At 36.3% G+C, this 288358-nt stretch overlaps 14 protein-coding genes, 2 long non-coding RNA genes and 2 other non-coding genes across 30 annotated transcripts in view; 11 read left to right on the forward strand and 7 right to left on the reverse strand.

Moving 5' to 3' along the window:
• Positions 1 to 59539: 59539 nt before the first annotated feature.
• Positions 59540 to 62142, forward strand: LOC105046046 (protein LURP-one-related 5). Its single transcript, XM_010924532.4, has 2 exons — positions 59540 to 59930; positions 61622 to 62142. Exons 1-2 carry the CDS (start codon positions 59676 to 59678, stop codon positions 62012 to 62014), a joined length of 648 nt encoding a protein of 215 aa, XP_010922834.1. The 5' UTR covers positions 59540 to 59675; the 3' UTR covers positions 62015 to 62142.
• A 10947-nt stretch (positions 62143 to 73089) lies between these two features.
• Positions 73090 to 79750, reverse strand: LOC105046045 (bifunctional bis(5'-adenosyl)-triphosphatase/adenylylsulfatase FHIT). The gene is made up of 5 exons (XM_010924530.4): positions 79423 to 79750; positions 78265 to 78411; positions 73785 to 73883; positions 73555 to 73696; positions 73090 to 73388 (listed from the first exon to the last, which is right to left on the reverse strand). Exons 1-4 carry the CDS (start codon positions 79696 to 79698, stop codon positions 73580 to 73582), a joined length of 639 nt encoding a protein of 212 aa, XP_010922832.1. The 5' UTR covers positions 79699 to 79750; the 3' UTR covers positions 73090 to 73388; positions 73555 to 73579.
• A 323-nt stretch (positions 79751 to 80073) lies between these two features.
• LOC105046043 (large ribosomal subunit protein bL17c) lies at positions 80074 to 87448 on the forward strand. Of its 8 annotated transcripts, none has more exons than XR_012141637.1 (4): positions 80074 to 80392; positions 81934 to 82343; positions 83801 to 83853; positions 86900 to 87448. XR_012141637.1 is itself a non-coding variant. In XM_073258393.1 (4 exons), exons 1-2 carry the CDS (start codon positions 80161 to 80163, stop codon positions 82341 to 82343), a joined length of 642 nt encoding a protein of 213 aa, XP_073114494.1. In that variant the 5' UTR covers positions 80074 to 80160; the 3' UTR covers positions 83807 to 83853; positions 86900 to 87448. The 8 variants fall into 8 exon arrangements, 5 of the variants coding, with proteins under 5 accessions (XP_073114494.1, XP_010922830.1, XP_073114493.1 ...); XR_012141636.1 differs by lacking the exon at positions 86900 to 87448 and adding an exon at positions 86726 to 86742; XR_832180.4 differs by lacking the exon at positions 86900 to 87448 and adding an exon at positions 86418 to 86646.
• Positions 87449 to 100862: 13414 nt separating this feature from the next.
• On the forward strand, positions 100863 to 102324 carry LOC105046042 (protein LURP-one-related 8). Its single transcript, XM_010924525.4, has 2 exons — positions 100863 to 101232; positions 101807 to 102324. The coding sequence occupies exons 1-2, from the start codon at positions 100966 to 100968 to the stop codon at positions 102179 to 102181; spliced, it is 642 nt and encodes a 213-aa protein (XP_010922827.1). The 5' UTR covers positions 100863 to 100965; the 3' UTR covers positions 102182 to 102324.
• A 5123-nt stretch (positions 102325 to 107447) lies between these two features.
• Positions 107448 to 107520, reverse strand: TRNAA-AGC (transfer RNA alanine (anticodon AGC)). Its single transcript has one exon. It is a non-coding gene; the product is annotated as a tRNA-Ala (tRNA).
• A 4866-nt stretch (positions 107521 to 112386) lies between these two features.
• LOC105046041 (2,3-bisphosphoglycerate-independent phosphoglycerate mutase) lies at positions 112387 to 122904 on the forward strand. Its single transcript, XM_010924524.4, has 10 exons — positions 112387 to 112545; positions 112798 to 112970; positions 114763 to 114890; positions 115699 to 115849; positions 115938 to 116141; positions 116742 to 117166; positions 118051 to 118243; positions 118326 to 118421; positions 120364 to 120519; positions 122476 to 122904. Exons 2-10 carry the CDS (start codon positions 112809 to 112811, stop codon positions 122638 to 122640), a joined length of 1680 nt encoding a protein of 559 aa, XP_010922826.1. The 5' UTR covers positions 112387 to 112545; positions 112798 to 112808; the 3' UTR covers positions 122641 to 122904.
• A 1597-nt stretch (positions 122905 to 124501) lies between these two features.
• Positions 124502 to 159466, forward strand: LOC105046204 (uncharacterized). The gene is made up of 4 exons (XM_073258394.1): positions 124502 to 125712; positions 157441 to 157695; positions 158424 to 158513; positions 158600 to 159466. The coding sequence occupies exon 1, from the start codon at positions 124528 to 124530 to the stop codon at positions 125368 to 125370; it is 843 nt and encodes a 280-aa protein (XP_073114495.1). The 5' UTR covers positions 124502 to 124527; the 3' UTR covers positions 125371 to 125712; positions 157441 to 157695; positions 158424 to 158513; positions 158600 to 159466.
• LOC140858189 (uncharacterized) lies at positions 125712 to 145535 on the reverse strand. The gene is made up of 3 exons (XR_012141638.1): positions 135993 to 145535; positions 127939 to 128654; positions 125712 to 127851 (listed from the first exon to the last, which is right to left on the reverse strand). It is a non-coding gene; the product is annotated as an uncharacterized lncRNA (long non-coding RNA).
• On the forward strand, positions 143023 to 143128 carry LOC114914258 (small nucleolar RNA R71). The gene has a single exon (XR_003801045.1). It is a non-coding gene; the product is annotated as a small nucleolar RNA R71 (small nucleolar RNA).
• A 2739-nt stretch (positions 159467 to 162205) lies between the features above and the next one.
• On the forward strand, positions 162206 to 170365 carry LOC105046039 (cyclin-dependent kinase B1-1). The gene is given in 9 exon segments (XM_010924523.4): positions 162206 to 162560; positions 162563 to 162623; positions 162744 to 162888; positions 163453 to 163514; positions 163595 to 163706; positions 163865 to 163958; positions 167104 to 167173; positions 168809 to 168947; positions 170130 to 170365. Coding segments are annotated over 9 exon segments (909 nt in total). The 5' UTR covers positions 162206 to 162427; the 3' UTR covers positions 170223 to 170365.
• Positions 170366 to 177628: 7263 nt separating this feature from the next.
• On the reverse strand, positions 177629 to 190224 carry LOC105046038 (uncharacterized). 2 transcript variants are annotated; one of them, XM_073258395.1, is made up of 8 exons: positions 189775 to 190224; positions 184750 to 184894; positions 184516 to 184666; positions 184308 to 184433; positions 184144 to 184224; positions 179491 to 179683; positions 179128 to 179398; positions 177629 to 178155 (listed from the first exon to the last, which is right to left on the reverse strand). In XM_073258395.1, exons 1-8 carry the CDS (start codon positions 189964 to 189966, stop codon positions 177944 to 177946), a joined length of 1371 nt encoding a protein of 456 aa, XP_073114496.1. In that variant the 5' UTR covers positions 189967 to 190224; the 3' UTR covers positions 177629 to 177943. The 2 variants fall into 2 exon arrangements, with proteins under 2 accessions (XP_073114496.1, XP_010922824.1); XM_010924522.4 differs by having other exon boundaries at positions 177629 to 178152; positions 189775 to 190222.
• A 25978-nt stretch (positions 190225 to 216202) lies between these two features.
• LOC105046037 (uncharacterized) lies at positions 216203 to 217077 on the forward strand. The gene has a single exon (XM_010924519.3). It carries the CDS (start codon positions 216291 to 216293, stop codon positions 216903 to 216905), a length of 615 nt encoding a protein of 204 aa, XP_010922821.1. The 5' UTR covers positions 216203 to 216290; the 3' UTR covers positions 216906 to 217077.
• Positions 217078 to 223595: 6518 nt separating this feature from the next.
• On the forward strand, positions 223596 to 225853 carry LOC105046036 (proline-rich receptor-like protein kinase PERK3). The gene is given in 2 exon segments (XM_010924518.4): positions 223596 to 225277; positions 225280 to 225853. Coding segments are annotated over 2 exon segments (1905 nt in total). The 5' UTR covers positions 223596 to 223689; the 3' UTR covers positions 225597 to 225853.
• Positions 225854 to 243687: 17834 nt separating this feature from the next.
• On the forward strand, positions 243688 to 246844 carry LOC105046035 (high-affinity nitrate transporter 2.3). The gene is made up of 2 exons (XM_010924517.4): positions 243688 to 245469; positions 246211 to 246844. The coding sequence occupies exons 1-2, from the start codon at positions 244304 to 244306 to the stop codon at positions 246575 to 246577; spliced, it is 1533 nt and encodes a 510-aa protein (XP_010922819.1). The 5' UTR covers positions 243688 to 244303; the 3' UTR covers positions 246578 to 246844.
• On the reverse strand, positions 246418 to 256884 carry LOC105046033 (uncharacterized). 4 transcript variants are annotated; one of them, XR_012141642.1, is made up of 7 exons: positions 256658 to 256884; positions 256308 to 256469; positions 250359 to 250530; positions 247926 to 249233; positions 247744 to 247813; positions 246636 to 247493; positions 246418 to 246551 (listed from the first exon to the last, which is right to left on the reverse strand). It is a non-coding gene; the product is annotated as an uncharacterized lncRNA (long non-coding RNA). The 4 variants fall into 4 exon arrangements; XR_012141640.1 differs by having other exon boundaries at positions 246636 to 248942; positions 249016 to 249233; XR_012141641.1 differs by having other exon boundaries at positions 247744 to 249233.
• A 4921-nt stretch (positions 256885 to 261805) lies between these two features.
• LOC105046032 (unknown protein 1) lies at positions 261806 to 263845 on the reverse strand. Of its 2 annotated transcripts, none has more exons than XM_010924516.4 (2): positions 263735 to 263845; positions 261806 to 263304 (listed from the first exon to the last, which is right to left on the reverse strand). In XM_010924516.4, the coding sequence occupies exon 2, from the start codon at positions 263066 to 263068 to the stop codon at positions 262292 to 262294; it is 777 nt and encodes a 258-aa protein (XP_010922818.1). In that variant the 5' UTR covers positions 263069 to 263304; positions 263735 to 263845; the 3' UTR covers positions 261806 to 262291. The 2 variants fall into 2 exon arrangements, with proteins under 2 accessions (XP_010922818.1, XP_010922817.1); XM_010924515.3 differs by having other exon boundaries at positions 261806 to 263323; positions 263735 to 263837.
• Positions 263846 to 282560: 18715 nt separating this feature from the next.
• Positions 282561 to 283450, reverse strand: LOC105046031 (calcium-binding protein CML42). The gene has a single exon (XM_010924514.4). The coding sequence runs from the start codon at positions 283354 to 283356 to the stop codon at positions 282799 to 282801; it is 558 nt and encodes a 185-aa protein (XP_010922816.1). The 5' UTR covers positions 283357 to 283450; the 3' UTR covers positions 282561 to 282798.
• Positions 283451 to 286020: 2570 nt separating this feature from the next.
• The window catches only part of LOC109505851 (uncharacterized), a 2768-nt gene continuing 430 nt past the window's right edge, over positions 286021 to 288358 (forward strand). Inside the window, exons 1-2 of the mRNA XM_019850582.3 lie at positions 286021 to 286510; positions 288136 to 288358. The exon at positions 288136 to 288358 is cut by the window's right edge and continues 430 nt beyond it. Coding sequence (XP_019706141.1) covers positions 286065 to 286510; positions 288136 to 288358 — 669 coding nt within the window. The 5' untranslated portion in view covers positions 286021 to 286064. The remainder of the gene's footprint in view (positions 286511 to 288135) is intronic.

Here is a 288358-nt window from a genome sequence, read left to right on the forward strand (position 1 = left end):
ATGAGGATCCGACATATCAGGTTACACATCTAAATTTTTTTTATAGTTTAATAACTTAATCATTTATTCTTAAATTAAATTTTTTATCTACTAATTTTATTGATAATTTTATAAAGATGATGTGCCAAGAATGTGACAAACCGAATGAGATAGATCGTGCCGCATTGTGGGGGTTCGAGATCGTTTGCTCGTCACATGGAGCACATAGTAGGTAATTTTTAATTTATAATTAGCATATAATTTTTTAGTTATTTAAATTTTTTTAATTAATTTTTAAATTACAGAGAGATGCTAAGAATAGTGAACTTCTTGGTAGGATCGATATCTACCAGCAGACCCACCAGCGACGGTCGGGGGAGTGGACGATGGGGAGTTAGGAGCTCTTTGTAAGTTTTTTCAATTATTTTTCATTCGCAATCTAATTTTTATTATAAAATTAAAATAATTATAATTTTAATTTTCAGGATCATATGACAAAGATTAGATCCCGGCCTATCTTTGAGGGCTCGATCGTACCCACAGATGATAAGATCTGTGATCGGATGTTTGGTATGAGACCTGTTATGTTAGGGGTCTAGGGTATGGGATCACTGCTCCCTCATCCTCACGCACATCTAGGACGGACATCCATTCTACATGCGAGGCTTGACTGATGGAGGTGCAGAGGCAGACTGTCGAGGATCAATAGCAGGCTGTCGAAGATCGACAGCGAGCTCAGGAGTTGGCTGCATACGTCAACGACTATCAGTACTTTCAGATCCAGATGATGGAGCGGATGACGCACATGGAGCAGACGATACAACTGACGAGGCAGCAGCAGGTCGATCCGAGCTCCATCACCAATCTGAGCTCTGTTGAGCGCTCCCCGTCTCTAGCTTGTTCTCTAGATGTTGATATTTTATGATTTATTTATTTATTTTAAATATCTTATAATTTTAATTTAATATAATAAAATAATAAAATTTATTTATTAATTTATTATATAAATTTTTTATTTTAATTTTTTTAATTTATAAAAAATATTATACATATAAATTTAAAATATATATTTATAAATTTTAAAAAAAAATATGACTAAATTATTAGCAATGAAATTATTTCTGATGAAATATTCATCGCTAAAAATATTTTACTAATATAATTTAATTTATCAATAAATATATAATTAATAGTGATGAAAAAATATTCATCGTAAATAATTAAGTTATTTATGATGAATTTTTTTCATCGTTAATATTATTTAATTTTTTAAATAATTTTTTTATTAAATTAATAATGATGAATTATTTTTGTTGTAAAAATAATTTTTTACGATGAAAATTTTCATCGCTAAAACTTTAGCAAATAATAGCAATAAAAATTTTTCATCGTAAATATCTTTTTTTAGATTAAATTTTTTCATCTATTTTTTTTAATGACAAAATATTCGTCGCAAACATCTTTTATTAGCGATAAAAAAAAATTTCATCGTAAAATATTATCAATGATGGGATTATTTACGATGAAATATTAACAGCCAAAATTTCATCGTCAATATTATTAGCGATGAAAATTAGTTATTAGCGATGAAAATTTTTCATCGCTAATAATCTATTTTGTTGTAGTGGTGATTTCGAGTGAACGACCATCAAGTGGAGAGCAAAGAAAGGCGTCGGCCATTTCTACTGGGGATAGATCGTTGACGGGTCTCCCCACACTCTTTGACATTAGGATCCCAGTCGGTGAGTCGACTTTGACCAATCTAACAAAGGCCAAACAACTCATCAAGGCTGCTCTTCTCCCGATTGATAAGGAGAATAAAAAAGATCGAACTGTGTCTGAAATATTTTCTTCCTTCGATCCGATGATCCTTGTGATAAGTTGACGATATTTCTTTCTTTTTTTTTAATCTGACTTGTTCTTTCTTTTCAGTTGGCACACAATATGTATGCTCTGAAGAGCGAATATCAAAAATTTATCGAGCTTCATTGGACCTGGATGGATAAAGTCACAGTCACAAACACCGAGAAAGCTATTGTCGTTGAACAGCTTCAAGCAACAACTGAACGAGAAAAGGAGCTCTAGAAAGAGATCTCCCATGCAACGACTGAACTGGAGTCCACTAGAGCCGAATTAGGGTCGGCTCAACAGAACATCGTATCCCTAGAGTTCTGGATTAAGAGCAAAAAATATTCAATCAATCGGCTCTAGAGGAAAAGGGATGGACGCATAGAAGAACTTGAGGTGGAGCATGAGAGGCATCGGGCCACCAAAGAGATTGGCACTAAGCCATGTAGAGTTCATCCTCCACCAAAGAAGAGGCAGAGTTGGCGAAAGGTACTTTGAATCTGGCTATTAAGAATTTTAGAGAATTACAGGAGTACAAGGATAAAATTTTCGAGGATGAATTTTACCTCCTATTATGTTGGATACGAAGACGATAGAGATACAGTCAGAAAATTGTATCCGGACTTGGATCTGAGTAGTATTGTCCCCCTAGTTCGGGAGAAGAGACTGTCGAAGAGACCACCAAGCCGAATGAGGGAGATACACTGACTGCATCAAAATCTACTCCAACCATCGAAGCTGTACAGGAACAAGCTGAAGAAGAAGCCGACAGGTGATCGAAATAATAAATTTTTTTATAATCGAATAATAGTCTAATTTTGTAATCGACCCTGGGTCCAATTTTATAATATCTTCTTTAATGAATGAAAAAAAAAATTTAAGTATGGAATCTCTTTTTCAATCTTAGTGTACTATCAATGTCATTGAATAACAATCGAATTATCGATTATTCATCGATGAGTTAAATGTCGATCAATAATCGTAGTAAAGTGTGTCTACTAGTCAGAAGTCTGCCGACTTAGCTTTTAGACTTTTTTTTTATATTGATAGATGCTGACAAGCCAAATATCCTTTAATTGATCATAGTCAAGTCGGTATATTTTCTACTCGATCGAAGTCAAATTGGTATAATATTTCGTTAAGCTAAAGCTAAGTTGGTATGAGTAGACATTCGATTTAAATCAATTTTTATAGAAAAAAATTGAGATATAGTCGGTACAAGCTGATCGATTATTTATCGATTTGATGCCATCATTTGACTTAAGTCAATTTTTACCATGAAAATTTGAGATACAGTTGATACAAGTTGATCGATTATTTACTGGTCTGATATCATTTTTGTAGATAACTTGTAGATGATTAAAGATTTCAAGATTCAGAATCCTAATGTTTCATTCCAAATATGTCGTATATATGGACAACTTTATTGATAATATATTTTTAAGTTATCGATATTTTAAGTTTGAGGAATAGTCATCCCATCAAGAGTTTTCAATCGATATGCATTTGGACGAAGTATCTCAGTCACCTTGTAAGGTCCTTCTGGGTTTGGAGATAATTTTTCCTAATCCAAAGGCTTGGAAACTTCTGCCTCTTAGGATCAGATCTCCTGGATGAAAGACTTTCGATTTGATCTTTGCATTGTAATACCGGATTACTCTCTACTGATATGCTGCCATTTGAACTTGAGCTTGCTGTCAGATTTTTGAAAGTAAGTCTAACTCGGCTCTTCGATATTCAAAATTGCTCGGGTCATTATATTGTTCGACTCTCACTGATGGTAATCTGATATCAAGTAGAATTATCGTCTTAGTTTCATAGGCTAAGTTAAATGGTGATTCTCCTGTCGGTATATGAGTTGTCCGATATGCCTTCAAGATCGAATATAGTTCTTTCATCCAAAGATCTTTAGCTTCATTTAATCTGAACTTGAGATCATGTAGAATCGTTCGGTTTGTCACCTCCACTTCACCATTGGATTGTGGATGGCCGACTGAGATAAGTTTGTGTGTAATATGAAATTTTATATAATTTTTTTTAAAATTTTGATTGTCAAATTATCGATCATTATCGGTAATGATGGTGTGTGATGATCGAATCTGCATATGATTGATTTTTGAATGAAGTCTTCCATCTTACTTTCAATGATTTGTGCCAAGGGTTTAGCTTCCACCCATTTAGTGAAGTAAACAATGACAACTACTATAAATTTTTTCTGACCAAATGCTAGAGGGAAAGAATCAAGTATGTTGATTCTCCACTATGCAAAAGATCATGGTGCAATAATTGATATCAGCTGGCTAGCTAGTTGATATTGTATGTTAGCATATTTTTGATATGGTTCACATCTTCGGACAAGTTCAGCTATATCTTTCTTCATGATAGGTCAATAATATCCTTATCGTAAGACTTTATAAGTCAATAATTTACCTCTCAAGTGATTTTCATAAATTTTTTCATGAACTCGGAGCGTATAGTTGGCATCCATTGGTCTCAAGCACTTTAGCAAGGAAAGAGAGAATGACCTTTTATAGAGTTGTCTATTCATTAAAATATATTGTGAGACCATCCACCTTAGTCATTTGACTTCTGAAGGATCTGTAGGTAGAGTTCCATCAATCAAATATTAGATGATCTAGCCTATCCAACTTGGCTTGTTATTGATTTGTAGCACTTCTTCGATTTTGTCAATACTTGATTGTTCAAGATATTTAATGAATGTCTAACCAAATGAGCTGAATGAAGTAGTTGCGAGTCGAAAAAGAGTATCAGTTCGAATATTCTCTGCTCTTGGAATATGAAAGATCTTAAAATATTTCAAAGTTGATATAAGATCTTTCATTTTCTGAATTGTCCGATGATCAATTATGAGTCGATGAAGATCTTTAAATTATTAATGTTAGGTTCTTTGGCAATCTTCAAGCCAGCTACAAAAGTTTCATACTCAACTTGGTTATTTGAAGCTTTAAAATTAAACTGAAAGATATATTCGGTTACGAACCCTTCAGAATTAGTGAGGATGAGATCAGCTCTGCTGCCTTGTGCATTGGATGCTCCATTAATATGTAGCACCCACACCAATGCTAAGTCAGTCTCAGGAGTTTCAATTTACTTCAATTTGCCATCGAGTTCATCTTTAGGATTATCATCAGATACGGTGCACTCGACGACAAAATCAGCCAAAATTTGTGTCTTCATTGGTAGTCATAGACAATATTGAATATCAAATTCACTGAATTTTATTATCCATTTCATCATTCAACCTGAAGTATTGGGTTGGTACAGAATTGCCTTCAACGGTTAATCTGTCAAGATAACTATTGGATATGCCTGAAAGTATGATCAAAGTCATTGTGATGATATGATCAGAGCATAGATCATCTTTTTCACTCTTAGATATCATATTTTAGTATTATGAAGCACCTTGCTGGTGTAATAAATCAACTGTTGAATTCAATTTTCATCCTCCTGGACAAGTATCGAACTAATTGTCTCTGCTGAAGTCGTCAGATAAAGACATAATATTTCTCCTACTTTTGATTTTGTGAGTAATAGTGGAGATGTCAAATATTTTTTCAGATCCTCAAAGGATTGTCGACACTCATCTGATCAGAAAAAATCTTTTGCTTGTCACAAGATCTTGAAGAAGGGTAGATATCTTTCTGCGGACCTTGAGATGAATTGGTTGAGTACAACAATCTTTTCATTGAGTTGTTGTATCTCTTTCTTGAAATTTGGATGCTTCATATTAATAATAGCTTTTATTTTTTTGAGATTAACTTCAATTCCTCATTGCGATACAAAAAATTTAAAAAAATTTTCAGTAGTCACTCTGAATGCACACTTAATCGGATTCAATTTCATCTGATATTGTTCAAGTGTGTCGAAGACCTCTTTCAAGTTTTGAATATGATCAGAAGTTTTGAAACTCTTCACCAATATATCATCAACATAGACTTCCATATTGCATCCAGTTTGTGCTTTGAACTGTCTGTTAACTAGTCATTGATAAGTAGCTCCAATATTCTTTAAATCGAATGGCATCACTTTGTAACAATAGATGCCTCTGTCGGTTATGAAGGTAGTATACTCCTCATCTTCAGGTGCCATCCAAACTTGATTGTAATCCGCGAAGGCATCCATATAGCTTAAAAGTCGATGTCTTAAAGTTGCATCAACTAGTTGATCGATTTTTGGTAAGAAAAAACTATCTTTCAGATAAGTTTTATTTAAATTTATGTAGTCGATGTAGATTCTCTATTTTTCATTAGCTTTTCTCGCCATCACTACATTGGTGAGCCAATTGAAAAAATTAGCTTCTCCAATGAAGTCAATCACAAGAAGCTTATCGACTTCTTCGTCAATGATCTTTTGCCTTTTAGAAGCAAAAGATTTTTTCTTCTACCTTACCAACCTAACTTTAGGATCAACATTCAGTCAGTAAGTTATTACTTTCAAAAAAATTTTTGGCATATCAGTTACCGATCAAGCAAAAAAGTTGGCATTTGCACTTAGTACATTCACCAGTTATTGTCGCTCCGGATCAGATAATTACAATCTAATTTGGACCATCTTCTCAAGATTATCTTTTCTTAATGGAATAGAAATCAATTACTCGATTGATTCATCCATTTCTTCATTTTCTCTTTGATCCAATTTATTAATAGACAAAGAGTCCTCAAATTGATTATTCTTTATAGAGACCATGAAGCAACATCGAGCAAGTTGTTGATCTCCATACATTTTTCCAACTCTATTGCTCCTTGAAAATCAAATTAATAAATGATATATTGATACTACCACTTTTAAGATATTAAGTCTTGGTCATCCAAGTATGGCATTGTAAGTCGAAAGAACTCGGATGACTGTGAATATCAAGAGAATAATATTTTATTATAGATCTATTTTCACGGTTAGTGGGAGAGCAATTTCTCCTTCTACGGTAACTGTATATCTAGTAAAACCGACTAATGGCGTTGAGATTCTTCTGAGTCGGTCAATGAGTAGTTACATTCAAAAAATAATCGAGTAAAAGAGAATATCAGTAAAACTTTTGTTATCGACTAAAATTTATTTTACATCATAATTTGCTATTATCATCAAGATGACAATAGCATCATCATGGAGAGTTTGTATTCTCTGAACATCATTTTTTGAAAAAGAGATTATATTGCCAAATCATCGTTTCTTTATCGATCCTTCTTCGGAAGTCGCCCCCCAATCCTTTGATCATCCAAAAATATTCATGTTAATCACTCCTGCCATAGGCCGATTGTTGATCATTTTCTCAGCTTGTGGCTGAGGCTGTTGATCGGTGGAAGGTTGAGTCAGACAACCTCATCAAAAATTTTTGAGATAGCCACGTCGGATCAGGACCTCTATTTCATCCCTGAGCTGAATATATTATTCGATATCATAATCGTAATTACGATGAAGTTGATAATACTTCTTCTTTTCATGACTCCTCGATGGCACTTTCATTGGTGGGGGATGTCGAAGATTCTTCTCTCTTTTGATCTCTATTAAGATCTGCGCATCTTTGACCGACCCGCCTCTCTGATCTCCATTAAAAATCTCTTCGATCTCTGCCTTGGCCACATCTTTGGCCAACCTGCCTCTCCACCCCTGTCATACTCTCGGTTGCTTCTTTGCCAACTCATGCTCTCGCCGCCTCCGGCTCTACTCGACCAGAGCTTTCGACCATCTTCGACTCCTCTCTTGACTGCGCTCTCGATTGCCTCCGCCTGATCGAGAGCTTTTGGTCGCCTCCAGCTTTGCCCTTGACCAAGCTATCGGGAGTGGAGAAGTTTGAGCCTTGAGGGCAGCAAGAGAAGAGGGGAGAACTCTGAACCTCCATCGCCTCTGGGCTCTGGACATTTGATTGATGCCCCACCACCTCCTTCACCTCTGGATTGTGAGGGCCGAGACAATCTTCATCACCTTTAGACTGTGAGGGCTCGAACGATCTCTATCACCCACCCCTATAGTCAAGCTTTATGGCTTCGGCATTATCTTCGGAACAGTCGCGGTGCAAAAAAGAAGAAAAGAAAGGAGAAGAGAAAATCCTAACTATGGTTCAGGATGGATGGGATCAGGGGAATTTGGAAAAAAGGCACAGTGTATGGCGTAGGCCGAGTGGAAGGACCAAAGGCTTTTAATTGGCCCTTACTCAATCCATTTAAATGGTCCTAGCATACTATCTAATCTGATTCAACCCAAAAATTATATAGGTTAAATGGATTAAGTGAGTTAGATGCTTGAAATCTGAACCTGACTCAAATAATTAATAAATTAAATAGGTCATTCTCTTTATGATCCGAACCTATTTAGCTCAAATCTAAATCTATTTATGATAGATCGAATATGAGTTAGATTGATGGATCAGATCATATTTTGCCATCCCCCTAACTAGGCCAAATCTTTATTGATATCTAACAACTCATTCAGCAAGCACTAAATTTGATGCAATGGTCCTAATTTCTTTCTTGTTCCTTTTGGAAAGGGAGTGTTGAATCTCAGCCAGGATTTCATTAAGTAAATGAAAACGAAGTGCAAGGTTGGAGCAAAGCAGTAAACTAAAAGAAAAAAAAATAGAAAGCATAAGAGAGATAATCTTATCAATAAAGTTCTTCATCAAATCTTGTCAATAAGGTGCCCTTTCGAGCTGCGATGTTAGTCTAGATGAGATAAGCATACTAGATGAAGATAGTACCTTGGAAGTTTTTACTCTTGTTGTTAAAGATAAATATTCACTCCTTTCAAATTGCAAAATGTGCAAAAAAAGCAGGGATAATATCCTACTGCACTCCTTTCGCCTCTCTTCCCCTCTCTCCCTCCCTCATCAGGTCCCCTGAGTCGTATCTCTAGCCCTTCCTCAACCCTTCTCTATTTAGCTTTCGACCCTGTAAGGATATAAATGGATGTATATTTAGTTCCACATTAGTTATTTATTACGAAGATCTTGTATACTTATATAAAGTCAAAAAAATCCAAATGATATCTTTCAGCTAATATTTATGAAAAAATTATGAATCGTTACAAATAGTATCAAAGCTAATCCAACCCACAGGCCATATATATTAAGAAATATTGTAGCATGAGTTCATTAAGGCTAACCATGGGCCAATTGCAATATTTATGAATGGATTTGTAAAGATTTTAACCCTAGCCAGATAAAGACATCCAAATTTAAATGAAAGAGTATGGGAGGACTTGTACGGATGTGTATCTAATCTCACGTCCATCATTTACTAAAAAGATCTTGGATATTTATACAAGATTGAAGCATACAAATAATACCTTCTGATTAACCTTTTTGAATGAGATCCTAAGTTGTTATGCATAGCAATCCGCTTCTTTAAAATCGCTCCCTCGATGCCTGGCATAGCATGCCTATACTTTCTTTAATTTTATTTCTTAAACTTAGGTTTATTTTTTATTTAGTTTGGAGTTAATCTATATGTTTTTCTTAAAAAAAATAAATTTATAAATATTTTTTTATTCTTATATTATATGTATTTTTATTTTTTCATTTGATATATTTTTTGAATTTATTTTAAATTTTTGTTTTTATTTTTTTAATAGTATTGGTTGATCAATTTTAATTCATTTGTTATGTACATTCTTTTTATTTTTATTTTTATATGGTTTTAATTTTTCCAAATTTAATAACCATAATTATATATTCGATTGTTTATAGCTTTATCATTGATCATATAAATATATAATTTTTATAATTTAATTTTTTTTTTGCATCTTTGGTTATTTATTTTATCTCATATCTCATCTTGTGCTTTTGTTCTATTCTCGATATATTTGCATGTTTTGGTTAAAGCACTTCCAACAATTAAGAAGTTTTTTTTTCAATATTCGATCATTACTCATAGGGGTTAATTTGGTTAGGGATAATTTAGTATGAAAAAATAAATCCCATGTTAGATTCTCATATTTGGTACAAAAAATAGATGGAAGGGATAATAAGATAAGTGGTGGATCTGGTATCTATTTTTTCATGAGAGAAGGTAAAATAAATACCACTAGAGAGTGGTATTTATTTTTTCATGCTGGATTACTAAGTGACGGTAATTTAAAAATATCATTTATTGATGAAACTGCCCTTATTATATTATATTAATATCATTAATATTAATTATAATACTATATATATTATATTAATATATTAATAATAAATAATAATTATTAGTAAATAATTAATAAATATTTCTTAATAAATCTATTATATGATTTATTGTACTTATTATATACCAAATATACTAAAATTTATTTATAAGAAAAAATATATTTTTTATTAATTTAAAAATATTTATGAACTCAAGTAAATATATTTTATTATTTAAAATAGCCAATATTGATAAAGTTTATGTGAGTGGGTCATAAATGGCTAACAAATAGATTGAGAAAAAAAATGTTATTAGTTAAATTATTTATTTAATAGCTTTGTTAGAAATTTGATGATATTTCTATATTAAAATTATCTCCAATCAAAGATAGTAATTGTTCAAGAGTTTTGTTGAAAAAAATTTGGCATTATTCCCATATTAAGATTACCTCCGACCTAAGATAGTAACTTTTTCTAGATGCCATTTTTTCAAGTAATTTTCACAAACTAAATATGATAAAATATATTTTTGTTTGTAATCATTTTTTCAAATAAGTGATTCTCAAAAAATATCAAATTATCCTATAGTCTAACATAATTTGACATATCCCAATCAAACGAATCCTAAAGAAAATCATAAGTATAAAGTTATTTGGTTTTTTGTGATAGCATATCAATAAATATTATAAGATGAATAATTTATCATTTGAAGTAAATATAAAATTTGATAGAATTTAGGTCCTATTTGAAATAAAATTTAGATCATTTTTTTTTATTTCTAAAAACAAAACTATAGAAACCAAGGCAAACTATATGTTTGTTACTATTATTTTACAATTTAATTTTTTAATTATTTATAACAATAAAACTAACAAATCATTATTTTTATTATTTTAAATATAAGAAACAACTATACGAACATCACTACCGCCACCGCCACTACCTAATTTGCTGCCTCCATCTCACTGTTCCTACCATCATCGCAACATAAACTACTACAACCTCTATCACAATCATCATGTTTAGTAATATTTTTAAAACTAATTGACTATACATATATACCAAACATATTTATGTTTTAAAATTTTAGAAAATGAAAACTAAATTTTTATTTTTTGATTAAAAATTTGAATGTATGAAAGAGATGCCGAAGAACATCTAAGAGGTGAAAGTAAAACTTATGGAGAGTGTAGAGATTTTATTAGTGGAAATCATAATGTCTTTCATGCACGTTCAAAAATTGCCTTCATCCTCTAAGAATGAAATGCGAGATATTTTAATCTTACTCCACCACACCTAATTCTTCCATCATAACCCAAGGTGAAGCCTGACATCAAATGTTGGGAGAGCAAAGTAATAATTTTTTAAATAAAATATTTTATAATAAATAATAAAATAAAAATATATATAATCAACATATTATAAAAATATTTAATTTTATGTATAAATAAGGATAAATAAAAAATATTATCTTATATCATCTGCAAAATGATTTTGATTGTATAAAAATTTTAATAATCTCTTCCACATTAAAGGTTGAAGAATAAATAAAAGGTTAAAAAATTAATAAATAACTATTCTTTCTTTGAAAAATTTATTATTTTTAATAAAAAAATAATATATAAATTAATTATATGGTCTTTTCTCAAAGTGATGGACTCATAATATGTGTAAGATTAAAATACTGGATGGGCAACCATATAAACAAATATATAGGTAATAAGTATTTTAAAATTTTTTGGGGGTGCAATGGCCCCTCTGGTCCCTCTTATACTCCGCCACCGAATTCATAACCATAAGCTTTTTACTTTTTGATGCTGTATTTATATTGGAATCACATTGGGGATTGTACCATGAATAACAATTTGAAATATTTTTCTAATATCTATGCATAGATTGAATATGTACTCGTAAATTTTATGTACTCGTAAATATGGATATAGATTGACATCAAATGTTGGAAGGACAAAATAATAATTTATTAATAATTTTTAAAAAAATATTTTATAATAAATGATAAAATAAAAATACATATATATCCAAAAAAATTATAAAAATTTTAATAAATATTTAATTTTATGTATAAATAAAGATAAGTAAAAAATATTACCTTATGCTATCTGTAAAATGATTTTGATTGTATAAAAATCTCAATAATATCTTTCACATAAAAGGTTGAAGAACAAATGAAGGGTTTAAGAATAAATAAACAAATATTTTTAAAAAAATTATTATTTTTAATAAAAAAATTATATATAAATTAATTAATGGACTCTTCATGTGTGTAAGACTAAAATATTAGAGGGGCACCATAAATATAAATATATAGATAATAAGTATTTTAAGCCACTGATCCCAGTCGATGAAATTTTTGCTGTAAATATAGTAAATATTGCTCCTCGTCCCTCTTTATCCACTCACATGGATTACGATCTCCATGGACAAATTTATGTACTTCCTTTTACAAGAATCTAAGCCATCCGTGTGCCTATACTACCCAAAATGCAGTCAAGAACATGCATACCATGACATCAAACCATGCAAAAAAAAAAAAAGGGCCAATGGGAATTACCGAAAGTAACCAAACACATTAGAAAAATTCCGACTCATACGATTCCCATTCCATCGCATGCGTGACAAGGGAATCCATTCCACGATATTGAATTTATTCACCCATGCCAATGACCAAAATTCAATGACAACTCATGTAACCTCTTTATCCAGAATAATAAACTTGGGTGGTAACACCTCCCCTATTCGTCAAAAATCAAAAAAAAAAAAAAAAAAGGATCCCATGCATTTATTAGAAGGATCAACTGCATGAGTTACAGTTGCAGACCTCGGGGACGAAGGCGCAGCTGCCGTAGGGCTTGTTTGGAAGATTGCATTTGATGCGGAAGCAGCACTGCATCACCTGGCAGTTCGTCTTGTCGTTGGATGCACAGCACTTGCACGACGCGCATTGACGGAAGGGGGGATTGCCAGCATCAACACCCACGCCGGCGACACTGTGGATGGGGTGGTACTCTACCGTGCCCGCTGGTTCGAATTGGATGGTCGGCTGCGGCTCGAAGGCAGCAACGTCGTCTCCTGCATGCATGTGGGTCGTAAAAGATAGAGGACGTTAATGAGTAGGTGATGAGAAGAAAATTAGAATGGATCCATTGGGAGACGGAGAGAGGGAGAGAGGGAGAGAGGGAGCACCTTTCGCGGGGAGGGTGGTGAGTGAGAACGAAGATGAGGTGGGGAGTGACCTTGCCCATGGTTGTCAAGATCGGCAAGAAGACGCGGAGGGACAGAGATAGAGGGTTTGGGGAAGTTGGGTTACAGGACTCGACAGAAAAGAGGTTTCCTTATATTTAAGTAATCCATTTGCAAATTAAGGAAAGAGGTGTCAATTGATTGATTTGTTTCTTTTCTGTAGGTGGAGGGCAATGATCTACCATAAAGGTCGAAATGATGATAAGCAGTATATCCGGCTATATTCAGTAAAAATTCCTGGCATAACCTGGCTATATGTGGTAGGGTTCCAAAAAAAGGAAAAAAAAAGGTTAATATTTACTTTAAAGGAAAAGACAAAAATTGATAGACCAAAATGGTGAGAAATAGTGTTTATACAAACTCACGGATTTGCCTAAAATTCATTCTTTCATGATGATGTAAAGACAGATGCATTGATGGATAGACTATGCAAGATGCTTGTGGTTCCTCAGGGGGAATGTTAATTGGTTGGAATTCTTAACTCGTTCCTCCGATGAAAAAGAAGAACTTTTTTTTTATATTTTTTTAATGAAAACGGGAGGGAGATCCACCCGAAGTTTAGTGTGATGTGATAGTTACATGCAGGAAGCTTTTTACATGGTATTCTTGTGGGACTGTGGGCCCATTACACTTTTATATTACAAGGAAAAATAGAGCATGAACGTCCCACAATATCTTTTAATTTGCTTAGGCGTTCTTTCAGCCTCCAAACCTTCTCCATCTTTCAGTCGCGTTTCCTTCTCTTTTTAACATCGTAACAATGGCCTGAAGGTAGCGTTTGTTTTTGTTTGAACAGCAAAATATCCATTCTTATAGTGATGAAACGAATCGGTTGAAGACGACGTTTGGAGATGGGCTATATTTCTTTCCTTCCAAAGCATCCAACACACTGTCCCCACTATGATATCCCATGTTTTATGCTGAATTTAGCTCAAGAGCCACTACAAAAAATTTGACTAATTACCATCGCTAATAATCATTTTACCGTCGCTAATAACCCACTATGATATCCCATATTTTAGACTAGATTTGGCTCGAGTCACTACAAAAAATTTGACTATTAGCGATGACTAATTGCCATCACTAATAGTCATTTTGCTATTGCTAATATTATTAGTAATGGCTTACCGTCGCTAATTGATGGTCGAAAAAATTCTAATCACTCTTATTAGTGATAGAATTTTTATCCATCGCTAATGAAGACTATTAGTGACGGTATTAGTGGCGGTTAAGCTCCATCACTATTGTTTCCTTATTTTTAAATAAAATTTTAAAAAAAATTTAAAAATAATTAGCGATGACTTTGTTGTCGCTAATGCCGTCACTAATAAGTATTAGGGATGGCTGAAGCCATCGCTAATATTGTCGATGATATTTAATTTTATTTTTTAAAAAAATTTGTAATAATATTTTGTTATTAGAGATGCTAAAGCCATCACTCATCGGTAATAGTTAATTTTATTTTTTTAAAAAATTATAATAATATTTTTTAAAATCTTTTTTAATTGATCACAATCAATTATAGTTCTTAACATCTGTTATAATTAAAATTCAAAGATAATATGACAATCACAAATAAAAAATTAATTATATTATATTAAAAATATAAATTATACAATTTTACAAATAGTATCAAAAAATATAATACATCAAGATAAAAAAAAATAGCCCAGATCCTCCTCCTCGTCCTCCTACTCCTCTCCAATAGCTGGTGGATGAGAGCTGGATATTCCAACATTCTAAAACAAAAATAAAATAAAATATTATTAATAAGTTTCGTTATAGCGACGTATCTTTTGATACGGAGGTATATCTTTTGATACACTCTTCTGATTCTCAAACAGATTATTCCTACACATTTCATTCGATGATATAAAATTATAGACACCTCCATCCTATTAATTAGATGATTAGATTAAATTTTTATTCCCTAGATCCTCTTTTCTGACTCAAGCCTAAATATGTAGAGCTTTTAAATATGAAAACTTATAACAAGTAAAAGAGTTTACAACCTAATGTGATGGCTGGGACAACGAGCCCAGCTAGTCATGCAGCTACAGATCTTGAAAAATCTTCGTGACTATATCACGGACGATATTCCGAAAGCTCTGAGGTTATTGGCTCAAAAGTCTCTGCATGACCTCCTCCATGTGTGCATCGCTCTAAGTCTGGGACGTCGAGATCTATGAGGATGTCGAAGAGTATCTAGCTGTTGGAAGGTCGAAGCTGTAGTCAAATCCTATGATCCGACTCCTGCTCACCCCTCTGGTGATCCTGAGCATCTCTCAAGGTCGAGGGGTTGAGTGGATGGATCATCGCCATACCGTGCAACGACATACTTCACATAATCAGTCTGTACAGTTCAGAAATATATTAGTTCTAATATACATATCAAATCCTATAACAACTTAATAAATACAGTTTGAAATTCTTACCGTGATCTGTTGCGACCTAAGATCTAAATAATCTTCAATCCTTCTAGATTTGTGTGTGGCATCCCACAACTGCAACTATCCTAGTGGATGACCTAGCTACCATGTCTAAATAAATAATAAAATTAAATCAATTAAAGCATACATATAAAAATTTTTACAGTTCTAGTGAAGAGTTTTGGTATAGATTTCTTATCAGTCTATCGACCACAATATGTATGCTAATGGAGCCACCCATGTGCCTGATCGAATCCTGTTGGATGGTCCGATTCTGTCAGACTTTCTGCCGTATACTAGCGTACTCCTCGCTGCTCCACTGATCGTAGAAGACCTCCCATACGTCTGTCTACATCCAATGATCCCTATAGAACTTCCAATCCGATAGTGACTGAGAATCGAGATACTTGATGGTAGACTGCCATAGGCTATGTAATCTATCTCAAAATCTACGTATAGCTACCTGCTCAAAGATCAGACGGTCAACCTCCTCATCCTAAGGAGATACGAATCGATAGTACCCCTGCAAGTAGAAGTAAGCATTAATAAATAGAATACAAACCTATCATGAATTATTAAATTAAATATTTTTGACTTATCAGAAACATCTCACAGGCTGCATCACGAGCCTCTGACGGCCAACTAGAGACTTGTTCACCGGCCCCGACATCAATCGTCAGATGATCCTGGTAATCACACGAGGCACAGAGCTCTCTATAAATATGTTGCAAAATTGATTTTGAATAATAAATATTAGACTTTACAATAGCTAAATTTTAAACATATTCAGTAAAGATATAATACTTACGACTGACTCTAAATGTGGATGAGCTCTCTATCCTCCGATTGAGTCAAAGGTACCGTGAATCAGGCGGTCCTCTACCATACCTCTGTGTTTAGGAGCCAGTCACTAGTGCATGTGACTTTGGGGTCATTGGTGACCTCCTGTCCTCCGAATCGAAGCATAAAATATCTAATATAAAGAATTTTATACTAATTAGTAAAGGATAAAATAATATAAACGAGAATACCTAAAGTGTTAGAGTTTACCGCGGGGTGTGAGATGTGCAGAACCCTACAAGCTAGCCACATGATCGCTCTCTCCTTGAGAGTTTTGTCGTCCATTGGCACGGGTCTAATCTCTGAAAGATATGATGTATAATCTCTAAAAATAAAGATAAATAGATTTTATTTTTTCGATGCATCAAAAGTACATATGCCATCAGATCATAAGAATTTCAACTCATCAACAAGAGGCCTTAGATATACATCAATGTTTCTACCAGGATGTCGTGGTCTAGGAATAAGTAATGTAAGAAAGATATTATATTCTTTCATGCATATCCCAGATGAAAGATTGTATGGAGTAATAAAGATTGGCCAATATGAATAAGGGACCGCTGCATGACTGAATGGTATAAAGCCATCCGTAAATTGACTCAATCGGATATTGTGTAATTCCTGAGTAAATAAAGGATGACAAGCATCAAATTACTTCTATACCTCACTGTCCGATGGATGACTTATCATATTGGAGTGCTTGCAAATCCCTTCTTTGTGCCATCACATCTGTCCAGTAGTACTCTTGGACAAATAGAGTCTCTGAAATCTAGGAGTGAGTGGAAGATATCAAAGAACCTTACATGATATGTCCTTCTGATTTCTATCTTCTTATCTCGATTTAAATCAGCTTTCACCACATATATCATATGAGTTCTTCAGTTGGTCTTCCTTGTAGAAAAGTATGCAATCATTACGGCATGCATCTATCTTCTCGTATCCTATGCCTAACCCTTTCAATATTTTTTTTGAAGCATAGAAGCTCTCAACAAGTTTTTCATCCTTGGATAGTATCTTCTTTATTAGTGCTACCATCCTATCATAACAATAGACCGTCATATTAAATTTGGCCTTCAAATTCAACAACTTTAACACAGCTGATAATACAGCGTGTGTTTTACATTCCAATCATAGTGGTTCATCAGTATCTTTTAGCATAGGGTAGAAATTATTGTTGCCAACTTTTGGATCGCCCTCCACATCCTAGTTAAATTCAAGACCAATCGTATCCATAACTATATCTACCATTCTATCTGTGTCCCCATCCTGCTCATTTTTAATCCTTGCAACTTTTTCCCACGTCTCCCCATGTAGGCACCAATGCTTGTAGTTAGATATAAATCCACTCTTATACAAAAGGACAGTAATTGTATCTCTATCAAATATTTTTTTATTACCACATCTGTTATAAGGGCAACGAGCCTGTCCTTGATGTAAGAGTACTACATTTTTAAAAGTAAAATCACAAAAGTACTCTACACCCACCTTATATTCAGCAAAAATCACCCCATCGACTACTCGATGGTTCATCTAACTATGGTCTATGACACACTATATAAGAATATATTCTGTATACACATAAATTCAAAGCAACTACTAATTAATTATTTTATTATTCAAAATAATTTACATAATAAATATATCCTATCAACAACTAAAAGGTATAGAATATCCTATCCCATTCAGAAAATATATTAATCCTATAGGTCAATTATCGTAATCAAATGATACACAGCAGAGATCGAAAAAAATTTTGATAATATTTTTTCTTAGTTCTCCCTATACGGCTAAAGATGTGTGGAGAAAACTAAGAAAAAATACTATCTGAAATTTCTTTCAAACCCTCAGCATACCGCTTGATTACTGTAATGACGTATAAAATTATTTTCATTTCTCAAACTATCCATACTAGATAATCAATTGATCAATATATATAATTCTTTCACTAGTATAAAAATATATAAATATATGGATACAGTAGAATATGTATATTAATCACAAGATGTTACTACAAGGGAAGAGATTTTTAGTGACGAAATAATTTACGATGGATAGAATTTTCATTGCAAATAACAACGTCAACGACGGTAAAAAATTTTTATCGATAATAAAAAAATATTTACAATGAATAATTTTTTTAATCATAAATAAAAATAATTAGCTACAAAAATATTGCTTACGTCGTAATAAACAGAATATTTATGATAAAAAATTTTATTGTAAATAAAAAAAATATTTATTTAAATAAAAAATATAGAGATATTATCGATGAAATTATTTACGTCAAAAATATTAAAAAAAATTTCGATGAAATCAAATTTTGCATCGTCAATAACATTATTTACAATAAATTTTTTTCATCACTAAAAAGTCAAAAAAAATTAAAAATTAGATATTTTCAATTATCTATGATGTCAATTTTAGTCACAAATAATTTAACTATTTATGACCAATAAAGATTTTTTGTCACAAATTAAAAATATTAACAATGGATAATTTTATTACTAATAGTTTAAAAAATTAGATAAATTAAAAATTTAAAATAGAATAATTATTTACGATAAAAATATAACATCGTAGATAATAACATATTTATGACAGAAAATAAAATTTTCATCAAAAAATATGGAACATTTATGATGAAATATTTCATCACTAACAATTGAGAAATAAAAAAATATAAAATTTTAAAAAGTAAGTTATTTGCTATGCTAAAAAGCTTTTTTTCACGATAAATTTTTAGATGAAAATAATTTTTAAATGAAAAATAAGTCATTTTCTTAACGATGAAAATATTTTCATTGCTAATATTAATATTAGTGATGGAAAAATATTTTTTGTCATAAATATTCAAGTTTTAAAAATTTAAAAATAAAAGATAATTTGTGATGAAATATTTTCATCATAAATAATAAACTATTTATGATAATAAATCATATTATAATCATAAATCTCTAATTATTTATGATGAATTATTTTTATTACTAATATTTAAAAAAATAATTTTAATTTTAAAAAACTAAACTATTAGCGACGCAACAAGTTTTTTCTGTCGTTAGAATGAGTTTTAACGATAAAATATTTCATCGCTAATGGTTAAAAAATTTTAAATATTTAAAAAAACTTTCATATTGAAGGATATATATTATAATAAATATTACTATATTTATAAAAAATTATAAGATAGTTTTAAAAAATAATATATGCAAAATAAAGTTATGTAGAATATCAAGATATATGTATATAAAAGACACGTAAAAAATCACAGCCTATAAAAATTATGTTATCGCAAATGCTGGGCATGGGAGGGTCGAAGTGGATGGGGTTGATGAAGGCATGCTTGAGATGATTACTTTTATTTCTATTCCTACTTTCTATCATGGTGTTTTTTCTTATGGTTTTTGTCATTCTAATATGCCTTTCTCGAGTCTCTAATTTTTTACATGCAAAAGTTATATTTTTAACCTTTAGTTTTGATCCAGAAATAAGATCGATAAATATCAATTTACTTAGTGTAAGATAAAAAATATTATTCTATTTATATTATATAAAATAACATATAATTTTGTATATATAAATCAATATATAATATTGGTTTGGAGTAAAATGAGTATGTCAATTAAAATATTTTCCTATCTTTGTTTGATTAGTCCATTTTGTGTTTTGAGGTTGCCCTCTCCAAAATACCCCTAGACCCCCAAAAGCGGAGGTAAGATTTGATCCCATTTTAGTTGATCCAACAACCAAAGACTTTACCAACTTAATATGTGTATATATATACATATATACATACACACACACACACATATATATATATAGACACACACATATACATACACATATACATACATACATACATACATACATATATATATATATATATATGTGTGTGTGTGTGTGTGTGTGTGTGTGTGTATACATATATCACATATATCATTGCATTATCCAAATTAAAAAAAAAAAAATTGAACGATTATTAACGATGGAAAAAAAAATTTTGTTGCTAATTATATAAATAGTGATGAAACAGCATATTTTCATCATAAATAATATTTTTTTGGGGCGTGAATATTTTCAGTGGAAAATTTTTTTATGGCGGAAATTATTAGCAATGAAAACACTTTTCCGTCGCTAATAACGTTATTAGAGATGAAAATATATTTTTCATCATAAATATTTTTTTATTCAATTTATTTACGAAGAAAATTAATTATTGACGATGAAAAATTACGTCGCTAATACCCCGCGTCTCTTCACGTTCCATCAGAAACTCATTTTTCTTCCTCTTCCCCCCCCACGGCATTCGGCCTCCCACGTTCTTCTCCCTGCCTCCCGCCTTCTTCTCCCAGCCTCCCTGCCTCCCGCATCCCCTCCAACTTCCTCCGCCGTCCGGAGCTCTTCCGCCGTCGCTGCTGCCGTCGAGGTGAGTCGTGTTGGGCTTTTTTTTTTTTGGATTGTGTTCAGGCCGGGGACAGGGACAATGAATGGCGCGGGGCCAACGTGCTACGGCTGGCATTCCGGGGACAGCCGGTTGGGCCGAGACGGTGGTTCGCAGCCACATGGGGCCTGCGGGCTGTGGCCACACGGCGACCGGCGTGCCGTTGATGGCCACCTGGGCTGGGACTGCGGGCCTACATGCCGGGGCCTGCAGGCCTGCATGCCAGGACTGGCATGCCGGGCACAATGCTGGCGTGCCGGGGACAGCCGCATGGGTTGGGATGGCAGCCCGCTGCCGCGTGGGGCCTGCGGGCTGCGGCCACATGGTGGCGACGTTCCGTGACCGACGTGCCGGGGATGACCGCTTGGGTCAGGCCTATGTGCCTGCGTGCCGGGCATGATGCCGGTGTGCCATGACCGACGTGCGCACCGAGGCCTAAGGCTGGGGAGGGGCGGGTCGGGCTGGGGCTGGTTGGGTGGAGTCTGATCGGTCGGGTTGGGCCAAGTCGAGCCGGGATAGGGCGGGTTGGGTCGGGTCGAGTCGGGCTGGGACGAGTTGGGTGGAGTCGGGTCCGATCGGGTCAAGTTGGGGCGAGTCGGGTGGAGCCGAGTCGGGTCGGGTGGAGCTAGGGCGGGTCGGGTCTGGTATGGTTCGTGCCAGGTCGGGGATGGTTGGGTCTGGGCCGGGTTGGTTCTGGGTTGGTCCGGGATGAGGCGGGTCAGGTCGGGTCGAGTCGGGTGGAGTCGGATCTGGTCGGGCTGGGGCGGATCGGGAGGAGCTAGGGTAGGTTGGGTCGGGTGGAGTCCGATCTACGTTGGGTTGGGTCCGATCTGTGTCGGGTCGGGGATGGTAGGGTCTGGGTCGGGTCGAATCCAGGTCGGGTCAGGATGAGGAGGGTCGGGCCGAGTCGAGTCAGGCTGGGGCGAGTCGGGTGGAGCCAGATCGGGTCAGGTCGGGGCGGGTTGGGTGGAGTCGGGGTAGGTCGGGTCGGGCTGGGGAGAGTCGGGTGGAGCCGGGTCGGGTCGGGCCGAGGCGGGTCAGGTGAAGCTAGGGTGGGTCTGGTCGGGTTGGGTCTGGTCCGATCCATGCTGGGTCGGGGATGGTAGGGTCTGGGCCGGGTCAGTTTCGAGTCGGGCTGGGATGAGGTGGGTCGGGCCGGGTCGGGTTAGCCTGGGGCGAGTCTAGTGGAGCTGGGTCGGGTCGGGTCAGGGCGGATTGGGTGGAGTCGGGGCAGGTCGGGTCGGGTCAGATCTGGTCCGGTCCATGCCAGGTCGGGTCGGGTCCGGAAAGTGCCGGGCTGGGCTAGAGCATCCGAATTATTATAATTATTGCATATCATTATAATTGTTACATATTATTATAATTATTGCATATTATTTTTTAGTGTCACTGCTGAAGTAAGTTAATTATTTGACTGATTATTTTTTTCACTAACACAATGCACATTGCTGTTACTTGTTACAATTAAATTATTTTATGTGCTATTTTATATGCTGCTAAAATTATAAATAAAAAAGATATTTTTATTTTAAAAAAAATTATTGAAATTTTTTATCAAAAAATTTTAATATGAAGTTATTCTTTTTTGATAAATTAGAAATCCATCTTCGAATGTCTGTTCAAAGATGGTACTTAAATTACATTGAGCTATAAATTCTCATTTAGATTTCGATCTTCATCGAGATCGAAACTTGGATGTCCCATATTTGAGCTTTTTGAAAAAGTAATAATATTGTTGTTGTTAATAATTGATATTTCATTTCATTATATGGTACTCAGTAGTTATCTGTCTATTATTCTCCAGGTATATGGTGGATAGGATGCGTGGGCACCATATCCACATCATATAGAACCATGGAGAGATGCTGTCAAAATTTTCATAAAAATAAGATGAAATATCCATTAATAACAATAGTGAGACTATTACTTTTTTTAAAGAGATAGGACCATATCTGTTAGTAATGATTTGAAAAGAATAGGATCATATATTTTTACTTCATAATATCTACTAATAACAATAGTGAGATTATTATTTTTTTGAAACGGATAGGGCCATACCTGTTAGTAATTATTTGAAAAAGATAGGATCATACATTTTTACTTCATAAAGGGATAGGATCACACATTTTCTATGTTAATGTTCAGTCTGTATGTCTTTTTTAATATGTGTTATTTTGTATGAAGTGATCCGGATCTGGATCTGAGTCATAATTTTGCTTGAAATTCAGAATGCGATTCAGTCTGAAATTCAGATCGGGATTCTAAATATCATAAAACTTTTTTTGGTTGTTAATGATTTTGTGTTTATTGTTAGATGAATATCAACAAAAGTTGAATGAATGCTAGAGAAATTTTTTTGCCTGAATATCGAAAAAGAGTTCGAGATTTCATTGACTTTGTACGGCATAAGACTGACAGTGCTAGTCGGATAAAGTGTTCATGTAAGAAATGTGTCAATATGGTATATCGTCACATAACACTTGTTGAGGAGTATTTACTATAATATGGTATGGATAAAAAGTATACTTGTTGGACATGGCATAGGGAGGGTGATCTGAATGAGGTGATGCACGACGATGACGATACTGAAGATGATAGTGATGCTGGTGGATCTGTCGAACATAGTAGTATAGAAGAATTATTAGATAATTTACATTAAGGTACTTGTTCGAATGTATTGATGATTACTGTTGCATCTGAAAGTAATTCTGATCATGAACATAATATCCAGCTTGAGGTACAAGGGACCTCTAAACAGTTTGCAAAGCTTGTAAGGGATGCAAAAGAGCCACTTTATCCAAATTGTACAAAATTTTTCAAGTTAGAATTTTTAATAAAATTGCTTCATATTAAAACCATAAATCGATGGAGTCAGAAGTCATTTGATCAAATTTTAACATTGATTAAAGCAGCTCTGCCCGATGGAGAGAGACTGCCAAAATCATATTCTGAAGCAAAAATATACATGTCAAAAATTAGACTTGACTATACTCCTATACATGTCTGCAAAAATGACTGCATATTATTTTATAAGGATAACGAACAAGCAACTGAATATCCGAATTGCGATGAGCCTAGATACAAAATCGATAATAGGAAAGGAAAGAATGTATCTCAAAAGATTTTGAGATATTTTTCATTGATTTCAAGACTTCGAAGATTGTATATGTCCACAAAGATAGCTGAAGAAATGAGATGGCATTATGAGCAGTGGATTTTAGAGAAGAACATACTTAGCCATCCGACTGACTCTTTAGTGTGGAAAGACTTCGATGCAAAGCATCCACACTTTGCGAGTGACCCACGCAATATCAGGCTTGGTCTAGCGATAGATAGATTTAATCTCTTTAGCAATATGAGTACCTCTTATAGCATGTGGCCTGTGATGCTAGTTGTATACAATGTGTCACTTTGAAAGTACATGAAAGAACCATTTATTTTTATGTCACTGTTGATTCTGGATTCGAAAGCATCAGGTAATGAAATTGATGTATATCTACGACCTTTGATTGATAATCTGAAGGAGTTATGAGAAAATGGGGTTCAGATATATGATTCTGTGAGTCGAAGTAATTTTAAGTTGCATACTTCGATTTTATGAACTATAAATGATTTTTCGGCATATGAAAATTTATTTGGATAGAGTACCAAAGGATATCTGGCATGTCCAATATGCAATAGTGATGCATCCTCCTTACATTTAAAGCACGAACGAAAAATATATTTTATGGGTCAACGACGGTTTCTTCCTACTAATCATTCTTGGAGGATCCGTTATAATCAATTCTTTGATAGTAAGTCTGATCGACGTCCGTCACCCAAAGAGTTAAGTGAATCAGAAATTTTAGAATAACTTGAAATCATTGAAAATATTCGGTTTGAAAAAATATCGAATACTCACAAACGGAAGCGTACTGAAGCTGAGCTGAATTGGATGAAGCGAAGCATCTTTTTCGAACTACCATATTGGAAGCAGCTACTACTTCATCTAATCTAAATGTAATGCACATTGAAAAGAATATTTGTGATAATATCATCGGTACTGTATTGAATATTTCAGAAAAAATAAAAGATGGTACAAAAGCTCGTCTTGATCTGCAGGAAATAGGAATCCGATCAGAGTTGCATTTAGTTCGTCGAGGTGAGAGATTTTTTATGCCACCCACATGTTATTCGCTATTTGGAGAGGAAAAGAAGAATTTTTATGGATGGATCAAAATCGTAAAGTTTTCTGATGCATACGCTTCAAATGTATCGCGATGTGTTGGGAACAACGACGGTAATATCTCTGGCATGAAAAGTCATGACTCGCATGTGATGATGCAACATTTGCTTCCTATGATCATGCATGGCTATTTGGGTGGTGATGTTCAAACTGCATTGATTGAGCTGGGAGTATTCTATCGAGAACTATGTTGTCGAAAATTGAAGATTAACTTACTTGAGAGATCAGAAAAAGATATCGTACTCATTCTTTGTAAGTTAGAAAAAATTTTTTACCATCATTTTTTAATGTTATGGTGCATCTGGCTGTCCATCTTTCAAAGAAAGCTCTTTTGGCTGGACTGGTATATTATCGATGGATGTATCATATTAAAAGGTAAAGAAGTTATACGTATTTTGTCATATCAATTATAAGATGTAAATATATTTATAAAATTTAAATTCATTTTTATTTACAGATTCTTGTGCACCTTAAAAAAATATATGCGCAATAAAGCAAGGCCTCAAAGATCTATAACGGAAGCATATGTAGTTATCGAGTCTGTCACATTCTGCTCGATGTATCTTGATGATATTAAAATAAGATTCAATCATGCAGATCGTAATGTAGACTGTGAATGGGGTGACAATGAGCCAACGTTGTCTATATTTAAACAAATGGTTCGACCTATTGGTGCAAGAAAATTTGAATTTATGGACGTGAATGAGCTATCCAAGGCATATTTTTACATTCTAAACAATTGTGAAGAAATTAAAGATTTTATTGAGTATCATCTTACGATACTGTTTAATAATCAAAAAAAATTTTCATATCGGTGTAAAATTAAAAATTATAACTTCTTGCAGTGAGCACAAGAGTATACTATGTAGAGAGAATAATACGGATACCGATGATCGACATAGGAGAAAATTTGCAAAAGATTTGGTGATCTTATAAGTTGCATTAGTGATATGTTATTTATTTACTTATAAATAATATTATTTCAATCAACATAATTTTTTATCTTATGATGCAGATGAAACATAAGTATTTCAATAAAGAAGTGGGTGCAACCGATGAGTTGCACAATTTAGCATGTGATTCCGATCAAAGGGTTAATCACTACACATCCTGTATTATTAGAGGAATGAGATTTCATATAAAGGAGCTTGAGATGCAACGACGGATCCAGAATAGTGAAATTACTATAACAGGATATGAAGGAGAAGAAGAGATTGATTATTATGGTGTACTGGTAGTATCATAGAATTGAAGTATGTGTCCAGTAATTCTGTATTTTTGTTTCAGTATGAATGATGGGATATTAGTAATAAAAAGATCGAGATTCATGTCGATTCATAATTTATCAGTGTAAATCTTGCACGAACATGGTACCAAAATGAGCCGTACATATTAGCAACTCAAGCGAAACAAGTAATATATTTGAAGGACCTAAAGTATTGAGGTAATTGGTATGTCATACAAAAAATAACACCTAGAGGCAGATATGACATACCAACTCAATTAGAGATGGATGAAATTTTGGATTTACATGAAGAGAAAGCTTTTCAGTAAGAAGAACAAACATCAGCCGAATTTTTGGTTGATGAAGAACTTATAACGGCACCTTTGAATAGGGCTCATCTCCCGTCCAACGAAGTTAAAGCTAATTTTGTATCTAATCTGGATGAGTCGGAGGGCAACGATCAGTTCATAAATGACAATAAGATAGAAGACGATATGTATATCGATTATTGCGATTCAGATAAAGATCTACACATCGAGGAAGATACGAATATTGATGAGTAGATTTTTATTCTCAGTTCAATTTTGTGTTGCAATAATGGTATGCGATATAATTGTATTCATTAGAATGTTATTTAATTTTTATTATTATTATTATATAATATTATATTTATTTACATCTCAATTCTTGCAGATATGGCACCAGAAGATAAATGACGACGGTCGCGTTCACAGTTACCTATAGACAGCTCGGAGGTTGAGGCACCTTCATCGATCTCCATGGCCTCACCAACTCGAGTGTTAGAGGATCTTGCACTGGCAGATCCCAGTGAGCTGACTACGACTGAGCCGGATCCTAGTGAGGCTGGTCTCAGTGGTATTAATCATTACACTTTATGTATAATCAAATTTGATTCTTTTATTTGGATCATACTAATGATTTGTTTATTATTATTTCAGGTTAGTCTACATCAGTGGCCAGGTGAGGGCGACGACCATCAAAGAACCTTGCTTTAGAGCGTTGGAGATATAAGCACCCGAGATAGCATCTCCGAATAGAGATACCGACCGACTACACCAGACCCATTAGGGGATGGTGTGAGCCATGGCAAACCGAGCTGGGCATCATATGCTGCAGCTATGCCCCGATGACGCTCTTCAATTGGCATCATGTTGTCCCAATTTAGAGACAGATTTTCTACACCCACTTATAGATAAAATAAATTATATTACGAATATTTAATTTGTATAGTATTCTTCTAATATTTGTTATTGATGAAATATATTTGACATCGTCGATTTCGAGGATGATCGTGTGAGGCGAGCGATCGATATCCATCTATCCTTGCACTTCAAGGATTATTGTGGTCACATGCATCAGCATTGGTACCGGGTGGTGCAGGCTGATGAGTAGGAGGCAGTACAGCTACAGCCCTACAACAGCATCACCATCGATGATTGGACTTCCATATGCTGGCATTACGAGGATCCGGCATATCAGGTTACACATCTAAATTTTTTTTTAGATTTTAATGACTTAATCATTTATTCTTAAATTATATTTGTTATCTACTAATTTTACTGTTAATTTTACAAAGATGATATACCCAGAATGCGGTGAACCGGACGAGACAAACTGTGCCGCATTATAGGAGTTCGAGATCATTTGCACACCACATAGAGCACATGGTACGTATTTTTAAAATTTTTAATTATGATATATTTCTCTAATTATTTAAATTTTTTTTAAATAATTCTCAAATTATAGAGAGATGCTGAAAGTGACGAGCTTCCTGGTAAGATCGATATCTACCAGCGGATCCACCAGCGACGGTCGGAGGAGTGGACGACGAGGAGTCGGAGCTCTTTGTAAATTTTTTTAATTAATTTTTTATTCATAATTTGATCTTTATTAAAAAATTAAAATAACTTTAATTTTTATTTTCAGGATCGTATGATCGACATGAGATCCCAACCTATCTCTGAGGACTCGACCATACCCACAGATGATGAGATTTGTGATCAGATGCTCAGTATGAGATCTTGTTATGCTAGGGGTCTAGGATATGGGATCACTGCTCCTCCATCTTCACGATCATCTAGGGCTGAGATCCATTCTACGTGCCCTGCTCGATTGATGGAGGTACAGAGGTAGACTGTCGAGGATCGACAGCAGGCTGAGCAGCAAGCTCAAGAATTGACAGAATGCATCGACCAGTATCCACAGTTCCAGATCCAGATGATGGATCGGATGGTGCAGTGGAGCAGACGATCCAGATGCTGAGACAGCAGCAGATCGGTCCGAGCTCCATCGTCGGTCCGAGCTCCGTCGAGCATTCTCCATCCCCACCTCGTTCTTCATATGCCGATATGTGATGGCTCTTTGATGTATTTTTTAAAACTCTTATAATTTTAATTTGATATAATAAAATAATAAAATATATTTATCATTTTATTATGTAAATTTTTTATTCAAAATTTTTAATTTATAAAAAATATTATACATATAACTTAAAAAAATATATCCAAAATTTTTAAAAAAATAATTAGTGATGAAATTATTACCAATGAAATATTCATCGCAAAAAATTTATAAAAATAATTTAATTTTTTAAAAAATATATAATTAACCGTGATAAAAAATTTTCATTGTAAATACTTATTAGCGACGTAAAGTTTCATCGAAAAAATATTTATTTACGACGTAAATATTAGTCATTAAAGTTTTTTAATTATTATTTTTTATTAAATAATTTTTTTTATGATGAAAAATTTTCATCACTAAAAGTGAATAATAGCGACGAATATATTTTCGCCACTATTAATTATTATTAGTGATTATTATTTTCATCATAAATTATTTTTTTTATGAATAAGTTTTTTTATTTTTTATTTTTTATGACTAAAATTTTTTATTATAAATTAATATTATTTGCGATAAAAATAAATTTTTTATCATAAAATATTATCAATGATGGTATTTTTTGTGACAAAATTGTAGCGATAAAGTTTTTATCGCTAATCATTATTAGTGATGAATTTGGCTTATTAGCGATGAAATTTTTTTGTAGTTAATAACTTATTTTCTTGTAGTATGTTTATAGTTTAATGCAATGCAAATTTTTTTAAAATTAGCATCTAATTAATTACTTAAATTAATATCCAATTAAGGGATGCTGTAGAATATATACTCGACCCTTGCGTGAGGACTGGATGCCCTGTACACCGACTGGGATCCGAGGCCCAAGCACGTAGGGCACATCCTGATTCTATGTTTGCAATGCTAACCGGCACCTTTCATTGGCCTGAGCGTGCCCTGGATGCCTTGGATGCTAGCTGGGACCCAAGGCCCGAGCGCACAGAGTACACCCCAACGCCATGTTTGCAATACTGCCCATCACCTTCCATCGGTCTGAGCGCACAAGGCACATGGGGGTTGGATGTCTTGAATGCCAGCTAGGACCCGAGATCTGAGCACGCCCCGACCCTATGTTTGCAATGCTGTCCGACACCTTCCTTCGATCCGAAAGCTCTACATGCTGAGACCAAAGTCTCATGCTTCTAATTAATTAACTAATTAAATATCTACTAATTAATTAAATTAATATTTAATGAATTAATTTTTAATATATAATTAAATTTAATTAATATAATTTAAATAAAAAATAACTTTTAGTGATGGCATTAGCATTAATACTCACAACAGAAGGTAGGCTGGCATGCAAGGACTGAGGGATGAGAGGACGGCTAGGGACGAGATGCTGACTCGAGGATGCAACCGCGAAGATGAGGGTGCGGGGATGGGGCTATGGGAAGGTGGCACGGGTTGGGGCCACAGGGTCAGGCCGACGGGGTGGGGACGCAGGGTGGGGGTCGTGGGATAGGAGCCGTGGGGTCGGGCCAGTGATGTCAGGGCCGACAGGGTCAGGGCAGCCGTAGGTGTGGAGGGATGCGGGCTCGGGTCCACAAGGTCAGGCCGGCAAGGTCGAGGCGGTCACAGGCATGGAGGGACATGGGCTCAGGGTTGTGGGGTCGGGCCAACGATGTCAAGGCCGCGGGTTGGGACGACCATGGGCATGGAGGGATGCGGGCTCGAGGCCGTGGGATGCCGGTAGAACGAGGTGGAGAGGGATGAGGCATTGGGTGTCAATGAGAGGATGTCGCTGGTGAGAGGATGGGGCGTTTGGGCACTGGCAAGAGGAGAGGATGAGGGAAGAGGAGGGAAGGGGGGTTGGACATCGACGATAGGGATCTGAGGGGGGTTTGGACACTGATGAGAGACAAAAAGAGGAGAGAGATGAGGATCGTGTGAGAGAAATTTTTTTCCATCTGGGCTTGGATATTTGTGGCAGAGTATTAGCAATAACAAGTCGCCGTTGTTAATACCGTCAGTAAAACTATTAACAATGACAAAATTCATCGCTAAAAATGGATAGCTGTTGCTAATACTTTTATCAGGGATAAAAATATTTTATTTATAATTTTTTAAATAATTTTTTTAAATTATTAGTGATGTTGAAGAACAGTCGCTAATGCCATCGATAAAACTATTAGCGACGACATATTCTGTCACTAAAAACAGAGAGCCGTCGCTAATATATTTAATTATAATTATAATCAATTTTTTTAAAAAAAATTAAATTTACAAGTGATGATAAAAGTGTCGCTAATAGATCATCTCTAATACCATATATTAGAGATGGCAGAAATACAGTCACTAAAAGTCATCGCTAATAACTTTAATATTTTAAAAAATTATTAATATTTTTAAAATATATTAATTTTAAAATTTAAAATATATATTCATCATTCATTATCTAAATAATTATCATTAAAATATCATCATAAAAAATCACCTCGATCCAATAGCCCTAGATATGTCGATCATTAAAATTCGATTTTAATGGTCACGAATGACCGCATAATGATTTGATGGATAGAGATCATTGATTGATCTAAAAATTTATAATGATAATTTTGATGATATTTATGATATACTATCAAAATTTTACTTCAATCGAACATCATTATCATAATCAATTTAACACGGGATGATTTGGACTATTAAATGAAAAAAGAATGATCAAAAGGCCAAACGACGTTCAATTATAAGGTAATTTTTTAGATAAATGATCTTTACTACTATTTTGATTATTTGTATGGTGGTGATCATAAAATTTAAATTATGCGTATATGAATGATCCAAAATTATATATCTCTTGATACTCATTCTTAAAGTCCTTAAATAATTATACTTATGCTTTTGTAAAATCTGCTTAATATAGATGGTTTATATATGTATAATTTAGATTTTATGATCACCATCATATAAAATAATTATAGTAACAAAGATTATTTATCTAAAAAATCATCTTAATCGGACATCATTTAGCTTTTTCATCACTCATTTTTTATTTAACGTCGAAATCATCTTATGCTAAATTGACCATGATAATGATGTCCGATTAAAATAAAATTATGATAGTATGCTATAAATATCATCAAAATCATCGTAGTAAATTTTTAAATCCAATGGTGGTCTCTATTTATCGGATTATCATGCGATTTTTCGTGCTCATCGAAATCAAATTTTATTGATCAACATAGCTAGGACTACTGGATCGAGATGAACTTTTATGATGATACTCTAATGATAATTATTTAGATAATAGATGATGAAAATAATTATTTACTATTGCTAATAAGTTTAATATATATATATTTTTATTTTTTATGATGGCAACTTTCATCGCAAATAGTGCCATCGCTAATGATTATTAGCGAGGCTCATTTTATCGCTAATACTCTTTTCACCATCGCTAATAAATTTAATAAATAATTTTTTTTTGAGATGGTTAAATTCGTCACTAATAGTACTGTCGCTAATGATTATTAGAGATGGCAAGCACCGTCTCTAATACCCTTGCCGCCATTACTAATAAATTTAATAAATAATCTTTTTTTGTGATGGCTTATTTTTTGTCTCTATTTTTTATTGATAAAAATTATTATTAGAGATGATAAAAATACTATCGCTAATAGCCATCTATAAAAAAATTATTAATAATAAAATTATTACCGTCGGTAATACCATCACTAATAATCTTTATTAGCGACGATTAAAATACCATTGCTAATGGCCGTCACTAATATCTTAATTTCTTATAGTGAGTGAATATCTCTGTTCTCTCCAAAGATCGTCGATGATGTTAGAGTTAAATTGAATGTTAATCTTCCATCCGATTTGATCCCAAATTTGTTTGACGAAGTTGCATATATGCTGTGAACAAATGGCCTTAGCTGTATGTATTTCTTTACAAGGTTCTTAGCTGTCCATAATTTATTTTCAAATAGGAGCCAGTTGAAGATTTCTAATTTTACTAGGAGAAGTGTTTTTTATATTATCGATGCAAAGTACGATATTATTCCCCCATGTGAGAGCCGGTTGTAGCATTTTCTAGTTGAGTAATTCCCCCTCACATCCCATTTCTATATGGTCTTGTCAGGTGTGTTTGTTAGATTCACTTCTAATAATATTCTAATGATATACCAAATATAATGATCACATATCATTTTAATATTTATACATTATTTCGATATTCATATCACTCGAGTAATCACATCACCTCAGTGATTATACCAAACAGCACCTTAGGTTTTTATTCCATCGATCCGACATATTTATTAGAAGGATCAACTGCATGAGTTACAGTTGCAGACCTCGGGGACGAAGGCGCAGCTGCCGTAGGGCTTGTTTGGAAGATTGCATTTGATGCGGAAGCAGCACTGCATCACCGGGCAGTTCGTCTTGTCGTTGGATGCACAGCACTTGCACGACGCGCATTGACGGAAGGGGGGATTGCCAGCATCAACACCCACGCCAGCGACACTGTGGATGGGGTGGTACTCTACCGTGCCCGCTGGTTCGAATTGGATGGTCGGCTGCGGCTCGAAGGCAGCAACGTCGTCTCCTGCATGCATGTGGGTCGTAAAAGATTGAGGACGTTAATGAGTAGGTGATGAGAAGAAAATTAGAATGGATCCATTGGGAGACGGAGAGAGGGAGAGAGGAAGCACCTTTCGCGGGGAGGGTGGTCAAGAGAAGAGTGAGAACGAAGATGAGGTGGGGAGTGACCTTGCCCATGGTTGTCAAGATCGGCAAGAAGACGCGGAGAGAGAAAGAGAGAGAGGGCTCGGGGGGGGGCGTACTGGGGTTACGGGACTTGATGGAAGAGGGAGGTTTCATTATATTTAAGCAATCCGTTTGCAAATTAAAGAAAGAGGTCTCAATTGATTGATTTGTTTCTTTTTTGTAGGGGGAGGGAATGATCTGCCCTAAAAGTCGAAATGATGATACGAAGTATATCTGGGTATATTCAGTAAAAATACCTGGCATAGTCTGACTATATGTGGTAATGTTCCAACACATCGGGGAAAAAAAGGTTAATATCTACTTTAAAGGAAAAGATAAAAATTGATAGACTAAAATAGTGACAAATAATATTTATGCAAACTAACGGATTTGACTAAATTTCATTCTTTCATAATGATCGATGTGAAGCCACTTGAATTGATAGATGAATCGACTGTGCAAGATGCCTTGTGTTTCCCTTGGTGGAATGTTGATTGGTTGAAATTCTCAACTCTTTTCTCTCACGAAGAAAATGGTCTCTTCTTTTACATTGATCGTCCAAATGCGCTGTGTCTCTCTCAAGAAAAATGTCACCATTACTTTGGTGTATGGTCCTCATGATGACAAGCTTCTCCAGTCTTTCAGCAGCTCTTGAATATGGAAATGTATTTAATAAACTCTGGCTAATTGGGGGTGACTTTGATGTCACCAAATCTCCTAATGAGCTTAAAGGTCAGCCCCAATCGACAAGAGACCACCTTTCCTTGGATTTTATAGTTTCTCTTAATCTAATTGATTGGAGCTTAAGTGGAGAGAATTCACCGGGACTAATGGTCGTGGTTAACTCTCTATGGCCAGACTGGATCGATTCTTTCTCTCCCATAAATGGGAAGACCTCTCCTCGCTTCCTTTCAAAAAGTCTTAGTGATGGAGAGAGAATCAATAGAGACTAAATTTTTTTAACACGCCAAAAGGAAGGGTAGAACCAATAAAATAAAAGTAGAGAAAACTTTGCTCATAAACTCTTAATTCATATAGAAAGAAAATAGTTCTAGGTCATCCCACTCCCATAAGTTTTAATAATATATATATGGTTTGGACTTTGATAGTCAAATATAAGTTGTAAGACTGAATTTTAAATAGATATTAACTAAAACATGTTTCAAGATAGCTAGCATTAAAAAGAAAAAAAGGTTCTTAAGAAAGCTATTGATAAGCCCATGCCAGCAAAGTATCACTTGGTCACTCCATCATCCTCTCTAGCTGGAAAAGGACCCATCCATGAGTCAGAAATCTCTTCTCCAAAGTAAGTTATTAAATCTCAAACATTAAAAAAAGGATGACTCTGAATGTCTACAGAAAGCTCTACCTTATATGCATTATCACTAATCTTCTTTGGAATTCTACATGGGTTGATCTTCTTTTTCTTGAGTTTATTGTAAAAAACTAGTTGGGAACTGTTCTTTCCTCGAATATACGCAAACAAAGTCAACCTTATTGAAAATTTTGAAGTGACGATGAGCATTTGCAGCAAGTTGATATTTTTTTATTACTCTCTTCGAGTTTTCTTATATTATTTGTATTTTTATTTTTCATTAGATATATTTATTTTAAATTTTATGTTTTATTTTATTTTTATAATACTTTTGATTGATCAATTTTCATTCATTTGTTATATATATTCTTTTTATTTTTATTTTTAGATGATTTTAGTTTTTTCAAATTTAATACCCATAATTATATATTCAATTTTTTATAGCTTTAACATCGATCATACAAATATAATTTTTATAATTTGAAGTTTTCTATTGCATCTTTGGTTATTTATCTGTATCTTATATCTCATCTTGTGCTTTTGTTCTATTCTTGGTATTTTTGCATGTTTTGGTAAATGCACTTCCAACAAGTGAGAAGTTTTTTTTTTCTTTTTATATTCAATAATTACTCATAAGGGCCTATTTGGTTGTGGGTAATTTGGCATAAAAAACTAAATCCCATGTTAGATTTTTCATGTTTGGTATGAAAAATGGATGGAAGTGATAATAAAATGAATGGTTGATTCAATATTTATTTTTCTGAGAGAGAAGGTAAAATAATACCACTAGGGAGTGGTATTTAGTTTCCATACTGGATTACAAAGTGGCATAATTTGAAAACATCTTTTATTGATAAAAGTATCCTCACTTACATTATATTAATATTATATTAACTAGATTAATATAACTAATATTAATTATAAAAGTATAATTATATTTATATTATATTAATATTGTTAATATATATTAATAATAAATAATAATTAATAAATAATTAATAAATATTTATTAATAAAATATAACATAGGGTTTATTAATTATTGTATGTATTTATATACCAAATATACTAAAATTTATTTATAAGAAGAAATATATTTTTTAATTTATGTATAATTAATTTAAAATATTTATGAACTAATATAAATATATTTCAAAATTTGAAATAGCTAATATTGACAACGTTTTTGTGAGTGGGCCATAAATAGCTAATAAATAGATTGAGAAAAAAATGTTATTCCTTAAATTCTTTGTTTAAGAGCTTGTTGGAAATTTGACAATATGCCATATAAAATTACCTCCAATCAAAGATACTAATTTTTTTTGACACCATTTTTTGGATTAATTTCCTCACTAACTACACATGGTAAAATATACTTTTCTGACAATCATTTTTCCAGATAACTAATTTTTAAAAATTATCAAATTATCTCATAATCTGACATACCCCAACTAAATAAACCCTAAAAGAGATTATAAGTAGGAAGTATATTTGATTTTTTGTGGTGGCATATCAATAAATATGTTAAGGTGAATAATTATCATTTGAAATAAATATAGAATTTGATAGAATTTTGGTCCTATTTGATATCAAATTTATTTCTTATTTTTAAAAATAAAATCATATACATGCCAAGTCAAAATATATGTTTGTGGCTATTATTTTTAAATTTAATTTTTTTTAATTATTTATAAAAGTAAAAATGAAAAATTATTATTTTCACTATTTTGATCTTAAGAAACAACTATACCAACATCACTACCACATTACCACCACCACTTTTGCTACCCCCATCATCGCAATCATCACATCCACTATACTATCATCATCATTGTCACTAATTATACCATGTTGTTACACAATCTGCATTGCGAAATACTGCAACCTCCATCAGAATCATCGTGTTGAGTCACATTTTTAAAACTAATTGATTATGCTTGTACACATACCAAACATATTTATATTTTAAAATTTTACAAAAAATGGAAACTAAAATTTTATTTTTTTAATTAAAAATTACAACGTATGAAAGTGATGCCAAAGAACACCTAAGAGGTGAAAGTAAAATTTATGGAGTGTAGAAATTTTAACTGTGGAAATTATGGTGTCTTTCATGCACGTTCAAAAATTGCCTTGATTTTCTAAGAATGAAAAGCAAGATGTTTTTATCTTACTCCACTGCTCCTAATTCTTTGTATCACAACCACAAGCTTTTTATTTTTTGATGCTGTATTTATACTGGAATAACATTGAGGATGTCCCACCAATCATGATCTACTTCAGATACACCTTCTGAAACTTTTTTTAAATCCGTAGGTTGAATATGTACTCGTAAATTACTGGACGCATGGTTCCATCGTGCAGGTTAGAAAACAGCGTGCCCATCTCTGAAAATTTTGCGGTAAATATAATAAATATTGCTCCTTCTCCTCCTCCCTTTCTATCCTCTCTCTGTGTCTAACATGGATTACGATCTCCATGGACAATTTTATCTACTTCCTTTGTCAAGAATCTAAGCCATCCGGGCGCATATACCACTCAGAATGCAGTCAAGAACATGCCTACCATGACATCAAACCATGCAAAAAAAGGCAAATACGAATAACCGAAAGTAACCGAACACATTAGAAAATTCCGATTCCTACAATTCCCACTACAACGCATGCGTGACAACGGAATCCATTCAACAACGCTGAATTTATTCACCCATGCCAATGACCAAATTCGATGGGCTGGCCTGGAAGCCTGCATTTGATGAGGTAGCAGCACCACATCACCGGGCAGTTCGTCTTGTCGTTGGATGCACACCACCTGCACATAGCGCATTGACGGATCGGGGTTTTGCCAGCATCAACACCCACGCCGGCGACGCTGTGGATGGGGAGGTACTCGGCCGGGTCCGCAGGTACGAATTGGATGGCCGGCTGCGGCTCGAAGGCAGCAACGTCGTCTCCTGCATGCATGTGGGTCGTAAAAGAGGTTAGTGAGTAGGTGATGAGATGAAAATTAGAAAGGATCCATTGGGAGATGGAGAGAGGGAGGGAGGGATCACCTTTCGCGGCGAGGGTGGTCAAGAGAAGAGTGAGAACGAAGATGAGGTGGGGAGTGAACTTGGCCACGGTTGTCAAGATCGTAAAGAAGATTACAGTACTTGACGGAAGAGGGAGAGCAATCCGTTTGCAAATTAAGAAAAGAGGTTTCAATTGATTGATTTGTTTCTTTTTTGTTGGGGGAGGGAATGATCTACCATAATGGTCGAAATGATGATAGGTAGTATGTCTGGCCATATTCAGTAAAAATACCTGGCATAATCTGGCTATATGTGGTAGGGTTCCAATACATAGGGAAAAAAGGTTAATATTTTCTTTGAAGGAAAAGATGGAAATTGATAGACCAAAATGGTGACAAATAATACTTATGCAAACTCAAGGATTTGCCTAAATTTCGTTCTTTCGTGATGATGTGAAGCCAGCTGAATTGATGAATGGGCTGTGCAAGATGCTTGTGCTTCCTCCGGTGGAACGTTGATTGGTTGGAATTCTCAACTCTTTTCTCGAAGAAAAAGATCTCTTCTCTTATATTGATCGTCCAAATGCACTGTGGCTCTCTCAAGAAAAATGTCAATATTACTAATTTGGTATATGGTCCTCATGACAAGCCTCTCAGGATCAATTTCTTTCAGGAGCTTTTGAACATTAAAAAATGAATTCAGCGGACCCTGGCTAATTGGGGGTGACTTCGATGTCACCAAATCTCCTGATGAGCTTGAAGGTCAGCCCCAATCGACAAGAGACCGCCTTTCCTTGGATTTTATTACTTCTCTTGATCTAATTGATCTGGGCTCAAGTGGAGGGATTTCACCTGGACCAATGGTCGTGATCAACCCTCTATGGCCAGACTGGATCAATAATTCCTTCTCTCCCAGGAATCGGAAGTTCTCTTCCCTACTTCCTTTCAAAATGCCTTGGCTAGATCGATGTCTGAACAAACCCTGATCATCCTAGACTGTAACTTGAAGTTCCAAAGAAACAGAATATTCAAGTTTGAGAATTGGTGATTTAAAGAACCTAAGTTGCTCCAGTCAAAAAAAAAAAAAAAAAGGAACCTAAGTTGCAAGAGATTGTTTTACAGAACTGGAAGCACATTACGGGAGATCGATGCAAACTCAGTAGTCTGCTCGGTAGAAAATTTGAGAAGGATGAGAACATCTTCAAAAGCTTAAGCTGGCTCAGAGAGAATTGCAAACAAGGATATGAAGGATAAACTCCTCCATGATATCGAACTTCTGGATGTTAATGAAGAGAGTACATATCTCATGGCTTCTGAAGTTGAAATCAGGTGGATTCTCAAAAAGTCCCTGCATAAAATCTATTCTAAGGAGGAAACTTACTCGCACCAATGATCTAAAATTACTTGGTTGAAGGAGGGTAACAGGAACACTGCTTATTTTCATAAGGTAGCTTCCGAAAGGAAAAGGGCACAACCACATTGCTTCTCTGATGGTTTATGGGGTTGAGCTTACCAAGAGCTTGTTCTTCACACACCTTCTACAAAGAGCTTTTTGGAGTAACAGCTGCAACATCCATTCATTTTGACTGGAGCCTCATTTTTGACAATATTACTTATGATCTAACTTCGTTGGCTGATAATTTCACTTTGGAAGAGGTGAAACTTGCCGTCTACTCTTTTGGAGGGTCGAAGACCCCGGGACTAGATGGCTTAACTCTAGCTTTTATTTAGTAGTTTTGGGAATTTATATAGGAGGATGTATTTACATAATTACATTGCTTCAAGATTGTTATTCTGAAAAGCCAGATTTGGACAGGCTCAAATATAAAGAAATATTCAGAAGGATAATCTTTCCACACTTTATTGATTCTCAAGAGTTACATATATATATATATATATATATATATAGAGAGAGAGAGAGAGAGAGAGACAATGGCTCCTACAAGAATGGAAGGTAAAATACAATTAATACAGGAATGAAAGAAAATATACAATCAATCAATATGATTACAAGAATAAACTAATGGATACACATGAAAAGGGAAAGGTTGAAAAATAAGCAAGATTGAATAAAATCTTCCGAGAGGATCCTTGATACTTTCCTTAACAAGATTGAATAAAATCTTCCTAAAAATCAGGGAGGATCCTTGATACTTTCCTCAATAAAATAGGCATTCGTCATGCTCATCCCTAAAAAAAAAGATGGTTTGCTCATTGTCTGTGAGTTCCATCCTATTTGTCTGCTCAATTGTATTTACAAGATTATCTCTAAAATTTTAGCCATTAGGCTTGCAATATTCCTCCCCACCTTGATAGATGAATCTTATAATAACTGGCTTTCATCAAAGAGTGCTCTATTCTTGAGAACTTCAATTCTGCTCATGAGATAATCGATTGTTCTTTTCTTTTTTTGATAAAAAGAGGAGTGGAGAATTACCATCCAATTTTTATTAGAAGAAAGGATGACAAGAATATACAAGATGAAAGAGAAAACTAAAGAATTAAAACAAAGAAATACAGCAAAGAGAAAGGATATCTATTACGGTCAATCTCCTGTTGCGTCCGTTGTCGGAGAAGAGTACCTGCAAAAGAAGTTTGCACTGACCGGAGTTGTGTCCAGCGGGGACCCTCCGATGCTTAAGTCAGTGGAGAGTGGTGAACAGCAAATAGAATTTTAAAAGTGGCAGAGTCTCAACCCAGAAGTACCCTTACCAATTGCTATTTGTTTACCTCCTTTTATAGATGAATGGTTGGCAACTGTCTGTAATGGTTAGACACATAGGTTCCGCTCGTTTCGACATTATCTGATCGTGAGATGGGTGGTTGTACCTACTATTAATTATGTTTTTGCTATTACACGCTTCCTGTGCTGGCAGTTTCTGGTAAACCGACTATATGTCGGTAGTAGTCGTGGAGATCCGAATGAGCATCGATCGGTAACTCTGATACGTCGATGGTCATCGGTCTAAGATTAGTCGAGTTATCATGGTTAAATCTATCAATGACTGAGGATAGCCGACTGTAAGTCGACCAGCTAATTATTAGTCGGTATTTTATATTCATGAGGTCGATTTAGAGTCGGAATCAGGGGTCGGTTGAATTATCCCAACAGTAGCCCCCCACTCCTAAGTCCAAGGTAGTCTGATATGCATGTCGTCACGTGGTCTATCACGTTGGACGAAAGAAGTTGTCACGTGCCGTTTCGAGCACCGATTCGACTACAGACATTAATAAGTTTTTGAAATATGAGAGGTCTCCAGCTATTTTGTTATTTTGATAACTGTGAGATCATCATTGGGATGTCATTTCAGAAAGATAATTCGATGTCTGGAGAATCTGGATGATTTGATTTTGACTGATAGATTTTGGCACATATCCGGATGTCATTGGCTTTGTGCTATTCATGTGGATAATGGTGATGTGGCGTAATTTGTGAGTAGGTACGTTGAACCGTCCGATCAATGGTCGGTCTTGATGTAGCCACATGTCAACATCTGAGGAGATCTTGGTTTGAATGACTTCATTCGGACCGTTGAGAGATTATATATATATAAAGTCGCTTTCATTTGGACTTTACTTTTGCATTTGTCGCTTTTTTCTACAACAGAAGGTTCTGCCAGAAGGTTTTGCCCCAGTGTTAGGAGCTTCCGAGTTCTGTTCCTTGCATCATCTTTAGCTCCAAGTCAAGTTCCCCTTTCTTTCTCTTAGGGTTTTTTTTTCTTTTGGTTCTCATTTTCAATGGCAAGTAAGAAGGCTTCATCTTCTCGAGATAGTCGGTCGAAGAATTCGACCGACGATTCAACTTCGGGTCTGAAAATGAAAGTCTCTTCCTTATCTGGACCCAATATTGAACGGCTCCGAAAATACTACTGTATCTCAGAGCAATATCAATTTTTGGCTCCTGATTCGGATGGTCGGATGAATTCTCTTTCTCCAGATCAGGTTGCATTCTATGTCGAGGACCTTTGGATTTCGATTTCGAAGTTCGTCCGAAATCTTCTTGACTATTACTGTCTTTGTCCTGCTCAGCTGGCTCCGAACTCCATCCGACTGATTATTAGTTTTGTTTTGTTATGTCATCTTATCCTGATTGATCCTTGTCCTTCTTTATTTCGGCCTTTCTTTGTTCTTCGTCCTCACCCTAAGGCCAAGGGTTGGTAGTTTTTCAATCCGAGGAAGGATCTTTCTTTTATCTCCGATCTTCCATCATCCATTTATGGATGGAAGAATCAATTTTTCTTTGCTTCTTCTTCAACTCCTTGGGGCTTTCCTTTATGCTGGGGCGATCCGAGAACTAACCCTAATGAGAATAGTCGGATGGATTCTACCGATCACGAAGATTTTCTTCGATTAAAAGATATGAAAGTTCCACCACAACGAGAGCTGATGAGCGAACAGGCTCTCTATGATGCCATACTTAGTTCGATAACTTTCTTAGATATAACATAGTCGGTCACTTCACTTTTTTTTTATTTATTTTTGAATTTTGTATTGATTTTTTATTTTTTGATTACAGCTATGCAGACGAGGGCTCAAGTTTTAGCTACTGACATCCACTCACATGCTGCCAAGAAGAGGATAGCGACCGATGCTGAACCTTCCTGACCGTCAAGAAAGAGTTGGGTTGATACTCCGTCGATACCGACAAGGGTACCTAACGTTTCATCAGAGATAGTCCCCGAGCCGGTCCTAGTGTTGTCAGCCCCGACAATGCTTCCTTCAACTGACGTACTGTCTGCTGGAGTCAGAGTGACGAGAGATAATCTACTGATGGTTCTGCACCATGGCAGAACCATCAGCGGCTCCATCAATAGGGATTCGGGCCAAATCAGAAGTCGTGATCGAATTCGAGCAATCTACTGCTGCACCAGTTGTTCCTCCAGTGGAGCGGTCTCAGGCGTAGTCAAGCACTGACTTTGCTGTGGTCTCAAGCATGCGACCATCTACTGGAGATCGGGGGAAGGCACCGGCAACTTCTACCGACGATGGGTCATTCGCGGGCCTTCTCACCTTCTTCGACATCCGAATCCCCACCAGTGAGTCAGCTCTGGCCAATCCATTATTAGCTAGATGACTCATCGAAGCTTCTCTTCTCCCGACTGATAGGGAGAACAGGAAGAATCAGAAGGTATCCGAGATGTTTTCTTCCTTTTACCCGACGATACTTGGGGTAATTTTCCGACATTCCTTCTTTTTTTTATCTGACTTGACTTATTTTTTCTTTTCAGTGGGCGCACGATATGCATGCTTTAGAGAGCGGATATCAAAAAATTATCGATTTTTATCGATCACAAATAGATAAGGTGGCGGCCGCCAACGCCAAAAAGACTGCTGCAGTCGAACAACTACAGGCGACAACTGAACGGAAGAAGAAGCTTCAAGAAGAAATCTCCCATATAACGGCCGATCTTCAGTCCCCCAAAGTCGATCTTGAGTCAGCTCATCAGAATATCACGTCTCTCGAGTCTCAAATTAGGAGCAAAAGCACTCCATCAGTCGGCTCTGGAGAGAGAGAGATGGCTGCATTGAAGAGCTGGAAGCGGAGCGCAGAAAGCATCGGGCCACCTTAAAGAGGCAGGCACTAGCCGATGCTGAGTCAGTCTCCGCAAAGGCTGAAGCAAAGTTGACGAGAGGTGCCCTAAGTTTGGCTATCGAGAACTTTAAGGATTCAAAAGAACTCAAGGAGAAGATTCTTGAGGGTGGATTCGCCTCCTACTGTATCGGATACGATGATGGCTGAGATGCGGTCAAAAAATTATATCCAGACCTAAACTTAAGCAACATCATTCCTCCTAGTTCGGGAGAAGAGGCTACTGAAGAGGGCACCACACTGGCTGAAGGAGATACACCGACGGTGCCAGGACCTACTCCAACTACCAAAGCTATTCCAGAGCAAGGTGATGAAGAAATCGACTGATGATCAGTATAATATTTTTTTATTTGTAATCAGATAAATTTTATAATCGGACTTTGAGTCTAATTTTATAACCTTCTCTTCAATGAATGAAAAGAAAAATTTTTTAAGTACAGACTCTCTCTTTATATTTGTATTTTCAATATTGTAAAATCACAATCGAATAATTGATCACCCATTGATAAATCAGATATTCATTAATAACCATAGTAGAGTTTGTCTGTTAGTCGAGTGTCAGTCGACATACTTTACATACCTTTTAGGTATTTAGATAGACGGTGATAAGCCGAATATCTTTTGACTGACCGTAATCAAGTCGGTATATTTAGATATTTGATAGACAGTGGTAAGCTGAATATCCTTCGACTGACCGTAGTCAAGTCGGTGTATTTTCAATTCGATCCGAGTTGAATTGGTATAATATTTTGCTTAGTTAAAACTAAGTCGGCATAAATAGTCATTCGATTAGAGTCAATTTTTACAGTGAAAAATCGAGATATAGTCGATAAAATTGATCGATTATTTATCGGCCTATTGTCATTTTGTAAACGTAGTTGATTGAAGCTTTCACGATCCTGAATTTCAATATTTCATTCTAAATATTGTATATGTGAATAACTTTATTAATAATATATCTTCAAGTTATTGGCATTTCAAGTCTGAGAAATAGTTGTTCCATCAAGAGATTCTAGCCGATATGCACCCGATCAAAGTGTCTCGATTATTCTGTATAATCCTTTCCAATTTGGAGATAATTTTTTCTGATCCAGATGCTTTGAAACTTCCATCTTTCTTAGGATTAGGTCTCCTGAACGGAAGACCTTCGGCTTAACCTTTGCATTATAATATTGGACTACTTTTGCCGATATGCTGCCATCCGAACTTGAGCTTGCTGTCAGACTTTCGAAAATAAATCTAGATCAGCTCTCCAACATTCTGAATTGCTCGACTCATTATACTATTCAACTCTTATTGATGGAAATCTGATCTCAAGTGGAATCATCATCTCTATTCCATAGGTCAGGTTGAACGATGATTCTCCCATCGATATGTGAGGGGTTATCCGATATGCCCATAAGATCGGATACAGTTCTTCCACCCAAAGATCTTTAGCTTTATTCAATCTGGTCTTAAGAGCATGTAGAATTGTTCGGTTGGTTACCTCCATCTCACCGTTAGATTATGGATGGCCGACTGATATGAGCTTATGTGTAATATGAAATTTTGCACAGAACTCTTTGAAGTTTTGATTATCGAATTGTCGATCATTATCAGTGATGATGGTGTGTGATAGATCGAATCTACATATGATTGACTTCTGAATGAAGTCTTTCATCTTATTTTCAATGATTTATGTCAGAGGTTCAGCTTCCACCCATTTGGTGAAGTAATCAATGGCAACCACTATAAATTTTTTTTGACCAGATGTCAGAGGAAAAGGATCAAGTATGTCGATTTTTCATTATGCGAAGGGCCATGGTGCAATAATTGATGTCAGCTGACTGGCAGGTTGATATTGTATATTTGCATACTTCTGACATGGTTCACATCTTCGGACGAGTTCTGCTGTATTTTTCTTCATGGTGGGCCCATAATATCCTTGTCGTAAAATTTTATAAACCAAAGATTTACCCTCCAAATGATTTTCATAAATCTCTTCGTGAACTTCTCGGAGTGCATAGTCAACATCTGCTGGTCTCAAACACTTTAGTAAAAGAAGAAAGAATGATCTTTTATAAAGTTGGTCATTCATCAAAATATATTATAAGGTCATCCATCTAAGTCGTTTGGCTTCTGAAGGATCTGCAGGTAGAGTTTTATTGATCAAGTATTGGATGATCGGATCTATCTAGCTTGGCTCATCATTGAGTTGTAATACTTCTTTGACTTTATCAATACTCGACTGTTCAAGACATTCGATGAATATCTGACCCAGCGAGTTGAATGAAATGGTCGCAAGTCGAAAAAATGTATCCACTCAAGCATTCTTTATTTTTGAAATATGAGAGATCTTGAAATATTTTAAAGTTGATGTAAGATCTTTCTCTTTCTGAAAATACTTCATCATAATGGGATCTCGGACTTCAAATTCATCCTTGATTTGCCCAGTAATCAACTGTGAGTCGGTGAAGACCTTCAGGTTGTCTACGTCAAGTTCTTTGGCAATTTTCAAGCCGGCTAGAAGAGCTTTATACTCAGCTTGGTTATTTAAAGCTTTGAAATTAAACTAAAGGGCATATTCAGTTACAATCCCTTCGAAATTAGTGAGGATAAGACCGACTCCATTATCTTGTGCATTGGATGCTCCATCAATATGTAGCACCCACACCGATGTTAAGTCGAGCTCGAAAGTTTCAACTTGCTTTATTTTATTATTGGATTCATTCTCAAGATTATTGTCAGATATGATACACTCGACAATAAAATCGATCAAAACTTATGCCTTCACCGATAGACATGGACGATATTGAATATCAAACTCACTGAGTTTTATTGTCCACTTTGTCATTCGATCTGAAGTATCAGGTCAGTATAAAATCACCTTCAACGACTGATCTGTCAAGACAACAATGGAATGTGCTTGAAAGTATGGGCGAAGTCGCTGTGATGATATAACTAGGATGTAGATCATCTTCTCTGCCCTTGAATATCTTATTTCGATATTATGAAGTACCTTGCTAATACAGTAAATTGACTATCGAATTCAGTTTTCATCCTCTTGAATGAGTACCAAACTAACTACTTTCGTTGAAGTCGTCAAATAGAGATATAAAGTTTCTCCGACCTTTAGTTTTATAAGCAATGATGGAGACACCAGATATCTTTTTAGATCTTCGAAGGACTGTCGGCATTCATCTGACCATGAGAAGTCTTTTACTTGTCTTAAGGTCTTGAAGAAGGGTAAGTATCTTTCTGTCGATCTTAAAATGAATCGACTAAGTGCGGCGATCCTTCCATTAAGTTGTTGTATCTCTTTCTTGGAGCTTGGATGCTTTATATTGATAATAGTCTTTATTTTTTTGTGATTGGCTTAATTCCTCATTATGACACAAAAAATTTAAAAAAAATTTCGAAAATTATTTCAAATGCACACTTAGTCGGATTCAATTTCATCTAATATCGTCGAAGTATGCTGAAGGCTTCTTCCATATCTTAAATATGATCAGAAGTTTGAAAACTTTTCACCAGCATATCATCAATGTAAACTTTCATATTTCGTCCAATTTATACTTTAAATATTTTGTTAACTAGGCATTGATAAGTAGTTCTGGTGTTTTTTAAATCGAATGGCATTACTTTGTAACAGTAAATACCTTTGTCGGTTATGAAGGCTGTGTGCTCCTTATCTTCAGGTGCCATCCGAATCTAATTGTAACCTACAAAGACGTCCATGAAGCTTAAGAGTCGGTGTCTCGAAGTCGCTCGACTAGTTGGTCGATCTTTGGCAAAGAAAAATTATCCTTCGGACAAGCTTCATTTATATTTGTATAGTTGATGCAGATTCTCCATTTTTCATTGACTTTTTTCACCATCATTACATTGGCGAGCCAATCGAGATAATTAGCTTCTCTGATGAAGTTAGCCATGAGAAACTTGTCGACTTCTTCGTCGATGACCTTCTACCTTTCATGAGCAAAAGATCTTTTCTTTTATCTCACCAGCCTAACTTTAGGATCAATATTCAATCAATGGGTTATTACTTTCGGAGGAATTTCTAACATATCTGTTGCCGACCAAGCAAAAATATCGGCGTTTGCTCTTAGTAGATTCACTAATTATTGTCACTCTGGATCAGACAACTGCAATCCAATTTGGACCGTCTTCTTAGAATCTTCTTCTTTCAGTGGGATGGAAATCAGTTATTCAATTGGTTCACTCCTTTCTTCATTTTCTCTTTAGTCTAATTTATCAATAGACAAAGAGTCTTCAGATTGATTATTCTTTATAGAGATCGAGAAGCAACGTCGAGCAAGTTGTTGATCTTCATGTATTTCTTCGACTCCATTTCTTATTGAAAATCGGACTAGTAAATAGTATGTCGAAACTACTGCTCTCAGGGCATTAAGTCTAGGTCGTCCAAGTATGGCATTGTAAGCCGATAAAACTCGGATGACCATGAATGTTGGGAGAACAGTATTTTGTTATGGATCTGTTCCCGCAGTTAGTGGAAGAGTAATTTCTTCTTTCACGGTAACTGCATCTCCAATAAAATTGACTAATGGCATCAAGACTCTTCTGAGTCGGTCAGTCGGTAGTCGCATTCGGGAGAAAGTAGTAAAACAAAATATCAGTTGAGTTTTCATTATCAACTAAAATTTTTTTTACATCATAATTTGCTATCATCATCGAGACAATGACAGCATCATCATGGAGAATTTATATTCTCCAGACATCATCTTTCGAAAAAGAAATTATATTATCAAGTCATCATTTCTTCACCGACTCTTCTTCAGAAGTTACCCCCCATTCTTTCTGTCGCCCAAAGATCATATTGATTACTCCTACCATTGGTCGATTGTTGATTATTTCCTCAGCTTATGGCTGAGGCTGTTGCTCGATGAGAAATTGAGTCGGGCGATCTCATTGAAATTTTTCAAAGTAACCTTATCGAATCAGGACTTCTATTTCATCCCTGAGCTGGATGCACTGTTCGATATCGTGTCCATGATCACGATGAAATTGATAGTACTTCTTTCCGTCACGGCTCCTCAATGGCACTTTCATTAGTGGGGGGTGTCGAAGATACTCTTCTCTTTTGATCTCCATCAAAATCTGTATACAGAGAGCAGAAAGAGAAATATAGAAGTCATACCTACCATAGCTATTCAGCTTTGGACTCCGTCGTCGAAGTAAAACTCGTTTATTGGTGATTGACCGACTTAATTCGATCGAAGCTCCATTTTTCTTCTACTTCTTTTTTTGACATTTTCCTTCTGTCTAGCACCGATCAAAAGCACCTTCATCCGTGCGAATATATTTATACGCGTGCTCCAAAAATTCAGCATAGATCCAAGAGAGAGTCTTATCCAGAGAATAGGTGAATATGGATCCCCTCAGATCCCTCTTCATAGCCGATATGGCCATATCTTCATTGAGGTCCCTGATCTCAAGTGTGATCGCATTGAAGTGAGCCACAAAATCTCTTAAAATCTCTCTCTCCCCTTGCTTAATGGAGAAAAGACTGTCTGATGTTCGTGGTATCTTTCGACTAGTGCTGAAATGGGCTACGAAAGAATGTTCGAGCTGTTCGAAAAAATTTATGCTTCTCGACTGAAGCCCAGAATATCAGGCTCAAACAACCTTCCGAATAGTTATCGAGAAGTTGATGCATAGGAGGGCGTCGGTTGTCCCCTAGATCATCATGAGAGCCATGTAGCACTCTAGGTGATCAATTGGATCGATGGAGCCGTCATATGGCTCCATTTGTGGTATCTTAAATCAAGACAGAATCGGCTTGTCCAGGATGCACTGAGAGAGAGGTTCGACAGTGTGGAAGTCGTAGTCGCTGAAAGATTTCCGATCTTCCACCTACAGTCGGGCAAGTTGGCGGCCAATCTCCCTAAACTTGCACTCATAATCGTCAAGCTGCCGCTACTGAGATAATCTGAGGGTAGTGTCCCTCAAAGAATTTGAGGATGGAGAAGCAGAAAATGTATGCGGCCTTTTCTCCTTCTTGATACTATGTATACGGAAAGAAGAGGGAGAACACTGCAAAGGATGGGTGGCACGATGGGAGTGCCGAGAATGGATTGTCCATCTCAGTGAGAGTGTTGAGTCGGTCGTCACTCTGGAAATGAGGAGAGTGAACATCATGGAGGATAGCGGCTGTGCTTAGACGGCACTGAATGAGCCACCGACTCCTCCACCGACGGTTGCTGCTGTTGTTGTGTTTGTTACTGTTGGAGGCTATGAACTACCTCCATTAATACCTTTATTTGCTGCATCAAGGCTGCAATTTATGCGTCCATAGTAACTACAGGATCCGAAGAGCTAGGCTCTGTCAATGGGAGAGGAGGAATATCTTTCCGGCGGAAAGATTGTCTCGCAGATCCCATTGAATGTTGAGCTCTGGTCTTAACCATAGTTACTTGTATCTTCTCCTTATTTGGCACGCTAATCTGTTGCGGTCAATCTCCTGTTGCACCCATCATCGGAGAAGAGCACCTGCAAAAAAAGTCTGCACTGATCGGAGTTGTATTCGGTGAAAATCGTCTGATGCTTAAGTTAGTGGAGAGTGATGAACAACAAATAGAATTTTGAAAATGGTAGAGTCTCAGCCCAGAAGTGCTCTTACCAACTGCTGTTCGTTTATCTCCTTTTATAAATGAATAGTTGGTAACCATCTGTAACGGTTAGACATGTAGGTCCCGTTTGTTCCGGCATTATGTGATCGTGGGATGGATGGTTATACCCGTTACTGATCATGTTCTTGCCATTATACGCTTCCTGCGCTGACAGTTTCAGGTAAGCCGACTATATGTCGGTAGTAATCGTGGAGATTCGAATGAGCATCAGTCGATAACTTTGATATACCGATGGTCATCGATCTAAGATTAGCCAAGTTGTCATAGATAAGTCTGTGGATGGATGAGGATAGCCGATTATAGATCGGCCAGCTGATTGCTAGTTGGCATTTTATGTTCATGAAATCGATTTAGAGTCGGAATCGAAGGTCGATTGAATTATTCCAATAGTATCCAACTCTCCATTACAAATTTACGCACATCCCAATATTGATTCAGATAAACCACCAGTTATAAGAAAACTAGTACAAAAAAAGGCTGCTCCATCAATATCCACTTTTAGTACACACTTTGAGCCCATGGAGGATATCTTTGTACCACCGAGTTATCAATCGGAGGAAAAACACGTTAGGGAAGAGAGTTTAGTACAAACAAGAGAATGAGTGTCGAGCATTAATTTTCTTTTGCAAATGGACTTCCAGCCAGCAAATGTATGCATAATTTTTTGCAAAATAGAATAGATAGAGCTATTTTTCTGGAAAAATATCCCGTTGTTCCTCTCTTTCCAGATGAGATGATTGTTTCTCTTGTTCACTATAATGAAGTTGGCCTCGAGGGAATTCTGTGCAAGCTAGATTTAGAGAAGGCCTTCAATAAAGTTAATTGGGCGTTTCTATTCGATGTTCTCACAACGAGAGGCTTTCTCAGACAATGAATTGATTGGATCTCTTCCCTTCTCCCTTCTTCATCCATTGTTGTTCTTGTAAATGGGATTGCGTTAAATGGATTCGGTGTAGACAAGGTCCTCAAGGCCTACAACTGTAAATCATGCAGTTAATCCTTCTAAAGGATGGAATAAAAATCTCAATGCATTGGAATAAAATACATTTGGGCGCTGGCATGGGTGAATAAGTAGATTGTCGTTGAATGGATTCCCTTGTCATGCATGCTCATTGGAATCAGAATTTTCTAATGTGTGCACTACGTACTTGCTTTCTATTATTCCAATTTGCCTTCTTTTTGCATGGTTTGATTCATGGTAGGCATGTTCTACAGTCTTAGGATCGTATGCACATGGATGGCTTAGATTCTTGTCAAACGAAGTAGATAAATTAGTCCACATAGATCATAAGTTAACCCATGTGTGATCTAGAGAGAGAGAGGGGATAAAAAGGCAGGAGGAGGAGCAATGTTTGTTACATTTACAGGGAAATTTTCATAAATTGACATACTGTTTTTTATTCTGCACAGCAGAACCATATCTGATACGATATTAATTTACGAGAATATATTCAACTTCTGGATTTGAGAAGGTATATCTGAAGACCTTGAGGTTATGATAAAAGGAAAAGGAGCAATAGAGCAAGATTAAAAGCATCTTGCTTTTCATTCTTTAAGGATCGAGGCAATCTTAAACGTGCATGCAAGACTATAAATATTTTGCTAGTGAAACTTCCACTCATCTCGTAAATTTTATTTCACCATCTTAGGTAATGTTTGGCATCAACTTTATGTTCTCTAATTTTTCTCTATTTTTTTTTTTAAATAAAAAAAATAGATCATGTTTTCCTTTTTAATTTTTCATGAAAGATAGTCAAGCTGTCTGTTAGGAAAGCTTGAGAACAACTTCTTATGGCACTTGGTAGGTTTGGCACGAGTAAAACTCTTGATTTTTTTCTATGGCGAAAAGCTACTGAACTATTATTTTGCTTATAACTCTGGCAAAATTCCTGATATGAGGAAATTTATGCTTGAGGAAAGCATTGGATTGCCACCTAGAGTCATGAATTCTTCATCTCCTCTGCTGCACTATCTCCTCTACCCCAGGTTACTACTCATTCTCTGTTTTTTCCTTTCCAGCAGCACTATTATATTCACCTCTACTGTAATGTGTACTGGTTCACAAATCCTTTACAATAAATTTGAGGGAAGTGCCTCAATTCCTCCTCTTTCCCTAAAGAAAAGATTGGAGCAAAGTAGTAAACTAAAGGATAAGAAAAACAAGAAGCAAATGAGAAAAGAAAAGAAAGCTAAAGTAGACACAGAATTTTGTATACAGGGTTCCCCTTCTTGCTAGCAGTGATGCTGGTCCATGATAAGCTTAATGGAAGATATATCCTAGAAGTTTCTATTCTTGCTGTACGATTAATGCACTCCTTCCAAATTGTCCACACTATGTAGAAAAATAGGGATAATATCCTCATCGGTGGCCCAATAAGGATTGTAGATTATCAGAGAAGATGAAGAAGATAGTGTATTTTAGATGGTTTAGGAGGTCCCATGTGGATATATGCTTAGTCTCATATTAATTGTGCATCGGATGGATCTTTTGTACTTACATTAGGTTAATGAATACAAATAATACCCTTTTGATTAGCTTTTTTTAAACGAGATCTTGAACCGTTATAAATGATATCAAAGTGAACTCGGCCCATAATCTATGTAGACTAGGAGAAACAATAGCCCAAGCCCATTTTGTTTGACCATAGAATGATCGTGATGTCTATAATTAGATTATGATATTTATGATTATATTTGAATGGATTTCAACTCTTAATTTGATGAGAATATCAAAATTTAAACTGGAGGAGCATGTAAGAACTTGTGTTAGCCGGTTCTATTCAATGGAAGAACCGGAGTACTTAGCTAAAGTTATAACTAAAATTAGTCAAGCTCGATCTCAACCCAACCAACCCTTCGAACCTACTTCTTAGGCCTAATCCTAGCTAGTACTTACTCAGGCTTCAGTCTTTAGGGCGGGCCCTGGACTCGAGAATCAGATAGTATGCATGACAGATGAATAAAAATGATGGTAGAGAGAGGTTGGGGGGATAGAGAGAGAGGGAAGGGAGCATCGGAGGGAGGGAGAAGTAAAGAGAGAGGGCAAGAGAATTTTAGTTTTTTTATTTATAATTAATTTGATCTAATCTTATAATTAAAAATATTTTTTTATTTGAAAAAATTCTAACAAATTCGGGATGTGGTATCCAATATCTACAAGAGCTATATAGATGAGAGACAGAGGTGCACATTAAGTATATATTAATCTTGTCAATCGTATTTTTACATATATTAATGAAGATATGAATACATATCTTTCAGTCACAGCATTGACAAATGGAATGAAAAATAACATATTTTTCTTTCATTTAGGGGTAAAGTGCCAGTCATCAGCTGTGACTTACTGACACATTTGTAACTAGCGTTATCTATCATTTACCCATATCCGACTGATGTCTTAGTATTTAGAAGTTCTATTTGTCTCTATGCCTGAAGAATAAAAGAGAGGGCCTACCTCGTCATCCATTGGAGACCTAACACCTCATACCACCGATAACTTAAGCACGTAGAATCATGCATGCAAGATTTGCCCCAAAAGTCGTATCATTTGGGACGCATGTTCATTAGCGAGCGCCACTGTGATGCCTGGTATGTCCCTCAGCATAGATTGCTATTTCCTGTTTTAAGCAAACAGCGGATAATCACTTAAGAGTGTGTTTGGTTAGCCATTGAAAAAAAAAAAAAAATTATTTTTAAATTTTTAAAAAATAAAAATTAAAAAATAATATTTGATAATATCATGAAAAAAAAAGTAAAAATCAAAAATCAAAATAATCAAAATAATTATTTTATATATAAAATAAAAAAATTTTATTTTTTAAAATTTATTTTTTTATTTTTTTTATTTTTTTATCTCTAAAACGTCAAACCAAAAAATAAAGAGCTCGAATCCTTCTTCCTCGAGCTCTTCACCTCCCCACTCCCATCTTTCTTCCTTTTCGAATCCTTCTTTCTCGTCGAACTCTTCATCTGTCATCCCCAAATATTATTTTTTACTTTATAACAATGTTAGTTATCAAATATATTTTTTATTTTTTTATTTTTATTTAATAATAAAAATTAAAAAAATAAAAAATATTTTTAAAAAAATAAAAATCAAAAAAATGTAGCCAAATGCATCCTTAATTTTTATTGGTTTGGAATGCAGCTGCTGGTTTCTATTCAACACGTGAAAGCTAAACAGTGCCTAACTCGGCGGGGCCTCCGCCTCACAATGCGTAAGCCATGAGCGTGAGAATTGTAGGAATATCAAAATCTCAGAGACCACCGATCAGGAGAGAATTCAAAGGGGTTTGAACGTGTGAATTTGAGCTTCTTTCTTCCATAGTTGATCTGATTATGACGAGGTCCACATGAATATTCTATCACTCATTCTGTGACTCTTGTGACACGATGTTTCCTAGTGAACTGGCTAGCTCTACTATGATCGATGCAATCTCTCTCACCACCAACGCCTGTCTTCTTACGGAGAAATTTTTAGTTGGACCAGATCAACAGGGGCATAAAGCAACACACATAAACATACATGTGTCGCATTTTTTACCTTCTCATCCATCTCCGTGCATGTTGCTTACTAGCTTAGTGGTGAACCGAGGCCAACCAATAATTTCTCCTTCCTATGAAATATAGCTATTACTCTCTCTCTCTCTCTCTCTCTACATATATATTTATATATATAATATGCATTATGATCGTTATAGCAATGCTATAAAATATGGTTAGTATAAGGGTTATATTCAATAATGTCATTATTTACATAGTATATTTTACTATAAGTGCGTATGATCTTATTTGAATTTAGAATATCATAAAGATCATTCAGTATAAAACATCGATCTATTGCACAGCGATAGTTTGCTGTTTTGAGCTGTTATAGGATATTACAGCTAGCCAACTATAAACCCTAAAACAGTTCTAATTTTCTTGACAAATGATGGTTTCTTTTATTTGACATTGAATTTTTGAAGCGATACAGCATTGTTAGAACCCATGGGAAATGAGTGAAGTAATTTTCTCAAGTAGCCATCCTAGTGTTTATAATATACTACGACCCAAAAAATATAAAAAGAAAAAAAGATTATGATATATATATATACAAGTACAGCAAATCTGTAAATTTGGGAAAGCACAATATAAAATAACTTCATATTGAAAGAAATCATTGCTGACCACATCTCTATGACCTTCTAAGATTTCTTGCATGTTTTCAAGATGTTTTCCTTCTTTTTTAACATGAAATTTCATAATCTAGAAACTTTACATTTGCTTATGTACTATATCCTGTCATGAATCATTAGGCAGATGATCTCCTAAAAAGTAGATATACAGTGTGCTCCAGTACGCAGTGAGATGACGGGATTTAGGGGTTATTAATTAAATGATCACAGAAGGTGAAAAAAACCTTAATAATGTTTCCACTTGGCCCAACCAATGGGCTTTATCCTAATCTTTGTCATGGTTAGGCTGGTTTTTGCACTAATAAGCCAAACATTTTTTTTTCCTCAGAAGTTTGTCTGCTTCCATTTGTGATTTTTCTTCATGACCAGATACATTCACGGCATGAACTCATGGATCATTAACACTCTTCACGCGGTGACAAGCCACATATAAGTTTGATTACATATATAAATTAATGAAACACCTTCTCTCTTCTTTTTTTCACGAGACTAGATTTCTTTGCTCAAACGACAGGAAAGTAATGAGCAACAAATTACCATGGTGGAGCACGACACAAGACCATTAAATTGTTTCTTAGCTCGTGCAGGTCCAACTCTAGTAGTTGTCATATAGCTTGCTGCTCAATTGGTTTGACGACCTGAAATTCCAAGAAATCAAGAAGAAGATTTTGTTGTGCGAAAACTTGCGTGGGATCCAAAGTTAGTCCATTTGAGAATACCAAAAACCAAAGTAGGCGATGAGTATGCCACCTAATTTTTTGTCCTTAATATTGTCCTTTCATGGTTCACTTGCTGTTTTGCCTATCCTGTTGCTAGCTTATCTTTCTTCCTAGACATTATTCTTTGTCCAAGTTGTTGGATTTGCATGTTGGCATTTCCATTGAATACAAAGACATGAGTCAATCAAAGCTCTTGGCGCTTAATCAGCAGGTCTAGCTTTGTTCATTAAATATTGTAATCTAAAATTATTATGGTCCAATAGACGTAAATTAGATAGCTGTTATCATGTGGTCTCAGCTAGTTTTAGCGTCTTTGCAAAGCAAAGCGGAACCTTGAATGTTTGAAAATTATGCTGTAAAAATATATAAATATATTTCTAACGTATTTTGATCACAAAATTTAACAGCAGACATCCGAAAACTTAGTAATCTCGAGCTCCTTCATTAAGCTATATATGGTGGCAATTTCTGGAAGTTATTTTCCATTTTATTGCCTACATCATGTGTTTTTAATTCACATTAAAGAAGACTGAGGTTGTAACCAAAAAAAAAAAGAAGACTGAGGTTGACAATATGATAATAACTAGTTTTTATGCGTTACTATGCAATTTCTACAGTTATCATGGGCCTCTTTTACTCATCATTCTCAAAAATTGCAGCTATTCTTGAATTATTATGAGCTGAATGATTCTTTGGACCAATCCCAACCAAACGTCTTATCTGTAATTTATTTGAAATTCATGAACTTGTAAAATATTCTAAATCATCAACGATATATGGCATTTTCTTGTAATGATAAACTCATATTCGTTTCCTCAAAAGAAAAAAAAAAAAAAAATCCTTAGATTGGTGATGATATATAACTAGCTCACTTCATTTGTGCTCACTCTAAATGCATCAATTAACAACAGATCTAGCCTATACCTTAAAACTATTGCTTGCAGTGGAAGTCTAATTCTTTATGGTTGCTTACAAAGGACTGTAAATTTTATCCATAATATGGGATGCGCAATATTCTTATTTTCTTTTTATCTTTCTCGAATTCCAAATTTTCCTTCTATTGAATTGTTCTTCATATTAAAATACCAGCACTACATTTTGGACTCATCGAGCATTGTCCAAGCTGAGAAAGAGGCACCATATGTACCCCCTTTTTTTTTATTTTTTTATTTTTTTATTTTTTTAATAATAAGGTCAGAATGAAGATACTTCTAGGGGCCATAGAAAAAAGAGTTACAATACATGCGGTGCTTTCACATTTACCGATAGGATAACATTTCGATTTTTTTATCAGTTCTATCGTAAACTTGGACAGGTTCTCTTTATCTTTCTAAAAATTGCAAAGTTCTCCAACTAAATTATTCATGAACGTTAATTGAGTGCTATTAATTAGTTAATTTATACATAGAAGGATACCCACATAAAAGATCTAAAATGCAAGCATAACATTCATTACATTTTGGATAGGGCAAGTGATTTTCAAACGCAGAGAAGGCCCTACAACTACAGTTATGTTTAGATGAAATCCACTTGGGTGGCATTCAAACAACAATTTGCACCAACTTTAATAGATCTCTGTGATAAAAACTGCTAGTATTTATACAAAAGGAGCAGAGCTATCATGCAAGACGTGATGGGACAATATTCATTGCTATATCATGTTCATGAGAATAAAGGAAATAATATATAATTAAGCTGTCCTGGCACACGGCAGTACCTCAGTTCAGCCAAGTGGGCTTTTTTTATTTTAATGAGTTTAATCAAAATATTCTCCTAGTTGTCATCCACTTTGCCTTCAGTACACCTAATTTGACTTGTTTAGCGTTACCAATTGACTGTAAAAACTTTATTAGCCCCCAGGAAAGAAGCCGTGGCATTTTAAACTTCTTAGGACCAAGCAAATGGTTAGCAAACTCAGTTTTGCATGCCTCAGTTTCTGGAAGTCTAACCTAAGCAACACGTTTTAGGGTTAGTGGTGTTTGACACTTCAAGCATGGCTTTAACGATGAAGATGTGATACACTGGCTTGATGAAAAAGGTTTACCGAACTCATCAGCTCCAACTTTTTCCCATGTTTAGCAGCTCGCACATCGCTGTATATGCGAAGTAAGATGATGTGGAAAGTGGTTGTGCACCTGAAAATCTACGTGGAAAGAGAGGGAAGAAATGGATAAACTTTCCTTTCTTACCATAATTATATGCAAGGCATACTGACTACCAAACTATAAGAAAATCCCCACCATGATCACATTGTAAAGTTTTCTTCCTCCAATGGCATCTATCACCACCTACAAGCAGTGGCAGAGCCTGACATCAAATGTTGAAAGGGCAAAATAATAATTTATTAATAAATTTTAAATTAAATATTTTATAATAAATAATAAAATAAAAATATATATAATCAAAATATTATAAAAATATCAATAAATATCTAATTTTATATATAAACAAAAATAAGTAAAAAATATTATCTTATACCATCTGCAAAATGATTTTAATTGTGTAAAAATCTCAATAATTTCTTCCACATTAAAGGTTGAAGAATAAATAAAGAATTAAAGAATAAATAAATAATTATTATTTCTTTAAAAATTTTATTATTTTTAATAAAAAATTAATATATAAATTAATTATATAGTATTTTTTAAAATTGATGGACTTGTAATGTGTTTAAGATTAAAATATTGAGAGGGCCACTATACATACAAATATATATGTAATAATCCAGATTTTAAAAAAATAAAACAATAAGAAAGAAGAGAACGGAAGAGGACTTCTGATAGAGTCCGTCTTCCCTCTTTGAATCAGAATGGGATTGGGACTCTAGGAGCCCTAGATCCCATCTATAAATTCCCTCTTCTTTATCTTAAGCAAGCCATGAAAACATCAGGCTTCCATCCTTCGGTAGCATGGCCGTATTATGTCCCAGATTTGAAGTGTGATAATATAAATAAAAAATATTTTAAATTTTTTTGGGGGCAGTGCCCCTTCTAATCTCTCTTACACTCTACCACTGCCTACAAGAAGAGGACCACTGATGCATACCACGAGTGCAAGAATATTCACCTTAGAGTTCGATCAAGTTGATCTCTTCTTTTGGACCACCCTAGAAGTCCAAGTCCTGAGTAAGTAAAACTTAAACATCACCCCACCATTTAGATCTGAGATGTCAAGATTAGCTGACCATTAGCTTTTGCTCGCTTGACCATATATATATGTTCCAATATTTCAACCAAACATGCGTTCATATGGTGGTTGGAAGCTTCAAGCTAAAAGCGTATAGAAGAAAGGGTCATCAGTTGTGGAATCTTGACGCTAACAAAAGAAAGGGCCTGTCACTGCCATGCTTTTGCGCTTTCGGCCTAACAGAAGCACATTAGGAATCTAAATCCCTTCGCATTATTTTATTCTCCCTCGAGAGGCCAAGTAAGCCGTAGCATCATAAAGGTCAAATCCTACGTAACATCCATTCACAATGCCGTATTAATCCTAAACAAGGACTCCCATTTTTCTTATTCCAGGTCAGCTGGCCAAGTTTCCACCCTTTAAATGGACGACAACACCTTTGTTCCTCCACCATCACTCCATCTCTGTTCCTCCATATCGCCTTCTAGTGTTAATCCCTACTTCTGTCCTTTCCATATCTCCCATTTCCTTCTCAACGCCAAGCCTACGAAGAAGGCAAAACCCTGTACTAAGAGCTGTCTATTATCCAATCTTCATCCTAATCACGGTCCATAAGATGTACAGAATACACCCTACAGAGAGTAAGATAGATGTTGGACAGCCTGCAACAAGGAGCACCAGTCCATCAGTGTGGACGGTGTGGAAGAAATCCAGCATGGCTTTCCAGGGAACAGATGGGTTCTCGGTTTATGATAGCAATGGAAGACTGGCTTTTAGAGTTGACAATTACTCAAGAAGGCACAAGTGCTTCACAAGGGAGCTCCTGCTCATGGATGGAGGTGGGACGGCCCTCATGGCTCTAAAGCCTCAGGTAGGATATAGAGATATGCTCTTCTACCCTCTCACATGTTTCACTCTGATCATATTCTTCTAACCTTTTCTATAACTTGATTGAAGAACAACATCAAATTAGAACTTGTGTCTCCTCTTTAGCTTCATCTTAATTTTCTTTTCTATTCCATTTTACCTCTTCAGATCTTTTTTCTTTTTGTACATATACTTACTTTAAATTAAATAAATTTAGTGGGGGGAGGTACCAGACTTCCTCCACATTCCATCAAAAGAAAAAAAAAATGATATAGAAAAGGGTTATGAGGTGTGGCACACAAGTTACACCCATTGCTTTATAGTGTATGTGCTGAAGAAGACGTGCTGAGCTACATGTTCAAATGGGACCACCGGTAAAGGGGGAACATTGTGGGTTGGCAAATTGCATGTCATCATTGAGCAGGGAAAGTTGGCAACACATTTACAGAGGAATATGTAGCATCCTACTTGACAATTATCCCTCTGCTTTAAAGATCGTATCTCATAATGGCTACAGCAATATTTTGGAGTTAAACCTTTGACATTAATTAGTGATACACTTCCACCCAATGACATAAATGTTTAGATCGAGTGGTGAAAGTAGGTATACCAAATATTTTGTTTTTGTTAAAATAAAATTTCTGACTGACTACAATGGTAAATGAGTCTGGATTAACCGATTAATGCATAGATCTGGATCAAGGTTGCTAACTTTCAATGCTTTCTAGCTATTTAGATTATATTATATTATATATATATATATATAATAACAATCAAGACTTTGTGGGTCACTTGCCTCAACAGAAAAGGTGGAGAGCTTTCTTGGAAAAAAAAAAAAAAGAAAAAGTTGAGATCTAGTTATAGAAAGGAAGAACAAATGGTACACACCTAGCTTCTGCAAAAAGTAAGCATATTTTGATACTCACTATGTATTTTAGTCTTGAGTTGAAAAACTAGCTAGTTGCCGCAGCTGGTAAAAGAGAGAGCGGGCATCTACTCGTGAACCAATTCCCCCCTGCAGAGCGACGCCAAGACCACCGAATCAAAAAATCAACAATATATGTACCATTAACATATAGATTCTTTACTTTGGGACAACTTGTATTAATTTTAACACTTGCATGCGGGTCATGTTACTTGTACACATCGATTAAAAAATTACAAGACACTATATTCCAAGTCCGTCACAAGCAAGTCCAGATATTAGTCAAGAGTTATGACGCAGTCTAAATGTCTCTGCTTACAACATTCCAATTAGGTGTGGCAATCAGATCGGATCAAACAAGGTAGGGACCGGGTTAGGTATATGAAGATCAAAAATTTGCCTATTCAAACTCGATCTGTTCGTTAAACAAATCAAAACTTCACATTCAAACTCAACTATTTTATGAAGCAGATAATCTAACTCAATCTACAACAGATTGAAATGAGTTAGAACGTGTTAAAGGGTTCATCATTGCCATAATTCTATGTATAAGATGCAAAATAATAGAAAGAATCCCTAAATATTGTTGGATATGGTGAACCAGAATGTTATTGTCTCAGGAGAGTGGTGATGCATAGAAACATTGCAACTCTTGAGTATGAAGTGAGCTGCTAATTCTAGAACAATGAAGTGAATTGCCTATCCTTCCCTTTTCTAAATGATGGAACATTATTGATCTTGCCTGATGCAAGCTTACTATTTGCTAGCAGATTCTAAGCATGCATGATCGATGGAGTGGATTCAAAGGTGACAGTGGCTCAAAGACGGAGACTAGGCCTCGTGTTTTCTCAATGAGGCGGCGGTCGATCCTCCAAAGCAGTGATGAGGCAGAGGTATTCATGGGCAATCCCAATAACCAACCTCCAACACCCAACTTCCGAATCGAAGGTTGCTTCAGGAGAAGATGTTGCAAGATCTGGGACAGCATGGGCAAGGAAGTGGCGCAGATATGCCGGAAGAAGGCGAGCACCTCGGTCATGCTCGGCGACGATGTGTTCAATCTGGTCATTCAGCCAGGAGTTGATTGTGAGCTGATAATGGCTTTCGTTGTCATAATGGACCGCATCTGCCAGAAGCCCTTCACACCTTGGATATGTTCTTGAGAACTGGAGGTGGTGTTTCAGCTTGATCATAGTATAAGACGTAACTCCTTGCATTGGAGGTGTGAGAGGCGCTGCCTATATATCATTTGGAGGCAGTTGCTAGCAAACTGCACCAGATTTTTGTACAATTTATAACTTGATAGATTTAACGTAGAGTTCCACGAGGAGAAAAAGAAAAAATTCCCCAAGCGTTGAAACTTTGAAATTTAGAAGAAATCGCTAATAATCTCAATTTTCAAACCCTTTTATTTAGAACAAAATAATATAAATGAAGAGCAGAGGAGAAACATGCAGGAGAGGCATTTCAGATTAGTGCAGGAAGCTCAAAAAAAAGGTGCAGAAGAATTGTGAATGGCCAAAGAAGTTCCACAAAAGCATTTGAGCAGCAATAGTTAACGAAGGATAAAGCACCTGAAGTAAAGAGGACATGATCGAGACTGCTCACCCTCTCTTCAGTGATATTTAGCATCTTGTACAGAGTTACTCTTCAATCGAGATCAGACATATTTATCGTGAGGCCAATAATAAAGCTGATTGGATAGCCTTCTTTGTAGCTGAGTATTCCGGAGAAGCTGTAACTGAGGTGCCGCAGGCACTTCAAGATATTTATCTTTTTGCTTTTTTTTGATTATGTTCATACCCATAGTGTATGTGTGAGGCCCGGCCCAAGCAACGAATCCAAAGCCCAAAACAAAAAAAAAAAAAAAGGAAGGAAAACAGAGGAGAAGAACTCCCGAAGGGAGTCTTCTTCCTCCATTCATCGGCTCCTAATCGGAGTCGGAAACAAGTTTCCTCCGACTCTATTTAAGGAGGAGAACCCTCCTCTCTCCTCTCATCGAGAAATTCCGGGGCAAAACGGCGGCAATCATCGAAAATTTTCCACGGAGACCCGTCGCTGTGCCGTCCAATTTCTCGCCGGAAAAGCTTCGCCGGCGACGGAGGTAAGCCTCCTCCTCTTCCTCTCTTTCCCCCTTCCTTCCCGTGCCGATGTGCACGCTCGCCAGCGACCTGAGTCGCCGGATTTTGTTGCGGAAGAATTTTCTTTTTTTGCCGTTTTGCCGTCGCCGGTGGTCACCGCCGACCACCGGTTTGGCCCTCTTCTTATCGGCGAGTCACCCCCTCCTGCCGACGGCCGCCCCACGCCAGCTGCGCCACCGGCCGGCCACCCAACGAGGGGACCTCAAGGTCCCCTGTTTCAGCCCAAAACATGTCCACGGGAAGAAGAAAAGAAAAAGAAGAAGAAGAAGAAGGAAAAGAAAAAGAAAAAGAAAAGAAGAAGAAGGAAAAGAAAAGAAAAAGAAAAGAAAAAGAAGAAAAAGAAAAGAAAAAAGAAAAGAAAAAAAAAAGAAAAAAGAAAAATAAAATGATAATAATATAATAATAATAAATAGAATTTTCTCCTCTCTCTTCCGTGAAGGAAAAAAAAAGAGAGAAAAGAAAAGAAAAATCATTAAATTAATTAATTAATAATGATATAAATAATAAAATATAAGAAAGAGAGTTTCTCTCTCTTCCCTCTCTCTCTTCAGCCTGAACTAGTATTTTCTCTCTCTAGAATTGGACTTTCTCTCTCTACTTTCTCTCTCTAAAATTCTCTCTCTAGATTATCTCTCCTAAGATTTCTAGAATTTTGAGAAGAATGATGATGAATTTAAATGATTCTCGTAATGAATTTTTGATCTGTGATCATCGGACGATACACCGACATCCACTTTGATCAGATCAGGTATTTTTAGATTTTATTTCTCATGATCTTATTGAATTATCCATATGATAATTTTAGCATGATTTAATCTGGTCGATCAGAATTTGTTGAATCATATTGTCTGAAGAATTCAAGATGAGTTTTCTCTCTCTAGAATTTTCTCTCTCTAAAATATTCTCTCTCTTGATTGATTCTCTCTCTAAAAAAAAGGCTAGTGAATGAAGAAATTTCTTTTAATAAGTCTGATCTGATTCTAATGAAGAACCCTGATCCATGATTGTCTGACAGCGTACTGGCACCCACCTTGATCAGACCATGAATCTTTAGATTTGATCATTCATTGATCCCGATCTAGTCATGACTTGATTTGATCATGTTGATTTCACCACTCGAGATATTGGACCAATCGTAATGTTGGATTGTGTCACCTGATCAATTCGAATTGTACCTCATGAATTCTCTCTCCTCTGATTTTTTCTCTCCACTTGATTTTATGAAATCGATGAAGAAACCTTGGTCCTATCACTTCGAATCCGATTTGATCTGACAGTCAAACTTTAGATCGTTTAGGTCCTAATTAGATTTTGATTAGATGAAATTAGATGATCGGACCCAATCTAAACCGTTGAAATATGGTATTCGTATTCTTTCTAATTATTGAAATTGATTCTGTATAGGATTGTGGATGTTTGATCTTGGGATATCGCGATATGATCTACGAATAGAATTTTTGAAAGAAAATTTATAGAATTATATGGATTTATTGGAATACGTTTGAGGTAAGTAATATTTTATTTTTTCTAGATTTATCGATAAATTATAATGTATTCTTCTGACATGATTTGTGAAACGATGCATGAATTGGATGAATGGTATTTTGTTATGAAAATATCTTATTTGAAATGTTATGATGAAGCATGATTGAATATATTGATTTCATGATGCATTATATTGATTGATTTCGATACTACATGATTATATGTTTTATTATCGAAATTAGAATATGAAACATGATTTATGAAGAATTATGATATAAGAAACAATAAGAATTGACAACCTGACTATGTAAAGGATCTTGCCAATGGGGGCATATACGTTGGCAATTGATTGTCCTGAGGGTTTATGTCGCCAGCGAGACCAGCGACATGTCGCCAGAGAGACCAGCGACAAACCGCCAGCGAGACCAGCGGTTCCAAAGGACATGGCTGTCAGATGATTCGCAGCCTACCGCAAGCAGATACGCGGTATTATGACCCTGCCACAGGAAAAATATGGTCATAGCTCATGGTTGACGAAAAGAAATTGAAGAACAAAAGAAATTAAAATTTGGAAAGAAACTTGAATTTTCGAAAAAGAAATGAATTTGGCATGAATTATGTTGCATAATTGAAATTGATTTCGAATTGATGAACTCTATATGCTTATTTTTTTATAAATGATGATTTACTTAAATGCCTGATGAAATCTGTTTAAAAGTGATCATTGCTTACTGGGCTGTCTAGCTCATTACTTCCTATTTTACTGTTTTTACAGATGTTGAAGAATTAAGATGATACAAGATATGAATGGAAGAGTGATCAGAAGTAGAATCTTCATACTTTTATTTTAGGTTGAAAGGCTTATTGAATTTGATGCAAAGCCTTTGAATCGTTGTTGAATTTATTGAGATATTAAAGAAAAAATTTAGGTCGTTATATTTTAGATTTAAATTGTTGACTAATTATTCCACTGTTGTTTTAGGATAGTATGATAAGATGCCTTGCATGCTTATGGGAAGAGTTTTCTATGAGTATGCGGCGGTTGCCATGACCCTCGATTCAAAATCTCGGATCGGGGGCGTGACAATTAAAGTGGTATCAGAGCATAAGTGGATGAATTATGAAACATAGAATCAGATATTGAATGGGTGTTAGTGGATAGACACCAGGGATATTATAGTGTAGATCTTTGATAATTGTAGTGGGAAAATATTTATAAATTTTGATTAAACATTGAGACTATGTATGAAAGGATCACAAGAGATTATGACATATGAAGTTTGTAATATGATGGATGATCTATTGATCATTATATGATTAGTTAGATTCTGATTGAAAGTAATTTCAAAAGGATTGATATAAAATTTTATTGTACATTGTGGTTATTAATTTGATCATTAGTTATTCAAAGTGAATCGTAAGTTCAAATTCGATGTGAGGATAATATTATGATATTACTTCTAGTTGAGAAGTTGACTATTATTGGCAAGATAAAGATTTGATAATAAAATGTTGTTCCAGAATGGGCTAAGAAAGTTTTTTTTTATGATGCTTGATTGGAATATTTATCGAAATTGAATTTGGTATGTGGATTATATATAAAGTGGCATAATAGGATGAATGCATATTTGAGGATATTGCAAAGAAACCTATTTCTTATTGATGAAATTGATTTTGAGGTTGTAGAATATTCATCGTACTGGAATCTTTAATCATCATCCTTAGATCTAGAAAATAGATCTTATTATGTCGCTTGGAGACTACATGATGTGTATGAAATTTCAATTTAAAGATTTCGTATCTAAGTTGATCAAGAGATTTTCTGATATTATTATTGAGGTTGTTAATGAAAAATTGATATCTTTAGATTAAGATAAAAGATCTGATTTATATTTCAGATTAAGGGATCCATGTGAATTTACAATTTAGAAATTTTGGATTTAGGAATTGATATGGAGTTCTTTTGCTTTTGTTAATGAGGTCCCTAATTGAATCTACTATTAAATGGAGATTTGATTTTTTTGAAGCTTGTATGATTATTATGAAAGAATATTTGATAGATATTGAAGATCCTGATGATAAAAATTTTAGAAAAAAAAATATTAATGATTTGAAATTCATATATATTCTGATTATGTCCAAATTTGGTAGAGTATCGAAGAATTTTTTTTTTCTCCATTAATTTGATTTATAAAGATTTTTGGTTTGAAAATTATCGAATTGAATTGATATGAGAATTAAGATTTGATTCATATTGATTATAGTAAATCTATATGATGGTTTAAATATGATATTGGACTCAAGGGTTAATCAAGATTATTGTACACCAGTAAAGGTATGAATGAGAATCGAAAGTTAATCTTTGATTTCAATTGAAATTTAAAATTTTAGGATAAAAAAATAATTTGATCAAACTTTTTTTTTGGTGAACCTAAGAAATTTCGATTGTTAGATCAGAGTGCGCAGTGGAAGCATGGTAATCTGGACTACTTTGAGTAAGTCAGGAATGTTGACCCTTTGAGTTAAAGAATTATGATAGATGATATGGTTTGATACAAGAAATTTATTGATATTAGAAAGAATAATATTTTAAAATTTTAAATTATTTTTGGATATCCCTAATGTGATTTTCAAAAGTAGAGCTTCCACCTACTATGCTACAAAAATAATTAGCATCCTAATTCTAGGATGAGTAGACCTTTGATTTTTGATTTTAGATTTAGAATATTTAGAGATAAATTTTTTCTATCCTAGAATTAAATTTTATAATTATCTAATTATTAGGAAGAATTTGAGATTGTTTATCGAATGATGATTTTGATCTTAGATTATTATACTCAAATATTTATCTCCAGGGTATAATGAAATTTAAAGTTAGAACTCGTTTGATCATTATTATTTCTCTGACTGAATGGAAAAGATTGAGGTTATCTATTGATATTGACAATTGTTCTACAAAAGATGGATTGGAGTTATTTAATAATGAATCGATTAATTAAGAGTTGTTAATGTTTAGATAAAGAAAAATTGATATACTTACTTAGAACAGAGACATTGATTTTGATTATAAGAAAAATATAGTTTTGATTTAGATCAATTTTTGAGTTATTGATTTTTATTATGGAATGACTTAATGATAAAATTTACTTCAAGAATTAGAATATTTAAGAGTTTGAGGGTTTGAGTAAGAGAATTTCAATGACTAGAAAATAGTGATATTGATTTCAATCAACAATGGTGATATTGATCTTTATGAAATGACTTAATGATGAATGAAGTTCTTATGCAAGAATAGAGACATTGACCTTTTTCTATTCACAAGAGATAGATTTGATTTTAATTTGAGTCATGAGATATTGAATATTAATTTTTACAAGAAATAAGATCATAATTTTGAAATCTTGAAATATTGAAAATCTTTGAGATGGTGATCTTGATAAATAAGAAAATGGATGGTTCCGTTCAGATCAATATTTGATGTATTTACTTTTTCCTTATGGAATGATTTAAGAATGAATTTATATCAAGAATTAGAATATTGAAATATTTGTGGATGAGATTCAAGTAAGAAACTATGAAGACTCAGGCAAAAAAAATTTCGAGGACGAAATTTCTTTTAGAGGGGAAGAATGTGAGGCCCGGCCCAAGCAACGAATCCAAAGCCCAAAACAAAAAAAAAAAAAGGAAGGAAAACAGAGGAGAAGAACTCCCGAAGGGAGTCTTCTTCCTCCATTCACCGGCTCCTAATCGGAGTCGGAAACAAGTTTCCTCCGGCTCTATTTAAGGAGGAGAACCCTCCTCTCTCCTCTCATCGAGAAATCTTGGGGCAAAACAGCGGCAATCGTCAGAAATTTCTCACGGAGACCCATCGCTGTGCCGTCCAATTTCTCGCCGGAAAAGCTTCGCCGGCGACGGAGGTAAGCCTCCTCCTCTTCCTCTCTTCTCTCCCTTTCTTCCCGTGCCGATGTGCACGCTCGCCGGCGACCGGAGTCGCCGGATTTTGTTGCGAAAGAATTTTCTTTTTTTGCCGTTTTGCCGTCGCCGGTGGTCACCGCCGACCACCGGTTTGGCCCTCTTCTTATCGGCGAGTCACCCCCTCCTGCCGACGGCCGCCCCACGCCGACTGCGCCGCCGGCCGGCCACCCAACGAGGGGACCTCAAGGTCCCCTGTTTCAGCCCAAAACATGTCCACGGGAAGAAGAAAAGAAAAAGAAGAAGAAGAAGAAGGAAAAGAAAAAGAAAAAGAAAAGAAGAAGGAAAAGAAAAGAAAAAGAAAAGAAAAAGAAGAAAAAGAAAAGAAAAAGGAAAAGAAAAAAAAAAGAAGAAAGAAGAAAAATAAAATGATAATAATATAATAATAATAAATAGAATTTTCTCCTCTCTCTTCCGTGAAGAAAAAAAAAAGAGAGAGAGAAAAGAAAAGAAAAAAAAATCATTAAATTAATTAATTAATAATGATATAAATAATAAAATATAAGAAAGAGAGTTTCTCTCTCTTCCCTCTCTCTCTTCAGCCTGAACTAGTATTTTCTCTCTCTAAAATTAGACTTTCTCTCTCTACTTTCTCTCTCTAGAATTCTCTCTCTAGATTATCTCTCCTAAGATTTCTAGAATTTTGAGAAGAATGATGATGAATTTAAATGATTCTCGTAATGAATTTTTGATCTGTGATCGTCGGACGATACACCGACATCCACTTTGATCAGATCAGGTATTTTTAGATTTTATTTCTCATGATCTTATTGAATTATCCACATGATAATTTTAGCATGATTTAATCTGATCGATCAGAATTTGTTGAATCATATTGTCTGAAGAATTTAAGATGAGTTTTCTCTCTCTAGAATTTTCTCTCTCTAAAATATTCTCTCTCTTGATTGATTCTCTCTCTAAAAAAAAGGTTAGTGAATGAAGAAATTTCTTTTAATAAGTCTGATCTGATTCTAATGAAGAACCCTGATCCATATTGTCTGACAGCGTACTGGCACCCACCTTGATCAGACCATGAATCTTTAGATTTGATCATTCATTGATCCCGATCTAGTCATGACTTAATTTGATCATGTTGATTTCACCACTCGAGATATTGGACCAATCGTAATGTTGGATTGTGTCACCTGATCAATTCGAATTATACCTCATGAATTCTCTCTCCTCTGATTTTCTCTCTCCACTTGATTTTATGAAATCGATGAAGAAACCTCGGTCCTATCACTTCGAATTCGATTTGATCTGACAGTCAAACTTTGGATCGTTTAGGTTCTAATTAGATTTTGATTAGATGAAATTAGATGATCGGACCCAATCTAAACCGTTGAAATATGGTATTCGTATTCTTTCTAATTATTGAAATTGATTCTGTATAGGATTGTGGATGTTTGATCATGGGATATCGCGATATGATCTACGAATAGAATTTTTGAAAAAAAATTTATAGAATTATATGGATTTATTGGAATACGTTTGAGGTAAGTAATATTTCACTTGATTTATCGACAAATTATAATGTATTCTTCTGACATGATTTATGAAACGATGCATGAATTGGATGAATGGTATTTTGTTATGAAAATATCTTATTTGAAATGTTATGATGAAGCATGATTGAATATATTGATTTCATGATGCATTATATTGATTGATTTCGATACTACATGATTATATGTTTTATTATCGAAATTAGAATATAAAACATAATTTATGAAGAATTATGATATAAGAAACAATAAGAATTGACAACCTGACTATGTAAAGGACCCTGCCAATGGGAGCATATACATTGGCAATTGATTGTCCTGAGGGTTTATGTCGCCAGCGAGACCAGCGATATGTCGCCAGAGAGACCAGCGATAAACCGCCAGCGAGACCAGCGGTTCCAAAGGACATGGCTGCCAGATGATTCGTAGCCTGCCGCAAGCAGATACGCGGTATTATGACCCTGCCACAGGGAAAATGTGGTCATAGCTCATGGTTGACGAAAAGAAATTGAAGAACAAAAGAAATTAAAATTTGGAAAGAAACTTGAATTTTCGAAAAAGAAATGAATTTGGCATTAATTATGTTGTATAATTGAAATTGATTTCGAATTGATGAACTCTATATGCTTATTTTTTTATAAATGATGATTTACTTAAATGCCTGATGAAATCTGTTTAAAAGTGATCATTGCTTACTGGGCTGTCTAGCTCATTACTTCCTATTTTACTGTTTTTACAGATGTTGAAGAATTAAGATGATACAAGATATGAATGGAAGAGTGATCAGAAGTAGAATCTTCATACTTTTATTTTAGGTTGAAAGGCTTATTGAATTTGATGCAAAGCCTTTGAATCGTTGTTGAATTTATTGAGATATTAAAGAAAAAATTTAGGTCGTTATATTTTAGATTTAAATTGTTGACTAATTATTCTGCTGTTGTTTTAGGATAGTATGATAAGATGCCTTGCATGCTTATGGAAAGAATTTTCTATGAGTATGCGGCGGTTATCATGACCCTCGATTCAAAATCTCGGGTCGGGGGCGTGACAGTATGAGTGCCCTGTCTTACCAAAAAAAAAAAAAAAAAAAAAAATAAAAAAAGGCACATGGATTTAAAATGATAACCCAAACCAATGACCTGGCATGGCTACAGCTCCACGAACTCATCACCTTCAGTATATTTTGCTTGTACGATGGGTAGTAAGCATGAAGAATGAATGAGAAGATTAATAGTTTACATTTTAAGTGGGAGGAAACACTCAGCACTGCCTTATTAAGAAAATACTGCTGTTGTACATAACACTTTATACGCATTCCGTAACGATATTTGTGATCATCCATGGGCCACCTAATTGCAGCAGTCGATTCACTTCCTTGTACGTCTCTCAATCCATTCTTTTAGAGTTGCAGTTCTGATAGTTACATGCTAGCTTCGAAAGCCACCAACTCCCGTTGTGATCAACAAGGGATCGTTGTATCAATTTTAGCCATGACAATTCTCTTAGGCACTATAACCTCTACTGTCGTTGGTCGATAAAGATCATTAAAACAAGCATACACTCGTCGACAGAGTCCTTTATTTTGTGAGGCTTTCTTTTGTCGTTCCTACAAGTAAAGGTTGTCTCTTTTTTTTTTTTTTTTTTGATATAAAAGGAGACTAATGTGCTGTAGCACAATAGTCACCTAAATTTATTAAGAAGAACAAGTAAAGGTGGCCTTATGCTTGGGCGTTTGAGTACTCGGAATTTCTATCAGAATCCGAAAGCAAACTGGCACATAAAGGATCCCATCGTTTGAACTAGGTTTGCATATTTTCCTATACATATTGACCCTCATGAAACATAAACAAAGGGTTCCGGGCACAGAGAGGAGAGCTTCCTGAAACCAAGACTACTCGTCAAACTTGGATTATTGCCATTTTCTTTTTTTTCTTTTTTCCTTTCTTTCTTTCTTCTTCTTCTTCTTCTTCTTCTTCTTCTTCCTCCTCCTCCTCCTTTTGCGCTGCTGGTGGTGGGGGTGAAGTTGCAAGGATTTAATATGCCCACCGTCAGTGGAACACATACCACTAGCCAATGCACAAGAACAGATGTTGAAGGACATAATGATCATGTGTGGGTCTTCTCCATCTATTTTCTATATAACCTTCCAATAATTGATTAGGCAATTTAAAGGACTCCCCTTTTTTACATTGTTGAATTATACATCAATTTTGTTACAATCTTTGTTCCATTACTCTCTCCCATGATGCCTCATCATCTACTCAAAAGCTTATTTCCTCAACAAAAGGCACGCATGACTTTGTACAACAACAATGTTCTCATACATACATGTTACGGTTATCTAGCATTTGCCGTGCATTCAATAGGTCATTGAACAAGCAAGCTAACCAACTGGGCCATGATTCTAAATTCTTAATGGCATTAGATAGATGACACAGATACCAGCTCATCCATTATGTTTCTTCAGCATACATTCCTCCAATTTCCCAAGTAACTTTTCCAAGTTACCTCACCATCTTTCACCAAAATTATACAACCTTCACTTGGAACAATAATAATTAGAATTATATATCTAGCTTACGGCTCCCAGTCTGAACAAGTTTGTATTTTGCTCTTTTATGTTCTTTCAATCATAACCCCAGTAATTAGCCTCGCCAGCCGAAGGGGATGATTTGATGTTGTGTCGACAATCTTAGGAGGAAGCTCCAACATGAAATCAATGTTGCAGTTTGATGTGTCTAAGATTACCTACAAGATAAAGATCCTCATGATGGTATGGCAGTATTAGATGTACGTAATTTGGTATTGTAGCATTCTCATTTATTTCAAAAAATAAAGGTAAAGAGTTCCTTACAACTGTTCTCGTAAGATTTTGACACAGCAATGATTCTAAAATAACTTACGATGAAATCAACAATGTCACACCATCTCAACTTTTATGTCTTCCAGACTCCCAGTCCAGGTTTATTCTACTGAAGGACCTAACCGCATGGAAAGTGTGTCAGTGTGTGCGCTTGTGAACTTCATCTTATCCAGACCATGCAAAAAGACTCCTGACATGATAAGATTGTCCAGCGATAATCATGGTACCCATTTGAATTGCCATTGTACAATTATATAAGCCAGATAGTAATCTGCATGGAAAAAGTGATAATATAAGACCGAGCATATCAGCAGTCAAATTACATTCCTTGAATAGGAGAATGTGCCACTAAGACATCAATAGAGGTTAAAATACAATCCAACATATTGTTGTGCTTCCACTGAAGGAATAATTAACCAAAACACAAATATAACAAACTCTCACAATTTTGCTTGTGGATTTTTAAAATCCAAAAGAATGGTCAGGATCCCATGCATCACACAACAGAAATGATGTGATATTTCCATCACTGTCCTCATCCTTGCATATTATTTCCAAAGTGCTATCTCATCTGGCAAATCACAGATCAATTGGAAATCAAAGTTGAAGTACGGAAACTAATGCTGAAGAAATAAATTTCCATAATTAAACCCAATAATGATTAATGACATGTTTAGAAACCATTACTAAGAAGGAGATCCTAAAATTAATCAGAAGAATGTCTAATGAAAATGTACCATGTTTAATGAGTAACTGAAATTCCTATGAGAAGAGAGCTCGATATTCGTCAGCCTCACAAGACATTTCTTGGGATGTTCTGTCTTTCCTTTCCTTGTCAAGATCAAGTTTCTCCTTCAGGTCCTTCTCTTTCTCATCTATCTGTTAAAAGATCAATTATAGATAAGCCTCAAACTCCAATCGACTGGAAAAGTTAAAAAGTGCCCCAAAAAAACACAAAAGCACTTACTGCTTCATAAATTTCATCATTTTGCTCAAAATCTCCCCTTTTCCTTGGGAGAATGTGAATGTGCACATGAGGGACGGTCTGTCCAGCCTGAGGCCCATCCTGAGGCACCAATGAAAAGGATGCACTTGCGCTTAACAAGAAAGAAGTTGGCAAAATCCTAAACCATAATCAGAGATATCAAGGTCCTATTTAGGAAAAGAAATTTGACGCAAGCACCACCCATTGTCAAAGATACAGCAGATGAGTAGACAGTTAAGTATAATGATTATTCTCACATCATTCATTCTCCCCTTGATGTATAACTAAGTACTTTCTATATATGAAATATTTCAAGTGATTCAATTAATAATAACACCAACCATTCAATCATAATTTTTCTGAAGTAGGAAAAGTAGCAAGCACACAAACGACAACTTGATTTTAATTCAAGATGTAAAACCTAAAATTTTCTGGAAAAAGGCTAACAAGAATTAAGTAAAAGGGCCATTACCTAGTTATGGCCCCAGCAATCTAGGGTCCTGGGAGGGGTGAACCGGGAATAGGCCTAACCTTTTGTATTTTTTGCACAAGGTGGCTGCCCAGGACTCGAGCCCATGCCATTATGCTTGTCAGGCCAAGCCTTTTAACATTTACTTAACAAACATAAGTGTAATGTAATTCACTTCCATCAGATTCTGACCTGTATTTTACACATTATGGAGAGCTTGTTCCTTGGATAAAATGTGCTCACGCCAAGAGTGATTTTGTCACTGTCAGATGAGTGTCTAATTAGAGCCCCTATATGGCTGTACAGAGCCTGCTTGGTAAACAAGACCTGCCAAGGCAATGTTGTAAGGTTGCCTGACAACTTGGGAAATCAGTTAATTTTCCAAGAAGCAGTTGTGGACTCCTATCACCTTGCCAAACTGGCAACATTTGCTACGTCATTGCTTTGTAAATGAAGATTTGTCAGGTGACATCAAACATGAAGGACAAATGGAATTTATGCCAAATAATGAATGCTGCATACTTAAAAGAAAATAGAAAGGAAAAAAATAAAAGACTACTTTCTATGACAGCACATCATACTGATCCGCTTTTTGATCATGTGATAATAGAAAGAATCAGACAGGTCACCGAGCTATCATACTATAATCAGTTTTCAGACTTCTGGATACAGTGATAATAATAGAGTTAAGAAGAAGAAAAAGAAAGGAAAACACCAATAAGGAAAACAAAGGAAGTGAACTGTGACATAGGTTGTAGCCAATAAGGCTAGACTAATGAATGGACATCTAGCCTCAAGAATGCTTATATACTGCATTGGCACTCAAGATCACTGTATCAATACTTGAGATTGAATTTGCCAATAGAAGCTAATGGATGAGTCAGTCACTGCCTATTAACACACTAAGAAGAAAATTTTTGAGGCTTATGCAAGGATGGAGCTCACAAGATGGAAAGAAAAGGAAAGAAAAAGAAGGAAGAAGTAGAAGAAGGGGGAAAAGAACCAGAAGGAAAAGAGTCAAGGAAAGGAGATAAGGCATGACTTTGGTGTATAAGATTGTCTACTTCAACACAGTAACTGGATAACTACTGCGGGACAGTAAATTGACCATATGATCCCCAAATATTGAGGTTGCTTCTAGATCATGCTATTTATAAATTAAACCTAAGGTTTATTGTACCAGTCAATACCAATACATACCAACTGTAATGTACCATACCAGCACCAAACCGGTATGCAGGTTACAAAGGGCATACCAACACTAAATATGCTGAACCTACCTCCATACTGAACATACTGACATTGTAACAAGATGGCACCAGTATGGGATCTGGAACCAAAATGGTGAACCTTGATTAGACCAAATATATAGGCCTGATTAAAGATCAACAAAATGCACACATGAAACAAAGTAAGCATTGAAAGGTAGAAAAAAACTAACTCCTAATTATTCAATAGTCTTATCCTCAACAAGGTTATACCTGGCTACATTTGCAAATACTTACTTATGAGATAACTCAATTTAAAAAGAAACAAATGATATATGACATTTAGAATCATGATTTTCAGAACCGTCCCGAACCAAACAGTTCGAGGCGAGTCGGACCGAACCGGCAGAGAATTGGGATGGTTTCAGCAGCGAAAATGGCACACGTCGGTGCCGGAAAAGAGAGGGAAACAAAGAAAGAGAGAGAGAGGAGGAGAGGGAGAGGCCACCGGAGGCCGGTGGTGGCCCTCTATGGCCGTCAGAGGCCCATGGAAGCTTAATTCGCCCGATAGGACTGCCACAATGAGCGAAAAAGAAAGAGACGGAGGAGGAGGCTACCTGAGACAGGAGGATGGGACGACGGAGGGGCCACTGGAGGTCTCCGAACGACCGCCATGACCATCGGGTGGCGGAAGCAGTGCGGGTGGAGTCGCAGCCGCAAAACAGGAGAGACCGTCCCATTCACATTTTTTAAAAAGAAAGACGAACAGTGAAGTCGGCACTTGATTTGCTGGCTTCACTTGTTTAGAATTTTTTTAAAAAAATTTAAAAACAGTAAAGTCAATAATCGATTTACTGGCTTCACTATTTCAATTTTTTAAAAAAAAACCCAGAAATAGTGAAGCCAGCAAACCCATTGCTGGCTTCACTGTTATTGGGCTTTTTTTAAAAAAACCCATGAAATAGCCCCCTGTTTCACGTCGTGGAGTGCGGCCAACCGGAGGCCCTCCGATGGCCTCTCTGGCAGACCCCCTCTTTCTTTCTCTTTCTCTTCCTCTCTTTTGCTCTCTTTCTCTCCTCCCCGATTCGTCCCTTCCACCCTTTCTTGATTTGCACCAATCTGATCTGGTACGGAACTGTATCGGACCGTACCGCCAGCCGACTGGAACGACCATCGATATCGAAACTAAGAACCTTGTTTAGAATCTTTTATAACCACCTATATAAATTAATCCATTCTTCATCATCGTATAATATTTAGGACCCAATCCTAGACCCACAAAGTACCTAATAATAGCATGTATTGAAAACATGAATCACAACAAGTTGACAAGTCAGAAATTATGGTTTGGTGGGGAGAGGGCAAATCTTAGTAACTCAAAACTAGTTATTCACAGATGAACCAATAAAATTTGGATTGACTTCAAGTTTGTACAAGGATTGACTCAATTTTCACGTAAGGTTTCATGACACAAGACAGAGGGAGACGAAGAAGACAGAGAGGGAGGAGGAGGAGAAAGAGGAGGACAGGGAAAGGGAAAGGAGGAGAGAAAGGAGGAATTCTCAATGTACTATAATCTCAATAATTCATGTCTCAAAACCCTAAGAAGAGTCTGCATAAAAAGAAAATACTAGAGTCTATATCAAAGTCTAATTCTAAAGTCCACAAAATTCTAGTTCTAGAGTCCATATCAAAATAAAATTTTCTAATTTCTATATTCGCATCTAACAAAAGTGCACTTGATTCCTTATTAATGGGACAATCCTCCATCACTTCACCTGCCTATGAATATATCTAATTTTTTTTATGGAGTTCCATCCAAGCAATCAAGGATGAACATTTACAAACACCGGCCATGACCAGACAGCCAAATTACTTGAGTCAAGTTTTCGAGGTAGAAATGGAAACATGCTATATATTTATATACCCATAAGATAAAATTTCAAATAATGCTAGGCATAATAGAGGAGCAGCTTGATACATGTCAAATAATGCTATGCAGATTATAGAATGTTCTAATATCTAAATTTTGCTTGTGTACTGTTGTGGTGTAGAGAGGGCCTCTTTAGTCCCACATCAGTTATGAGTCAAGAGGGAGTATGGCTTATATGGATTGAAACTTTCTCTCTCCCATGAGGTATCTTTTAAAGGACAAAACCGTGAGGCCCTGTGCGACAGCGCCAAAGGCCAAAGTGAACAATATCTCATGCATACGGGTGCGGAGGCATAAGCCAACCATCCGAGCTATCCAACCCCTTGATCCGTGACCGCAACATTAGCGCTATCTGTGGGAACACCTGCTCACACATACTCCCTCTTGATTGGGGGGGCTATGTTATGGTATAGAGAGGGCCTCTTTAGTCCCACATTGGTGATGAGTCAAGAGGGAGTATGGCTTATATGGATTGGAACATTTTCTCTCCCGTGAGGCACCTTTTAAAGGACAAAACCGTGAAGCTCCGTGCAACAGCGCCAGAGGCTACAGCGGACAGTACCTTACACATGCGGGCGCGGAGGCATAAGCCAACCATCCGAGCTATCTGACCCCTTGACCCATGACCGCAACATATACATTCTATATAGCTTAGAGAAAAAGCATCGTATAAGATGATGAAATATCATAGTTTTGCTACTTAAGAGGAAAAGCAACCACCCAAGCACAATCTAGCATGAAATGCTTAAAATTCTTACAAGAATGCCAAGACAAATGATAATTACAAAAGCACATAATATATTAAACATAATTAACTTATACACAATGACTATTGAAGTCTAATTATATTACTTGAATTGCAAATGTCAGTGAGGATGCCCCATGATAACACTCAAGACGGCCACCAACTTCTTTTGCAGTAAGCCATAAATCACTAGTCTCCTCAGCACTGAGATCAACGAAGCGCTTCACTTCACGCCTTGGGCATACAAGCACATGTGGACAATGTTAAGTTTAACTCTTTGACCCAAATTCCTTGCAAGAATGTTGATATAACAGCCTAATATTATCATATACAAACCAAAGCCTCAGCAGCATACCCTAGACATATACACAAATGTTGTACATGCATCCACCACCACACATGCATATGTAGGAATGCAGCTGTGCAAGTTTTACAGTGTCAGTGTGTATATTCACATAAAGCTTTCACAAAGTTATTGATCTCGCATGAAGACAAAAAAAAATGCATCCTTACATGCAATCACAGATGTCTAAAGACACAGGTATGTAACTATGTATGGTCAAGTCCTAGTAAGATATGCCCATTTCAAATCTGAAAGTTGGATGATCCATATATGCCATCTTGAAGGATTTATACTTGGCCCTTACCCAAAAAAAAAAAAGGATTACTTGGCCAATAACAACAAAGAAACACCAATTAGTTCCATGCATGTGCATGTACATCCCACACCTACTCATGCATTGAGATATCCTCAATCAAAGTCAACTAATGGAAATGAATGAACTAGTTGCTCCATCAAAAGGATATGACCTGCAAAAGTTTAAAGACAAAAATTATAATAGACACAGTAAATCGGGTGGAAAAGAATGAACAATTACATATGTCAGTTTTAGAAAGAAAAAAACAAATGACATCAACAGAGCATTCAAATGGCACAGCATAAGTAAAATCAAATGAGATATTAACTATTAAAACTAATTGGACATATAAAAAGGCAGTAAATACAATTGTTAAATGTCAATCACGGTACTACAAAGAGACAAAGTTCCAACATGGTTGCCAAGTAACAAAGATTTTTTTGACTGAAATATTTTTCAAAAACTTCTTTTTCCATCAATTAAACAATCCTCTTCGACTAAAAGCAATTGAAAAACCTATGACAATCTCAATCTGAGCAGAGCACTTGTTCCGCTCTCAAATCTTCCAACAGATCTCGACTAGCAAAAGGAAGCAAAAACGAAAGGAACATCCATGGACAGAATCGTACCAGGGAGAAGAGGCCTGAGGTTGACCATGGCGTAGGAGAGCGGGGTGGAGTAGAACACCTCGCTGCGGTCGATCTTGTACGGCCCAAACATATAGGTGGTCGTCTCCGCCTCCATCCCAGATCTCGCGCAGAACCGACGGCGACAAAGAGCGAGCGCGAGCTCCGGAGCGAGGCGGCGCGGAGAAGTCGGGACTCGGCCGCGAGACTGTGCCGGGCCGCCTCTGCCCTTCTTGGGAGCAACAAAAAGCCCTCGAAATTTAAGCACGCTTACCATTCGCCCGCACGCGCCCACCGGCACGGTCGGAAAACCCTCTCCCGTGGAAGAGAAAGGATCCTGCTTATGCTGCTCCGCGAGACAAAGTTAAGAAAGATAAAAAGCTTCGGGGCCCATTCCAAATGCCAAGGCAATATATTTTCGTACATGTCATGTGCTGATTGGTTATTTCTAATAGAATAACGGAAAATAGAAATGGGATTGGGCTTTGTAGAACGGGACATATCTACGTAGTCAACAGACTTGATTAGCGATATACTGCTCTGTGGAGTACGGTAACCATTTGGACTGGGAATCGCTAGAGAAACGAAAAAGGAAACGCGCTTGGAAGGGTCAAATGGGAAAAGGGATCGCGTTTGTTCTTTTGGATGAGGAAAGGGACTGCCCGTTCGCCAAGAGGAGGCTAGGGCTGCAGCCTCTCTTTTTTCTTCATCTACTGAGCTCTCTCTCTCGAACTTGTCAATGGCGGTGACTTCTTCTTCCTCGCCGGTGGTGTCTGCGTCGCGGTGGAGCATGGCGTCGCTTCGCTCTGCCCTTCCTTCGGTCCCGACGTCTCGCGTTCCTTCGCTCCATTTTCCGGCCCATTCGCCGTTCCCTTCGTCGTCGCGGCTCCGGTCAGGCCTCGGAGAAACCAAGTGCATGCGTTCTTTCTCCGGGCTTGCTCCCATGACTCCTCTTCTCTCCCTCAGCTCCGGTAATTGATGCTATATCGTTGGTTCTTCTTTCTCTACCACTATCTTTGTGTTCTTTTTAGAGAGTTGTCTTGGAAATTTAAGCTAAGCTGAATGAAGCTATATTAATTTTGATGGTGTATTTGTGTTTTTCGAAATGCTTGATAATTCTTCAATTGGAAGCTTTTTCCGGGTTCTTGTTGATGCAATTTCTATTACATTCATTTCTGAATCTCCATTTTTGAAAACATAACAGTGCAAAATGAAAGAGAAGATGAAATTATGTATCTTTTTGTCTAAGCTACTTCCTCCTTTATGCATTCAGTGCTGTAATTTATCTCAATTTGCTACAGTGAAATATCTGGATGGTGTTAATTTAACATGGCTGCCTTGTGTGGCATGGGCTCCGTTGAGTTTGTTCTGCTGAGTGCAAGCATTCTTCTCCAGTGTTACATCCATATTTGTTAAAAAGAGTCAATTTAGATGGCAAATATGGTGCATTCGATTAGGCTGCCATTTACCTTGGTGCACCTCTTTACCTGATATTAATCGACATGTTGGGTATGGTGCCAAATTGCCATTGCTTTAGTTTTACAAGATATGCTTTGTAGGATTCTCAGACATTGAGGATAAATGAATTGTAACAAAGGGAACTCTTTTGGTACATATGTTTTTGTATATAATTTACTACAGTTTATTGTTTTTTCTCTAACATGTGATGAAACTGTAAGTTTGTCCAGATGATTGCTTTCAACTTTCTGTCTTGACCATGAACATATTAAAGAAAGGCTATAATTTAATCATTCTGACTGAATAACTGTTTATTGGGTCTTGAGGGAAAGTGGTAAACACATATTTCATTTACCTCAGAAATATTTGTTGATAAAATCTCCTCGTATAAAATGGAGTACAATGTGATGCGTTTTATAGAGTAAAACATTGTTTTGGCATGATGATTGGATTGATGAGAGTAGTCTGACCGATAGCTAGGGTAATATTTTATTGCTGACATAAAAAGTCCAAAGCATGGGCCCTGCAACTGTTACCACTCTCTTTCTAAAGTTCTGCTAGCATTTTTCTGTCTTTATCAATATCCAGTTACAAAATTCCCTGGTTCTAGACATGGATTGGATCCAAGTTTGTCGGTGACTATAACCAATGGATCTGCAGCTTCAGTTATTTGAACTATATTTCTTTTCAATCTAACTACCATAATGAAGTATGGGAAACCTCTGAATTCAAATATATGCTTTCTTATTATACAAAAATATTGAGATTTGAGAGTTCGATGACCATCTCATTTTCTGATGACATTATGTAGTAGCTTCTACCCTACACGTTAATTATTTCCATGGATTGAAATGTCATTTGTTTTAAGAGGATGCAAAAACAATTGAGAATGGAAGAACAGTTGCTCTTCTGTTAATATATATGGCTAATATCACCCAGGCATGATGTGCAGAAGCAGGGGATGGAGGAAGAAAAAATTTGTATCAAGCTACTATTTGATTGACATTTTCTGCTGTGCATTAGAGTAGATGCTTATTTTCTTTCAATTCTGCAGAATGTGACAGCTTTGAGCAGGGTTTTAGCTACATCAACAATGGGAGTAAATTCTACGCAATGAGACATGGGAAACGTGTCCCAAAGCTCAACAGGCCCCCAGATCAGAGGAAAGCACTGCTCCGTGGCCTTACAACACAGCTGTTGAAGCATGGTAGAATAAAAACCACTAGAGCAAGGGCAAGTGCAATGAGGAAATACGTGGATAAAATGATAACACTGGCAAAGGATGGATCCCTCCATAAGAGGAGACAGGCGCTGGGCTTTATATATGAGAAGCAAATAGTCCATGCCTTGTTTGCTGAGGTTCAAGACAGATATGGTGATAGAAATGGAGGGTACACTAGAATCATCAGAACTCTACCAAGACGGGGGGACAATGCACCGATGGCTTACATTGAGCTTGTTTAGGTACACTCTAAACATTTTAAAGTTCTCAAAAGCAACTAAATCATTTGCATGTCTTGCTATGCTTTGTTTCCATGTACACATCCACCAAATGTGTAATTTTTGCTTGTATATTCCCTCTAATGCTAACTAGAAACTGTATTTTAAAGAATATTAGTTAAACCAATATAAAGACATGTAGCATTGCAGCTAATCAACTAATCATCAATATTTTGTTGGTAGCATTATGCCCAAGTTTAAGTACTTAGCTCAGTATTGCTCATCTAGCTCAATGTTTTTGTGGAAGGGTAGTTTCATTCGTGGGCAACTAGTGGAACCAAAAAAAAAATTAATGTTATGTATTCTTTTTGGTGCATTGAGTACTTTTCTAAATCCTTATATGCAATTCACAATTTGAGGACCTTCCATGTATGCCATTGATTTCTCATATGTTTGCTGTCAGACTCCATAATGTTATATCTAGTAGGTGGACAGCCCCAAGAGTATACAATGCTAGGTAGATTTCCTATATGATATGGAACTATTCCTCAACAAATATAGCTTGCCTCGTTAGCGGACTAATTTTGTCAATGCTCTTGGTGTAAGCTTGTCATAAAAATCTTTATTTTCCTTAGTCTTTCTAGCTTCCTGTACCACACTTCTCCTAGATGGTGAACATGCTGAATTACAGAATAGCTTTTTATTTAACATTTACTTTTATTTTTTATACAAATAATACCCGAAATACTTTAGGCCGATTGTTATTATAAGCTACTTGTCAGTTTACAATGTACTAGCAGCTGGATTTTTTCTAGGAAATGACTTCAACAAAACATTTTCCAATCCATCTGGGATATGCTATGATAACCCAGGAGTAGTTGTCTCAATTTAGTACACCTTGGCTAAGGTCGTTGCACATGGATACAGGTCAAGAACAAGAACTCTCTAGGGTTTATAAATGATCCAGCACCTGGCATCTACAACCTAACACTTGTACTAGAGCCCATGCTGCATAGCTTGTTGCCTCTGTAGACAGCCAACAAGTAAGTTCTTCACAATAATACAGGACACCTTAGGCTCAAGTATCTAAACGAACAGCATTCTAATTTCTTTTTAATTGAACCCAAATAGTTTAAGGAATGAGAAACTATGTACTTAGTTTATGGTTGCATACTTCACTTTGATTTAGAGATCAATAGTGCACAATTTTTAAGTAGCTAGATAATTCCTTCTTGCTGGTGTTATTGTATAGGTTATGATCCACCATGTGATCATTATGTTTGGCTTCAAGAATGATCAATAAGTTCTCTCGAATGGTGAAGCTTTCTCTTGCTTCTCCTATTGGTGCTTGACTGCTGTATTAAATCCGACCTTGTGATACACATCACAAGAAAAATCTGATCTAAGAAAATGTGTATGTATTATAGTATATTTTTATGTGTATATTGTAGCTTAAAGCAACTTTTCTACACTTCAACTAGTTTCAGGATCTATGGAGGCTCCATGGAAGGATTAAACAGATATATACAACCAGGTACTGACCTAACATCAACTCGACTAGTATTGTTGTTGAATTCATGCAAAAGGACATTCTAGGCACATGAGTGCTGACTCTAAAATTTACGGTCATTTGACAGGGAGCAATCTTTTGAAAATCTTTTAAACATGGAAAGAGTTGAGAGAAAGAAAGAAGATGACAAGTTTTAGATGTTAAAGAAATAACAAAATATTTTGCATGAATTTGGGAACACATATGAGCTCTTGTTTATCAAATAATTAAATTTAACGAAATGTTTTTTGGGCACTCTGCGCAAGGAAAAAATCGTAATATATGGAAAATTAAGAAATCACATATAATAATAGAGAAATTGCAATAGAAAAAAAAAAAAAAGGAAATCCCTCCGAGGACGACTCCCATACAGTTCTTGCGAGAGCTGGAGAAGCATCTACGAGTAAAGCACCGTATCCATATAACTGCTTGCCACCTACATGCTGCCTATGCTACCCTAATTCACACAGACATATTGCTGAGAAAATTGCAGTCTCTGTTGAGGTCTCTGAGTACCAAAGACTTTGCACTTGCTACACTATTCATGAGACAATATGGTAACTCTTCAGGTGACATTATGGCAGCGCCACCAGTTAAATTACAAGCATGCATGCCTAGATGGATGGTGCTGGTTTTATAAAGTATAAACACCATCATTGTTGGCAGAAATGGCGGTTGGTTCACCAAGTTGGGTTATCATGAAGGTGCCATCAAATATTTATTATGAGATTTATCAGCTTACAGTGGGTACACAATAATCACATTTCCTCCATGACCTCCCCTAGCTCAATGCCTCCTTTTCCTTTGTAGCTTCCTTAAACATCATGACCTCAATCTTCATGGCTGATAGTGGTCGTAAGGTAAAGCTTTCACCATTATTAATAACCCCACAAGGTTATAATAATGTACTGGATGTGGTTATATAACTCCTAGAACTAAAGTTCATCTATGTTCAACAAGAGCTGAGCTCCAACATTGTCCTCTCCATACCCAAGTAGCATAACTTCTAACATCAAACCTTAAATATTGGGGTCTGTGCTTATAAATCATTCATAGAACATTCATATGAGGGCCAACTCTGATGTTACTACATGCTTCTCTTCCTCCGCTTAAACACCCTTCGACAATGATTTAGTGCCTCTTGTTATACATTACCGTTACCTCAACCAGTTCTCCATCATATTGTTCTTGATTGATGTCTGTGTGTTTTTTTACTGTTAGCTGTCTGCCTAACCTCAACCCTCCATCTTTTTTTCAACCCATTCATAGTTAATGCCTAAAAAAAATCTTTGCCACCCCACATTTTTATGGTGTCTGTCATGTGACTTCAAAATTGTTTTGGAGAACCCATATTGATTTAGTGCATTGACTCCATAAAAGTGTAGTTTCTATGGAAAAATGGCTCTTAATGAACTATAAATATGCTCGAATTTGCTTGGATGGTGTAGTCTTATCTTTTTCTGCTGAATATGTTTTATTCCAGACCTTTGAAATATTCATTTTCTTTCAGAACATGTCACTAGAACCTAATCGTTGCTCTATATTGTCCCAGAGTCATATTATATGGTCACATTCTCAGCCCCATAATGGTTCTATCACAGTAGTTACTCTCCCTTATTCTTGTTCCAGAGGCAAAGTAGCATTGGTTCCTGGTTCTGAGAAAAACCTAGTGTCGGATTGGCATTATAATGATTGGATCTATTTAACTTTGCAAAAATAAGGATGACTATAATTGTATTATCACATTTCTGGGACTCATGGTGCGTTGCCATTTATAGGATATTAACTAGCAAAACATTACTCTGTGATTTAGTGCACCTTCATTCAGACTAATGATCAAACTGCAGCACATGGATTAGATTCAATATCTCATCACGTGGTCAAAAACACTAGAGATGAGTTGGTTTTCAGAACATTATCTATGATCCAAGATACAAAAACAGAAGAGCAGTCAGTTCAGCAACCACTCCTAGATGAACATCAAACAGTTCACCAGAGCCTTAAGAACTTCATAATTCTGTAATTTGTTTGTGATTGTCAATGAACTATCTATTTAACTTCATAATTTATTTGGATTGGCATTATAATGGTTGGTTCTATTTAACTTTGCAAAAATAAGGATGACTATAATAGCATTATCACATTTCTGGGACTCATGGTGCATTGCCATTTATCGGATATTAACTAGCAAAACATTACCCTGTGATTTAGTGCACCATCATTCAGACTAATGATCAAACTGCAGAACATGGATTAGAATCAATATCTCATTAAATGGTCAAAAACACTGGCGATGAGTTGGTTTTCAGAACATAGATAGGATCCAAGATACAAAAACAGAAGAGCAGTCAGTTCAGCAACCACGCCTAGATGAACATCAAACGGTTCACCAGAGCCCTAAGAACTTCATAATTCTGTAATTTGTTTGTGATTGTCAGCTAACTATCTACACCAATCTTGATCTCTGTCATCTCATTTGTTAGTGGATAAGGTACAAATTTTATAGGCTGACCCTTGATTTTGAAACTGACATTTCTTGTGATCTGCAGATTTTTCATAAATTGTTGCTGTCAGCCTGTTACTCAAGCGCTACATGCATTTGCCGATACCTTGAAAGGAATATTTTCCATCATCTTGTATCTTTCTAGTTTCATCTTGAAATGTAAAACATGCATATATTGTGTTCTCGAATCCTCATAATATCATGATATTCATTTTTTAAAAAATGTTTATGCTTTAAAACTGTGTAATCAAATGTATGCTTCTATCTTCTTGTCATTCTGATTTCAACGAGCATCATCACACAATATTTGAGCAAATCATTATCATAAGAATTGTCACCATGTGGTCCGTGCAGCACTCATCAAATATAAATTACTGTTAACCTTTGAAGATTTGAAAATTATGGAAAGTGGGTGAAGCACTTGCAAATACGTGACATGGCTTCCACTTCTTAGCGGTTAGCATGGATTGCAGAGGTTTTGAACGTTATCTTTCTTCTGGGATGCCTATCAGTTGAATTCATTTGTAGGAAACTGGATGGTCTACATTATCTGGACTGACTTTGAGGTCGTCACTACTTGCCATTGGGCGATGAAATGTCAGTCTCAAAAAGGCAGAGAGTTGACCCTTCTGTCACTGCTAGTTGAATCAGCACGCACTCTGCATTGACCTGCCGATGATGGGTGTTTCTTCAGACTGGATTGAGGAGCACGTAACCCAAAAGCACACTTTCCATTGATTTTACAGGGTGGTCCATGGGGTTATATATACATATATGTATTAGTGTGGTATATATATCATTTCTGGACAGTGTGGAGTGGATAACACTAGCCCAAGCTTGTGGAAATGATTTGGACACCACGTATGGGGCTCCGAGATCTCAGCTCGAAGCCACGTTTTTCTTTCAACTCAAGTTGGTAGGGTCCGTAGCAACCTTTCTGGTGTGTGGCTTTTTATCCTCGTATTATTTTACAATGTACTAAGATTTGTGGAGGAACTTGTGTGTCTTAGATCAAGACAAACATTGAAAACTGCACTTCGATATGAACATGGTGGAAAAATTGGTGCGTTTTGCACATTTTTTTGTGCCTTCCCCTTAGCTTTGCTTCTTGTCTTGGTGTTTAAATTTGCTTGGCAGTGGGAAGCAGGTTATGAAAATCTTGTTGATAATTTGGTAAACTGTAGCTTCTATTGTATAATTTTCAGTGTTGCGTAATCGATATCTAAGTTGAAAGATCATCAGCTTTAGGTTTATGGACTGTCTTTTGAACATTGATCTTTTGGCTGAGTTGCAGCAAGTTCAATGAGCTTATACTTATTCTCATGGATTTGATCATATCATGCGTTTATGGAACTATGGCATCTTGAGATTTTTCAAATTGCAGGATTTGTTTTTCGTGAAAGCTGGAGCAAAGGTCAATTTCCCTTACGAACTGTTCCCTGCAATTGTGATGCAGATTATGCTGTTTCTGATCCATTTGAATGATTGAATCATGAAAACCCACCCAACCAAGACACGGATTGACCATGTAGAATTTTGTGTTGTTGGTGATTGCAATCCTTAACCCATGGCGGCCAATCTGTCTGATATGTTTGAAATATTCTTATAGGAAGATTTTGATCAAATGGAACTTCTATATGATATAATTATTTATATTTCATTGTAAACATATAAGCCTGATGGAATCAACATATCGTATGTTGGTACTTTATCATATCATCAAGATATTTATATGCAATGTTGCGCATAGGCATTCTAGTAGATGACCTGAACTAATCATACTCAAAATCTCTGGTGATTTCCTTGCAAAATCCCAAAAACTTTTCAAAATAAAATAAAATAAAATTCTCAAAGCATGCTGTGCTACTTAGGATAACCAGTGCTTGTCCATCTACCAATCAAGATTGTTATGCGCTCATCCAGATAAATCTCAATTGTGATTGGACTGAAAATTGTGCAAATGCGTTTTTATATCGTAGCATTTTTCAGCGACTCCACTTGTTTTATTTTTGCTTTTAATTTTGGTTCCAAATGCAGGCAATAACATTTACCAAGGACATTTTGGCAACCTCTTTCTTTTTCCCTGTTTTCCTCTCCCTTCCCTCCCTCCAAGCTTGCTACAATGGGTCCCAAACCATTAGGCATCCAGCTTGATGTCTTCCACCAGTGTGGACCCAGATATAATGTCCATTGCAGTGAATTAACTCAGAAAACTGTAGTAACATGTCTTATATCTATTGGGCCACCACAGTTGACATGACCCCAGGGCCAACTCACTTCTTATACCAAAAATTCCCCCACCACCTTAAATTTATGTTTTATTTCCAGGAGGCAACAAGTGACACGCCACTAGGGACCAGCATTTTTTCCTCTGGGCATCTCGGAGTCTTTACTTGGCATTTGGCAATTTCAAAGAGACAAGCCATGTGGAACTCAGAAAAGGTTGGATCAGATTGCCAAGGATTGCAGAAATCTAGAAGTAGGCACACATCATTCACCTCTCAAAGGTCCCCGCTCCATTATACAGTTCGTCTTTCATCTTTGTCCTCGTTTCGGTTGTGAGGTCAATAGTACTCTTTGGATAAGGAGACCTGGTTGCTTTCACAAGTAATCAGATTCAATGGTTCTCCTTATCGAGATATGTAGGCTTAAGTTTTTGAGCCCTTTGGGAGGCCAAACAAGTTTTAGACTTTTTAGAAATTTGATAAAGAAGTCCTGTTTCCTTTTGTAGATTAGTTGTTAAAATATGATCAGATCTATTAAGAAAGGTGGTAGGCAACCAGATAAAAGATATGTGGTTGAGCATTTTTCATTTGGATTATGTATTTTCAATCAGAAAGGAACATGAAGCTAATATGCCATAAGATTTTTTTCTTTTTTCTTTTTTTTTGGAGTTCAGAATTGATGATAATATTATTATCAATATAGATCAAGTCCACATTATCTGGTGGGTGACAGGTTTACATTAACCTTGCACTATATACAAAAGATTTTGAAATTAATCTAAATGATCATCAAACGAATTTATTATGAACATTTGAAATAATCAGCATCTATCACTAATTACAAATTTACAATGTTGTTGGTTTATCTTTCTGTATTTTCATTTTCTTAATGAAAGAGTTTGGAAAAAAGTAATTACAATATTGTTTTCATGAATTATTGATGATCCTGAATTTATCACAGGGGTAATTATTTTCCATCTTTAAACTTTATGTTTTTTTTTTTTTTTTTTAATTTCGCTTTTCACTGTTCTTTTTTAAACTTTCTTCTTACTTCCAATTAATCATATATGTAATGGCTTCAATCCAATATCTACCACATGGTGAAAAAACTCCTCAAGCTATTGTATATCCTATAAAATAGGAATCAAGGATCAGTGTAGATCAAATTAGTACGAACGACAAGCCACATCTATCACAAATGAACACGCCATGCAAGACCAAGGTCCAACAACTTCTTTTCTTCCTTCTCTTGTAGGTTAGCCGACAAAATTGTCGACATGTAGATAGCCATAGTTGGTCTACTTTGATTGCTTTAAGAGTTCACTCCTTCTGTCATCCAAAAGGTCATGGCTATTAAGAGTAAAAGTAAACAGGAGCCAACCTACCTTCACTGCACCTCTGGTTAGATTGCCAAACAATTTGAACATGGTTCAAACCGAAAGAAGACGACCAAGAAGGCTACAAAAAAGAAAGTTTTGCGAATCTTCCCATCACCGTCCTGTGGAATTTCATGGAGACTTTCAGGACTGGTTTGAAAGCCACCACATTGCACCAGTAGCTTTCACATAAACATGTTTAATTCTCAGCCTCTCGGAGGTCGGCCTCATAGTTCCCATTGTCTGCTATATATTTTCCAAGCATCACACGTGCTCAAATCTCCAACATAAATCCCTCTCAGCTACCGTAAGTTGTCAAATTCTGAACAATCTTTGGTACCGCACCTTGAGACTGCTTAAATAAGCATTAGACTATCTCCCTACTTTGATTCACATTTCATGATTTCCAGCTGTTATTTATCAAAGCAAAGGAAAAAAAAAAAAAGGGGGGGCTTTTGGATAGGCACCATATATAGTTGATCATACTAGGTCGACATTGTGGATGGTTGTGGCAGATGTTCCAACTAAGCTTCTTTATTTTTCTTTTTTCTGATTCACATGGTTGTATTTTCTCCATATTCGTTAAATATATCCTGTTTATTGGAAAAAAAAGGGGGGCAGACTTGGAGAGGATAGATGTTCGAAAATTATTTTTCTCATTTCAATTACATATATTGTTTTTGTTATGATTCAGAAAGAGAGAAACAAGACAGAGAAATAACTAAATCTTGGAATATATGCGTAGGATCACAGTCATCCATAGAAATCGTTGCATGCATAGAATATGTCATGTCATACTTTGATATTAGCCATATGCTAAACTGCCACGTATGCTAGATGAGTTCAATATTCAAGCCTTGATGGCAAAACAAAGTTGTCTTCAAATAGAACTCTTCTCTCCTTTAAAAGACAAATCTTCCTTTACATAAATCCATAATTGGGACCCAAGCGGTTTGGCAGTATTTGGAAAACTTAAATAATTGAAGTGTCATATGCGGTATAAATTTACCAACTGTTGGTATACATTTTATCAATAATTTATCATTTTTTTATGATTCTGGTCTTATTATAGATATTTTTTATGGTAGTGTTAGTATACTCTATTGCACTCACTAGGGCTTGTCCCAATGATCACACCCTGTTGCTTAACGAGCAAAGGTTCTGTGTTCAACTCATATAGATGGATTTTCGAGTATTTGGATTTAGATAATTATAATGCAGATGAGTCTCCATCATGTGCACTCCCTCAAAAAATGATGGGTGCTCGCATCTAATTAAAAATTGAAAGCTGCTTTCTCGCATTTCAAACCGCATCAATGGCTCATGAGATGGGAACTAAACTGTGCCAAAAGATGTGGGCCAATCTCATAGAACAGCTTGTCCACAAGCTGTGTCATCTTATCACCTACACAAAGCCTTCACAATCCACCATGTGAGTGTCCCCAAAGAATGTGATAGGCTCAGCTTGCTCTTGGCCATGCAGTCTCTTCAGTGTCATTAGCCATCCCTTGGGCCACATTGCCATTAGCTTCATGCACTGATGATGTTTCCAGACCTCAGAGCCCCACATTTTTAAGGCCATTCGCTTCACCAGCACTGCCACTCATACCAATCCTTTTTTGAGTGCTTGTGGTGTGTCTTGGTTCCCCACCTGAGGACGTTGGAACCAAGGGGTACAATTATGTAACGTAGGCAGGCTATTGGCCGTGGGATTTTAATTAATAGATGTTTGCATCGCTCTAACTCCATAGCAAACATATTGGGACAGGATGGGATTAGCATGTCTGAGACATGCTGCCTAGTTTTACGGAGTGCCAGAAGAACTACATTAAATGAAATTCTTTCGTGGGACAACTGAGAAAGCTGGGTGTTTAATTACTATGAGTTACTTTTTTTTTCCCTTAAAAACGAAGAAAAAAGCCTAACTCCATGAAATAGAATCATGAATCTAGAAAGTAGGAGCATGAAATAATTAGTTTTCCATTAAAGCTTATTTTCTAGCTGGAAGTACGTAACATAAGAGTTACGCAGGTTCTAAACCTATAGTTTTTCTATACTATAGCAACTAAGGAAAATATCCATGAGTGGTTGTTCAGATTAGAAATATCCAAAAGTTAAGAGCTTATTTGGATTTTTCTATATGATTGGATTGAAAATCTTATAGGATTCGTAGATTAGGTCAATACAACCAGCAAAATCATAAACTATATATTGAGCTAGGCCTATATTCATAAAATACGTAGAAACAACTTTAGAATGAACTGACCCGAATCTCATGAAGAAGAAGAATTAAGAAGAAGAAAAAGAAAAAAATAAAGAACCTCAACAGGTAATCCTATACATGGTAATGCCGGTAAATTTTGTAGTTAACCGTTAAGGAGTTTATTCTTTTATGATAACTTCTAAGATGCCACCATACACATGCATAGTTTGAGAAATTTTGGCCATGCCATCACGAGGGATCGAAGTTTCACGTTTCATGATCTCATCAAGAAGACCAAAAACAAAGCACTAGTATTAGCGAAAATAAAAACTAATTCTTAATGCATTGAGGAAGGTAGGGGTTGTGATTCCATTAAATTATTAAAGTTTTCTCGATTATTTACATGGACCGATCATAGCAACTCATTTCCACATGCAGTCAAAGAATGAAAGCAGATCTCAAGCAATAGATATGAGCAAATTCTTTAAAAAATAACTATTTATGTTTATGGACGAAACAAATCACGAGATGGACAGATGAAGATTAAGAAGATATGAGAGCTGATCATGTTGGTGTAGGAAAATGGGTGGCCCCATCATGATCCCAAATTCACATCTACATCCTCTTGGTATGTCTTATGTATCATAAGGCCTTCAGTTTGACCATGCTCCTAAAATTTTTGAAACAACAAGAACATGAAGATCTATCTGGTGGACTGTTTCTCATGGTCCATATGAAAACAAAGCTCCTCAAAAGATATTTTCATGAAGGACCTTATCCTTCTTTTCTTAAAACTCTCCTCATGCCACGGTTTTAGAGGTGGTGTTTCTAAATTCAAGAGCAAGCTTTCAAACACAAGGTCCTAAAGGAGTGAGGAAAGGTAAACAAAGCCAAAGTGATCGTTATCCAACAACACCTCTCAACATTTCTTTATAAATTTTTTGCCCCCTGCTTTGTAAGCCATAAAGGTTGAGCCAACTTATAGTAACATGGAGGTTATTACACTGTCGACAAACTAAAATATCTTTCTCTTTGAGGATGTTGATTAGTCCTAGTTGGTTACTTAAACAAATAGAAAACGTTTTGAAAATTGATGTGATGTATTTTCTCATAGAAAAATAGTGTTATGATCGATATAGATTTGGGATGGCACATCTCATCCAATTACGCCTTGACAAATCGAGCTGCCAAGGAGGAAAAAAAATAAAATTATTACTGTTTCAAAAAAATAATTAAGTTGTTTGTTCAACTAAAATGTCTTTTTGAAGCGAAAGTTCAACTAAAATGTCAAAATCTTCGGATGGAAACTCGGATAATCTAGTGAAATGAAAGTAGATTAATCAGATTTTTTTTTTTTTTTTCAAAAGCTAGCTAGAGAAAAAAATTTGCAAGTTTCAAATTGATCCCTTAATTTTTATCATAAGGAACAAACTAGACCACCTCAAGAACCATATATTTTTCAGTACTACTTATTTTGAAAAACCGGCACCAACCACATAATTGAAAGCACAACATGTAGAGTATAGAAAACCTTATATTCTTTCTAGCCAATACAGCCTACAACCGATGTTCACCATTAGTAGGTTGAATCCATTATAGTTTTAGAAAATTTAGCTCATTATATATGTGATATGGATGGCAAGGTCGAAATTAAATTAAAAAAAAATATATACACATTAGATAAAGATCCTATAGGTCATCTATATTTGGCCGGTATAATAGGTTTACGAGCTAGATGGTGAGTTACAATCGGATTTCAATCCTTATGAATCAAGTTCTGAGTTAATTTGATGAGGCACAATACAACATCTTAAGATTGGTAAAATCTTTTTTGAGAATATGAGATTGGTAATATATATTATATCTATTCTATTCTTTTTCATATATATATATATATATATATATATATATATATATATATATATATATATATATATATATATATATATATATATATATATATATATATATTAGCTTGATCGATAAATATAGAGAAAAAGTTGTAATGAATAAACAAAAAGATGACTGGAATAACAATGCGGAGTGCATTCTACTTTATAAGGATTGAAAAGATTAAAGATGTGAGGGATCGAAAGAGGCCATGTACATGAACCAAAGAATCTCCTCCCAAATTTACTTTGTGGCGGAGAATCGGATCCCCATTGTTTTCTTTTTTTATAAAATTCTCCTATAAATAATACTCATTGTTGGCCAAGGTTCGTCTATTGGCCGTCGTTGTCATGCGATTGGCCATCACCTCCATCCACCATCTCGTCTTTTCAACTCCACGTTCGCTCATATTCCTGACCTTATGACCTCGACCACAGTATCCGTGGGCCGACCTTTTGGGTCACCCAATAGCATCATGCCATGTGCCACGAGAATATGTTCTTTTATTTTTACCTACTCTTGCTTGCATGAAGGTAGCAATGCCCATCGTAACAGCATGCATGATGTGATGGATTGATCCAATTTCAACATTTAGCTTGTGACAGAGAATGAGTAATCTTTTGTACATCGCACTCAATGACGAAAAAATACATCATTTGATGTGGTTGGATCATATTATCGTTATTTTCTAATATATATTTAATATAAATTTTTATTTTTTAATTTAAAATTTTGAATGATAAAAATATTTTTTTAAAAAAAATAATGACATCTTATATGATCATATTATGACATCATGCGGTAAAATTATGATTTTCTATTCATAATTTAGTCACATGATGTCATAAAAAAGAGAAAATTATTTTTATTATTTAAAAATATCATAAATTTTTAATAATAAAAATATTTTTTTTTCTTTATGATGTTTAAAATAAATTATAATTTTTTGTGTGCAGGAAATCATAATTTGATCTAAGGATGTCATAATATGGTCACAGAATGTCATAATTTTTTTCATAACAAAAAGAATATTTTTATCATTCAAAATTTTAAATAAAAAAAATATAACTGCAGATATTAAATATACTATTAAATGCATGTTGAAAAGTGATGGCTATGTGCTCTAAGGTGGTTGGATGGTGCACTTCACATAATTTTTATTACACTGCATGCGGTGCATAAAGATTTTCTCGATGAAAAATATAATGTCCATATAAACTAGCATATTCTATTACTCATGCCGTAATGCAATTCTCTTGCCAACTATGGTTATGAAATTATTTCAAAAAAAAAAAAAATCTTTAGAATAGGAGAGGGATGGAAAAAGTTGATTGATCTATATTTATAGACAAACATGAAGTCTAGCCTTAAGATCAAATGAATAGGAAAAATCAAATATATTATTTTTTTTCCAAAAGAATGTCATGTATATGATGAAGATAATAGAAGTTCAATAATAGAGAAGATGCTTAGGGTTTTTTTTTCTCTTTTTTTTTTTTAAGGAACGGGATATAGCTGGCCAATTTTATTGAAAAACTGAAACTATTTACAAAGGTTGAAAGTTTATAGAAAAACAAAGATTACTATGAATAAATTATTTACTAAGATTTTAAATCTTAATAGTGTCATTTCAACCATATTTTTTGAAAATATTAAAAAAAATATAAAAGTCAGTTCCTCCCTCCTGAAAAATGCAATGGTAAAATATCATATATAATTATGCAACAACTGATTTTATTGAATTATATATCAATTGTACTTTAATTTTGTAGTGCTAATAAAATTGATCTAATATATTATCACATTATCATTACCAAATGCTCATGATGATCTAACACTCACCACCAATTAATAAACAACACACCAAAGATCTAAAGTTAGGTATATTATTTATAAATATGATACCAAACTCCTAGAATAGTTTACATCTAATGCATGGCAGATAGACCTAGTGCGAGGGTCCATTCTATTCATAACAACAAGCTCTAAGATTTACCAACTCTCTCATACAAATATTTGCTAGTTTTAAATATAAATGTCCTTATTTTAGAAGTAATATCTTTATTTTTTTTTAGAGAAGATCCCTCGACTTATAAAAGGACATCATGACAGTGTCCACTACCGTATACCCAGCCAGTAGCCACAGACCTAGTGTGCTTTTGCGACATATTCTAGCTAGTATGATAATCAATCACTACCAATATAAATTTAAGTATCTTCCTGGATGAGTCTATCTAAATATTATGATCATCCATCCTCATCATGTCATTGTTTGACCTTGCAATATCATAGCACAATAACAGTACCATTATGAAAACCATATGCATGCATGGTTTGCTAATGGAGGTATATCAAACTATCCCAAATATGCTGGTGTCATAGGACTCTTTCCCATTAAAGGATAAAAAATAAAAGAAAGAAAAAACAAATATGGAATTGGAATATGTCATATAAAAAGATGATTATTAAATAACATCCATCTCATGTTCTGAATGCTCATGAAGGAATAATTTTTTTTGGATATATATATAGCAGGGCATCTATAAGTTTTGTGCAGCTTCTCCAGCCAATTAATTGGTGGTGGACGGTTCCAAAATTTGTTAAAACATCCTTTCCACCATGCAAGGCCAGCTATTTATGCTTTTAAAAATCAATTAACAGGCTGGATCATCCCACATGTAACATCAATATGTATCATTTAAACTATCCAATGAGATGGCTCATGTGGAAGTTGACATTGGATTTTAATGGTGCAAGATATTTGTATAACAATTCCTTGTCATCGTTCACTGCCTTTTTTTTGAATAAAAAAAGAAATATGTTAGAACTAGCGAGTTCACCCACACTTCTATTGTAAGCGGGGATCATGAACTGCTTTGGATTGTACGTTCACAGGGATTCAATAACAGTAAACTCATTTTTATATTAGGTTTGGTTCTCAACCTTGGCCAAGTTCTTTTGTTTTATTAAAAAAATGACGAAGATAAAGGACATATTAGGTATGTGGAAACGTATGCCCGTGTTCGTACGTCGCAAGCCAACTCTTAGGCATCCTTAACCAATGCATTCATCGTTAGCTTTGATGCTTAAACTTATTTGTAAACCCTAAATAACATCTTGATGGTATACTTTTGTTGCTTTGTTTATTTGGTAGGAAAAGACAGGCATGAGCAGACAAGTTAAAGATTCTACCTTCTTAATTATAATTAATGATGTGTACTGAGAAAACAATGATGAGATCGTAATAATTTGGATTAGTAAATAATGCAAACGACCTAACGAGAGCATAGACACCTGAGAGATATGTGGGGCATGTTAGGATTGCTTTAAAATGTAGAATATATGGGTGCAATGCTTGAAACATTAAATTTACTACATCTTAGCAACAAGATTTTTGTTTGGGGTTGGAGGACAAAATGTAGCATCGAGAAATGAATCCATCAAAATTATGAAAGAATGCAATATATATATATATATATATATTCAAGCACAACAATTCAAAATCTCATCCACGAAGTGTTTGCAGTATTTTGTTCTTAGGTTTGGTATCCAGAGGGAAAGAGATGCAACCTCTACCAAAAGAAGTAACGGGAACTTGGGGCCAACCATATAAGCCTAGCTTTTGATTATGGTGGAGTGATCATTGTTTTATTCTATTAAACTTGGAAGGCACATTCAAGCTGGATGAATTGACCTTCTTTTATTGAGTAATGCTCCCCTTTCAATTGGATAAGACTTTTTGTGGTTGTCATGCTACTCCATTAGTTGTAATTAAATCATGAGATATGCTAATTGTTAAATTATCGATGAGTCGATCACTAGGAAATAATTCAAAGAATCATTAAACAATCATGAATAATTGAAGAATATTTCAATAACTCAAAAATATGATATGTAGGGAACCTGATCGTGCATTATGGCATCATCTAGACCAATGTCCACCTAAAATTGATTCATCGGCCCCGGCTGTGTACATGATTGGCCAGTGCTTGACACTGACAAGCAAAATAGAAGCAATAATCTTAATTGAACACAATGACCTAAATTTTGTCGTAGAACTCAAACAAATTAAAAGAAATAATGCAGTGGTTTCTTGGTCCAAGAGGAAATCTTGGTGCAATTAATGCCTCTTATCTCTATGGATATTGAGGGGCACAAATCTGATGCCAGCCTTGGAGGAAGACATTGAAGGAACAACTCCATGTGCCAAGTATATTTAGCAGTGGTGTATATTGAGTCACAAAAAGTTGTCTGAAATCAAAACAAAAGGGATATCAAAGTTGTCACAACATAATTTGTCAAGATGCGGCTGTGCTTATCTCAATTCCTTGGTTCTTGACTCATCCCTTTCGGCACTTGAACTCACTTTTTATAGTAGAACACTTTATTTTGTCAATTATTTGATTCCCTGAAAGATTGCTTAGGGAACTAACTACATGCTTGGTATCTCCTATCCTCGATGATCTGTCTTGCTTCTTGCATGAAGCAAAACATTAGGCATAATTGTTCATGAACTCAACTCAAGCTGACCAACTCATGCACTCGCTGATTGTCAGAGTGATTGAAATGGGAGCATCTGGATATCTGCAAATAACGCATCATTTTGATGCCTTTGGTTCTTCTAGCAATTAGCAAGGAAACTAATGCTACATGCGCCTGGAATATAAAAAGAGAAGGAATCAATTACTACATAAAAAAAAATGTTGTCATTATACATTTATACCTAACAATTATTACTTTTTGTCGAATGTTATTAGTCACTCAATTTGAATCTAAGGCTACCTAATGGAGATAAAGTGTCATCTCTACGAGGGTCTTGTTCAAAAGAATTTTAAAATCATCTAATTTGAGATAATTATTTTAAAATTATGAGAGTCTTGTTCAAAATAATTTTTCCCCTCTTTTTCTCCACCCCCCCCCCAAAAAAAAAAACAAAAGAAAATAAAAAAGATCATCATTGAGAATAGAACTTTTAATTTCAAATTATTCCCATGGCAACTCCAATCACAGTGTAGTGCTCTTTTTTTGCCTTCTGGTCGACTCTTTCACCAATTCAAACTATCCTTAATTATAAATTCTATCCTATCGAAGCAAGACTTGTTAAAGTATAACAGTGAAGAGCTTGAAATTTCATCCTCTCAACTCCAACTCCATGGAGAGTAAAAATATGCCTAAGATTTACAAAGATTATAGCACAAACGTGTACATAAAAAATACTAATCAATAATTTTTATGCAAGAGCATATGTAGGCTGCAAGGTTTATAGGAGGTTTAAAGGCAAAATCCCAAACCACAAGAATTCTTTTTCTTTTTGTTTGCTTAATTTACTTATCTGTCCATCATTCTAAATGACAGAGAATTTGTTGCTCTCCTTGAAAAATGATTCTTCTTAATCAAGTACGTACGTGGCTATTAAATATAATTGTATTGGAGATAACTAATAAGTTTGCTTGAGCAATCCAAATGCAAATTTCGGGTTCAAAAGGATAAAAATAACAAAATAGAGCAAGAAATTCATTGATCTTTACAATATCTTACTTATAAAATATTGACAGTGACACGATACTATTCTAGAACAAGTATGGATGTTGCACACATAGATATATTGAGAGTATGTTATATATTCAAATAAGTAGCCATAATTATTTTGGATGCATCCCATAAAGAAATGGGAATGAGGACACGATGCACCCACTATGATTAAACCACCATTGACATTGTAAACTATAAAGAGTTAACGATGAGTTACCATATTTTGTCAAACACCATTAAAAGCATTTTTTTTTTCTTAAGATAAATTTAAGAATAGTTTATTCATATATATGAGGGAACTAGTCCATGTTTTTTAAGTTGTACATTAAGTGTCTTGAAAATAAGGCAATTAAAGTGGGCACATTGATGCATTGATGGATCGATTACAACAATTTTAGGAAAGAAAAAGCTATGGAATGCCATTTGAAAGAATGAAACGTTAGAGCTCGATTTAAAAAAAAAAATAGAAATGGCCAAAGCAAGATAGATGTATCCCATCACAAATTATTTTTGTGAGATTCTTTTTAAGAATAATTAAGTATATAATATACATGATTATCTTTATCAACAACTTTCAAATCTCAATTCAGCTATATAGTTATCTTAGCAATTAGCAAAATATGTTAATCTCTCTCTCTCACTCTCACACATACATATACACACAGCTCCATTGCAAGGGAGTGGCAGCCGTCCAATTCATTTAGAATGTATGCTACCATCAGGCTACAAGCCAATCATGATCCTTATTTCCTATCTATACATTGATTTTTCTGCTTGCACATAGAAAAATATTTTCCATATTGGCCCATCTCTCCACCTCATACGTTTCTTTGTAAAAAAAATAGTAGAAAAGTCCACATGATAATTTAATTGCAAAAACACCACACTTATTCTTCCATTATAATGCATATATCTTTGTTTATTTATTATTTTTCTATACTGAAGTTGCTCAAGTCTCCAACGAAATTGCCTTTTCTGGGCGACCAAGGACGCTTGCCCCACCAACCGCCCAGTACGCGTCACTTACCGTCACCACTTGTTTAACCCATCCTACGCCTTGCCGCCCACCACGTGGCCCGCATCCCTCCACAATAATCCAATTAACCTTCCATAAGTAACATCGCTAAACAACATCTAATTGTCACTAATCCCTCCCAAAGTTGGAGATAATTAATCCCCTACCGCTCCCACGTGCGAGCCATGCCTGTCTGCCCCAAGGGGCATTTCCGTCCACACGTTGTATAAATACGGCTCCTGACGCCCTCCCCCTTCCCCCACGACCCATTCCACCAAGCTCTTCTTCTCTCCTCCTCTCTCGGTTTCCGGCCACCAGAGAGCTACCGCCGCCGCCGTCGCCGCCGCTGGGGAATGGCTAAGGTCCACCCGAATGCTGCCTCTCCTGCCCTCGAGCTCCCGAGGCCTGCCGTCTCTTGCAGAGGCGGCGCCGCGGGCCGGCAGGAGGCGGCGGTGCTGACGGTGTGGCGGAAGTCGCTGCTATTCAACTGTAGTGGATTTACTGTTTTTGATGCCAAGGGAAGCTTGGTGTTCCGAGTCGATAACTACGGGTCGGGGAGTAAGGGTGAGGTCCTGCTCATGGATGCCGCCGGGAAACCACTCCTCACCATCCGGCGAAAGGTATAATTTTGAAACCCTTTAACAACTTTAAGAATAAATATTATAAGTTGAGAACTGAAACAAAGGAGACGATTCTTAATTTCAGGGTGTTTAAATCGAATTTGATCTCTTCTATAGAATAAGGGATTTAGTTTTGTCGGATATAATAGAATGAAGATTTCCGTTTTGGCTTTTGGCGTGTCTTTTTTTAGTTTTGCAATGCGCCTTGCACAAGAAAGTTCTTGGGTGATACTTATACTAAATTATTTAAGAAATTTATGTTTTAAAATTATTTTTGTAATTGATGTTTTTGTTGATCAAGCTTCAAAGGTAAGCATTTGATCCAAAGGAGAAACATGATTAACCCAAAAGGAAATAGAGAAACATATTTTTTAAATTCTGTGTCAAAGTAATTCGCTCTAATTCTGAGAACAATTTTTTTTTTTTAAAGAAAGAAACCCTTTTCTGGGTTTGAAGGGGATACAATTAAATTGTATTCAGATTGGTGAACTTTTCTGGGTTTCAAGGTGACGTTTCTGAGTCTTAACTCGCTGAGTTTCGTTAATTGACACGCCATGGTTAACTTGTGGCGCAGAAGCTGAGCCTAGGAGACCACTGGCTGATCTATAACGGCGAGGAGACCGTCAACCCCGGGTTCTCCGTCAAGCGGCACGTGAACTTCCTCCAGTCTAAGGCTTTGGCGCACGTGACACCGTGTGGAGCCGGTGCCGGCGGTGCCGGCCACGAGGTCCAGGGCTCGTACTCGCAGAGAAGCTGCGCGGTCTACGACGAGCGGCGGCGGCCGGTGGCCGAGGTCCGCCGGAAGGAGGCCGCCGCCGGAGGGGTGGCGTTCGGCGCCGACGTCTTCCGCCTCGTCGTGCAGCCGGATCTCGACGTATCGTTCGCCATGGCCATCGTCATCGTCCTCGATCAAATGTTCGGATCTCGAGGGTATCGGATCAAGGGCTAAGATTGAGAGTGGGAGTTTAGATTGGGTTGGCCATTGGGAGGGTCATGGGAAAGTTTTTCTTTTCTTTCTTTCCTTTCTTTTTTTTTTTCTTTTTTTTCCTTTTTTGCTTGTTCCTTTGGTGTTGGGAGGGCAGCAAGTATGATTATGGGAGCCTTTTACTGTGTCACGGTTTGATTTTTTAATGAACCATGTACCAATAAAAGGCAATTCTATATGAGTGTAAATATTTTTTTTTTCCCAATGGAAATATTAGTAAGAGAAACTGTCCCTATTTCTTACTCTTAGCCCCAAAAAAATGTTTTTTTCTTAAAAAGATGATAACCCAGGTCATAAAAAAAATAATTTCGTTCTTAGGATTAACTTAGATGGAAAATTTCTTGGTGTTGAGTAGAATTTAATTTGTTGAGGTGTTTGAGGTATGAACAACCTGAGGCATACAATAATCCAGCTACTTTGTAAGAAGTATGTAAGAAACATTTGCATAAATTAATTTGAAGTATGATTTAATATTTTAGGAAGGGCTAACTTGATTTAGATTGGATTCTAATATAAGCTTTTAGGTTTAACTATATTAATGTTGCTTTCATGATGCATCAACTTAATTGTTGCCCTGCTGTTTAACCATTGTTCCTGGAGGTCCACATAAACATTCCCAGATTATTACCTTGTTGGTTCAACAATTAATTGTTCCAAACCTCCCTTCGAAAAAAAATACAATTGTTCCAAACCGTCCGAATCATATCAGCTTAAAAGAGTCATGCAAACAAACATATCTGGAGTAATAAAATGTACATCATTGATATAATTGACCATGTCCCTCAGATTCTCTTTGAAGGAAGGGTCTCGTCAGCATTCCACAAAGCCAAAATATCTGTGAGCTTCTTTGAGAATATCAGACAAGCTTCGCTCGTCATTTATTTTAAATAAATAAAGCAAGAGTCATCAATTCAGCATATTCAAAAAGCACCACAAATCAATAATTTCATAGAAATTATGTAGAAATTTTCCATTCAAATATATACTAAAGCACCGCCTTCTATGCTTTCGAGGGCGAATCCTCCTCTAGGTGAAATTTAATTGTTTGTTGCTGGATACTTCTCAAAAAAATTGTCGCCTTAGACAAGCAAACAATTTAACTTCATTCTTATGCATTTGGGACATGGGGTGATGGCTGAATAATATTTTGTTAATTTTATAAAGTAAAATAGGATTATACTTCGTTCAATTTATGCCGTTTCTCTTGCAAACTTTTGCGTAGATTAAATATCTTTTAATTGCATGTTTAAAATATTCTTTCATTATGTCTGAGCCCTTCACCTCCTTTCTCTGTTTTTCAACCTCCAATCACTTTAGTGACAAGCAATTGGGAGCCATAAGAAGGTTTTAGGGTAATTAGCCTTCTTGGTTTTCTTTTCTTAGTTGGTCAGAAGACTACCTTCTCATTGTCAAGGGCAAAAACATATCAAAGTCGCAAGTCACCGCAATAAGCGGCTCAAATTATGAAATAATAGTTAGACGCAGTCAATTTTAGAATGCTGTTTTATGTGGTGGATGGTCCAAGAGCCCGGTCACCTTCCAAGCTAGACATGGTCCAAGTGCATCTCTTACCGATGGATATGTGGCTCAAATCCTTGTACCACTCGTATGTGGCCCTCCACTATAATTGGAAGCAACTACATTAACTGGTTTCCATGGTAATCACAGAAGACGATATCAATTAGCATTCTACAACTTGAAAATAACTCTCATCCATGAAAGGGGGGGTTTCTGAAACAAAATCAAATTTCCAAGTGCCATTATCAACCCAAAACAATGTCAATATTTCTTGCTTTGTATCATATGCTAGGGTTCTGAGGATCACAACCTCAATCACTTGTTATTTTGATTAGGAATTCGAGAATGTTCTACCTATAGGAAAAATCATACATTTAGATTTATCTTGGAACATGACCTCTTCTGCTCAAGTGACTCTTTCAAGAAATCTGCTCGTTTTGGTCAAATTTCCCATTGATTTCGAGCCGAGGGGTCGCTTTCATGCATTGCTTGCGAGACTCGGAAAAAGGGACAGGAAGATGTTGGAAAGTTGAACAACAAGGAACCTTGTTGCTGTGCCAACTTCAAGTCAACATTGTAGAAAAGTGGTGCACCCTCAAATTCAATGACACGACCCTTGATAAGAACCTCACATGTGGGAGAGCCATTTCATAGAAAAGGCCTGGCTTAACCTCCTGGGCTAAGACTTTTACGGATCTTTGTGTGCAGTCCAGCAAGGTTGGGCTGGATTTCTTGAGGGGAGAAGAGAAATGACCTCACGACTCATGGGTCTTTCCTTCTTTTTTTTTTCCCCTCTTGAGAAAGACTTTACGCACTGCATGCAGAGAAATGACCTCACGACTCATGGTTTTTTTTTTTTTGCCTCTTGAGAAAGACTTTATGCACTGCATGCAGTATAATAAAACTGACATGGAGCATACCACCTAATCATATTAAAGTATATAGTCATTACTTTCCAATGCGCATTTAGTGCATATAATTCTACTTTTTCGTTTGAAATTTTGAATGACGAAAATGCTTCCCTTCTTTTGAAAAAATTATGATATCCTACGATCATATTATGATATCCTGTGATCAAATTATCACTTCCTGCACACAGGATGTTATAATTTTTTTTCAAAAATTATAAAGAAAAAAGTGTATTTTCGTCATTAAATTTATAAAATTTTTAAATGATAAAAATATTTTTTTTGTCCTTATGGCATCCTATATGCAAGAAATCATAATTTGACTGTATGATGTCATAATATAACCACAAGATGCCATAATTTTTTAAGAAGAAAAGGGATATTTTCGTTATTCAAAATTTTAAATAAAAAAGTAGATCTATAGACATTAAATGTGCGTTGGAAAGTGATGGTTACATGACCTAATCAAATGGAATGGTATATTTTTCTACAACGGATGCGGTGTACATATAATTACTTTTTTTTTCCTTATAGACTAAGAGGCCCATAAATTGGATTTAAGCTAGGATGAGACATTCTTTGCGCACCGCGGACGGTGCAGGACCGCGTACTCCGCCCGTGGTGATTGGCTCATGCACGGAGCTGAAAGAAAAAAAAAAATTTTTTGCATGCTGTGCTTTGGCTCCATGTGTGAGCCAATGACCGCAAGCAGTACGCGTATTCTGCACCGCTTGCAGTGCATAAAAAATTTCTTAAGCTAGGATTAGGATGGACTTTTAGAAGAATATAGGCCGAACAATTCAATAAACTTGATTTCTGCCCAACACTACTAGGTTTCCAAAATAGGCCCTTAAAGTTGCAAGTCACCGGCCTATTAGATTACCCTTTTTTCAATTACGCACGTTGTGGAAGTCAAAATTTGAAACAGTTCGATTATCAAGATTTAAGCCCCATTTCTTTTCAATTAGGTAAAGCAGTACTTTGTTACATTTTAGTTCATATCCTTACCCTCTTTTGGAACTTAAGTTAATTTTTGGTTCCAAGTAGGGGTGCCAATTGAGCAGGTCGAGTCAAATACGATTAGGTTAGATATAGGTCAGCTCAAAAAACTTTTCTATCCAAATTCGATCTATTTATTAAACAAGTTAAAAACTTAAACCTAAATCAGACATATTTATTAAACAAACAATCCGACTCAACCCACATAATTTATTTATTAAATAGATCAAATTAAATTAAATAGGTTAAACAATTTAAATGGTTAAATGGATCAGATTAAATAGGTTAGAAACAAATTAAACAAGTTTTATATTTGTTAAATAGATTAAACGGGTCAGATTATAATCTAACCTAATTGTAATTAGACCCAATTATTAAGCAGATTAAATAGATCAAAGATCCAAGTATGAAACCAACTTATTTAATAAACAGGTCGGATGGGTTGACACTATGATCCAAAATCATTTATATTAAACCCAAACTTTCTTAAAACGAGTTGAGAATTGGGTTGATGGGCTAGATCATAATTACCACCCTTTGTTCTAAGCCCTACCTTTATAAGCAATCACCAAGGATCGATTAGATTTGCTGGTAGATTCGATGTCATGGGATATGTTCTTTTTCCTGTTTTTTCTCCTCCTTTTCTTAATTTTCACTGGTGTCGGTATGAGGGATGGCGCCCAGTTGAGTCCCAGACAATTTGTTCTGCGCAATGGGAAGATCCTGGACTGACATATTTTCACCTCATTTTTGTTCTTATTTTCTCCAGTCATCGTAATCCAATTACCACTATCCTAACAATTTTTGTTCTTTTTTTCACCTTATTTTTGTTCTTATTTCAAGACAATGTCCATTGCCTGCCTGCCTACGTGGTGCAAGCTCAAAAACATTCTCTGGATGCATTTGGATCCTCGAATCATGAGTTAAATGGATCAAAGGCCATTCTGAACCGCTGCATACATGCATGCATGCATCTCACGTCCATCACTACAGCATCCCTGAACCTCACCAAATTGGAGCGCCGCTTGACGGTCCGTCAAAAGCTTTCGAGTTTGTTGGCACTTGATGCTTTGTGAAGCAAGTGTGCACCAAGAGCAATCCGACTTCAGAGGTTATAACGTTTTCCACGCAAGTGAATCCCGTATAACTTTTATTTCATTTAAAGCCTCTAAAATGCGAAGCTTCTCGATTGTATCTCTAAAAATTATCGGAACTGCTGCCTTCTTGTGAAACTTATTGTGATGATGACCTTAACTCCCATTGTAATATTGCCTTTGCCAGTTTGCCCACATTTGGATTCGTATGACACCATTATTCACCCCTTTGTAATAGGCGACTAATATGTACTACAGTTTGCTTAAGCTGGATCCAATCTAAAGCGAGCTCTATGATGTAAACTAAAAAAGATGGTATTTTTGAGGACGAGAGTCTAGACCTTTCTTATAACCAAAACAGTTTAGTGGATTGCAGCAGTTTATAAGGTTTGACAAGAGTAATTCTTCACGTCTGAGGCACAAAATCTCCACAAATATCAAAGTGGTATCCAGGTTCCCTCTGGATTTTCTAAACCAAAGGCCCAAAAGCCGCTGGTATATTGCTCCATGGCCCAAGGAACGGCTATCGTCTCAATGATTGGATCACACGTGCAACGGAACAGATGGGGCCCAAAAAAAAAAAAAACCAAAGGCCCAAAAGCCGCTGGTATATTGCTCCATGGCCCAAGGAACGGCTATCGTCTCAATGATTGGATCACAAGTGCAACGGAACACGTGGGGCCCAAAAAAAAAAAAAAGCAAAAATACTAGTGGAGATGCGGGGTATCGATCCCCGTACCTCTCGCATGCTAAGCGGGCGCTCTACCATCTGAGCTACATCCCCAGACGAGAGTGGGTTTTTTATTTTCGTAACTTGTCTTATTCTTCTGTTTCTTGGCGCTCCTTCCTATTTCGCCAATGAGGCCCACCTCGCCTGCAAACCTGCGTCGGCGTCGATTTCCAGGTGCCTTCCCGTGTGCCCTGGCCTTGGTTTTGGACGGAGCCCTCCTGTGGGTTCGACCATCCCAATGTGGTAACACCCTGAGAGCTTGTGGCACATTCTCCGATTCCACTTTCCACCATTCCGTGTGCTCCTGTTGGTTTTTTTTAACTTATTAAAGTTGCCGTTGGTTGCAACCTCAGACGGGGAACAGCCTTCCGGTGGGCTTGACCAGCTCGAGATTCTAAGATGGCCAAAGTCATCCCAGGTCCATATGTAGGTTGGCATGGAATGAGGGGTTTTGCTGGCAATTGCTCTCGTTTCATGGTATTCAATTTCCAATGTGTCAACATTGGCAACCTGATCCCTTGCTCGCTACATGCTATGCAACATAATTAAATGTTGCTTGTGAGTTTGGAGTGCACAAATTGCCATGAAACATAAACGGCTTTTTGTTATAAATCCTTTGACAGACTTCACTGCCTGCCACCGTCGCAATGCATTCGTGATCCAGCAAAGTCCTGAGAATTAACTGGAACATGTAAATTTTAGTGAATATTAGTAGTTTCTTGATTGGGAACATGTATAAGTAATGTCCATGCAAAAGACTAAACATGCAAGGGCCGTCCAACAGTATAGTTTGCCGGATTCAACTGTCGGGCTTCATTAAGGTTGTTCTTTCTCCTCTTATCTATTTATTTTGTGTACTAATGCTTTATCTCGAATATTAAAAATGGTAGTTCAGAGATCGATATTGGAGCCCTACTGGCCCGATCCTAAAGGTGCAACTGCTCTTGCACCTTCTCTTTGCAAATGTCTCCTCACAGGACGGGCTTCGGTATGAAACGTAAGGTATTTTGCTCTCATTATCGAGGTTTACTGTCAGATGTCAAACCAACCTATGAACTTGCAAGAGTTTGCGGTCATCTTCAACTCCAAGATAAAAATCCATATGAAGTAGGCGATTCGGAAGCGATTGGGGATCTCGAAATTGACCAAGACCTTGACCTATCTGGATTTTTCTATCACCGATAGGCATCTCTGGAGGGTCGACTGCAGACCTTTGGAGTAGCGGGTTGAGAATAGACTCGAGGGTTGGTAAGCCAACACCCTCTCAATGATCGGCAGAACAACTCTTGTGAGATCAGTGCTCAGTTCTATCCTGATGTACCTCTCTTGGCTAACACGATCGTCTCGAGTTTCTGTCCAGAGGATTGAAGCAGTGGCTTCAGAATTTCCTGTGGGGCTCAGGGGATAACAACGTGGGATCCACCTACTATCCTGGAAGGTGGTTTGCCAGCCTGTGAGAGATGGTGGTTTGGAGATTCAATCTCTGTTAGTCAAAGGGGAGGCTATGATTGCTAGACATGCTATCAGATTCCTTATCTAGTCAGACTATTTCTAGAGCAGGATGATGAGGGTTCAATAAGGCATGGAGCCAGGAGTCCCAGATCGAGGCCCTCCGTGGTTGCTTTTTCTTCTAGAAGGAGATTTGTGCTTGCGGGCTTGCTATTTTGGCTCAAGTCAGATGGCTAATTAGGGATAGGATTACGGTGATTGTGAGCCAGGATGCTTGGATCTCCGATCTTTCTTTATTCCTATGGCAGACCTACATTAGCAGTGAGGTAGATAATCATCTGCATCTCTGCGACCTACTCAATGCCGATGGTAGGGGCTGGAGAGTGCAGGAGATCATCAAATTATTTGGCGGTCCACTTGCTGATCGGATCCTCACCACTCTTATTTTGATTCACCATAGCCATGATTTTTGAGGATGCAGGATCATCTTGTTGCCCTAGGGTTCCCTTGAGGGACCTATCTAAGATGTGCAAATTAGCAATGGTTAGGAGGATCGAGGCTGCTTAAATTTAGAGAGTATCTACCCTCCCAGAGTAAGACTCTTTCTTTAGAAGCTTGTATGGGACCAACTTTCAATGCACATGCTTTTCAGAGATAGAGGTATGAAGTTGCTAGTTTCATGAGGTATGAAGTTGCCAGTTTCATGTCTGATCTGCAGACTGGAGGATGAATCGACAGAGCACACCATTCTGCGCTGTCCGAAGGCCAGACTGATTTGAAGGAAAGCAGGCGACTAGTCTTGGGAGACGACTGAGGTCATTGGCTGGTGTCTTTCTTAAGTGCTATCCATCAGAGCATAGCTGATAGGATGACATCCACTTGAGAGGATAGGATGGTTTACATTGTCTACTAGATTTGGCTCTCTAGAAATAGCCTGATCTTCGAGGGCGAGATGATTCCTGCACACCAGATATTAGAGAGAACGATCTGCTTGAATATGAAGTACAGTCATTTCGATGCTGCTAGCCCTTTTCTTGATGCCCCCATTCACTAAGACTTCCTTGCTGCTCCTGCGGCGATCCGGAGGATCATTTTTATTTTGTGGGATCCCTTTCCTTTGGGATTTGCCAATGTGAACTTTGATGGCAGTGTTAGAGATGGGAGGGGTGGTGTGGGATTTATCATTTGGAGCCTAGATGCCAGGCTGCTAGTGGCTGGAGGCTTCTATCTTTTTGAGCCTTCAGTTTCGGAAACTGAGCTTCATGCCGCCTGGACGGATATTTTCTTTATCAGATAGAAGTTGCGGACAGAGAGGATTTCATTGAGGATGACTCTACTATCGTTATTGGATAGATTCATGATGGTAGTAGGTAGCTAAAAGGTCATCCACTCCTCTGACATATGGATTGCTTTTCGTCTTCTAGTTACAGTGGTGGTGCGATATTTCTATCGAAAGGTGAATAGTACAGCAGATTGAATCACATCTTTTGTTGCAGAGCACTTTGGAGACTAAACTTAGCGATCGGCCCCATAAAAATTTTTATTTTCTAACTTTCTAAGATGCTCTCACATTAGAGTGGCATGACCATCCCCATGTATCCAAAAGAAAAAAAGTTTGCCGATCTATATTTGATACGAGTTGAGGTGATACTGAGTCCGGATTCTCTGTTGTGCACCGTACGGTGCAGTGCACAGCACATCATTCATCGCACGATGGACAGCCACGCGTGGATACGCGTTTGTTGTGCACGGCCGCCCATCGCATGATAGACGGTGCGTGCTGTGTACCGTATCGTGTGGTGCACAGCAGACAATCCGTACTGAGGTGATATTTTTCTGTTCTTAAAGCATATTGATTTATTTTTATTCAAACAACTTTTATGGGTAAGTATTTTTTTTTCTTTTTAAACCAACGATTAAATTGAGACATTCGAGCGACCAAATCACGTTAGACACTGAGTTACTTTAAATGAAATTAATATCAAGCGCAAAAATATCAGTGTAGCCTGTTGTGGGCCTTGTGGCACAGTATACTTCGACCACTGCGTCTTTAGTCTCACAAATTTCGGCAGTACCATCGCCACAAGCTTTGCTCTCAGTGGATTTGGTTGTTACGGAGAGCCAAGCGGCTCATCCGGCGGACCGTTCCTCACCCTCGCGCTCGCATGCCACCTGACAAGAGGCCGGGTAGTTGATCGTAAAATGTACTCATAGAATTTATCTGCGACCTTTCGATCCGCCGTCCGCCATGACCATCTAAATCCAACTTCTCCGTTTATACATAATAATAGCACCTTTGGACGGGTGAGATATTTTCATTCGACGAAAATAACGGCAGATCATTCATCTCTGTAGAAAAGTTATGCACGCGTCCGGACGATAGCATTTTTCGAGCACAAGAATAAAACAAGAGGGGGAATCCGTCCAACGCCACCTAGCATTCCTCGCAGTTGCCATGTTCCGATGGCACATTTTAACAGGGCAGATCCAGTAACACATTACCCAAAAATAAATAAGCAATAAATTCAACAATAAAAATGAACGGATGTGATTGCATTGGAACAAGTTAACCTAAAACCACTGAGCTGGGACACTAAACAAAGCATTAAAAATTTCATAGTCTATATCTCATTTTATGGTGTCTGGGTATGATTTTTTTTTTTTTTAATACAAACGAACGTTCACACCAATCTAACACGAAAATAGTTTGAAAGATCAAAATATATAAAATTTCATAAAATCTACAAGCAATTTTTATTCTATCTTCAATTTTAATCATCAAAGTATTCCGCAACAAATGACGCTATGCAATCTGCTGCAGTATTAGCCTTCCTATAAATATATCGCATTCTGATAGTAGTCGTTTGATGAAGGAAGGTCTAAATATTTTAGATCAGCGAATAAATTTTGAGATGTTTTGCACCTTCTTGAATCTAAATAATGATGATAGCAGAATTATCCTCAAAATAATTTTTTTTTATGTGAAACTGTTATATGATAAAGATGATATCTATCCAGACAGTATGAAACTCTACATCTAAAATAAAAAATAGATAGAAATCTTGGATCACCAAAAGTCTAACATATAGACCGTGAAAGATGAAATCCATATCATTTTTTTTTATTTCAGATACTATCATCAAAATTCATCTTGCCAAACGTAAAAGATGGGGCTCCTTGAGAGATGGGGTAAGAGGCTTTTAATCTCACCATCAAATAGCGTCAGATGGTTGGATACCTGAAAAAAACGGAACGAATTTCAGATATTGTCTCACTCGTCTTTTTTTCCAGGCATACACTGAGATGCGCCGAGTTACCGGGCTTTTCTGTGAACCGCGGACGGCAAACCGGTCGTGGCCTGTAGCACCGCGGACCCGGTTCCGGCCCAGTCCGGGTGCATTGCATCAGTATGGTGCGCGTATTACCGAAATGGATCGGAGTGTATCATCGCAAACTATGGGTGGCAATAGCGCGCGTGGTTTAGGACTTCGCCGCACTGCTTCGACAGTCTCCAAAGAAATAATTTTTTTTCACGTTAAATACATCGAAGGCTCTGTCGGAGATCCCCTCATTTCGATCTACCCTGTTCTCGTTAACATCTGATAGATACTCTTCGAGAAGTCTAGCAAGGTATCCATCGATTTCATCCTTTTTCTATATGTTCTTGTTGCTTTTGTTTTCCTATCGAAGATCGTGTTTTGGGCTATTGATTTTGCGGTTATCGACTGGTTTACCTTATTATCTGCTTTAGATCTAATCCATTAGCCTAGTTTTCGTGCGGAGTTTCGATTCGATCTCTTTGTATCAAATTTTGGAGTAGATCGTGTTTTCCTGTTATTTGGATTTCAGATTTTTTTTCCTTATTTTTATGTATTTTGGAAGTATTTGGAGAGATGGGGAGCTCTGAGTTTTCGTGGAAATTGGCGGATCACCCGAAGCTTCCAAAGAGGAAGACGGTGGCTGTTGTAGTTTTGGATGGATGGGGCGAAGCCAATCCCGATAAGTACAACTGCATTCACGTCGCCCAGACTCCTACCATGGATTCACTCAAGCAGGTATAAGTATTGGATTTTTTTTTTTTTAAAAATTGTCTGTGTTTATGGGTTCAATTGGTAGAGATCGGTGCCTTTTTATGGCCTCGCCAAATGTATTTGTGGGGATCTTAGTCCTGTTGGTTTGCATTAATTTAGTTATAGTTTCCTGTTAAATCTTCGTAACTGGAGAATAATAGAATATCTGCAAAGTTATAATGGTACTTTCATATTCATAAAGCGTCCATCTTTTTATTTCATATTTAATATTATATGAATATCATATGATGAATGTATCATGTGCCATGTAAATATTCAATGAATCATTTACTGAATCCTATTTTACTATGTATAGGATTGTTATATGACGGAACTTATCAAATTCCATTGCTTTTCATTTTCAATATAGCGAACCCCACAAGAATAAATATTTTCTCATGGCATCACAATGTGGTTCATGTATTATAGGGTCTTGATTCTTAACAGACTGGCTTGGAGCAAGATTTACGTGACATGCTGAAATCCCCTACTACAACCTCTGAAACCATAATGGTTGTTATATTCCCAATGAAGCTTTTGGATGCTTTTTTCCTTTTTGAAAATAGTTTAGTAGCTGTTGTAAATGGACAGTAAAGGTAAGATTTTGGCTTTTAAACCAGCATGGAGATTTGATCTTTTTTTAATATATTAACCACATGGACATGGAAAATGTTAACTACATTGGTTGTTAGATAAAATCCATTGTAACAGTTTACTCGTAAACATCACCATTATTCAGATAGCCATTTTTTTTTCTTTTTTCTAATAAATAATCATTATGTGTCGCCCATTCTGTGTGCATGTTTGTTGCAAATGGTCCTCAAAAACCAGTATAATATCAGTCATTACATTGTGGTAGCAAATATATTGAACAATGCCTTGCAATGATCCTTAACACCAGTTTGAAACAATAAATGCTATATGCAATCAAGTCTTCTTTATGGCTCCTTTCATCTCAGGATTGCTACTTGGTAATCTAGCAGTGGCATATACTTTATACGCTCCACCTGACATTCTGTAGCAGCATACTGACAAATAAGAGTAGAAAACATGAATTCTCCACTATGTTCTTCTGTATGTTGGATTGTGGCATGAACTGATGCTTAAATAATATCCCATTAATGACTTGGTACCTGAATCTTGTTTTCTATGCACATAGAATATTTACTTAAGCAATTAAACCCTGCATGTACTCATGTATGTCATATCATGGTCTGAGTAACAAATGTTATGGCCTTTTAAAACCTTTTAGAACCATAATTTTACTGCTATGACAAAAAAAGAGGCCATTGATCTTCATTATAGTTTAAGAATGAAGGACAACAAGGGATAATAATTTACAGAATATATACTATTTATGAAATGATATGGAGATTGAACTTTAAAAAATTGTTATGTTAATTAGATATATGATGAAAAGAACAAATAACTATTGTTGTAAGTTATATGAGCCATTATAGTAGAATAACAACTACATATGGATTTTGCTGAAACACACTTGTGTTATTCTACTATTGATTTTACTGAAACACACTTATATATGTATAATGTGATGTAGGGGCTCTGTGGCCATTATAACATTCAGTATCTTGCCGTAACAGCTGCTATTATAGATTATACATTATGTTTCCTATATGTTTTCTGATTTGTCACCTCAAAGTTTATAAGTTGGAAATATCTGCTGATTCTTGGACTTTGCGGAAATTGAACTGAATAATATCATTAATCACTTCATCTTAAACATAAGTTATTAACACTCATCATGTTCTTGCAAAAGGGTGCTCCAGAAAGATGGAGGCTGGTACGGGCTCATGGCACAGCGGTGGGACTTCCTACTGAGGATGACATGGGTAACAGTGAAGTAGGTCACAATGCCCTAGGTGCAGGACGCATTTATGCTCAAGGGTACAATATTCACCGAAACAGCTTTTATCTTTATATGGGCAATCATCTGCTAGTTATTCTATCTTTTAGCATTGTGTTCTAGTTATGCTCGCTTTTGAATCTTATATCTTCACATAAAAGTGTTTTCCTTATTAATATGATCATGCTTAATTACAAAAAAAAACCCATCATGTAAGTTATTTAAAAAAAGGTTTCTGAAAACATCTTTAATTTTTTTCTTTTCAGATGAAAATATTCTTCTCTATAATTGATTTCTTCTATATAATACTAATTGATAGGGCTTCATCGATAAGTATTACGAGATCTCGTGCATTGGAACCCATGGTTATGAACCCGAATAAGTTAGTATGGAACATTTTCTTTTCCAAGTGAAATCCCCTAGTATATGAAAGAATGGGAAATCTTTAACATGATTTAGTTTTATTATGTAAGTTGGTCCTATGTCTGTTTCTGTATGGACTTCTGGCAATCTATATATTATTTCAATGCGGCTCCTAATATTTGTCAAGTCTTCTTGCACCCATTATCCTGAATCATTAGCTGAACATGCATTCAAATAAATTAAGATAAGTAAATCATGTTTCTAACTTAATCTGTATTTTCACTCTCTAATTGGACTTTTTCCGTAGTGATACTGAAACTTCTTGAAGTAAACCTAATCAACCCCCGTGCAGAGACTTCTAGTAGAATGACATTAAGTTAATGAAAAAATCAAATAGAACCAAGAGCTGTGTTGTATGATCACCTGTTATTTTATAATTATTTTTCCTCAGTTTCATGCTGTTACATTACCTTTCCCGGATTACAGTGCTAAGCTGGTGGATCTTGCACTTGCCTCTGGAAAGATATATGAAGGAGAAGGTTTTAAGTACATCAAAGAATGTTTTGATCAGGGCACTTTGCATCTCATCGGGTTATTGAGTGATGGAGGTGTCCACTCTCGGCTTGATCAGTTACAGGTACAGACGAGGGACTCAGTTCTTATTTAATTGATGTTCTATGTATGCATCCATGATTACCTTACTTAACGGGTCATTTTCTTTGCAGTTGCTACTGAAAGGTGCTAGCGAGAATGGTGCAAAAAGAATCCGTGTGCATTTTCTTACTGATGGCCGTGATGTTTTGGATGGGTCAAGTATTGGTTTTGTAGAAACACTTGAGAATGATCTTTTGAAGCTACGAGAAAAAGGTGTTGATGCACAGATTGCATCTGGTGGGGGTCGGATGTATGTTACCATGGATCGCTACGAGGTATCTGTTAAGATATCTGAATCTATTATATCCCCCTATAAGCTGTATATCAGATAGTGATTCATCTTATAAAAGGGATTTGAATTCATGCTTCTTATTTTGCTCTCAAAGGCTCGTGCTTCTTATATTTTACACTCTAGGACACACCTATGGACTTTCTTAGGGTGAGAGTCTTGAGACCCACCAAATGTTTTCCAAAGAAATATGATGACTATATTGTCTCTTTCTGTTCACTTTTATGAATATATCTTCCAATCTTTTTGTTAAAATTTGACGCTTTCGAGGTGGAGCTCCTCATTTATGTATTTTCCAGAACTATTTGCTCTAGTTTACATCAAAGTTCCACACTATAGACGAGCATTTCTTCAGGAACATTCCTATTTTATTTTTTTTAGCATTTTTTGTTCTAGCTAGACACTGCAGTTTGGTGTGCTATTTGTACAGTGGATTCAAATTTTGCATTTCGTTTGGCATTTTGCTCTTATTAACATTGTTGAGTTGGTAGTTCACATAGTTGGTTTTGATGAATTCTCAGAGTTCTTGAATAGCTACCAAATAAATTGGGCTGCTGATTAAAAGGTCATTTTATTCATTTTGCAGAATGATTGGGGCGTTGTTAAACGTGGCTGGGATGCTCAGGTCCTTGGTGAAGCACCACACAAGTTTCGAAGTGCCGTTGAAGCTGTGAAGAAGCTCAGGGAAGATCCCAAAGCCAATGACCAGTACCTGCCCCCTTTTGTTATAGTTGATGAGAGTGGCAAGGCAGTTGGGCCAATAGTGGATGGTGATGCAGTTGTAACATTCAACTTCCGAGCAGATCGTATGGTTATGCTTGCTAAAGCACTAGAATATGAAGATTTTGACAAATTTGACCGTGTTCGCTTTCCAAAGATTCGATATGCTGGAATGCTTCAATATGATGGTGAATTGAAGCTTCCAAGCCATTATCTTGTTTCTCCTCCAGAGATAGAGAGGACATCAGGAGAGTACTTAGTGCACAATGGTATTCGTACTTTTGCTTGCAGGTATTATACTGTGCGCCACAAAATTTTAGGTTGCTTGGAATTGTCATTACAAATGGCGTGTGTTTTTCGGGGATCAACTAGATTAGGAATGAAAAGGGTGGGGTTCCTGTTTTTCACATAACCATTTCAAAGTAAATGAACAATTACGCTTTCTAAAAGGTTCAAAAAAGCATGGAGACAATGTTTTCATGAAGATTATATCTGGTTTCTGTTCTTTAATTTTTCATAAAACCAGAGAACCAACAAATCTGATAAACTTCAGTTATTCTTTTTTTTTTTGAATTAACAAGTGCTTAATTTTAACGAATGCATGCATGCTCATTTTGTCCTCAGATTGGTGACCCACAAACTTATACAGGAACAATATTTGGAGAATACAGACTTTTAAATTGTCTTTCTCTCAATCTACTGGCGACATTTTTGGAGCTCTAACAAAGCATGATGCAATTACTATTTCTACTATGTTTAGTTTTAACTTTTATACGAGAACCAATAATTTATGTCTACTTTGTAATTTTGAGTTTTATGATGCCATTCTATAACTGGTTATTTGTTACTTCTAGTGGTCCTTATTTTTATATCACCCAGAAAGATTATTATAATTGATATAATACCTGTTCTTTAAAGATGAGGTATTAGTGCCATTATTGCTTTCATATCTAGGGCGATTAATTTATGTCTACTTTGTAATTTTGAGTTTTATGATGCCATTCTATAACTGGTTATTTGTTACTTCCAGTGGTCCTTATTTTTATATCACCCAGAAAGATTATTATAATTGATATAATACCTGTTCTTTAAAGATGAGGTATTAGTGCCATTATTGCTTTCATATCTAGGGCGATTACACTCACGTGTGAAACCTCTTTACATTTGGTCAACAGTGAGACAGTCAAGTTTGGTCATGTCACCTTTTTCTGGAATGGCAATCGATCTGGATATTTTGACTCGTCAATGGAAGAATATGTTGAAATTCCAAGTGATGCAGGAATTACATTTAATGTCCAACCAAAGATGAAGGCCTTGGAAATTGCTGAAAAGGCAAGGGATGCTATCCTCAGTGGCAAGTTTGACCAGGTAGAGAAATATATGAACTATAAGATGGAATAGTTGGTTTTCAGTTTTATGGCTTGTGTCATTCACTATTCTGTGGCTGTAGGTTCGTGTCAACCTTCCTAATGGAGATATGGTGGGACATACTGGTGATATAGAGGCCACTATTGTGGCATGCAAGGCTGCTGATGATGCTGTCAAGGTAGCATGTTGGATATGTTTTTACTTTCTTTCCATTCAACATGCCTAGAATTTAGGAATTTTTTAGGTTATCAGTAATTTTGTTTACTTAAATACTTGTATGTGGTACCTTTCCAACTCTTAGATTGGGTAACTAAAAACCTATGAAAAGATACACAATCCATATACTGAGTTAATTTGGGCCTGAATTTTTATTTCTTGGGTGATTTCTTTTCAGATTTCATACATATTTAAGCATTTTAAAAGTTCAAGATTGATCCAGAAATTGTTTTGTGAATATCAGAAATATGTCCTTATTCTAAACTAGACTTGTTCATGGGCCAGGCTTGGCTGGGCTTTTGCCCAAACATCAACATGATTTACTTAGGCCCAGGCCTATTCCAGCTTTTAGAAAATGCAAGCCTTCTGCACACAAGCCTAGCCCTTACTCGGTTTCGAGCTTTGGCTGGACCTTGGGCTTGCTAACCATTTTCTCCTCTTTTAGAAAATACAAAAAATCCTAAAAATACATGAAAGGATACTAAATATTGCCAACAACCTACTACATGCCTATTATCCCATTAAGTCTACAAATATACCTAATATAAACACAACACGAAAAAAATTATGGTTGGTCCAGGCTCAAGCTGGGCTTTGATCTCTAATTCTGAGCGAGCCCATTTATTAAACTTGCCTATTTTCTGGGCCAGGCTCAGCCAGTTGGGCCTAAAACTTGGCCCGAGCCTTCTCCCAAAGGGTGAAGAATTGAGAGGGCTGGGTGACCTATTCGAAACTAGGTTAATCATGGACTCATAGGGATCAATTAGCCCAAGAATATTATTATATAAAAGAGAAGGAAATGTCAAACTTTACCTGATAATGGACTGGAGCTATAAGTGCTACTGTTTTTCACTTGATATGATAGTTTCAATGGGCATTAAAAATGCAAATCCTTTCTGAATAGCTTGGAAAATGTATCAAGTAGGATACCATCACGTCAAACAAGTTGATCTTCAATAATTTTGAGACAATCAAAGTTTAGGGCCTGTTAGGGATTTACTTTTTCTGTTTTATGTTTTTAAAAACAAAAACATGAAAGCCGAGATGAAAAAAATACATTTGGCACTATTGTTTTTTGTTTTATATTTAAAAAGTTACTATTTATTATTTTTTAAAAAATGAATGCAAGTAAGTATTGCTTTAATATTTTTTTTTAAAAAAAAACTCCAGTTTTTAAAGCAAAACATCCCCCTTCTTGAGACCATCTTCACCATGATTGCTGCTACTGCCTCTGCCCCCATCATTGCTCCCAACACTCCTGCCACATCCACCACTGCCACTGCTACTGCCGCCGCCGCCACCACCACCCAAGCCACCACCGCCAAGGGTTGGAAGAGGGGCTGGTTTTTGAGTTTGTTTATTTTCGTGTTTACAGAAACAAAAATAATTGATTAGTTGTTTTTACTTTTAAAAAAAAAAAAAAATAGAAACAAGATTTGCTATTTTGCTTCTTAGAAAAATAGGAAAAGTAATAGTGATACTAAATGCTATACTATTTTCCATCTGTGCTACGGTTTTAGTTAATGTTTTGAAGTCTATTTTGAGGTCTGGAGTAATATGTTCAGACTCGATATGTCTGATGACACTTCCTTTTTGAACACTTAGCTGCTCCTTAATTGGTTTCAATTACCAAATCAGGACAGAGCCCTTGTTTAGCTTCTTACTTTGTTTCTTTTTCAAACCAATAACTATTTTAACTGGAGTTTCAATGTGATATATAATGTAACTAATGTGCTTGCTTCTTTTGCTGATGTAATGTTAGATGCTCCTACCAGTAGCAAGACTTTTCCTTATCATAAACTAGTTATGTAGTTCTTTGACTTTGTTTTGAGTTTAATAGATTGCTGTTATTGATAAGAACCCAATGCTTTTCTTTGGTCACAAACCCAATACTTTTTATTCAGATCATTCTGGACGCAATAGAGCAAGTGGGCGGAATATATGTTGTCACGGCAGATCATGGAAATGCTGAGGACATGGTAAAGAGGAACAAATCCGGCCAACCCCTCCTCGATAAAAAGGGGGACATTCAAATTCTTACTTCCCATACTCTTCAACCAGTAAGTATACTGAAGGCCATCTTCCTCTTCATCTTTAACACCAAGAATAACTTTATAATCTTTTAGTATAGTTTAGTATACAGTAAAATATTTGAATGTTGAAGTTGCTATTATCTGAACATCAGCGGTTGTTACTTAAGAACAATGTGAGGTCTTCTGCTCGTTAAGCTAGAGTTTCTCAGGCCATATTGGTGTAGGAGATCATGTGCATAAGTTTCGACATTGCCACATATGCTGTTGCTTGTTTAAAAATATTGTGATCTTAATGGAAGTGTTAGAAGGTGGTTGTGATCTTAAGGAAGACTTTGCAAAATTTGGGCATGCATTGTGTGTCTATCAAATAGAAATGACTGGGCACAACCCTTGGTGCTGTGGCTGGGGTGCATTTTTGTCAAATTAGAATACTGATGGTTGATTGCCTTTACAGAGTGTATCTGAAACATCCTGTATCTAGCAAAAACTTTCATCAGGAAATAGACAAGCATGTGCAGCTCGTCGGTTTCGTAGTATTGTTGACTTTTAAGATGCATTTATCGGGTCATGGAAGCTGGAGCCAGACAACAGTATCAGTAACTATAGCTTCAAGTTTTACTATAAGCATACTATGGATAGCTTGACCAGGATGGCCTTTGTCTGGACTTGCATGCTATAGACTTCCCAGGATGATATAGATCACATGAGTGTTTCAAGGTGGCAAGTATTACCTTCAAGTAACTGGAGAACATAATGAGTTACATTTTTTTCGGCACTAGGAGAGGTCAGATGACATTGGAAGAGATTGGAGAATTAGTGCAGCTGATGAACTTCAGCTACTCCCCGACAATTTTGGCCTTCAACCAAATGTGGCTGGAATGTAAAGTTTTTGAGATAAGATTGGCTGTAATAATGACTCATTGGTTCCATAAATGGATGGATGTGCATTTTTTACTTGGTCTCATGAATTCTAAGAATCTCACATCTTTCTCCTACCAATATTTTTCAATTAGATTTTTGCTATTTAGAGATCAAACAGTAGATATCCAAATAGAAGAAAGAAGTAGAAGGAAAGGAGGAATTTTGTGTGTAGAAGGGAAAAAATAGAGGAGGAGAACTGAAAGGAGGACATTGACTTGTCTTCCCATTAGCCCATGTTCTCTTGTTTTTAAGGTTTTTTATTTTTTATTTTTTTTTATTTTTTTCTTTTAAAACATAATTTTCTCTTGCAACACTGCTTGTTTTGTTAAGATTTCATTTTGTACTTGTGATATCAGATGTTCAAGAGACAAGTAAAGGACAAGAGCGCTAACATCTCAAACCTAGTCATAAGATTAATTTTGGTGTAGCATGTTAGTTTTGTATTACACTTATATGACAGATTAATATAGAAAATCTATTCACAGACTTTGTCCCATCCCCCAACCCATGAGGGCCTGCTTGGCATCACTGCCAATTTCCTGTTTTTGCTCTTCGTTTCTGAAAACATGGAAATGGGGGCTGGAAACTTGTTTTGCCTTTTTGATTTCTGAATATACTTTTCAAATTCTGAAAAAAGTGAAAGCTCTCGAGAGTAGCTTTTACGAGAGCTTTCACCCTTTTTTCTATGAAAAATGGAAACAATGCATAATCACCAGCACCATCTCTGTCGCCACCTCTGCCCGCCGGTTGCCGCGACTACCTATGCCGTTGTCATCGGTGCTTGCTGGCCAGCTGCAGCTGCCACAGTCCAAGTGATTACCAAACAAGTTCTGGATGTCAATTTTCAAAAAAAAGATATAGAACTAGTTTTAGCTTTTACAAAAACTGAAAATTGAATGCTGAAAGTGCGGTCAAACAGAACCTAAGCTTTTGATTGTTTTTTCGTTTGGTGGAAAAGCTTTTGATATCAATATTGCAAAAGCATTTGTAAACATGCTGTCCGTTTATTTTTGATATCCTTTCCTTTTATATGGATGTGATTAACTTGCTTCAAATTTGCAGGTTCCCATTGCCATTGGAGGCCCTGGCCTTGCACCTGGTGTCAGATTCCGGAATGATGTACCTGATGGTGGCCTTGCTAATGTTGCTGCCACTGTTATGAATCTCCATGGTTTTGAGGCTCCTAATGACTACGAGCCAACCCTCATTGAAGTAGTTGACAATTGAATGCAATCTACTGATAACTTAGCATTATATTGGTCCATTTGGAGTCTGACTCAAATCTTGCTGCCAGTGCTTGTAGGTGTAGTAGGGAGGTCAAAATAAATTCTTTTTGTGAAACTTTAATTTTTGCGAGCAGCAGAAAAGGTTCTGATACACCTATTGTGTGGTTGTTCTCCCATGATATGACCCTCTTTAGGCATATCTTGAATGTTTTTTTGCCTTAGAAAATTATTTGACTTGAAATAGGCAATCCATTTTCTGTTATCATATGATTGTCTTTTCATGCTCTTCTATATCTGCATGCTTAATCCTGTCCAATCTTGAATCTTAATGTGGTGTTCTCAAACAGCAGTTGTTTTATGTATAATCCATGAGAATTCATCACTACCAGCTATTCTTTTTGTTAGTATGTATTGGTGGGTTGAATGCTTTTTCTGCCTTTCTTATGGAGTTGAAACTTTTCTTGGTTCACATCAACTGCCTTTGATAGGATGATATCAGGGCTTACAAGAATAGAAGTCTATGGCTTAAGCCTATGTGCTGTGGGGCCTGTTGGAACTAATGATTTCAGATACATGCCAACTTCTCCTACCTGACCGTCAACCCAACATTGAGAAAAGGATAATCTTTTAACTTGTTACATTGCTTGTTCCTGATTTGGCTTGATAGGCTCTTTTATGCATATTTATCTTCAAAGCTTGGTTTTTCACTGGATTTCTTAGAAACAATATTTTCATTTGAGATATGTAAGTAGAAAATTTAATTGCAAGCATCTATGTAGAAAGCTGACTTAGCCCATATCCCATATGTGGTTAGAACTTGGAAGCCTTGATTATTTCAGAGCTATCCATGAGCGGGGGTTTGTGGTGTATCTTAAGGAAGGCTAGGTTAAACAGTTGGAATTATTTTGTGACCCTCGTGAGCATCTATTTAGTTTGTTTAAGGTGAGCATTGGAGAGCTTTTGGATATTCATGCAAGATCAATACTCTCAACCCCTTTTAGGTGAGGCCTTGGGTCATTACACCATATGCCCAATGCGTATGATTATTTGTAGCTTTATAACATTTATGGCGTTAGATAACTATAATCTCTCTCCTCCTTGCCCATCTCTCTAAATAAAAATATAATAATTATAATTATCTTTTGCGCCTCTATCATATTCTTTATATACTACTAAGCCACCAAATATAACTATAAGGTGGTTATTACAATTGTAAAAGTGGCCATTAAAATATGTTTGTGCACACGTGTGCGCCTTATGTTTGTTTTTTTGGTAGTCAAATATGTGTGTTATCAAGTTCCTTTATTGCAATGGAAGTAGTAGCTGTATGATCTACACATTGTCAAACCATACTATATTTATATATCGTGTTAAAGTGTTCTTCCATTGGCATATTAGTTTTGTATTCCACTTTTGTGACATAGGATAATATAGAAATTCTATTCATATTCCATAACCACACCCCCCCTCCCCCCACCCCCCAAAAAAAAAAAATCTCATTACTTGCAGTAAAAAGTAATTTTGAAAATAAAAAAATTATTATTAAAATGCAATTCGTATTGTTCTATCATCCATTAATATTTTTCAAACACGCTGGTGCAACAATGAGATGCTTGTATGTATCCTTTTTTGCATTCCATTCATGCTAAAAACCTCTCTCATCTCACCCTGCCGCCAGCTAGCCTGAAAAGGTAATAAAAACTGTACCACAAAAATCCGTTATGTTCCCAAGTCCCATACATCCATTACCTCGTTCTCGCCTCCCACGGCTCTCAGAACCGCGCCCGTTCTGCCTGCCGTTAAATCGCCCTCGCTAAGACGAACATGAGAGGGAGAGCATTTGAAATTTGAAAACACTGCTAACGTTGACACAACGCCTCTATCGGCCATGGCGTCCCTCACGCCGGGAGTCCTCGTGAAGCTCCTCCAGTCCATGGACACTGAAGCCAAGGCCGTCGGCGAGCACCGCACCGCTGTTCTCCAGGTCATCGGCATCTTGCCCGCCCTCTCCGACTCCAGCGCCGACGACATCTGGCCCTCCCACGGCTTCTACATCCAGCTCTCCGACTCCGCCCACTCCATCCACGTCTCCCTCTCCGACGCCGATGCCGACGCCATTCTCTCCAACCGGCCCCACCTCGGCCAGCTCGTCCACGTCGAGCGCCTCCACTTCGCCCACCCCGTCTCCCGCGCCTCCGGCGTCCACCTCCTCCCCGGCCGCCCCCACCACTTCCTCGGCTCCCCCGAGCTCTCATCGCCCGCTCCCACCCCTCTCGCCGCGGCTTTGTCATCCAGCCCGCCTCCCCCGCCGACGCTGGCCGTCCCCTCATCCCCTCTTTCTCCGCCCTCAAGTCCAACCTGTTGTCCGAGGAGAACCCCTTCAGCGAAAAAAGAACCGTTTTTGCTGCCACAGAGAACCCGGGCGGAGAAAAAAGGACAGCTTTTGCTGCCAAGGAAAATGTTGTCGGCGCCAACACCAAGGCCGCCGGAGAATCCGCCTGCAAGCGAAGCTTCTCGTCATCGTCCGGAGCTAAGCTGGCCACGAGGAAGATCAACAGCGGGACAGGGGAGCAGAGGGACCCCTCCCCTGCTGTGGGACAAGGGAAGGCGATGCCATTCTCCCCTGCGTTGGGCGGAGCAGCGAGAGAAAGCTCGAGGTCTTCGTCACCGGTCCTTTCCAAGTGCGTTGTGCCAAGCCTGGTGGAAGCGAAAGAGGAGAATCCGGGGGTGAAGAGGGAACCGGCCATTATAGCGCCATGAAGGTACCGGGCAGCCCTCCCCAGCGGCAAGGAAGGCAGCGGCATAGCCCATTGGGAGAAGGAGCTCGATGTCTCCTGGGAGGAGGCTCTCGGGAGGGCTGAAGGCATGGCCGGCAGCTGGTGAGGGTGCTGGGAGTAAGAAGAAGGTGGGGTTAATGGTTGCAGGGATTTCCAAGGTTTCAGATTCGCTGAGGGTGTCTGCTAAATCAGTTAGGAAGAGCTGGGATGATTCGTCGGGGAATTCTGCGGTCTCTTCGGAGCAAAAGGAATGTTCCAAGTGTAAAGCGGACAGGGAAGCCATTTTGAGAACCCAGGTAAATTTTTTTGGTAGACTGAGAACCCAGGTAATTGATATTTCTCGTTTGTTCCTCCCACCTTTGCAAAACAAACCTCAAGACCATCTTTTCTTCTTTTCATTTTTCGTTGTTCACTTGGTATCAAAGCTCTAATGGTTGAATTCGTGATATTTATTGGACTTATAATCTGCTGTAGAAGTCTCCTTTTTGACTGTTATATTTAGTTTTCTCTTATTTTGCTATCCTACATTTCTTAAAACCTAATTAATGGTATCTTTTTATATACCTAACACGGATTTTGTAAGAGTATGCACTCTTATGTGTGTTCTTTTAATCTGAAAATTTTCATAACCTAATATCCTTTGTAATGAGAAATATAATATTTTCTAAATTAAAAGACTGATTTTTTTGATTGGATATATCTTCTTACACCGTCATTCTTTCTATTTGAATCTTGGTATCACTGGAAAGCTCTCAGAATAAGCTTTCCAACGATATATTTTATGTATTTTTTGGATTGCATGCCTCAGTGCGGTAGACATTGCATGTTTGCTTGATGCACTCTGCACATCCACGGGACAACATGCCCCAATACGGCTGGGTGCCAGGCATCCATATGGCATGCGCACTAGCTCAGTTAGGCGCTGCACATCCACATGGGCACACACCAGTGCATTTGAGCATTGTGTTTAGTGTAGCACGCATGCAACAATATGTCCTAGGGATGTTAAAAAAAAAGGATTGTTTGCGTGTCATGGAGCCACACAATCAAAACACCAGAAGGAGGCTCAGACAATGCATGAGTGATGAGGTTAAAAAAACAAAAGAAAAACCTCTCTCGCTATTTATGGCATTGTCACATGATGTTATTTGCTGAGTAATTCTATCTTTTAATATACTTTTAATGGTTGGTTATTTACAAAAAAAAAAATTTAAAGAAAATATTTATGTATAAGGTTGTTAAATATAATAATATTAGTATTATATATAACATGCATATATTTTTTAAAGGATTTTAAGTCCCGGTTTGATTGTTGATCGGGACTTAAGCTTTAAACCTCATTGACCATGACTTTAATACCCAGTCCACAGTCAAAAATAAACATAACTCTCGATCCCTATAATATTTTTGAGGATATTTTTGCCCTTGGAAACAAAAGAATCCATAAAATCCATTGTATGCTCCTTTTCCCATGGCGAAATCTCTTGTGACCCATAGTGGCCCCCTTCTCCACTATAAAATCTCGTTGTGCCCTCCTTCCCCACCATCAAATCCCACCTGTCCCCCCTTCTCAATCATGAAAGACTCACCGCACTCACTTCCCCACCATGAAAGTATTATCGTATCACCTCTTTTCCCATCGTAAAGCATCCTCATCGCATCCTCTTCCCTAACGTAACATCCATCCATTTTCTCTTTGATGTATGTCGATGAGGAGGTATTCTTCGTCCTCATATTGTCTCGACGTTCTATTTCTTCTATACATGAATGGTGCCTTCTCCCCTCTATCCATTCCATTTCTTGTGTTTCCAATTACAATGAAATCTCTGTCTCATTATCTATTAAAGATTTACAAGAAATTCCTACAACCTCAACAAATTGTAAAGCTAACAATTTAAACTTTAAGTCAATTGATCTTTATAGTAATTTCAAAGTGAATAGAACAAGTGTTTGTTAAATTCATTGTCTTTAACTGTATACAAAATTTAAAAATTCATTACATAATGTGTACAAAAATTCATTATCATTACTATGTACTGACACATAATATGTATGTGTCAAATGAAAATTAATATGCGAGTTATCTAACTAGGGTAAAGTATAAAAAATATAAAAAATTAAGATTATGTACAGACCTACCCCATATCAATACCAGCCCTTGTGGCCTTCCTTGTGATAGAAAGTGCAACTCCTCCCTAGGCTCTATCCTCTCGATTATCTGATAAGGATAAAAACTTTAGTTATGTATCGGTTTGATATATTTGTGATGTTAGATACAAAATGTATATCTCAAATCTTTTTATTTTCTTTATAACTTCAATGATCGCCCCCACCTTGTAGGAGAATAGGACATTGCTCCAATATAAGAGATGGAAATAGATGAATGATGGTCTGTGCCTTCCAAGTAGACTATTGGCATACTTAATAGCCCATGCCTACACAAATAAAGTGATGTAAGCATTATATTTTAAGTTAATTCAACTCTCAAACATTAACTTGCAAGTAAACATAAACAAGCCTACCATCAAAGTTACCATACATTCATCCATGTATCCAGTAAAGCTTCTTTCGGCATATTTCTTCTGCTCACACTCTCTTTCTAAGCTAGAGATTTGCTATTGAAAGAAAGAAAAAGTTGCACAATCCCAACTATATGATCCTAGACAGTCCAAATCATCAAGATATGAACATAATGCTTTAGAAAAATTGTAGTGTACAGTTGGGAAGAGGATGGTTACAAAAAGATGAAGAACCCATAACTTAGTGAAGTTTTCTATATCTTGCAATCCAGACTTTTCAATAAGATATCAATTTATTTTTTACTAAATTTTTAGTCATTTTTTATGATCACCATTGAAAAATCAGGTGATGAAGTCAGACTGAACCCTTCCTTTCCTATACAACTCAACCTCATCACTAGTGGCCCTCAAACTAAGGATGAGGATAAGGTTGGTCCTCACAAAAAAAACTAGAGTCTTATCAAACCAAAAGCCCTCCTCATTATCCCAAAAGAAGAGCAGTGTATCCAATAATGGCTTGCTTTGCTTGATGTATGGAAGTCAGAGCAAATGGCCAAATAGAATACCAGCCATCTTTGCCTTCTACTCTTCGGGCATGGACTCCATAAGTCTGTCAATAACCCTAATATAGTGATTGAAGTAACACTTTTCATTAACCATATTTATCGGACCAATACAAAAATTGCTTTGCCTCCCTTTAGACTTGTGATCATAATACTCTGCATCACCAATCAAATTCAAACAATACATGTTAGAAACATCATTGTAATATTTATTAGACATTAATTATTGATCATCGTAATTCTAACAAACTATATTAACTAATAATGTATTAGAACAATCACACAACAAGGACATGAAATATAAATATAACTATATGAAACATGAGCTTTCTTTCTTCACTGATATCATGGTACACGTTATTTTAGCCTAGTACATAGTCCAATAATGTATACAATTAATCCAACACCACATACAATTAATGTGTATCATTGTACACACTTAGTGTATCATGGCACACACTTAGTATTGTACACACTTAATAATTTAAGCATCATGAGGTGCTGTAATAATTTAAGCATAATAATTGCTATAAGAACTATTTTTACTCATGTATTCACCATATTAGGTCTTTCATCTATTGAAATACATGATTCTAATAGTAATACCTGCTATATAATTTAATGATAAGTGGCTCTATAAGGGATTTTTAGGAGAGACAAAAAATTGTATTATCTATGGATAATGAATTTTTGTACAATGTACAATGTAGTTAAAGAAAATAATTATTTGGAAATGCTTTATGCATATAGTTAAATTTGTGTATGATGAATTTTATGGAGTTAAATTTACATTGTACAAATATGGTATTGTACACAATTAAAAACAATGAATTTGTATGCGCATTGTATGATGAATTCTTGGATTTTATTTATAGTTAAAGACAATAAAATTGACAAACTTCTTTCCATTCATTCTAAAATTACTATGAAAAATCAATTGATTCAAAGTTTAGATTGTTAGTGTTACAATTTGTTTAAGTTGTAGGAATTTCTTACAAAGCTTTAATAAATAATGAGATATAGGGATTTCATTATAATTGAAAACATAAAAAATGGAATGAATTGAAGGGAGAGGGCATCGCTCATGCATGGAAGAAATAGAATGTCAGGACAATGTGAGGATGAAGATGACCTCCTCTTAATGTATGCCAGAGAGAAGATGGATGGACGTCACGGTGGGAAAGAAGATGCGATGAGGATACTTTATTGTGGGAAAAGGGGTAGTGCAATAATACTTTCACGGTGGAGAAGGTGGCACGGTGGATTTTTCACGATGGGGAAGGGCTAATGGTGGCATTTGATGATGAAAAAGTAAGGTACGATGGGATTTCATAGTGGAGAAGGGTGCCATATGTCTCACAGGATAATTCGTGGTAGGAAAGTAAGGATACAATGAGATTTAAGGATTCTTTTGTTACTAAAGGCAAAATGTCCTTGGGAATATTATAGGGATTGGGAGTTATATTTATTTTTTGCTATGGATTGGATATCAGAGTCATGATCAACAGGGTTTAAAGCTTAAATCCCAGTCAACAATTGAATCGAGACTTGAAATCCCCTATTTTTTAATAATCCTCTTATGTGTATGTAGTGAAAAATGGGCAATGAATGGAAAATATTTATTGAGAATTTAAAAATTATAAAATGAACCCTAAATACACTTAGATGTATATACAAATATTGGATAATTAAATAAGATTGTTTAGATATTATGGAATCAATATCCCTATTCAAGAACAAATTATTATTCCACTCAATTTCCTATCAACGGAATGGAAAAGAAAAATATAGTAGTCGCTCTATGAGATACAATGAGATTTAAGGATTCTTTTGTTACTAAAGACAAAATGTCCTTGGGAATATTATAGGGATTGGGAGTTATATTTATTTTTTGCTATGGATTGGATATCAGAGTCATGATCAACAGGGTTTAAAGCTTAAATCCCAGTCAACAATTGAATAGAGACTTGAAATCCCCTATTTTTTAATAATCCTCTTATGTGTATGTAGTGAAAAATGGGCAATGAATGGCAAATATTTATTGAGAATTTAAAAATTATAAAATGAACCCTAAATACACTTAGATGTATATACAAATATTGGATAATTTAATAAGATTCTTTAGATATTATGGAATCAATATCCCTATTCAAGAACAAATTATTATTCCACTCAATCTCCTATCAACGGAATGGAAAAGAAAAATATAGTAGTTGCTCTATGAGAAAGATATATGAAGGAAAAAGTTAAATCTTCCTATAAAATAGTTTGTGAGCTTGAACTGGTTGAGACGTGCCGTATATTATCTAGGATTAGGCATAGTGCAATACTGTATCAATTTTCAAACTTTTGCATGCAAAACACTTGGGCTATTTAGGACGCGACAAAGATCCTAGATATCTACGCATGGTGGGTAGAGTGGGACACAAGATCATCCTAGAGTAATTTATCTTCAACAAAGGGAATGTATTGCCTTATCGAGAGCATAGAAGACTTAGCAAGAATTATGCTTTGAAATAATACTTTATTTGATTGCAGAGCATGTGCCTTAAAGCTTTCTATTCTTGTAAATAGTCTTTTATGCATATAACTATGTATGAACTTAATTTTTAGTTCATTAACGGCATGTTATGTATTTTTGTTTATATTTGTTTATTAATTGCTATTATGATATGCTTAAATATATTGTTCAGTAAGAATTCTAAGATTGGTTGAATTCCAAGAAAGTTCTTGCTTAGAGCTTATAATTTTGAGTAAATGATAATTAGACATTTAAACATGCAAGATGAGTGGAAGCACAGAGAACTTTCGATTATGTATCTTATATTAGGTTATTAATCACTTAAAAAATAATATATACATATTTTTTTTTGTGCTAGTATTTATTGTGTACCTTTCTCTATGTAGTAATAGTGAATTGGTGTATGTATTTAAGCATATCGTGATTGAGTTGAATAAAGATGATAAGCTAAACAATGATAATTATGATATTTGGTACTAAAAAGTTTAGTATATCCTTGAGAAACAAGAGATTCTAAAGTCACTTAACCATACCATGGCTAAGTTTGAGCAGGGTACTTTTACTCCACATAAAAAAAATCATGATGCCTATTTGGCCTGGAAGAGGAAGAATAGCGTTGTTCGCATCACATTGTTGAGTGGTATGCAGAATGATCTCATGTGTGAATTTGAGAAGTACGACATAGCTCAGAAAATGTAGCTTGCTCTAAAAGAGAAGTTTAGAGGTACTTCAACTGCTAAGCTGAGAAGGCTTACTATCAAGTTTGACTCCTATAGGAAGCGACCAAGTAATATTATGAGGCAACATTTTAGAGAGATGTCAAACATGATAAGGGAGTTGAGGGTAGCTGGCCACATCCTCACTAACGAGCAAAATGATTAGGCTATAATTAGAACCTTACTCAAGAGCTGGGAGCATATGATAATTACTATAATGCACAATGTTAATATAAAGGCTTTTGATGACATAGCACGTCCTTTGGAGCTGGAAGATGAGAACTTTAAGGTAGCTAAATCTTCTGGTTTAGGTTATGTGGCTAAATCTAGCTCATGCAAGGTAGCTTCAAGCATAAGAGGTTGGAAATTCTCCAAAATGAGTAAGGAAAAAGGGTAAGCATCCAAATTTGGTAAAGCTAAGCAGCATAAGGGAGGCAAACATGTGGTAAAAAGAAGGATAAGCCTAAGATATGATGCTTTAAATGTCTAGTTAGCATTGACTTACAACTATTTGCTCAAAATTTTAAATTCTAGGTGAGAACTTTCTTAAGGCCTGTTTAAATCCTATAGGATTCATGAATCAACCATCATAAGCATTGGATGATAGGCTGCACTAGGTCTGTGTTTACCATTATCTTAGCTAAGCTCATTTTTCCTCCATATGAGATTTGGGCCAACCCATTCAAAATATATTATAGGATAGTTATAAACATAGACCTAGTCCAACCTATAATTTAATATGTTTGGTAGTTGTACTGGTCTAGCCCACGAATCTCATGGGCTTTTGGGCCTAACCATCCAAACAGGCCCTTAAAATTCTACCAACCTTAGAACTCTTAATTATATATTTAAGCACAAAATTCTTTGTACATCGACTGCGATGTAGGAAATCTGACATGGACCGCACCGTCTCGTCCGATTGATCCACGTGACGTCCTCATGACTCGATGTGATCGAACGTTTGCAGGCACGAGAAAATGGAGGCGGTGCATTGTCCCATCATCGAATACATTTAATGCACATCATAATTCATTTTTCAAATTTAACTCAATTTTAATATGATGAAAATGCCCATTTTCTTCAAGATGATTTTTTTACTATCTTACTATCTGGTTGGACATTTTGAATGCTACTCTTTTCTCTCTTTTTTCTTGATTTGTTGAGCTTCTGTCCGTTCAAAAAAAAAAATTTCAACCACAATTCTACATCCGAGGCTCTTGAGTAGCATATAGATAATATACGTCCATCCAAGCAACATGTCCCATCCATCAGAAAGTAAAATACTATCTATATATATTTTTTATGATTTTGTGATCATTCTTTTATTACGGTAGCTCTTTGGTAGTTAAGCGAAGTTAATGTATTAGTTAGGTTTCAAATGGAGTTCTTTTTAGTTTTGAATATAGCATTTCATAAAAATATTATCTGAAAGCATAATAAGTTAGGATATCATGACATTCTAGATTGATATTATGACATAAGCTCGAAAGTATACTTTTGGATAGTTTTATGATATCTTGAGTTGAATTTATGACATTCGACGTCAAAATTATGACATCTTATACTTAAAACACCTACCGAAGGTGGTTTTGACTATATTATGACATTCCAGATCAAAATGATGACATTATACGTCAATATTATGGCATCTCGTAGGTAAAATAAAATAGAAGAGTTTTTTTTTGATATTTTTATGACATCCTGGATCGAAATTAATTATGACATCCTATATTCAGATTATGACATCCTGTAGATAGAATGCAAATCGATGGTAGTTTTGATAATATTATGATATTTTAGATCCAAATGATGACATCATATGTCAATATTATGACATCCTGTAGGTAAAGTAAAATTTTAAATTTTTTTTGATATTTTTATTATATTCTGTATCAAAATTATGACATTCGACGTTAAAATTATGATATTTTGTATGTAAAACATCTTTCGAACGTATATTTTCATATTTTTATGACAATATGGGTCAAAATTATAATATTATATATCAATATTCTGATATCTTATATGTAAAATAAAATAATTTTTTTTTTTGATATTTTTATAATATCCTGTGTCAAAATTATGATATTCGACGTTAAAATTATGACATCCTATACGTAAATCACCTGTCGAAGGGATATTTTGATATTTTTATGATATTTCAAATCTGAATTATGATATTATATATCAATATACTGACATCCTATAGGTAAAATAAAATAAAATTTTTCTTTTTGATATTTTTATGATATTCTGGGTGAAGATGATGACATTCGACGTAAAAATTATGACATGCTGTAGGTAAAACATCTATCGAAGGTAGTTTTGACGATATTATGACATTCCAGATCAATATTATGATATTCTATATCAATATTATGATATTTTATAAAAAAATAAAATTAAAAAATATTTTTGATATTTTTATGATATTGTATGTAAAAATTATGATATTCGACATTACAATTATGACATCCTGTACGTAAAACACCTTTCGAATATATATTTTAATATTTTTATGACATCGTGGGTCAATATTATGATATTCTAGATTAATATTATGATATTCTGTAGTAAAATAAAAATAAAAAATTTATTTTTGATATTTTTATATCATTCTGTATCAAAATTATAATATTTGACATTAAAATTATGACATCGTGTATCCAAAATGCCTACTGAAGATAATTTTGATGATATTATAACATCTCAGATCCAAATGGTAATATTATATATCAATATTATGATATTTTATAAATAAAAAAATAAAAAAAAATTTTTTGATATTTTTATGATATTCTGGATCGAAATTATGACATTCTATGTTAAAATTATGACATTCTGTAGGTAAAACGCCTATTGAAGGTAGTTTCGATAATATTATGATATTTTAGGAAGGAGTTATAATATTATATGTTAGTATTATGATATTCTATAGGTAAAATGCCTATCATCTATGGATTTTTTATATTTTTATGATAACGAGAGTTAAAATTATGATATTATAGGTTAATATTATGACATCCTGTAAGTAAAATACCTTCGCAGTATACTCTTTGATAATTTTATAATATGTTGCTACAAAATTATGACATTCGATGTTAAGATTATGGTATTGTATTGTTAAAATATTTTTAAAATATGATTTTGATAATATTATGACAATCTATAGTTAAAATTATGATATTTTAGGTTAATATTATGACATCCTCTAGGTAAAACATCTTCGAAGTATATTTTTTTGATATTTTTATGATATACTAAGATAAAATTATGACATTGTGATATAATATAATGACATCATACAGATAAAATATCTTTCAAACATAGTTTTGATAATATTATGATATAATTGATCAAATTTATTAGTTTTTTTTTAAAATTATAATATTCTATATGTATAACTCCTTTAAAGTATACTTTATGATATTTTTATAACATTCTAGATCAAAATTATGATATCCTGTAGGTAAAATATCTATCAAAAATAGTTTTTTGACAAGTGTATGACATAATAGATCAAATTTATGATATTTTGTGTTAAAAATTATTGCATTCTGTAGGTAAAACCATCCCATATATGATTTTGACAATATTATTACATCATTGATCGCTTGTCGTGAGGCGGTCAAAAATAAATCACTAACTTACTACTATATAGATAGTGCAAGTCAGGTTCGTATCCACAGAGATCGTGGACTGAGTTACGTTCGAGTACTAAAATTAAAAAAGAACTAAAATTGATCAATCTACTAAACTAATGTTAACACAAGTAAAGTAAATCAAATGCTAACAGAAAGGTATATTAAGAATTAGGAAACTATCTCGAGATTTCACCTGGTTACCTGACAAACAGCTAATACCCTCCTACTATGCAATTAATCTATATGCCATCTATCAAGATATAACCTGTCTGATGAGAGTATGGCCCATATCTGTTGGATCACGATCCATTCTTCTGGAGTATAGATTAGTCAAGATGAGACGTATATAACGTGAGAAGGAATCATATTTAAAAATAATTTACTTCGAGAGCACGAATCGTATCCATAGATCACGGCTTGTCCCAAGAGTATCAACTATTTTAAATATGATTGCAGATAAGAAAAATATAAAAAAAATTGAAAGCAGATCGTTTATTGCATAGAAGGGAGAGGTACAAGAGATAAATCAAAAACACCACTACTTGTTACAAGCATTTCAGAGATTTTTCGAGATAGAAAAGCTTAACCGGCCATGGAACTCTTGCTTACTGACATTTTGGGGCTGAGGAGACTCCTGGACAATAGTTGAAAGATGGTTGACAGCAGCAGAAGGAGGGATGATGGTGCTAGGGAGAAAGGGTTTTGGTGTAGAGAAAGATGGTGGAGGCATGGAGGGAATAGATGGAAAAAATGGCAGCAGAAATGGTTTCCAAGTGGAGAAGGATGGTAGCCGGCTTGTGGCCTGGAAAGGTCCCCCTTCGATCCTTTGCAGCCTTCTTTTTATAAACTTCATATCACGTGTTTGTTCCGTGTCACGTCCAACAACCCATCACGTTCGTTCTGCTCGCTCCGCATCTAACAGTCTTGTGACTATTTTCGCATGAACCAACACATTTAAACCGTGTGTGCTTGTCGGTCCGCTACACATCCGCGTGAAGCTAGCACCTTTTAAATCCACATGTGCTCACCATTTCCCGCGCTCAGTCTTATTCTCGTCCAGGCCATGAAGACCATGTCTTGCTGGCTTGCTGCATTTAAAAAGAGGTTGGGATATAAGGAAAAGAGGGTTTGCCACGTGAAAGATGGTGGACTTTGGAGCCATGAGAGTTGGGATAGGAGTGGGGGCCGCTCGGAGTTATGACATGAAAGAATATTATATGGGCTTTGAATTCACGTGAAGAATCTGAGAGCTAAAAGAGAAATGAAAACAAAGTAGGATCCACATGGTAGTTTTGAGAGGAGGAGCATTATTCCATGAAGACTTATGGGTTGCTAGAAATTTGGGAAAGAGTGGCTTTGAGCCACATGAAGATACTTTGGCATGTGATATGAAGGGAGTTGGTGCTTAAAAAGTTGAGTCTGAGCCAAATTGAGTCCGTTTTGTTTGAATGAGTCCAATCTCCTAGTTACCTACAAAAAAGATTAAAAAGCATCAAATTTTAATTAATAAATATTAAATAATATAATATTTAATACTTCTAATATTATAATTCATGTATTGATCATACTCTCCAATTTGAACTTTACTCGTCCTCCAGTAAAATAGAAAAATCAGCAGTGTGTACCAATTCGTCTTAGAAATGAAAATTACCTTGGCAATTCTAAGATCAGTTGATATCCGGCTAGACCATCAAAGGAATACTTCATCGGATTATCAATTCTATCCATCTAATAGTTGAGTGAAGTCCATAGAAATTTCTGAAGTTTTTCTTTTGCCAACTTCCCACCTCACTCTTTGAATCCTTTAACTTACTGTGGACTTAGTGTAGTATCTTCTTGTAGTTTAGTCCTCTTTTTTTTTAATAAATTATTTATATGTATAGTCAATGCAATGTCCTAATCCTTTAAGCTTTTTAGTTGACCCTTGTAACGAGCTTTAGGCCAATGACTCCCAAACCAGTTGGCTTTAGGATATTAGATGTAGAACACTCCTCAGGCTTACTAACTCGAGTCAAAAAGACTACGAGTTAAGGCTGACTCTATAAGAGATTTTTTTTTTCATTCTCACCTTTTGACGCGAACTATAATGCTTACTTAGGTGAACGGGCCCAGTTACCTAGTGAGAGATACTAAAAATTTATTTTATTATTTTAAATAGACTTTAAGGTGGACTTTATGCATATTTTGACTTTTTCATTTATACCCTCATAAAGTAGATTCTTCATTGTGATCATTGTGCAGAAGGCTCTGAAATCACTCCAAAAATTTTTTTTTAATCTAAACCCTACTATTTATTAGATTTTCTTAATAATTTGTCCCTCCATATCTCTAAAATTATCTAAATCGTTAATCATTCATCAATTAGAATGCCTGATCAACTTTAAATCGAGACAAAATCTGATACAAAACTGATTATGGTCATAATTGAGGACTTGATTAATTTAATTGTTCTTCTCCCCAACTTTATTTTCATTATCCCAATGGAAGAAGAGAATAATGAAGTAGAATAGAATAGAGAAAGAGGTTGCAAGGAAAGATACTATCTAGATTCGATATGTTTGTTCATTGCTGGATGAGAAGTTCTTTCTTTTGTGGGCGTGATTTGCTCGTGACTCTATCTGAGCCTGAGATGGGATGCTCCTTCCAACTTGGCTGATTGTCCTTCTCAGATTTTTTTAATAAAATGAAAAGAAGCTAGATAATTAAAAGAAATTCATAAACTGGGTTGCCTCTCAGGAGTGCTAAATTTAAAATCTTCAGTCAGACTGTACTGAGTATCATAGCGGTGCTGGATCCACTAGAACAACAGATTCAATTAATTCTCCGTTGCTAATTCCATCTATGTAAGGTTTCAATCGTTGGCCGTTCACCTTAAAGGTATTCTCCTATTTAGGATCTCTAAGTTCTACAGCTCCATGGAGAAATATGTGAGTCACAATGAAGGGTCCATCCCAACGTGAATGAAGGTTATCGGAGAAAAGATGTAACCCTGAATTGAAGAGCCATACTTTCTGATTGGGTTCAAACAATTTTTGTGTAATGAATTTATCATGGTATTCTTTAGTTTGAGCCTTATAAATTCTAGCACTCTCATATGTTTCATTGTGTAGCTCTTCAGTTCATTTAACTGAAGTCTCCTATTGGAACCTGTATTTTTTATGTCAAAATTAAATTACCGTATGGCCCAAAATGCACGATGTTCCAATTCAACCAGCAGATGACAAGCTTTGCCGAATACAAGTCGATAAGGAGACATGCCTATGGATATTTTAAAAGCAGTACGATAAGCCCATAGTGCATCATCCAAGCATGTTGACCAGTCTTTTCTATCGAGCCTTACTGGTTTTTCAAAAATATTTTTGATCTCTCTATTGGAGACCTTAACTTGGCCACTTGTCTGGGGATGATAAAGTGTGGCAACTTTATGGGTTATTCCATATTTTTTTATTAGCGTCTCGAAGTGCCTATTTGTGAAGTGTGTACCTCCATCGCTAATAATGGCTCTTGGATATCCAAATCGACTAAAGATGTTATGCTGAATAAACTTGATCACAACTTTGTGATCATTGGTTCGAGTTGCCACGATCTCTACCCATTTTGACACATAGTCCACTGCGACCAAAATATACTCGAATCCAAACGAGGAAGACAAGGGTCCCATGAAGTCGATTCCCCAGACATCAAAAATTTCTACAACTAGGATAGAAGACAGGGGCACCATATTTCTTTTTTGAAATATTTCCTGTTTGTTGGCATCGTGGGTAATTACGGTCAAATTCATGTGCATCTTTGAATATTGTCGGCCAGTAAAATCCACTCTGCAACACCTTTGCTGTAGTTTTTCTTCCACTAAAATATCTCCCACATGCTAGCGAGTGGCAGAAGGTAAGAATACTTTGGACTTCACACTCAGGGAGACAACATCAGATTACTTGATCAGGATAATATTTGAATAACTCTGGTTCTTCCCAAAAATAGTACTTGGGAGAAAATTTTATTTTTCTCTTGTTGGCTCCAGTGAGATGGGATCTGTCCTACTGCCAAGTAATTACTATATGAGCAGATCAGGGAAGACCAGTGGAAGAGATTGAAAAGAGTTGTTCATCCGAGAACCTATCTCTGATCGTTTCTTCATTATGTTCTACCAGGATCCTAGAAATATGATTTGCTACCAAATTTTCAGAACCCTTTTTGTCTAAAATTTTTAAATCGAATTCTTGTAATAGAAGGATCCATCTAATCAGCCTGGATTTTGTATCTTTTTTGGATAGCAGATATTTCAGTACTGCATGATCGGAGTATACTAAGACTTTGGAGCCCAAAAGGTATGATCTAAATTTATCTAGGGCAAACGCAACTGCGAGTAACTCCTTTTCAGTTGTAGTGTAATTTAATTGAGCATTTGAAAGAGTTTTGCTTACATAATAGATTACATGCGGTTCTCGATTAAACCTTCGCCCTAGGACTGCCCCTACAGCATAATCAGAAGAATCACACATAATTTCTAATGGTAGGGTCCAATCTGGGGGGTTTATGATTGGTGCAGTGGTTAAGGCAGTTCTGAGTGTATTGTAAGCGGCCAGGCAATCTTCATTAAAATCAAAAAAAAAATTTGGCAAGCAGGTTGCACAAGCGTCGTGTGATTTTGCTAAAAATCCTTAATGAAGTGCCTATAGAAATCGACGTGGCCTAAAAAGGATCGCACTTGTTTAATCGAGGTTGGGGGAGGCAATTTTGAGATTACTTCAATCTTTACTTTATCTACTTCGATCCCCCGCTCGGATATATTATGTCCGAGCATGATTCCCTTACGAACCATAAAATGATTTTTTTTCCAACTTAAAATCAAATTAGTCTCCACACATAGTTGAAGAACCCTGGTTAGGTTCTGAAGATAATCATCAAAGGTAGGGTCGAATATCGAAAAATCATCCATAAAGATCTCTAAAAATTTATCGACCATATCAGAAAAGATGGCCAAAATGCATCGTTGAAAGGTAGCTGGTGCATTGCAGAGATCGAACGACATACGTTTGAATGCAAATGTTCCATATGGATATGTGAATGTGGTCTTTTCTTGATCAGCAGGGAATACCAGGACCTAGTTATATCCTGAATATCCATCCAGAAAATAGAAAAAACTTTGTCCTGCTAACCATTTTAAGATTTGGTCAATAAAAGGCAAAGAAAAATGATCTTTCCTAGTAACGGCATTCAGCTTTCGATAGTCCACACATACTCCCCAACCAGTTGTTGTACGAGTGGAAATTAACTCACCCTCATCATTCTCTACTACGATAATACCTGACTTCTTAGGTACTACTTGGGTTGGACTAACCTATTGGCTATCTGAAATCGGATAGATAATACCAGCATCTAGCCATTTTACAACTTTTTTTTTTACTACTTTTTTCATTTTCGAATTCAATCTTCATTGCATGTCCCTATATGGTTTAGCCTCAGCCTCACAGTGAATGTGATGTATGCAAATAGATGGATCTATGCCCTTCAAATCGACAATCGTCCATACTATGACCTCTTTGTGCTTTTTGAGCACTCCTATAAGTTGGTCTTCCTGATCAGCGGTTAGGCTAGATGCAATGATCACTAGAAGGGTATCATTAGGTCCAAGAAATGAATATTTCAATGTGGCAGGAAGAGGCTTTAGCTCTAAAATAGATGGTACTTCTAAAGATGATACTAGAGAGCTAAATTAAGTTGGTAATTGCTCATATTTTATAGTCTAAGGGAGAGTGGTACTAAAATTGGGTGGTTCTAGCAAAGCATGTACTTCTTCAGTGTATCGTTCGATATCAAAATTATCCTCTCCAAAATGTGTAAGGCATGCCTGTAAAAGATCTGAGTTGAGCAAGGCAGGGGCTTTATCTTCTATAACTTCCTCTAGCATGTTGACCTCATTATGGTCGTATATAGGTAGTCCTTAAGATGCATTGAAAATATTCAGCCTCAGCTTTTTATTCCTGAAAGATACATCTATAACCCCGATCCTACAATTTATACAAGCATTAGCTGTTGCTAAGAGGGGTTTATCTAGGATGATTGGTATTTGGCTGGGGTTGCTATCAAAGTCTATATCTGATACAAAAAAATCAACAGGAGAGTAAAATTCATCTACTTTCACCAACACGTCTTCCAGCATTCCATGGGATACCTTAATGGATCGAGCTGCAAGTTGTAAGATCACCATTGTGGGTTTTAACTCTCCAAATTCAAATAGGTCATATACAAAGCTCGGGAGAAGGTTGACACTTACACCCAAATCTAATAATGCTTTCTTAATCATGAAGTCCCCTATGACATAGAATATAATTGGGGTACCTAGATCCTTAAGTTTGGGTGGGGCAATTTGCTGAAAAATTAAGCTGGCCTGTTCAGTCAGGTAGACTTTCTTGGTATCTGTGCCTTAGATTTTCATTTCTATGTGCATAGATCCTTTAGAAATTTGGCATAGGTTGGGACTTGCTTGATGGCATCAAGAAGGGGTAAGTTTATCTGGACCTGTTTAAATAGTTTCAGCATTTCATTCATTTTTATACCCTTCTTGTCGAGAGGCAGAGGAGATTCTAAAGCACTGGAGAATAGAGCCTTAAGTACGGATGCTGAGTCAGTAGGTTTTTTTCTCTCTACAGATTTCTTCTTTTCTGGTTCGGTCGGTTTTGATGGTTCTAGTTCTTAAGTTATCTCAGGATGGTTTATGATTTTTTCACTTCTAAGAGTCATGATAGATTTGGCATGTTCGAAAAATGTCCCTGGGCCAGTGGAGCTCTCAGCCATATACTGATCTTTTGGGTTACTGATGGGCTGACTGGGTAATTTGCCTTCTTCCCTCCTACTGAAAGCTGTTGCTAGCTGACCTATCTGGGTCTCTAGCTTTGCTATTGATTGCGTATGGGAGTGAAAGAGTTGGGTATTTATTTTTAGTCCTTTAAGTGCTTGCAGTATCTTTTCTTCGAAAGTCGAGCTATGGGTACTCGAGGTGGGTTGAGGAGGGTTCTGATATTGTGGGTGGGGTGGATGCCTATAAGTTGTATTCGGATAATCTGATCTTTGTTGCACTGGAGGAACTACTGGTTGTGGTTTCCATGAAAAATTCGGATAGTTTCTCCATCTTGGGTTGTACGTACTAGAATAGGGGTTGTTCGTACTAGAATAGGGGTTGTTCATGCTAAAATAGAGGTTGTTCCCAGGTCTATGAGTAGTTTGGGCTTGATGGACTTGCTCCTGTACATATTCAGAAAATTATGGTACAACTGGACACTCACTCACAATGTGAGTAGGGCTCGAACATAATGCATATATATCTTGCAGTTGACTATATGGAGAAGAGGAATGCCCTATACTTAATAATCGATTTAATTTTTGAGATAATTCATCTACCTTATGATGGATATCTATGGAGTTTCCTATTTCATAGATTTCACTCCTCTTTGGGTTTAACATGGGTTTATCTCTAGTAGAGGCAGACATATGATGTAATAAATTTTTACTTAAAATTTCAAGCAGTTGTCATGCCTCATTCTTGCTTTTGAGCATGAATATCCCACCGCATGATGCGTTGATCATTTGTCGATGTCTTTCAGATAGCCCATCGTAAAAATATTGGACTAACTACCATTTGGGTACAGCATGATGGGGATATTTTCTAATAAGGTCTTTTAACCTCTCACATATTTCATGGAATATTTCTCCATCTAATTGAAAAAAACTAGTTATGGCTTTTCTTATTTGATTAGTTTTTTCTATGGAAAAATACTTCTTAAGAAACTCTCCTTGAAGCTGGTCCCAGGTTGATATAGTCATGGAATCCAAAATGTGTAGCCAGTATTTAGCTTTGTCTTTAAGTGAGAAAGAAAATAATTTCAACCTAAGGGCATCATCGGAGAAGTTGTGAATCTTAATAGTTGAGCATATCTCAAAAAATTCATCAAGATGTTTATAAGGATCTTCGTTACTAAGTCCATAAAATGAGGGTAGCATTTAGATTATACTGGACTTAATTTCATATTGGATGGCCTCTACGAGAGATGCCTGTATACAGAGAGAGTAGGTATACATTGAAGGAGTAAAATACTCCTTCAATTGTCTAGGTGGATCATTCTCCTAATTTCGGTCTATTTGTTTACATTTGTTGGCTCTAAAGGTTCTTTTTATTTCTAGATTAAAAGATTTAATTTTTGATCGTAACGATCTACAATCAAGCATACACAAAAAATTTTAATTTTTATAAGATTTTTTTTTTGAAAATGAGAGAAGAGTGAAAGAAATCTACAAAGAAGGGCTTAACAGTCCTTAATCTAAGAAGAGAAAAGAATTAATTTTTTTAATTATATATATATATTGTCAAATACTTACTCAATCAAATTTTTATCCTAGGTCATCTTAAATCTAGACAGCTCCTAACTGTCAAGACTGTCTTGAAGCTCTCCAAGTTAGAAATCAACTAGCTAGTTAGCCAGGTAAGGATAAGATCGGTGGGAAGTTTTTCGTGCTTTCGCAATGGACCTAATTAAATAACCATCTTTCTTCAGGAGGTAATCCCTGAACCCCTTTCCTAGACACTAATCAACTAGCCAATCCTGATCCAATTCAACTCTTCTAGATGCCTTATCCTAGTGAGCTCGAACACCTTAGTAGTCAATGTCTAATTAATTTTAAATTAAAGATCTCGGTTATGCAAGATGAAGGATGTGATTTTTGGATTAAGGAAGGGTGATCAAGTCCCCACCTTATCTGATTAATGGGTTAAGTGCCCTTAAAATTAATTATGGAGATGAGATGCAACAAACCAAGATGTCCAAGCTTTGTGATTAGCACGCTATCAAGACTAAATTAAATTGTTTCTCTTTTTAGATTTTATGGTTATGTTTCTAATTTTCTAAATAATTTATGAAATGTCAGTGTAAAATTTCTTATTTTGTGGAAATGTAAATTTAATTAAGTAAACTAAGCAACTTAGAAAGTACTGAAACTAAAAATATACTAAGAATAAAAGTAAGCAAATGCAGCAAATAATTTTTTTTTATTATTTTTTTTGAACTCAAAAGCAACTACGCCACAATCTCCGACAACGGTGTCAAAATTTGATCGCTTGTCGTGAGGCGGTCAAAAATAAATCACTAACTTACTACTATATAGATAGTGCAAGTCAGATTCATATCCACAGGGATCGTGAATTGAGTTACGTTCGAGTACTAGAATTAAAGAAGAACTAAAATTGATCAATCTACTAAAATAATGTTAACACAAGTAAAGTAAATCAAATGCTAACAGAAAGGTATATTAAGAATTAGGAAACTATCTCGAGATTTCATCTGGTTACTTGGCAAACAGCTAATACCCTCCTACTATGCAATTAATCTATATGCCATCTATCGAGATATAACCTGTCTGATGAGAGTATGATCCGTATCCATTGGATCACGGTCCGTTCTTTTGGAGTATAGACTAGTCAAGATGAGATGCATATAAGGTGAGAAGAAATCATATTTAAAAATAATTTACTTCGAGAGCATGAACCGTATCCATAGATCACGGCTCGTCCCAAGAGTATCAACTATTTTAAATATAATTACCGATAAGAAAAATATAAAACAAAATTGAAAGCAGATCGTTTATTGCATAGAAGAGAGAGGTATAAAAGATAAATAAAAAATACCACTGCTTGTTACAAGCACTTCAGGGATTTTTCGAGATAAGAAAGCTTAACTGGCCATGGAACTCTTGCTCGTTGACATCTTGGGGCTGAGACTCCTGAACAATAGTTGGAAGATGGTTGACAGCAGTAGAAGGAGGGATGATGGTGCTAGAGAGAAAGGATTTTAGTGTAGAGAAGCATGATGGAGGCGTGGAGGGAATAGATGAAAAAAATGACAGCAGAAATGATTTCCAGGTGGAGAAGGATGGTGGCTGGCTTGTGGCCTAGAAAGATCCCCCCTCGATCCTCTGCGGCCTTCTCTTTATAACTTCACATCACACGTTTGTTCTATGTCGCATCCAACAACTCATTGCATTCGTTCTGCTTGCTCCGCATCATCGCTTCGCATCCAACAGCCTTGTGATTATTTTCGCATGAACCAACGCATTTAAACCGCATGTGCTCGTCGGTCCGTTGCACATCCGCGTGAAGCTAGCACCTTTTAAATCCACGTGCGCTCACCATTTCCCATGCTCGGTCTCATTCTCGTCCAGGCTGTGAAGACCATGTCTTGCTAGCTTGCTGCATTTAAAAAGAGGTTGGGATGTGAGGAAAAGAGGGTTTGCCACGTGAAAGATGGTGGACTTTGGAGCCATGAGAGTTGGGATGGGAGTGGGGGCCGCTTGGAGTTATGGCATGAAAGAATATTATATAGGCTTTGGATTCACGTGGAGATCTTGGGAGCTAAGAGAGAAATGAAAATAAAGTGAGGTCCACGTGATAGTTTTGGGAGGAGCATTATTCCATGAAAACTTGTGGGCTGCTAGAAATTTGAGAAAGAGAGACTTTGAGCCACGTGAAGATACTTTGGCATGTGATATGAAATGAGTTGGTGCTTGAAAACTTGAGTCTGAGTCAAATTGGGTTCGTTTTGTCTGAATGAGTCCAATCTCTTAATTATCTATAAAAGAGACTAAGAAGCATCAAATTTTAATTAATAAAGATTAAATAATATAATATTTAATATTTTTAATGTTATAATTCATGTATTGATCAATCATATATCAAAATTATGACAGTATATGTTATGACATCCTGGTATTGATATCCTGTAGATAAAATATCTTCCAGTGATTGCTTTGATAATCTTATAATAGCATGTGGTGGTTCTTTTGAGAATCTATCTTCTCCTATTGTACCATATTTAGATAATGATAATGTTAATCTTCATGTTGGAATGGAGTTCGATTCAGCAACCGATGTTTATAATTTCTACAATGCTTATTCGAGAAGAGTCAATTTTGGAATCACAACTATGCGCAGTAGGTCCAATAAAAAAAATTATGCTTTAAATATCTAGCATACTGGAGGGAAGGAAAATCTAAAAAAATGGATAATTCCATGAATCCCAGGGACACTGACAAAACTGATTGTAAGGCCTCAATAAAAGTCAGACTTAATAACAAAACTGATAAGTGAAGATTGAAGGATGCTGTTCTATAACACAACCATGAGCTATTTGTGTCAACCGTCGCTTATCTACGATCCTACAAGAAGATCAACACATCAAAAAAAGCAAAGATTATAAACATGCATGCCGTGAATATACTTACAACTCTAACATACTTTGTCATGACAAGAAGGAAAGAGGAAAGAAGGCAATTAGAATTCATAGAGAAGAAAACTCATAATTATATCAGTCAAGAACATCAAAGTCCGCTGAAAGAAGGAGATGCACAGTCAATAGTTGTCCACTTCACACAAATACAAACTAAAAATATAATTTTTTTCTATACATTGAATTTGAATAGCAATGCATAGCTACGGAATGTGTTTTGGATCCATCCAAGGTCAAGAATGGCGTGCACTTACTTTGATGATGTATTGACCTTTGGCTCTACTTACCTCACGAATACATACCAAATGCCATTCTATCTATTTATTGGAGTTAACCATCATGGACAATCCATCCTGCTTGACTGTGCGTTGTTGTCAGACGAGAGAACGGAGACTTTTAAATGAATATTTCAGTCATGGCTAGATAGAAATGATGGTAGAGCGCCTAATGCCATCGTCACTAATCAGGATAAAGTGATCAAGGCTACTGTCAGAGAGATTTTTTTTAATACACGATATTGATTTTGTCTTTGGCATATTTTGAACAAGATTTCTGAAAAGATAGGCCATATTTGCACAGCACATTCCAAATTTATGGTTGAATTCGATAATGTTGTATATGACACAGTTACGATATAGTCTTTCGAAGAGAAATGGAAACAACTCATGGATAAGTATGAAGAATGTAAGAGTGTAGATTGGTTGCATGATCTCTATGAATGTCGGGATAAATGGGTTCCAGTTTATCTTAAGGATTTATTTTTTGTAGGTATGTTGGAATCATAACATAATCTTCTTCTTATAATCTTTATACGATATCTTGTAACACTATATCAGTAATCTCCTTTACTTCTGACATCCTTTCTAGGCATGTCCTCCTCTCAGAGGAGTGAGAGCATTAACCACTTTTTCGATGGATTTGTGAATTCAAAAATCAAAATTTATCGACAAGTATGAGGATGTGTTGGAAAAAAGATATAAAATAAAAAATGAACAAGACAATAAATCCTTACAAACTAATACTTTTTTGAAAACATCTTTGTCTTTTGAGAGGCAAACAGCAATTATGTACGCAAGACGCATCTTCAAAAAATTTCAAATGAAGGTATTAGAGATGGCTGCATCAAATGCTAGATTAACAAAAGAAGTTGACAATGTCATTATTTATTCCGTGAAGTTATTCGATAGAATTGAAGTTAATAGAATTGAAAAGTAGATTGACAAAAACTATAGTGTATCGTGGTGCAACCGGTTGGAAGAAGTAAAATATCAGTGCAGATTATTTGAATTCAGGAGATACTTGTGCAGACATGCCTTATTGGTTCTTTATCAAAATATAGTATTTCACATTCCTGATAAATACTTTCACAGTAGATGGTGCAAGGATATGAAATACAGATTCGATGAATACGATTGCGATATCCAATTCTGTGATAGGAGCATCAGAAAATCTAGGTATATCATCATCCTGTAATTAAATTACAATATGGTATCTATAACTATGATAACCTGTTACAGCATATGGATACCTTGTTTCGTATAAGTATGCTTTGATAAGTGATCAATTAATGAAGCTTGTGGAGGTTGCTCCATATTTGAAGGTGCATTTAACTTGATAATGGCTGATCTAATTGCATATTTAGAAGAGCAGTAGATACTAATATTTTAGCACAGATAAGTTCAAAATTTGTTATCCGAGATCCTAAAAACATCACCATAAAGGGATGGCTAAGAGAGGAAAATAAAGAGTGGAGTCAAAAAAAAGTCAAAGAAAGATTCGAACAAGACATCCGATGATCCATCTGCCAAAGAGAAAGGTAAAAGACCTGCTAAAAGGCAGAGGACATCTCTAGATGAAGTGGTGAAAGCAGTTCAACGAATAAGTGCGACCAACCAACCATCCTCTGATCTATTTTTGGATGAGTTTGATGCATACGTCTTCGACCAACTAACACAAGAGAGAGTTTGATCCTCATAATTTTAACCATGGATGTCATAATTCTGCGGTCTGATATATTTTTCATTCCACTTTATCATAATTTTGACCTACGATATCAAAATCTGACATAGAATGCCATTTTTCTATATTTGGAGATATTTTATTTGCCACGATGTTATAATGTTGACACTCAATTCATAATCCTAATGCAGGATGTCAAAATTTGGTGACGTTTGCTCTGTAAATGTCACAACTTTGACATGTAATGTCTTCATTCTGCAGACACTGTTTGCACCACGTCGTCTCTTTATACACCACGTGTGATGTTGAAAATCTTTCTAGATTGTTTTTTTCTTCCTGAGAACCTTCTCGAGTCCTCAGTATATTTCGACGCCCATCTCTTCCCCACCGTACTCAAAGCCCTCTACAAAGTAGTTATTGCTACCAAGTGTGCCCAGGATGATCTCCTCCAGTATTCTCCATCGGTGAAGATGCGATAGAAGATGCTCTCGTTGTGGCGATACTTCGATTCGATGGATGGATACTCCCCAACCTCCTGAATGGATGCCGAGAGCTCAAGAGGGGTGTGCTGTCGTAGACCAACCCGTCTTGGAATGGGAGGTGTTGGAAAGTCCCTACCCAATGATTCAGGTGAAAGGAGGGTAAGAGGGAAGGGAGAGAGAAGAGACAGGGAGAAAAGTGCCTCGATATGAGAACAATATGTGGTAAATTTCTTACTGGATGTCATAATTTATGTATCGAATATTTTAATTTCATAAAGATATGGAATATATTGTAACTGATGGTCTTATATTTTAATATAATTGAGTATGTACTGATTTTATCGGTGTAATGCCTAAGAAAATTTGAAATATTTTGTGCTTATGTTTTCATTTTTCCAATCCAAGTTGAGTACGGGGATATTTTCTATGCAATGATATGCTAATTCTAAACTATAATATCATAATTTAGAATTAGTAAGTCATATTTCTGAGTTCGGTGATTTTTCATGGCATAATGTCATAATGCTGACCTATAATGTCCTAAATTTTTATTCAGGATGCCATAACTTCGACCTACGGATACTGTTGGATGTCATAATTTTTACAGAATATCATAAATTTATATACAGGCACATTTTCATTATGAGAAATGTCATAATTTCGATCTACAATATCATAATTTTTATATAGAATATCATTTTTATCCAGAATGTCAATGTTATGGCATTCACAAAGTAAATGTCATCAAATTATGACATCCTACATCAAAATTATGAATTAAGTGTCAACATTATGATATCATGGCAAATAAATATCTCTGAATGCAGAAAAATGACATCCTATGTCATGTTTTGACATCATAGGTCAAAATTATGACAGAGTGAAACGAAAAATGTATCAAAATGTAAAATTATGCCATCCATGATCTAAATTATGAGGATCAAACTCTCTCTTGTGTTAGTTAGCTGGAGACATATGCATCAAACTCATCCAAAAATGGATCAGAGGATGGTTGGTTGATTGCATTTATTTGTTGGACTGCCTCCACCACTTCATTTGGAGATGCCTCTGCCTTTTAGCAGGCTTTTTATCTTTTTTTTGGCAGATGGATCATCGGATATCTTGTTCGGACCTTTCTTTGACTTCTTTTCGACTCCACTCTTTATTCTCTTTTCTCTTGGCCGTCCCTTTATGGCGATGCTTTCAAGATCTCGAATAACAAATTCCTAGTTTGTCTGTGCAAAAATATTAGCATCTACTGTTCTTCTGAATAATGCAATTAGATCAGCCATCACCAAGTTAAATGCATCTTCAGATATAGAGGCAACCTTCGCAAGCTTCATCAATCAATGACTCATCAAAGCATACTTATATGAAACAAGATACCCATATGCTGTAATAGGTTGTCGTAGTTACAGATACCATATTGTAATTTAATTATAGGATGATGACATACTTAGATTTTTTGATTTTTCTATCACAGAATTGGACATTACAATCATATTCATTAAATCTGTGTCTCATATCTTTGCACCATCTGCTGAGACAGTACTTATCAGGAATGCAAAATATTTCATTGTGATGGAGAACTAATAAGGCATGTCTGTACAAGTATCTTCTGAATTCAAATGATCTACACTGGCATTTCACTTCCTCCAACCAACTGCACTATGATACACTAATTTTTGATGATCTTTTTTTCAATTTCGTTAACTTCAATTTAGTCAAATGACTTTACGAAATAAACAGCGACGTTGTCAATTTTTTCTGTTAATCTAGTATTTGATGTAGCCATCTCTAGTACCTACATTTGAAATTTTTTGAATATACATCTTGTGTACATGACTGCTGCTTGCCTCTCAAAAGATGATGATGTCTTCAAAAAAGCATTAGTTTATAAGGATTTATTATCTTATTTATTTTCTGCTTCATATCTTTTCTCCAACGCATCCTTGCACTTGTCGATGAATTTCTTTAAGATGGTCTTCGAATTTACAAATCCATCGAAAAAGTGGTTAATCCTCTCACTCTTCTGAAAAGAGAACATGCCTAGAAAGGATGTCAGAAGCAAACGAGATTACTGATATAGTGTTACAGGATATTGTATAAAGATTACAAGAAGAAGATTACGTTATTAGTCTAACATATTTGTAAAAAATGTATCCTTGAGATAAACTGAAACCCATTTATCTCGACATTCGTAGAGGTCATGTAACCAATCTACACTCTTGTATTCTTCATACTTGTCCATGAGTTGTTCTCATTTCTCTTTGAAAGACTACATCGTAACTGTATCATATACAGCATCATCGAATTCAACCATAAATTTGGGATGTGCTGTACAGATATGGCCTATCTTTTCAGAGATCTTCTTCAAGATGTGCCAAAGATAAAATTGATATCGTGCATCAGAAAAAATCTTCCTGACAGCAGCCTCGATCGCCTTATCTTGATCGGTGATGATGGCATTAGATGCTCTACCATTATTTCTATCTAGCCATGATTGAAATATCTATTTAAAAGTCTCTATCCTTTCATCCGACAATAATGCATAGCCAAGCAGGATGGACTATCTATGATGGTTAACTCCAATAAATAGATAGAATGATATTTGGTATGCATTCATAAGGTAAATAGAGTCAAAGATCAATACATTATCAAAGTAAGTGCATACCATTCTTGACCTTAGATGGATCCAGAACACATTTTGTAGTTGCGCATTGCTATTCAAGTCCAATGTATTAAAAAAAATTATATTTTTAGCTTGCATTTGCGTGAAGTGGACAACTATTGACTGTGCATCTTTTTCTTTCAGTTGATTTTGATATTTTTGATAAATGTAATTATGAGCATCCTTCTTTATGAATTCTAATTGCCTTCTTTCTCCTTTTCTTCTTACCATGGCAGAGTATATTTAAATTATAGATATATTCACGGTATGCATGTTTGTAATCTCTGCTTTTTCTGATGTACTGATCTTCCTGTGAGACTATAGATAAGCAATGGTTGACATGGACAGCTCATGATTGTGTTCTAGAACAGCATCCTCCAATCTCCACTAACCAGGCTTGTTATTAAGTCTGGCTTTTATTGAGGCCTTACAATCAATTTTGCTGGTGTCCCTGGGATGCATAAAATTATTCATTTTTCTAGATTTTTTCTTCCTTCCAGCATGCTAGATGTTTGAAGCATAATTTTTTTTTTATTAGACCTATTATACACAGTTATGATTCCAAAACCGACTCTTCTCGCATAAGTATTGTAAAAATTGTAAACATCGGTTACTGAATCGAACTCCATTCCAATATAAGATCAACATCATTATCTAAATGTGGTGCAATAGGAAAAGATGGATTCTCAAGAAAACTACCACATGCTGTCATAAGATTGTCAAAATAATTACTGGAAGGTATTTTATCTATAGGATGTTAATACCAGGATGCAATAACATATACTGTCATAATTTTGATATACGATGTAATAATATTGTCAAAACCATATATGAGATGCATTTTACCTACAGAATGTAATAATTTTTAACATAAAATATCATAAATTTAATCTATTATATCATATAATTATCAAAAAAATTATGTTCGATAGATATTTTACCTACAAGATGTCATAATTTTGACTTACGATATCATAAAAATATAATAAAGTATACTTCGAAGGAGTTCTATGTACAAAATATCATAATTTAAAAAAATCAATAAATTTGATTAATTATATCATAATATTATCTAAACTATGTTCAGAAGATGTTTTACCTATACGATATCATTATATTATACCACAATGTAATCATTTTGTCCCAGTATAGCATAAAAATATCAAAAAGATATACCTCGGAGGTGTTTTACCTATAGGATGTCATAATATTAATCTAGGATATCATAATTTTAACTAAAATTGTCATAATATTATCAAAACCACATTCCAAAGATGTTTTAATAAAAAGAAGTCATAATCTTAACATCGAATGTCATAATTTTATAGCAGCATATCATAAAATTGTCAAAGAATATACTTCGAAGGTGTTTTACCTATGGGATGTCATAATACTAATCTATAATATCATAATTTTGATCCACGATGTCATAAAAATATCAAAAACTCATATCTGATAGGTGTTTTATCTACAGAATGTCATAATACTAACATATAATATTATAACTCCTTCCTAGAATGTCATAATATCGTCAAAACTATCTTCGATAGGCGTTTTACCCACATGATGCCATAATTTCAACATAAAATATCATAATTTCAATCCAAAATATCATAAAAATATATAAAAAAAAAATTTACTTATAAAATATATAATATTGACATATAATATCATCATTTGGATTTGGAATGTCATAATATCATCAAAACTATCTTCGATAGATATTTTAAGGACAGGATGTCATAATTTTAATGTTGAATGTCATAATTTCAACATAGAATGATATGAAAATATTCAAAATAATTTTTTTATTTTTATTTTACCTATAAGATATCATAATATTAATTTAGAATATCATAATATTAACCCATGATGTTATAAAAATATTAAAACGTGCATTTGTAAGATGTTTTACGTACAGGATATCATAATTTTAATGTCGAATATTATAATTTCAACACACAATGTCATAAAAATATTAAAAATATTCTTTGATTTTATTTTTTCTACAAAATATCATAATATTAATATATAATATCATAATATTAATTTGAAATATCATAATATCGTTAAAACTGTCTTCGATAAGTATTTTACCTATAGTATGTCATAATTTGTACATCAAATATCATCATCTTCATCTAAAATATCATAAAAATATCAAAAAAAGTTTTTTAATTTTGTTTGACCTACAGAATATCAGAATATTGATATATAATATCATAATTCGAATCTGAGATGTCATAAAAACTTCAAAACATCCCTTCGACAGGCATTTTACGTACAGAATATCATAATTTTAATATCGAATATCATAATTTCGATACAGAGTTTCATAAAAATATCAAAAAAATTGTTAATTTTATTTATGTATAGGATGTTAGAATATTGATATATAATGTAATAATATTGACCCACATTGTCATAAAAATATGAAAACATACATTCGGAAGAAGTTTTACATACAGGATGTCATAATTTTAACGCGAATGTCATAATTTCAACATAGGATGTTATAAAAATATCAAAAAAAGATCTTGAATTTTTTTTACCTATAGAATGTCAAAATATTGACATATGATGCCATCATTTGGACCTAGAATGTCATATTATTGTCAAAACTATCATCAATTTATGTTCTACCTACAGGATATCATAATTTGAATATGGGATGTCATAATTTTGACCCAAGATGTCATAAATATGTTAAAAGAAAGTTATTCCATTTTGTTTTACCTACAGGATATTATAATATTGACGTATAATATCATCATTTGGATCTGGAATGTCATAATATAATCAAAATTGCTTTCGGTAGGTATTTTAGATATAGGATATCATAATTTTAACATCGAATATCATAAATTCAATTCAGGATGTCATAAAAATGTTCAAAAATATACTTTCGAGCTTATGTCATAATATCAACCTAAAATATCATGACATCCCGACTTATTATACTTTCAAATAATATTTTTATGACATACTGTATTCAAAATTGAAAAGAAAACTTCATTTGAAATCTAACTAATGCATTAACTTCACTTAACTACCAAGAAACTACTGTAATAAAAGAACAACTATAAAATTGTAAAAAAGCATCTATAGATGGTATTTTACTTCCTGATGGATAGGACATGTTGTTTGGATGGACGTATATTATCTAGATGCTACTCAAGAGCCTCGAATGCAGAATTGTAATTAAAAAAAAAAAATTGGATGGACAGAAGCTCAATAAATCGAGGAAGAAAAGAGAGAAGAGCAGTATTCGAAATGTCCAACCAGATGGCAAGATAGTCAAAAAGTCATCTTGGAGAGAAAGAATATTTTTGTCATATTAAAATTTTGTTAAATTGAAAAAATAGATTATGATGTACATTAAATATATTCAATGATGAGACAGCGCACCACCTCCATTTTCTCATACCTGCAGACGTCCGGTTACATCGAGCCACGAGGGTGCCACATGGACCAATCGGGCGAGGTGGTGCACTCCACATCAGATTTTCTATACCGCAGGTGGTGTACAAAGAATTTTGCTATTTAAGCATGTTAACAGTAATCAATGAACAAATGTAAACTAAAATCCTTAACATGCCATTAATAAACTATAAATTAAGTTTATATATAGTCATATGCATAAAAGACTATTTATAAGAGTATAGTTTAATAAACAAATTTTAAGTTACATGCTTTACAATCAAAACAAAATATTATTTTAAAGCATAATTCCTACTATGGATGATCTTGTGTCCCACTCTGCCTAGCCATGTATTCGTAAGATCTTTATCATATCTGCAATAGCCCAAGTATCTTGCACTATGAAGGTTTGGAAACTAAGATGGTGTTGCAGTTCGCCTGATCCCAAATAATATATAGTGCTTCTCATAAGCTATTTTATAGAAAGATTTAACTTTTCCCTTTCTGTATTTTTCCCATGGAGCGAGTGCTACAGCTTTTCATTCTATTAGCAGAGAATTGAGCTGAATAATAATTTATTTTCTCATAGCAAATTGATTCTATAATATTTAAGAGATCTCACTAAATTGTCCAATCGTCCTATATGCATTTGCATAGTATATTTTGGGTTCATTTTATAATTTTTGAATTCTTTATAAATTGTTTGCAGCCTATTGCCCATTTTTCACTGCATGCATATAAGAGAAAGAGTAGTAAAAAATAGATACATGCTGTATGTAACTCGCAATGCATGATCACATGGAGTGCATGGAATCATCCCTTATCTCGGACAAAGTTTAAAACAAAATTTTTAGAGAGAATATCCTTCACTATATAACTCCAAAAAATATATAAAATATACCGTTGAAAAGCTTATTCTGAGGGCTTTCCAACGGTACTAAGATTCAAATAAAAAAAATGATTGTGTAAGAAGTATATCCAATAAAAAAGGTCTTTTAATCTATAAAACATTATATCTCCCTCTACAAAGGATGTTAGGCCATGAGATTTTTCATATTAAAAGAAGACATATCGGAGCACATGCTTCTACAAAATCTCAGCCTAACACAAGGTATATAACAAGATGCCATAAACTAGGTTTTGAGAAATCTAGAATTGCAAAAATAAGAGAAAACTAATATAATGGTCAACGATGAGACTTTAGCAGGTTATAAATCAAATGTGGATCATGAGTTTAACCATTAGGACTCTGATATCAATGATAATGAAAATTTGATGTAAATCCAAACCTTTTGTAAGTTTGAAAAATTTGAAAAAAATGGAACTCCTATGATGCAAAGGATCAAATTATATGTTTTCCTACTTCTGTAAGCCTCTTTGGGTAGTATATGCAATCACAATGGAAAACACACAAACAAATCCAGCATTCAAGTATTTTAGATGCAAGAATAGGATGAAAGAGAGTATTCTTTGTCATTTTTCTCCTCTTTTAAACTTTTCAGATTTTTCTACCTCGGAGTGTTTTTTGACATGGAGTTTTTGTTCTGAAAAAACTCAGATAAGATGAGCAAAGGAGAAGGAGAAACTTCCTAGTAGTTTCTTCTCCTCCAACTATTCCCTCTAACATTTGAATTTTTAGTGATCTTGGTTAAGCTAGCCCATCATGGGTGGCCCAACCAGATTCAGAACCCAACATTTGCAAAACAAAGCTCAAGTCTATTTTTTGCTTTTTCTGGTTTTCTTTGTTCACTTGGTCTTGATTTTGAGTAGCTCAGTCTGATAAGACTAGGATGAGTAGGAAATAAAAAAAATCTCATCCTTATATATATTTTCATAATTAATTGTATTTTTATTTATAGAAAATCTGTTGATGAAATTGTTTCTATTTATTGATATAGATTCATTGTTTGAGAGGAGAACAAAATGAAGAAACTTACAGCTTTCGAAATTGATCCAGTTATCATTCATATGGAATTCCGATGCTTATAGGTGTATGTGAACATATGCTGAAATATCCTTGTCCGGTGCTTCTTAGGATGATAGTACTTGTATTAGGAGGAAATAAAAAAAATCGAGGGTACTCTGAAATGAAGGTAATAGAATTGTTATAGAGAAACGGCACCCAGAGGTGCATTTCAGCAAATAAAACATTATGTGATCCATTGGTTTGTAATTTTATTTTGTTTTATTTTTATAAGTGCTTTCTAGATTGTTTCTCATATAGGTTTGATATAGCCATGTCCAAGTCACTTGCAGGTTGCAATGAGGCAGTCAGCCTTTACCACTTCTGAACAGCACAGCTTGATTTCCCCATTCTGACTTCTGAGTTAGAGATGGATCGGTATTCATAAAAAGATTATTCTTAAATTTACAAGTGAATTCCTCTGACAATACACCATACTACTTAAGAGGCCGTGGTGGATGGATGACAAAAATTTGGAATGATGAACAAGGCATTATTTAAGTGGAAGAACTAATCGATACCACTTGGCAGGTTTTGTTTTGAACATGGTAAGTGAATGGCAACCGGCATTTCATATATGAACTTGTAGAAATTCTAAACATTTGATGTATGAACTTGTAGAAATTCTATGTAAGTGGATTTTGTTGAATCTCAGTTTCAGTGATTTTTGTCAGCAAGTTGATTGTGTGATGCAATATACACTAATACTACTTTCTTTTTTACCATTTTACTCATTCCTTCCAGCCCTTTCACTCATCTTGGTCAACCTTATTGCTTGCAATTTTATCTATCTAAATGCTGATTCTGTTTGTGCTTCCTGTTATTGCTTGTGATCAGCTCAATATCCATGTCTTGTTTCTTTACTTGTTCATGCTTGTGTGAAAGATGCATCATGCCCACTGTATTATTATGATTTTAGGCTGCTATATCGCAGCAACTGAGTGATGGTAGTGGAGGACAATCTAGCAATGAGGCAGCATCTCCCGGTTAAAAGCCTAAACCGAGTAGCAAGATTGATTCAACCTCCGAATCAGAGAAGCCATGCCGTGCTGCCACAAAAATTACAGTTCACGACCAAAAGTGGACTGATGGCAGAATCCCTTTTGATACCGTCTCTGATAACCTTGCTAAGCTTGGGAAGGTCTAAAACTGCTAGATCTGACTAGCATATGCTTCCAAGATCTTATGCATACAATTTTAAAATATTTCATCACCAAGTTCCCAGCCACATTTTTAATAGAAATCCATATTTTATGAAAAATTTTCTTCTTTACAGATGCAGGAGGCTCTTCAAAGGAGGAACCTTGATACCTGCAGCTGAGGCTCTAGAAGAGGAACCTTGATAGTCAGTAATCAGGAGTCTTAGGTAATTATCCCTCTTTTCTTACATTTAAAATGTTTGAACCGGTGTTAGTATCAATAGTTAATACCACTTATTGTTCTCCTTGGCAGCATGTTCTCTGATCTTTGTTCTTCATCAAAAGCTGGAAACCCTCAGCCAACAATTGATCATTTCCTATCCATCTATGATGATGTCCTGAAGTGCAATGCCATTGCTGAAGCTCTTGCTGCTAATCGCAGCGGCAATGGACCTAATGACATCACATCTAGTGAACAGAGCAAATCAGCCTCTCTCTGGGTTGAAGCAGCATAAGCCACAGACCTTGGAGTTCTCCATTTACTAACAATGGTACCGAATACCAATCAAAATGAAAAGGTGCTGAAGAACCTGCACTTCTTCCTAAGGATCCTACAAGAATAAGTGTGTCTGCGAGGAACTCTCTTGGAAACCCTGCCATGAACCACTCAACCGTCCTGACTGAATCCACAATCAGAAATACTTGGACTATAGGATATGGTTTGGATGAAGCTGTCAAGCTTGCCCAAGCTCTCCAACGTGAGACTTAGGTTTGGTTATTGAAGTTTGTGGAGGAAGCTTTGGATGTTGGCTTCCATCTGTTTGGGGAGTGTTCAGATGATGGGAGTAGAACTTTTTACAACGGCAAAGTTACAGCAGTTCTATCACAGTTGAAGCGGATCAATGACTGGTTGGAGGGGGTCAGGAGAATGCCCGAAGAGGAGATACTAAAAGGAGAAGATTGAGAGACTGAATTGCAAGATGTATGGTTTCATTGTTGGTCACGTAGGGTCTACGTTTGATAGCGCCATTTCACTTTCAAAAGCTTCACTCCATATTTTCACCCAGCAGATGACTGTTGTGATTAAGTATTGATGTAAAATCTTGCTAGAGAGACGAGAGTCTGTTTCCTTGTATTTATGCTCATTTATTCTAATTAGTTGTGAATCATTGTTCATTTTTTGAATTATAATAAATAGAAAATTTTTTAGAGGATGTTTGGTTTATCTTCAAATGGTAGGCTATACTCGCAATTGGCTGCAATCGAACTACAGGGACCCAAAACAAGTATTTGTATGCCTGCGACGATAGCTTCAGGCTATATTTTAACTATAAGAAAAGTTCCAAAATTTGTATTTGAAACTGTAGCTAATATTGATTGTAGCTTTGCATCGAGAAAGCTCTTTGGAGGGGATCGCCTCCCCAATTCAGCCATTCCCTTTCTCCTTCACCAGATATCCTTGTAATTCACTTAATAACAACATCATAACATTACTATTAAGTTAATGTTATGATGTGATAATATTAAAATATTATATTATCAGTATTATATTATTATACAGTAACATCATATTGTTATAATAATGGTAATATTGTATTATACTATTCATTATCAAGATCATCTAGCTTATTTTAACTCTTGGGCTGGTTTTGTCGATCTTTATTCTCCAAGTATTGCTATCTAAAGCAATATAATTATACTTCATTATGCTATAATATTAATATTATTTTAATAACATTTAGTATTATATTGTAATATTATTATATTTAACATCGGAATATATTGCTCTTATACCATAATATATTGTTATTATACTATATTATTTTACTATATCATAATAGTATTTTATTACTATTTATTATATTATAATATTATTATAGCATAATTATATATTATAATAATATTTATTTTATTATGATTCATAATGTCTTATTAATCGATATTACCATTATGATATTACTAAATATTTTTGAGAGAAAACAAGGAGAAAGTAAGTTACTCCCCCCACGTGATGATATTACTAAATATTAGTAGCATAGTATTACAATAGTTATATATATCAGTTAATATATACAATTACTAGTTATTATAATGCATGTGATAAATAGTATATCAATTTTTCAATATCAAATTATTTATTCATATAATTACTATACAAAAGAATAGCAATATTACTTTTCTATACAATTACAAAAAAATATGATAAATATTATACTACAATAGAAATTGTGAACGGTTCATTGTTTTTCAAGGAGGTAACTTTACTAGCTTGATTATGAAGGACTATATCTATTCACATATCCAAAAAAAAAAATCAAATAATTATAATTGCATTTGTACATTTTACTGACAACCAAACAGGTCCGTTTCAATAACTACAATTCTAATTGCAAATAATTGGATTATAGTCTGTAATTGAATTGCATGCAATTTGAATTGTAGGTCACTAAATGACCCCTCGGTGTAGAATCATTGTGCCTGAGGCTTATAGGCTCCCGTCAACTTGATGCATCTGTGCATGGAAGCAAAGGTTCATTTTATTAGCTAAGAGCGACATGGAAAACATGTTTGGCCATTTAAGATTGAATAGAAAATTGAGCTGCTATTAGAGCAGCAATTGATTTTTCTTTTTTTGAGGGAAAAGCAGCTAATGATTTGTTATCTAACTGATTTGCAAACGACAAACACTGGGTGATCTTTTGGAGGGTGAAGGAAATGTGACATTGCTCACAATCAGTCTCATAGAACGACTAGGGAAGCATGTTACATATGAACTCAAGCAACCAGCCATCTAATGAGAGTTACAAACTTAATCAGCATTTCTGAAGTCACAAAAATAGGGTCAAGATAACTAGCTGGGAAAAAAGAAAAAAACAAGAAAACAAAAACAAAACAAAAACAAAACAAAACCATGATGTTTAGGATCTCTAATAGGAGTGTTTTGTTGTCTGAAATGGTGAGTATTCAACCATTTTTCACTTGTTGATTATTTCTTCTCAATATTTGAATATAGTGAAGTTTTCTTGCATTAGTTTTTAGTGAACATTTTAATTAACCTCATATTGCTATGAGAGTTAGCAAGAGTTCTACCACCCAAAGGACTGCAGACCATATGTTGTACTCAAAACCGAAGGGAGACGGAAAGGTGAGTTTAGCTAGTCGTTCTCAACAATCCAACGCAAACCAATCATTTGCCGCTCCTAGGTTTTAAGAGAAGGGATACCAAGGAAGCCATCAATCTAATTGATCTCCATAATTTGGGATACTATAATTCATTCAAAAAAATAAATTATGATATCTCAAGAATCTTGAGATTTCAAGATGATTGCTATCTGTTACCCCTTATCCATAATTTGGCTTGCATATAATAGGCCGAACTTAGTAAGTTTCTATGACGACAACACAATAACAGTCCAATGACGCAAGCCCAATGCCTTTCTCCTCAGAGTAACGCTACAGAACTGTCACTATATGCATGTGAGCAATTCTACAATGCACAAGATTTGTTACCAAGTATTAGGCTTAGTTTGATTATAGACTTTCTCTATAAAGTTTTCATGTGCGCATAATGGGCACTATAAAACATTTACCTAAAACATTTACCTTCCTCTCCCAACAGCCATTGCAATAAAAACATGCTATTTTTCTAGTACAAATCCATTTTCTAATGAATATGGTCATCTTCTATTCGAGATCTCCCCAAGTGGCAATATTTTCTTGAGAACCTGGCGTGGGCAAGCTTGCAACGGCTATCTGCGTCCCAAACCCATTTCAAATTTCAAATAAAGCGACCGTTGGAGCGTCTCTCAGGTTTGGGCCTTCTTTTCCCACCCCTTGCCTCCTCTCTTTCCAGAAAGCGCGTGAAAGCCCATCCCGCTCGCATCTCGGCGGCCCACTCCTTTAGCCGAGGCCAACTGTCCCTGCTTTTTCCCTCCTCTGCCTCCGTTTCAAAACCCCATCCGTTGCTCTCCAGATCTCGATCTAGGGGTTCTCTTCGCTTCTCTCGTCCAGGAATTATTTCGAAGAAGGAATAAATAGATCGATCCATCGATCGATCATCTTCTAGGTTTCCAGACGTTCGATCTTCTAGGTTTTTTGCGGAGCGGAGGCGGGGTATTCGATTTGGAGGTAGCAAAGAGGAATGGAGAAGTACGAGAAGCTGGAGAAGGTCGGCGAGGGGACGTATGGGAAGGTGTACAAGGCGCAGGACAAGGCGACGGGGCAGCTGGTGGCCCTCAAGAAGACCCGCCTCGAGATGGACGAGGAGGGCATCCCCCCACCGCCCTCCGCGAGATCTCCCTCCTCCAGATGCTCTCTCGGAGCATCTACGTCGTCCGGTTCGAAAACCCTGAGTTCCTTGTCTCGTTTCGATTGCAGATCTTTCTCTTCTGGTTTCTTTTCATTTTTCTGATGGAAATTTGGTTCTTTTCTTTGGTTTTCACCGTTTTGGTTTCTAGATTGTTGAATGTGGAGCACGTGGACAAGAACGGGAAGCCCCTTCTTTACCTGGTGTTTGAGTATCTTGACACTGATCTCAAGAAGTTCATTGATTCCCACCGTAAGGGGCCCAACCCCCGGCCTCTCCCACCGTCCGTTATTCAGGTTTGCATCTCTTTCTCATGTGATGTTTACAAGTTTTGGAGTGATATGGTAGTGCAATCTGTGTTTTTGAAACCCTAATTAACCCGGATTTCTGCAAATTTTAGTGGAACTTTGGTTCTTAGTGTGGTTGAATGAGTTCAGTTTGGTAAGTGTAAGGAGCGAACGAGGAATCCATCAATCAATTTTTTTCATTTTAAAACAACAGCAACAACGATGATGATGATGATGATGATGATGATGATGATGATGATGATGATGATGATATAAATATAACAACAACAACAATGGGTTATGAATAACTTTGAGGTGTCGTCCCTATGCTGGGTTTTGTGAATGTATACTTTTTGTCCAGATTTTTGGTTCTGGGTCATAAGTTGGTATGACTTTGAAAAATATGCGGTGAAATTCTTACAAATTCTGGCTTTTAAAGGTTATGTTTTGCTCTTTGAAGCTTTAGTAAGTTTTTTTGTCCATTGCAGCAATTTCAATGATTTTTTTTTTTAATTCTTTGTCTCTCATCTGGGATTTGTGCATGTCAGACTGATTCCCTTTCTTTCAAAGCAGAGCTTTTTATATCAGTTGTGCAAAGGAGTTGCCCATTGTCATAGCCATGGTGTGCTTCACAGGTTGTACTTTCATCTTGATTCGGTTTCTAAACATGTCAAGCAGGAATTATCTGCTATATGATGTTATACCATGAAAACAGGGATTTGAAACCTCAAAATCTTTTGGTTGACAAAGAGAAGGGCATCTTGAAGATTGCTGATCTTGGGCTAGGAAGAGCCTTTACCATCCCTCTTAAGAGCTACACCCACGAGGTCTTGCACTATCAGCCTTTATAACTTTTCTTATCAAGAAATCAACTTCAACCTAGTTTTGATATTCTTTTAGCTGCATTTCTTGACTCTGATACATTTCTTTACGTATGCTTGTTTGTTGGTCTCTGCTGAATTAGAGAGAATCTTTTTGTTTGTAGATTGTCACACTTTGGTATAGAGCTCCTGAGGTTCTGTTGGGAACCACACATTACTCAACTGGAGTTGATATGTGGTCAGTTGGATGCATATTCGGTATGCTAAATAATCTCTTTCAAGTTCTGTCATCAAATATTATTTTAGTTACACAATGTTACCCATTCAAAGATCTCTTCAGAAAAGATTATGCTTTTACTGGATCTATTTTTTGCTGCTTAATGTTATGCCATGCCAAACCTTTTGTAGAATGAAGTTGGATTAGCTACAGTCGAACTGATCAAGTTTGAAACAAGGTTTATTTTAGTTTTTGAATTGCAAGATTATATGGACATATCAAAGGTCTATTAAATTGACATTTTCGTGCTATTTATTTAGGTTCATAAGCTGCGACCTTTAAATTATGGTATCAAATCTGTTCTCAGATTCTGCTCCTAACCTTTCCTCCCAACCCATTCATTTTTAATCCGAAATCCAACCATTAACATTAAAATGCTCTTGATCACTTTTTTCCTAGTTTTACTCTTGTTGCTACTATTGGGCCTTGGCTTCCAATAACATCAGTTTGGCTAGATGGATCTTACTTTCTAGTGAACCCAAATCACAAAAATGATTTTCTATCCTTAGGTCTCTTTAAATCTTATCATCATTGAAGTCTTTTTAGCATTCCTCTGTCTCTTTTCCCTGCCGAACTTAGTCCAAATCCTCTTGTTGGGTCCTCAATCCACATAAAGTTCTTTTCTAAACTATGAAAATGATAGAATTATCATTCATGCAACTCAAATTTTTATACTTTATGGGACTACTATCAAGTCATTTTTGAACTATAGATGCAATCACTCCATTTCTGTTTCCACTTACCCTTCTAGTTTTTGAGGCTTTGGTGATCGCTCCACTTATTGCTTGCTAGCAACCAAACCTTGTTGGGTCCATTAATGGATCGTCTGGGAACTATAGATATGGAGCAATGAAACTACTCTGCTTTTGTTTCCATTCTCTTTTTTTTTCCTTCTAAGGCTTTGGATTGCTTACATGGATCTTATTTATAATGGTTTCTATTTGGGATAAAATCTAGTAAAATGGAAAATGGCTTTCAAAATTCTAAGTTTCAGCTAAAACTAAGCTACTTTTGGTGATTTCTGCCAGTTTTAGAGGAAACTGATCGAAACCAAATATATTTGGTTATTTAAGTTTTCTTTTACATTTATATATCAAATTGGGGTCATCTAGCCCTTTGCTTTAGGCTATATATCAATTTTCAATGGTTGTTCTTTCATCTTCTTTAGTTAATATAAGGTCTGGATAATAACAAACATGACATTAACAAGTTAAGGTCTCGGAAAAAACCCTTATTGCCGTCTCTACAAAGAATAGTGGGAACAACTAAATACAATTCATTTCACAGGAATAACATTCTTTTTATGCAATATAGGTATTTGATTAAATAGCCATTTAACCATGAATAGTGAATAAGAATGTCTAAATTCAATATATATAGAAGGGGTAGGAAAAATTAGAAAAATTTATTTGCACTAGGAACTAAAATCTTCACAATTGCCAGTATGACAACTTTTTAACAAATTGAAGTTCAAGAAGAAAATTATATACATTATATATCCAAAGTATAAAATACTAGTATGCTAAATGAGTCTCACTTATATGACATAAAACCTCGAATTGTCAAAATTATGTATATAAAGAAAAAATCTATATAACAAAAAGTAATCAAAATTATTGTATAATAATTCTTCTTGGTTACATTATTGTTCTTTTTAAGAAACTCTGAGACTTAGAGCAAAACTTCTAAAACCATTAGAGCTGTTGCAATCATAAATCCATGAGCCCAATTGAAACCTAAACCCAGTTTTTAGACCTTGATGATCTCTTATGTTGACATAGCTGAAATGGTTGAAGAGACAATTTGATCAATGGGATTACACTTTGAAGGTTAGTACACAAATAGAAGTAAACTGAATTGAAGAACCCTTCATTTTGGTTAAGGACATTCTCTCAAAGAAATTTTTTAATATATCAAAAGCTGCCCCATATAATGTATAGATGCATATATATAGTATGTGATCCCCTAACCCTAATTTAGGCATTAGACCCAATATAGAATCATACTCAAAGATGGGGGGCTCAACAATAAGAAAACATACTAGAATGATACTACTACAAATCTAAAAACCTGGCTAAAATTTGATATGGTCCCTAATGGAATGATTTGCTTGTTGAGGTCTTCACCCACAAATCTACTGGCTCCGAAGTTTGACTTGGTCCAACTGGTCATAGTAACTGTTGGCTGCACCCTAAGTTTCATCATGTGGCTTGATTATTTATGTAGAGAGCTCTTTGTGATGCTTGTTCGATTCTTTGTGTCCTTGTATGCTAATGTACACAAATCCTTAAATTACTTCAATAGTTGAGGAGCCACATGCTTCTGAACTATTTTTAAACAATCCCTGTTTATGATGTATCTCAAAAGTATCACCATCTCCATTAAGCCTTGCAAGTTTATATAATTACATTACTTTTAATTTTTAGGAGCTGTTCAGTTATGTGTTTTTAAAACAAAGTTAATAGAAACTATAAAATTACTAAGATTTATAGAACACTTGATTTCACTTTGGACAAAACCCATTTATGAGAAGCACACATGTTATAACCATAATGACAAGAATTAACTGTTGCCCCAATCATTTGGGGTCTGCTTTATGAGTCCTCATTCACAAAGCTATTTAGTGTACCTCTGTTGTCATTTTATGCTTTTTTGCTCATTGTCATCACAATCAGATCCAATGTGGGATTTTAGCTTACAAGTGACAACCAAGACACTTCTTGCCACTTGTAACCAATAAATCAGATTTCATGATGTGTCATCTAAAACAAGGGACACCCTAGTGCATGAATATCAAATCTGGAGCTGTTTCACAGTTTTGACCTGCTTTCTACAAGTGGCTGTCAACTTAACCCTTTACATTTTTCATCCTAACTTGTGATAGGCATTGGTGGCATAAAACCTGAAAAATCAGTTGTGAAAAACATTACAGGCTTTTTCTTGCTTTATATAAAATCAATTTTTTAATTCTTTGTTTTGAATATGCTTAAGACAGACAACCAGACAAACTCTTAGATATTTCAGGAGAAGGATAGAACATTGTTGCGTTACTTCAGTCGCATCCTGCAATCATTCATTCAGAGCTACAATATCTCCAATCTCTTATTTGTGTATCTGTTGATGCAGCTGAAATGGTGAGGAGACAAGCTCTTTTCCCTGGTGACTCAGAATTGCAGCAATTGCTTCACATCTTCAGGTTCTTTACAGCAAAACAGAATCTCTCCTTTATGCTGATATAACATATTTCTATTGTGTAACTGTGTTACTGTGTAATACCAAGTTCTGGAATTAATAGTTTTAGAAAATATTAAAAACATCAGACTGGATTGAGATATAACTTTGTGTATGTAAATTGGATGGTCTCCAGAATTTATTACTAAGTATTAAATAATCTATATCCAAGTTGCTTCATTCTTCCCTCTTCTTCTAAGCCTTCCATGTGAAATTGCACTGAAGTTTTTATATTTGTTGCTATCTTTTTTGGAATATGTAAATCTAGATTTAGTCAGTCACTTCTCTTCAAAATATAATTGACATTCTCTCCTTGTGCTATATTTGGCTTTTTTTTTTACCCACTCTTTCTACCATAACTAGTAATAAATTTTGCATGATTCTCTTCTTCCCATTTCACTCTCCATATTCAGTTTACATTCCTAACATCTTGCTCAATAACCTGTGGTCTCACATATTTGACACCATATAATGAACACCTAATGACTATTCATTTCTGACTAAAAGTTTGACTGTCTAAAACAATCTTTTATACTGAAAATGCTTTAAATTCCTCTTCTTACTTCATCAATCTCCCATCTGCAAAAATTTGATATGCAAGGATCATTATGTCATAGATAGGAGAGCCTTTTATTTAATATGAGAATGTTTGTTCACATTTTTCCCCTCCTATTATTGGACTGCCTAGAAAGAGTAATCTCTGACGAGCAGAAAAGGTGAAATTAAGAAGGGGAACCTTCAAAGTACTAACATTGTAAGTACTTTAGGATTTTATATATCTCCATTAGCATGACATTTTCCAAATTACCCTTTCGTTCTAAGAGGGTAAGACTTTGTGACTTTTATGTGGGATGCAACTCAATTCTGCTAAATAATTTTTCTCTTTTCAGCTCACATGCATTGCATGTTTGGGACGCTAGTTGACTTTAATCACATTTTAGTGTTAAGTAGAAAATATAACATATTTTTGTTTGACTGATTCTCATAATTTATTTACTTTTTTATTCACAACATACACTGCACATGTCTGTGCTGCTAGTATATTATAAACTGCATGTAGAAAGTAAAATATGTAAATGACAGTTGCTACATAAACACCCTATTTCTCCTTTCCTTTGACACATAGAACTAAAATTGACTGGGCTACAAACTCACAATTAATTAACAGTAGGTTGATTAGGTTGACTAATGTTCCATATATTTAATTGGTTACATCAGAGGAAGATTTAATCAAAAAATTTTGACAAAATGAAATGGAATGCAGCATCCGACCTTTTTTGTCTCAAATCCATAAAGATAGATTAAGTTGAATACAATCAGTGACAAAGGTACCTCACACACTGACTTCTCCATACACATGGATGTGACAGAGGCAACAGTAACATGTGGTTGGTATTAACATTTAATTGAATAGAATTAATAATGCCACAATAGATCGTTATTTTTGTTATTACTCTGCTAGGGGTCACGTTGGCATCGATTTTTCTATAATTATGGATTTGACAGAGGCAATGCTAACTTGTGATTGGTATTAACATTTTTTGATGTATCCATTCTGGCGCTACACTCATCTGTATTAACTTGATGCTTTCTCTGAAAGGTTGTTGGGGACTCCAACTGAGGAACAATGGCCTGGAGTTAGCTCTCTTCGGGACTGGCATGAATATCCACAGTGGAAGCCCCAGAACTTGGCACGTGCAGTTCCAACCTTGGAACCTGAAGGCGTTGACCTTCTATCGGTAACTCAATGTTTCAATTCAAAATTAAATTGCTCAGATTAGAATTCAGATCCTTGAACGAAGTCCCTCCAGGCTGACATAATGATGAATTTTCCAAGAGATAATAAACTGATTTAGTGGACTATACTTTTAACTGGTTTTAGCACAAAAATGATATTGTATAAATTTCTTTTCTTGACATTTACTGTCTTGAAATATTTTAGATGTCTTGTATTCAATATATGTCAGCTGGTTCAGTTGACTTACCAAATGATGGATTCGCAATCCTCTCTAGGTAGAATGAATGGTGAATTTTCAGAAAGGTCAACTAATTCAGTTAATTATCCTTCTGGATGGTCTTTTTAATGATATATGGAATTGGATCCAAGTTTCTTAACAATATTAGAACTTAGATACCAGCACAACAAGGAAACTTGTGTGCCAAGTTCCTTTCTGAGAGTCCAGCGCATAAGACCCTGACATTTGGGAAAAGCATTTGCCAACTTTCAAACCTGGTATTTGGGAGCTATTCACTTGCTAATAGAAACTCAACTTTAAAATTTTAAAATGATCAGATATAGTCTTGTATGAGATACCAAGTTTGCTGTGTCAATGCTCTAAGAACATCTCTTGTCCAACTGACGCATGATTCTGAGGGATTTGAAATAGGGAGCAGCAGTAAATCGGAATGGCCAAATGATCATTTTAATCTTATATTTTCATTTTTGGTTCCAGTAAAGCCTGCTTTCCAACTAAAAACCTGCTTGGAAGTAATAATTCTCTGAAGCATTGCTGGACATCCCTGGGTCAATAATTTAGGGCTTGTTTGGCATTTGTTGTCTTTGTGTTTTTGTTTCTCTACAAATCAGTGTAATATCATATGGAGATTGATCTTGAATATAGCATTTGCACTGAACTTCTGCGATCTCTTGCTTTTATTTTTACTTTTTTTTTTTTTTGAAGCACTAAATCTTTTTGCTTTCAAAAGTTCCAAATACTTTATGAACCATTTGAAAAAAACAAGACTATCAGTCTAGTTCATTTTTCTTGGATTTTGAAGACAAAAACAAGAAACAGGAGCAGTACCAAATAGGCCCTTGTTGTTCTGGATCTATTGCATGTTTTTTTGTTCTGGTGAATTGCATAAATTCTTTATCACTCATTTGGACCTTCAAAACTGATTTTCTTCCGTGAATCTTGCAGAAAATGCTTCAATATGACCCAGCTAACAGAATATCAGCTAAAGCAGCAATGGAACATCCCTACTTTGATGGCCTTGACAAGTCACAGTTCTAGTGCTATTGTATCCTTGAAACCGGTTTTACCATGAGCTCTATCATTCACCGGCCAGTGACAGTGGCTGTATTGGTGTCTGCGGCAACTTTGCTAGTTGCTGTGGCATGTAACATTCTGATTGATAGAGAGATTTGTTTTTGTTATTGTTGTTGTGGTGGCTTTATATGCTTATGAGTGTCATCTCAAGCAATGAGAAGTTTGTGTGACATCGGTTTAAGATTTCTCTCGTCATATTATTGGCACATCAAATTCTGCAGCAATTTATAAGTTGGGCAATAGAACGTGCGTAACAAGGCCAAGGTCTGAGATACAAGCGTCTTGTATGTTCAAATTCCTAAATATTAGTCTGCTTAGGTTCCTCTTTTACCCTTGTTTGTGTCGTTTACCTATCCATTATTTCTCAGCTAAATATAAGCATCTGCCACCATCTGTCGCTCATTTTGCCTTTTTCTTTTTATTTTTCTCCATGTTTCCTTTTCTTTTTCAGCTTTAGGTACCATATCTCACTGTATATTTGTATATGTCATTCTGGACTCCAGGTGTTATCTTAAAAGAGTAATTCTTTATCCATCACATCCGACATAGAAAAAATATATCGTTTCATGAATTTGGACCATATAGCGCAATTAATAAGGAAGCAAGGATTTGATATAGTTCAATTTTTTTTTCAAATTTTTTTTAATCAAAATATTTTTGTCTTATTGAATACTATAATATTTTAGATAATATTATGACAACAGAATGTCACGTAATTATTATGATGTTATATTATTTTTTATGATATTCTGATGATTATTTATAGGATACAACATGATGCCATACTATTATTATGATGTCATTATTTTTTATGACATCTTGATAATTATTTATAAGATACAACAGGGTATCATAGGATGTAACAAATTGTTATATCATTATTATGATGTCTTGTCATTATCTATGACATCTTGGTCAAGCATGTACAAAATAAAGTAAAAAGGATATTTTGGTCAAAAAAATTTAAGAAAAAAGGTTGAACTATATCAAATGCATGTCTCCTTGTTAATTATGCTACATAGCACAACTTGATAAAATGGTGCATTTTTTCTTCACCGAGGATGATGGATAGAGAATTTCTTTTTCTTAAATTTGTAGTAGATCAATCAATGTAACCCATTGGATCCTTACTATTATGGGGTCGAACCACCTTGATTATTGTTCTCGAGATGCATCTTCGGATGTCCTTCTCGAATTAACTAAGGTGCCAAGGTGAACTCCAGCAATAAACATCATCTGGACACCATCCTCAGCAGCATGCCGAAGACATCAGTGTACTACCATTGATCCAGCTGCCAGGCTACCATCGATGACTTTGGCTGATGACTCATTGAGACCACCCTTAGGGGCCACGTCCATGCAACCTCATAGGCCTCCGTCCGACCTTGGGCTCGACTGCTCACCGACTCCAAGGGCCGACATCTTGTCGACCACACAAAATGAAATCCCATGATTGTGATCGAGACAGGCATGCCAGTACTGAGGCCTCGGATATGTGTCGACCTCAAGATACCAGCCATATAGCCACATGGATGGAATCTCCTAACAAACCATCAAAGCACAGCCACCACCCATAACTAACGACCTCTAACTTGCAATCTTGACAGTGGCCTAACCCAATGGCCTACATCTCCACCTCTATATAAAGAGGTAAGAAGGGGATCTCTGGGGGTAAGCTCAATTAAGAGAAAAAAACATCCTCATGTTCTTACCCATTCATCTCACTTTTTTTTTACTATTATTCTCAAGCTCTGACTGACTTAAATATCGAAAGATTCTCTGTTGGACAATCCTGACACATGCGGACTTCTCTTGCAAGTCCCCATTGGCGTCTTGGCACTCGGACCATCCACCATCCTCGGCCACTCCAGCATCCACCGAAGCCTTGACACAATAGTTTGGTGCTAGAGGAAGGGCCTAGCAATCCACAGAGAAGAGAGAGAGTATAGCGCGATACAACCACTCTGCTGCTTCCCATCGATACTTCGCCTGATGAAGTCAGGATGGAGCTGCTCAACCGTCTGCTCCATATGGGCCTGCATAGTCGATGCAGCCACTCATGATGGTAGACCCATAGCAGTTCAACAGCCTGGTTTGCTAGGTCCAAATGCTAGCTAACGTCGTCTAGCACCTACAGCAGACTGTGAAGCAATGACAACCTCCACAACCTATTCCCAAACCCTTGCCATCTCGACACAACCATTAGAACTATTTTTCGGTTCCAAACCATGCTCCCTAGAGTACACGCCCAAACCAGCCCTGAAGTTGGATCCTTTGACTAGCAAAAGCCCCTCGACTTGGTGGAATAAATGGAATACTATCGTTTCAATTGTGACCGCAGTCATGACACCAAGGAGTGTCTCCAACTGAAGGACAAGATCGAGGCTCTCATCCAAAGAAGCTACCTCGGAAGATATGTTCAGGAGTGGCAAAACCGAGCATATGAGGAGATGCCTCAGTATTAGCTCGACGAGGATAAAAACAACAAGCCTATAGTTGGTGTAATCAACATGGTCTCGGACCTCGATGGTTGCAGGGGGTAGAAGACCTCGCTGAAAATCAGGAGAGGTGAAGAGAGCGACCAAGTAGCATTATTGATCTCCGATGAGTTCATATTCTCCACGATGATGCCGTCGCCATATCAATGACGTAGCAAATTCAAAGCTTCGATGGAACCTCAGACGTGAAACTCCGAGAACCTCTGAATATGCTATCAGTAAGACTTATAATTGTTTAGTTTCACTAATGAATTTACTCTATAACTTCTTACATATTTTATACAAGTCAAAAAGGTCAAACAACTACCGACAATGATTATGCATACCCGACTCATCCGGCCATGAGTCAGGTATAATAATAATTATAAGATATCCAAATATCAGTCTGAACCCCAACGATAGGATCGGAGGATCAATCCCTTAGAGATATCTCAATTTAGGCTGAGACCTCCAAAATTTTGCTTGGCAAGGTGCCAACGATATGGAGTTATAAACCAATCTAAGTTAGGACCTCCACAATCTAATACACCTCAGGGAACTACCTCGACAATAACTTAACACCGACTATGGATTTCTACCTAGAGGGACAACCTCGACAAAGCGAAGTCTGAAAGAAACCTCGATGAATGATGAATTCGGATGCCAACTTATGCTCACAACTTTGCGAAATCTAAGCTTAAGTCTACTTGTCGAATGGCTTTGAAAAAGATATCAAAATAAAGATGACCCTGACATCAACTCCATTCTGAAGACTCGAACTACACTTTGGACAAGTGAACAAGTAAGCATACATTTGACAAAAATTCATTTCATTGAAAAGTTTTCATTACAAAAGATGAAGATAAGAGAAACTACAAAAAATAAAGCAAAATAAAAACAAGGCATGGAGGCTCAAAACTCCTCCAAAGAAACTTCGACATCGACAGTCGATTCGACTGCAGCAATCTTGACCGACTCCTCGATTGGTGGTTGATCTTTCTCATCGATCTTCCCTGTGGGATTCAGTCAATCAATGTCAACCTCAGAAAAGAGATACGCCACCAAAGCCTTGCAGGCATTGAACCCGTATCTGAAAGCCACCGAAGAGACCTTAGTGACCTCGGCCTTGAACTCCTCCAAGGCCTTAAACTCAATGGCTTTCAACTTAGCCTCGATGACCTCCTTAGCGACTGCCTTTGCCTTGTTGACCTCTGCCCAAGTTTCTACTTGTCCAGACTTATCCTCGGTAGCCTTTACTGTAGCTTCCTCAAGCTGCAGATTCTCTTCGAGCTTGACGATCCTCTTTTAGTGTGTCTCCACCAGCCCATGCTCGATGGTGAAGAAGCCCTCGAGCTGCATGTTTCAGTCCTTGGCGATCAGGAGCTCGAACTTGGTGCGAGAAGCATCTGCTTCCGAGGCCTCATTTCGAGTCTGCCATCTAGAAGTCCCAACCAATCTACTGGGGGCTGGCAAAGCTAGTGGTGCTGGAGCTAAGGAAGTCGTCGGCTTTGTCTTCTTCCTTGATGAATCCTCTCTCAAATTGATACTCGGCCTCTTCTTCAAGAAAGCCACCTTAATCGATCTGAAGTCAGGCATCATTGCTATGAAACTAAGAATCAAATTTAACGTGGAAGGCCAAAGAAAAATCAAGTAAATCAACAAAAAAAAAGGACTCGAATATACCTCAAAAAAGAACCAAACTAAGGCCGACATCGTAGAGTATCTGCTCGGCCATCAGTTTGCTCAACTTCGATAGCTCAACATCAAGCAACTTGTGGTAATCCTCCTCCTCATCCTTGGGGAGGACCGACTTCTCCTTGTTTGGAGAGAGCCGAGGATCACTCCAAATCCAATTGAAGCCCTAAGAAACATCCGAAGAGATAAAAAAAGAACCGACCTTTTCCATCATGAATGAAAGAAGGAACGCTGGTGATGAACTTACACTTATATCGAGGACTAAAATACCACTACCCTCTCTCATGGGGATGCTTCTTCAAGGTGAACAACATCCTAAAGAGTGAAGTCCCCAGTTAGATGCGAAGCCAATTACACATGATGATGAAAATGGTGATCATTCGAATGAAGTTTGGAGTGATCTAGGTCGAAAGAACTTTGAAGAAGTCAAGAATATTGGAAGCAAAAAGATAGAAAGGCAATCAAAGACCAGCTTGGAGAGTCTCCTCATACATAACGACTTGACCCTCTGAAGCATTAGAAACTCGATCTTCTCGGTTCAGGAGTTCAAGCTAAAAAGCAGAAGGAATGGAATACTAAGACCAAAACTTTCGAAGGTCAACCTCAGTGATAGATGACTCTTTGCTCCCAGGATCGAAGAAATCTTCGAATCTCCACACAGGACTCTCCGACCAGTGTGGCTTAGGATCTCGATGCCCGAATGATGAGGTGAGCCCGATGGTGGTCCAAGGATCCTCCTCCGACCCAGATCGAGGAGGAGGCAGTCGAGAACCCCGACCGCCTCGACAACTTTCGTTCCAATCCTCACCGTCGGAAAATATTTTGAAATAAACGAAAAGGTTGAAGGGAACAAAAAAAAGAAGAAGACCGGTGAAAGAAAGAAAGAAAAGAAATCAACTGAAATTGAGGAAGTGACAAGAAAACCAACCAGAAAAATATGGGGCTTGACCAAAAAATACCACTGAAGTTGGAGAAAAAGACAAACCGCACGACAACGAAGATACCTCCAACGGACTGAATGCTGGGATACTAGGAGCGGACAGTGACCAAAAAAGATGAAAAAAGTGGGAGAGCTGTTGATAGTCCAGATCAACCTCTCGAGCCATCGGATGTCAGCCACATGGCGCAAATCAGGACCATCCGACCAGACGACTCTTCGATGCACCACCGTTCTGATCCAGTCATGCAAGCCAATCCATGTGAAATGGCATCAAACCAATCAACCTAAGATAGATGGCAGCCTCTGACCGGCTCAATCGTAACCGTCGAGTCCCGACCTTTAAGGCTGAAATAATGACCCACCTCGAGCCATCTATCCCTCATAAATGCATTGAAATCCATGAAGTGTCGAATTTTTCCAAATAGCTAAGGCATGACTCACGAAGCGACTTCTCAAATCAATGCCATATTCCATGAAGCAATGCGACGGTTCACCTGAAGACTAGACAACTTGGATTCGCCAACTCGGATATGCGTCGAAAATATATTCCAAGGACTGCTACTTCCTTTGTCCAAAGCAACCGCTTCGAGCTAGAAAGTAGGAGGCAAATGTTACAAGATCAAACCACCTCAAGACTCATCCTCGGATATCCTCAGATTAACCAAGGTACCAAAGCAAACTCCAGCAACAAATGTCATCCGGACACCATCCTCGGCCACACGCTGAAGACATCAATGTACTACCATTGATCCAGTTGTCAAGCTACTGCTGATGACTTTGGCTGATGACTCATTGAGACCACTCTCGAAGGCCAGGTCCAAACAATCCATCAGCCTCCATCCGACCTTGAGCTCGACTACTCACCAACCCCAAGGCTCGGCATCTTGCTGACCACACAAAATGAGATCCCACGATCATCACCAAAGCAGACGTGTCAGCACTAAGGCCTCGGCTATTGCCGACCTCAAGACACCAGCCTATACAACTATGTGGGTGGAATCTTCTAATAAACTGTCAGAGCACAACCATCATTCACGACTAACGACCTCTGATTGCAATCCTAACAGATCGTGGCCTAATCCATAGCCTACATCTCCACCTCTATATAAAAAGATAAGGAGACCCTCGGGGTAAGCTCAATTAGAGAAAAAAATGTCCTCTTGCTCTTGCCCACTCATCTTTCTTTTTTTTACAACGTTTTCAAGCTTCGGTTAACTTAAGCATCGGAGAGCCCTTCGCCAGACAACCCCCAATGCATGCAGACTTCTCTTACACATCCCCATTGGCATCCTAGCGCTCGGACCATCCACCATACCCAGCCGCTCCAGCATAAAAAAAAAAAAAAAAAAGCCCATCTTGTAAAACACTTTTCTACAGGTAGGTTTTCATCCCATGGGACATCTGATCTTGGCCATTCAAAGTTGGAAGATTAAAAAAGAGTTGCAGGCGTGGAAACTTTTGAATTGGGTACAACACAAATCTGAATGCCGGTGGTGTAACTTGAATATACAGATTAGACGACTGATAGCTGTCTTTCCATATCATTTTATTTTGCTTTTCATCCCCCAATTCATGCAGCAGCATGCGATGATTTGAGAGCCACATCTGTGCAATAACTATCATAAAGTGGAATTTTACTCGAAAGATAAAATCAAAAGATGGGAATTAACAGATTTTAAATATACATGGCAGTTAGAGAAAGACAGTTAAGACTGCAATACATGAGACTTGGAGAATTGTCATTACCGGTAAAAAGTGCTAACTACGTACTACATTACATACAAGTTCATCGAGGGCCCTTGTTTCCAGCGACTAGTTCAGGCCATGAACATCACAGTTGTTAGCCGATTGCCCAAAGAGAAATCAAAAGCACCTTAAAAGGAAAAGTTGTACAAAACATTGACGCTGGAAAAAGAAACGATAGAGGTTCTCTGGATCAGCCATCAGAAAAATGAAATAAAATTAAAACAACCTCCTGTCACACTCTTCAAGGATCGTTGGACTCACGGACAAGCCCCAGTTAATTAACAGAAATGAAAAGAACCATCTTATTTCTATAAGGACCGTCTTATTTCTGAATTTTAAAATAAAATTCAGCACCAGTTCTATCTTAACGGAAGGTGAGAATGTAATCATCATTTTATCCGCTGACTTGCATGATAGGAAATGAACTGCTAAATTGGAGCATTTGCTTACACAGCTGCACGATCTAAACATTATTAGTTCATGCTACTAATGAAGTAAAACAATTGTCATCATAATCCGATCAAAAGAATTTACTAGCGTTTCATTTGACTATGAATAACATATTGTCTAACACAACATTCATATTTACCAATTCTCCAGGCTGGAATACATAAAATTCTAGCAGAAAAAGGGGATCATTGCTATATCAAATAGAAACACATCTAGATCAGTGTCCTAGAACAAATGACATGATGAAATAAAAGCTAAAGCTACAACAAGCATTTCATGATACAATGCTGCAGTGTCACCAATGGGAGGTCAGCAATCCAATCAGCAATAAGCTGTGCTACATCAGTGATCTGTTTGGGCGTTTCAGTAAGAACTCATTAGTTGGACCAAACATGAACAAGGCCCTGTCTATTGCCAGTATAGATCTCATTTCGATCTTCATCATAATACAAAGCAGTTATGTCATCCAAAGCTTCTGCCACCGTGTTTCGGAACTTATAAGAACGAGGGCATTTGCTTAAGTTGCTTGCTCGGATTTTTGCTAGGCATTTCCCAGTCAAGATGTTGCTAATGTTAATGGATCCAACTGCTTAAAAGAGAATCAAATTAGCTACAGTATAGACAAGAGTCCAAAGATGCAGTATGGAATATCTAACAAAGATTGTATCCTGTCCCAGGACTTCAAGCATGATGTTGGGAAAAGAAAAACTGTACATTGCCTTTTATATTAATCACCATTAATTGTTTCAAAAAATGATTATAAAGAAAACAGCTCAGATAGAATAAATGCATCAAATTATGGACAAATTGAAAGCTTAATGTTAATTCACAACCAACTTCGCGCTTCAAGTGGGGAGAAAAACACGAGCAGCCATAAAATCTAAAGCAGACAGTGCATGCAGTTATATTGAAAAAAAATCAACTGTACAGGAAGTACTTGCAATAAATGTTTGACAGAGGTAAGGGAAGTAAGCTTTTAAAAGCCAGGTAATAGAGTGACTGCAGTTGACCACTTATTACAATTTACCCAATACTAAAATCAATAAATTGCTCATTTGCTTAACAAAGAAAGCAACCATATATGATTATCAGGAGAAAGATGTGCATATTTTCTTCCATGGATATGTCATCAATGCAACATTTTGTCAAGTTATAATTTCAAGTTTTCCTGTCTCAAATAATGAAAGGTCACCAAGATGCTAGGTAATCCAGTACTCAAAGAAAAATCACAAACTCAGACAGCTACCTTGTTTGGATTTTAAAGCAAAAAAAAAAAGGAGGTTGTGTATCAGGCTGCATGTTCTGCTATCCAAGCATTCCAGATGCAAAAGTTACTCAGAACTTTTAAGTTCCACTTCAGTCCTAAGCTAGGAAAAGGAGGCGTAGACATATTGTTTTACTAGTTCAATACAGTTACATGATGGCAAATACATTGTAACACAAAAAAATGGAGGTACCAAGTAACAGGTAACACCTAAAATATTTGAGCAGAAACATTAAGTTTTTCAGGTAACACGAAAAACACTTTTACATGTCTAAAGAAGAGGCATACGAACATTACCATTGCCTTCTGATGATGATTCATCAGCATCAGCTTTGCAGTAAGAAATTATGAGATCCTGGTCGCTTGTGATATAGATATTGTTTGTATTACAATCAGGGTGCCACAACAGGTGGTCCTCAAATGAGGTAACTAGTTCACCTCGAAAATTCCAAACTGCGACTGAACGATTCCGAAATGTCAAAAACAATTGTAGCTCATACAGAAAGATAAATGCCGATGGAGTCATAAATTCTGTTCTGCTTACTTCAGTTAATTGAGAGTTTCGGACCTACATGTAATGCCAGAGTTACAGATACAGGAGATTACTAGAAGATCAATATACAAAAACCCCATATACTTGAGAAACGATGAGAATCTTACATCAAGAATTTGAAGGTTCTCATTTTCCTGTTTAACAAGAAGCTTTTCATTGAACTGTTCGATAAAGTCCACCTTCTTGTTCCGGTGAAGAAGATGGTTAAAGGATTTTAGAACGGTCCCATCCTCAATAGAAAGAATTTTGAGAGGGACATAACTGTTGTTTCTGTTAAATATCAACAACATTATGCCAGGGCTGTAACAAGACAGAGAACAGAGAAAATTAATTTGCTTGAAATATTGCAAGGGGATGCACTAAAATTAAAATCAAGTGCTTTGCAGAAAATCTTGCTGGTACAAGTTCCGTGAAGCATTCATCAAATCTGCATTCTGCTTAACAATGACAATAACAACAGTGGCAATAATTGCAGGAGCTGTAATAGTAACGTAACAACAGCAATGACAACAACAGTAATAATAGATACCATCCTCAGATCCACACAGTCCTGTAGCCATCCAACAATTGTTCCACAGCATCTTAAACCAAGAGCAGGACCAAGGACAAATCCAGATGCAGGGACAAGGAATAAATATCTCAACAAATCTATAGAAAAGGAATAAGAAAAAAAAAAACTACTCATTGTATAAACAAAATCCTAAGGTTAATGTGCTTTGCAGGCATTATAAATTTCCAGCGTAAACAACCTAAACAATAAACACACACCATGTGCAGAATGCAAATAAACAATATTTCAAAACATATCCAGAAGTGACAATTGTATAACAAAATTTTCCTTGAGAAATTATTATTTTAGTTTCTCGAGGAACACTACATTCTGCTTTAGTTACCACATTGCAATATTCAAACGACTAGATCAACTTATCAACATGTCCATCATGTCAGATCTGTATCCCATACACAAGCCCATGCTTCATGCCTACAGGGTCACTAATCACTTTCAATTGGTAAGCTCCCTAGAGAGAGAGAGAGAGAGAGAGAGAGAGAGAGAGTAATTTATGGTACTGGATATTCTTTTTTCTTTCTTTTGGCTTCCTGGTAGCATGAGCTACAATATTCTACAACAGACGATCAATTTTAGTGTTTGATATTCCTTCCAACTTGATAACAAGTATGTCTACTGTAGAGTCTCTATAGTTACTCAAACATTATAGTGTTGCAACACTTATTTACCTATCACCACAAGCAAAATGGCAACGGCCACATATTCAACTTCAAAGATTCCAAGAAACCACCATTTCAAATTATTGCAATGGGGAACTTGTGAATGTGATGGAAAGAGTTTCTGGGTGTTACTTGGCACTAGTCAAGTGATGAAGCATCCACAAGTGTCAGACATAACAGCCTAAAAAAAAAAATCGAGGCATAAGGATACAGCGTATTTGTGCGTAAGCAAATACATACGAGTGTACAAGTAAAAATATGCATGCACAATTCTAGCGTACATACACATGATATAGAGGCATCCTTACATGGAATTGAAATACAAAGGCAATTGACTTTGGTGCAAATAGGAGATTGAAAGAAGAATGCCCTACAAGCCAATCACACGTGTGACGCGATGGAACTTTTTTTTGTAAAATTTTTAACTATGTAATGACATTTTTTTCATATATGATAATAAAATGAGGTATTGATTCATCATTTTAGCTACATCTTACTGTGTTTGAGATTATAATAAACTTCAAAGATTAAGGCAATGATTTTAGGAGACATGAATGAGTCATGCCTATGAGATTTAAAACCCTAATCTTAAACATTCCTAATCGTGGGAGCATTGAGTCGGAGATCAATGTTTCGAATAGACTGACACATCCTATGTATGCTCAATGGAAAGGATCGCTAATCTCACTAGCCACTTGTGTGGAGACACTAATATAAGAATGTGGATGCTCATTTGGGAATGAGTTTACTGAATTGACTCGCCGACAGAGAACATCTTATAGAGCTTTGCATGCATATCAAAAGATGGTTCTCTAAGTGGGAGTTGTACAAGTGATCCTTAAACCAGAGGCCACCATGGAAACTTCTGCACATGAACCCATATTTTGGTTCATATCCAGGCATGGTATTAAAACATGTACAGGATATTCTGAATATGATGGAATGTGTATAAAGGTTGTGAGTCGGTCAACATGAAATCAATCACTTTTAGTAAGAGGAGATCGCATCCTGTATATTCTCATCTCTAGATGACTCAGAAAAAATCTTTTGATCAAAAATAGGATGAAAATTAGAAAAAATTTCTAATGCTTCATCATTGGAGTCATCATTGATTGATTGAAAATCGACATAAATATGTGGTTGAATTTGACATAATTCCATACTCATAAACATATTCAGGATGCAGGGATGATCGAAGGATTGAATTACACGATAATTTGCCACTGAAGGATATATGTGATATTTTCACTAAATTTTACATCTTCTGAATAGTCATGATACGTTGCTAAACGTCAATTTTGACTTGTGGGTTTGATCGAATTAAATTCGATCGTCAATTAGAAAAAATTCTAATTGCTGAACTCGGATTAGCTCATTTTGGATCTTAATCGATTAGAAGTCTAATCAAATTAGGTCAACTTGCATCCGGACCTACTGCTGGCTAGATGTGGAATCCAATAGGTCACACAGAAAATTGGCCAAAGACCCTTTTGATAAGATTGATTGAAATTTTAAATCCAATCAAGACTGCCGGTAAGCATGCTAGCACGTATGGAAATCCTAGCTCCTTAGGAGATCAAATTTGATCTCAATCCTTGCTGTTTGGCTAACCCAATTTGGTGAACATTTGGGTTAAGCTGAGCCACTTGGAGATAGCCCAAAGAGGGGCATCTCAAGCCTTGTTAACGCCAAATAGCCAAGAGTCCATTTTGTTAAGGACTCTTGGCGCGAGAAGCGACGCGAAGACTCCTTTATTTTAAGGAGTCTTAGGCACCATATTTATCAGATTATTTCCCTTATCTGGATCATATTTGAATGCTGATTCATGTGCTAAAGTTGGAAAATTATCTGATAAATAATGCGACGCTTATGACACCCTTTACTAGGCATGCGCGCACACGACAAAGGAGGGACTCACGTGATTCTTCACATTGGGAGTCCTTTTGCCATTTGAATTCCTAATTCAAATGGGGGTCCCTTGAAGATTTCCTTCCTATTTGAATCCAGATAATACGTGGCAAGTTTTCATGCTAAGCTAGAAGAGGAATAGATGCCAAATGCATCTCTTCTGCGGGCGCACGCGTGAGAAGGAATAAATCAACGTATCATATCCTAATGAGTCCTGCTTGAAGACTCAGATAAGTGATATGTAGATCAGATATACCTTTCCAGATTGGACGTCGCTTTTTTGTTGGCGCCCCATCTAGTTCTATAAATAGGGGGCGGCAAATAGAGTTGATCATTCAACTCTTGCACATCCTATCCAATTCCTCTCTCCCTCTCTTATAACTCTAAAATTTAAGACAAAACTTGTTCTTTTAAGACAAACCTATTCCTAATAGCTCTAAGGGTTTAAGAGGTCCAAAAGAAGGTGGTCAGGTCCAGTGGGAGGTTCTGAGAGATCCAGACTCAAATCTGAAGAAGGGTCAGATCAATTGGTGGCTAATTGAGTTTTAGGGGCTAAAACTCTTGAAGCAAGGTTTAAGAAGGAGCGCTGTTCTTGGATCAGTTTTCGTATGGATCATCATTAGAAGACAAACACTTGAGCGCTTAGTGAAAATTGAATTAAACGCTACAGATATTCTTCTTATCCATATTTATTTTAATTATGTTTTGATTGCTATAGTCAAGGGATTCTGGGTTCTAGGATATCAGTGCTCTAGGATGTTTCAAATAAAAATTTTAAATACCTAATCCTTCCGCTGCGCCATCGGAACCCAACATTTTTGTTAGGTCAGATGCTACACATTTCCATTCCTGCACATCTCCAATAGATAAGGCTTGAAAGCATTAGGAAGTGGATGTTGGTAGAAGTGGATGTCGGTGCAGAAGCAACAGAACAACTATCACATCCCAAGTCAGATATTAGATTTTGTTAGGTCAGATGCCACACATCTCCATTCCTGCATATCTCCATATATTGTTCCAGATGTATTAAAAAATCGAGCAGAATTTGTTGCATGTGCAAATGGTATTTAAAGATAGTAAAGGCTTATTTAGAATATGAGAACATTTCAAAGCAACAAAATTGAACCAATAGAAAAGTGGCAACTTCGACATAGTGAGCCTACAATAACAATAGAGCACAATATCACAACTTTTCTTATTTAATAACTATGTCCAATGTACTGCAAATCCTGATATTTCATGATTTTTTCATGTTTTCTGAAATGACAGATTATGAGTCCATACAATTGGGTGTTTGGTTGTGTACTGAAAAGTTGGAGTATCTATAAAACCATGGAGCTATAAATTTCTACTTTGAGTAGAATACTTCGAGTTCACAGATTCTCCCTCCCAATCATCTTACATTTATGTGAATTTCGACTTTACCATTGTGCCAACCAAACATTACCCAAATAAAACTCCAGTTCCCTAAACATAAGGTTTGGAATAAAGGACATAATCTGACCTTGAAATTAAAAATATCCAGATGCAACATGTTAGATATTCTAGAAAACTTAAATGCATTCTGATCACTCTTTAGGTAAGTAAATACTGAGCACAGAAAAGTGAGGGGGAGATAGACTGACCTGATTTTAATTTCTTGGACATTCTTATCTGATATGGAATACAACAGAGTGTAGTTTTTCAAGTCAAACACCTTGTAAATGCTGATTTAAAACAAAATTAAAGATAAATGTCAAAAAACAGTTTTATGGCCCTCATTTGTTGATATTGAACAAGCTTAAATCACCTGTCCTGGGCAGAATAAGTAAGAACCTTCCCATTTACATCATCAAACTCTACAAAACCAGGCCATTTTAATGATTCTGACTCAAAGAGAGGAAATCCAGCATCTGGCATTCCCCTTCGGATATACCTGGAAGCAGTTGAACAAATAATGATGGCAACTAATGACTAAATGAATACTAAATGAGTAAGACAGAAGGTGTTGCACGCACTCAATTCTGGTTGTTCTGCATTTCAAAGAGCTGAAGTTCTCGGAGGCATAGACTGAAACAGTGATTAGTGAATCATTATTCTTGTTATAAAACAAGCTGCGAATGACTTCGTCAGGACTTCCATTCAGAAAGCAAATTCTTTGGTTTGTCTCTGTCATAAGTTCAAGAAAAACTTGTTATATACGCAAATCTCAGAAAGCATAGTACCCACGAATGTGATTAAGTAATGCCAACCTCTGCTAAATGCAGCACAAAGCCCAGATTGTGCTAAAGCAAAAACAATGTCCCGGGCAGCAACTATCTCAATAATCTTTGATCTTTTCCTCAAAAAAGGCAACTGAGACCAGAGTTCCTTGGGATCATGTGTGTCAAACTCCTCCTAAAAGTTAAAAATCACAGAACATTAAAGATGACACAGTCAACCACATAGCACAACCTTTTGAAAGGTAGAAAGCCAATCCTTTGGTTGATCAAGGTCATAGTTGACTTCAAAGAAAAAACAAGATTCTACATATTTACCAGAAAGCCAAAGGTGTTGCAGATTGGGCAGCCAACTATTGTAGGATAGCTAATTATGAGTATTGCTAGACTAATATGATGCCTAAAATTATGATGTTTGCTGTGGCTGCACAAACATTCGCTTCTCATCACATGCTTGCTTGCTTGCATGCATGCATGCATTCTTGCACATGGAAACACTCAAATGGGAAGCACAATCTGTAGTATCAATAGAGCAGCACATGACACCAAACACTGTGATCAAATGTGTATTTAATGCAACAACAAATCAATAATTTGTTAGCTCAGCACATCCTCCATATGCAATGTAAGTGAACTTTTTTGAATGATACAGCGATGCACAAAAATGACAAAAATTGGGAACATGGAGACGCAAACACAACCAATTTCACAACCCTTGCATCCGTGCTCACAACAGTATCATATTAAATCCATGGGGTCCAATCAAGCTTAACAATAATCAGTGCAATGATACTTCCAAATCTGCTTTTAAAATGAGTGCTCCAACAGACACTGGTAACATTTATTCTGTCACCATTCTCATTCCATGTAAAATAGAACTGCTTCTAAACCAAAGACATGGCCTTAAAATTATTATACAAAATTCCACCAACACTGATGCAGCATTTGGCCATGCCAACATGATACATGCATGGAACAAGCATGGGAATGGATAACAGATACCAACGCAAACACTAAGTGCTTTCAATATGGCTCCCAAACTTCATTGCCTCTATGACTCCAATATCATTAGACGAGAGATGTGAACTAGGTAGTGATACTTAGACCGAGAACGAGTTTATGAATTTCTATTATGATCTTTGGGTGAATAAGGAACATGATGTCATGAATGTCAACTGGTCTTAGCTATCACCATTAAATTTTGTAACGTAAACAACTTGCCAGACCTTTCACCATCCAAGAAAATAAACAGGCTCACTGGTCCATGCTGCTCATGAAGAGTCTAGGGCAAGATGGTTATCACACTAGACTTTCTAAGTGACATTGGGACATTCTGGGCCAAGATTTATGTAAGACAATACTTCATTTTCAGGTGCGTCCATATCTTCAGCTAACTGGGACAAGACCCATTTGGTTCTTATTCTGAAACAACCAGCCACCAAAAGGTCCGGAATAAAAGGTCCATATCCTTATGCAATGTTTAACATACAGTTTTTGCTAACTTTTGGTTGACCAACTTAAGTCTTTTCTGCCTAACCTGACTGACCATAAACAGTCCACTTTTGTTGCTTGGAAAAAAAAAAGGCAAGAATATTATGGTCCTGCAGGAGATCCTCCATTTTTATGGAAACTCTTGGTCCATAAGATGCCTTACATGCCACTTAAGATTGATAAAAAAAATCTTATGATAAGCTCAGTTGGAGGCAATGTTTAAGGCATTTACATATATAAATGGCATGGCCTAGTATGCCAATCAGATTAGGCAATTGACCTTGGTTATATTTGTCATATTCACATTAGTGACCTGCTTGTTTTCATCATCTCTTTAATGCAGATGTGCTTATCATGACCATGGCAGCATTCCATGATTGAAATGCAATTTAATGATATCCTGGGGATAATTATAACCAACTTACTGACCAAAGAGTGAACAAGGCTAACCTTATCTTACTTGGTTCTCTCCTAGACTCAAAAGGTTGGTCTCTTGAAACCTTGGCCTCCAAAAGGATTCTCCTCCTCTGTTGTATTTAAAGGTTAATTTTGCTAGTACCCCAGTCCTCAGGAAGGACCATTTTTGAAATTGTTGATTGGATTAGCACTAGGATGGCTTCTTGGAAGCAAAATTGGCATATATCTTCATGGACAGATTACTTTGTAAACCCTGTGCTCAACAATATATCTAACAATTGAATGACAACCTGTTGGACCTGTGATGGTATTTTAGATAGCATGTTAAAGATTATTAGACTATTTATTTCGGGACAAAGTGACTGCCAGAATGAGTTTCACTCTGGTGGCTACAATGAACTCATCATTCCAAGGTTTAGGATGGGCTGGCCACTCAAAATTTGAGAGGCCAAGACACTTATGATGAACAGGTGTGGGTGTGTGATAATGCTTCTTGAAAACCATGATTTTTTTTGACCAACTAATTAAAATCTAAATATCAACCTTCCATAGATGTGTTTACCCCTTCTTGGTGCCAGCAAGCCTTAGTAAAATGTCTCACCAATATGTCAGAGGATTTCTTTACAATGTTAGCAATGAGCAGGCATATTAGTGATTGCACTTGGCCTTTTGTAACTCCCATAAATCACAAGCCTACCTACCTTCATATGCCCAATGTAAGTAATCTCCAAAGTAGGGGTCAGGTCTTATGACTGATTTTACAAATAGAATAGTGAATCATTAATGGAGACATTTCATGCTCTCGTTCAGAAGATTTTGAGCTTACTCACCTCCTATAGCAATTTTAATGGTGGTTGACTAATGGTCTTTGGTCTCCACTCTTGTGGACTAAAGACTAGTTAAATCCATCAATACAATTAGGAAACCCAAGGCATTACATCTTGCCAAACATGACAGATTGGCTAGCTGGCACCAGCTATGCAATTTAATGGTGGTAGAAGAAACCAGGGTTTTTGTATTGAAACCCTATGGGGCATGCAGCCTGCTAACTCTAAAACATCATTTCCTATGGATCTTCGATGATTTATAACCTGGATGTTAACAGAATAACAAGGACATTAACTATTTGCTTTTTGAGGACCAAAATTCCAAGCAGATATGGGATGTCATATTGCTTAGATTAAGATAGCTACCTCTAAATTGGTCCCTCACTCAAAATGGTGGATGGTCAAATACTACTTTATTGGAATGAAGTCTCAAACCCAAGTAGAGGAGGACACTTGTTTGCTTATATATTCAAATTTCAAACAGCAACTAAAAATGGAATTTTCTTGTTGAGGCAAACAAAAGTTGCGATTTTTATGATCATTCCAGCATTCAGCACTAAAGGATTGTCTATCACGTGATTGAGAAAACTGCTAAAATTACCAGCACTAGAATCATGCAACAGCAACCACTAGTGGAGGGGTGGTTCTCTCATACTTAAGGCTAAGGAAGAGAAATGCAAGATATGATTTACACAATGGTTAGTCTAGACTCTTGGCATATAATTTTGCAGTAAGTGTAAAAGAATTGAAATCAGTCGACACTCTGGGCCAAGAAAAATGAAAAAATTGATATGCAGATGCTTGCAATGAGATAGATGAAGAAAAGCGATAAAAGGAGTGTATGTCTAAAAGAAGGGACTGGATATAAGGTGCCTGGCTTCCCAAAAAGGGAAGGCCATGGCATTTCACCATGAAAGAGAGAAAAAGCAACAAAGTTATTCATCTCGTCATAATTATCCTAATCACAATAAGAGAGACCAACCTACAAGGTATTCTACATAAACAGGGCCATGATGAATCTGCAGTTGCTGTTTCAAAGCATATTAAGATCCTAAGATCAAGTTAAATAATTTTCATGATATTTAATTTGTTGCTTATTTAGGAGATTAACTTTGTTGGAAAATATGACCTGGTGTGTCTTTTAAAATAAACATTGCAATCTTGGGAAATTGTGATTTTTGTGATCTGACAAGTAGGAAATGAAACCAGCATACACAAAAAGAGAGAACCAGTAGCTATATTAATGCTTAAATTTATTGTTAAGAACTAGTATGATACGGAAAGTAGGTAATAGCACAATGATAAGGTTGCTTTATTATGACCTGGGCATCATGACTTTGAAACACTGAAACAGCTCCACATGCAAGGATAAGGATGAGTACATCTAACCCCTCCCCCCTCCAGACTCCGCAGCTGTGGGAGCCTCATGCACTGCAACACCCTTTTAACAAGTAGGAAATCAGGTTGCTCTATCTGGAAACAGTCCTAGTCATAGCTGACCAACAAGAAGATACAGAATGTAAACCCTAGTGTATACAAATCTAAGAGTATCAGGTATTATCACCCATTATTTCTTCTAGTCTATTCAATCGCTCAAACAATCAAGTTTTCAAACATCCACTACGGTCCTGTTTCTTCTGCCATCAGAGTTGCTCCTCAATCTCCCCTATAATCTGCAACAGACTTGGAGAAAATCTTTTACATATGTTCAACAAGAAAGTGAAAATCCTAAACGCCCTTTATATTGCTAAACATATCTGCTCGTTCAAAAATCCCAACCGAACAGTATTTACTATTCTCTCAATTTTTTTGTTCAACTACAACAACTTACCATTCTTAAAGTGCGTCTCCATTTCATCTATATGCGCTAATTCCATCACATTTGTCTTAGACTATCCTCAAAGTATCGTGTCAAATATAACATGAATGAGTTATGAAGAATCCATGAAAAACAGAATACGGATGTCGCCTCCATACATGTCAAATCGGGGTATGACCCATATAGCAAACATAATATCCAGAAATATACTTGGAATTGCAGCATCTTGACTCCCCACTGAAGTATAGGTCATAAAGATGATGGTTTCTTGGTTTATTGGGGTTTCTTTACAAATATGGGTAACGAATTAGGGTTCTAAGGTGAACACTTCTTGTGCCCAGTTTCCAACTAGCGATCAAGAACCAATGTTTATGCCCTAGGCAAGAGAATCGAGCCTGATATCACTGTAAATTTCATCTTATAACTAAATTATCTAAAAGGAAGGAGACAAATAGCAAGGATACCAAAAGCATAGAGGCCAAGAACAAGAACTAGCACACTGACCTGCAGCCGGATATTCCGGAACCTCTCCTGGGCGTTGCTCATACTGAACGCACGGTCCCTCTTGGAGCTGATCTCCCGGCGCTGGAGCTTCTTGACGCTGTTCACGAACCCATCCGCCCGCGGCCTCTTCCGCGCCAAGATCCTCCGCCCGCTGCACGGCCGCGGGCTGACGGAGATCCTCCTCCCCTCCATCCTTCCCCCACCACCCAAGAAATTCCAAATCCCAGCGCCAGTGGAGCCCAATCACATCTACCAATGGCCGATGGCGAGACGAGCCCCGCAATCGCGACTTCGAGCTCCAATCGCCCCCCAAAATGTGCCCGACAAGGGCGGGGGAGGGGAAACCCTAGAACCCTCGAAGCTCCTAGGCAGAGGGAGAGGGTTTAGAAGAAGTGGGGAGAATTCGAGAGGGGGATTTTCTCATTCCTTTCGATCCGGTCGCTGGAACTAATATAAGCTTTTATATACATATACATATATACATATATATATATATATATATATATATATATATATATATATATATATATAAACACACACATAATAATAATAATAATAATAATAATTTGGATTCGAAGAGAGTTGGGGGGATCGATCCACGGGAGCGGGCGATGGAGGGAGAAATGGAGCCCAACGAAGAGGCGGGCCCGAATAGGGTATTAGGGCGGATTTGAAATTGGGTCTGGCGTCCGATTAAAAACGTGATTTCCCATCGTTTGAATTTATGGGGGGTGCGCCCGGTCTGCGCGGCTCAAAATTTGTAGTCTCCGCTTTTGGGAAGGGTCCAATTTTGCAATGGAGAAAAAGAGTACGGCAGCTAAAGCAGCTTATGGCACTCAAAAAAATAAAAATTAAACAGCCGAACAATTTTCACTTGAGTTTCGCCGTAGTGCTCCAAAGAATATTTTAATTTTTTTATTATTTATTTATTTTTAACTATCAAATTAAATATCGATCATTCACATTCCGATAGGTTGTATTATTGATATGATAAATATTTTAAAAATTAAAATTATTATATATTATGATTAAATTAATTTTTTTTAAAAAAATTCTCTCTGTGAGTCACTAAAGGTGAAGGTAGCGTGGAGAAGCTGCAGGCATCAAGAAGACGAGTGAGAACTATGAGCATGCACTGGGCATTAGGGGGGGTGTGCGGAGAAATCTCAGATCGTCGGAGGAGGTGGGGTTGGGGGGTAGGAGATTGTGGTGGTACGGAGAAGTTGCAGTGGAGGTGGGTGCAAAGTAACCACAGGTGGGGCATACGGGCATGCGCTAAACGCCGAGTGGGGGGTTGGTAGAAAGAAGGGTGCATAGAGAAGCCACGGGCCACCACAATAGTGAGGGGTGTTGTGATGATGCAAATAAGCCACAGTGAGAGCAGGCATAGAGCAATCGTGAGCATCGAAGGAGGGGATCCGGAGCAAAAGAGACATGAGCTACCATAGGGGTGAGGGGGTGGTCGCTCAGAGGAGGTGCAGGCTGCCATTGGGGGGTTATGGTGCACAAAGGTGCGAGGGAGGTGTAGGGGCCGAGTGGTGGCATATAGGAGACGGAAGGGGCGTGGAGGAGCCACAGGTGGCGCTAGCGGGGTGAGGGGGTTGGGCACAATGAAGATATAGAAAGGAAGAAGAAAAAAAATAAAATATTATTTTTTAAAAAAATAATAAAATATATAAAAAATAATATTTAATATATAAAATATTTTTATAATAAATTATTATAAGAGAGCGTCGTAGTAAAATTCTTTATATTTTGGTACGAAGAATTATACCCAACATATAAAGAGGGAATGAGATAGTATGGAGTAGACAATATTGTAATTGAATTAGAATGGGCTCGAGTAGTATCTTTCTTGCGAAAGATTGATTGATTTTCTTCCACAATATCGGCCATTGGATCCTGCATCACATAGATCTTCAAGCACTATGAATTTATGCATTCGTTACTGTATGGATCTCAAACCAAGCCTTATGCAATTAAATAATGGATTCATGTGAAAAATATAAATACTTCTTTCATGTGAGAGATACAACGTGCTCATTGTGATTTGGACGTCCCAAATTATTGATATTTTTTAAGTAAAAAAAAAGAGAAAAATATGATAATGGAAAATTTTTAGCCAAAAATTTTGTAAAAGATAGGAAAGTTATATTTTAAGGTTCTATATCATTCATATTATCTTTCAAAGTATGTTTTTTTTTTGCTCATATACTATAATACTTTTGATAAAATTGGTTGAAAAGAATGACTTAATCTTATTTATCATATTCTTTGAGTGTATATATTCTCACAAAATACAAAATGCATAATCTTGGAAATAACTGTAAAGTATACACAATAATAAAAGTTAACAATAAAAAAATTTATAATTGTAGTGAGCATAAATATAAAAATAGATCTCAATGGTTATCCATGATTATAAAGAGTATGAATATGGAAATAGATTTTGAAAATTATGGAAAGATAAAATGCATGTGCTGGAAAGGTTGTCTAATAAAGATATGAAAAAAAAAAAGGAATCCCATAATTATGGAGAGTATAAGTATAAAAATGTATTCAAATATTTGTAAAGAAGCCATGGCCAAAGCATTAGAGAAGCCATAGTGGAGGCAGGCGCAAAGCAGCCACAAGCGCTAGGGTAGGGTTGGGGACTACGAGCATGCGCTAGACGCTGAGTTGGGGGTTAGCAGGGAGGAGGTGCATAGAGAAGCCATGGGCTATCATGGGGGTGGGGGGTGTTATGGTGGTGCAGATAAGCCATAGTGAGGGCAGGCATAGAGTAGCCATGGGTGTCGAAGAGGAGGACTGAGAGCGAAGGAGGCATGGGCCACCAAGAGGGTAGGCAGGTGGTCGCTCGAAGGAGGCGTGGGCCGCCGGCGGGGGTTATGGTGCACAAAGGAGTGGAGGAGGTGTAGGGGGCTAGGTGGTAGCACGAAGGAGGGACTAAGGGGGGCACGGAGGAGCCACAGGCGGTGCCAGCGACGTGGAAGAGTTGGGCACGATTAAGCCACAAGAAGGAAGAAAAAAAGAGAAAAAATCAAATATTATTTTTTAAAAATAATAAAATATATAAAAAATAATAATATTTAATATATAAAATATCTTTTATAATAAACTATTATAAAAAAAGCACCGTAGCAAAATCCTTTACATTTTGGTAAGAAGAACTATACTCAAGATATAAAGAGGGAATGAGATAGCATGGAGGAGACAATGTTGTGATTGGATTGGGATGGACTGGGGTTGTATCTTTCCTGCGAAAGAATGATTGATCTTCTTCCACGATGTTGGCCATTGGATCCCGCATCACATAGATCTTCAAGCACTATGAATTCGTGCATTCATTGTTGCATAGATCTCAGAACAAGTCTTACGCAATTACATGATGAATTCATGTGAAAAATGTAAATGCTTCTTTGATGTGAGAGATACAACTTGCTCATTGTGATTTGGGCGTCCCAAATTATTGGCATTTTTTAACTCAAAAAAGAGGGGGGAAATCTGATAATGGAAAGTTTTTGGCCAAGGATTTTATAAAAGATAGAAAAGTTATATTTTAAGGTTCTATATCATCCATATTATTTTTCAAAGTAATTTTTTTTTTTTGCTCATATACTATAATATTTTTGATAAAATTGATTGAAAAGAATGACTTAATCTTATTTATCATATTCTTTGAATGTATATAATCTCACAAAATACAAAATGCATAATCTTGGAAATAACTATAAAGTATATACAATAATAAAAGTTAACAATAAAAAATTTTACAATTGTAGTGAGCATAAATATAAAAATAGATCTCAATGGTCATCCATGATTATAAAGAGTATGAATATGGAAATAGATTTTAAAAATTAGGGAAAGATGAAATGCATGTGCTTGAAAGGTTGTCTAATAAAGATATGAAAAAAAAGGAATCCCATAGTTGTGGAGAGTATAAGTATAAAAATGTATTCAAATATTTGTAGGGATACGAGAGTGCACTTGATACAGACTCTCAAGTTAGTGTGTGTGGAGGGTAGAAACACTCAGCTTTACATTACCATATAATACTAAGTTTTATCAAGTGCCTTGGTAAATATATTTGCAAATTGATATTGTACGTGATGGAATAAAGAAAGTGGTCATGATCCTATTTCGTAGTTTCTCTCAAACAACATGGTAGCCTAAATATATTTGGTCATCATATGAAGCACTAGACTGTTTGCGATCAATGAGGTTGCATCGGCTATGAGCAAGCAACAACAACATCCAATAGCAGGTATCATAGCCATACGAGTTCACACATGGTGTGAGCTAATGCACGACACTTGGCTTTGGAAGAGCAATAGATGGTGCTTCGTTCATTAGTTTAACATGATTAGATGAAATTGATATGAAGAAAAGTAATATAATCAATTACCAAACATCTAGGCACAGGATGATTGGCCCAACTCGAACCCATTCATGAAGAAAGTTGTAAATTAGATTTTGAATGTAGTAAGGCAAGAGATCTAAAATAGGCCGGCTATCCAACAAGTTGACGATATGAACGAGGATGAAATAATAACTATTCGATGTCATCAGCTAAATAGTGGTGCTGCTCAATTGCAGATATTACTAGTTTGGAGTCAAGAAATCTAGCCTTCGAAAGCATGTCAAAAGTGCATTTTCTCTGGTTAAGCAAAATGCCATGAGACCCAGCAACCTCGATGCCCATGAAAAACTTCAATAGAGGCATGATCCTTAATGTGAAAATAAGGATGTAGAAAAGCCTTAAGGAAAGTAGTAGTAGAGGCACTAACTTGGCAACGATGATGTCATCCACATAAACAATGATTGCAATGAACATGCAACTCTTACTAAAGGTAAAGAGGAAGTGATCGGCATATGATTATTGAAATCATACTTAGTGAAAAAGGTTGAGCAAATTTCTCAAACTGATTATAAAAAACTTATTGAAGACTATAGAGTGATTTTTGTAGTTTACAAACATGAGTCTCCCCCTTGTGTACAAGGCTAGGAGGTGGTTTGATATAGACTTCCTCATAGAGTTGCTCTTTCTTTTTAAAAGTAATAGCAAGAAAGGAGAGAACTACGACCAATTTGGTTAGCGACCATTGCAAATGTCTCATGATAAAGGCATTTAACCCCATTAAGAATTGATATACCTTCTCCGCATTGCATTCATTTTGTAGTTCCTTGAAACAACCACACGTGGAAGGTGGTATCTTGGGGTAGGAGGCTGACTTGCTCCAAATTTTCTTCTGAGTCATTAAGTAGGCTCCCACAAAAGGCAGCCTCAAAAGATTGTACTTATTGTATGGTGACCTTCCTTTGTAAATGATAAATTTTAGGACCATTCTCTTGAGAAGAAAGATCTTTAATACCTACTTGCACTCTTGAACTGTCTCAAATAGGCAATACTTTCAGCAAAATTTCTATTGCGGCCCTCAGCCCAGTAATCCAATTCGCTCCAGCAAATACGCATGGTTCAGTGGTCAAACGAGAACATTGAGTAACTAGGGCAAAATCATATGGTTGCATCATTCCCATGCATTGATAGTAGAGTTAGGTGTAACTAATTTAAGGAGAGACCCATCCACAAACCATAATCTTTTTTGCTCCAACGACAGCAATAATTGCACATGTCCAAGTACTATAATTATCTCCAACAAGAACTTGTGGAGTCAATAGTCCCTTGACTATCAGTATGATTGAAATAATAAGAAACAATTGAAGTTAAATTCTATACCATTATCATTGTTCTATTGGAGGCAATTTATTTCGACTTGCTCGATAGCGGGCAAGAAGATATGCTATAGATTAAAATGGAGAGAAGTTGGATTGTTAGATATCCCCTTCCAATATCTTGAGAAAATTGGTTGGGAAGAATAAGTTGATCTTATCTATTTATATCTCCATCAAAATATATAATCTGAAAGAATACAAACCCTATAGTTTCTGAAACAACTAGAGATACAAGTCCATGATCATAGGAAGTGTTGGGGGAAATATTGTACGGACCGATGATATAAAGAAGCCCATGGCCCAGGATATCCAAACCTGGCAAGCCTGCTTACTAAGGCCTCAACGATCCTAAGTCTGCGATAATCACTGTCACTCTATTGACAACTAGACTGCGACGTTCGTTCAATCAGCATCAAGAGCTGATAAAGACTCACCGACTGTTGCTCGATAACTCTTACATATGACCGCTGATATCTCCTCAATGGCCAACTCCTGTAGGCTAAGTTGACGAATCGATAGCACACCCAAATGGCCAGCTCAATCTAATCGGAAGATGGTTGTCAGCCGATCACACTCGGTCGATCGATCTCCCCTTGTCGAATGGGTCCCTAGTTCCTGACTTCCTCATCTAAAAGCAGCATAGAAAAATCGACCAATCCTCGGCTCATTGACATCAGTTAGCACGTCAATTCAACATTCAACGCCAGCCAGACGACAACTGCCGTGAAATTGATAAGGCAACCACAATCGTCGTATCCCAAAAATCTCGAACGATAGTCCTGCCACTACACACAAATTGTGCTCCAGCCGAACGGGATCGTACTAACTAGCCTGCCAACCAAAGCAACTGCCTCTGTCTATAAAAGAAGGCCCAAAAGAGATTTTAAAAAAGGTACGCCATTACTCTACTTCTCACACTCCTCCATCTGTTGAATGAGAATTCTGACTTGAGCATCGGAGGATCCCCGTCGAAGCAACCTCCGATCAGGATTTTTTTGCAGGTCGCATTCTAGGAGACCCCACCTCATCATCCTCTCCAGTGTCTCAATATCTCATGAAATCTCGCACTAACAGATTGGCGCTAGAGGAAGGAGCCAGATCTGTTTACGGAAAGGAGCAAATGCTCTACGAGAGAAGCTTTATCGCACTACTCCAGCGCCTATGAAATCTCGATCATCTACCTCCAAATCGATCAAATGGTCCAATGATCCACTGACTGGCTGACGCTGATCAAATCTGATCATCTCCAAACTGACCAACATCCTTCAAACTATCCTAATCCGACTCGGATTCGAGGGGCTGACAATCCAAATGATCCTCAATTTCTAAATTATTTTATTCTTTTATTTATATTTTAAAATTTAAATTTTAAAGCAGGCTCCAAATACGAAAGGAGATCACGTAAAAAAGAAAGATCCAAGCAAGAAAGAATATCATGACATTTAAATAAGAAATAAAATTATAAAAATCTCTGCTATAACAAAGCTTACATTTTCTCCTCTATATTTTTGACTTCTTAATAGGATCCAGAAAAGATGGCAACAGAAGTGACAGCATAGGAGAAAAAAAAGGAATACCCATGTGTCTGATCTCGAACGATATCGAGGTTGCCGACTAGCGATCCTACACTTTCGCATGCATGACTCATCGATAATCGGAGTTCCCCATGATATGAATAAAATAAGGATCGGAGAGGCGATTGGACTAATCAATGGTTGAGACAAAGTAAAAATACAAGATGGATGGGAACAAGCTACCATGCGAGAGTTCTGGAAACCAAAGAACATACACCATCTCTCAACATGAAATCTCCTCTCTCCACTCCTCATCTGTTGTCAGAATTCTGACTTGAGCATCGGAGGATTTCTGCCAGAGCCTCCTCCAATCGGAGACTTTTTTTGTAGGTTCCACCGTCATCACCGACCTACCGTTGTCGTCCAACTCCAGTTGATCCGATCTTGAGATAAAATTCTACATCAACAAGAAGAAATATAGAATATGTATAATCATAGAAGTCTATAATAAAAAATCTCATAATTATAGATAGCACAACTATAAGAATGAATCCCAATAATTATCCATGATTGTAGAGAATAAAATCCAAAAATGGATCCTGATAATTATGAGGAGATGAAAGCACATGTGCTTGACTAGGTTGGCTAATGAAGTTATGAAAAAGTAATAATGTAATTGTAGAGAACATGATTATAAAAATGAAAATGGATCTCAATGATTATGAAAAGATAAGAGTCCTAATTACTTTAACATAACTAGTAGCATACCATGAGTCACATGAAAATTTTATTTTGATCACATTTTATCTGAAAATGTCTTGTCTTTAGAAAAACAAAGAGGTATTTGTAAATTTTATGTGAAAGTTCTTATCTTTTTTGTTGTTTTCCAACTCTTTAAATACATGATGTACAAAATAGAATATGGTTCAAGGATAACAAAGATAATAATATAAGCTGATTGCAAGGTGATTCCCTCAACTTTTTAATAGAAACAGTTTGAGATATCAGCAGGAGAAGACTTCATCCAAGATGTCCCCTCAAGTTGGAGCATGTAGATCACAAATGCACAATCTGTGTAAAAGAAGAAGAAAATGGTCATGACCTAATGCTCTGGTGAAGACATCAGCAAGCTATAGAGTAGTTGAGACATGATCAATTGAGATATCCTTAGCCATGAGATGATCATGAATGAAATGGCAATCCACTTCAATGTGTTTGGTGCATACATAGAAGATGGGGTTTGCAGCAATGTGAATGGCCGCTTGATTATCACAAAATAGAGTTATGGGCCGATGATGAATGATAGTGAGATCTTTGAGTAAGGCACGAAGCCAAAGTAACTCACAAGTTGCTGCTGCCATGGACCAATATTCAGCTTCGATATAAGAGCGAAAAACTACGGATTGCTTTTTAGTCTTCCAAGAGAGAGGATAGTGACCAAGCATGGTAAAATATCCGGTAGTGGAGCAGCGGATCATGGGGCAACTAGCCCAATCAGAGTCACAGTATGCTTGTAAAGATAAGGTACTAGTAGATGAGAGAGATTCTTTATTCGGAAAAGGCTTTCAAATAGCACAAAACATGCATAGCGGCATTTAAATGAGCTTGACAAGGATCTTACATAAATTGGCTAAGGATATGAACAGAGTATGTGATGTCTGGACGTGTAATGGTGAGATAGATGAGACGTCTAACATGACGTCAGTACTGGCTTGGATCAGGAACCGAAGGACCAGAGTCAGTTGACAACCAAAGTTGTTGTTTCATCAAAAAAGGAGCAGGTTTGGCACCCAACAAACCTGACTCAAATAGAATATCCAATGTTTATTTACATTGACATAAGAAAATACCGCTAGGAGATCGAGCAACTTTGATGCTGAGGAAGTATTTGGGAAAGCCAAGGTCTTTAATATGAAAGTAGATATGCAGGAAATCCTTGACAGCTTGGCAATGGGAGGTGCTATTACCAACAACGATTAAGTCATCAACATAAACTAGAACTACAGTGAAAGACCTCCAAAATAAGATATGAATAATGAAGAATCCACCTTAGATTGTCGAAATCCAAACTCCAATAAAGCACTAGAGAGTTTGTGAAACCATTAGCGCGATGCCTATTTTAAACCATATAGAGATTTACGAAGATGGCAAAATCTGTTATCGCCAGGTTTTGTGTACCCCGACGGCGGACGCATATACACCTCTTCGTAAAGATCACCAGGAAGAAAAGTATTGTGAACATCTAATTGGTAGAGTTTTCAATATTTAATGGCAACAATAATAATCAAACAACAGATTGTGGTGATCTTAGCAATAGAGGAGAAGGTTTCGGTATAGTCCAAGCCTTCAACTTGTGTATAACTCTTGGCCACCAAGCAAGTTTTGTAGCACTCAATGTTGCTATCAGTCCTGTACTTGATTTTATAAACTCATTTGCAACTCACGAATTTTTTTCCTGGAGGAAGAGGCTCAAGAGTCCATGTATCTTTATTCTCAAAAGCCAATATCTCCTGAGCCATAGCGTGGCACCACCGAGGATCTTTGGATGCCTAAGAATAGGTCTAGAGCTCATCATGACTAGTGATGGTCGCTAAAAACACTACTAGAATTTAGGTTTCTAGCAATAAAAATTTTGATCATAAATTTTTCTACTTTCATCAGTAAAAATTTTTAATAATCATGAATATTTCATCACTAGGTGGTCAGTAAAAGTACCGTGGCTAAAAATTTTAATGATCAAAATATAAAATCATCAGAAAAAACTATTAATTGAATGATGAAATATAAATGGTCATTAAACATAAATATTAGTGATGATTATATTTGTAGCAAAAGATTAAAAAATGACTATTAAAGATTTAAAAATGATAATTTGATTAAAAAAATTAATGATCAATAAAAATGATACAATAAGATGACAAATTTTTATTGGTCACAATAAAATGATACAATTAACAATGGAACAAAAATGGCCATTAAAAGCAAGCATTTGTGGCAATTTTTTTCTATGGCAAAAGATTTAAATTTTTTTATAAATAATCTATTAAAATAAAATTTATTTATTTTATAAATAATGATTATGTTATCTCTATCTATATAGAATATAAGTCTCTATAAAGGATCGAACTTAAAACCTATTGAATATTTATCTACTACTTAATCATTATGACAATATTATCTTCTAATATGAAGTTATAACTTATTATACTTATTAAAAAATTTTTATGTTATACATATTTTTATTTCAAATATATTATGACATATTTTATTTGTTGCTAATTAATTTTTGATAATAATTTAATCATCTTCTTTTTCTAAAGTCCTTTAAAAGTAGATAATTTATGATTCTTTTTATTTATACTATAATTAATAAGTAATGGTATTTAATATAGAATATTTTTTAATACTTTATATTATATATTTTATTTAAGTTAGATTGATGATCTAAATTCTTAGTTTAATCGATCTCCATGAAAATTTTTAGTAGTTACATTTTAAACTATTACCTGATTTTTGTATGTTACTTCTAATATTGATGGTACATGTCATAGTAAAAATTATTTTTCTCTAATTGTTAAATTATTTTAACTTATATAACTTATTTATTAAATAAATCAAATCAAATTAAGTTAAAAATAAATATTTGATCCATCAAAAAATTTTAGTTAAATATAAAATATATAATTAATTTAATTAAATTGAATCTTGATAGGGCGCATGAATTTCTATAGTTTAATATATTTAAAAAATCTATTAAGTTTCTAATCAAAATCATGTCATATTAGATATATCTTATCATTTTCTAATTTTACTCCAATTCTCATAATGATTGATTTTATTTTACAGTATACTAAGTATAAAGTCAAAGTCCACATCTTATTTTAGTGATTAATATATGCATCATTCAAATATTATTATAATTAATATTTTTATTGATGATATCGTTATTTCATCATACTATGTAAGATTTTAGTAATAACATAATAATTGATTCTAAAGACATAGTTTTTTAATCACCACTCCATAGTTTTGTCATTAATATTATATACCCATAGTGACTATTTTAATAAAAAAATATGCTTTAGTGATGAATCATAAAATCATCATTAATATATTAATCAATATTTATTTTAATAATCATTTTATCAGTTCATCATTAAACAACATATACATATAGTGACCATTTTAAAATATCATCATTAAAGATATAAGTTTTAATAATGAATTATAAAATTATTACTAGTGATTTGACCAACATCAATATTGATATCAAAATTATGGCAACATAATGTATTGTCACTAAAAATATAGACTTTTAATGACTACTCTATAAATTTTGTTATTAAAAATATATACCTACGGTCACCATTTCAAAATATCATCACTATAGAGATAAATTTAAGTTGTCTCTTTAGTGATGAATTATAAAATTATCATTAATGAGTTTATCAAAATTAATTTTAGTGTTAAAATTATTTTTCACTATAAAAAAATTTATTTAATGATGGATTATTTATGACAAATTAAAAAATAGTCACAAAAGATATATATTTCATGATGAAATCTCATTTCGTCATTAAAGATATTAATCAAAATGATTTGTTATGATCAATTTTTATTATCATCACCAAATATGAGGCTTCAGTGACTAGATTTATATTTTGCTACTAAAAGTTCATCAATAAAAGACTAAATTCTTATAGTGAAAGACATAATATAAGGGAGTAAAACGATCATAAGATATAGTGGTGGAAAGAGATTGAACAGTATCGAAGGAGGCAGAGTAGGATGAGCCTAAAATAGACTTTATTGATTTAGGCAACTGGCAGTCAAAATCTTTAAAGTATCGAGGTAGGTGACAAGCCCTTTGAGATCGGCATTCTGGCACCGTTGAAGCAGGGAGTGAGACTTCAAGTGGAGGTTGACTTGGTGGTATTGGTGAAGCAGAAAGTGAAATTTCAGCTAGAGGATGAGGCATGGTAGCAATGGGTAGATTGTCATCCAAGCATGGAAAGAAAATAAAAAAACTATCATCGCAATCATGAGTTGACGCAGTAGTGAGAAATGAAAAGTTATCTTCATAAAAGACTACATCACAAGATACAAAAATATTTTTGGTGGTAAGATCATAAACTTTATAACCTTTTTGATCTTAAGAATAGCTAAGAAATACACAAGGAGAAGAACGTGGACTAAACTTGCTACGGTTTTTAGAAGTATTCTAGGCATAACAAAGGCATCCGAAAACTTTGAAATGAAAGTATGAAGGTGGTTTGGAGAACAAAGCTTCATAAGGGGTTTTACCTTGTAACAGTGGTGTAGGCATATAGTTAACCAAAAAAGCAGCAGTAAGAATGCACTCGCCCCAAAATCAAATTGATAGTCTAGCTTGAAAACGAAGAGCACGAGCCACCTCAAGAAGATGGTGACGTTTTTGTTCGACCATGCCATTCTATTGTGGAGTATAAACACAAGAGGTTTGATGTAAAATCTCATGCTGATAAAAAAAAAATTCACAGATTGTGAGGTGAACTCACTCTCATTATCACTCCTAACTAGCTTGATCACACGATCAAACTGTGCTTTCACCATAGCATAGAAATAAGTAAAAAAATGATAAGTCTTTGATTTATGCTTCAGAAGATAAACCCAAATGGCATGAGTACAATTGTCCACAATAGTTAAAAAATATAATGCACCGATATGGGCAGGAGTCTGAAATGGCCCCCAAACATCACAATGTATTAAGTCAAAAACAAACTGAGATTTATTTATGCTTAGAGGGAACACATGACAAGTTTGCTTAGCATGATGACATGTGTCACAATATATATTTGAATTATTAGAAATCGAGAGAGATAAATTTGAAATTTTTGGTAAACGGTTGAAGGAAATGTGAGCTAAGCACCGGTGCCAAAGTTGAACCTCTTCAACACTAGTATAAGCAACTGCCTTATGAATCCGTAGCTGCCTAAAGTAATAAATCCCATCTTGGAGCTCACCCACTCCAATCGGCCTCCTCATAACAAGGTCCTCCAAGACACGGAAGGTAGGAAAAAAAAAATAGCAGTGCAATTTAGATCTCGAGTGAGTTTACTAATGGAAAGTAAATTACATATAAAGGATGGGATATAAAAAATATTTTTTAATGGAAGGTGAGGTGCAAGATAAGTATGGCTAATGCTATGAACAGAAAAGTTTGAACCATCTGGTATTTTAATAGGTAATGGTGTGACACAGGATTAAGGATTGGAAAGAATATGGGCATTACATGTCATATGATCAAAAGCTCCACTATCTAATACCCATTCAAAAGGATCTTTGGAAAAAAATATGGTCTTACCAGCAAAATTGGCTAAAGGAGTTGAGGTGCCCTTCCCTTGATTGGCTAAATTACTTGTCGAGTGCTAAATTTGGGGTGCTTCATTGCTCTAGAACGTCGCCCAAGATTGGATAATGAAATTTGAGAGAAGGGTGAAACATTGGAGAAGAACTTCACCTTCCCTTATACAGTTGCAAGATCAAGATAGTCTAAAGGTGGAGATCCCCAGCGTGGTGGGGCTCTGATACCAGTCTTGCATGAAGTCTTCTCCCGCTGAGGTCTCGAACTATTTCTATTAAAAAGTTGAGAGAATCAACCGGTAATCATCATATATTGTTATCTTTGTTATCCTTGAACCATATTCTACTTTGTACATCGTGTATTTAAAGAGACGAAATACAACAAAAAAGATAAGAACTTTCACATAAAATCTATACAATACATTAAAGGGCAACCTAGTGGCCACCCTCCAGCCCCCCACCCCATGCCACATGTCGAGCTCAGGACTCTCCTAATGGTTTTTTTTTTGTTTTTTTGGTAAACCCCAATGGTTTTTTTTTCCTCCATTTTTTTTCTTTGAACACCTCCAAGTCCTCTTGAACCTTCTCAATCTCTCACAGACACCCTCCTTTTGCCTGCTCTCCTCGCTACCATCTCCCATCAGTCTGTGCCATCGCCTTTCTCCCCATCATCGTCGGTGTCGAGCTTCTAGCTTCAATCTCGCTTAAGTGCTTTCTTTCCCACACATCTTTCAGAAAGATGCTGATCTCTTCTCTGCTCTTCTCACCGTCGGTCTCCACCGTCGCCTTCCTCTCCATCATCATCGACGTCGGCCTTCTTCTCTGATCTCCCTTGGGTGCTTTTCTTCCCATAGGTCTCGAGAAAAGAGAAGGAAATGAAAAAAAGAAAGAGAAAAAAAAATAACACAAAACCCCAGCCATCATCTTGGCTTCCCTATTCGACTGCTCCAAGCCTCCCACCTGATTGGGACTCTTGAGGATGGAAAAAAGAAAAAAAAAAACACAAAAGCCCAGCCATCATCTTGGCTTCCCTATTCAGCCACTTCGAGCCCCCCACCCGATTGGGACTCTTGAGGATGGAAACAAAAAAATAAACACAAAACGCTAGCCATGATCTTGGCTTCCCTGTTCGGTTGCTCCAAGCCTCCCACCCGGTTGGCATTCTTGAGGATGGGGAAAAAATCTAGTGCCAAACCCCAGCCATTGTCTTGGCTTTCATATTCGGCCACTTCAAGCCTCCCACCCGGTTGAGACTCTTAAGGATTAAGCTTATTCTATATTAATTTACAAGTAAAATAAATGATTTTATTTCAAATAGATCTGTTATATTCAGAAATATCTAAAAAAATTAAGGACAAAGGTATCATATTTTTGGATTGGGAAAAAAAAGCTATGGTTGTATTCCTTTATACCATAGATAGGAGTTGATTGCACAAGGGGTTCTTGAAATTCTAAGCAATTCTGTGGTTCATTGTTTGGTTGTCCTCCACTTTGTTGGCAGAGGTGCTGCTGCCTCTATTTTTTTTTTTGGTGGAGTGGTGGGGGTTGGGGAGGATAAAAGTAAGGAGCAAGTAGCTGGATTTTTTTTTTGGTATAGGCGAGTGATCACATGATTCTAGTGTAAGTGCACCCTAACATATCATAGTACAAAATATCCTGCAGGGCCTGTGGGCACTTCTGGCCGTATCGCCAAGTTCAGTCTCTGAAGTAGCTGGATTTAAACAAAGATACAGTAGTATGACATTACAACCCTTACTTTAAAAAAAACCACATGCTTGTTCTCTGGATGTTTTTTTTTTCATTTTTTGCAATACCCAATGTTTGAATAAAATTTGTAGTCATATTCACATAAATCAAAAAAAAAAAAAACAAATCAAAAAAATCATCCATGAAAAATAAGATTTTCATTTACCGCAAGCAAAATGTGGTAAATCTGAATAGAAGAAAGAATCGTAGAAAAAAAATTGATATACAAATTTGAGATTCAATACAGCATAACGAAGTTATTAACTATACTCAATAGGTAAGACTATGAATCTCATTGTCTTTTTTTTATTATTAATTTTTTATTATATTTCAAGAATATGTTACTATTTCTATAGCTTTGGTTGGTAGAAAAATAAATTTTAAATCTATGCGGGAAAAGGTCTTGCCTTTTATGTTTTTCTACATTTTCTTTGTTTTCATTGATTTTTTCTTTTTTTTTTATGTTTTTCATTTACAGGAGTTTCAATCAGATAGAAGGTTCGAAGCTGTCGAACAAAGAAGTTTAGATCTATCTCAATTGGAGGGGAGGCTTGGGGCAGTCGATGTAACTCTCTCTCCCCTTTTCAATAAAATTTATTGAAATCTATTATATTTTTATAGATTATTTTTTTATTATTATTTGATAATTTAAAAAAGTTATTATTATCTTGATGTTAATTTGATTTTCAAGTTTGAACAACTTGAAGATAATTAAATGATGATTAAAAAAATTATTAGTATAAATTTAATTTAAAACTTATAGGTTTTCCTACTATCTCAATAGATTTTTTAGCAATAAAAATAATATTTATGGTATAGATATATTTTTTTGTTAGAAAAAAAAGTGGGTTATAGCTGTCTCTTTTTTAGATAATTTTGTAATTTCAAATCCATCTATTAAGTAGATATCTTTAAGAAGATATTCATTATATTTTGCCCCATATTAGTTTATTAATAAATAAAAATATAAAATTTTTAATTTTTATTTTATTAAAATTTATTTTATTAAATTATATTATATTATATTATTTATTATTGGAGTAAGTTAATTAAGTAATTTTTTATATTTTTATATAATTTTATTAATTTAGTTATGTTTGCTCATATCACTTAACTATGGAATATTTGATCATTTAGATGATTTTTTTATTATATTTAGCCTTTTAAGTTAATTAAAATAAATTTTTAAGATAAAATAAAAATATTATTCTAAAAAACATGATACGTATGATGTTATGCGGGTTTAAGAAAAATAGATATCAAATTTTAGAATTTTTGTTAAGATATTTTTAGTGATTTTAGCTTCATAGCACCAACTATGGGCATTCATTATATAAATATTTTAAAATATATTTTTAATTAGTTATTTAATTTTTTTATAAATATTTAATTTTTTTAATTATAATTATATTTATAGATATTGTTAAAATTTCATCAAAAAAAATTTAAAAAAAATAATCAAGAAATTAGGATTGTTTAAATCAATATACGAACTTGAGATTCAATATAATATAACGAAATTATCGACCACACTCAGAAGGTAAGACTATGAATCTTATTATTTTTTTTTGTTATTAATTTTTTATACATTTTAAGAATATGTTATTATTTTTATAGTTTTTGGTTTGTAGTAAAATGAATTTTAAATCAATGTGGGAAAAGATTTTTGCCTTTTATTTTTTTCATTTTTCTTTTATTTTCATGGATTTTTCATATATTTTTTCTTATTTTTTTTTTACTTTTCTCATTCATAAGAGTTTCAATCGGGTGGAAGACATGGAGCAGCTGAACAGAAAAGTTTAGATCCATCTCAATCAGATGGGAGGCTTAGAGTGATCGAGATAACTCTCTATCCTCCTTCTAATGAAATTTACTAAAATATGTTATTTTTATAAATTATTTTTTTGCTGCTATTTGGTAGTTTAAAAAATTTATTATTATCTTGATACTAATGTAAGTTAGAATTTTAAATCAAAAATGAAGTTTTAGATAAGAATGATGCTTAATATCTTATACAAGATGTATGTAGCTATTTGTTGTGTCACTATTAAGTACCAACTACTTTGCATTGAATGATTGTATAATTTTAGAGAGTAGAAATATGATGAAGATAATTTCTATTACTATTATATTTTATTATTTTTTAAACATCATTTAAATAGAGCCTGCTGCATAACGTGGATTACTTGCTAGTTTACATGGTATTAGAGCCCCACCATGGTGGAGATCTCCACCTTTAGACCATCTTGATCCTGCATCTGTACAAGGGAAGGCGAAGTTCTTCTCCAACATGTCACCCTTCTCCCAAAATTTGTTGTCCAGTCTTGGACGACATTCCAGAGCAATGAAGCACCCCAAATTCGGCACTTGGCAAGTTGCAGTCTCATCGTGCATCAAGAGCATACTTAGTCCGGCACCTCTCCCTGTCTTGCACGAACAACACCTGCAACTTGCCGAGCATCGAATCTAAGGTGCTTTGTTGCTCTGGAATGTCGCCCAAGACTGGACAACTAAATTTGAGAGAAGGATGAAATGCTGTAGAAGAATTTTGCCTTCCCTTGTACAGTTACAGGATCAAAATGGTCTAAAGGTGGAGATCCCTACCAGAGTGGTGCTCTAATACCATGTAAATTTTATGTGAAAGTTTTTATCTTTTTTGTTGTATTCCATCTCTTTAAATACATGATGTACAAAATAGAATATTGTTCAAAGATAATAATATAAGCTGATTACAAGCTGATTCCCTCAACTTCTTAACAAAAATAGTTCGAGATCTCAATGGAAGAAGACTTCGTCCAAGAGTTTTATATATAGATAAATAAATAATAAAATAAAAGATTTGAATCCATACTACCATTAGATATATAGCTCTCTTTTGTGAATAGCAATGCCCTTGAGCACATCCCATTGTTCCAGCTAGCAAGGCTTCTATAGTAACAAAATTTCTTTGACCTCCCATGTGGCCATGGCTGACATTTCTTTCTCAGCCCTTGTCCTATTGCTTTCTATTATGAAGAAGTGATTCCTTTCCTCCTAGGCAAGCTATGGATAATATTTCACAAGTAAATATGGTAAATAATAATCTAATAGAAATAGAATACCAAGCAACCAAGAGAATGGAAACATCAAACTTGGATGTATAAAATCCTTCAAGAAAGAAAAAAATCATGGGGCACCAAGCAGAAATCCACTAATCAATGATATGAAGAGTACAAGAGGTTCACAACAATAAGATAATACAAAAGTATAAGCAAATCTCTACAAGACAAACATCAATAAGCTTCCAACTTACAAAGTTTGTAGATATACTCCCAAAGAGTGAAATCTCCAATTTTTCGGAAGCATCAAACACTTTTATAGATGAGATGAATAAAGAGAATCAAACCCTTATGTCTGGAACTTTCATCCAAGAAGAACCTTGCATGAGAAACCCTTATTGTGTATAGAAAATCAAAACCTCATCTCTTCTCTATCTTTTCTCTTTTTCTTCTCTTTTCTTCTTATATAGGCTACCACTTAAAAATATATGCCCTATTAATAAGGCCATGCCCAACATCTATTAGTATGGTATGGGTGACTCTAGTCCAAAATATCAGTAGTAAGCCTAATACTTTCAACCCATTAGTCAATGTTAGCATGATCTCTTACCTCAATCTTAGCAACCACGGCTGACATTTCATGCTTAGCACTTGCCCGTTGCCTTCAAGCTTCTAGTTGGTATTAGCTTGATTTCTAACATTAATCTTAGCAACCGCTTCAACTCATGAGCAATCTTACATGCCAATTATTTATTGATAGACCTATCAAACGAATTAAAGGCATTTTGGGTGGGGGGGGCACGTGGGTTTTGAAATTAGAATAGGAATGAGAATGAGTGACTCCCATTCTAACTATTTGATTAGAAAGAATTTTATTACCATTCCAATTTTGAAAGAAATAAGAATATCTTAATCCTCCAAAATCTATTCTAGGCTCTCTTTTAGTATTCAAATTTTATTCCAATTATGATTCTAATTCTAGTCATGAATGAAACGTGTCAGGGAACATGACTATTCTGATTCCAATTTCGTTCATGAGCCAAAGCACCCTAAAAGTAGAAGATGTTTAAAATGGGAATAAGGTTGTATACTAATTAGGCCAAGAATAATGGCTGAACCAAAGATTTAAGTATGCTTGAGAGGTGAGGAAGGTTGTTTAGTTTATAGACGATCCTATGGTTTTCTATGACACGAGAAGGAACGAATTTGCATCATCAAGACAGTTTTGCCTTGATCCCAAAAACGTTCTAGTCACAATGTTAATCTATCTAAATCTTCACTAATTCTAATGGGTTTTGACTAGGATTTGGAGAATCATCTGGCTCATTTCATGCATTGTAAGATGGGCAAATTCGCCATCAAATGTCTTGGGCTTGCTTTGAGACATTGGAAAATTGCATAAAGAGATGATAGGCTGCCAGTGCTTTACTGGATTCCACACAAAGCCAGCAGGTAGATGGGATGTAACTTTTCATTATTTTTGGCACCAAAATGGTTGTTAAATGAATTGATTCTCCAAGTGCTCTTCTTGAATGGAATGGCATTAAGGAGATCAATGGTGGCGTTTTGAACTTTGTTGCTTGCAATGTGCTTTGTAAACCAATCATTCAAGGACGTCTTTATATTATAAATATATCTTGGTACTTATATGCTCTGTTTCCTCATCTCATGGAGATTGCCCTTAATCAAGATGTTACTGTTGAATCGGTTGGTCATAGCTGATGGTTCATTCCAATGGAAGATTTCATGCATTCAGGAATATCGGCCTTGAATTGTTCGTGGACTTGCATGAATTTTTTTCTCCTCTTTAGCCCTTCATTACTTTCTCGGACAAGATCTGTTGATGGTCTTCTACTGACGCTCTCTTAACTTTGGTGAATTTTTTGGTCGTTGGTTTCGATCGCATCCGGAAATCTGGTGGTCCTCTCAAGATCAAAATCTTCTAAATCGGTGTTTGTGGACAACATATAATCTTTCGCAACAGAATTGGCTTGGCCCTCGTCTTGTGTTCTTTGCATTACTTCTAAAGAATGGTTTTTTTTTTTTAGTATATGATGGCAATTACATCATTTTAATGTGAGTACAATTTAAAAGATCAGAAAATAAAATATCCTGCACAATTCATAGGTAGACATCACTTTGTCTGCTAGCTTCAATCTCTAATGTGCTTGATAATAAATGATGCAATTCAATCTGTCGCACTGTTTCTCTTCTGAAAGACGTGACAAACAGACACCGTGATAGAATGATGAAGAGAATTTCAGAGGTCACGGAGGGGTAAATGAGCTTTCAAGTGCCTCACCTCGTCTTGGATCTAGTCAACAACAGTGGCATGATCTTCGTCTATGAAAATTCTCAAAGAAAGACATCTTATCATTGGCTTTTTGCTAAATTTTTGCAATTTTTTCTAAACAAATGAGGATTCCTCTGATCTCAATTTACCACTCTTTGGTTGGCCACATTCCCTTTTATTACGGCATTGGATGATTATGAATTAAATAAAGCTTCCAAGAAGGCTTGCGTTTTCTGAATATTGATGCTCTGATGAAGAATCTGAAAATAGAGGAACGAGCATATCTTTAATAAAAAAATTGAGTTTTACTTTCTTATCCGTATCGAAATCAGAGAATATTGGCTTTAAGGAGGCATTTAATATGGGATGATCCATCTAAAATATAGATAGAAATAATAAGATTTGCACTATGATGATTCTATGTGATGGTGATTTCAAATAACCCTCACTCCTCAAATTACAGTCCAATGTAGTGATGGAAAATCTGTTCTTGAAGACGGAAATCGAACATCACTCCATCACGATAATCTTATATTAAAATATATTAATCAAAATACCCTCATGATTGAAAACTTTCAGGAAGAGGAAATCATTTTTCATTTACGCGATATTTTTTCCGCATGCATAGGGTGAGTAGTTGAAACATTTTCTCCGTATGAAAGAGAAGAAACGCATATGAGTACCCGAGGCATTGTCTCCACGGAAGAAAAAAATTTTCTTCCTTCTCTCGCTAATTAAAAAGAAAAAAAATCTATTTGATTTTCTTCCAAAATTTTTTCTACTTCAATCCTCAATCCCAACTCCTAAACAAGTTATTAAGAGTATTTTTGGTATTATATAGTCGGTGACCTTGAATTTTCATAGCATACTAAACAACTAGCTTATACATATCCAAAGATCTTTAATCACTATACTATGATAAATCAAATATAGTGATCTGAGATCATTAGAGATTAGATCATCTCAAGATTTAGATCATCAGTGATCTTAGATCACTGTGATGATTCAAATTGAGCTACCAAACGCCCCCAAATGGTTTCCATTTCCTCACCCAAGTACTCAGCAGCTTTATTTCTATACGAACTTGGCAGCTAACTTCAGATGAGGCAACAATTGGGCTGAAACATCCGGCCTATGCCTAGATTTGTCATTGGACAAGATTTTTGGCCCAAGATTTGACATGTAATTCATTGGATGCCTTTCAACGGTTAACTCAGAATGTTCATTTGTGCGACACAAATCCAGCCCAAAATTGCTCAAATCCTGCTTAATGGTCATGTCATGCCAAGAAAATTCATCACTTCGTTACTGAAGAAGAAATCTCGTCATTTGTTCCGGTGCTCCACTTGTCAACGAAAATGATACCTTGATGTAGTAAAGGCCAACCGAGTGCTTTAAAATATGTTAACACGTTTGAGACTGGACGTGGACATCTTCTTCTTATTTGCTGCTTTGCTGAAGCCAAGAAAACTCTCTCATTGACCATCAGGTACGAATCGGGAAAGATTGGGATGTCAGCAAGAATTGGTGACTACAATTTGAAATGACACCAGTGAATTAGTAGCCTTTGATCATCTCAGAGGTGGAACCAGTTGCCAATTGGAAGAGCTTTTTTGGGCCAAACCGGAGAGAAGTCCATAAAAGTGGCTCGTCTCTAACCAGGAAAGGTAAAGGTCCATCAACGAGGTAGCCAGTCGGTTTCACAGCCATATCTTGAGGGTCATTATGGAGGATTAATAAAACGAAATTGTTTTCTATTAAAATTATGTTAGTTCGTGACATTAATAAAATGTGCAGGATGAAATGTTAAAATCAAAGTCCAATACTATATTTGCGCAAGCTGAAAGATATAACTTGATGAGTGTGAAAATGCTTTCCTTAGTGAAAGATGCAGTTGGCCAATCATGGCTTTTATTGGTGAAGAGTACTCTAAGTGTATCTTGAATAGTTAATATATCAAATATCTTAGGTTTTCTAGGTCGCATTCAGGCTTCTCTTCAAGAAGAGAAGATTCAGTATAATACGAAAGGAAGTGGTGAAAACAACCAATAACCACCATAAAAGTGTCATCCAGTGAAAAATATCACAATGACTTCGTGCCAATATGGTGAAAGCACCATTAACATATATTATTTGATGAAAGTGACAAGAAATTAGGGCGACAATGTTTAGCTTATTGACAATATAGCACATCTTTATGTGTTGGCTTAATTGCTGGCGAGACCATGAGGAGACCAAGTGCGAGCAAGCATAAACACTCAATAAAAAGGAGCCACAAAAGAAAGCCATGAGACCTAAATTTCTTGGACATGGTCATTAATTATGAGAACTTTGAATTGTTCAAAAGGAATAACATCACAATATACATTCTAACTTTGAATTGTAATTAGAAAAAGTAAATTACAATGACCTCCTAAAGTTTGAGGTAATTATAGTTTCCATCTAACGTTTTGAAAATATACATTCTACTACTTGATTTTTACTATATACATGACATATAACCCTCCCTGAATATCTTTCTGTTAGATAAACTAATGGTCTTACTAATATTTTTACTATCTAATTTATTTGAGTTTAAAATATTTTTTATTTTTTATTTTGATCAATTTTTTTATTTTTAAAATTTGAACTTTTATATTTGATTGGAGAGTTATATATATATATATATATATATATATATATATATATATATATATATATATATTTCTGAAATATTGGATGGGATCATCTAATTATTTTTTATAGAAACTATTTGCCATCTTAGGCTAGCTTAGCTAAATATGAGATCTAGGCATTCTCACATGCTTATAGATGGCCATGTGCACAATATATAAATTAAAATAAATAAATAAATAATTAATTAATTAATAACGTTTTATTAATTGAAAGTGAGAAAAAAAAAAGGGAAAAAATTTGAGAAAAATAATTCGAACCTAAAACATCAGGGATAAAAAGTGGAGATTCAAATCATTAAACTAACTAAAATTTTTTACTTTATAAAAATTCAAAAATATATATATATATATATAATTTTTTAAATAATATTTATATATTTTTAAGAATACAATGGGTATTGAATCAAAATTTGAAGGTTTAATTGAATCCTCGATACAAAAGGTGGCTCTGCTCCTGCTTATGTGATGGGAGCTGGTTGGATTGGGTGAAGACTTCGTGATAAGTTTTAATTAATTTATCAGTTGCGTAGGCTATGGTTGGATTCGGGATATATTAAAACTAATTTATGATTTTTCATCCGTTGGCTTGCTTTTGCAGGTACAAATACAATCCCCTTCCTCCGGATCTCCACATCATCACGACCTGTACACCCCAAAAATGGAATACGTGTCATGTATCACTCCCCGCCATCAGCTGATCGGCTCCCACAAGCAATAAAGTCCGCAGCCCACGCGGGTGGGAACCGGTTGCTTGCGGACAGATGGGTAGAATATATCAAACCGACCAGTCAACAGCGACAGCAAACCCAACCAGGCTACTACTATGCAGGTATCCCATAATTCTCGTTTCCTTGCCCAAGCCTCCAAGATCTCGTCACCCACCAAATTCAGAAATTTAGTTGCCATTTTCCATCACTTTTTCTTTTTTTCAAATAAAATAAAAATATTTTATTTGAAATATATAAATATGATGATGGTAAAAAAGATGATAATTATGATGGAGACAATAATAATAGTGATGTACAAATTATGTATAGCGGTGATTATTAGTGTGGTAGAGATTGTAACGAAGTTTGTAGTGATGGAAGTATCGAGAAATAATGGAAACGCTAATTATATCAGTGGTAGTGATAATGGTGTTGTTTATAATTGTAGTAACAGCAATGGTGATATAAACAATGATGATAATAGTGTTGGCAACTGATGGGGGGTGTAGTGATAACGATGGTGATGGCTTCTGATTGTGTCTTTTGTACAAAAGAATGATGATCTGCTTTTGCAACATCAATTGTTAGGTTGTCTCACACTATTTCCAAAGCAGACACAGCTCTCAAAGAACCCCCAATATCTTCCATCTCTTTGCCTATATAGCTCTCAAAGTGGCTATTATGCTGTTCAACAGTTGATATCATGAAAGAAGATCAATCATTTTTTCGTATGAAAAATACAATCCAAATCCGATAGTATTAGAGAAAATGGCAATAATATATAGCAACGAAGGTGGAGATAATGGCAATGGTGAAGGTAAAAATATATATTTTTTTAATTTTTAAAACTAATGAAAGTAAGATTTCTCACTTCTAAAGAAGTAATAAAAATATTTTTTTAAATAAAAATAACAACATCAGATATATTTCTTATCTGGACTCCTATTGAACATATTTTTTATTTTGATTTCTATCAGGATGGCATTGCTTAACTCTTTAATCCGATTAACTTGATTCAACCAATTATATATCGGATTAGCTTATGTGTTTAATAAAATGATTAGTTTTAGATCTGAATTTTTGATCTATTTAATAGATAAGTTGGGTTTAGATTGACAAATTTTTGATTTGTTCTATATCTAATCCGATCCGATCCAATCTGAACAGATTGACATCCTTTAATTATAATTTTATATTTAAAAAATAAAAATAAAAAATAAAACGGAAGCTAATTAGCTTTCTAATACAATATTGCTTTTAGTCAAGCGTGCTTCTCCGTGTCCAGCTCCATGTTCCAATAAATAATACCAATTTGCTTTCTATCCCTTTAAAAAGAGCTTTGTGATTTTTTTTTTGGTATAGAAATAGAGAGTTCAAAGGGGGTAATCCGGTGCAACTATTTTTCATGGGCGTGATCATAGAATTCTAATTTTTACTAGAAAATGTTCAATTCAAAATCGAGTTTGGATGAATGGATGGATTCTTTTCCACCGTATGGATGAACCTAATGAATGAGTACATCATCGAGGATCAAATGCCACTTCTAAATCTCATATCTAGATTGTCAAAATATATTCTCTCCCGGTCATTCACGTCCAGGCAAAAGAGCTTTGTGATTAAAATCCTGCTCTTTACTGGTTTAAATGGGAAAAACTCGTAACCATAAATTCGAGACCCACGACAGCACGACCTTCAACCGCTCTACTCCTTCGCGAACCCACCCACGATCACATTTATGTCTTCCACCTACCAACGGTTCCCGTCCTTGAGATCGATAATTGAATTTGATCGTAGGAGGCCATGGGCAACAATTTGTTATTCCATGTATGGAGATCATTTATTTCACTTGGTATCGTCTCTGTTTTAATGGAACCTCCACGATAATTCTTGCATGTACGTGAAATCAGTAAATCTCGTACTAGATTATCTGATGGTACTTTGTCAGTATGCACTAACATAATAAATATATCCAAGGACAATATAAATGTGTATAAAAAATTAGTATAAGTATGTATAATGAATATAAGTGTATGCAAATTTCTGTATAAATATATAATAAATTAAAAATTTAATGCTAATGATTAAGAAATTGCGTGTTAAATCCGCTCAAAGGTTACTTTCTTTTTTTTTTTTTTTTTAACCCACGGGTCATGTGGTGATGAGTTAACAGCACAAAATTGTAAGGTGTAAAAGGTTGCGGGATGTCATAATCAAGTGAGATTCCACCATATAAACAAATACTCTCTCTAGATTAATAGAATTTAATTACATGTTACCATCGACGTGCCGGCGTTTTAGGTTTTAAGGACCTGTCTCCTCGGCCCTTAGAAACAAATATTTTCTTTTCTTCAATGCATATTATAAACTTTTCCGTAAGGCCTTTATAAGTCCATGGGCGCTCCGTAAATAAACTCCCCCTCCCGGCTCTCTCTGCTCTCTGAATTCTCTCTCTCTCCGCACCCATCATGAAGGAATCTGGAGACTCCACCTCCACCCACCGCCGCAGCCGCCGTCGCCGTCGCCTCCTCTTCTGCGGCGGCTGCCTCCTCCTCCTCATCGTCCTCGGCGTCGTCGTCCTCGTACTCTACCTCACCCTCATCAAGCCTCGCAATCTCACCACCAAGCTCGTCTCCACCCGCGTCGCCGGCGTCTCCCCCCGCATCACCTTGCCCGCCGTCCGCATCGAGATCAACCTCACCCTCGACCTCGACGTCCTCGTCCACAACCCCAACCGCGCCGCCTTCGACTACAGGGAGGGCCACACCATCCTCCGATACCGCGGGACACAGGTCGGCGACGCCGACGTGGCACCCGGCCGAGTGCCGCAGCGGGGCGACGGTCACTTGCTGCTCACGCTCCGGGTGGAGGGCGACCGGATCGCTGCGGATCTCGGGAGCTTGATCGCGGACTTGGCCGCCGGCGAGTTGGCGTTCGACTCATCGACGAGGATCCCCGGTCGGCTCATCTTCCTGGGGTTCATCAAGCACCACGCGGTGGTGGAGTCAGAGTGCCGCGTGGTCATTGGGATCCCGAACCTGAAGGTGAAGAGCCAGGAGTGCAGCCACGTGACCAAGTTGTGATCACCGGCCGGTGCCGGAACTCAATATATCTCTCAACTCTTGGGCACTGCCATATCTAGACAGAGATTCGTCTATTTGACACTTCTATGCGCACGTGTAGATTACACGTGTCCTTCATGTAGGGTACTATGGTTTCGATTTTTGTTTCATAAGGGAACTCATTATAGTCTTATATATTCCTATTTCGGAGAAGGAAGAGGATATTGATTGGGCCTTTTTAGTTCAGTTTAGTTGTAGGAAACAAGAACCTAAATAAAGTTTTTGAGTCCCCTTTGGCTTTGAATGATGATGAGAATCCCAAGTATTTCCTCAAAAAAGCAAAAAAGAAAACTTTGTTACCGAGTTATAATTGTTAGTTTGTTATGGAGTTATAATTGTCTTGCTCTTTTAGATAGAAATTATGCGCTCACAAATTATGTTTGAGAATTTTGTAGAGTTTATGTTTTTTTATAGGAATTTAAAAAAAGATTGATTATTTGGTTTTTAACTGGATGATCCATGTTTAGCTTTTCGGACTATTCTGCCCGTCTTCACGATCATGGTTATAGCTGTTGATGACATAAGGATAGAGGCATAGGAGTATTAGAAATTTCAGAATAAATAATTTAACATAATGTGATATTTTTTAAAAAAGAGATTTTTCTCCAAAAATTTGTATTATTTTACCTTGACTTGCAGTAAACATGGAACAACAAAATTGAATACAAGATTTTTGTGGAAGATTAATTGGATTGCAATTTGAAATTTGAAAAACATATATAACCACTTGATTCTAATCTCTAGTAAAATCGTGCTGATGGTGAATATGTTTTTTTCATTTCTTTCTCCACTCTTTTTAGATGAAGTAAAACATTCCATTGTTCCTTTCTTAATGTTATGATGAAATCAGTTATTTAATTAGTTCTTTATTTGTTTATATTTTTGAGAAAAAAATTATTATGTGTTTAGTTTGCAATTGGAATTAGAATCGAAATGGCCATATCCTTTCATGTATTTGGTTTATGGCTAAAATCAAAATCATAATTGGAATAAAATTTGAATATCATAGATTTTGGAGGATTGAAGAAGTCCATTGCTGTTAGAATTGAAATAGGAATATCATTACTCCTAACCAAATGGTTAGAATAGGAATCATGTCATTCTCATTCCTGTTCAAGAATCTAACTCCTCTCAACCAAACATGTCCTTGATTCTTTATTGCATAACAACACTTACTAGTTTAATACTCAGTCCATTGAAACATTTTATACAAGCAAATTTTTAAAAAATTTTGTGGTCACACCAATCATTCATTAGCTATTATTTTTCCACTATTAACTTTTCTTTATAGCAAGATCTGCCATTCACGAGACATATTGAGCACAAGCAGTTCTCCAATTGTTTGTTGGCAGCATGTATTTTTTTTTTATCACCAAAAAAAAAAGAAAGGGTTGTAACCAGTGCTTTTTTTTTCTTATTTAAAAAAAATAAAAAATAATGATAAATAGGATTGAAAATAGATTGAATATGGATCGGATACCAGCATATCCATATCCATATTTATTTTATCTAACGAATACATATATGAATACGGATATTATTTAAATATAAAAATTTATATCTATATTTATTTTAAACGGATACGGATACAATTTAAATAGTGAAAGGATAGATATAATGACGAATATAACTTAGATAGTTAAACTTTATGATTACAAAGTCAAAGATGATAAATCAAGCCAATAACATATGTAGATGGTTGCATATTTTTCTTAAAAATTAATAAGTGTCATATAAAATTATACAGGATTATATATAGATTTGGATATTCGGATACGGATCGAATAGTTGTCTATCCATATCCATATCTATTTTTTTTTGACGAATATGGATACAGATATAAATATTTATCGGATCTTCAAATTTTTGTTTATATTCAAATTGATTCGGATATGAAAATGAATCTCAATGAATGATATCTATACTATTTTCACCTCTAGCAGCAAACTACGACAGCATATAGGAGGCTAACCACAGGGATGCAGTCGTAATCGTGGTCTAATTTAGGTCATGCACAGTGAACAAAATATGCCACAAAACAGAGCGTGCCCACTCCTCACAGTACGTAAGCACCTCACTTCAGCCAAAGTCCAAATCAAAAGGCAGCAACCATAAGCCGCGTGCCAGGAGAATACAGAGCCAGTGAACAAAACTTGAGCAGGATGCAGCCATTTTGAGTCCATAGTACAGGCGCGTGAGGATTTGGATTGGAGAGGGATTGGATTGATATGTACCTTACTTAGATACATTATGCAATAATCCACCAGAAAATCCAGCTCAATCTTTCTAGATTTTTAATTGTTCCAGTAAACAGATGGGGGAGCACAACCCCAATTACAATCTTGCAAGGCAAACCCCGGTCAGATGCATCAGACTAGGCCTCTCAAGCGGTTCCACGAACAAATTGGACTGCCATTGATTCTGCCGTTAGTCTCATATCGGCACCCACGATTAGCCGGCCAGCCACATGATTACTCCTGAAACATTGGTGACACAATCAAACTAGGTAATTGATTGGCCGTGTTATAAACGCCACGAAGCCAAGCAGGAGCAGTGTCTTTGCAGTGAAGGACATGGGCCAGGGCCAGCCCAGGCCTATCACGATGGCAACTTTGTACTGAGCTGGTCTTCTAGAGTAGGCAATGGGCCGGCACCGTCAATTTTAGGCCCACAAAGCCGAAAGATGTCAGAGAATTTTTGTCATCCAAGGTTTTTTATGTCAGTAACGACTGACCAGAGAGGGCCATGAATCTTGCATGCAGGATGGATGAGCGGCATCAGCATTCGTGCACAATGGAGCCCAGAGAATTTTTTTTTGCTTATTGTCATGAAAGAATTAGCATGGTCGGAGGAGAAGTTTATGATCGAAGAAATGAAGCTATCAGCAGATTATGGTACATGGTTGGATGCTTTTCTATGAAATGTGAAACTTTAGAATGGTTTTATGGTGCATGAACATCTATATGTTTTTGTGTTATTGCACATTTGATAATCAAACTGCTCACAAGCTCAACAAAATCTCTCTCTCTTGCTCCAAAGGATCATTGAGATCGATCATTGAGAATTCTTCTTTTTCTACATGATCTGGGCATCCAGCACATGGTAGCAACTTCAATATCCAGCTCATCTTGGATCTATTGTGTTGTAACAGAACATCATAATGCTAAATAATGCATTAGGCCGTCATTTTTCACTCGTTATATCATCATTATTTGAAACCATGGATTTGATTGAAACACTTCCTTTTTGTTCTCTTGTGCTTCTTTCTCGTCTCTTTTCTTGGGCTTTTTGTGGAGGCAAGATCTTCAAAGTGAGCAAGCTTTGGGCTATTTCTGGTGCTACTGCTATCAACTGATGGCATCGGGTGTGGAGGTGAAAGTCCTTAATGGGCCTCCAACCGACACTGAAGGATTGCATGGGCCGAGAGCCTCTAATTTAGGGTTGAGGTGGGCTGCTGCCGAGCATAAATTAATCATGGCTCTAAGATCATTTTAACCGGAAAATTGCAATTGGAGCTGCAATACCCAGGCGTATTTTTACAAATACAGGAAGATGATGGGCTATTACTAAACTATGGAACGAGGGTTATGGTTTGTGGCAGGACAAATATAGGCGCATACAGGTAGGTATTCAGTAAACATTTGGCATGCCTTGTAGTGATCCAAGTCGCATATTGGATGGCATGGATCCAATCTACTAATCTTTAACATTTTGAGCTCGGTGTAGAAGTTTATTTACCCTCTATTTGATATGAAGAATGGATAAAGAAAGAAGGATGGATGAGTCTTCTATCGATCATCTTGTATATTTAGTGAAACATGAAAGAATGGATGAGAATAATTTCCTTCTCTATTTAGTATCGAAGAAATGAAAGGATGGATAAATGATATTTACATGATATTTTTGCTAAACTCTCTTTTGATAAAAAAATAATAATATTATTATCAATGAGGGGTTTTGTCAAAAAAATAATAATAAGAGATAATTTTATGAATGTGGAAAATCTACTCCTCATGTGCTCTATCTATTCTTTTTTGCATCTTTCCAATTCAGGAGGATACAAATGATGCAACAGAATAGATAGATAATCTTTTCTTTCATTCTTTCTAAGATTTCTTTTTTTTTTTTTGGAACCAAATGATAGATAAAGGTTGTCTATCTTTCCAGCCCCATCCATCCTCTCTCTCGTGACCTCAACTAAACACACGATTAATGTGGGTTTGAGGAGGGAGGTTTAGCTTGTGAAATACCTAGGCAAGAGGTGAAGGGTGGGGAAGGGGAAGGGTATGCAACAGTTTGTATACGTTTGGATAGAGAAATCCTATAACTTAGTTAAATTTTACACAAATACATAATTGATAAGCTTTTTAATTTTTAAGGAATATGAACAATATGACATGGATTAGGACAGTAGAGTCAAGCTATCTTTTGGAACTGAGAGAATAGAATAAACATAATAAGTTCACGGACCCATGATCTTTAGCCTCATCCTGACTCAAAAGTCAAAACTCCACCATGGTTCGATACAAAAATTAGCCACCTAGACTGGTTGGTCACGTTTACGATACACAAGGAAAATACAAGTGCTAGGCAGACCAAGTAGCATTTGCTAGAGATTCAAAAAAAAAAAATGTAGTAGAAAGTATCCTTGGTTTCTGAGGAACGACCAGAGCTATTTGATCATCGTAGCAAGATTTTTGAAGACCAAGATCTCAATCATCCCAAGAGATGGTTATGATTGAAAAGAGGTACCTATATAAGGAATCAAAACATTTTGAGATCTCAGGGCATCTACTCAAGATCAATAATAGAGAATTTATATCGCAGATTCATTAATTGATTATGCTTATACCACTAAAAATATATAGAAATTAATATCATATATTTCACTGGTGTCTAATTTATATAACATATAGACATAGACATATAATATTAATTGTGCTAGAATATTAAAATACATGATAAAGCATTAAACTTGAGAATTGAGCTTACTAATCTCAATGTACATATAGATTCAAAATTAATAAATATTAGTGCTTGGATTATGGTAAAACATGATCTTACATTATTTTAACCATTAAATCCCACTCCCACTCAATGTGCAGGTTAGAAATTATCAAAATAGGTGATTTTTCAATTTTTAAGCATTTTTAGCAATATATCATGATCAATGCTAAGGAAATTTGATTTTTATATCCTGTTATTGATTTTAAATTTGAGACGAGTAAATAAACTTTTTCTCTTTATAAAAGTAAAATTTATGTCTAATATAATAATTATAATATTACCAAATAATAATTGTATTAAAAATATTTTTCTATATCTTATTTTGAAAAATATATTAAAAAGATTAAAAATATCAGCTAATACATTTATATTTTATTAATCATATTTCAAAATATTTTAATTTACAGATATTTGGACCAGAGTAGGGTATCGGGGGAGCCAAAATTAAATCCGCTTCAACATCCACTGACCTACCATTACCACCTCAGAAGCATTACATAGAAGTGTGCCGCTATATACTAGTTCTTTTCTAGTCAAAATCGTAGGACCAAATACTGGTAACTTCAAATCAGCTAGCCCGATAACAACCGTAAAGGAGACTGCATTTAGTGCTGATTAGTGCACCGGGGTATATACTGATCAAAAGCAAAAGCGTATGATGTATAAGTATCAAACAACAGTCGTTGTCAAATCAATTCCAGGACAACTTGGAATGATGATAGTCTATATGTTTGATCTAAGGACATTGAAAAAATCATGATTAAGATTGCTTAATTGAAATGGTTTAACATTATCCAATTAAAAGCAATCAACAAAAATCATGAAATATAACTCCTTTTGTATGCGCACGAAAAGTTCATCATTTTTGTAACTTCTGATTTGATTAGTCGACAATCAACTGGCCTAAATATCGTTCCCCTCTTGCTATATGATAAGAAAATTGTTCATGCGCAAATGATTAGAGCTCTATAGAAAATTTGATATGATTTGGAAAGCATGATGATGTAAAATTATTTCGCAATTAAATAGTTGATAACTTTTTTTTTTAGTAAATAACATATGCCAAGTGCATCTAAAAATAATAGAGTTCCAAGCCGGCAACGAAGGAAGATATGAAAGTTTTAACCATGGTGGTCCGATGGATTCAAAGATAGGGAGGAAGATATAGGAGTTTCAACCATAATGGTTAGATGGATTCGAAGGTGAGGAGAGCTGCAGTCTCCAACTTGCTTGTTCACAGTATTGACTTTCTATTAGTGGGATGTGCTATTGTGGATGTCAGGCATATCTATTAAGAGGTGAATAGTATTACTGGTTAGGTTGCGTTTATTATTTTCAAGTAATATTCAAATGGATGTATCTATTTTGTTGGTATTTTTTTTAGATATTTTTTTAAAATATTTTTATGAGCACTTCGTCTTATTCCCGACCTCTCAAAAAAAAATAAATAAATAAATAAAATCGAAAATATCAAATATCAAATTACCAGCCCAGAGATTTTTTTTTTTTTTTTATTTGATGAAACAGAGTCAAATCCTTCAGTTTCGCCGGTCAACACCCACCCACCAATGAGCAAAGTATTCCTCCTATCTCAACCTGCGGCGACGAGCCAAAGAATATCCCTTTAATAATTCTTTCGTCGCCTCTTCCTTCCCAAATCCACCCTTCTTCCGCACTACCACACTACCCCCAGCACCCCCGCCACCGTCCCCGTCCGCCCAAACCCAAGTCCATTGCAATGCTCCGCCGGGACTGCTACGACCTCTCTCTCCTCCTCCACCTCCTCCTCCTCCTCCTCCTCACGCCCATCCTCGGCTCCAACGCCACGTGCCCCTACGACCTCGACTCCGCCTCCCGCCTCATCCCCGCCATGTGCTACGCCAACGCCACCGCCACCGCCGCCGCTAGCTCCACCACCACCGGTTGCTGCTGGTTCGTCTTCGCCGCCTACATCTACGCCGCCATCCGCCACGCCAACCTCACCGGTAACGCCTTCCTCCCCGACCCCACCGCCTCCGCCTGCGCCACCACCTTCTCCGCCTCCCTCATCAGCCGTGGCCTCGTCCGCCCCTCCCTCCTCAACTCCAGCGACACCTGCAACCTCTCCGGCAACCTCGCCGCCGGCGAACGCCCCTGCCTTTACCCCACCGTCTCCGCCATCCGCTCTGCCACCGACCTCTCCAACGCCTCCCGCCTCTGCACCACCTCCCGATCCGACCTCTCCATCGACCAGCCCGCCTGCGTCGACTGCCAGAACGCCGTGATCGCCGCCACCTTCGACCTCCTCAACTTCACCAACAGCAAGGATTTCGTCCCCTGCGGCATGGCCGCCACCATCGGCATCTGGTCTCCCGCCGCCCGTCCCCTTCATCGCTTCCGCTCCTACGCCCTCTGCATGCTCGAAATTCTCGAGAACGTCGGCAGTCTCGGCACCAGCAATCTCATCCCCTCCCCTCCCCCTCCCCGGCCGTCGGCCCCCTCCGCGTCCCCGATTCCCACCTCCTCCTCATCCTCCAGATCCATCAAGATCGCCGCCGGATCCGCCGCCGCGGGAGTCACCTCCATCGCCCTCATTGTCTTCCTCGCCGTCCTGATCCATCGCTCCCGGCGACGATCGATCGACGACGACGCAGATCGGACGGTCACGATCGAATCTCCACTCCCCACCGACGGCCTCTACATCTTCACCAAGGCGGAGCTCCGCCAGGCGACTGCCGGCTACGACGACGGCCTCCTTCTCGGCGAGGGCGGCGCTGGGCGGGTCTATCTGGGAAAACTCCCTTCCGGCCAACACGTGGCGATCAAACGCATCTACCGCGAGAAAAAACTCGCCGAGTTCTACAGTGAAGTCGAGATCCTCGCCAAACTCCGTCACCGGAATCTAACGACGTTAGTCGGGTACTGCATCGCGAGTCGTGAGCACGCGCTGGTCTACGAGTACATGGCCGGCGGGAACCTCTCCCGCGCGCTGTTCCACAGCGAGTTGACGTGGCACCGTCGAGTACAGATCGCCGTCGACGTCGCCGAGGGATTGGCGTACCTCCACGAGTTACCCGAGGGGGCCGTGGTCCACCGGGACGTGAAGCCGACCAACGTCCTCCTCGCGGAGTCCGGCGTCGCCAAGCTCTCCGACTTCGGCGTGTCAAGGATCGTTCCGACGGATGGGACCCACGTGTCGACCGAGGTGAGAGGAACCACGGGATACGTAGACCCGGATAGCTTCTCCGTGGGCCACGTGTCCGAGGCGTCGGACGTGTACAGCTTCGGCGTCGTACTGTTAGAGCTGGTGACGGGGACGCGGGCGGTTGTCCCCACGCCGACAGGGGGGCGGAGTCCATCGTCCACAGGGCGCAGGAGGTGATGATGCGTGGTGGATCAGACGGTGATGCAGGCGTGGAGTCTATCGTGGACCCGAGGCTGGGGGAGTGGGACCGGGTTTCGGTGGGTGCGGCGTTCAGGCTAGCGTGCCGGTGCGTGCGTCCGTATAAAAGCGAGCGGCCGCGGATGACGGAGGTGCTCGTGGTGCTCAAGGGGATCCTCGCGGATCTGGAGGCCAGGTTGGGTTTATACGGAGACGTGGTTTCATCAGGACCGTCGACGGAGGAACCAACGAGCGAGTCCTGGGTCCGTGCGTGGTCGTTGTGATGGAATCAAACGGCTAGGAATCCGCAACGTGGCATCTTCTTGTGGGAGGGTTAATTGTAGATCACGGTTTCAATAACAAAATAATTGTTCCGATCAAACGTCTCCCACTGGATGGACCCTTTAATACATGGAAAGAATAAAATATCACCGTGCAATTTGCACAACTTGCATTGCATGACTAGGATCCACTGCTCCGACGCAGAGGAAGGCGCATAGTTTATTGTCGTTTAAGAGCTTCTTCAATGGATAATTAAGCAATTTTAATATAAATATAAAAAAAAAATATAGAATAATCTATCACTTAGATTCGTAGTTTTTGCCATTTCTGATGTGGATTTAAATTGAGATAAAGGCCCACTATTAGGTGGTAACTTTTAATTTTCGTTTTTTTGTTTATAATAATTTATGTGAGTGACATCAAGCTACCAATTGTGTTTATTAGAGTGACATACGAAAAAGGAAAATAAAAGAAGCAAAAAAAAGAAACTATTTTGTCATAGTTCTCATCTAACATTGAGATTTGAGATCTCCTACTAACAGTTAGATTTTTATGATGGGAGTAAGTAGTGACTTTTCATTTTTTTTATATTTTTGTTTACAATAATTTTTATGTGAGTGAGATCCAAAGTCTCATGTAAAGTTACATGGCAGCAAGCTAGAGTGGAAAGCCACGCCATGGTGCGCTGCCGTTGTTCTTGACCGGAATTTATCCCATGAACTACCCGTCGTATCGCCGGTTTCATAATCTCATTAGAAGAAGTCCCAGGTGACGATATGAAAGCCTGGAGTTGATAACCTTTCAATGCGGCCTTGCCCTCATAATATAACATGTGAAGTTTGAACAAAGAGAAAAGGCCTGGGGTACTTGAACATCTCTAGAAAAGGGTGTAGTCCAAGAATTTGTGACTGCCCATTTTGAGACGCTATCGCTACATTAAAATCTGGAATTAATTCAGTAGATCTAGTTGGAAGATGGAAGAAATTATGAAGTAATGGCATTTTATCGGAGTGACGTCTGACAACCACAACTTGATGGTGCGGCCAACCAATTCGAGGACCACAAATTGCAGCTCGATGGTGACTGGAATTTGTTTCATAACCCCCAGCTCCATGGTGACCGGCAGTTCATTTCCAACCTAAAGTTGAGCCCATAGTTCAACATTCATGGACTAGGCACGTGTCCCAAGTTACAATGTGGCCTTTAACCGCGCGAACGATGAAGTCTAGTCTCTCAAACTTAGGGTATCTTATACTATATGCATCAACATAATCATGCACCATGCCAATCAAATCGTCTAACATCCATGAGCCAAGCATCGGAAGCATACGGTGAATGAAGTCCATAGAAAGAAAATGAGGTGGTTGGTATGGTGTATGATTATGTGATGCACATAATATAATAAACAAATTCTCCAATTTAGCCCTCATGAACTTGGTCAAACTGCTAGTCCTCTCCACTTACACATCCACTTCTCTGTGAGCCTTATTGAAGAAGCCTTTCTTGCGGGCTGATCATGTCATTCCAATACAGTGGTGCTCTCTAAAGAAAATGTGTTTGTTGGGTCATTGCCTCTTGGCCTTCTTGGTTCAATCTTTCCATACGTCAAATACTTGCTGATTCAAATAAGTCGTCTATGGAGTTTTTCTCCTAATAAGGTTGGGGAAAGTTTCTTACTTCATGATTCCTTCGGAGAAAAAAACCTCCGGTGGAGTGCCGACCGGGGCGATGTTTGTTAGTTTATTAGTTTGATGAGCATCTTCAATGACCATGTGCCATGAGAAGCTTGGTATGGCATGGAAAACTAATGCAAGATATAGAGATTTGGTTGAGCTATGAGTTTCCACACCATTGTCATGTTGATTCAAAGATAGCTTCCACAACCATGTGCTATGAGAGGGTTGGTGTGACTTGAGTAGAAAATTAATACAACATATGGAGATTTGGTTGAGCTATGAGTTGCCATCATGTTGATTCAAAAAATTTGTTATGGGATTGGGCAATGTCCCCCAACATTTCGTGTCACATGAACAAGTTTCATGAGGGAATCAGTGTTGGCTCCAAGAATGGATGCAATACGGAAGGGTTGGTTGATTAAACAACACGTTATGAATGAAAATATTTATTTAAATCAGATACGCAAAATACGGAACAATCTATAAATTTCGTCGAAAAGCTGCGGCTCTGTCCCCTAGTGCCTTGGTCGTGATCGTTGACTTGGATATTCGTCCGAATTGTTTGAGAGGAAGACTTTGACTCAAATTTTGTCGGAATTGAAGGAAGACCGAGGATGCCGACAAAGGGAACTGCAAGAATTTTTGTGTGTAAAGTTCAAAGAATGCAGGTACTTAGTTTAAGCTGTACTCCACAACAAAAGTCTTTCCTCTTTTTTTTTTTTTTTTTTTTTTTTTTTTTTTTTTTTTTTTTTTTTTTTTTTCTTCTTCTTGATAGAAACAACAAAAGTCTTTAACTTCCCAAACAGCTTCATTTGGTCAAACCTCAGACAACACCATCGTGATCCGTACAAATGGGATACAGATCGAATATCAATATATCTATATTTATATTATATTTTATTTAATAAATATAAATATTAATTAAATAAAAATTTTTATTTATATTTATTTTAAATAAATATGAATATAAATCAGATATTGAAAACATAAGTATAGATATAAATAGAATAATCATAAAATTAAAAATATTACTAAGTATAAGATAAATTAAATTAATAACATAAATGTTTTGTGAAATTAAATAACATTACAAATAGAATTGGGTACTAATTGTTGTCTATCCATGTTTAACTTTCTTCGATAGATACGGATACTAATACAAATATTAGTCGGATGCTCAAATTTCTATCTATATCTAAATAAATTTAAATATAAAAATAAATTTAGATGATTATCATCAGATCAGGAGTGAAATCGAATTGGATGCTAGAATTTCTAATTTATATATATTTTATTTGATGAAAAAAATATAAATACTGATGTTAGTCGAATACAAAATTTCATCTCCATATTTATTTTCAAATGAATAAAGATATAAATCAAATATAGAAAATATAAATATGAATATAAAAATAAGACATATAATTAAAATATATGACCACAAAACTAAAGATATTATTAAATGAATGATAAATCAAGTTAATATCACTTTAATATGGTCATTTATTTTCTTTCAAACTTTATGAGGACTATATAAAATTAAATAATATTACAAATAGAATTAGATATTTAGATTTGGATCGGATAATTACACACACACACACATATATATATATATATATATATATATATATATATATATATATATATATATATATATATATATATATATATGTATATATATTTGTATATGTATATGTATATATATATGTATGTATGTATGTATGTATATATATGTGTATATATATATGTATGTATGTATGTATATATATATGGATACGGATATATTTTTTTATGGATATAGATATAGATTTTAGAGGCGGATATTGATATTATTTGAATGCTTTAATTTTTATTCACATTCTAATAATTTTGGATATGAAATAGAACAGGGATGGATATTTTCCGACTCACTTTCACCTCTATATGTAGTCTACTTTCATTATAGGTGGCAATCGGATCGGATCGGATCAGATCATAAATTAGATCGGATCAATGTGGATCGGATCAGAAAATTGTCAATCCAAACACAATTTATTTATTAAATGGGTCAAAAATTCCAATCTGAACCCGACCTATTTATTAAACAGGTAGCTCAATCCGACCCGATCCATTTAATCTTTTTATTAAATAGGTCAAATTAGGTTAAACATGTTAAATAGATTAAACAAGTTAAACAGATTAAAGAGGTTAAATTAAATGGATGAGAAACAAGTTAAACATGTTATAAACGGATTAAACAGGTCTTAAATGGGTTAAACAGGTTAAACAGATCGGATTAAATAGATCAGAAATATATTAAATAGGTTAAATAAGTTATCTGACTCAATCCAATATGAATATTAAATGAGTTAAAAGGATTAAATGGATCAGATATCTAAAATCTAAATTTGATATATTTATTAAATAAATTAAACAGATTGTTCCGTTTATTATCCAAATTCATTTAGTCTAAATCCAAATCTATTTATGATGGATTGAATACGGATCAGATTGATAAATCAAATCATATTTCATCAATTCTAATTTTCATTTTTGATGGTCAGACCTGTTTGTATGGCGATGATCTTCTATCTCTATCCTTCTCCACGATAAATCACTACTTAAACACTACAGGAATCATATCTCTACTTCTTAAATTCAGATTTTATATGGACGAGAGCTTGCTCTCGAGAGTTGCAATTCAAGGCTCCCATGTCGGCGGACAAGACAAATCATCCATGGAGACGGTTTCAAATATAAACAAATTCTAGAAGATGAGTAGCAATTCCGGGCTCTTTTTGGTTTTCTTGTGGTCAACTAGATTAATTTGGAAGCACAAAATAGCTAATCACTGTAGATGTAGTACCATGCATCTCTCACAAGGTTACAAACTGATGAGAATAATCACACCGTACACCTCTAAATTTTGGGCCGCCCTGGGGTGCGCATCGCCACGCGCTCGATCATTGTGGGCTGAAACATGGTCCAATGCGGCTCAGCCATCATGTATTCCGCCTATGTGGATCCAGTGAACTAGTCGAGTAAGCCATGGGCCGGCGTGACCAGGTTGCTTCCAACGTTTTTTTAATGAGAAATATTTTGTGCATCGTGTATGTGGTGCAATAAAACTGACATAGAATATACCGCATCATTCTATTGAATCATGTAGCTTTTATTTGCTAACGCTCATTAAATATCTATAGCTATTTTTTAATTTAAAATTTTGAATGATGAAAATATCTCTGAAAAAATTATGACATTCTGTGATCTGTTATGACATCCTTAAGACATATTATGACTTCCTAAAAATAGGAAGACATATTATGACTTCGTCGAAAATACTTTCTTTCTTATGACTTTTTATTTTCAGAAAATTATAATATGTCTTCAAGATACCATAACAGGTCACGGAATGTCATGGTCATGGAATGTCATAATTTTTTCAGAATAGAGAGACATTTTTATCATTCAAAATTTTAAATAAAAAAAAATTAAAATATTAAATTTATATTGAAAAACATGACTATATGATCTAATAAAAAAGAGCGGTACATTATTATTGTATAAAAAATTACACTTTTTTGATATACTCAAGTAACATAAAGAAGCTCTTATTGCACCTCAGACATTTTTCCATGAGCTGGTTTTGATCCTGTCCCATAAATCAAACATACGCATACACTTAATCATAGCTTCGTGGATTAAAAACTGAAATTAATATATTATATTTTTTTCAATAAAAAATTATTATATATTTAGGGATTGTTTGGTATTGTTTTTTTTTTTTTTTTTCAAGTTTCTGCTTTTGAAAATGAGATATTTAAATTCTTTATAGCTTTTGGTAGCAAAAATTTATTGTTTGCAAAAGCAGTGGAATCAAAAGCAATAAACAGCGGAAGTTTTCTTTACACGTCGATCTCCTTATGGTATTTCACTAGATTGTATTAAACAAAAATATAAAAAACTAATGATTACAAGATCTTGGATTTTGATATAAGAATGATGGATTGAATCATAAAATCCGACATAAACTATATCTATAAAAATGTGGATTTAGTTTTCATCTTTTATTGAAACGTTTTAACAATTGCTAGTACAACTCTACCAAATTCTGTTTCCATTTAAACTGATCATCTAAGATAAAAACTAAACAACTGACGAAGATTTACCAGAAACTTGATGTTGGATTTGTGGACAAACATGATGTCAATCCACAGCTTCTTAGCTATATTTTACACTCCTGGTTTTGTAAAGAATTTTAATTTATTAATTGATGTTAAAGTTTAAGATAACAGGTAGACTTGTCCATGGGTTGGACTGGGCTAGGCTTTGCCCAAAGGCCAAATCTATTTTCTTGACTTGAGCTTTGTCTGGGCTGGCGTTTGGGCCCAGCTTCCAAGCCCAAAAGCCTAGCCCTTACTCGAGGCTTTGTACTTAGCCTCGAGCTCATAACATTTTTTTTTCAATTTTTTTTTAAATACTAATAAATATAATAAAATATTGTATAAATATTAAATATAAATAATTAAATATTATCAATAACTTTCTATATATCTATGATTCCATTAATTTCTATATCAACAACAATTGTCAACTAACTGTATAAGTATATCAAATTTGAACAAATAATATAAAAAATAAAAAAATAAAAAGTAAATAACATCCTGCATTTTATCCCAACTTGTAAATATGTCCTTACATTTTTAATTTCAGTAATATCAATCCTGCACATTGTAAATTATTGCAATGTCTGCCACCAACCTTCCAATTTGGGGATGGACTCGCCGCCGATACTACATAATATATTATTTGAAGTTAGATGACTGATGTAGTTTTATTAAATTATTTTAAAATATAATAAAATTTAATGTGGGCTTAAAATAGTTTAATAATTAAAATATGAAAATCTTAATCTTAAATTTCATCTCTTTCTTCAATTATGCTAATCTTAACTTCATCTTTTTCTCCGACTCTTCTCTCTATGATGGCCGTACAATCCCAGCTGGCGAACCTCTGACCACTGCCGGTGAAAAAAAGAAGAGGAAACATGGAGTTCATCGCGTGCAGGGGCGGCTGAAGGGCAAGGCCACCGAAGCCCTTGCCTTAGGCCCCCGCCCCCAGGAGGCCCCCCGGCGCTCGGCGCTCGGCCGCTCGCTCACCCCGGCGCTCGGCGCTCGACCGCTCGCTCACGGCTCACATCCGACAGCCTGTCGGCACTCGGCAGCGCTGGCCCGCGGTGTTTGACGCCGTCCACGGCGGCACGGCCTCGAGCGGCCCCTCCTCTCCGAGTCTCCGACCCCGACGCCGATCCGACAGCCTGTCGGCAGCGCTGGCCCGCGCCGGCCCCCGCCTCGACGAGATCCACCGGACCACCAGCGCCTCCCCTCCGGCCCTCCCTCGAGGCCCCCGCTCGATCCGCGCCCACCGCGACGGCGACGCCCTCGCTGTCGTCGGCGGCCATATCGACCGCGCCATCAGCCCCGCGGCCGCCGACGCGCCGTTCTCAAGGTGTTTGACGCCGTCCACGGCCTCGAGCGGCCCCTCCTCTCCGAGTCTCCGACCCCGACGCCGACCTCCCCGGCTACGGGCTACCTCAGACCTCTCCGTCCTCAAGCGCCTTGAGGAGGCTCTCCGCTTCCTCTCCAGTCTCCACTCGCCTGTCGCGGCTCGCCGACGGCCGATCGGCCGGTGACCGGTCACAATCACGGTCCACGGAAGATGAAAGGTCTGTCCTGCACTCCTGCTGTGGCATCAATTTTTTTTTTTCAAAAATCAAACACGTGGCCGGTGGCTGATGGGCAGGTAGCGTGGCTGCGTGGGAAAAAAAAAAAAGGGCGGCGGGCGGCAGGCAGACGGCAGCGGTAATTAAAACAGTCCAACCAGTAACCACTCAACGGTAAAAATTTTAACGGTCATTTTTATTTTTTTTATAAAACCAACCTCAATAACCTGAATTACTATTTTTTCTTTTATATTGTTATATTTAGACAATTGATAAAAATATTGTGGAACAGTATTGCAGTGGATGCTCCATATTTTACACAGCATTCAACAATCGGGTGCTATTATTCTCATTTACAATCAGTATTGAACAATCGGGTATTATTATTCTAATCTTTATCTATTTTTTATTTAATTTAAAATTTATATTATATTATTATATATTATCTTTATTTTATTTAATATTTGATTCATTGAATTAAAAATTTTGATTGTTGATCTTGTATTGACTATTTAAGAAATATAAAATAATTATAATAGTTATATCTTTTTGATAATTCATAATAAGAATTTAAATATGTCAACTCGAAAATATGAATCTGGTTATTCAAAGCTTCAAAAAAAAAGAAAAATTGAAAGTTTAATACAATCTCAAAAAGGAGCTCTTGATAAATTCTTTACAAGTAATAAAAATAATAAATTAAAAAATATTGATGAATGTTCTTTAAATGAACAAGTTAATAATTCTTTAGAATTAAATGATAATGAAATATTAGAAGAAGAAAAAGTCAACGAAGAGATTCAAGATAATCTTCAAAGTCATAGTGAAGAAAATCAATCGGTTAATTTAAATGATTGCATTCCTAAAAATATTTATGATCCAAGTCAATGGACAAATATTGATACAAATTTGAGAGATTTATTAGTAGAAAAATGTCCAATTAGAATTGATGATATAGATTTTCCTAAAGATGAATTTTCAAGACATTTTTCTACTACATACTATATTCAAAAATTGACAAACGGAGAGAAGTATGAAAGAAGATGGCTAGTTTATTCAAAAGACTTAGACAGAGTATTTTATTTTTGTTGCAAATTATTTAATTCTGCTTCTAGTATAAGTAAACTAGCTAATGTTGGTAGTAGAGATTGGAGAAATCTTAGTGCTAAACTTAAGAGTCATGAGATGAGTAATGAGCATGTTATTAATATGTGTTCATGGATTGATTTAGAAATGAGACTATTAAAAAATAAAACAATTGATAAAAGTATTCAAGAACAAATAAATAAAGATGAAGAACATTGAAAAAAAGTCTTATTAAGAATTTTTGCTGTAGTAAAAACTCTTGGTAAAAATAATTTAGCTTTTCGTGGAAAAAATGAAAAGATCTATCAAACAAATAATGGAAATTTTTTAAGTCTAATTGAAATGATTGCAGAATTCGATCCGGTAATGCAAGAACATATTCGACGTATTAAAGATGATAAAATTCATACCCATTATCTTGGACATAATGTACAAAATGAATTGATAAATTTGTTAGCAAATGAAATTAAAAATAAAATTATTAAAAAAAATTTAGAAGCAAAATATTATTCAATAATACTTGATTGCACTCCAGATACAAGTCATCAAGAGCAAATGTCTTTTATATTGCGATGTGTAGATATTTCATCAAGTCCAATCAAAATTATGGAATATTTTTTTGAATTCTTAAAAGTAGATGATACAACTGGAAAAGGTCTTTTTGATGTCATTATGGATGAAATAAAATATATTGGACTTGATATTAATAATTTAAGAGGACAAGGATATGATAATGGATCTAATATGAAGGGCAAACAACAAGGAGTGCAAAAAAGACTTTTAGATATAAATCCTAGATCCTTTTATACACCATGTGGTTGTCATAGTTTAAATTTAGTACTTTGTGATATGGCTAGTTCTTGTACTAAAGCTATATCATTTTTTGGAGTGGTACAACGTATCTATTCACTATTTTCTTCTTCTACTAAACGATGGAAAATTTTGCAAGATAATATTTCTGGTCTAACTCTTAAATCATTATCACAAACACGTTGGGAAAGTCGTATTGAAAGTATTAAAGCAATAAGATTTCAAGCTCCACAAATAAGAGATGCTTTATTGGAATTAGCAGAAGTTAGTGAAGATCCTAAAACTAAAAGCGAAGCTAATTGCTTAGCAACATATGAGCTTGAAAATTTTGAGTTTTTATTAGGTATGACTATTTGGTATGATATATTATTTGCTATTAATTCAGTTAGCAAAAGTTTACAATCAACAGATATGCATATTGATGTTGCTATAGAACAATTAAAAGGTCTTCTTTCTTTTTTTGAAAAATATAGAGAAGATGGATTTGCATCCGCTATGATTTCTTCTAAAGAAATTGCATTTGAAATGAAAATAGAACCTAAATTTCATGATAAGCGTATCATTCGCAGAAAGAAACAATTTGATGAGAATGTTGATAATGAAATAACAAAATCTCTTGAAGAATCATTTAGAATTGATTATTTCTTATATATAGTAGATCAAGCAATTTTTTCACTCCAAAATAGATTTGAACAATTTAAGATATATGAAAATATTTTTGGTTTTCTATTTAGTGGTAAAAAATTGAAGTCATTAGATAATGATAGTTTGAAAGAATATTATCTTAATCTTGAGTGTTCTTTAAAATATAATAACTACTCTGATATTGATGGTTTAGATTTATTTTCAGAGCTAAAAATTTTAAAAGAAATTATACAAGTGGAAGATAACAGTCCAATGGATATACTCAATAATATAAAACGACTCGACTCTTTTCCAAATGCATATATTGCTTTTAGAATAATGTTAACAATTCCAGTAAGTGTTGCTTCGGCAGAAAGAAGTTTTTCAAAATTAAAATTAATAAAATCTTACTTAAGATCAACAATGTCTCAAGAAAGATTAAATGGATTGGCTATATTATCAATTGAAAAAGAAATATTAGGAGAACATGATTATAAAAATTTGATTAAAAATTTTGCATCTCAAAAAGTTAGAAAAATAAAATTTTAATAAAAAATTTATATAAATTTTAATTAAATAATTATATTTTAATTTTTAGCTTTAGGCCTCCAAATATGTTGAGCCGCCCCTGATCGCGTGCATCCTCCACAGGGGCGGCTGAAGGGCAAGGCCACCGAAGCCCTTGCCTTAGGCCCCCGCCCCCAGGAGGCCCCCCGGCGCTCGGCGCTCGGCCGCTCGCTCACCCCGGCGCTCGGCGCTCGACCGCTCGCTCACGGCTCACATCCGACAGCCTGTCGGCACTCGGCAGCGCTGGCCCGCGGTGTTTGACGCCGTCCACGGCGGCACGGCCTCGAGCAGCCCCTCCTCTCCGAGTCTCCGACCCCGACGCCGATCCGACAGCCTGTCGGCAGCGCTGGCCCGCGCCGGCCCCCGCCTCGACGAGATCCACCGGACCACCAGCGCCTCCCCTCCGGCCCTCCCTCGAGGCCCCCGCTCGATCCGCGCCCACCGCGACGGCGACGCCCTCGCTGTCGTCGGCGGCCATATCGACCGCGCCATCAGCCCCGCGGCCGCCGACGCGCCGTTCTCAAGGTGTTTGACGCCGTCCACGGCCTCGAGCGGCCCCTCCTCTCCGAGTCTCCGACCCCGACGCCGACCTCCCCGGCTACGGGCTACCTCAGACCTCTCCGACCTCAAGCGCCTTGAGGAGGCTCTCCGCTTCCTCTCCAGTCTCCACTCGCCTGTCGCGGCTCGCCGACGGCCGATCGGCCGGTGACCGGTCACAATCACGGTCCACGGAAGATGAAAGGTCTGTCCTGCACTCCTGCTGTGGCATCAATTTTTTTTTTTCAAAAATCAAACACGTGGCCGGTGGCTGATGGGCAGGTAGCGTGGCTGCGTGGGAAAAAAAAAAAAGGGCGGCGGGCGGCAGGCAGACGGCAGCGGTAATTAAAACAGTCCAACCAGTAACCACTCAACGGTAAAAATTTTAACGGTCATTTTTATTTTTTTTATAAAACCAACCTCAATAACCTGAATTACTATTTTTTTCTTTTATATTGTTATATTTAGACAATTGATAAAAATATTGTGGAACAGTATTGCAGTGGATGCTCCATATTTTACACAGCATTCAACAATCGGGTGCTATTATTCTCATTTACAATCAGCATTGAACAATCGGGTATTATTATTCTAATCTTTATCTATTTTTTATTTAATTTAAAATTTATATTATATTATTATATATTGTCTTTATTTTATTTAATATTTGATTCATTGAATTAAAAATTTTGATTGTTGATCTTGTATTGACTATTTAAGAAATATAAAATAATTATAATAGTTATATCTTTTTGATAATTCATAATAAGAATTTAAATATGTCAACTCGAAAATATGAATCTGGTTATTCAAAGCTTCAAAAAAAAAGAAAAATTGAAAGTTTAATACAATCTCAAAAAGGAGCTCTTGATAAATTCTTTACAAGTAATAAAAATAATAAATTAAAAAATATTGATGAATGTTCTTTAAATGAACAAGTTAATAATTTTTTAGAATTAAATGATAATGAAATATTAGAAGAAGAAAAAGTCAACGAAGAGATTCAAGATAATCTTCAAAGTCATAGTGAAGAAAATCAATCGGTTAATTTAAATGATTGCATTCCTAAAAATATTTATGATCCAAGTCAATGGACAAATATTGATACAAATTTGAGAGATTTATTAGTAGAAAAAGGTCCAATTAGAATTGATGATATAGATTTTCCTAAAGATGAATTTTCAAGACATTTTTCTACTACATACTATATTCAAAAATTGACAAACGGAGAGAAGCATGAAAGAAGATGGCTAGTTTATTCAAAAGACTTAGATAGAATATTTTGTTTTTGTTGCAAATTATTTAATTCTGCTTCTAGTATAAGTAAACTAGCTAATGTTGGTAGTAGAGATTGGAGAAATCTTAGTGCTAAACTTAAGAGTCATGAGATGAGTAATGAGCATGTTATTAATATGTGTTCATGGATTGATTTAGAAATGAGACTATTAAAAAATAAAACAATTGATAAAAGTATTCAAGAACAAATAAATAAAGATGAAGAACATTGGAAAAAAGTCTTATTAAGAATTTTTGCTGTAGTAAAAACTCTTGGTAAAAATAATTTAGCTTTTCGTGGAAAAAATGAAAAGATCTATCAAACAAATAATGGAAATTTTTTAAGTCTAATTGAAATGATTGCAGAATTCGATCCGGTAATGCAAGAACATATTCGACGTATTAAAGATGATAAAATTCATACCCATTATCTTGGACATAATGTACAAAATGAATTGATAAATTTGTTAGCAAATGAAATTAAAAATAAAATTATTAAAAAAATTTTAGAAGCAAAATATTATTCAATAATACTTGATTGCACTCCAGATACAAGTCATCAAGAGCAAATGTCTTTTATATTGCGATGTGTAGATATTTCATCAAGTCCAATCAAAATTATGGAATATTTTTTTGAATTCTTAAAAGTAGATGATACAACTGGAAAAGGTCTTTTTGATGTCATTATGGATGAAATAAAATATATTGGACTTGATATTAATAATTTAAGAGGACAAGGATATGATAATGGATCTAATATGAAGGGCAAACAACAAGGAGTGCAAAAAAGACTTTTAGATATAAATCCTAGATCCTTTTATACACCATGTGGTTGTCATAGTTTAAATTTAGTACTTTGTGATATGGCTAGTTCTTGTACTAAAGCTATATCATTTTTTGGAGTGGTACAACGTATCTATTCACTATTTTCTTCTTCTACTAAACGATGGAAAATTTTGCAAGATAATATTTCTGGTCTAACTCTTAAATCATTATCACAAACACGTTGGGAAAGTCGTATTGAAAGTATTAAAGCAATAAGATTTCAAGCTCCACAAATAAGAGATGCTTTATTGGAATTAGCAGAAGTTAGTGAAGATCCTAAAACTAAAAGCGAAGCTAATTGCTTAGCAACATATGAGCTTGAAAATTTTGAGTTTTTATTAGGTATGACTATTTGGTATGATATATTATTTGCTATTAATTCAGTTAGCAAAAGTTTACAATCAACAGATATGCATATTGATGTTGCTATAGAACAATTAAAAGGTCTTCTTTCTTTTTTTGAAAAATATAGAGAAGATGGATTTGCATCCGCTATGATTTCTTCTAAAAAAATTGCATTTGAAATGAAAATAGAACCTAAATTTCATGATAAGCGTATCATTCGCAGAAAGAAACAATTTGATGAGAATGTTGACAATGAAATAACAAAATCTCTTGAAGAATCATTTAGAATTGATTATTTCTTATATATAGTAGATCAAGCAATTTTTTCACTCCAAAATAGATTTGAACAATTTAAGATATATGAAAATATTTTTGGTTTTCTATTTAGTGGTAAAAAATTGAAGTCATTAGATAATGATAGTTTGAAAGAATATTGTCTTAATCTTGAGTGTTCTTTAAAATATAATAACTACTCTGATATTGATGGTTTAGATTTATTTTCAGAGCTAAAAATTTTAAAAGAAATTATACAAGTGGAAGATAACAGTCCAATGGATATACTCAATAATATAAGACGACTCGACTCTTTTCCAAATGCATATATTGCTTTTAGAATAATGTTAACAATTCCAGTAAGTGTTGCTTCGGCAGAAAGAAGTTTTTCAAAATTAAAATTAATAAAATCTTACTTAAGATCAACAATGTCTCAAGAAAGATTAAATGGATTGGCTATATTATCAATTGAAAAAGAAATATTAGGAGAACTTGATTATAAAAATTTGATTAAAAATTTTGCATCTCAAAAAGTTAGAAAAATAAAATTTTAATAAAAAATTTATATAAATTTTAATTAAATAATTATATTTTAATTTTTAGCTTTAGGCCTCCAAATATGTTGAGCCGCCCCTGATCCTCCACCTTTGGTTTTTGGCATAGTTCTTACAGAAATCTACAACACTTTTCCTCTCAAAGGCATTTGAAGCCCATGGGCTCAAAGAACTCAAGCACATGCACAACATGGCCATATGAAAGAAGTATCATGTCATCGAAGAGGTCATAGGTCTCCGGTGCTGCCTGAAATAGAGAAATGATGGCTGTTCCGGCAAGAATGTGAATGGATTGCCTGAGCACTGTCCAGACTTGTGGATATCTCATCCATGAATAGAGCTCTCACGGGTCCAACAATCACCTCTCCTATATCACAAGTTAAAAGACCCGGAGGGCCGGATCATATCAGCATCCTAAAAGATTACATGATCTTGGAGGTTCATTTGGCAGTTCGTCTGCATGTCATGACACGCTTCTCTTGTCCTCAAATGCCTCTTAGCATTTCATCTCCTATCATGGTATCAATACACGCTTCTAAGGTTGGATGAGTACCTTTATAACTGAGGTGGTTGTTTCTCTTTTCTCACGAGGATGTCTTCCCACCGGAGATGAAGGATGCACCCGACGAACTCTCTGTCTCCTTTCTTTTTTTTTACCGATGACGATCGAAGGGTTGCCGGCAGGGGTTGTACGACTGTCACAGGGAGGAAGATTAAAAAAAAAAAGAAAAAAAGATAGTGTTAGGATTTGAATATTTTAGTCATTAGATTATTTTAAATTAATATTAAATTTTATTTTATTTTAAAATAATTTAATAAACATACATCAGTCATCTAACTCCAAATAATAAGTTACATGGCATCGAAGGTGAACTTTTTCTTAAATTGGAAGGTCAGTGGGGACATTGCAATAATTTACAAAGTGTAGGATTGATATTATTAAAATTGAAGATGTAGAAGATATTTGCAAATTAAGATAAAATATAGGATATTATTTATTTTTTATCGAAAATAAAAAATAGGTTAGATATTTGCGGGGCTTTAATCCTTAAGCTCAAGTTCAGCATGCTTACAAAACAGGTTTTTTTCCAAACTCGGCTCAACCCGTTGGCTTGAACTCTGATCCGAGCCTGCCCAAAAGGCTTTGGGCTCGAGCAGGCTGTTTGGCCCTGAAACAACTCTACTAATAGACAATGTACACAGCTTAATATCCGCTCATGCGAGCGGTCTAGACCAAGCACATGGAAGGATAGCTAAGAGAAAGACCAAAAGAAGACAGCTGTAGAAGAATTCGAACCCATGACTCTAACAAACTGGAGCTTCGATACTAGATTAACTTATCAATTATCATAAACATTTAAGCTGAAAAGAGTCCACTATACACATATTATACTTAACAAGAAGGATAACGATGGGCGTGGGATTTAAACCCACATCATTTTTTTTTTTTTTTTTTGGTAAACAAACCCACATCGTTGGTATGAATGCCTATTCCCGCAGGACGGTCTTGGATAACTCAAATTAACATAGTGAATTACCAAGCGCAACAGTATTATTCTCCCTCTATCTCGCTAATTTATTTTTCACTAGATACCATTGTGTACGAATTAAAAGGTATTTGGTTGGAAAGAATGAAGGTCTGAAATCGAAGTCAGAATGGATGACTTTCATTCTAACCATTTGATTGAAAAGAATCCTATTTTGATTCTGATTCTAAAATAAAATAGAAATGCTAAATTTATATAGAACTTAATCTCTATTCTTATGAATTTAAATTTTTATTTTAATTTTAATTTTAATTTTAATTTTGATCATAAATTAAATATTTTAAAAAATTTAATCATTTTAATTTTAATTTTAAATTATTTTAATTTCAATTACAAATCAAACATTCACTCAGACTAGACGATGGTCCGCAGTGTGACTTTCCTGTGAATCCACCGTTGCATCACCGATTGCACAGCTCTCAAAGCGCTTCAAAGGCTGTCCCCATCCACCTGTACAGATCTCGAGGTGACCAGTGGATGAACGAATAGTGTAGACTTGATCCTAGCGAGGCTCGGAGCGGTAAAACGCAAGCTGCGGGCGCTGCGGCGTACGTCTGGGTTTTTTCTTGGTACACGCATATTTCTGGGTTAAAAAGGAGGGCTTGCAATCGAATCCCCGCGTTCCCATGAAGGGGTCGCCCAAAGCTCGCGTTGGAAGGCCAACCATGGACACCAACGTCCTTTGGACTTTTTTGGATGTTTACGGCTTGAGTACTCGGGTGAGGTACCGAGACAGAGCACTCGGTGTGCAACAACAAACCAGCCTTCCTTTTTATTTAAAAAAAAATTATTTTTTTTTCAAAAAAATAAAAATATAAAATAAAGAAATTTATATCCCACACAACAACATGCATCACATAGTCATACATGTCACCAATCATAACTACCCACTCTTTCATTGATATATGGAGGATGAGTACTTGATGAATAAAGTTTACGAAAACAAACAGCTATAATTGGTCATGTTCGTGACCACATGACGCACACCATGTGATATGTAATTGCTCTTAAATTGACATCTTCCTATAGATTTTTATAAGAAAAAATTTATTTTATTTTTTAATTACAATAACTAGCCATATTAACTGTTTTTGTAGCGCCTTTTGCTTTTGATTTTATTGGACCACTAGGCCTAAAGCATGGGTGAACAAATATAAAGAGAATACTTGATTGGAAAGAGTAGGGGTCTGAAATCGAAATCGAAATGGATAACTCTTATTTCAATCGTTTGATTGGAAAAAATTTCATTCCGATTCTGATTTTAAAGTGGAATGGGAATGGTTCAATTTATATAAAATTCAATCTCTACTCTCTTCTGTGGATTCAAATTTTCATTCCAATTTTGATTTCGATTCCGATCATGAACCAAACACTTCGGAAGGTTTGATCATTCCGATTCTGATTTCAAGCCATTTCGATTTCCATTCTTATTTCGATTTCAGTTACGAACCAAACACTCCCAAAATATAACAAAGTTAAAAATAAAATACCTTTTGGAACATGTTTATATTAAAAATATATCTTAAAGATACTAATAGTCGGTAAAGTTATTAGGCTTAATACAATGGCGTGGATTCTGCCCCTAACTGATTTTGATTTGTTTCCTCTTAGTTCTAAAAATAATGTTAAAATCTCTTGAAATTCAACTTTTATAAAGCAATAACCACTGTCTAACGGCTGTGCCCTTGTAGACCCTCCTGGATAGCATTATAGAACTATAGATGAGGATACCTAGTCATTCGAAAAAGAAAGGTGCATCCATGATTTTATGGTACATTATGTACATACACGGCTAAGAAATGCGACTAACATAAATTGTTGCTACAACAGTAGGATCCTTCACAAGCCTATAACTCAAATTAAAGGAAATTCTTACAACTAATGCTTTACAAGATTTCATGGATCCTCAAGAAGATTAATGACATATTTGATTGAAGGAAGTTGGATTATAGAATGGAAATAGGAGTGAATGACTTCTATTTTGATTGTTTGATGGAGAGAAGTTTCATTTTCATTCCGATTATAAGAAAAAAATGAGAATACTTCAATATCTTAAAACCCAATCTTTATCTTTCTCTAGAATTTAAATATCATTCTGATTTCAATTACGAATCAGAGACGTTATTATTCTAATTTCTATTCCAATGCATTTCGATTTTAATTTCATTTCTGTTCACGAACCAAACATATCCTACAAAACAATCTCCATTTCATCATAAAAAAAAAAAGAAAAAGAAAGGATTTCAGCTGCACCCAAACGGCAACTTGCACCCTTCCTTGCTTGCACTTGCAACCATATTGAAGGCATGACTAACACCCGGTGAAGGCACGATTCCAAACCTGATTTTGGATCACCACCCTAAGATATTACCAGCCAACTAAGCTGGAACATTAAAAGATGATTAGAAACCAACTTAACTTAAACGGTTCATTGAGTGTAATAATTAACTAACTTAAAAAAAAGGGGCATCCCGGATCTTCTCCACAAAAAGAATCAGTTCCCGTCCCTTTGGAACTGCTGCAGATTCCAAAGTCAAAAACGCGACCAAATGGCTGTCTTTCCTCGCCCTTTCACAAACTGCGGCGGGAGGAAGACACACCAAAAAGTCCACGACCCTTTCTTCCCTCCCCAATTTGTTCTTCGTTTCCTTCCTTTTCTCCCATCACACACAGAGAATTTTCTTCTACATGTGCCTTTCAGCAATTCCCTCAACAAGTCCCAAACCCCTTTGATATCTTCTCCACTCTATATCTAGCAGAGAAGGAGGCTGCATTCTATGAGAGTCCAAACCCAGTCCAATACACAGAGTCTCATCCAGATAGAGAAAAACTGGTGCTACTTCTGGTCGATAATTAAAAGCGGTGAAGCCTGGGAGCGAGGAAGGCATGGAGAATCCAAAGAAGCCATCATCACTCCAGGTGGAATTGCCGGCCTGTGAGGCGACGCGCTTCGAGCTTCCGGTCGACTCCGAGCACAAGGCCACCGAGTTCCGGCTCTTCTCCTTCGCCAAGCCGCACATGCGCGCCTTCCACCTCTCCTGGTTTTCCTTCTTCTGCTGCTTCGTCTCCACCTTCGCTGCCCCGCCCCTCCTCCCGGTCATCCGCGACAACCTCGGCCTCACCACCACCGATATCGGCAACGCCGGCATCGCCTCCGTCTCGGGCGCGGTCTTCGCCCGCCTCGCCATGGGCACCGCCTGCGACCTCGTCGGCCCCCGCCTCGCCTCCGCCTCGCTCATCCTCCTCACCACCCCCGCCGTCTACTCCACCGCCATCATCGACTCCGCCTCCTCCTACCTCCTCGTCCGCTTCTTCACCGGCTTCTCCATCGCCTCCTTCGTCTCCACCCAGTTCTGGATGAGCTCCATGTTCTCCCCGCCGAAACTAGGAGTCGCCAACGGCCTCGCCGGAGGTTGGGGCAACCTCGGCGGCGGCGCCACCCAGCTCATCATGCCCCTCGTCTACGACCTCATCCGCCACACCGGTACCACGAGTTTCACCGCATGGCGCGTCGCATTCTTCATCCCGGGGGTCATGCAGGCCCTGTCGGCGATCGCCGTCCTCGCTTTAGGCCAGGACATGCCCGACGGCAACTACCGGAATCTGGAGAAGGCCGGAAACAAGCCCAAGGACAGCTTCCACAAGGTGTTCTACAATGGAGTCACCAACTATAGGGGATGGATACTGGCGTTAACGTACGGGTACTGCTTCGGGGTGGAGTTGACGGTGGACAACATTATAGCAGAGTATTTTTATGATAGATTTGGTGTCAATCTCCAGACAGCTGGGATCATTGCGGCGAGCTTTGGGCTGGCGAACATCGTGTCGAGGCCCGGTGGCGGGTGGTTGTCGGATCGGATGTCCGAGAGGTTTGGGATGAGGGGGAGGTTGTGGAGTTTGTGGGTGGTGCAGAGCCTGGGTGGGGTTCTCTGTATCCTGTTAGGGAGGATGGACACCCTCAGCGCGTCCATTGCCGTCATGGTGTTCTTCTCATTCTTTGTTCAGGCTGCTTGTGGGCTCACCTTCGGTGTTGTCCCTTTTGTCTCCAGAAGGTATGGATGGCTCCTCCTTTTTGTCATCTTTTTAACTCGCTTAAAAATAGGAGTCATATACATCAATAGGAAAACTTAGCCCAAACTTTGTCCTGGGTTTCCAATATATTTCACCACAGCCAGTTCTCTTACAAGAAAAATTTTGCCTGAGATGCATAAGAAAGAAATACCTAATTCTTTAGGCTGTGAGAAAAGAGACGTGGCATATAAGAGGAGAAACGCAGAGTCACAAATTCACAATACTTAAAAATATATTGCAAGTCAGATGAATCCATCTTCTATAAACACCTGACCTCAGTTTATTCTGCCGAATTTTGAAGTGATCGTCTTGCTCATCAAGGTCCCATGTGGCATGGGTGCCAGTTTCCCATTTTTTTTTTTTTTTTGGGTGCCCAAGTAATATTTGGTAACCTAGAATGCATTTTCAGTGTTTTGGAACCGGCAACCAATTTCTAAATATTGTATAAATCAGAAAATATGGTTTTTATTTTTTAAAAACCGAGAAATTCCCACCACTGGCTACCACCGCAGCCAGCCACCACCTCTGCACCGACGTTGGCCATTGCTAACCATAAGTTGTCACCGCTGGCCATCGTTGCTCGATACCAGCTACCATCTCCACCACTGTTGCCATATTCATCCCTAAACAGGTTTCAAGTTTTTAAAATTTTGGAAAGAATAGGTATCAGTTTCTTAAAAAATTGAAAACTGGCAACCATGCTAAAGGATATGTTCGTGCAGGTCTTTGGGATTGATCTCGGGGATGGCAGGAGGTGGTGGGAATGTGGGAGCAGTCATAACTCAGCTTATATTCTTCAGAGGCTCCAAATACTCGAAGGAAACAGGGATCACTCTCATGGGCATCATGATCCTGTGCTGCACCCTACCAATCATGCTCATCTATTTCCCACAGTGGGGTGGGATGTTCTGTAGCCCCAAACCAAATGCCACAGAAGAAGTATATTATGCAGCTGAATGGAATGAGAATGAGAAAGAGAAAGGTTACCACTCAGCAAGCTTAAAGTTTGCAGAGAACAGTGTCAGTGAAAGGGGTAAAAGAGGGGACTCCTCACCTACAGTCCCTGCAGATGTACCAACACAAACATGAACATAAGAAATTTATTTAAGAAAGTCATCAACAGCCGGTTTGAGAAACATCAACTCACCTGCTGTTTGATTTCTTATCCATGCAAGTTATTGATATGTTTAAACGCCCGAAAATACTGTCTGAAATGAAGATAATGTCTCGCAGAAGAGCATGTAAAAGCCTGCAGCAACTGCCACAATGATCTTTGCGAGTTCCGGAGCATCTTTGTAAATCAGAAGGCTAGGAAAGTTGAGTATAATGTTTCTTGTTCTTCTCTTACCAAAAGCTTTGTGATCTTAAATACAAGTATTTTAGGCAACACAAGGATAAACTAAACTAAATTTATGACAAAACAAGGCCAAGGCTCAAATGTCTAGCAGAATAGAACAGAGTCGTGGCAGAAGATCCTTCAATTCTAAATGCCCTCATTAGAAGCTTAAATATTAAATTATGATGAACACAGCTACATCTACAGCTAGTAGACCAATTGAAAAGAAGATTGTTGACAAAACAACTAAACATAATTTCCAATCAGTAAATAATCCAGAAAGCTCTTCTTATAGGACAGATTGTAAAAAGGTAAAAATACTTCCCTACCAGTACAAGTCTTTAAACTTGTTAGCTTCCTCCATGACCTGCAGTACAAAGGCTTCAAGCCATAAGCTTTTCTCTTGACGCCCATTATCAAATTTCAACCAACAATCAGCACAAGTGGACACTAAAGCCTGAGGGAAAAGCTCCGGAGTTCAATGGAAAAGGAAATGGGTTCACTTGTCACCACTGCTTCTCATCAGAGAACGGGCAACGGGGAATATTGCATAGAAGTTTCTCATCTGAAACAGCATATCGCTTGTTCATTTCAATCATTGCCTTCTCAGCGGCTGTGTCAACTTGATCCTTGCACATAAAGTGCAGGTAAGCAGCAGAAGCACAAAAACTGCAAAGAATTGTGCCATAAACAACATATATTAAAATTTATGTAATGCATTAATGGAAACTAACAAATTTCCAGTACAAAAATGTACACTGATCATAAGTAAATCTATCACAAAAGAAAATAATAAGTGCAATAAAATAAAGTAACAAGCTGAAAAAATAATTCCGCAACTCCTTATTAATCTCTGGCGATATCTGTCTGGATATAGGCATTCCTGAAAACAGTTTTGATAAAGAAAGCAATGACTCACCACTTACATGAGGAGATGTCCGAAACCGTGCAAGCAAGCATGGCCAAAATATAGATCCATGTTTATTTATCTGTATGTCATAATTATATGGTTAATGCATAATGTCCATCAGCTGAGCAGGCAACATGCTATTTGCCAAGTGAAGTGTGAGAAATATATCCATGAAACCTAAAATTGAATACCTGATCATTTTTTTGAGCCTTTCTAGTGCAATTTGATGGTCAAAGATATGTCCACTGTCTTGCATACTGGCAAGGATTTATAATATTTCTATAAAATTGATTCTTTGTTTGGTGGAAATAAGTGTAGAATCCCCCAAGTATTTGTCTCTTTGCAGTTGTCAATGCATTTTTGAAACTCAATTTTTGCCGAGTAGAGGTATCCTGGTAACAAGGCATGCATAATATAACTGCAAACAACAAATAGATAAGCATGTGCTGGCTTGATTATTATCTGTTTGTACAGATGTCCAAGTTTTTTTTCACTTTATTTATATTAAAAAGATATATCAGACTGCTCAAAACCATAATTGTTATTCACAATAGCTGCTAATATGTCTTTTTTTATCATTCCAGACATGAAGGTACTTGATGCTGATTACTATATATCCTCAGTTGTCTTACAGAAAAAATAGAAACTCTCTAAATACTCTAGAACATTCTCAGTATCTGTAAGTAGCCATCAATCATACCATCATTCCAGGACATCTTTAAGGTGTCTCTTATATTCTCTTCTACATATGTGTCACTATCAACATGTATGAATTCATTCACATCTTACTATGGCAAAATCTTAATGTCATTTCTGGTCTCATGTTCCATCATGATCAGGAAATGCCACATCATTTCAAGTAAAGCTAATCATTTTCTTCTATTATAAGAAGAGGACATGTTCATATATTATACATGTAGGTAACTCCATTCATGTACTCATTTCATTGAATGAAAAATTTGAAAAACCAAGGACATGACTATCTGACAACCCTGCCTCTCAAACAGATGCTGTGGATGGAACCATCTAGGCCTCCAAGCTATGGAACCATGAAATATGCATTAGTGGAAACAAATGATCCTAGACAAAACAGAACATAAAACATCAAAACAGAGAAGAGAGATGAAATCAAACTGACCAATGCAGATAAGAGTTAAAAAACTGAACCAACTGCCAATTACAGAAAGAATGCACATGCCAGTGATCACCTGCATAACAATTTTCCCTGCTGAGAATTGAATATAGATTACAGAAAACAAGGAACAACTGTTGGAGCTTTACCGTGAGGAATTTCTTCAAATCCTTTCCTGAAGCAATGAATCTGAAAATCGCAAAACTTTCATTACTGATTTTGCCTTTCTCATCGGGCCTTGGCTTTAGTAGGTCCTTTGGAATGTTCTTGGTAGTGTTCTGGTTTATGATTTTTATGTCTCACTGAATGAGCTATTCTTAGGAACAGGTCCTCAGCCAAGATAACCTCCAAAAAATTTGGAGGGGGCCTAAATTTTATAAGTAAAATAGTGGAATTAATTTATGCACTGTAGATGATAAACTGGAAACTGTATCATTATAAATTGATATGTATAAAAACTTCATTGTTTACATGAACTCTAAATGTCAAACATTCTTTCCTTCAACTAATAAACTAGAGGACAACCATGAAGAGAATTTGTTACATTCATGTTGTTTTGAAGCAATGTAGCTTTTATGAATAAAGAAGGTAAAAAAAAAGGTAGATGAATTATTTATGGCAAATATTTAATTATCTGTTAAATTAATATCCAATTCTCTCAAACTGACCTATTTTGTCCTGCTTAAAGCATTCTGTCCTCTAAAACTGCCTGGGATTTAAACAAACTTTCCTCTAATTCAATGGAATGGAGGATCTTCTTCAATGAGGATGTAATCATGATAGGAAATTACAGAAAAGTTCAACCAGTCAAACAACTTCACCAAAATTTGAAAAGGACGTGGTACAGAACCATTATGTGCAGGATCACCAATTGAAAATGTAAACAAAAACTCTTATTTTTTAAATTTTTTTCCTTTTCACTTCCGGGAGAGACATGGGAGATTATGCAATTGACTGACAAAATGAAAGTACAAGAACATTCCATGATTGGAACTGGTGATAAGGAGACCAGAATTACGTGTTAGTCAGAGGGAAAAACAGGTTAAGGAAAAGTTGCTTAGCACATACTATTTGCTAAGTATAGAAAGAAGTGGCATCATGGATGAACCAAGGTGCGAAAAAAAAGGTTTTTCAGCACATACTATTTGCATTTTCGTGCTAAAATATGGTTGAAAATAAGAAACTGATGCCAAATAGGAACACAAGGCTCTCCCTAAGTAGCACAAAGTTTCAAATGAAGGCCGAACAGGATCCTAGGGGGCATGCAGATCAATGAAACCTTCGAGAAAATGTGCAAGCCAACAATAGAAGCCCCCATATTGACCAGCTTAGGTAGAAATGGTAATAATGAAGCTGAACAAAAGTTTTACAGGTGACACATAAAGTAACCCAAGACAAGACATTAGTGAAGCATGTAATAAAGACCAGCTATGGAAGAACTAAAATGTCATCATTAAAGCTATTAAAAAAAAAAAAAGGTGATATCACATACCTATTGATACATGATGCTGCATTGGACCAGAGAAACAATACTACCAATAAAAATATAAGAGAGTGACAGATAAAAGTGATAGCCATGCATCCAAAGAGAAGCCAGCGAACAGTAGCACCAGCAAGAATGCTTGCTGACATTTGCTTGTTTCTCCATAATATGACATCAGCAGCTGAAATCAGAACAAAAAAAGCAGCTAATAGGTGTTGAAAGAATCATAAACTCAAGCAATAGCATTGTATGTGCAAGATTTAAAGATCACATGGAACTAGATATATGGTAAATAAACTGCAAAGATTATGTCAATTTATCACTTTAAGTGACCGGTCAAAAGTATGCTACAAGAAACAAAATAGATACTAAAATGGAGAAGAGAACTTAAGAGACTTAAGGAACATATTGTATATTTGTCTACCTCCCCAACATCTTTTTCTGTTTTTAAAGCAAAATGGTCAACATTTCTTTCCAACAGCCATCAAATATAATGGTACATTGTAGATTATATTGATCAAAGTCAAGAAAAAAATTTTTTTTGTTAAAATATTTCGTATATAAGTCAACATAATGCTTTGCGCAAAAAAATTCATATGTAAGGCCCTTCACAAGCTTCAGCTAATGAAAAATATTCAAATGAGTGCAAAAACTGTGATCTTAGTGATACTTTTTAGAAACAAAGAAAAATGCCATAAAAACTATGCAGATTAGACATCATTTGTCTACATTTACCTAATCATCATTAATAGATCTTGCTCTCATGGTGGCAGTGAAGTATGCACGAGACATGATGAATCTAGAAGCAAATGGAGGGTGCTAACTGGTCCAATTGGTAAAGTCAGTGGGCGCCGGACACCAGTGACATGGTTCCAACCTCCCCACTCACCTGATTTTTTCTGAGCTTTCTCCTATCCTAGTTATTGAAAAAAAACAACATATAGAAGCAAATGTCTAATGTCATCTTAGGCAAGTAATATTTGTTATCAAACATGTGGATCAGAAGTCAATGCTTCAGAATAACTTACACCATTTTTTAAAGCTTTGAATGTGCATAGAATCATCATCACACAGAAAGTTCAGGCAAAGTTACTGGGTGTTGGAGACCAGTGAGATGGTTCAAATCTCTCCCACACCTAATTGCGGCCATGCTTTCTCCTGTCCTAGTTCTAAAAAAACGAGATATAGAAGCAAATATCTAATGTCATCTGTTAGGATTTGACGTCTCGAGATTCGGTTCATATTGAGTCCACAGCTAAGTCTACGGCGAAAAATGGAGTCCAACGAGACCAAGATCGCTCCAAACGGACCTCGGACGGAGAAGATACGTGCTTTTGAAGTAGGGACGAAACCCAAGATGGTGGAGGACCGTCGGTGGACCGGCGATGGCGCGGCCCAGGCGGGGCCAACGTGCGGGATGCGCGGCCCAGCATGGGCCCGCGGACCGGGCAGTCCACGGCCGGATTTGTGGACCGTCTGGGCGTTTCCCAGGCGTTTCTATCAGTCCATGCTACTATTTCGTAGACCGGAGCGCGATCGGACGGCATGGGTGGCTCTCGGTCTTGATCCAACGATCTAGGGGATTATTTAGCTTTGTTTAGGACTCCTAATCCCTCTCTAATCAGTGTTTAAGGCCTTTAAAAGGCCTGTGCCTCAACAGAGAAGTAGTGAGTGGCTTGGTTTTATCTCACGGAAATCCGTGAGGTCTGTGGTCGCGGAGAAACCAACCCGAGAGAAGAGAGAGAGACCGCGTCGCTGAGAGAGAAGAAGTAGGAGGCTCCTAGATAGCGGACGCCGGTCGCTTCAGGGGTTCAGGAGGGTCTTCCAAGAGAGAGAGCTTTTGTGAGGGAGAACTTCAGGTGAGAGAGAAATTGGGTGTACGAGGGTTGAGGGTGAGATCTCCTCTTGTAAATTTTTTTTTTCATAGTGAAGTTTGCATGTCCTGTTGAGACGAGTCCTTTTATGGCTGATCCACGTATTTTGATTGTTTTTGTTTCATTTCTTCTTTCTTCCGCTGCATCGTGTGGTACTGAAAAGATCCTGGGAGGTGGTATTCTGGCCAGACATCCACCCAATAAGTGATATCAGAGCGAGGCGATACAAAAATGCAGATTGCAGCGGTGGTGATGGAGAAGACTGAAGATGGAGAAGACAGGATCAATCAGGATGGAGATCAATAAGTTTAATGGTAAGAGCAATTTCTCCTTGTGGCAGGCAAGGGTGAAGAATGTGTTCATCCAACAGGAGTTGATCGATGCTCTCTTGTGCGATGAGAAGCCAACCACCATAGAGATATGGGATTGGAAACGGCTACAGATGCAGGCGGTGAGTACCATCCGCATGTACCTGGTGAATGAAGTGGTGATCTATGTGCTAAGCGAGATTTTTCCGACGGTGCTGTGGTCGAAGCTCGAGGAGTTGTATATGGCGAAGTCTCTCACCAACACTCTTTTTCTCTGGAGGCAGTTCTACCAACTGCGGATGACTGAGGAATAGAACGTGCAGAAGAATCTCAGCTACTTCCAGAAGATCCTCACCGACCTGCTCAGCGTTGGCGAGAATGTTGAGGAGAAGACCAGAGCACTGATTTTGCTAGCATCGCTTCCACCTTCGTACGAGTCCTTGGTGACTGCTCTTCTAGTGGGGAAGAGCACCATCAAGATGGATGAGGTTACCACGACGATACTCCAGAACGAGGTTCTCAGGAGGGAGAATCCAGCTTCGAGCTCAGGTGGTAGTAGCTTAGCTTTGGTGGCTTCTAAAAGAGCAGGAGGCGGTAGACGGAGCGACAGGAGATTGCGACGAGGGTAGTCCATGTCCAGGAGGGACTTGAGCAAAACCAGGTATTACCGATGTGAGGAGTTAGGGCATCTAACCAGAGATTACCCTCAACTCAAAAATCAGACGATAGCTGCTGTGGCGACGGCCGACAGCGATTCAGATAAAGATGTCCTGGAGATATCTGCCGAGATATCTACTTCTTTCCAGCAGTGGATATTAGATTCTGTATGCCCCTATTATGTATGTTGCATAGAGGAGCAGTTTGCCTTTCTGGAGAACAGTGAGGGTATTGTATATCTGCCGGATGGATCGAGCTGTGCGATCAGAGGCATCGGGACGGTCAGCTGGAGGACACACAACGGTGCAGTGAGAAGATTGGGAGAGATCCGATACATATCCGATTTCAGATGGAATCTTATTTCACTTAGCAGATTGGATTCGAGAGGCTACAGGACAGTAGTTGGTGAAGGAATTTTGAGGGTGCTACGCGGCGATAGGATTGTGTTGGAGGGAAAGAAGGGGAGCAGAGGATATTATTACCTGGCGGGGAGCCCAGTACGAGGTGGAGCTTCGGGAGCTAGGTGGAGCCCAAAGTCAGGTGGAGGTGGATCGGACACGAGACAGGAGACTCGGGAGGACGAGAGACGACGTCGCAGGGTGAGATTCTTATTGCCGCAGGATGATGCCCCAAGCAGGTCTTAGGTCAGGAGGAGCACAGTATACGACAAAGATGGGATCGAGCAGCCTAGCTCGACTCCCATGTTTGTCCATCCATGATTAGCAGACGATTGCTCCAGGACATGAGGACGAAGAGATTCAGAAGCTCTCAGAGTTAGGAGAAGACCGAATATCGAGTTGAGATGGAGATTGTTAGGATTTGACGTCTCGAGATTCGGTCCATATTGAGCCCACAGCAAAATCTGCAGTGAAAAACAAAGTCCAACGAGATCAAGATCACCCCAAACAGACCTCGGATGGAGAAGATACTTGCTTTTGAAGTCGGCACGAAACCCAAGGTGACGGAGGACCGGCAGTGGGCCGGCGGAGCGGCGACGGTGCGGCCGCAGGCGGCGGAGCGCGGCCCAGCGTGAGCGCGCAGCCCAGGCGGGAGTGCGGCCCAGCCCACGCGCGGGCCCGCGGGGTGCAGCCCAGGCCCGTGCGCATGGGCCGGCCCAGGCCCAAGCACCGCTAGGTTTGGTTTTCCCGGTCCATCGTGGACCGGACGGTCCACGGCTGGGTCTGTGGACCGCCTGGACGTTTTTCAGGCATTTCTCGCGGTCCACGGTACTATTTCTTGAATCGAAGCGCGATCGGACGGCGTGGGTGGCTCCCGATCTTGATCGGACAGTCCAGGGGGTTATTTGGCTTTGTTTAGGACTCCTAATCCCTCTCTAATTGGTGTTTAAGGCCTTTAAAAGGCCTGTGCCTCAACAGAGAAGTAGTGGGTGGCTTGGTTTTACCTCACAGAAATCTGTGGGGTTTGTGGCCGCACGGAAACCAACCCTAGAGAAGAGAGAGAGACCGCATCGCTGAGAGAGAAGGAGCAGGAGGCTCCTGGACAGTGGATGCCGGTCGCTTTAGGGGTTCAGGGAGATCTTCCAAGAGAGAGCTTTTATGAGAGAGAACTTCAGGTGAGAGAGAAATTGGGTGTACGAGGGTTGAGGGTGAGATCTCCTCTTGTAAAATTTTTTTTTCATAGTGAAGTTTGCATGTCCTGTGGAGACGAGTCCTTTTGTGGCTGATCCACGTATTTTGATTGTTTTTGTTTTATTTCTTCTTTCTTCCTGCTGCATCGTGTGGTATTAAAAAAATCCTGGAAGGTGGTGTCTTAGTCAGACATCCACCTAACAAGATCTTAGGCAAGTAAATTTATTATTACACATTTGGATCATAAGGTAATATGTCAGAAGAACTTACATCATTTTTTTTTATAGACTTGAGTGTGCCTGGGATCATCATCGCACAGAAAGCTCAGGCACAACAAATATGAACTTTAGATCATGACCAGAGAACACGAGTAAAGCTGCATATGGGCGCAAGGCTAAGAGAACAGGGCCCTTATGTCCAGCTGTATCTGTCATATATCGTGCGCTAGGTTCGTGTGTTGTTTTATATAGGCAGCTAAAACAGCAATGAAGACTTCAGCATCTCTCATCATATTATGCACTGCAAAATGATTTTCTAAGATCAGCATAGATGTCCAAATGTTTACTTTTGAAATTCACAACCATCTCTTTACCAAGTCATGATGTCTTTCCAGATCAGTAACTGTCTTCCATTGCAGCTTTTCAAAACTTTGCTGCTGCTTCAATACTTTCTAATGACACCCCACAAAAAAACCAAAAAAAAAAAAAAAAACCACTTTCTTTTCCACCTAGTCCGCTATCAATGCTCTCCTCCCTGGTTCTCCTCCTCCTTTTCTTTTGATTAAAAGAGAGGGCAATGTATCCAATTCATCGAGAGAATGGGCTAAATACAACCAAATGCCATAATAGAAGGCAGTAAAACCTCCTACTCGGTTCACAGTGAACAAAATTCACTCTGCATTGCCCTTTACCCGACTCTTCTGGATCGGGAATGAACTTGTATTACTTACATGCCCAAATAACCAGATATAGTCAAGTAACATAAGCTAAGCTTCAGGATAGCCTCATTACAAATTCAGAAATTGCATTTAAACAGAAGAGGCGCTGATATATATTTATTTATCTATTATTTGAGGTGGGGGAAACTTCATCCAACAAGATAATGATTAGCAATTCCAATAAAAGGGACAACATAAGGTTGAGCCAGGTCAACTGCAATACAATTTTTAAATGAAACAGAAATCTTCATATATATTATGAGATAAATCAAAAATTTCCGAAAAAATAACTATTAACAAATAAAAGAGAAGGACCATTTAGCAGTGCTTATATAATATTTCCCATATAGGTTAAAAGATTCTCAAAATATGTTACAATTGCATAGCTTTTAGATATCCAATCATGGCAAAAGATTTCGAAAAAAAACGAATATGAGATTTGGAGATTGGATTTCTTAGAGGAAAAGAAAAATCTTCAAATATAACACAATCAAAATTCAGGGCAGCTATTCTGAGACTCTTCTTGTAAAAATATTACAATAATAGGACTACAACTAAAGAAATTGATACGAAAAATTCCAAAAAGGCATTACATTTTCCTCCTCCGAGGACGGTATGCATCGGTTCCTTCCACCCAAATAACCGTTTTTTTTTGCAAAAACTGGGGATGTGGTCTTCTCGCTTTCGGAATCAGAAGATGATGAACCTTTGCACTCATGGATCGTCTCCTCAACTGTAGCTTCCGCCATTCTTCCCTAAAGATCTTCTAAATTTTAGAAGGATGAAGAGAATGCTAAAGAATTGCATAACAAAGGGACGTCAAATGGAAAAGAAAGGAGAAGGATAGATCTACCAAACTTTGATATAAATGATAAATATAAAAATAGAAGCAAAATTATATCGTTGAAAAAGAATTGGAAAAAAAAAATTATGGAGATCTTACCGATAAAGAATCCATCAACCAAAACCCTCTCTTTTGCTCAAAAACCCTCAAACTGAACTAAAACCGGCAGCTAGGAATGCATAACCTGATGATCTAACGGTCAAGTTCGAGACTTCTCTTTTTGGGAATCACAAGCGCCCAGGAACGGCAAGGAGAAAGTTTCTTTGGCACCACGGTACCACACGAAGATTGGGTTTCAGTGTACCAGCGTCCTGTCACCTTTGGGACGAGAGGACTGGTCCAGTTCGTGAGATAATAACTGCCGTCATATAAAGTATCAATCATCTTACTACCAAAAAAAAAAAAAAGGTATCAATCATCTTGTGACTTATGATAATAAATACACTCTTTTCTTTTCTTTTCTTTTTTCCTTTTTAAGCTTGGATCTCTCCGATTTGGGACTAAAGGAGAGGGAACGATTTCATACAATATTACAGGTTAGAGTCTTCAATCCAAACCTAAAATTACAGCTCAAGTATTCATATATGCCATTACAGATGTAATGAAATCCATATGGTAAATAAGACCAAATTATGATACTATGAAGCTCGGATGATCACAAGCATTGCATGAAATACAAAGAGCTATGATATTCGTATATGCCATAATAGTCGTTATAGTCGTGATTGCATGAAATTGATATGGTAAATAAGACCACATTATATGATATGATGGAGCTTGCAAAATCTCAACCATCCATGATACGTAGAGAGCCATGATTGCAAGACTAGAGCTCTCCAATACACAATGTAGAGGCCTCCTTCAAAACTTGCCATTCATTGTCCATCTCATCCAATCTGTCCAACCAATCAGACAACTTCGTCATGCATGGCTCCACACTGGACCAAAGCATCAGCATTATGCAAGAAACACCTTGACTTGAATCTGAATTGATGACCTGGGAAATCTAGGCATATCTTATGCAAAGGATGCAATATGCCTTTGCCCTACTCTTAAGGGGATACACTCATTATTAGTAAGCCGGATCAAGATTCGTGGTCTCGATATCGAAATTCATGCCGATAACCGATCGGTATGATACCATACCGAACTGCACCGCTAATAACAAATAAAAAAAAAAATCCCATCCAATGGTTAAAAAAAAAAACAAACAAATCAAATCGAATCGGTACCGTACCAAACTGTCCGATATCAGATGATTCGAACTGATACCGTACCGAATCGATCAGTCCGATCTAGATTCAGATCATTTTTTGAAAAATCGATTTGAACCGGATCGATTTTTCGTCGATATGGTACGGTACAAGATATACCAGCGGGTTCAGACTGATATAGAATATCATGAGCTGGACTAACTAAGAAAATCAAGATAAAAATATTGAGCTTAGATCGTTGCATCCTCATCCAATAATTGCGCAAAGTGAAAAAATTTAACAGGCAAATTTGGATGCGATAGTAATACAGTGTCATAGGTCACTATGTTGCTGCAGTTGAGATGGAAAGGCTTAAAGGTTCAGTTCACCCAGATGTACCATGTCATTGTCCTCTAGACGTACAAACTCCTTGGCCTTTCATGCTCCAATACAGCAACCTTTGTTAACCAGTTCAACGGATCAGAAGTCAATTGGGGTTGGCTTTGCAACCATACAATCAGTCCAAATCAACATGTCTACCAAGATAATTTAGTCATAGTTAAACGTAATAATCGATGCAAATGTCAAATATGGCCTTACAAGCAGCTTGTGGTAAATTTATATTTTTTTCTTTCCTTGGCAAACCTTTAACTTTCATAAAAGTTAAGCAATAGTTATGACTTTCATTATTTTTTTCTTTCCTTGGCAAACCTTTCACTTTCATAAAAGTTAAGCAATAGTTATGACTTTCATCAAACGCAAACACACACACACACACACACACACACAGAGGGGAGACCAATATTCATCAAAAGGTGCACTATTTTTAGACCCTCATCTTTTGAACTCAATATTCTGCATTATAGTTCTAGCAAAATGCCTGACAAATAAAAAGCACTTTCACAATAATGCATGTCCAACTCCAACCAGGAGAAAATCTATGAGAGTTGTCAAGATCTATCACTTCATATTTTTTTGATGAAATGATATATCACTTTATATTAGCTGATACAAACTAAATCTTCATGAGTACCACTTCACTGAAAACCGAAGATGGATTAGTCATTGCACCAAACCCAAATGGGAACAAATATGAGTTCAAAAATTTATGCAGTATCTGGCAGTTTCTGTACAGCATGAATCAAATAATGCTTGGAGGGAGTGACAGCATATAAAAGATCATTTGCAAAGTCGTTAAAATCATTGGGTGGTCATGAACTTTTGCTCTAGAGAAGAAGACCCCTAAATTATATCCTTCAGAAGCAGGAACAAAAATGCGCACAAACCACATAAACACAACTTTTGTATCCAACTAAATAGAAACAATAACATTCAAAAACATACACATCCAACAAGGCATCAGATAAACACAAGTATAAACTTTGAGCGTGTAAATTAATATCTATGAAGGCAGAAATTCAGATGAACTGTAAAATGTGCAACATCAGTAGTTGAATGAGCAAATTCTGCAACAGGGACAAATGACAGCTTAATTCTATCTGTACCATGTAATGAACAGTTAGTATACTTCCAGGCAACAAAACTATCCTAATTAGGATTTTGTGAAAAAGCCACCAGTTATAAAAGCATCAGCAGTTCACATCCAATTAAAAAACAAATTCGAAATGGGGAGGCAGAGATGAGAATCTAGAGTGAAGACTATGCCTTGAACAGAGACTCCTGCAAGTCTTCCACCAAGAGTGCAGCAATCAAGTTAGATGATTCCCATTAAACACTTGAGCTTCCATGTCAACATACGTCTTGGGTATATGGATCGAACTTCTAAGACAGCCAAAAAGATAGCTGACACAATATTTATCCTTTGAATGTATGGCAAATTTTAGGTTAATCAAGCAAATAGCTCATCTGAATTCAATAACGAGAGCATCACCAAACAGGTACCATTTAACTATATTTCTAAAAATTCAGGTGCTGAAATATAATATCCCATCATCATGTGCATAATGAGCAAATTTTGCATCAGAAAGGTGGATGTAGGATCATTTGCCCCAGAAAAACACAAAAAGGAAAGGAACAGATGGGTACCCATTTGTTCTGATATGCAGGTACTATATTCTACCCAAAAAAAGTTTTGTTTTTTCATTTAGCACTGCTACGTGTACCCTTGACAGAAGCTGAGCTCCTTAATTCCAGCTGACATGTGAAATACTTCATTTTTCATGATCCATTAAAGAGATTATTGAAGCCAAACATGGAATTACCAAAACATGATTTAATGAAAAAATATCCATTTAAGCAAAAAGAATAAACTTGAGCCAAATACATAATGACAAAATAGGCAAAAAGCAAATGGGGGTTTGATCACATTTATAGCTAGACAAAAGAGTTTCAATCGCTTATAATCTAAAATATATTAGTCTTCCACAAAGATATTGTTCTCTACTCATTCCATAGATGGAGAAAATTTTTGGTTAGCATACAAAACATCATCACGCTGCTATTTTTCAAAGATCCAGCAGCATTCCCACCCTTGACCAACCAGCAGACCTAAATACCTCCAATTTGTCTGGTGGAAGCCTTTCAAAATTCAGCTCTACGCTATTTAAGCAGTCTAAATATTTAAAGTTTTAAACAGATTTCCACTTTAAAAGTCAGTTTTGTTTTAAATCCCCATAGGATGGGCCCATCCCGATCTTCCCATGGAATGGGATATGCCACCGTCCCGCTCTGTCCCGACACTTAGAATAAAAGATATCCGAAGACATCCCAATCGAGATGCTGGCAGGACGGCCGAGAAGCTAGCAGGACGGCTCTGTCCCAACACATGGGATGGTACTCCATTTCGGTGTCCTACGGGACGTCCCACTAGGACCTGAATCCTTGAGTACAAATATATTAATATAAAATAATGAGATCATTAAAGCCAAACACAGGCAAATCGGAATGAGGAAGGCTGCTATATCAACACATCAAAAAACTAGTATAAAGGAGAGTCACATTTACAACAACAAGCAAGCATTCCTAATTCACTTCACTTTAATAAGGATACTTATACTATCATAAAGGTGCAGGAATCTAAAGTCCAATAATCAATAACATAAGATTTTTCTTTCGCAACAGAAGGATGAAGATTGATGAGCAAGCAACACGAATCCTGATTAGGGACTTGCAATTGGTTTTGCTTTACATTCAACTTAATTGGCAAGATTGCTCAAGTAGAATTATGCATGTCATTCCCACAAAAATATTCAATCATTATCAAAAATTAAAGGCCGGTAAATGTGCAATTGACACACTCATGCAACATCATAAATAAAAACATATAAAAGGAAACCAGAAAACAACATAAAAAAATCCAGCTAAACAACATTCATGTTGAATGGTCAAATTCCTGAATAAAGTGCTGAAAGTGACAAGCTATAGACCAAGAAGGTGCCATCCAAGAATCAACTTCAACCTCACCATGATAAGTTGGTTGAAGCAACACTACAAATCAAGTTTTGAGATCTTGGTAGCATCTTCCATTGCATAAGACTTTACACCAAAAATAATGGAGGGTTTTCAACAACCTCAGAGGGTTTATATGAGCGGCATTGGGTGCCTAGTAGCTAAAGCTCACAGATGCTACACTCAACGTGCCAAAAAATACCTGCAGCCGGTGCTTGTTTCCATGCAAGCAACAAAATGACCATCTTCTAGAACTGAAACCGAGATGACAAAGTGCTCCAAACATGATTACTTGCAAACAACAAGATCATATAATATCATCATCATTTATTATTATATATGTTTTCAAAAAGAAACATAACTGGAAATGCATGCACAGAATTTCTCCATGACTTAAAATTGATTAGCTGCCACCATGAGAGTGTGACCACCCTTGATAGTAATAACTCTTAGATTTACTCATCATGAAAAAGCAATAAATGGATAATACTCGTCTGTGTCTTTCCTCCTAATGGTAATCCAGAGAGACAAGATAACATTTAATTAAAGTCAGACCAATAATCAAGAACAATAAAAAAGACAAAGATAACAAAAGATGATCATCATATCACAGCAAGATCTGCAATTCTGCAACAAATTTCAAAAGTAAAGATATAATTTAAAAAGGAGACACATCATAAACACAAAACTATACTCATAAACACTAAAAAGAGTTGTAACATTTGGATGCTTTACAGGTGAAAGCAAAAGACATCTATAATTTCAACTACACATTATGCCACATCTATGACTTGAAAGCCTGGTTAAAGTCAACAAGACCAACACTATGGACACAATAGCAGATGTGCTGCTCCTGGCATTAGCCGACAAAATAAAGCAACACAGATACTCCAAAGCAGATAAAATTTGAAAGCTTCAGCCAGGAAATGACAATCCTCCAGGCAGAGCACCTCTGCAAGAGACAGGTATAGCAACAATCTACCAACACTGAACTGGCACTTGATTTCACCAGACACTTAGATCCAGCATCCAAAAAAGCTTTTTACATTAACAGCCAAATGAACTCTGTAACAGAACCCTTCTTCCATCCCCCACCTATGGAATACATGACCTATGGAATCCATGAGAAAGGCTACATGGTTCTGCCCAAGTTACCTCCAAACTCCAGCTTTCGACATATTTCTGGGCTAAGCCTCCTTGCCTTCAAAGCAGGTGGCCTAATAGGTGCAGCTGGACATGTCTCTGCAACACCAGTTAGAACAGGTAAAGAAGTTGGTGTCTTGGAACCTTCCGAAAGATTACATTCAACTGGCAATATCTGAGCAGATATCTCCCTGACCTCACTTGAAACAATCAGATCAAGAAATGACTTACAGATACATTCCAAGAGGCGATCTTCCTCCGCAGCATCTTCATAGGCATTGGCTTCTGTAGTCTCCATGTATTCACTCGAGTCAAATTTTAGCTGCCGGCAAAGAGGGATTTTACTTTCCCTTGTTATCTTCTTTTTCGGTGCAAGCATCATATCTTCTGGGCCAGGAGCAAATGGATCAAATATGCTTTCAGTTGGGGTTTGACAGCCCAGAACAGGATCCTCCTCCTCGGTTTTATCAGAAGAGGACGAAATCTCTGCTATTTCTCTATCTGCAAAAGGGTTAGCCGGACCAAGGTCTTTTCCATTGCCATGTTTGAGGAGCCCAACATCTTGACCTTTTGAATCACTAACTTTCACCGAGCTGGGAGCTTGGCAAGAAACTAAAATTTCACCGTTCTCCTCTTTCTCCATCTTAATTCCAGAACCCATTTTTCCATCCCCAATATCGTTACCTTCCAAAACCCTAACTTTCTCCAAGCAAGAGGCTTTGGAAGACTGGGAGTCTGCTACACCATCAATCAGTTCAGTTTCCATCTCTAGAATCTTGATGATGCTTTTTATCGAAAAATAGCTTTCTCTTTGAACATGAAATACAGGAAGATAACTTCTTCCTGAGCTTTTCTTTCTCCTTATTTTCGCAGCTGAAACTTATATTTCCCTCTTCTCCAGGCCTCGATTCCAGAATACTCCAGCCAAAACAACAGCAGATCAAAACGCTAATCTCCCAATCTTCCCATCAAATCAGCCAACAGAACACGAGATAATCATATCTGTTCGCCAAGAAAAGGCCTAAGCATAAGAAAAAAACAAATCTTTCATCTCAGAAACCAAATAAAACGTCACAAACTCGGAAACCCGATGATTTTTTTTTTTTTTTTTGCATCAGAAGCCTTAGAATCAGTGCAAAAATGGAACTTTGAAACTCGAAGCGATCGAAATCTTAGAAAAACAATCCAAATCCTTGTAAACCCAACATTTCTGGTCAAACATCCATATCAAGAAATCCAGAAAACCTAGAACAAAAAAAAATCCGACCTTGATACCAAAAAGGATCTTAAGACTCCCATTTCTTAGCAAAAACACTAATCCCTAACCTAACTTTCTACAACATCAACCCCACAAAAGCCCAGACAGATCAATTCGATTTCTGATACCTCGGAAAGCATTATAAAGAGGAATATTAGAGAGAAGCAAGCGTACCTTTTAACAAGGGCGAACTGCGTAGGATCGCCAGAGGAGGGGGGGGGTGAGAGAGAGAGAGATGGGATGGGGTTTTGGGAATGGCGGGAGAAGACGGCGGGGCCCCTAAAATCCCCGGAATTGGAAAGGATTTTATATCAACGAACGCGCCAACATCTTCTAATCCAACGGCTGAGACTGAATGTGGCTTTCGGGATCCGTACCTGTCGCTTTCAGCCAATGGAAAACTGCCACGTTTCGCAACCACGAATGTTATCTGAAATTAACTTGTTCAGAGTCAGTTCCCTAAAAGGGGAAAATTAAAAAAGAATAACACCGTTCAGAGTCCAAAGATGATAAAGAGTTAATGGCGACCCCGTTCCGCGCCGTTGGATTTTTCGTATCTACGGTCAGAGAGTAAAGTTGAACTGTCAAAAAGGTTAACGACAGAGTTTGCGTAGGTCTAATGATTTTAGATTTGATTCATAGAATGGAATTAAACATTTTTATTAAAAAATACTAATACTTTGCTTAGTCATTTGCAAACTGTATGCTGCATGCATGTACACTTCTATAGTAATCAAATGGATCTATTGCGATGGAGACTCAGGAACCAATCTTTCATCATAGTACATTCTAGATGATGTGATGAGATCATATCAATTATGAATCAAGACCATCAATTCAGCTAGCGATATGAGAGAATTTTCCACTTGATATCCACAATTAATAATTTTGATTCAAAAAAATTAAAAAATATTTTTTTTACAATAAAAAATCAGAACATGGTTTAACGGCTTGCAGAGTTAGGCCTAATAAATTCACAGCTTCCAGCAAGCAGCTTTTGGGTTGAACCTCCAAATAAAAAAGATACGAAAGGGACTTCCAAAGTAAGCAAGCAAAGACAGTCAAACACTCTAGAGCTTTTCGTCCATCCTTCGGATTTTTGTGATTTTTTTTCTACTATTTATAAAGCTTTGATTAACTTAAGCATTAGAGGATCCTCCATTGTAACACTTCTATAGAACGTAGATTTTCTTTGCAGATACTTCTCAATGTCATAAATTTCGACCAACATCCGACTTGAGCCACATCAGCATCTCTCTGAAGTTTTGTTGCAACAGACCTTACAATGATCTAGAAAAAATTTCTCCTCGTATGTGTAACTCTTCTATCCGGTTGCCAGGCTATTAATTTAAGATATAGTGCAAAAGTGACCATTAGCTATGTGACTCTTTTGCATAAATTTTTGTTATTAAAAAATATTTATGATATTTTTCTATCGGTTACCAACATGAAAACCTACCAAAAAAAAGATTTGCACGACAATTGAATAGCATTGCAATTGCTTTTTTATTGAATAACAGAAATTGTTATAGATTTCTATTTATTTGTTTGAGAAATATGATATCAAATCTTTATCATATCTAAAAATTAATGGAGTGCAAACATGTGCATGTAAGGCACGTAATTGAACTGTATGATTTCATATTAGGCATGATGTGGGTCCATCCATTTCATGCATTCATGCATTACTATCCTACTGAAGATTTTGATTGGAGTGCAAACATATATATCAAAGAGCTTGTTGTTATATGCTCTTAAAGAGAAAAATACTTGGAAGGGAGAAGCAATTTTTGGCCATCCGCATATCAAGGGTATCTAAGTACATCGATAGGCAATTCGCCAGTTTGTTGGTGTCACTTATCTTTTTTTTTTTTATTTATATATTTAAACATAAAAAATGGTATTGGTTGTCCACGCCTTTCCTAGGTCAAGGTAGTGTAAATATACTAATTATTAGAAATTGCATGAGTTTATATTGTGACGTGTAAGTTCCAAATAACTACACAGCCCATGTCCGCATCCAATATATCAAGATGGATGATTTTAAGCAGACAATATGTTCACGAAAGTCCTTGCCATGCGGGTAAGGTTATAGAAAGTTTTTGCAACTTGGATTTTAGAAAACGGCTTGCCACCCATTCTAGGCCACAAGCCTAGCAACCCTGCGTACCACCTCCCTGCCTCACTCCTCCCCGCCCCCCACAAACCTACCATTTGATTGAGTAGAGTCTAAAAGAATAGACTATTTTTTTTCCATCGATCAATGATACGCATAAGCATAATATGCATATATTGCATGTATTTATGGAGCCAAATTAGAATCAGATCGATCAAATTTGAACTCAAATCCGGTCTAGTCAAAACTTTATAGTAAGAGTCCTACATCAACGATCCAAACTGTTTGATATGATTTATTATCTCAAAACTACTTGCACATAAAAAATTATATGATTTGGAGACCCTTGACATATGCATGAAGTAGTCAAAATTAGATAGTCTAAATAAAATTAAATTAGATATATTTTTGATCACTTAATGCATAGGTTAGGGATCTTTAAATTATATGACTTTTGGTGTGCAAGCAGTTTTGAAATATTAGATCATATTTAATAGTTTCGATCATCGATGTAGGACTCTATTGTTAAGTTTTGACTTGACCAGATCTTAGCCCAAATTTGATTGATCTTATCCAAGTCTATCCCTATATTTATGTATATGTGTATGTGTATGTATGTATATATTGCCATCGGAGAGTCGAGCGAACTCAGACTGTTAAGCTAGAGCCAGGAGAAAGAAACATGTTAACAGAACGATGCGTCGAGATCTTCCAAGTCGGATGATGGTGCCAGATCCTCGATGATCTCTTGAGTCAGATCCTACAAAACCAACAAAGATGAGAAATTTTTCAGGCTAGAGAGTTCTTTGACAATAGATCCTTCGATGCCTAAGTCAATCTCTCATAGAAGTAAATAGAAGAGGTCTGAGCTTGTAGATGGAGTTTAGTAGTAGTGTTGAATATGAAGTGTAGAGAGTTAGTGTAAGAGAGTAGAGGTTGAGAAATGGAGGACATCATTTAAAGAAGGAAGATCAAAGGTGGAGTTGGGAGAACTCAATTATGTGAATAAGGCAGATTCCAATTTGTATAAAATCAGTCTCTGAGAAAAGGCATGTGAAATTAGTGTTCATCCAACTAGAGGTACTAGGAAGTTGAGTTATATAGATAAAAATGGATATCTGTTGTCCTCAAGAATGTGCACCATTTGTGAGAGAAAAATAGTCATGGAGATGTGCTTTGGCTGTCAAGGAATAATGGTTTACATATTCTAGAATTGTTGAGATTATGGATCTCATTGAGTGGAGGAGGAAGTAGAGCAGCGAGCAGGTAGGCTGCTTATCGTCTTGTAAGTACAAGACTCTGGAACTTTTCTAGTACTATTGTAAAAAAATCGGGTGGCTGAAGATAGGTGATTGTTCCATCACATTCTACCAAGAGCATGTGTCGGGCTATCATTGGTCGCCAGCGCTATGATGATGGTCCATGTTAGGATATATTAGTATGTATGTATGTATATATGTATGACTTATGATTAAGTTATATCTAGTATAATACTTTTAGGGTTACATCAGTTCTCAATTGTGCAATATGGATCCCACATGATGATTCGAGTTGATTGGTGCAATCTATTACCTTTAAATCATTTACATACAAAAAATCATATGATTTAAAAGTTTTCAACTTATGTATCGAGTGGTCAAAAAATATGCAATATTTTATATCATTCAAATTATTCAATTTTGACCATTTGATGCATCAACTAGAGGTTTCGTTCATATTTACTAAAAGGTATTTAGCTTTATTGTTTCATTTTATTTAACTCTATTGAGAATGGTGCAAAAGTTGATAGTGTCATCGGTAACCCATTTTCTCCCCATTGGATTTTGTATCTATGGTTGGGCGATCAAAACTGAACTGAAAAATCCTCTTTTCCATTTCATGCACCAAATCTAAAATCATTAACCCTTTGAAACCATGAGTTCAACTTAGTGATCTGCAAATCTCATATGGCATACACTGTAGCAATGTTATGGACCATATGGTAATGTGGAAAAATTTTATATAAATGTGTTACAGTTGATATATAGCTCGCTTATAAGGCTGTCATTATGTCGAAACTACAAATTTAAGAAGCAATGAACAGGTTGCGTGAACTTTTGTTACTAAAGTATATTTATAATATTTTTTTATATCGATTACTAACTTGAAATCCTATTGAAAAGATTTGTACGATAATTGGATAACCTTTCGATTGCTCTTTTCTTGACTGACACAAGTCATTATAGCTTTCTATTTATATGTTTGAGAATTACGTTGCCAAATCTTTATCATATTCAAATATTAATGCAATACAAACATAGGTCAAAGTATGGTTTAATTGTAATTGGATTGTACGATCTCATTTTGGTTTGGGGCCAATCCATTTCATCGGTTGCCATCCAACTAGATATACTCATTTATCAACGGTTTTCTTGTTATATGCTCATAAAGAAAAAAAAAAATAATACTTGAAAAGGATGAGGAATTCAAAGCATTCCCATATTGAGGGCATTAAAGTACATTATCAGGCAGCTGGTTTTACCAATTTATCCTTATATATATATATATATATATATATATATATATATATATATATATATATATATATAATATAATACAGCAGTGGTCCAGTTCCATGACCTTTTCCAACTCAAAGCGTAAATATCGTGATCAGAAGAAATTGCATCAAGATATACTGTAACTTATAAATTTCAAATAATTGCACAAACTCGTACTTGCATCCGGTTCATCTGGATGGATGACTCTAGGGACTCGTTTGGATTCATTAGAGAGGGGGCGGGTGTTGGGTGGGGGAGGGGGTAATTTTTGGAAAGTAGAGATGAATCGTATTATTTGGTTACAGTTTCAAGCGCAGAAAGAATGAAAATTTTTTTTTTCATAAAAAAATATTTTTTATATTTCATAAGAAATAAAAATTCATGAAAAGATGAATTTTAAATTTTTTTATAAGATAAAAATAGATGGTCAGTTTTTTTTTCTTTCCAAAAATATCTTTTAAGATCTACAGCTAAAATATCATAAAATATTATTTTAATATTTATATTAATATAATATAGTATTTATATTGCTATAACTATAATAAAATTTAACTAATATAATATAATATTTAATATTATATGTATATCTATATTAATAAGTTTATTATATTAAAATATTAATATTATATTTATATTAGTATAAATATAATATCATTATTTAGTCTGGGAGTAAAAAAATATAGTTTTATATTTATTTAAAAAATAATAAATATTTTATATATTTTTTTAAAAAAATTAAATATTCAATCAAATATAAATTACTATGAAATAAATTATTTTTTTATGATCAATCAAATATGTTAAAATTATATTTTTAAAAAAAATATTTTTTTTTAAAAAAATATTTTTTAAAAAAAATACTCTCCATGGATCAAACGGGTGGAAAAGATATTAACAAAAGTCCTTGCCACATGGGTAGCCAGGTAGGCTGTAGAATGTAATTATAAGTAGGGTTATAATATACAATTTGTTGCCATCCATTCCGCCCAACAACCCCCTCTAATTTTGTTTTTTAAAAAAATACACCAAATCCTTTCTTCCTTTTCTTTTATGCTTCTCCACCTTTCTCCTTTTCCTCAACGAAATCTCATCTTTAGCTCCATAAATCAACTACATAACAAGGGTTTAAAAGAATGATTGATCAATGTATATACATAATATATATACATAGATATATATGTATATATATGTGTATGTATCTATAAAGTTCCATAATGATTCTTATGAGAGCATTTAGTCAGCCTTAGGAGTACACTGATGTATTTGCTCAAAAAGATTCTTGATAGCCGGAAAAAACTATGGCTCTCATTTTACAGATTCTGTGGTCCCATATATGACTTATTTTATTTTGAGAGCTGTTGCAGCTAATCCTCTGTTGCGTCCGTCATCGATGAAGTGCACCTGCAAGACGAAATTCTCATAGATTGAAATTATGTCTGATGGAGACCTTTCGATGCTTAAGTCAGAGAGAAAATTGGTGAACAGCAGATAAAGAGAATTTAAAATGGCAAAGTCTTCGCTCAGAATTGTCTTATCGGTGCTGTTCATTTACCTCTCTTTTATAGATGATTCTGATGTAACCGTCGAGCACGTGGTCTCGTTTTTTATGACACTAAATTATCGGGCCATAATCGTGGAGTTAATGGGTTGTTTATGCCCACTAATGACTATGACACGTAGTCAATAACTGTTCATAACGAGTAGGATATGCTGAGAAGATAGGCCGATTATATGTCAGTAATACTGATAAGTCGGTAGTAGATCCGAATGAGCATCGATCGGCAACTCTAATATATCGATGGTCTTTAGTCGGGAGTTAACCAAATTATGAGTTGTTGGTTGATAGTAGCCAATTGTCGATCGGTTCACCGATCGTGAGTCAGCGTAATGTATTCATGCAGTCGATGTAGAGTCGAAGTCGGGGGTCGGTTGACTTGTCCCAACAGTTGCCCCCCCACTTTCAAGTTCAAGATGGTCCGACGTGTATATTATCACGTGGTTTGTCACGTTAGACGAAGGAAGTTGTCACATGTTGCCTAGAGCCCTGACTTGACTGCTGGTCTTTATGATTTCTCCGACTGTTTTATCATTTTGATAGCTGAGAAATCATTATTGGACTGTCATTTTGACAGGACAATTCGGCACCGGACATCGTTTTAAGAAGATAATTCGATGTCAGACGATACGATTCTGACAAGTAGATCTTGACCATGTGTCCGAACATCATTGGGTCGGAGCTGTTCATGCGAATAACGGTGAGGTGGCATAATCAGGAGCAGGTGCGTCAAACTGTTTGACCAATGGTCGATCCGGATGTTGCCATGCGTCATCATCTGATGAGATTTTGATTTGACCGATTTCATCTGGACCATTGATGTATCCTATATATATAGGGTCGCTTTCAGCCAAATTTTTACTTTGCATTTTGTCACCATCTTCTATTGCGGAAGCTCTGTCGGAAGATCGCCCCAGTACCAAAGAGCTCCAGGGTTTCTTCTCCGCCCTCCTTTTTTGGTTTTCAGGTCAAGTTTTCTCATCCTTCTCCTTGGGTCCATCTTCCTTTTGAGTTTCATTTTAGGGTTCTTTAGTTTTCCTTCTTCATGGCTAGGAACTTTTCTCCTTGGGATAGCCGGTCGGAAAAGCCGGCTGACAAATCTCCATCGAATCCAAAAGTGGAAGCTTCTTCCCTATCCGGATCTAATGTTAAACGGCTCTGGGAGCAATATCGTATCCCGGAGTAGTATCAGCTCTTCACTTCTGGCTCTGATGGTCGGATGAACTCTCCTCCTCCGGATCAGGTTGCCTTTTATGTCGAAGATCTTCGAACCGATCTTCAATTTTTGATTCTAGAATTTATCCGAAATCTTCTCGATTACTATAGCCTTTACCCGGCTTAGTTGGCACCAAACTCTATTCGGTTGATAATTAGTTTTGTTTTGTTGTGTTGGCTCATACCGACTGAGCCTCGTCCTTCTTTTTTTCGAACTTTCTTTGTTCTTCGACCTCATCCTAAGGCTAAGGGTTGGTGATTTTTCAATTTGAGAGAAGGCTTTTCTTTCATCATTGGTCTTCCATCGTCCATTCATGGATGGAAGAATCAATTCTTTTTTATTTCTTCTTCTCTTCCATGGGGCTTTCCTTCATACTGGGGTGATCCAAGGACCGTCCCCAACGAGAATAGTTGGGTGGAGGTCAATAATCAGGAGGATTTTCATTAGTTGAAGGATATGACAGTTCCACCGCAAAGAGAGCTGATGACCAAACAAGCTCTCTATGATGCTGGGCTTAGTTCGCTCATCTCCTTAGGTATAGCATAGTTGACCACTTCCGTTTTTACATTGTTTGTTTTTGAATTATACTGACTTTTTTATTCTGATTGCAGCTATACAGTCGAGGACACGAGTATCGACAATAGATATTCGTCAGCATGCTGTCAAGAAGAAGACAGCATCCAAAGCTGGACCCTCTTAACCGCCAAAGAAGGGTCGGGCAATTCCTCCATCTACATTGATGAGGGAATCCGACGTACCATCGGAGTTGGTTTTCGAGCCAGTTTTGACGTTGTCGGCCCTGACAACGCTTCTTGAGGTGCCGTCCGTTGAAGCTAGGGTGGCAGAAGAAGATGGAGCTGCAGCAGTATCGTCGGTAGCTCCACCTGTGGAAGTTCGGATCATGACGGAAGTCGAGGCCGAGCTGGAACAATCAATGGCTGTGCCGGTCGTTCCTCCAGCGAAACCCTTTTGGGCACAATCGAGCTTTGATTTTCCCGCATTCTCAAGCGTGGGGCTGTCGACAGGAGACCAAAGGAAGGCGCCGGCAACTTCAACAGATGATGGATCATCGGTAGGCCATTCGATTCTTTTCGACATCTGAGTTTCTGAGGGTGAGTCGGCCTTGGCCAATCCGGCATTGGCCAAGCGGCTCATCCAAGCAGCTCTTTTTCTGACTAATCAGGAGAACAGAAAGAACCGAACTGTAGTCGAGATATTTTTTTCTTTTTATCTGATGATACTTGGGGTAAGTTCTTCAACATATATACATATATATATATATATATATATATTAGATCTGACTTGGTTCATCTTCTGCTTTCAATGGGTTCATGACATGCATAACCTGGAGGTCGGTTATTGGAAGATTACTGACTTCCGTCGGTTATGGTGGACAAAGTGACGGCCGCCAATGCTGAGAAGAAGACTGCCTTTGAACAACTTCAAGTGACGACTGAGTGGGAGGCAAAGCTTTAGGAAGAAGTCTCCCGCTTGACCGCTATTCTCCAATCTTTTGGAGTCGAACTTGAGTCGGCTCATCAAAATATTTTATCTCTTGAGCTGCAGATCAAGAGCAAGAAGCATTCTATCCACCGACTTCAATGAGAAAAGAATGACTATATTGAAGAACTCAAAGTCGAATATGGGAGACATCAGGCCACCTTAAAAAGATTGGCACTGGCCGATGATGAGTTGGTTTCCGTAAGAGCTGACGCAGAGCTGGCGAGAGTGAAAGCAGAGTCGGCAAAGGAAGCTTTGAACCAAGCCATTGAAAACTTCAAAAACTCTGAAGAGTTTAAAGAAAAAATTCTCGAAGACAGGTTTGCTTCTTATTGCGTTGGATATGAGAATGATCGAGATGCGATCAAAAAGTTGTACCCAGATCTGGACTTGAGCAGCATCATCCCTCCTATCTCAGAAGATGAAGCTGTCGGAGAAGAAACTGCGTCCATTGAAGATGCTGTGCCAACTGCTGAAGACGTTGCACCGATGTACCAGAAGATTTTCCAATCGCCGTTGTTGCACCAGAGCAAGGAGATGGAGATGATGACTGGTGATCGGTGTAATAATTTTATCTTTTTTTGTAATCAAAAATTTTTGTAATTGGGCTTCGGTCTAATTTTATAATCTTCTTTTCAATGAATGAATAAATTTTTTTTTTTAAGTATAGATTCTCTTTCTTTGTGTATTTGCAATATCATAGAATTACTATTTAACTGCCGAATATCAATTGACAAGCCGAACGTTCAGTAGTACTTGTAGAATTCATTCGTTAGTCTAATATTAATAGACATACTTTACCTTTTAGGTATTAGGATAAATGATAATAAGCCGAATACTCTTCGATCGACCGTAGTCGGGTTAGTATGTCTAGTTATTTAATAATCGATGGCAAATCGAATATCCTTCGACCGACCGTAGTCAAGTCGGTATAATTTCAATCCAACCTGGACCGTATTGGCATAATGTTCTGTTTAGTTAAAACTAGGTCGGCATAATAGTCGTTCGACTAGAATCGACTTTTACATTAGAAAGTCGAGACATAGTCGGTACCAAGATACAGTCGGTATATCAATTTTTACAGTGAAAAATTGAGATATAGTCGATAGAAATTGACCGTCCATTTATCGATCTAAAATCACTTTGTAATTGATCAAAATTTTTATGATTCTGAAATTCAATATTTCATTCTGAATATTGTACATATGAAAAGCTTTATTGATAATACATCTTTAGGTTGTCAGCATTTCACATTTGAAGAATAGCTGCTCCCCCAAGGGTTTTTAGCCGATATGCATCCAGTCTAAGTGTTTCGGTTATTCTGTAAGGTCCTTCTCAATTTGGAGATAACTTTTTCTGATCCAAAAATTTTGAGACTTTTGCTTTCCTTAGGATCAAGTCTCTTGGATGAAAGACCTTCGGCTTAACTTTTGCATTATAATATCGGACTACTTTTTATCGATATGCTGCCATTCGAACTTAAGCTTACTGTCAGACTTCTGGAAGCAAGTCTAGATCTGCTTTCTGACATTCTGAATTACTCGACTCATTGTATTGTTCTACTCTTATTGATGGTAGTCCGATCTCAAGTGGGATCATCACTTATGTTTCATAAACCAAATTGAATGACGATTCTCCCATTGGTACACGTGGAGTTTGAAGGATTTTGTAAGCTAGAGATTTACCTCCCAAATGATTTCTATAAATTTCTTCATGAACTTCTCTGAGTGCATAGTTAACATCTGTCGATCCCAAACACTTCAGTAAGGGAATAGAGAACGACCTTTTGTATAATTGACCATTCATCAAAATATATTGTGAGGCCGTCCATCTGAGTCGTTTGACTTTTGAGGAATCCATAGGGAGAGTTTCATTTGTCAAGTACTGGACCATTGGATCCATCTAGCTTGGTTCATCAGTGATTTGTAGCACTTTCTTGACTTTATCAATACTCGACTGTTTAAGGCATTCAACGAATATTCAACCCAGCGAGTTGAAAGAAGTGGTTGCAAGTCATGAAAGTACGTCGGCTCGAGCATTTTCTATCCTTAGGATGTGAAAAATCTTAAAATATTTTAGGATTGATGTAAGATCCTTCACTTTCTGAAGATACTTCATCATAATGGAGTCTTAGACTTCAAACTCGCCCTTAACTTGTCTAGCAATCAGTTGTGAGTTGGTGAAGACTTTCAGACTGTCGATATCAAGCTCCTTGATAATTTTTAAGCTGGCTAAGAGTGCTTCATATTCGGTTTGATTATTCGAAGCTTTAAAGTTGAATCGAAAGGCATATTCAGTAATAACCCCTTCGAAATTGGTGAGGATAAGACTGGCTCCACTGCTTTGTGTATTAGATGCTCCATCAATATGCAGCACCCATGCTGATGTTAAGTCAGGTTCGGGAGCCACTGCCTGCTTTATTTTGTCATTAGCTTCATCCTCAAATTTATTATCAGGTATTGTATACTCGACGATGAAGTCAGCCAAAACTTGCACCTTCGTTGATGGACATGGACGATATTGTAAATCAAATTCATCAAGCTTTATTGCCCACTTTATCATTCGATCCGACGTATTAGGTCGGTGTAATATTGCCTTCAACGGTTGATCTGTCAAGATGATAATAGGATGTGCTTGAAAGTATGGCGAAGTCGTTGTGATGATATGACTAGAGCGTAGATCATTTTCTTCACTTTTGAATATCTCACTTCGGCATTATGAAGCACCTTGCTAGTGTAGTAGATTGATCATTGAATTCGATTTTTATCCTTTTGGACAAGTACCGAACTAACTATCTTTGTCGATGTCGCTAAGTAGAGATACAAAATTTCTCCGACCTTTGATTTTGTAAGCAACGGTGGAGATGTTAAATATCTTTTTAGATCTTCGAAGGATTGTCGACACTCGTCTGACCATATGAAGTCGTTTGATTGCCTCAAGGTCTTGAAAAAAGACAAGCATCTTTCTGCCGACCTTAATATGAATCCACTGAGTGCAGCGATCCTTCTGTTGAGCTGCTGTATCTCTTTCTTTGACCTAGGATACTTCATGCTGATGATAGCCTTTATTTTCTCGAGATTGGTCTTGATTTTTCGTTGTGACATAAAAAATTTGAGAAATTTTTCAGAAGTTACTCTGAACGCACACTTTGTCGGGTTCAACTTTATCTGATATCGTCGAAGTATGCTGAAGGCTTCTTCCAGATCCCAAATATGATCTGTAGTTTGAGTGCTTTTCACAAGCATGTCATCTATATATACTTCTATATTTTGCCCAATTTGTGTCTTGAAAATTTTGTTGACTAGCCGTTGATACGTGGCTCTGATATTTTTTAAATCGAAAGGTATTACTTTATAGCAGTAGATGCCTTTGTCAGTTACGAAGGCTATGTGCTCTTCGTCTTCGGATGCCATTCGAATCTGATTGTAGCCTACAAAGACATCCATGAAGCTTAAAAGTCGATGCCCCGAAGTCGCATCAACTAGTTGATCGATCTTTGATAAAGAAAAACTGTCCTTCGGACAAGCTTCATTCAGATTTATGTAGTCGATGCAGATTTTTCATTTTTCATTGATCTTTCTCACCATCACTATATTGGTGAGCCAATTGGGATAAGTAGCTTTTCTGATGAAGCCAGCTGCGAGAAGCTTGTCGACTTCTTCATCAATGACCTTCTGTCTTTTAGGAGCAAAATACTTTTTCTTTTATCTCACCGGCTTAACCTTTGGATCAATGTTTAGCCGATGGATTATTACTTCCGTAGGAATGCCTGGCGTATCAATAGCCAACCAAGCAAAAATATTGATGTTTGCTTTGAGCAGGTTTATTAGCTGCTATCGCTCCAGATCAGGTAGTTGCGATCTAATTTGGACCGTCTTCTCAAGATCCTCTTTTTTTAGTGGGATGAAAACCAGTTGTTCGACTGATTTACCTCTTTCTTCATTCTTTCTTTGGTCCAATTTATCGACCGACAAAGAGTCTTCAGGTTGATTATTTTGTGCGAAAATTAGGAAGCAGCGTCGGACAAGTTGTTGATCTCCATGCATCTCTCCGACTTCATTTCTTATCGAAAATTGGACTAGTAGATGATAAGTCGAGAGTACTGTTCTCAGAGCATTCAGTCCAGATCGTCCGAGTATGACATTATAAGTCGAAGAAACTCAGACAACCATGAATGCCACGAGAACAGTATTCTATTGTGGTTCAGTTCCTATGGTTAATGAGAGAGTGATTTCTCCCTCTATAGTTACTGTATCTCCTGTGAAACCAACCAATGGCATCGAGATTTTTCTAAGTCGATCAGTCAGTAGTCACATTCGAGAGAAAATCGAATAAAACAAAACATCCGTCGAACTTTTATTATCCACTAAAATTTTTTATACATCATAATTAGCTATCATCACCAAAACAACGACAGCATTATCATGGAGAGTATGTATTTTTCAAACATCATTTTTTGAAAAGGTAATTACATTATCGAGTCGTCATTTCTTCGCTGACTCTTCTTCGAAAGTTGCCCCACAATTCTTCTGTCATCCGAAGATCATGTTGATTACTCCCGCCATTCGTTGGTAGGAGGTTGAGTCGGATGATCACGCCAAAATTTTTCGAGGTAGCCTCATCAAATCAAGCCCTATATCTCATTCCTGAGCTAGATGCACTGTTCGGTATCGTGACTATGATCACAATGGAACTGACAGTACTTCTTCCTATCTTGCCTCCGTCAAAACTTTCATTTGCTGCATGAGTGCAGCAATTTGTATACTTGTGGTGATCACAGGACGTGAAGAATTGGGCTCTGCTACTGGAGGTGGAGGAGGAACATCTTCCTGGTGGAAGACTGTCTTGCTGATCCAGTCGAGTGTTGAGCTCTGATTTTCGGCATGATTGATTGTAGTCTCCTCCTACCTGATGTGCCAATCCCCTATTGCGCCCATCGCTGGTGAAGAGCACCTGCAAGATGAAGTCCTCACAAATCGAAATTGTATCCAACGGAGACCTTCCGATACTTAAGTCAGAGAGGGGGTTGGTGAACAACAGATAAAGAGAATTTGAAATGACAGAGTCTTCGTCCAGAATTGCCTTACCTGTGCTGTTCGTTTACCCCCCTTTTATAGATGATTCTAATGTAACCGTCGAGCACGTGGTCTCACTTTTTATGGCGCTAAATTATCAGACCATAATCATGGAGTTAATGAGTTGTTTATGCCCACTAATGACCATGACATGTAGTCGATAACTGTTCATAACGGTTAGGATATGTTGAGAAGATAGGCTGACTATATGTCGGTAATACTGATAAGTCGGTAGTAGATCCGAATGAACATCGGTCGGTAACTCTGATATGTCGATGATCTTCGATCGGGAGTTAACCAATTTGTCAGTTGTTGGTTGATAGTAGCCGACTATCGATCAGTTCATCGATCATGAGTCGGTGTAATGTGTTCATGCGGCCAATGTAGAGTCAGAGTCGGAGGTCAGTTGATTTATCCCAATAAGAGCTATCATCCTCTGGTTCCTTGAGATCAACTTTGATGGTAGCTTTAAAAATAATGAAGATTCTGATGGAGCAAGCTTTCTCATTACAAGTATGAGTGGTGCATTGCTTGCAGTGGGTAGTGTTAAATTGTTTGACACTATTATTTCTATAGCATAATTGTTTGTCACATGTTATAAAATTTTTTAAAGCTTCTTAAATCCTCTTGACAGTTATTAGGTCACTATCTGGTTCACCATCTTTAGATTCTATCACCCATCCTTTGAGATAAGATCGTTGGAGAATGGAGGTTACTCTACAGTCTTACGAAGCAACACATGCCTATAAAGAAACTAATAATGCTGTAAATTGAATGGAGATATATGTAGCCAAGCATACTGGAAGCACCTTATCAATGGTCGTGATTGATATTTCTTTTGAATTGTCGATCATTTTAATTTATGACTCATATGGATGTATTTATTCTAGGTTAGTTTAAAAAATCCAATTCATAAGAAAATACGGTAACCACTTGGCCTAGGCGCGGCTATTTTTCGCATTAGTAGGTAGTGTTTAAATAAACTTGTAGACCCAAAGCCCAGCTCAGAAACCATTATTATCAGGGTAACGTGTATATATAAAAAAAAAAACAGTAAATAATTTAATTTTAAGCTCATTTTGATGTGATAGCTAATAAATTGACCACCTTTGCCTTTTTGTATAACAATAATTTTTGTAGACACGGGACTAAGATACTGTTTGACTAATCTTTTAGAATACTGAAAAATATTTTTTGATCTTCAAAAAATACTTTGAGATGATAAAATAATATTTAATAAAAATTAAAATTTTTTTAAGATAATAAAATAATATTTGATAAAAAATTAAAAAATATTTTAATTTTATCAGAAAGTTGAAAAGTCCTATTTGGAGAAAACTCTATTTTAAAATTTTCTTCAAAAATACTTTCTAGTTAATATCGAAAAGCTATTTTGATTTAAATAAATTTTTTAATGACAGAAATATCCACTAATAAATCTTATAATTATATTATATTATATTATTATACTATAAATATAATATGATATAATAATAAATTAATATTATGATATATTATAAATATATAATATAATATACTATAGTATTATAATATTATTGAAATATAATTTTAGATAACAAAATTTATTAATAATATAATATTATTATACTATAATAATATAATATAATTTATTATATTATAATTTATTATTAAATTAGATTATAATCCATTATATTATAGTACACTATATATTATATCATAATTATAATAATATTATATTATAGTGTATATTATATTATATTACATTATATATTACATCATAATTATAATAATATTATATTATAGTATATATTATATTATATTATATTATATAATAATAATATTATATAATAAAATAATATTTTAAAATATAATAATATTTATGTTATAGATATATAATATAATCTATAATAACATTATAATATAATATAATATTATAATCTATTATTACATTAGATTATAATTAATATATTATATTACATTATAAATTATATTATAATACTATGTTATATTATATGATAATAATATTATATAGTATAATAATATTTTAATATATAATATTATATAATATTTTTTCTATTATACAATATTATGCAATATCTTTTATTGTCATTTTATAGTATCAAAAATATTTTTTTATTTTAATTATCAAATATATAATAAAATTTAAAATATTTTATGAATATAATTATTAAATAATAAATATTTTTTATATAAATTATATTTTTTAAAAATTATATTTTTAAAATTTTTGTTTACCAACGGCAACCCCAAACAGAAACTAAATAGCAGTCACTATTTGGATTTTCATTATCCACGTACTAAACTAATTCTATTGGTACATAACGGAAAAGACTTGGAACCACTTCGAAAGAGTAAATACTGAAAACAGGTTCCACCTCATGATTTGAGAATTTATTACATCGATCGCTGCACCTTATGATATTTTGTTCTTTGATTCCTCTAGTGTTACCTATCCTTGAAGTGTATATTTAATATTTGTGGCACCTTACTAGAAAAAAAAGACCCTACCCAAATAAAAAATAAAACATCATCCGTCTGCATGCACTTTCATTGTACTTATCTTTCCAAGGCCAGAGACGGAAGAAAAAAAGGAGGATCCCCTCTCAGCAACGATGCCCCTAATCCTTTCCTTGTCTTGTGTAACGAAACTAGGGAAAAAAGTGCGAATATTTTCAAACCAAGTGACGGATAGCTGAACTATAATCTATCTATAATATATTTTTTATATATTATTTAAGAAAAACTTTTAGAGCCATACTCCTCAACTTTGGATCAATCTCAAATAAACTTTCTGGATTTAAAAAAATTTAAAATGAATCCCTCAAATTTACAAACTGCTCCAAAACGTCTATATCTATTAACAAAGGAGTGCCATGCGGTCATCTCATATCAAACTCCCCTTCATATTATAAAAAGATATCCATTACAGAGTGGTATCAGGACTCATCTTCCTTTATATGAATCCGCTACTAGATCATCCATCGCATATATCTTAAAATGATTCAAACTCCTTTGTTCATCTATTTGCACAGATCTCAAAGCGATAATACATGATCAGGACATCTATCCATCTACGCATATCTCAAAGTGACTAATAGATGACTTAGATTATTGCCTAAATATATCTCAAAGCAATCTTATGGAAAATCCAGATTATTCATATCCTTCGATAAATATTTCAAAGCGATCAATGGATGATTAAGATTATTCATCCATTTGTACAGATCTCAAAGCCTAGATTATTCATCCATTTGTATGGATCTCAAAGTTGGGTGGATGATCTAGATTCATACAAATAGGGAGACAAAGAAGGGCTTTTCCCCCACTTTGATTCCATAGGCATCACCTTCCCCATTGATAGGAGGCTTCGATTATTGAAGATTCCAACATCATCAACAGAGACAAAAAGGAGGGGTGGGGGTGTTGTGGATGGTTCGAGTTTGAGAGATCGGGGTCTAGTGGGATGAAAATAAATTAGGATATTCGGAAAGGTCACATTAGAGATTATTGGGGTGGAATTTAAAGCCGGAGATCGAGAGATTAGGGAATGTTTGGGCTTAGGAGGGTGCAGAGCCCTGGATTTTGGGAAGAAAAGTGCAATTCATCAAAGTTGAGAGGGAATGAAGTGCCTATGCTTCAGGTGCTACTGTAAGAGTTTCATTAGTGCTATCGCATATGCTCTCTACTAGTTGTTAGCAATTTGGAGGATGAAAAAGAACAAAAGAAGAGATGATTTGAAAGGAATGATGCCTTTATAGATATTAAAGTAATTGTGGATGATTTGGATATTCATCCGCTTACAAAATCTCAAAGCAACCATCGATGACCTAGATATTTATTCGATCGCATAGGTTTTAAAGCAATCATGGATTATTAAGATATTCATCTATCTTCATAGATCTTAAAGCAAGCACGGATGATCAGATGTTCATCGCCTGCATAGGTCTCAAAATGATTAATAGATGATTAAGATTATTTATCTACTTGCATAGAACTTGAAACAATTTAAATATCCATCAGCTTACATAGATTTCAAAGCAATAGCATGGATGATCTGAATATTCATCCATTTACACATATCTCAAAGTGATCGAAAATGATCTAGATTATTCATCCACTTGCACAAATCTTATAAAGATGTCAGCAGAGACTAAAAGATGGAGAGAAAATTTTCATCAATCGAAATGATAGACTAAAGTCATCCATTAGTTAGTCGAAAGGCTAGTTTGGAATAGTTTGCAAACTTAGGCATCCGTTTGAAGCTTTTTAGAGCATATTTGGTTTGCATCCAAAATCAAACTGAGAATCATAATCGAAATAAATTGGAATGGTAATCAAGAATGACTATACCTTCCAACATGTTTGTTCATGATTGAATCATTTGGAATTGAAATCGAATTTGAATGTTAAAAAAGAGTAAAGATTGAGACATTTCAATTCCTCCACAATCTATAAGATTAGAATGAGAATAAAATTCTTTCTAATTAAGTAGTTAGAACGGAGACCATCCATTTTTATTACAGAGTCCAACTATCCACAATCAGATATATATACTTAAAGTCGGTATCTTTGAGGTCGGACCAACGTTAAAAAGATATTATTATAATTTTATTCATTGTTTTAATATCTAGATTCTCACCGGCGCGCGAGCTTTTTCTCTGCCATGTGATTTGACATGAGCATGCTTCTTTGCTCCGGATGGGATCTATGTGCTTCATACCATGATGCCCAAATTCATAAATATACATGTCCGGACAGATAGCAGTACAATGAAAGACTTCTAAAATCAGCATAATGGCAGCCCAATATTATAATAATAATAAACTTTCCTTTCATGCTACAGACGAAACAGCACTTCAACCACTTCCACATTGAGTAACAAAACAATCAACAAAAAGAGCATCCGCACTAATTGGCTAAGCTTTCACATCCTACCTCGTTTAAATCTAATGCACCACATTTTGTTTTAACACAATGATTAACTTAAACAATAAAAAATAAAAGCAAAATTAACCGATACCAATCAGTCATTTTTATCCAAAACATAACAAACGTCGCCACCACGTGTCCAATTTTGTCCGGACACAATGATGTTAATAGCAAAATTATTAACATAATAAATTTCCACCCTTCCGATTGACTGGTCAAAGCATCAAAACAAGCATACCTAAATAACATACGATACATTAACGCTAAGCTTGAATTAGAAGGAGTTGGCTATATTAATACTAATCGATTAGTTGGACTGGACGGTGATGGTGCGCATCATGTGCTTGAACTCGGAGAAATCCACCAGTCCATCGCGATCGCGGTCCACGGAGCAGATCATCTGGTGGACCCGGTCGATGCTCTGGCCGTCGGGGAGGCCGAGCTTGTCGAGAACGATCTGGAGCTCCTTGGCGGAGATGAAGCCGTCGCCGTTCTCATCGAACACGTTGAAGGCCTCCAGCATGTCCTCCTCCTCGGCGGCCTCGCCACCGGAGGGTGGGTCGCCGAAGAGGGCGTCGCCGAGGGTGCGGTGGAGGGACTGGAAGTCGTCGAAGGCGAGGCCGGCGGCGCCGGGGCGGATGTAAGCGGTGACGGTGGAGGTGAGCTCGGCGGGGTCGGCGCCGAGGCCGAGGCGGTCGAGGGCCTGGCAGATCTCCTCGATCGTGATCTCGCCGTCGCCGTTCCGGTCGAAGAGGTCGAACACGCGCCGGAGGCGGAGGCTGTTGAGGCTCTCGGAGCGTAGCCGGAAGGACGGCGACGGGTGGGCGACTTGCGTGGAGATCGGCGGGGCCGTCGAGTTCGCCATCGAGATCGGATCGCGAGGAGCGGCAAGAAAAAGAGACTATTCTCTCCCTCTCAATGGAAGCAATTGATTGGGGCCTTGGGATTAGTGGGGTGGGGGAGGGTCTTATAGGAAAGGCAACGGTGGGGGTGGCACGTGGTTGGATGCGGAATATAATTTCCCAATTTAGAGTATAATGTCCAATTAGGAATTAATAAAAGGGATTTAAAAGTAGTAAGAGAGTTACTTGGGCGTTAATTATGGGGTTAGCGGGTGGTAAGAGCGTTATATGAGACAAGAAAAACTTTGGGATTGGAGCGAGATTTGGAAGATCTAATTAAATTGTTTGAGAGAAGTTGTCGGCATAATTTATTTTCTTCTAGCAGACAGGGATGGCAAACTATTCGTACGAGAAGTGCTTGGCTTTGCTACCGCGTCTGGGCTAGAAGTCCTCCGTACCGCGTGAATCATATATCATTATTGAGAAAGGCATCTGTTGACGGAAATTTCTTCTAAAATTTTAATATTAAAAAAAAATAAATTTTAAATATTGATGTGATATTTAGAGTTCTGAATTGTTGATTTTTTTTTTTTCTCCTTGTTGTTTTGGGGACTCTTCTTTCTTTTTTATTTTATTTTTTTTTAATAAATTTTGATGATTATTATGTTAATACATATTAATTTTTTTTATATCTAAAAAAAAAAAAAAGCACCTACTGCTTTGCATTGAATATGATTCTAGTAAAAAATTTTTTTTTCTTTTCATATGATTTTTATTGTATGAATTTAGCATTTATGAAATAAAATTTTGGATTGTTTCATATGCATGTGCAATTACGTTTGATACAGATTTGCATCATTTGATGTAAATTGCTTGATGACTATGATGCGAGAGAGCAAATGTCATTGTAATATTTTTATCTTGAGAGAGTACGTGTCATTGTAATAATTTTATTTTTAATAAAAAAATAGGGAATAAGTATTATTATTTTATTTAGCAAATGAAATAATTACAAAGAGTGAGGAGTAAAATGCTGTAAGAAAAGAAAATAATAAGAAAAAAAATATAACAAATTTCAAAAAGTAAGAAGAAAGAAAAAGGAAGGAGTGGTAGAAAAGGAAAGAATACTCAAAAAATTCCAAAACAGGGAGAGGATATTTGATTGTGATTGAGCACAACATGGAAGGAAAAAGAAGAAAAATAATTTACCATACGTTGGAGTCATCCTATTCCTTGGAGCAAGACTTTTCACAGAAAAAAATATTCTACTTTTTCTTCTTTTACAAGGGCAAAGAACTTTTTGTTTTTGCTAGAAGTACCGGAAAACCTTTAAACACGAGAAGGAAAGAAAAATAAAGATGAGGGCAAGGCTCAATATCATTAGAAATCAGAAATTTCATGTTCATGCACGAGAAAAGTTTCTCTCTAAATCAGCCTTTAATTCCTTGAAAAGCCTTTTGGATGGCCTTTTCAGCTCACTTATCCTCCAAAAAAAACAAAATCCACGAGCAGAAAGTATTAGTGGATGGTGATATGATATGACAATCTAACCAACAACATCCACCAATTAGCACCAGGAAAAGAGGCTTTACATCTAGTATATCCAAGACTTTGTTCTTTATAACATCCATGAGTAACCGTCTATATTTTTGTTATGCTCCAAATCTATCATCCGAATTGACCACAAGATAATGTGACATGCTTTTTAAAATAAGATCCAAAAAAAATATGCAAAATATATAAAATTATTGAAATCTCCATGTTATTGAGAAATATAAATCTTATTTGATAAGAAAATAAAATAATTCATCATTCACAAGTAATATGAGTGGTTCAATTACAAATTTTAATCATATGATGAGCATCAACGATGTACTAATTATTCATTCTCTCACTAGATTCTCAAATCGTAGCCGAGTATTAAATATCATGCAGCTTTGAAAGAAAATAAAGAGATCATATGAGTTGATAGTTCAATAAGAATTTATGCACATCTATACTAACATAAATAATTTAAAGATATAAAATAGTAAATAATTAATTCCAAAATAAACATAAATATCATAAAATCATACACCAATTGTCCAACACTGCTCAAATAAATTGGCATGCATATACATACATACATGATCAAGCATCACGTTGTGGTGGAATTATTCAAGAACTTTCACCTTCCCACCTATCAATTATCAAATCAGCCACCATCGTAGCTTTGGGTCAAAGCATGCCTACAAATACATACAGATAATGTTTCCTGACAGCCGCCCTTCCAATTCTTTACGTACTTAAATCTCTGGTCTTAGGAAAGAAAATTTCCATTCCAGCTTTCTATAACGGTATAACGTTCATCTGATGCTAAGAACCTGTCTAATTTGGAGTGCCCGTGCATTCCAAAAGCTTGATAGGTTGGTGGAGTAATAGCCGATATCGTCGATTTGGATGATTCATTCAAAAGTCTATTGATCAACGAATTGTAATGCCTAATCAAGAGACCAATTCATCAGCATCTGATGTTGTATGAGACTAAAAGATAGAGACTGGAAATCTTGTGTCACAACTTTTTCTAATAGCATTAGCGCATCCCTGTATGTAGATTCCCAGAGCTTAGACAATGTAGACCAGGACAAAAACTAACAATTATAATAACAGCAGCCTTCTTCTCTGACTTCCTTTGATCTTATCCATAGTAAACAAACTTCTTATTCACTCTCCCTCCCTCCCTCCCTCCCTCATGGATCTCAGCAAAGTTCAAGATATCAGAGAAGGCATCACTTGCAGTTCTCATGAGCCAGATGCTGTGCTAATAGAGTTCGTCGATGATGAGGAAGACTCTTACATCGACTTAAACCTTGATCAGGAGACATCAGAGTCTGATGAGTTTGAGTTCCAAATCTCTTTGCCATCTCAATCTTCATCTAAATTTTGCTATCAGAGCCCGGCTGATGAGCTCTTCCACGACGGGCAAATAGTTCCACTCAAGAACATCTATGGTGTCAACAGAGAGAGCTCGCAGGCTCCAAATGCTAGGGCTAGTTTTTCTGCTGCTTATAACTCTATGGATATTCTTACCGTCGAGCTTCTTAGATGCAGGGAATTGAGCCCAGATAACTATGGAGCCAGTGGTGACCACCGGAGGTTAGCCGGCGAGTTCAACGAAGAGGAGCCAACTCAATTCAGGTATGTGAGCAACTTGTGACTGTTGGTTAGCTGAAGCTGATTGGTTCTTTTTTTTTTTTTTTTTTTTTTGTCAACAATGATATATTAGTCTTACCCGAGGAAGAATCCTGAAAGTCTGATTGATGGGCTTTTGGATTGAGGGATGGTTTACTAGTCTTCCATTTTTACTGTTGGGTGGCCAGCATTGGCCTAAGATTTCAACGTCTTGGCCAGAATGGTCTTGGTAGGTGAAATGAACCATTTGAAAGGGTACCAAAATGATGCGGATTTTTGAAGGTCAATTAGGAAAGACAAAAGCTAATGCTACGTTAGCCTTCCTCTATGTCGGACTTTTTCGATAAATAGATAGAGAAAATAGACCAAGAGAAAAAGTTAGGAAAGGTACTTTTCCGCATTCTTCAAAGAGGTAGAGCGAAAGAATCTTCTGTGGTCTGCCGTGATAGATATTCCTTCTAATTTATCAGATATTTTATTTTCTAATTTTTATGGATATATTTGCTCTAGATTGATTTAATAAATCCAATCTTACTAAAAAAAAGAAAAAGGAGATGGATACACATGAAAAAGCTAGGAACGGCATATTTAACACTATTCAAAGTTCTTATAATAAATTTTTGGTGACTATTGTGCTGATGCACATTAGTCTCCTTTTATATCTCAAAAAAAAAAGAAGTTCTAGACAGAGAAAAGCTGAGAAGAGAATCTTTTAGCATATAATAACTCATATTAGACAGAGAAAAGGCTAGGAAGGGCCTGGTGAAGGCAATGGTCTGGATGGCATCCTCAAACTTCTAGGTCAAGCCTCAAGCCGTAATTCCAAGAGCTCGAGTTTGGCTTGATCAACCCATTAATTCTGGCCCTTGTAAGAAGTAACGATAAGGTCCATATATAGGAAAATTAATTGGGGAAGGCCCTCGGTTTTTTGCCACTTGATGTCAAGTCCAGGCCATGTCAACTTTTATCCCTGTTATGTACGTTGTTCATGTTCTGTGATAGTTTTATACATAAAACAGGGACTAAAAAACTACATCGCCATCAAACCAGGAGAACCAGAAATAAAATTTTTTGATTAACAAGCCCTCATCTTAAACGGCCAGCAATGAAACCAGCTGGAAAATTAGTATTCCATTTTGTTCATTTAGATAGAAAGGTTTCAACTGCTTGGAAATATCTTGGTCTTATAATATTTCCTATTGTTGGCTTGAGCAATTTCCTATTTCTAGCTTGCATCTGGTTAAATGGTCAAAGCCACTCTTAATTCATATTCCAGTGATTTTTCCCCATTTTTTGTGGTTTTATGTAGGCACTTTTTGTTCTTTATAGATCATTAGCATGGTTAAGAATGTGCTTGGGCTCTATGTCTTTAAGTTGTTTTGGATGGTGATATGGCTCCCAATCCCATTTCAAGTATGATATGAAGCTATTTCCGTTTTACCTACTTTGTTGAATTCTAAAACTTGTATTTTTCTTCTTTTCAAATGTATGCAGCAAAGATATTGCCAACTCTAATTATTGGTAGCAAGCTTGATGGCTGTAGTTTTCGTCATGGCATACAGAGAGTCATTACATATTAATCTTTTGCAAACTTAGCCTTATCATAAAATCTAATTTTGACATTATTACAGGAAACATTCTAAGATCATGTGGCTTCTTAATGGTGGCATGATGAAGTTCTTGATCAAATTTCCACCAGAAAAGTTTCGATTATCTTTTATCTCTACAATGAAGTCTTACTGTTCTTTCTACCACCCTGCTAACAGAGGAAGCAATTATATAAAGCAGAAAAAAAGTCCTAGGCATTGGAAACTTGTGCTACCATCTTACAAATGGACACTACCTTGGAAGAGC

Source organism: Elaeis guineensis, chromosome 5, assembly GCF_000442705.2.
Source record: "Elaeis guineensis isolate ETL-2024a chromosome 5, EG11, whole genome shotgun sequence".
In the NCBI taxonomy this organism is placed as follows: Eukaryota; Viridiplantae; Streptophyta; class Magnoliopsida; order Arecales; family Arecaceae; genus Elaeis; species Elaeis guineensis.

What these genes read in the sequence shown, in the direction of transcription:
- LOC105046046 (XM_010924532.4), top strand. Translation starts at nt 59,676, where the DNA reads ATGTACAGAATACACCCTACAGAGAGTAAGATAGATGTTGGACAGCCT. An exon ending in TCATGGCTCTAAAGCCTCAG is followed by an intron (nt 59,931 to 61,621) that starts GTAGGATATAGA and finishes ATTTGCTAGCAG; the next exon opens with ATTCTAAGCATGCATGATCG.
- LOC105046045 (XM_010924530.4), bottom strand. Translation starts at nt 79,698, where the DNA reads ATGGTAAGCGTGCTTAAATTTCGAGGGCTTTTTGTTGCTCCCAAGAAG. An exon ending in CACTGACATTTGCAATTCAA is followed by an intron (nt 73,884 to 78,264) that starts GTAATATAATTA and finishes TTGGTGCCTCAG; the next exon opens with GATGGGCCTCAGGCTGGACA. An exon ending in ATGATGAAATTTATGAAGCA is followed by an intron (nt 73,697 to 73,784) that starts GTAAGTGCTTTT and finishes ATCTTTTAACAG; the next exon opens with ATAGATGAGAAAGAGAAGGA.
- LOC105046043 (XM_073258393.1), top strand. Translation starts at nt 80,161, where the DNA reads ATGGCGGTGACTTCTTCTTCCTCGCCGGTGGTGTCTGCGTCGCGGTGG. An exon ending in TCTTCTCTCCCTCAGCTCCG is followed by an intron (nt 80,393 to 81,933) that starts GTAATTGATGCT and finishes TCAATTCTGCAG; the next exon opens with AATGTGACAGCTTTGAGCAG.
- LOC105046042 (XM_010924525.4), top strand. Translation starts at nt 100,966, where the DNA reads ATGGCTAAGGTCCACCCGAATGCTGCCTCTCCTGCCCTCGAGCTCCCG. An exon ending in TCCTCACCATCCGGCGAAAG is followed by an intron (nt 101,233 to 101,806) that starts GTATAATTTTGA and finishes CTTGTGGCGCAG; the next exon opens with AAGCTGAGCCTAGGAGACCA.
- LOC105046041 (XM_010924524.4), top strand. Translation starts at nt 112,809, where the DNA reads ATGGGGAGCTCTGAGTTTTCGTGGAAATTGGCGGATCACCCGAAGCTT. An exon ending in ATTCGTACTTTTGCTTGCAG is followed by an intron (nt 117,167 to 118,050) that starts GTATTATACTGT and finishes TTTGGTCAACAG; the next exon opens with TGAGACAGTCAAGTTTGGTC. An exon ending in CTGCTGATGATGCTGTCAAG is followed by an intron (nt 118,422 to 120,363) that starts GTAGCATGTTGG and finishes CTTTTTATTCAG; the next exon opens with ATCATTCTGGACGCAATAGA.
- LOC105046204 (XM_073258394.1), top strand. Translation starts at nt 124,528, where the DNA reads ATGGCGTCCCTCACGCCGGGAGTCCTCGTGAAGCTCCTCCAGTCCATG.
- LOC105046038 (XM_073258395.1), bottom strand. Translation starts at nt 189,966, where the DNA reads ATGGAGGGGAGGAGGATCTCCGTCAGCCCGCGGCCGTGCAGCGGGCGG. An exon ending in ACTTATTCTGCCCAGGACAG is followed by an intron (nt 184,225 to 184,307) that starts GTGATTTAAGCT and finishes GTTTTAAATCAG; the next exon opens with CATTTACAAGGTGTTTGACT. An exon ending in GTCCAAGAAATTAAAATCAG is followed by an intron (nt 179,684 to 184,143) that starts GTCAGTCTATCT and finishes GTCTTGTTACAG; the next exon opens with CCCTGGCATAATGTTGTTGA.
- LOC105046037 (XM_010924519.3), top strand. Translation starts at nt 216,291, where the DNA reads ATGAAGGAATCTGGAGACTCCACCTCCACCCACCGCCGCAGCCGCCGT.
- LOC105046035 (XM_010924517.4), top strand. Translation starts at nt 244,304, where the DNA reads ATGGAGAATCCAAAGAAGCCATCATCACTCCAGGTGGAATTGCCGGCC. An exon ending in GTCCCTTTTGTCTCCAGAAG is followed by an intron (nt 245,470 to 246,210) that starts GTATGGATGGCT and finishes ATGTTCGTGCAG; the next exon opens with GTCTTTGGGATTGATCTCGG.
- LOC105046032 (XM_010924516.4), bottom strand. Translation starts at nt 263,068, where the DNA reads ATGGAAACTGAACTGATTGATGGTGTAGCAGACTCCCAGTCTTCCAAA.
- LOC105046031 (XM_010924514.4), bottom strand. Translation starts at nt 283,356, where the DNA reads ATGGCGAACTCGACGGCCCCGCCGATCTCCACGCAAGTCGCCCACCCG.